At 39.0% G+C, this 286,253-nt stretch overlaps 9 protein-coding genes across 11 annotated transcripts; 7 read left to right on the top strand and 2 right to left on the bottom strand.

Annotated features, from left to right (window-relative positions):
- The first annotated feature begins 16,362 nt into the window (after positions 1–16,362).
- On the top strand, positions 16,363–95,945 carry LOC121860208 (serine/threonine-protein kinase Genghis Khan-like). The gene is given in 36 exon segments (XM_042357288.1): positions 16,363–16,530; positions 20,026–20,128; positions 20,612–20,729; positions 21,863–22,015; positions 22,018–22,043; positions 24,002–24,145; positions 25,735–25,857; positions 27,497–27,705; positions 29,227–29,456; positions 29,857–29,984; positions 30,946–31,052; positions 31,162–31,303; positions 33,338–33,504; positions 33,962–34,103; positions 34,774–34,932; positions 35,073–35,197; positions 35,936–36,208; positions 36,828–36,934; positions 49,003–49,035; positions 49,713–49,742; positions 50,819–50,979; positions 52,697–53,048; positions 53,359–53,518; positions 54,353–54,479; positions 55,524–55,661; positions 57,338–57,473; positions 60,336–60,484; positions 60,799–60,900; positions 61,053–61,221; positions 62,425–62,613; positions 63,089–63,274; positions 65,231–65,321; positions 83,745–83,907; positions 86,683–86,809; positions 90,648–90,787; positions 93,030–95,945. Coding segments are annotated over 36 exon segments (5,064 nt in total). The 5' UTR covers positions 16,363–16,495; the 3' UTR covers positions 93,150–95,945.
- Positions 95,946–106,303: 10,358 nt separating this feature from the next.
- On the top strand, positions 106,304–138,086 carry LOC121860210 (nose resistant to fluoxetine protein 6-like). Of its 2 annotated transcripts, XM_042357290.1 has the most exons (18): positions 106,304–106,455; positions 111,890–112,030; positions 114,105–114,240; positions 115,131–115,302; positions 115,556–115,662; positions 117,608–117,699; positions 118,168–118,276; positions 118,641–118,725; positions 118,968–119,128; positions 120,723–120,903; positions 122,468–122,561; positions 122,725–122,824; positions 123,849–123,975; positions 124,851–125,046; positions 125,209–125,351; positions 126,018–126,129; positions 126,688–126,865; positions 137,667–138,086. In XM_042357290.1, exons 1-17 carry the CDS (start codon positions 106,347–106,349, stop codon positions 126,840–126,842), a joined length of 2,220 nt encoding a protein of 739 aa, XP_042213224.1. In that variant the 5' UTR covers positions 106,304–106,346; the 3' UTR covers positions 126,843–126,865; positions 137,667–138,086. The 2 variants fall into 2 exon arrangements, with proteins under 2 accessions (XP_042213224.1, XP_042213223.1); XM_042357289.1 differs by lacking the exon at positions 137,667–138,086 and having other exon boundaries at positions 126,688–127,330.
- On the bottom strand, positions 133,261–134,206 carry LOC121860211 (keratin-associated protein 19-2-like). The gene is made up of 3 exons (XM_042357291.1): positions 134,097–134,206; positions 133,609–133,793; positions 133,261–133,482 (listed from the first exon to the last, which is right to left on the bottom strand). The coding sequence occupies exons 1-3, from the start codon at positions 134,115–134,117 to the stop codon at positions 133,434–133,436; spliced, it is 255 nt and encodes an 84-aa protein (XP_042213225.1). The 5' UTR covers positions 134,118–134,206; the 3' UTR covers positions 133,261–133,433.
- A 3,159-nt stretch (positions 138,087–141,245) lies between the features above and the next one.
- Positions 141,246–171,088, top strand: LOC121860212 (eukaryotic translation initiation factor 3 subunit A-like). Its single transcript, XM_042357293.1, has 19 exons — positions 141,246–141,401; positions 145,203–145,399; positions 146,761–146,934; positions 147,068–147,193; positions 149,318–149,458; positions 149,658–149,910; positions 150,454–150,634; positions 153,896–154,041; positions 154,727–154,902; positions 157,707–157,892; positions 158,861–159,022; positions 159,357–159,542; positions 160,327–160,503; positions 162,327–162,565; positions 163,013–163,197; positions 163,817–164,008; positions 165,606–166,032; positions 167,205–167,591; positions 170,199–171,088. The coding sequence occupies exons 1-19, from the start codon at positions 141,353–141,355 to the stop codon at positions 170,389–170,391; spliced, it is 3,777 nt and encodes a 1,258-aa protein (XP_042213227.1). The 5' UTR covers positions 141,246–141,352; the 3' UTR covers positions 170,392–171,088.
- Positions 171,089–189,074: 17,986 nt separating this feature from the next.
- Positions 189,075–208,264, top strand: LOC121860213 (ras-related protein Rab-7a). 2 transcript variants are annotated; one of them, XM_042357294.1, is made up of 6 exons: positions 189,076–189,182; positions 199,809–199,994; positions 204,432–204,650; positions 204,987–205,031; positions 205,558–205,745; positions 206,108–208,264. In XM_042357294.1, the coding sequence occupies exons 2-5, from the start codon at positions 199,815–199,817 to the stop codon at positions 205,729–205,731; spliced, it is 618 nt and encodes a 205-aa protein (XP_042213228.1). In that variant the 5' UTR covers positions 189,076–189,182; positions 199,809–199,814; the 3' UTR covers positions 205,732–205,745; positions 206,108–208,264. The 2 variants fall into 2 exon arrangements, with proteins under 2 accessions (XP_042213229.1, XP_042213228.1); XM_042357295.1 differs by having other exon boundaries at positions 189,075–189,182; positions 205,558–208,264.
- Positions 208,265–216,211: 7,947 nt separating this feature from the next.
- On the top strand, positions 216,212–243,451 carry LOC121860214 (pinin-like). The gene is made up of 9 exons (XM_042357296.1): positions 216,212–216,373; positions 219,940–220,035; positions 224,303–224,501; positions 228,563–228,660; positions 229,338–229,413; positions 231,348–231,503; positions 232,265–232,403; positions 235,202–235,405; positions 241,157–243,451. The coding sequence occupies exons 1-9, from the start codon at positions 216,246–216,248 to the stop codon at positions 243,001–243,003; spliced, it is 2,943 nt and encodes a 980-aa protein (XP_042213230.1). The 5' UTR covers positions 216,212–216,245; the 3' UTR covers positions 243,004–243,451.
- A 6,270-nt stretch (positions 243,452–249,721) lies between these two features.
- On the bottom strand, positions 249,722–255,699 carry LOC121860215 (neuronal acetylcholine receptor subunit alpha-10-like). Its single transcript, XM_042357297.1, has 5 exons — positions 255,515–255,699; positions 255,281–255,395; positions 254,695–254,773; positions 253,183–253,318; positions 249,722–252,817 (listed from the first exon to the last, which is right to left on the bottom strand). The coding sequence occupies exons 1-5, from the start codon at positions 255,585–255,587 to the stop codon at positions 252,516–252,518; spliced, it is 705 nt and encodes a 234-aa protein (XP_042213231.1). The 5' UTR covers positions 255,588–255,699; the 3' UTR covers positions 249,722–252,515.
- An 11,328-nt stretch (positions 255,700–267,027) lies between these two features.
- On the top strand, positions 267,028–280,189 carry LOC121860235. Its single transcript, XM_042357323.1, has 7 exons — positions 267,028–267,067; positions 268,364–268,930; positions 269,350–269,609; positions 274,645–274,727; positions 275,011–275,277; positions 278,766–278,968; positions 280,099–280,189. Exons 1-4 carry the CDS (start codon positions 267,028–267,030, stop codon positions 274,678–274,680), a joined length of 903 nt encoding a protein of 300 aa, XP_042213257.1. The 3' UTR covers positions 274,681–274,727; positions 275,011–275,277; positions 278,766–278,968; positions 280,099–280,189.
- A 2,927-nt stretch (positions 280,190–283,116) lies between these two features.
- LOC121860236 (early nodulin-75-like) lies at positions 283,117–283,785 on the top strand. The gene has a single exon (XM_042357324.1). It carries the CDS (start codon positions 283,117–283,119, stop codon positions 283,783–283,785), a length of 669 nt encoding a protein of 222 aa, XP_042213258.1.
- The last annotated feature ends 2,468 nt before the right edge of the window (positions 283,786–286,253 follow it).

Genomic DNA, 286,253 nt, shown 5'->3' on the forward strand with positions numbered 1-286,253 from the left:
AGAGTGAATTACTTTACCACAGTATTGATCATCGAACCCTCTACTCAAGACAAGTGTACAGTAGTTAACACGGTCTTGATGCATTATCTCTGTGTGACAAAGACTGGAAAAAAGTTCCTTGAAGATTCTTATAGACTCTTGGGTTTAAAGACCATCATTTGTTCAAGTGATGTGTATCTGTTTTATCAGTGGTTTACCTGTGAGTGGATAGTTGTGTACTCCGTCGTGGACCTCGTATAAGGGAATAAGAGTATATTATATATTATGCCAGAATGTCACATATTTTTACGTCTGATTTTGTTCGGTTTAAATAGATTTGTTATTTCTCACAATAAACGAGATCGTCTGAGGTTGTTTCGACTTTTGAGTACACTTTAAGATGACACTAAACACTGCCGCCACACCCCCAAGAAAAGTGACACTACTTTGATCTAGTGAACATGTCTTGACACCCTCACTGTTGTTGGTGTGTGTCACTTGTACTCACTCACTGTTACTTTCAGGAGGATTCGGGTTGTTAATGTAGGACACGGGGTGACAGTAGCATCTAATAGCAGTTAGGATTATGCTGCTATTGCCGTCCCCCACAAGCCATTACAGCCAGTTTGACTCGGAATATTTTTTACGGATCTTGTCAGGTTTGCCCTCCCACAGACCTCTGCAAATATCTCAGCGATGGGTCTTGAATTTATTTGTATATATTTAAAAACCGTAAAACCTTTATTCCGTGGTCCTTCAGCCTCTCAGTGAACAATTCCTTCACTTTTATCCACACTTCTCAACACCACACATTTACTGTTACGTGTTCAGCGAGCCTAGGCAACAGAAGATAGAAACGGAGGTAGTGTAAGGGGGAAGCAGCCAACTCTTGGGGGCAGAAACCGAGAGAGAGAGAGAGAGAGAGAGAGAGAGAGAGAGAGATCAAAGTTTGAAGGTATAAGAGAGGGAGAGTTAATAAAGATCACTTTACACTTCAATCTGTCGTGTGTGTGTGTGTGTGTGTGTGTGTGTGTGTGTGTGTGTGTGTGTGTGTTAAGAGAGTCTCGCCATATACAAGGACAATGCGCCGTGCAGGGACTAAATCAAGCCTTGTGTGTAGTATAGGATTAGTTGATCAAAAGAGAAGAATCATTGATATGTAAATAAGATTCCCCAGCCAGGCACATTTAGCTGTCTGAGTTACGCGGAGCTCAGTGACGGCATTACTGAACCATTAAAGGAGATAGGAGAATAATGAAGAGTTACTGCAGGAAAAATAGGAGGAAATTGGGTCTTTAAATTGGGGGTATTAGGGTAAGGTCTTGATATTAGGGTAAAGCTGTGGTATTAGGACAGTCTTGGTATTAGGGTAGGGCCACGGTGTTAAGAGTATAAGGCCTTGAAAGAGGGAGATGGCGAACTTCGGGAAGATTAGGGCGAAGAATGGGACCTGGGGATAAATAAGGGAAGGCTGTGGGAGGCGAGTCGAATTAGGGGCTAAGGTGAGGGCAGTGTTGGAGGTAAGTAACGGGGTGGGTAGGGTAGTATAGTGAGGGAGGAGAATGTTGGCGGGAGTTAGTGAGGGAGGTGTTGTAAGGTTTGGTGGTGGTGGTGGTGGTGGTTTTAAGAGACGCGGGAGGAAGCCAGCCATCCTCATCTTCCCTTCGTCAGTCATTTATTTACGTCCTGTTGCTGACCCAGATCAATACTATGGAAGGTGTGGTGACCCGTGTAGTAGTGGTGGTAGTGGTTATTGTAGTTGCGGTGATGGTGGTTGTTATAGTTGTGGTGAGGGTGGTTGGTGTGGTCATTATAATTGTGGTGATGGTGGTTACTGTGGTCATTATAAACTGGTGATTTTGCTATCATTATAAGTGATTTTACTGTGGTCATAGCCTTATGATAATACTAGTAGCTACATTAACTGTGTTGATTTTATATAGTTGTGTTGCTAAGCAATTCACCATTTAACCTGATGAGGGGGTTCACCATATATGACTTGCTCTGGTCATGGTATCATATGATGTGCTATCGGTTCATAAAATTGTGATGGTAAGTTACGGTATCACTATAACTGTAGATTTGCTATCACTGATGCTAAGTAGTTGCTATGGATCACATAACTGTATTCGCTGTACAATTGTATGATGTATGACCAGAAGAAATGGTATAGTGATCAAGTTTGTCTTTGTGATGGTGAAGTTTGTAATTGTGAAAGATTATTATTGTTGATAAGAGTTACGAGAGGGAAGTGGAGGGGGAGAGAGGTGGATGTGGGTGGGGAGGGGGTGGATGGTGGGGGGAGGGAGAGGGTGGATGGTGCAGGGGAGGGTGGATGTGGAGTGGGAGAGGTGGATGGTGGGGGGAGTGGGGTTATAGTCTTGCCTGAGTGTGTAATGTTGGGTGGGTAGGTTAAGTGAGAGAGCATCATAGAGAGCTGGGTATAATAGGGTGGGCGGTGAAGTGTAATTCATTAAACAGGATAAATTATACAAAAATTCTTCATGATAGAATTAATTCGTACCTGTTCTGTGATTATGAAAGGTGAGGTTCTTTTTTTTTTTCATCAACAGGTAAATGACTTTATTCCGTGATCTTATGACGTGCGTACTGTTGCTACCATCATATAAAGTGCATTTGAGATACACCTGGCTGGCTGGCAGGTACAGTACAGTCATGGTTCTCACACTACACCGAGCACCACACCACACACGCCACCAATCATCTTGGCTGAATAAACGTGGTTACTCGGACGCACCCACGACTCGACGCCTCCATCATGACGGTGCGTTCTATTGGTCTCCTTGCAGGTTTTTGTTGTGGTGTCTACCCCATGCTGTCTGTCACAACACTGTCGGTGGTGTGTCAGCGAGACATGGGTCACATACAGGAGGCAAGGTACTTGAAAACTTTCACCAACGTAGTCTACGTTCCATCCTCCGAGTTCGCTGGGAATACAAGAGAACAAATGCCAGTATTCTTGCTGACACCAACTGTAGGAGCATCGAGGCTACCATTATCCATGAACAACTACACTGGACTGGCCATGTTACCCCCATGGACGACAGTAGACTGCCAAAGCAGTTACTTTACAGTCTTCTAACGAATAGTAAACGTAATGCTGGCGGGCAATTGAAAAGGTGTAAGGATTAGTCTTAAGACAAACCTGAAAAAGTGCCAAAATCGACCCCCTCACCTGGGAGACGATTACTCCACACCTTAACGCTTGGAGGATCACCACACAAGAAGGTGTCAATACTTTCGAGTTAGCCCGACTGCAAACCGAGGCAGACAAGCGCCAACGCCGGAAATACGCTGCCGCCGCCCCTCCCGCACTAGATGTAGCCCTCCACACGTGCAGCATGTGTGGATGACACTGCCGGACCCGTATCGGCCTCTCTAGTCACTTCAGAACTCACCAACGAAGGTGACATCCCTAATAACTCGTATCATTTTATCATAGCTGGATGATCGTCATACTTGATTCCGACTGACAGCAAAGTAGTAATAGTAGGTGTGTGTGTGTGTGTGTGTGTGTTTGTTTGTTTGTTTGTTTGTTTGTTTGTTATTCATTGCCTATTTAAGACAAACTATGTTATATACAGTATTTACCTGTACTGTATCAGCGATCACTTGCGACATCCTTCTCCAGCCCTACAAAACGTAACCCTGACTCCTTGTTCCATACAGAATTGTCCACAATAGTGCTGGGAGAAGAGTTGAATCTCTTCCCTGCCTGGTCACCCCACCGTGGAGTTACCAGACACAATGTACGCCACGCAAAATGTCATTCAACCCCTTAAAACCCTCAAGCGACACACTGCTGCTCAGAAGACACACTAACTCTGTCGGTCAGTTGTGGTCGTGTGGTGCTTAGTGGTGGTTCTCTGGCAGGCATCACAAGGCACCTTAACCTCACTTTCATTTCAGTCATACGTCACAGTATTGTTTTACCGAACGTCCTACATCAAGACTGTTGACATGTGGAAATATTCTCCCATGGGACCAAACGAAGCATCTCTGATTATGTTTATTGGTGATTTGTTCAGTTGGTGGTGATGCGTCCACTTTGTTCTGTCCCTGGCAAGAGTTCGCCAAGTCTTGACGTAAACAACAGACACTTTAACTACAAAATTGTTGGACTCACATTCTTGAGACTCAGAATAGCTTCCTGGGGGTCGTTGCCAGAAGTCTTGATTTTGGTTGAGGTTAGTCAGAGTTGACACGCTCTAGGGCCTTGATTCTGAAAGATTCACGCAATGTATTTTCCATTCAAAGGTTTACGTCATTCTTGCAGTCATACAGTAGGTCCCCCCCCCTCTACTCTTCGCGGACAGGTCCATCCAATTCCAATCACTGATCTCCATCAATTCAGTGGTCCCGTCCCTCCACCATTCACTGATCAGGGAGGGAATAAAATCATCTCCTCCTCGCCACCATTCAATGTTGGGGAGGGGGGTGTCCACGTCACGGGTGCGGCCGCAGTGGAGTCATTCATCCCGGTCGCCGCACTCCGTTGTAGTCAACACGGGGGAATGAGGATGAATGGACGCGTCCTCGGGTACAGTGATAGTGGGTTTTTTTCTGGTGCGGTGAGTTGCCGCTCATCCCGAGCCACGGTACATACTTGCCCCCCTCCCCTCCTTCCTTCCTCTACGCCTCTTTACCTTTTCATCCTCATTTCTTCCTCCTCTATTTCTCCTCCCCCCGCCCTCTCTCTCCTGCTCCCCCGCATTCCTTCCCCCTCCCGTGATTCCTACATTCCTCCGGCGGTTCCCCCACAATCCTCCTTGGTTCCGTTTATTTACCTGTTTTCCTCTTCCTCGCCTGTGTACCTTTCCCTCTCCTCTGATCCTTCCCGGTTCCTTGCGTTCTTTAACTTTCTCTCTTACTATTGCCCTTTCACCTTATCTTGAAGCTTCTTTTCCCATCATTTTCTGCGTTTCCCTCCATCCTGACTCTCTCTCTCATCCCATGTCTTGATTCTTCTTTCTCATTCTCTCCCACTCCCTTCCTTCTTACATCCCCTCACTATCTCACTGATTCTCTCATATACTTTCTCCTTCTTACCAGCACCTTCCAGCTTGCAGTATCCCCCTTCCCAGCACCCCCCTTCCCAGCACCCCCTTCCCAGCACCCCCTTCCCAACAACCCCCCTTCCCAGTATCTTCCTTCCCAGCACCTCCTTCCCAGCACCCCTCCCTCACCTTTGGAAATCTGAAAGAGCAGCCAGGAAGAGGCGACCCCCTAGCGTGTTATGTGCAGATCATGGAGTAGAGGAAAGACTGTTGATGTAAGCCCATTAGGTGACTGGCGAGGAGAACCCAAGCTCAGTGTGGACCCGCTCGTTGCTAGGTTGAGGAGGCACGCATGTGGAGGGAACATTATCATCATTTTTATCTCTCTTATCTACGCCTCCTTGTATCGCCTTGTCACCAAAGTCCTTTACTCACAACATATTTTGCTTTATTGCCTACCAGCCATCTTCAGTCTACGTTTTGTGTGAGACGTTGTGTTGTTAAGCACATAGGTAGCAACTGCAGTGATCGGTGTCGCTATTTTTACAGTGAGGTTCATCTGGTGAGCTGCAGGCGTGAACCAGGATGTACCCTGCCTCCGGGAGGGTGGGCGGCCTCAGGCTCTACTCTCTGGTAGCGGTCCTCTCTTCCTGTTCAACTTTTTTTACTTACTGTTTTGCCTCTCACTCCTTATGTCCTGGAAGAGGAGTATTGGGGGTGTGTGTGTGTGTGTGTGTGTGTGTGTGTGTGTGTGTGTGTGCGCGCGCGCGCGCGCCCGTCCAAATATGCGGGTCTAGATTGATAATAATACCTGATGTGTGTACACCTTTATGAAAATAGATGTGTTCACGGTAAGAATTTGTCCTCTGTGTGTGTGTGCGCGTGCGTGCGTGCGTGCGTGCGTGCGTGCGTGCGAGTCTAAACTTTTCCTTGTCTGGAGCATAACTGTTTTATTGATGTAAATAATATTATAATCTGTCGTGATCACTGAACGATGTGTCAAGGGTCAGTGTCACAACTCAAGGTCACTTCTTTACCAGACCAACGTAAAATCAATTCTCCGCCTTCAGCGAGGGAATAATCGTAACATATATAGAGCTGCTGGCACACGAAGGTTAGGTAAAGTGATTGGAGTTCATTTTAATAGAAGAAAGTATTATTAAAAGGTATATTTGGAAGATTAGAGATAAGTTTTTTTTCCCAGTGGGTGAGTGAATCTGTGTGCAGGTGTATTTTTTTTTTATTCCCACCGTAATCTCATTCATCCAAGTTACTATTACTTGTATTTATCTATCTATCTGTATTTATTTATTTATTTATTTATTTATTTATTTATTTTAATGGGTGGTGGTGGTGGGGGCGAGAATACTAATTATGTTATTTACTTGTCATTATTATACATATGATTTATACCTTAGGTGTTTCCTGTGGAGGTTCTTCCCTGACTCCAGATGGGAAGTTCAGTTCAGAGGTAAAGATGCCGGGCTTAACCTCTCATGCTAGTGGTGTGGTGACTATGCTGGTATGAGGAGGGTGGTGACTGCTGGTATGAGGAGGGTGGTGACTATGCTGGTATGAGGAGGGTGGTGACTATGCTGGTATGAGGAGTCTGGTGACTATGTTGGTATGAGGAGGTTGGTGACTATGCTGGTATGAGGAGGGTGGTGACTATGCTGGTATGAGGCTGGTGACTATACTGGTATGAGGAGGCTGGTGACTATACTGGTATGAGGAGGCTGGTGACTATACTGGTATGAGGAGGCTGGTGACTATGCTGGTATAGGGGAGGTGGTGACTATGTTGGTATGGGGAGGGTGGTGACTATATACTGGTATGAGGGAGGCTGGTGACTATGCTGGTATGAGGAGGGTGGTGACTGCTGGTATGAGGAGGGTGGTGACTATGCTGGTATGAGGAGGGTGGTGACTATGCTGGTATGAGGAGTCTGGTGACTATGTTGGTATGAGGAGGTTGGTGACTATGCTGGTATGAGGAGGGTGGTGACTATGCTGGTATGAGGCTGGTGACTATACTGGTATGAGGAGGCTGGTGACTATACTGGTATGAGGAGGCTGGTGACTATACTGGTATGAGGAGGCTGGTGACTATACTGGTATGACGAAATGTTGTCTCGGTACTTTTCTATAGATACAGTGGGTTGACACCAGTGTTTGTATGGTGTGGTGTTGTGTGGTATGGTATGGTATGTATTATGGCAGGTTCTTGCTTGTTATTCTTTGCGACAGGTTCTTAATAGGAAACATTGTGTCGCTTGCGTAAGTCATTTTCCTCGTTCGGGGGTGGGAGGGGGGCACCTGATACTCCGTGATCTCATTTGGTATTCAAAGTTCGTGTGTGTGTCTCTTTCATAGCTTGAAGTTTCATGACTGTTTTGTTTATTTGTGTGTGTGTGTGTGTGAGAGAGAGATGATGTGGTGAAAGTAATTAGAACAATGAGGGGATGACTTTGGTACACGAGGTGAACCAGCCAGCCATCACTGAGAGCTCCTGTTGTTGAAGTACCTGACCCTTGCATGGTGGTTGCTGTAATCTCTCTTCCTCTCATTCCCTTCCTCACTCTCCTTATCACATTTTCTCTTTATATTCTCTCTTTGTTCCTCATTCTTTTGCCTTCTGTCTCCCTTCTCCTGCCATTTTCGTTCCTCCCTTTCTCTCCTCCTTCGTCCCCTACCCTCTCTCTTCTCTTTTTTTCTTTCCGTCCTCCCCCCTTCCTCTCGCTCCTGTCTACCCGACCTCCTCTCACCTTCCCCTCCCCTACCCCTCCTCTACCTCCTCTACCCCTCACCCCCCTCACCCCCCCCCTTCCCTACGGCTATCGTAACCATCCTGTGTGAGTGAGTCAATAATAAAGATGTGAAAAGGATGCAAATTTCGATGCAGTGCGGTAGACGGTCAGATTCAGTAGACGGTCAGATTCAGTAGACGGTCAGATTCAGTAGACGGTCAGATTCAGTAGACGGTCAGATTCAGTAGACGGTCAGATCCAGTAGACGGTCAGATTCAGTAGACGGTCAGATCCAGTAGACGGTCAGATTCAGTAGACGGTCAGATTCAGTAGACGGTCAGATTCAGTAGACGGTCAGATCTAGTAGACGGTCAGATTCAGTAGACGGTCACTAAAATGTTCAGCGACGCGTTAATACAAAAGTAGATACAGGTGGAATCAAGTACAGGTACAGGCATAAGTTTATAAAGTACAGGTACAGGTTTATGTATAAAGTAGTGAGCCAATATAATCAATGATCGTACAGAAGTAATGACACGGGTCGGTTTGATCATTGGCCTTCCCTGCAGGAGACGATTGAAGGGGCTGTAGTGCGGGTCATTTAAAGCTAATGGGTTAGATAGTCATAATTACCCTCTACTATAATTATACCCCCGCATATGACCCACGTCTCCCACCCTCCAACTCTGGTATTGTATTGTCTCACACAGGGTGCTGCAAAAATCCCCGAACACCTGTAATAATTATTTGTTCCTTGTTACACCTGCTCCTGCATATACCTTTTCCTACTTTCGGTAAATTTACTGTAAGTAGATCAAGATATATAATAATGTAGGTATATCAAGGAACAGTTAATTATTACAGGAGTAAAGGGACTTCTGTAACACTCTTGTATAACGTGACCCGCCAGTCTCACTAAAACCAAGGTGCATCCCACATTCATCTCGAGCGGTAGGTGTGCCTTTACCCCCCCCCCCCCTCTCCTTCCACTCTCTTCCCTCCATCCTCACCTAATTATGCCCCCCCCTCTCTCTCTCCCATTCTTCCCTCCATCCCTCACCAAGTATGCCCCCCCCCCCACTCCACCTTCTGATCAAGTCACCCTCTCGCCTGCAGTATGAAGGGAGCAGTAGCAGCAGAGGAACCATTGTGCGGAGGGTGACGCAACTCTCACTGTTATTGGCACCTGTAACACGATCCATACTGCCCTCCTCCCAGCCAACACGGAAATAAACCCTACTTCAGATTTCCTACACTGTCATCACCAGTATCTTCAGCATCATCATCATCAGTACAGTATTATCGTTCATCGTCAGGCATTATTATTATTATTATTATTATTATTATTATTATTATTATTATTATTATTGTTGTTGTTGTTGTTGTTGTTGTTGTTGTTATTGCTGCTGTTGTTGTTCTTGTTTTTAAGGGCACTTCCAAAAGTTTTCCGATGGTTCACAGTATTTTTTCCTATACCAGCACCCATTTCCTCCACCCACCCTGCTGGCCCGCCCTCCCTCCCTCCCTCCCCTTGCCCGACCTTTACCACCCATACCTCGCCACCACCCACCCACCGTGGCCCATCTCTCTACCTATATAACTGTCTAACTAAAGCATTCTACCCACCTGCCGGACCTTCGCTTTCCCACACACCGCCTTGCTGTCTTCTCAACCTGTCTATCTCCTCCCCCCATCTTGCCCAGCAGGTGTGGACGGGTGGACGGACGAGGAGGGGGGGGGTGGGTGGTGGTTGGTGCGTTTGACGCCGAGCCTCTGCTGAATTGACTGTCGTAGAAGGTGGCTCACGACCCCCTCCACCCCCACACCTCTCCCCCCACACACCCTCCACCCCTCTCCCCACCCTCACCCCTCCCCCCACCCCTCTCACCCCACACCCCACACACCCCCCTCACCCCCACCCTCTCCCCACCCCTCTCACCCCACCCCCCCACACACCCCACCCCCACCCCTCTCACCCCCCACCCTCTCACCCCCCCACCCCACCCCCACCCCTCTCACCCCACACACCCCTCACCCCACACCCCACCCTCACACACCCCTCACCCCCCCCCCACACCCCTCCCCTCTCACCCCCCACCCTCTCACCCCCCCCCTCTCCCCACCCCCCCACTCCACCCCCACACACCCCTCTCACCCTCTCCCCACCCCCACCCCTCCCCCTCCCCTCACCCCCTCACCCTCTCACCCCTCCACCCCTCTCACACACCCCCTCTCCCACCCTCTCACCCCACCCTCCACCCTCACACCCCCCACACCCCCCACCCCCACCCCTCTCACCCCCCCCCCACACTCCTCCCCCCCACCCCCTCTCACCCCACCCCTCACACCCCCCCACCCCACCCCTCTCCCACCCCCACACCCCTCCCCACCCCCACACCCCCTCCCCACACACCCTCCTCCCCACACCACCCCCCCCCTCACCCCCCCACCACCCCCCCCTCCCACCCCCCCCTCACCCCCCACCCCTCCCACCCCCCCCCCTCCCCACACCCCTCACCTACCCCCCCTCTCACACACCCCACCCCTCTCACCCCACCCCCTCTCTCACCCCACACACCCCTCCTCCCCCCCTCTTACCCCACACCCCCTCCCCACCACCACCCCTCCCCCCCCACCCCACCCCCTCACACCCCCCCTCCCCACCCCCTCACCCCACACACCCTCCCCACCCCACACAACCCTTCTCCCCACCCCCCACCCCCCACCCCCCACCCCCCCCTCACCTCACCCCACCCCTCCCCCACCCCCACACCCCCACACCCCCACCCCTCTCACCACCCCTCCCCCCTCACCCCCTCTCACCCCCCACACCCTCTCACCCCACCCCCCCTCCCCCCACCCCTCCCCCACACCCCTCTCACCCCTCTCACCCCCACCTCACCCCCTCCCCCCCCCCCCTCCCCACCCCCCCTCTCATCCCCACACCCCCACACACCCTCTCTCACCCCCCACACCCCTCTCCCCCACACCTCCCCCCCCCCCACCCCTCACCTCACACCCCCCTCACACCTCTCACCCCTCTCACCCCTCTCCCCACCCCTCTCACCCCCCCCCTCCACACACCCTCTCACCCCCCCACAACCCTCACCCCCACCACACCCCACACACCCCTCTCACCCCACCCCTCTCCACCCCCACCCTCACCCTCCACCCCACCCTCTCACCCCCTTCCTCACCCCACACACCCCTCCACCCTCACCCCCCACCCCCACACACCCCTCTCACCCCCACCCCTCTCACCCCCCACCCCTCACCCCCCTCTCACCCCCCACCCCTCCACCCCTCACCCCTCCCCCCCTCACCCCTCTCACCCCACACCCCCCTCACCCTCCACCCCCCTCCCACCCCCCCCTCACCCCCCCCCTCACCCCCACCACCCACCCCTCCACCCCCTCCTCACCCCCACACCCCCCTCACCCCCACACACCCCCCTCACCCCCACCCTCCCCTCACCCCACCCCCCCCTCACCCCACACACCCCACACCCCTCCCTCCCCCCCTCCCCTCTCCCCACACACTCCTCCACCCCCACACCCCTCCCACCCACACCCCCCTCCCCCACACCCTTCCCTCTAACCCTTACTCCAGTGCTCCTCAACCTTTTACAGGCTCTCGGCCACATTTATCATTGTTAATATAGTGGAGGGCGACAAAACTTTGGATCTACATTCAAGAAAAAAATAATAATATACTGTTCAGTTGTTTGCAGTCTTACACGTCTAACTGTTATCAGTTACTTTTTACATCTACTCTTGGGCAGTACGTGTGTATTTACCCCAGTGAGAAGGCTGGCTCTCTCTCTGGGCCAGGTCTAGGGTAAATACACACGTTCTGTACACGACAGACTGGGGACAAACGCACTGTCCCCCCCCCACCCCCCTCTCTCTCTCTTAAACTATAAAATTGTATCAAGTTATTATATTTTTTCATTAATTTCACTTTTTTTTTTAGGTTAACAAATTTTTGGGCAAAGCTTGGAGTACAGTTTGCGTATTCTGAGTAATTCAGTCAGCTCTTGACACTGAAAGTGGTATCACTTCTCATTGCCACGCAGGACAGAGGTTCATACACAAATGAATAGATCATATTCATTAACAGTATATATATATATATATATATATATATATATATATATATATATATATATATATATATATATATATATATATATATATATATATATATATATATATATATATATATATATATATATATTCACTCTTACAAAGATTCCCAAATGACAATAAAACAAAAGATATAAACCCTGGGCTCCATAATATGGATCCGTGCCAACTACAGGTTGGGGACCACTGGGCTTACTCTTAACACCACCCTTTCTTTTCCCTCATCTTTCCTCCCGCTACCTTTTACTCCCTCCCTTCCCCCACATCCCTTCCTCAACCTTACTCTTCCTTCTTTTCACCTTCTCTCTCTCCCTCCCTTCACTTACCCTCATCCCCCTCACCTCCCTTTCTTCCCACTCACCATCCTTCCTACTCCTTCTCTCGTTCCTGTCCCCTCTCCACCCACCGTTCATCCCATTTGCCTTCCTCCCTCCCCTTCCTTTTACCTCTCCTCCTCCCCACTCGACATCTTTTATCACAGTTAAAAATAATAAACTTGGGTTATATCGTTGTATTTTTATCCCGACAAAGAAAGGAAGGTGTGGGTGAAGTGGAGTATCAGTGGAACATACAAGGAACCCCAGTTACCTCACAGCAGGAAATCCCCTGCCCTGCCCTGCCCTGCCCTGCCCTACCCTGCCTGCCCTGCCCTCCTCCCTCCCCTCCCCTCCCCTCCTCCTCCCTCCCTCCCCTCCCCTCTCCTCCCCTCCTCTGCCCTCCCCTGCCCCTCCCCTCCCTGCCCCTGCCCTCCCCCTCCCCTCCCCTCCCCTGCCCTGCCTTGCCTTGCCCTGCCCTGCCCCCCGCCCTGCCCTGCCCCTGTGAGTGAGTGCCCCTTCCCACACCCCAGCCTAAGGTATTCTCTCTCCAGCCATAGTCCTTGCGTACATCTTTCTCTTGAGTTAGCACTAGTTGTAACCAAGAACTCTCTCTCTCTACTCTCCTCGTATCTCCTCCTGTTGTTTCTGCTAGTTGTTCCGGGTAGGAGGGGTTGTGGTCTTGACTTTAATCCAGAATATTTTTTGGGTATTAATTTTTGGGGGAGGGTTTTCCTTCATGTTATTCTATCACTAAGTATATTTGATAGCAATGGTAAATATTGTCATTGTTTCAACTTGCGATTGTCACTTGATTTATATAACCTTCCTTGGAGAAATAACAGTTGGGAGAGGTTAGGTTAGGTGGCCGTTAATCTTCAGGTGGAATAAGGTGGGCGGTGAACCTTCCTGTAGGCTCCTGCAGGTGGTGTCTCCGCCCCACACATACTCTACTACAGTCCGTCGGTTCGGGTTTTGTTCACATACTGTACAGCGGAAAGTTTTTCTGTTAACGAATGAACAGTTAATTTTTGGTGAGGGGAAAAAAAAACACCTGATTGTACTTGAAACTACGTGTGCCGTGGTTCATGGTTCTGTGATATATTTTTTTCAACACGTTATCGCTGTTTTTCGTGAGGGTTTTTTAACATGATAATTAAAGAATCTTGAAAACGTCAACTTTGTATATGCAGTGAATTCAAGTTTTAGTAGAGGAATTCAAAACATTTAGGGGGAGGAATTCAAAAATATTGTACTGGTATAAATGCAAAGATTATAGTATGTTCTACAGCAGTAATTGATTATACTGGAATAAATAATTGTGATAAAACTGCGAGAAAAGTAAAATTTGATAAAAGTTGGTGTACAGTATACCCATTAGGAGTGTAATAAGGGCTTATGTTTATGAGAGCCTTAGGAGAGGTCCACGTTTTGCCCGGGAGAGGGAGGGGGGGCGGGGGTGATGGCGTGTTTACCCTAGTGAGCTGCAGGGAGAGTCGGCGGAGTGTTTGAGGCATTAAGTGAGAATAAATACGTGTTTGTAAGTGTGAGTGTTTGTGAGAACTCGTGTTGACGTATGTAAGTTCTTGGGTATGTGTGTTTGTCAATTTGGGTTTTACAGGGTGTGTTAATAGATGTATGTTTACTTAAGAGTGTGTGTGTGTGTGTGTACGATATCATTGTAAGTGAGGGTTTTCGTGTTATGTTTGTATGTGCTCGCGTGTGCAGGTTGAGTTCACTGTAAAAACAACTCGAGAAAACATGCTGTTCTTTTTTTTCTTTTCTTTTTTTCCCACAGCTAAAAATTAAACGTTCATCATCAGTAAATATAGTCGTTGGGTTTCTGTTTGTTCTAGTCTTGTATCTCTTTAAAATCTATACCGTGAACATAACGTATCCCAATGACATGTGAATTACCAGCTTATGGAAAAAAAAGGTCGAATCTAACCTTTAACTTTATGGCAAAACCTGAAAAAAAAAAAAACATGGGGAAGGGGGGGGGAAGTGGTGGTAGTTTAGATGAATATAAATACAATATAATTAAGGATCTGTTAAATTCGTGGATGTATCGTAAACAGACACGTTCTGGTGCAAGTATCATTCGTCCATTAAAACCTCTGTGTGTTTACGCCAAATTATACAGAATCTCCCCAGAAAAAAATCTAATAACGCGAAGTTGGAAAAAAAAAAAAAGTTGAAATACTCGAAAAGGCGACTGGTTGTATGACATGGGCGACAGCTGACATTGACGTAGACAGTGGACCCGGGTACGATAGACAGCGTGTGACAGGAGAGAGACAGTAGGAGGCCAACGCGAGACAGGAGAGAAAACACTGAGAGATAAAGAATATTGAGAACAGGTGGTGTGGTGGAATAGAAGATAAAGGCTGGAGATAGGAATAGGGCCAATAGGAGACAGGAGGTAGGAAGCAAAAGAAAGACAGGAATAAGCAAGAGAAAGTAGGAAGGAGAGACTAAGAGACGACAATAGGCACCAGTCGACAGGAAGAGAAGGAAGAAGGAAGATGCAACAGAAAAAAGAAGACGGAAGAGAGACATTAATGGACAACAGAAAATAAACTGTAGAGGTAACGTAAAGCCGGGAGACAAAATATTGAGATAAAAAAGGGAAGGGGGAAAAATAGGAGACAAGAAGAAAAATGGATGACAAAGGTGACGATGCAGGAATAACAGGAAACAAGAAAAACACGATACAGGAAATAGCAAACTGACGAAAAAAGGCAAGAAACAGAAGAAAGGAAGGAAAAGACGATAAATATGGAACAGGGAAAAAATCGGAAGACGGTGAATACAGTAGACGAGAAAATGACAGACGGAGGAAAAAACAAGGAGTGTTGGAATAAATCATTGTAGACATAGAAGAAAGTAGAGGGAAGAGTAGAAAAAAAAACAAATACACAAGAACAAGGGAATAATGGAAGTAGAGGCAAAGAGAAAGAGAGGTGAATATGGTGGTGGAGAAGCACGGGGCCAGGTATGCCAGACAATTTCCCACGGGTGGCCAGGGCCCTACTTGGTGAGGAGGTAATGTTGGTCAGGGCCACCCCTCACCCCCCTCCCTCCTCCCCCCCAACCTTCCTCGCCCACCGGAGGACCACCATTTTTACGGCGTCGTATGCTTGCAAAGTCGTGTCCCTCGTTACTCTTGAAGGGGGGTGGGACTGTATAAGGTGCTGTGGTAGATGGCTAGTGGGGGAAAGGGGAGATGGTTTTTGGTCTCTCGGTTAGGTTAGGGTTGGTGTTCAGTCATTAAAGGGCTGCTTCTAGTCCACAGTTACAAGTTTTAGGTGGGTGTGGCGTCAAGTCATTTGTGTGTGGCTCACGTCAACAGCAGGTGTAACCATTTAAAAAAAAAACTAGTCCGTAATGACCCTACACCTGTAAGTTGTTGTGGGTGTAACATTTACTCTTTACTTGATGGTGTGGGTGTTTCATTACTCACTGATGGGCCACACACTTGTCACTTGTTGGGTGTAACATCCATCACACTTGCATCATGACGGTATGACGGCTGATCATTGAGGGGGACATGGCTGGGATGCGCCTCTTAACATTTGGTTGTGTGTGTGTGTGTGTGTAGAGTAACTTGATATGCCCGCGTGTACAGTATATATAACTCTCTTCGTTAGCTTGTATAGTAAGTGTCATGCATTCTTGTTAAACTGTCGGATGTCATGTGAAACTGCAGTATCTTATGTTGAACTGTTGCATACCCGTGTTGAACTGTTGCATACCCGTGTTAAAATGTTCCCTCCCCGTGTTGAACTGTTGCATCCCCAGTGTACGGTTGTATGTCTTAGCCCATACGTCAGTTTATATTGAATAAATATCTCTCCTGCGTTTCATGTCACCTGCTATATTAATTTGTCTCTGAATTATGTTATCAGTACCTCACCAGATGACTGTTTTGGCCTAGGGGGTACGGTCTCATAAACTAAGGTGTGAAAGACTGAACACTGAGGAGTAGTTGGGGACATTAAGGTGTTTTTCAATACTTTTTAGCTTTTTGTTTACATCTTAGAATATAGTTTTCCACAGCTACATAAATATCCACATTATGTTGGTGAAAATGTTTGTGATGGTGTCAAGCTGTGAGTTATGCGTCTCAGTAAGATTTTGTTTCCGTCTCGTCCCTACAGTAAAGCCAGTCGTACAGCGAGTGAAGGCCCTCCGACTGTCCTGGAAGACTTCGAGGTGGTCAAGGTAATAGGGCGAGGGGCGTTCGGCGAGGTGTGCGTCGTCAAACTCAAGGGAACTGACCGAGTCTTCGCCATGAAGATCCTCAACAAGTGGGAGATGCTCAAGAGGTCAGTCAGTTTGCACTTCACCTCACCCTTGACCTCCTGACCTTGTGCCTCCCTGACCCTAGTCTCCTCTGCCCTGTAACCCCCCCCCCTGACTCTTTGCCTCCCTGTACCTCCCTCACCCTGCACCTCCTCACCTGTCCCTCCCCACCCTGTCCCTCCCTCACCCCTGCACCTCCCTCACCCCTGCACCTCCCCACCCTCCTGCACCTCCCTCACCCTGCACCTCCCCACCCTGTCCCTCCCTCACCCTGTCCCTCCCTCACCCTGCACCTCCCCACCCTGCACCTCCCTCAACCTGCACCTCCCTCACCCTGCACCTCCCCACCCCACCCCTCACCCTGCACCTCCCTCACCCTGTCCCTCCCTCACCCCTGTCCCTCCCTCACCCTGTCCCTCCCTCACCCTGTCCCTCCTCACCCTGCACCTCCCCACCCTGCACCTCCCTCACCCTGCACCTCCCCACCCCACCTCCCCTCAACCTGTCCTCCCTACCCTGTCCCTCCCTCACCCTGTCCCTCCCTCACCCTGTCCCTCCCTCACCCCTGTCCCTCCTCACCCTGTCCCTCCCCACCCTGTCCCTCCCCACCCTGCCCTCCCTCACCCTGCCCCTCCCTCACCCTGCCCCTCCCTCACCCTGTCCTCCCTCACCCCTGCACCTCCCTCACCCTGCACCTCCCTCACCCTGCACCTCCCTCACCCTGCACCTCCCCCACCCTGCACCTCCCCACCCTGCACCTCCCTCACCCTGTACCTCCCCCACCCTGTACCTCCCTCACCCTGTCCTCCCCTCACCTCTGTCCCTCCCACCCTGCACCTCCCTCACCCTGTCCCTCCCTCACCCTGCCACTCCCTCACCCCTGTCCCTCCCTCACCCTGTCCCTCCCTCACCCTGCACCTCCCCACCCTGCACCTCCCCACCCCTGTACCTCCCTCACCCTGTCCCTCCTCACCCTGTCCCTCCCCTCACCCTCTGTCCCTCCCCACCCTGTCCCTCCCTCACCCTGTCCCTCCCTCACCCTGTACCTCCCTCACCCTGTCCCTCCCTCACCCCTGCACCTCCCTCACCCTGTCCCTCCCTCACCCTGCCCCCTCCTCACCCCTGCCCCTCCTCACCCTGCCCCTCCCCACCCCTGTCCCTCCCTCACCCTGTACCTTCCTCACCCTGTCCCTCCCTCACCCTGTCCCTCCCTCACCCTGTCCCTCCCCACCCTGCACCTCCCTCACCCTGTCCCTCCCTCACCCTGCCCCTCCCTCACCCCAACCTCCCTCACCCTGCACCCCTCACCCTGCACCTCCCCACCCTGCACCTCCCCACCCTGCACCTCCCCACCCTGCACCTCCCCACCCTGTCCCTCCTCACCCTGTCCCTCCTCACCTTGTCCCTCCCTCACCCTGTCCCTCCCTCACCCTGTCCCTCCCTCACCCTGCACCTCCCCACCCTGCACCTCCCTCACCCTGCACCTCCTCACCCTGCACTCCCCACCCTGTACCTCCCTCACCCTGTACCTCCCCACCCTGCACCTCCCTCACCCTGTACCTCCCTCACCCTGTCCTCCCTCACCCTGCACCTCCCCCACCCTGTCCCTCCCCTCACCCTGTACCTCCCCCACCCTGTACCTCCCTCACCCTGTACCTCCCTCACCCTGTTCCTCCCTCACCCTGTACCTCCCTCACTCCCTGATTCTTTTCCCTCCTCGACACCCATACTCTGACCCCCTCTCTCTTGTATTACTATTTGCTGACCTTCTTTTGTCTCTGCTACTCATTCCAGTCCTCATCTGACATAAGTACAGGTCACACATGCACATTTGGTCTCCCTGATACTTGACATTCCTTCTTCTTCCTGGTTACCCTTCCATTTCCTAGTTCCCCTTTCTTTACTACCCCCCTATCCTTGTCTTTCCCTGTCCTGCTCTCATTAGTTTTCGCTGACCTGACCTTTCGTGACCTACCCTGCCCATCCCTTTTTCTCCACCCATCCCTGACCCTCCCTACTCAACCCTGACCCTCTCTACCTTTCCTGACCTCCTACCCATCCTTGACCTCATTACCCATCCCTGACCTCCTAACCATTTCCTGACCCTTCCTGACCCTTCCTACCCATCCTTTACTCACCCTCCCTACCCATCCCTGACCCACCCTACCCATCCCTAACCCTCCCTACCCATCGCTGACCCACCCTACCCATCCCTAACCCTCCCTACCCATCCCTACCCATCCCTAACCCCTACCCATCCCTAACCCTCCCTACCCATCGCTGACCCACCCTACCCATCCCAACCTCCCTACCCATTCCTGACCCACCCTACCCTTTCCCACCCTACCCATTCCCTAACCCTCCTTACCCATCCCTGACCCACCCTACCCATCCCTGACCCACCCTACCCGTCCCTGACCCACCCTACCCGTCCCTGACCCCACCGTCCCTGACCTCCCACCCATCCCTAACCCTCCCTACCCATCCCTGACCCACCCTACCCATCCTGACCCACCCTACCTGTCCCTGACCCACCTACCCGTCCCTGACTCCCTACCCATCCCTAACCTCCCTACCCGTCCCTGACCTCCCTACCCATCAGCAACCTCCACTGTGTCTCACTTCATTCTTGTCGCCCCCACAGCACTAAACGCTAGGTGAGTCTCACTCTCTTGACAACACTGACGTTTGTATAATCATGTCAGCAGTGATTATGGTGAAAACTGATTCTGGATTTTGTGAATTTTCAAAGTAATCAAAGAGTATTTCCCAGGGCACAAAATACTGTACAGTTAACTCGCCGTTAATCGAAATTATTGGTGTGTAGCCAGTCTGAGTCTGATTACTGTAAGAGAATTCTGGTTACTTTTGTAGTTCTCTGGATTTTATTAATGCAGCTGTCAGAAAATATGCTGTACCCAAGATTGCAGTCCACCAGGGCCCTAGTTCTGTAATACTAAATTGTAATGGAAAATGAAAGATTGATCTTTAATCTTATTGTGCCAGTAAATTTACAGCCTATTAGGACAAGAGCCCAATTCATTTCACACCTTGAGTCTTAATGGGTTGCGGTGACCTTAAGTCGTGAATCTTAATGATCACATTCATAGATGATATACAGTATTTTACTAAATATTATCAAAATCAATCAATCATGTGGAAGTTTCTTGGTCTGTCCTTTCTGGTCAGATATGGTTTGGCTTATCTAGATTTCCAGTTTAGTGGCCAGTTGATTGGGTGTGTAATATTATTATTATAGTTGGACTGTGCAGTGTATATGCTGATCAAGTGATCAGCTTCATATTATATTTGTTGTTTAGTCCATTTTGGCTTCTTTTCTTGTGGGACATTCTGCGCCAGACGTGTTCTGTACAGTTACAGTATATGTCAACACATTCTGTACACTCTAGGCATCATCTCTAACTAAAAGAGAACTTATTTACATACTTGTTTCCAAAATACATTATTAAATCCTGTATTCGATGTATTATAGTCAAAGCTGTATTTTCATTATCCAGAGCGGAGACTGCGTGTTTTCATGAGGAACGTGACGTACTGGTGTATGGAGATCGTCGGTGGATAACTAATCTGCATTATGCCTTTCAAGACGATAGTAACCTGGTAAGTTGAATAATAAGAATATTTACTTGAAAAACAGAACAAAATTAAGAATAATATTTACTGTGTAAAGAAAAAATTTGTGAAAAGCTTGAAACACTTCTGTACTAACTTGCCAACAGTGCGTAACAGACGTGATCGATCGCCCAAGCGGCTAATGGCTCGATCAGTGGTGAAGAGGTTAAAACAAAACAAAACAATTAATAGTGGACAATGTCTTCTAATTACTTCTATGGCTATATTTTTTTGTATTGAATTATTGATATTCTGATGTATTTCCTTGAGAATTTTTTTTAATTAGTAATTATGGAAAAAAGGCGATGGTTTATCAGACATAACCACTATAGTACACAGTACAGTATTTGTCTTTTTCATGAAGAGTACTGTACTAAACTATTCATTATTTAGATCATTGTCCTGAAGTTGTTATTTTACGTTGTATGATCATAGGTTAGTTATAATTGTGTAAAAATTTGTGCATTTCAGTACCTGGTGATGGATTACTATTGTGGAGGGGACTTGCTCACATTACTAAGTAAATTTGAGGACAGACTCCCTGAGGATATGGCTCGCTTCTATATTGCTGAAATGATTCTTGCCATTGGTGAGTGTTGCTTGATTGTTTATTTATTGAATGGATTGTCCAGTATGTCATAAGATTAAAGTTTTCTGGTAGTAGTATAGTACAGTAGTAAAAGAAGAGTGTGAGTGTATTATATCATGCATCAGGAAATACTAGCATGAGGATGATTCACTGAAGAGTCTCTGAAATATGATAGAAGTAGATGTAGAGTTGGTAGTAGATAATATCTATGTTCCTTAGAATTATATTATATAGGGAACATAGTGTTTGGACAATAAATAATTTATAAACAAATAGTTGTAAGTTCAGCTACCACACATAACATTACTTAACTACAGTATATACTCTACAGTACCTGGCTGAAAGGGATCCAAAATTTCGTCGTTAATAGTCATTTTCATTCTTGCTGTCCTTTAAAAATAATATTTGCACTGACTTCGTTAATGTTCACTTGCTATATTATTGTCTGTCCAGCTGAAACTTGTGGAGAACCTTTTCAATTTAGTCAATTATTCAACTACATGCATTCAAATATTTCCTTTCCTTTTATTTAAAACATTAAATTTCTTTTCAATGGGGTGTGGGAACCAAGTGAATACTGTATAGCCAAGGCTTGAATTAAAAGGGTATGACATCTTCCTTGTTAACTCACATTCAAATAATTTTTGTATTAAGGTTATAATGTACTGTATATCTTTTCTTCAAACTGTAGCATTATACAGTTACATAATTACATTCATCACAATTCTCACAGGAGGGAGATACCACAGATTTCCAACTTAACCCAAACTCACTACAGTACCATCTACCTTGTTAAAATTTTACATTTCTAGCGTTGGATGTAGCACCAGCCTCTAGTCCTAAGAGTTGCTGGTGTGTGCCCAGTCCACCCAGCTGTTTGACAGATGAAGGTGGTGCTTGCCACACTGACTCCTCTGTACCAGTACTGTAACAGGTTTACTGTATTCTGTATCTCCAGGTACAATGTTTCAAATGGGTTATGTATTAGGTTTACAGGGTCCACTTTTTAATTTTTTCTTCTAATAGCTACATGTTCATTTCTTCTATTGGTTTTAGCATAGGATGTTCTAATTTTACTATTTTTTTTATTATGAATTTAGAAATCTAAGTACAATACTGTAATACCATTTCAGATTCAATACACCAATTAAGATACGTCCATCGAGACATCAAACCGGACAATGTGCTACTCGATGCTAATGGCCACATACGACTAGCAGATTTTGGATCATGTCTACGGCTTCAGGAGGACGGGACGGTACAGAGCAATGTAGCAGTAGGGACGCCGATTATATATCTCCGGAAATCCTCAGGGTAGGTCATGGCTAATGGTACTTGTTTGTTTTCATTAGTTTAGGAGAGTGAAGTACAGTACGTACTTCAAGTTATATACTGTATTGCCATATAGTCTCAGATATGAAAAGTTTGCTTTGAAGAGATGAGAAATTTTGAGCAGTTTATGTTCACTGCTAATGAAATACGCTTACTTGTTTTCATGCAGTTCATATGATTTTAGATTTTATTTCTGGGCCACTTACTAAAGGCACATGCTAATTAAAATACAAGCTTTGCCAGCTGATAAAAAAATGTTGACAGGACTATTCATTCCCTTAGGCCATGGGAGAGGGACAGGTTTGTTGACAGCAGTCGTTCATTCCTTGATGATTCATGTGCCGTAAGTCCGTGTGATGACTGGACAATTCGGGATAGTTTTAAGAGGCTGAGTGGCTTGAGCAACCCCATAGCTGCTTTGTGCTTCAACACTTACTGGATTAGGATGAAATAATTGACAGACATAAGGATGGAGTTTTAACACTGACTGTGCTGAGTGAGACAGGGCATTATTTACAACTTAATGATTTTAAGTTTACAGTACAGAGTAATGTACTTTGCTTTATATTACACAGCAGTGTATTGTGTTTTTATTGATAACAAGGTAAACCATGTTACTTTGTTATTGCATACTTCTTCTGTTAAACACTGTTATACTTTGCCTAAGCCTTACTCATCTGTCAGTATTTGGAATGTAGACCAGTGTGTGGACATAGTTTAACTGTTACACCTTACCTCTTATTACTTTTTTCACTGGCTCATACACAGGTGAGCTGTACCAACATAAAAACAAAAGAATGGAAACATGGAACTTGGTGCTGGAACCAACAGTGGCTTAATAGTAAATATAGAGGAGCTATTAGGAAAAGTGAATGTATTTTGGCCCAAACGTAACTCGTTACGGAATGCTGAAGTGTATAATTATTTGGAATGCATTTAATGTTTGCCAACTATTTTATTATGTTTTATTCAGTTTATTGGGTGGTCTGGATTATGGGTTGTATTTTTTCCTAAATGTGTAAAGAGTTTCCTTCTGTGTACTGTTAGTAATTGGCATTAGAGAAATCCGCTCTAAAGTATTTTATAAATGAGTTATTGTTGTTATAATTGTTACTTCCACTACATAAGTCAACCTACCAAGTGGTAAGCTCTTGTAATTACACACTTTTAAACTAAAGTAATAATCCTGTGAACAAGGGTCATTTTACATTTGTGAACAGAGGCACCATCTTATATATTGTACATTGGGGTTATTTGAACTTAATCAAATATTAAATACTGTATACTGTACTGCACCAGGAAAGTGGATGATGAATTTTGCCTGCATGCCAATTAATAAGAGTATTAGGAGGGCAAACTCCTTAAAAAAAGAAATAACGTCCCTTAGGTACTGTAGTATGGGACATGTGAAACACAAAACTTAAATTTGTAAAATGTTTGACAAAGACACAACATACCCACCTCTTCCTCCCCAGACTCAGTGCCAGCTGTGTCAGGCATGATAAGGCATATACCTACTCCACACGCTAGAAAAAAATTAATTAACATTCTAGTTTTTTAGTTGTGACTAATATTTTACACGTTTTAGGGAAGTCCAACAGCAAATAGTCTAAAATGTATGTCTACTGTTGTATAGCATATGATTAAACTTTTTGCAAAATAACTTTATGAATAGCTACAAAATTCTATTCTTACAATAATTATATTAACATTTTTCTTTCTTAAAGTTACTGGCAAATAAAAGCTAGACATTTCTTGCCCTGTCATTTCCTCTTTTGATTTTCCTCTTTGAAATATATTTTTACATATGATTTTATGATAGGGATAATATTTGGAGGCTGAGTCCATTGTTTATTGTTTGGCCTCCAAGTACTTACACACACTAGTGTTGCCTCTTATGCACCCAAGCATACTGGTCACTTTCTTGTCTGCCACCCTAGGCAATGGAGGATGGCCAGGGTCGGTATGGCCGCGAGTGTGATTGGTGGTCGTTGGGTGTGTGTATGTACGAGATGCTGTTTGGAGAAACCCCCTTCTATGCAGAGTCATTGGTGGAAACATATGGAAAAATAATGAATCATAAGGTTAGTGTTTTCTTGTTTATCGATTTTGTATGTGTAATGTACAGTAATTTGATATACAGTACCTGTATTTTTATACCAAAGATCCATATTGCTCCATTTACACTAATATGCTAGGTAGTCATACTTATGAGTTTCAAGGATATATATACTATATATATATATATATATATATATATATATATATATATATATATATATATATATATATATATATATACTATATATATATATATATATATATATATATATATATAAAAGGCCATTTTATAAAGTAATTATAATGTGTGTGCAATATACATTATATGTTAAGCATACTAACTAGAATCCAACATAATTATTAGTAGGCTTTTTATTGTGATATTATATCTTCTAGCTGCAACACAAGATACTGTAGCACAAAACATTATACTTAAGATATCTATACAGACAATGCTCTGGCAATGCTCCTGGCTTGTCTTGATGCCATGTTGGTCAGTGTAAGAGTATATAATGACATAAAATTTCTTACAGCTTAGTTACATTTCTAGTACAGATGGCATAAATGAGGGCAACCTGTCTGTGGGTTGCCATGTGGTAACTGGCAGTGGCAGGTCTGTCATAAAGCTTGGGTGGCTCGAGCCATCCCACTTTAAGAAACCATCCATCATACTGATTGTATACACTGTAGTTTACCTTTCTAATTAGCAAAGGGCTTGATGATTAATATGACGCCAACTTTTCATATCATCAACATTTAGGATTACATCCATTTTGCGTGTTCTCCTGTAAAATTTTGTTATATTATGAAATATTGTTTTCTAAATAAACGTAACATATTCATGTGACCATTGTCAAAAAGAATAAACCCATCTGTTGGAGGCTAACAACTCCCCCCTCCCCCTCAGTATTTTTTGGTGTCTGCCTATGATGACTGGATTTAGTAGTTGATTTAAAAAAAAAATCTGACTTGTATGATATGTAAATGTTAACATTAAGTATGATATGTAAATGTTAACATTAAAAACTAATGCTGCTTCATTTTCCTTTTATTGCAAAATCTGAAAAAATGTATCTACGAGTCAAGTCACATACACTGTACCAGGATACTTTCGGACAGTTATAAAATAGTTGAATTTTTTTACAAGTTCTTACTACAGTATAGGTAAACTAAGGCACTAGCTGTCATGAAATATAAAATACCAGGTGGAAGAATTGGCAGGCTGAGGTGGGTTGTGCTAAGAATAGTACAGTACCACCATCTTTCCCTCAACTCATCCCCCTTTCCAAGTCTCATTTTATATAACAGATGAGTAGTAATAAGCTTGTCTCTCTTCTCTCATTAGTATACCTACTCAGAATTATATTTACTTAAGATTATATTTTTCTATGAACATTTTATGTGTACAGATAACTAGTTATGTGGTTACAAATTTAATTATGCTGATGAATGAAAGGAAAGTAACGGTTTATGTGTATGTGTGTGTATTTCTTTTTTGGCATTCTTATATTAAGCAGGAAGTAGTTTATAAATGCAAATAAGAGAAAATACATTTTTCCATCATTTTATTGCAGTACTGTATTACTAAAGACAAATTATTAATTTTTTCCAGAATTGTTTCGATTTCCCAGCTGAACTTGGCTATGATGTTACTGAAGAAGCGAAAGAACTTATGAGACAACTTATATGTGCGTCAGAGTACCGATTAGGAAAGAATGGCATTAGTGACTTTAAGGTATGTGCAGACTTTACTTGTGATTACCAGTAAATGGAAAGTAATTAGATGGTAATTTAGTCAGTTAAAGGGTATTAATACCTTGAATTTTGATGTTTCATCAATATTTAAGATTCTGGGGAGTACTGAAACGGGTAGAAATTCACATACTCCCAGTCGCCCGAGGTGACCAAAATATCATAAGGGCGACAAGATTTTACTATTTTGCTGGTCTGGGATCGCCCGATGGGCGAGTGGGCCGATGACAGTGGTAAGACACACTCAATGTGTATAAGAGCTTCATATAGAGAATACATTATTAATGCTAGTTATCTTAATTGTATCACCGGTATTGCAAGCGGAAGGGATACCTGTTTTCTGTATATAGCACTTTGTATGAAAATGAAAATAAAATATATACACTCAATGATATAATGTAGTGTGATAAAACTGGACAAATGAGTTGGTGCAATGCCACCTAGAACACCAGGCAGGTTCAGGGAGTGTATGACGTCACACACAGATACCACCGCTATTCATGTCGGTGTGTGGAAACCGTGCATTGTAATGAATAAACGCAGTCTAATTATGTAGATATACAATTATTATTGAGGATTTCATTTCTATACATAATATATAAAAGCAATGACAGGGAAATTTAATACCTGAATGTATAATAGGCAAGAATAAAAACAATTGACAAGTGATGAAAACTGCCTTTCCATCAAGAATCACACCATTTATTATAAAAAAAACAATTTCAAGTACATACAGTATTCAGATTATCACCGATACAAACAAGATATCGAAAAATAATAACGCGTACGAAATTTGACAACCAATTCACACATACATTCAAAATCAAATAGTAATTGACTATTGTATTATAGAACAAAGTGAATTACAGTATAAAGATATAGTATTAGAATTTGGTCAAGGTTAAAACCTTTCGCACATTCTTATTTTTTACTCTAACGTTATCATTATTTCTTTTGCATAAATTATATATTATTATTATCCAATTGGGAAGCACTGGTGGAACTACACCAGGTTGCAGTCGAAGTCGTTCCAATTTGTATGTTATAGTTCGTCCAGTGTGTTCATCGAAATAACTTGATAACCGTTGATACTAATTGGAGGATTTAAAGTGCAGTTCACAAACCTAAACACAGCAAGTTCACTTGTTAGTTATACAATATGAGAATTTTTATTGTCTTTTACTCAAAATAAGTGGATGAATATGGTTTACATTTGGATTAGGAAATAATTTTGATATATTGGTACGTTCCAAATAGCTTCATCACAATGGAATGTGCTCCATGCAATTAATTTAGTTAATATGTGATTATTCCAGTGTTGGTTTATGATTTAACATGGTTACTACTAGTAATTAAATGTCACACAGTAAATAGAACTTTGTATAAACCTGGTAAGTGCCAATGTTTGATGTTTCTTGACAAATTGTTTAAGGGCGAGTAAAAATTCATAAGGACTAGTAAATTTTCAAATCTACTAGTCCTGCTGGCGACTATGAAAAAATAGTGAATTTCTATCCCTGTGAAATATTTTGTTCCATGAGTTAATTACTGTAATTAATAATTATATCCCACTTCAGAAACTGTTCATTTTATTGGACTCATGTATACCTTAACTTTATTAGAATCATCCATGGTTTGCGGGTGTTGACTGGGAAACGTTAAGAGACAGCACAGCACCCTACATCCCCGAAGTTTCCAGTCCCACTGACACGAGCAATTTTGATGTTGATGACTCGGAGGCTCGGAGCCAGGATGCCTGCCCCCCTCCTGCAAATGCTGCCTTCAGTGCTCTACATTTACCTTTTGTGGGCTTTTCATTTACTCAGGGAAGGTAAGAATGTATACTGTAAGAAGGATGTTTTTAATGAATAATAATTGACCTCTTTATTATGAAGTGTGGATTAGGGATACATCAGACAGGCTAGATGGTAGATATTTTCACCATCTGGTATCTGGCTGTATAATTTGTACTGTCTGGCCAGATAGACAGATAATTGAAACACTGTATATACATACATACATTTATAGTGAAGTAAGAAAATATACAGTACAGCTGCTCCCCGACTTACGACGGGGTTAGGGACCGACATCCAGGTCGTAAGTCGAAATGGTTGTAAGTCGGAAATGCTTAAATAACACATAGAAAATCGAAAATGGGTGTCTCTTTTTTCTTCTCAGCACCACAAAACACCCACTTTTAAGCTTGCCAGCCATTTTAAAGTGAATTACAATTGACAATTTTGTCTGTGTACTGACTTTGGGACTCGAAAATACGTAATTTGACCAAATTTTGGTACGACTGAGGCAAGTCGTAAGTGCGGGTGGACGTAAGTCGAGTAGGTCGTAAGTCGGGGAGGAGCTGTATATGAAAATGGGTACCAATAATAAAAGGACTCCTCCAGGACCAAGTTGGATTCTTTATTATTAGTCATTTGTTTTGTTTAACTTATTTCTCTAGTTTCACTTTCAAGCTCACCTGTCTAGAGGACAGACATGAGTTACAGCTGTCCAAATTGTGTCGGTGTCAGTTGTCGTCATCGTTGTCTTGGTGGTGGTTGTCCTCCACAAGTTTTGGTTAACCTTTCATATACAGTAGAGTTTCTCTTATGTAAATCAATACACATTTTTATGTAGATACAGTACTAGTCTGGCTGAAACTGGTGTTCATTTAAAGCAGATATTAATGTTTTGGGACTTATTTTTAGAGCTGAGCAAAGGTTTGGTTAAACTAACACCTTTTATGCTTTGCTGCTAAACTCTTGGTGAAAGGTGTTTAGGTTGTGAAAATCGGTAACTGCACTGACTTAAATAATAGATCTGGGACAGAGCGAGCAAAGTCAAACAGGTAGCATAGGTAGCTGCTACAGAATATTGCTTATAAGGATGTTGTGAACTATAAAGCTTCATGGACAAAAATATCAACAAGAAAAGATGAATAGCCATGTAAGTAAAAGTTCACTATGATATTAGACTACTTGCGGTTAGTCCAGCTTATATTTATACTGTATACAGTTTTTAACTATCAGGCAAGTCAGGTAATTGTCCAGACACTACTAAGATTTACCATCTGGTGCATTCCTAAAGTGGATAATCCATGACTTGCAGTTAAAACAGTGGGTTTTCTTTTTACTCATATGCTGCAGTACTGTATAATGGGGTGTTTCTTTATGATATATGTACTGTACACTATATTACTATACCCTTGATCCAGGTATTCACTGTATCTGCTCACCCTTATTGCCGTCCTCATCCTCTCCAGTGTGTCCTCCTATAATGTGTATGGCATTTTCTTCTCTTCATTGAGTTTTAGTAAGTGTTTGTTAGTAAACTTATATTATTGTTTTGTTTTCAGCCAAATCGGTGACAAGGGATGTTTGCTAACCCTATCACTCACTGCGTCGGTACATGTTGGTACCTCATCCGATGTGATATCCTACGAGAGACGGATTAAATGTCTTGAGTCGGAAAACAGAGAATTAGTAAAGATAGCGGATAGACTAGATGGAAGTGCTGGTCCAACTTCCAGTGATGAAGTAAAGAAATTAGTTGATCAGGTGCAGACTCTCACTAAGCAAAATCAAGGTTTGTTGCTTTCTGTATTCTTAGTCTTTTTGTATTATGATGGTCATAGAAAATTAATTACCTGTATATTTTTACTGTACTTGCGAATTAATACATAATTGCTTTCCTGAATGGTACCCTGTGCAGATTTAGGTATTGCATTGTTCTCTTGTAAAATGTTTTAAGTTTTTTTCTGGTTCATTTTGATATTGTAATCTAAGCAATACAGTATTTAATCTAATTAGTTTCTTTACTTTCTATTAGAATTTATTCCTACTCTAAATTTCATTAAACTGGAAATAGTGGAAGAAACATTCAGTAATTAGTTTACCTTTTCTTAAAAATAAAATTGTTCAGTTGTATCTTCTGCTAATATAAAGTCAATCATTCTAAAAAGATTTACTTTCATATTCTCGTGCAGAACTATCGTATGAGATGTCTAGTTTGAAGAGACGAGCGACAGACGGAATAAGTGAGACAGACACAAAGATGAAGGAAATAGACCGTCAATTAAAGGCGACAGCTCAGGAGAAAGAGAACCTTGGAAGAGTGAGTTGAACTTGGTCATAATTCTTCAACAATCCTATTTAGTATGATAATAGTGTATAATCACTTTAATAATACTGTGTCTATCTTTATGTAATTCTGATAACTATAGTCCTACTAATGCAGTGAATAGTTTCTTCTGTTATCAACCATAGGTATAAATTACGTGCAGAATAGTTTATTTATTTATTTTTTTAATGCTGCATGGAAGGTGAAGATAATAAGGAGATATATAATACTGTCATCTCTACAAATACCTGTATTTATGTTTATTGGTTTCAAACTCATCCACTAAGAGTAGTGAGTGCACATTGCATTCCTTTAGTTCATCAACTCATTCATGTAATAAAATTTTTGTATGATGTGATGAGAATTCAAGAGGAATGAATATTTTGAATATTTGTTGTGAAAATGAAAAACCATAGCATTGCACTGTTGGTAAGGTAGTTAGGAGAATGAATGACAATGAGTGGGGGAGAATCTGTTCTTGATTGTAGCCATCCTGGCCTGTTGCTGAACTGTTGCCTGTACTTATTCATGACATATATGAAGCAGAAACTCTTTTTGTAAAGTGTTCAGCTGTCCACTAAATATTATTTAGTTGGCTTTAATTTTTCTTATCAAGAAACATCTCTGTTGTTGGAAACGTGAGGAAAAAATTGCTAATGTGATTGTAGGGTTTTTTGTTTTTCTTGCCAAATTATAGTTGGGTTCTATCCAAAAGGTTGCCCCAGCTTCCAGTTCTGGGTGCTATGCTGGCTTAATGGTAATCTTAACAATATTTTTATGAATACAATAGTAATCTTCTAATGCTTACTTAGAATGAAACAAGTTCACAAGTGTAGAGGAACAAGGGTAAAAGAAATAGTCAGGCTACCCCTCAGAGTGGAGCACCATGGAGGAATGAGGTGGAGTAGGTAATGTATGAGGTAAACGGTTATCTAATTTTGTGTGTCTTTTGTAGGAAATGGCAGATATGGAAGAAAAGTTGAGGCTACAAACAAAAGAACTACAAGATGCATTGACCCAAAGAAAGCTGGCCATGTCAGAGTACAGTGAAGTTTCAGATAAGTAAGTATTATTCATCCATTGTGACACCAGTTATCCTGTTATAAATAAAATTTAATTTTTAAGTCTACACATAATTTTTTCCATGAATTGTTATATTTTTTCTCCTTAGACTAACAGAACTAAGAAATCAGAAGCAAAAACTGTCCAGACAAGTTCGGGATAAGGAAGAAGAACTAGAAACAGCGATGCAAAAAATTGATACATTGAGACAAGATCTACGTAGAGCTGAAAAACTGAGACGTGAACTAGAGGTAGGTGGTAGTGCTTTGTGACAATTACCTGTTTTGTCAAAATGTTATTTGATAGGGGAACTTTTAAGGTCCTGCTTATCATTATGCTTAGTAACTTTAACTTTCCTTTAGCTTAAAATTTTTTGTAATGTAATATACTAATAGTGAATATGAACAGAAGTAATATGATGAAAATAAGTATAATATGGAAGTGGAGAAATAAATATTGACTATAATAGAGTGTGACTGGTGGCAATGAGGTATTTCGGATACTTAGGAGTGGATGTTAGTAGATGGAACGATGAAGTGATTCGATATACTGTACTGTACAGAGTATTGGAGGGAAAGAGAATACTTGGTGCATTAAGTAATCTAAGGAGAGAAAGGCAAAGTAGAATCAAAAGAGGCAGAGATGGGGGATGTTCTAAGTCTTTATTGAGTCGGTATTATTACATGGATGTGAAGCATGGATACATAAAGAAGGTACCAGAAATGGGTGTTAAGATAATTATATAGGGTGAGTATGATGCAAAGAAGGAAATGAGGTAGAGAATGAAGTTTAAGGACATATATTTTGAAGGAAAGGAGGGCAAAATCTTATTTCTGATGTCTCATTCCTCCTGGGAGCTCCTTTCTGAGGGGGTGGCCATGACCAAAGAGCCTCCAGGCCACCCAATCTCTACTTACTTTCTGTGCCTATTGTACTGCATTACCCTTATCCCAACCACCATTTACTATTTAATGTATTATTTCACCTTTCCCTTACTCTGTGTAGTCAGTCTCCCTCTTCATGAACGGAAAGTTCCTAAATGTCATTCTGAGATTTATGAGGTGGTGTTAGGCATGGCTGGGGAAGTAAAGAGGTGAAAGAAAAGGGTGCAAGCTCTCCACACAAGGATATGAGAGGCAAATGGGAGGGCTTTGAGCATTTGTCTGTAAATGTCACTGCTCTGCTGTATAATTCAGAAGAAAGTTGCAAATGCTAGTGAATGAGTTCAGAAGAATGTGTGCTAGGAGAGAATTTATATTGATGTGAACAAGTGATGAACATTATTAAGAGGGGAGAGTTGAAATACTAATTTTGTTTGTTTGAGTGGAGATGGAATGGAAGTAAAGTGTTGAGGGTATTTTGGAGTGGATGTGCCAAACAGTTTAAAAATGAGGGATTATTTGAATAACAGGTTTATGAAAGGAAAGAAAATAAGAAGCACGTTGATGCTGGATACGTGAGGAAGAGGCAAATTAGAAACTATAGAAATGACATCCTTAAAAGCAAAATGTGGTGTGAAGATGGAATATAAGATACTGTACATAAATCTATTGGTGATTTAGAAATGTGTTAAATAGAGACTGGCAAGATCTGCTAAAGTTCTTTTGGTATACAGAGAGTGGGGAGTGAAAGAGTAATGAAAAGTGTTAAAGGCAAAAATGGTGGTAGAAAGGAGACTGGAAGACCAAGGAGATTGACAGACAGGGCAAATGTTGCAGTCATAGGAAGAGGAATAGACTTGTAGAAAGCAGTGGAAAACATGAATTATAGAAGAGCATGGAGTCAAGTGTTTTATGGGATTTTACAGCAGTTTTACCCTTCAGCTGTCAAATAAAGTCATCTGTCAGTAGCCAAAATAAAATTGTCTGGCAGTAGCCAGAATAACATTCTAAAGTACGACAGTCAGCACAAAGGGGTTAAGTGAAAATTTTCCTTCAACCTATTCAAAAGTTAGGAGTTGGTTTTTCAAATCCATCTCCATCATGTACCCCTTTCTTAACCACCTCTAATCACAGCCTGTTGTTTTATTTTCTCTCGTATCATATCTGTTCACCTTAACCTCTGTCTTCCCTCTGATATCCTTCCTCTGATTGGCACATTCCAGGTTCTTTTAATCACCTCCCCCTCTTGTACAACATGACTAAATCGTGTCAGCCTTGCATTTATCAAATTACTGCTAATGCATGTCTCTTACCTTATGCCCTATCATATTTGTTAATCAACCCCTGAACAAGAAAATATTGTTTCTTCATAGTTTATACATTGACAATTTTCTTTTCCATCAGGGTCGGTCCGAGGAGGCTGAAGCAGAGGCAAGTAAAGAACGCAAGTTAAGAGAACGTTCAGAAGAATACACGCGGAATATGGAAGGTGAACTAGAGAAGATGCAACAAAGACCACAAGGCCGAAGTCCATCTCTCAACTCTATGGAGGCTTCACAAGAAGTCACAAGGTGAACTATTTATGATTTCAAAATGTTATATTTTTTGTGCAGTGAAAACTGTCAATCCGATTGTATATGTTCTCAGATCATCTACATAATTCAACCACTAAAAATTCGTCCATCCAAGTTTATATATGATCTGTACAATGAGAGATTCACAAAATTGTATTTTGATAAATGGAAAGTCAGAGTAAAGGATGTATTTATGGTGGATTGAATCATCTGCATAGGAGTGAGTTGTTTGTTACTAAAGGAAGACCAATAATAATAAAAAAAAAGAGTTGGTGCTAGTATGGAAGACCCATACTTAGTAGGTCTCAGTTGTCTCACACATCCTTTGAAATGAGAATGTCATTAATATCTAACACTTTGTATTGACTGATAATACAATACAGTAATGTCATTCATATCTAGTAAATTGAATGATATACGGTTGATCATATTTTTATATTTTCTCCCTTGTTAGATTAAAATCTGACTTAGAACGAGTTTGTGTTGACCAGGAAGAGAGAGCACAGCAGCAGGCTTTACGCCACAGCCATGAGATGTCTGCTATGAGAGACCAGCTCTCAGAAGCAGAGTCTGCAAAGAACACACTCCAAAATGAGGTCAGATAACATTATCTTATTTTTATTGTTTAATGAGAAAGTGAAAATTCTTCTTGATATCTATTATAATTTTTCTTCTCCTATAATTGTATAGTATGGATCATGGACATTGACACATCAAAGAAGTGAAGTAATATGGAGGGTAATTCAGTATAAATATGGGAAGTAACAGGAAAAAGCCAAGATGAGATAATTGCATTAAACTTCATTTAATACCCTATACGGTATAGTATAGTCCATCAACAATATCTTTTACAGTCACCAATGTCTCTTTTCTGCCATGCACTTGGTGCTCGTACCTTCTTAGTGAACTCTCATCCATATGACCTAAGGAATTTTTGCTTCCACTTATTGTTTTCCATTTGTTCCATACTCTGTCAATTCTCCAACTCCCATAACTGCATCTCAAACTGTCCATCTCTACTGCTTTCCGTATCATGACTGAAACACCTGAGTTTTGCATGTATTGTATATGGTAGTGTTGAAATAAGTACTCTTTAATGAGATTCACAAGTGCTTATAATGACCCCAGGTGACTAATAGTTACTCGTTACTCATAATGACCCCATTTATGGTGAGTAGGACCTACGATATGTGCTTCACGGGCATGAATCTAATTATCCTAAATTAAGATTTATTAAACTAAATTCTCTTTATAATTTTTTTGAAGGTGGCTGTGTTGACAAAGAAAGTGGAGCAACTACGTTGTGACCTGGAGAAGCGTTCTGAAGAACAGGAAGACTCGGTGATGGATGTGAAGCGTAGACATGACCGGGAAAAGGCAATGCTTCTTGATGACAATAAAAAACTATTAGGAGATGTGGAAAGGGTAATACTTCATCTGCATTTTTTCTTCACATTCCTTGTTAAAATCATCAATAGTACACTCTGTAACTTGAAAAAAAAAAAAGGTTTATAAGAAGAGTTTGTAATTACTGAGAACTTCCCTAAAATTATGTACATTTTCAGCTCACTGAGAGTTTGAACAGAATGCAGAATGAGAGGCGATCACTTGAAGAAGAGTATGATGATCTAAGAAATAAAAAGGAGTCCATAGCCCAGTGGGAGGCACAGATCACAGAAATTATTCAGTGGTGAGTTAATCTTTATTTTACTGTAGATCACTTGTGTAATTGGTTGGGGATATGATGATGGGAAAAAGTATATACAATATTGTATATGTATGTCTAGACCCTGCTGCCACTTGGCATCACAAAAATTGTGACCATGTCCCAGGTTGCTCATCTGCCTAATTTACACACAATTGCAGGGTCTCAATTGTTTCTCTTATTATTGACAACAACATACATATATTGTTTCTCACTTTTCATTTTGTTTTCTTTTTTTTTTCTTTATGGTTCTTTATTATTATTATTATTATTATTATTATTATTATTATTATTATTATTATTATTATTACATTTTTGCCTCCCAGGCCCTGATTTGGGTCAGTGACCTGTGCTTGGGTGGGCTAATCCCCATAAAAAAAAAAAACTCAGAATATTGTGCACTGTGTGGTTGCTCAACAAATAACCCAAGGGCCAATGGAGCATAGATCCTATCAGAAATACACACCTAAATTTAAACTTTACCAAATTGGTTCATATGCTATAGAACACCAGCTTGTAATCAATATAGGAGTTCCTTTGTCACTAGCAGCAGTGCTAGGGGATCCTCTTACTGAATGCCTTCAGCTGAGATCTTTGCTCCAAGTAATAATTTACATTTTCTATATATAAAAGTGTGCAAATTATATCTTCTCTGATTATCTTTTATATTTTGTATTGTAAAGGTTTTGCAAAACAGTTGCCAACTTGTTCCTTATTTGTCAGGGTGAGTGATGAGAAAGATGCCCGTGGTTACCTTCAAGCTCTTGCTACACGAATGACAGAAGAACTTGAGACCCTAAAGGTATCAGGAGTTGTTGGTAGTGGGTCTTCAGTCTTAGCACCTCCAGAGAAGAACTGGCGGAATCGTCGTTCTCAAAAGTTAGACAAAATGGAACTGTTGAACTTACAGTCATCTCTCAACTCTGAGATCCAGGCAAAACAGGTCATATCAGAAGAGCTAAGCAAAGTTCGTGCGGATTTGGTCGCAGCACAGAAGTAAGTAACATTAGGTGTACTGTATTTTCATCCTGATTGATATTTTAGTGGATCCAATTTTGGTAAGGAGTGGAGTGTTTCACCTTTAGATGAGGAGTGAGAAGATTAGAGGGTGAGGAGTAGTAGTATAAGGGTTAGAGGATGTGGACTGAGGCGATTGGAGGGTGAGCAATAGGTTATTATGTTAAGAGGGATATGTTCAGTAAAGTGAAGGTTAGAATTTTGGACAAGATATGCTTGTGGAAAGAATTAATGTTGAATGAAGTGAATTCAGAAGAGGCAGGGGAAGATTACAGTAAAGATGGAAAAATAAAGTAGAGGAGGAGGTTTCTGAAAGCACTCTTGGTATGGAAGAGTGGATTGAGATGCTGTTTGTTGTGGATACTTTTAAGAATTTATATATTGATGAAATAGATTGCAGTGTATATATTGAGTATTAAATAGGACTTTACTGAAGTGTAATATCATCTGACACTGGAGCTTGTAATCCTAAACTTTCCTGAATAACTTTTGTTCTTTCTCACTCAAGTGAATAGCCTTTATACTTTCAGTAATTGTTGAATTAGTTTGTGCGCAAGTATTAACAGATTGGCATAACCAGTGAAATTTTCCTTCACAGGGATGTCCGGGAATATAAACAACGATACGATACCATGTCTCGAGAAAACATACGAAAAGAGAAGCAAGTACGGGATCTTCAGACTCGACTAGAAGCTGGTGAGGGCTGTAAGTATTGTTTTAGACTAAGGGGAATTAGGACTATTTATTTTTATTTCTATATTTATTTTTTATTTATTTTATTATGTAGGGGGGTTAGGTGATGCTTGGGGTGGATGGGCTGAACTTGATGTGCGTGAGTGTAAAGGAGTTAATATTTTGTGTACCTCGGTAATATTTCCTTCCTTGGTGTATTACAGTGTTAGAATTGGTGCCGGTCATGAAGACTTTGACAAAAATCAGTAGGGAAGTTCACTTCACCATGAGGCAGATATAACTTCTCTCACTGTGATATAACACCAAGAAGTTCCTTATATATAGAGTAAAATAAGTAATTTATTGCTGCACGAACAAATTAATTCCAGGAGACTTACGGTTTGTTAATTAGTTGGTTATTTTCTAAAAAGTTCGAAGGATGTTAATGATTTTTCACATTTCCTGAAAACACATGTAAAAATTCTATATCCAAATACACTGTTCCTGAATTTACAGCAGACTGGTTGTTACTGAACTTCCTCTGGAGATGCTTGTCAAGATCTCTCTCATTCATCTCTACCTGCCCTATTCTCTTTCCCTTGCTCATTAAGGAGTAATTCATGCATTTATTTTACATGTCTCGCCAATGAAAATTATTAGTAACTGAAACTCAAATTTGTACCGAGATCTGTCATTACAAATAATTACAATATTAACATTAAATAACTACTTACTCATGAGGAATAGCTTCATTCCATTAATTTAAACAACACATGATTTCAGTATTTTAAGGAGTTTTGGGTCAGTGGAGGAGGATGGGAACCCTCATGATGAAAGTGTTATTTTGTGCTTTGTGAAACAGTTAATACAATACACAAGTTTCCTCCAGTTTTCATAATTTTCTCTTGTGTTTAGTAAAGTACAAACAGTACAGTTTATAATTCCTCTCAGTGCATTGATTAATGTATTTTCTCATTGGTTATTTATCAGCATAGTATTGAATGGGAGAAATAATTTAGAGTAGTGATAGAAGAATATAGGTAAATCTTTAAAAAATGCAAATGAATCGGTTTATCTGCTTTTTGTAGTGCTTCATCATCATCTCCTTTTTACGGTCACTTTCCACACTTGTACAGTACTGTATAGGTTTGCCGTGATTACTTGATGACATGGTGTTCCAGTTGCCATTTGGCAAATTTGAAGCAAGTTTTATGGCTAGATGCCATTCTTATTATCAATCAGTTTTATAAAGTGGGAATTGGTCATTATATGTAGGACTTGCAAATGCTGTCTTAGCTGGCAAGGCAGTTGCCGTTCTCCGAGATAATCGAAGATTACATGGAAACTTTTTTTTAATGGTGTAGATCACACTACAGGAAGATATTATATCTTCACTGTTCATAACTATAAATTTATTAAATGGTAATGCAATGATTTTCAGGAGGTTAAAGAGGTTGTGTTGTGTTAGACAACAACCTCAGTCTCTGGATTTGTAATATTTAGTTTGGAATATGACAAAGTGAATGCTCATTTTATTTTATATAGCATAAGAAAAAATATTTGTTAGACATGGCACAGGGTATATGTAGGTACTATAGTAGTTTGAAAAATTTATTGTTTTTTATTCTGGAGATAATTTTTTGAAACAAAAAGTACTGTACAAGTATACTGTATAGTATACTGCACAGTATACTGTACTGTCAGAGCTTGAGTACTTATGGAAACTTCATAGGACATGGTGAATATTATTAACAATATCCTCTTAACCACTTGGATATCTCAGTATCATGGTACATTATCATGTGGTCTAATATAGGTAAACAAAACAAAAAGTTGAAGGTATAAAGAGGGAGGATTTTCTACGGGCTTTCAGCTTGCACTCACCCATTAATCTGTGATAGCACACTCAATTCTCAACACCATGCTCTATTGATATCAATGCACCTTTAAGTTTTGCTTTACAAATGTGTGTTTGAAACACAGTATATTGGCATTGTTCATGTGCACATTTTGCTTGAAATTAGTATCTGCAAACCCAATGTTGGCCACTGAATTTTAGCTAGATTTTCTTTAATTCTGTGTGAAATGTTAGAGATCTGTACTTTCTATTTTAATAAGTATTCATTTCCCAAGAACAGATCCATGGTATCCTGCTTGAAGGAAATTTCCTGTAATTTGATTGCAACCAGACATTCCTGGATATTTTATTTTACCCCACTGTGTATGTAAGGGGGGGGATAATGATTTGGTCTTCATCATCTGTATGACCTTCCATACAAATGTACAGTCAACAAAAATATTTTCTGCGCCCCTGGGTCTGACGGCCTTTGCGACGATCACTGACCGAGGCCATTTTAATTTGGTAAGGTTGGAACTTCTGATTGTGTGATGCATTGTGTAACCAATACGATGTATTCTGTATCTCACATATAGTTAATACAGAGAAATTAACAGGAATCACCCTCGTAAACGGGTTTTGTTCAGAATTCTTGGTCCTGTGTGTTATATTGTATAACACTAGAGGTGCAAAATTGTTTTTTGTTTTGCTTTTTGACTGTACCTGTCATTTATATTACAATACACAAAAAGTGTTCAGCATAGATCATTGAAAGTTGTAGGATTATTATATGTATGTGCATTCTGGATTACTAGATTAGATTTACAGACTGTTTGATTATTGCATTTTACTAGTTATCCTTGGTTTTTAAGGTTGGTATAATACAATCAGTGGGAACACATTTGTTTAAGAAATTCAGATAAAGTTTGTTATGTGGGGAAGATAAGCATCTCTTACTTATTTTTTTCATATAAATTTAACGTGGAAAGAGTTAGTTGATGTAGCTTTTCTCTCACCAACTGGAGAGCTTTTGACAGTTTGTGTAGTACAGTATTTTTGTTCTTGTTTTTATTGCTGTACTTGGGTTATTCTCCTCTCTTCTCATGCTGTCAGATGGTTTTTACTCAATCCTGGTGTGGAAAACCTTCGTGGAAACAGGAAGTCTTGATTTGACAAGAATGGGTACATTTCTGTTCTTCATATTGCCTTCCCAGGAGTAACAGTTTTCAAGTGTATCCATAAGTAAGCCTGTTGTAGCAGGTGGATATTCAGTACAGTACTCCTATCATATTATTTCTTGTCATCACCAGAGATACCTGTTGATCCACACTGCCTAATAAAATGTAGAGTGCCACTCTCCAAGAAACTGGAGATAAAATTAAAGGCTTTTAAACCTTGTGATTGAAACACCAGGCATTTTTAATGTGGCATCTAATGTCTTTGGCCTCATTTTTGTTAATTGTTGTTGGCTACAGTGGTTGTTGACTGTTAATCCATCTTCTCAGTTTGTGTTAGAGGATTTACTTAGATATTAATCCCTATATATACACATGGATTATCCTTCAGAGTGATAGTTTTGATTAATATTAAGGGATAAAAGTCATACATTTAACACCGGGTATGTTGCTGCTTTCAATTTTGGGGGGGGTTTTGGCATCCATCCTGTGTGTGCCGTGTGTCTAGTAATTTGCATGTATAGTACATTAAGACTGGGTGCTTGAAATTGATGTTCATTCTTGTGATAAAGTTAGCTTTTAGCCTGTCGGCTTCTTATCTTTGCTCTAATTTAGGTGTGGCCAAATTTTATTTTTAATATTTAGAAAGTATATTGTTGTGTCTTACCTTGTGAACAAATAGTTGTTGTGGCAATGAATGTTTTCCTTGTCCATTTATCTGTCTATCCACTTGTCACTTCTGTTTCTGTGCAATACCTTGATGAATCTTGATAGACATGGTACACTAATTGGCTTGTAAAGGAAGTTATCTATTAATATCTAGATCAGGATGATGTAAGTCAAGTCATTAATAACAAAAGAGTTTTTTACTCACATGTGTGTGATGCTTCTTTTGATGTCAGATCACAACACAGCCATGTGTAGTGGCACAATTCTTCTCAAACATTTTCTCTAATTACATGAAAGTTTAAACTTCCTACATTTCCTAATAGGATGAAATTGTTGTAAGAGCCTCACAAGAAACTAAATGAATTTGTCCTAGGCAGGTAGCATGTGAAAAAAGTTATTCACTCTTTCTACAGTATATGACTCGAATGCCTTATAACTTCATGTTATGGGTTATATTGTTGTTGATAATGCAAATTAGCTGAAGGGAAAGTTGTTGTAGAAGATATGTAGTTGTCTCAATGTTCTTCAACTAATTTTCATAATTCTACAAGGATATATAAATTTGTTTTATCATGTTCTTAACAACTTTTGATGTACAGGTACTGTCATTTTTTTCACATCTGGTTGGTTAGTCATTCCTGGTTCTGTTTGATAATTCAGTGGCTCAGACATCTTTTTCACTGCTGGGCTAATTTACCAGGGCTTTGTTTCTCTGGGCCTCACATTATAGGGATCTGTTGTTTCAGAATGTAATTGTGGCTTATTGGTAGTGAAGAGTGCCTGTTCAGTAATGTGAACTTGTGTACTGCTAATAAAGTGTACCTGCTTACCTCTATTTGTAATAGTGTACTGCTAAAGTAATGTTGGTTTACATGATGATGAGTTCCAAAGGCTTTGGTGGCATTTCACCACCTTTTGTTGGCTGACAGACACAACTTTTCCTTAAAAATATGAAGTAGTGTGGAAGACTTTTGATTTGTCTCATCTTCTCTGTCCACCAAGAGGCAGCTGTAAATTATTTAACTAATAAGGTTTTCCTCCCCAAGGAAAGTAAATTTTTTCCACTTTTGAAATACAGTCTGTGCATCATTCTTATGCTTCTAAGTTAAAAACATTAAGATTTAAATTAATATTACATTGGTTCAGTGCTCTTTTATGCCCTGCTATAGGCTAGGGCATATTAGTTTGTTTGTCATTCCACCTGACCACGTGTGTGCCCCTGCTTCCATCCTTCCCTGTCTTGTAAATACAATGTTTCATGGCTGGGTTGATAGGGTATTGACTTAACTTATACCATAGATTACAACATACAAAGGTCTGAAAATTACAGATTTTGGGAAGTCAGCGGTTATAGGTCTTGACCACAAGGTCATGTACTATATGTACTAAAATGCTACTAAATGTCTTGTACACAATATCTGAAGACTTGGTGAATAGTCACTGACCTTATATTCCCTGCATAGCAAATAATGTACAGTACACTGTACAATACTGTATATTGGTTTGCCCCTTTCTGTGTGTGTGTTCAACTGTTCATCCTTCTGTGCATCGTGATCTTGTGTAAATATTATCTCGGCTAGGGTGATTGACCAAACTACCGTACTAGTACTGGTGTCACATGCAAAGGTCTACATCTGATTAATTTTTGGAGGTCAGTAGTCATAGGTCTATGTAGGTCACAAGTCATGTGTACTAAAATACTAGTAATTGCTTGTATGAATTATCAGAAGACTAGGTGATGAGACAATGACAGAACTTACAGCACAGATTCTGCACGCAGTACAGTACAGTATAGTATAAAGTTATAAGGACGGTCTAGGATAAATGGTTAAAGTGACGGCTAGAATTTCAAGCTCTGCTTCATTGGTTTTGTATTTTAGAAATACAGTACAGGCATCCCCTGCGTTACGGAATCCCGGGTTGCGGAATTTCGCTCTTACGGAATTTGTAAATTATGACCAATAATTTCGCGATACGGCCCGTAAATCCGCCCTTACGGAAATTGGGGTAAATTTTAACAATTAAAGAAAAAATCGGTATATAAAATTAAAAATTTTTGTTAAAAATTATACTTTGTTTGGTGTGGATTTCTTGCTGTTTGCTACCGCCAAGCGTGGCATTGCCACGCAGAGTCAGCCCATTGTTTACATCCAATGTGCGCACGTTTCTCACCCCAGCAGTTGGATTTAACTTTAACAAACATACAGTAAGTACAGTACAGTGCATTACCCTTATTCAAGATGACTGGAAAGAGGCCATCAAGTGGAAGTGACCGCAGTAGTGCAAAAAGAAGCCGCAAAGGCATTACATTGGATATTAAACTTGATGTTTTAAGAAGGTATATCATAAATTATTTAATGTACTTTATTGTATATGTTTATAAATGTTTATTTTCATTTATAAAAGTGCTTGAATTACTTTTTGGGGGCCGAAAAAAATTACTTACGAACACATCTCCAGTTTTATAATGGGAGTCAATGGGAAAATAGGTTTTGCGTTACGGAATTTCACGATACGGTCAATTTTCCAGGGACGCAACCCTTCCATAACGCGGGGGATGCCTGTACTGTACACTGAGAGTAAAAATGGTCAAGAGAGATGAGAATGGAGTGGGGAAATCTGGAAGCTTCAATTCGTAAATAAGAATACTGTACATTCTGAAATTAGAGTTAGATTAGTTACTACATATATTTCCTCATCCCATTGAGCATTCTAATGCACTTCGATGGGAGTCCATCCACGCCACTTGACTGTGGGGTAAGGGTGATCAGCGTTTGCTAAGACCATCTTGGAGGCTTTACAAGAATGTGATATCTTGAGGTTAACTACCAAAATCTACTTGGTCTTGGGATGAAACTTAACAATCAGGAGTTGTAGTAAAGTAATGGTGTCTGTAGATAACATCCTTATCATATATTTAACAGTTTTTTGTACAAATATTGTATAATGTCAACAAAGAAAAAAGTGGCTATAAATATAACTCATCAGCAATTTGCTGAAAAACCGATATAATTACTACAGCTTAACGTAATGTGTGCCACTACCGATGCTACCGTAAAAATCTGTATCTCTCACATTTTTCAACGTGCTACAAGTGAGACAACAAGGGACATATGTACTAATTCATTCATCACACCATTTCTTATTCTTATTTCTTTTAAGTACTTTAATGTCTTTATAAGTTTACAGGTGCACAAGAACATTGGAAATCTTATACCATGTTCCAATCTAAACTGAGCTGTTTATATGAGATTATGGGAAATGGTATCATAAATGACAGATGTTAAAATTTAAGAAAGGACTGATTGAACTTGACAACTTTTTAATATAAATTTTGTATCATACACATTTTTTTTAATAATACTGAAGTTCTTGCCGGAATTGTTTTTATTTATATTGTTTCATTTAACTTTAAATTATGTTTTATAAATGTCATGATAATCCAACATACTGTATAGTACAGTATAAGTTGAGTAATTTTTTAATCGTGTTCTTGAGTGATTTTAATTTGAAAAAATAATAGCGAGCATATGTTGTTCTTTAAGATGTCTTTTTCAAGTAACTTTTTCATAAAATATTTCTTGCACATTTGTATATTTGTAATGTTTTTGTGTTAGAGTGTGTGTGTGTGTGTGTTTGCGTGCCTGTGAGTGTGTTGGGAAGAGTGTGACTTCTTTATGGGCAAGGTAATACTTATTGTAGATAAGTGATGTTATTGAGGAACATATACTTTAATTTTTTGCTTAAAAAACTTTGATTATATACTTGTTATTGAATTAATTTCCAGCCAAATGGGTATGAAAAGTCATTGTCCTTTCACTGGGCCTTTTGAATTGTATTGACCATTTCATTTTAGTTTATAACATATATTGAGTTTTTATATTAAGTATAAATACAGTATACAGGTATATTCATAACATTTACATCAAGTGTTTCCAAACAGATTACAGTTGTGTTTATGCATTGCTACACAACCAGTACCAGGTAGAGTTGCCTGTGACATCTCTAGTGTAACTTGTGAAGAAGGATGTGACTTTGCATATTTGTGGTGTGCCCATGTAAACATGACCTATCACTAAAAGTGGCCAAAATATAATAAAATAATTCATACAGTAGATCCTTGCAATTTGCAATTTTGACGATTCACAGGAATCTGGCTTGCAAGTCTTTTCCCGCAGCACAATAAGAACATAAGAATGGAGGAAACTGCGGCGGGCCTATTGGCCCATCCTGGGCAGTCCCGTTTACACCCAACCCCTATTGCTCATATAAGCATCCAACCTATGTTTGAAGCTATTCAGCGTATTCGAGTTAATGATGATATTTGGTAACTTGTTCCATTCATCCACTACTCTGTTTCCAAACCAGTGTTTACCTATTTCACGCCTAAATCTAAATTTGTCTAATTGAAAACCATTGTTACGAGTTCACTCCTGGTTGGTTAGTTTGAGTACCTTTGTAATGTCCCCTTTGTTTAGCCCTGACTTCCACTTATACACCTCTATCAGGTTGCCCCTCGCTCTACTTCTCTCGAGGGAGTGCAAATTAAGTTGCTTTAACCTGTCTCTATACTCAAGGTTCCTAATGCCCGGGATTAGTCTTGTCATTCTCCTCTGAATTCTTTCCAAGGATTCTATATCCATTCTGTAATACGGTGACCAGAACTGAACTGCGTAATCCAGGTGTGGTCTCACAAGCGCAAGATACAGTTTTAGGATGACCTCGCTAGTCTTGTAACTAACACTCCTTTGTATGAACCCAAGTACTTTATTAGCCTTGTTACGAGCAAAAACACATTGTTTACTTGGCTTAAGGTTCCTACTTATCACATCTCCTATACTGAGTACTTTACATTTGTCCACGTTGAATTTCATCTGCCATTTTTCAGACCATTCGAAAAATTTTTTTAGATCTTCCCGTAATTTTGCGGAGTCCTCGTCAGATTTAATAACACGTCCTATTTTAGTGTCATCAGCAAATTTACTTATGTTGCTGTCTATGCCGATATCTATGTCGTTTATGTATATAATAAATAATAATGGTCCAAGTACTGAGCCTTGGGGAACTCCACTAGTGACGTTGCTCCAATGGGTCTCAGTGCCGTTAATGCTCACTCGCTGTTTCCTGTCCTGTAACCATGCCCTCATCCATTTAAGGATATTACCTTTGATGCCATGTGCTTCTACCTTTCTAATTAGTCTTTCGTGGGGGACTCTGTCGAAGGCTTTGCTAAAATCGAGATATACCACATCATAATTGTGCCCCTCGTCCACCGATTCGAAAACTGATGAAAAGAATGTTAATAGATTAGTTAGACATGAACGTCCGCTTGTGAAGCCATGCTGCCATGCAGCATCTTGTGTTGTACTCTCAAAACATTAGTGTTTCTGTGTGAAACAGCCCCTAAAACACTGCCTAGTGTCAGTGCTAGTGATGGTAGTGGATTGAAATGTAAAAGGCAGAAGTCAATGATGACCCTGACAAAGAAAGTTTTATTATTAGATAAGTTAATAGAGGGGATGAGTGCTGTCGCAGCTGGTCAATTGTTTGGTATAGGTATACAGTAGTGCACTAAGGTAGTATAAGTTGCTATTCGCTGTTTTGCCAATTCGCGCCTTTTCTTGGAACCTATCCCTCGCGAATGGCAAGAGTCTACTGTACATATTACATTTAATTCTGTCTTGAAAAATTTATGCCTCTGACTTAAGGTGTTCATGGTACCTTTCCTCACTGTGTGCAAATGTCTCATTGGAGAGCAAGTGAGAGTAACTGAATAATAATAACTAATGGAGTTTGTTTGAAAATTTATTAGTAAACAACCATTTTGTAACTTTTATAACCCATGACTTCTTACATGCCCAAATCAAGACTTTATTTTGCCTTTGTGGGTTACAAACAGCCCTCTTCTCCTTCTCAGATAACTGATTATTATAAGCAAAATTTATATCCCAATCTGGCTCATACTTTTTTCCTGGCCCCTAAAATTAACAGGGGTGTCTCATTATCTTTTATATTATTATTGATGTCTGTTTTTTAATATTCATCACATCCTTTCCTCCACCAAGCTTAAATAAAATGTGAAAGTAAAAAAAATAAATAAAATCCAGAAAAGTTGAGCCATGTAAAATATTTCAACTTAAAATGAGAACTCGGGTGCAGTACTGTATATTACAAATGAGATGAATAAATGCCTTTGATAAATGATTTTTTGGGGAATTGTTATCCCCAAAAAAGTAATAATAATAATTCTTTAGCCCAGGAGAGTGGCAAACAGATGACAAGACTTTTCATAGCCCGGTAAAATAAATATTTTAATAATTTAGATATAAATAATGCTGACTTCCAACTAATCCAGTTGTTAATAATTGGAATATTTTGTACAACCTTGTCCATTATGTATATGTAGTTATGTAGCTTGTTTTTTTTTTCGTACAAATGCTCACTTATTCTTGTGATTTTTTCAGTGCCATAGAGTTCTTCCATGATATACATAAGAAAAAATCCTTCACACTATAATATTTCACATGTGTCACTTGATAGCTAAATGCTCATAAAAGCTTATAAATTTAGGTGTAAGTTTGGAAATACAGCTTGTGTTCTACATGCTCACAAGATTACTGAAATTTCTCAGAGTAAAAAATATATCCGTAATCTAACTATTGTTATTCATTATGTTCCAAACTGCACTTACAGTCAGAATGCTTAACAAGGTAAATAGTGTGCAATATACAGTGTAGCAGCAAGTGTTCTTTATCATCATAACCTTTTAAGGTCAATTTTTGCAGGACTTCTTTTTTATTATTGACTTGATTAATTTTATTCATACTGTAACATGTTATGAATTCAAAGACTCAGATTTACCTTTGAGTGGCAGAGAGGGGTGGAAAAGTTATGTATTCTCCACAGCTGGTCACTGTATTGTCCAGGTAGCTCAGCTGGCCAGCTCCTTCTCCTTTTGGATGATACTCGACCCATTGCTCGGTAAAGCTGCAAGTCGACGAGAAAGTTTTTAACATTTTATTTCATTTCAAGAAGTTTTCAATAACAGCACTTATAATTAACAAGGATACAAGTGAGCTAATTAATATTTAAATGTAGGAATATAGTAATACTGTGACAAAACTATTTACCATGCTAAGCACCAACGACTTTACCATTTCTGGAACTAAGTAAGAAACATCTCTTTGGGAGGAAAATGAATTCTTATACTTGTTTTTCACATAATTATTCTCTTGTCCTTTTTTCTATCAGCCAACACTCTTCGGCTTTTGTCTGTCCCATGTAAATCCCCAACATCTTCATGCCAGCAAAAAGAATGGGACTTGGGGATTTCACTACTATAATGGCATTCTTTACTGTGGATTTTAATGACTAACTTCTCTACACTCATAAAGTATCTTGCCAGTCACCTTTTTAGTGCTTAAATTCTATGCACATTTTGTTTTTTCACCGGTTTTTATTGTCCACTTGCTTGTAGATCTTTATGCTGATGGTAGCCTGCTTTAATGGTGTATTCCAAAGTCCCAGTCTGATGTTGACAGTGGCATGTATGAAGCCTTGCCCCGGCATGTCACAGTGCATGATCCCAACAAAGTACCGCCACAATGGTAATTGGGTCAAAACGAGGGAGGGCCCCCACATCTGCAGTCTCATATGATAGTCAGGAGGGATGTACAGAAGGGATCCCATCAAGAGATGTCTTACTTAGTTGTCTGCACAATAATAACCTAATGTCAAACTGATGCAAATCTAACCCAAAACTTTTTAGTTTGGCATACATGGAGAGTTTTTGTGGGTGGGAGTGAGGTAACTAGAGCTTCATTATCAATGTTTGAACTTGGGCTTGTTTTGTCTTCACATCACATAATTTAGACCTTCCACATCTGTTTTGTGTAGATGTGTTTGTCTTGAAAATAGGATGCTGGCTAGATAATAGTTCATGAACATATAATGTTTAAGAAAATTCAGTATGTCTTGAACATATGTGCATTACTGGGGGTGATTTTGAACTGGAATGTGCACTTTTGCTGACTGAACAGTTCACCCTCATTGGCCCTGTATCCAGCATCCTACTAATATTATATAGCCTTGTTAAATATCCCTTGTTTTTGTAAAATACCTCCCATGAAATATCCTTTGATATAAGTGTTATTCAGTGTGTTGCGACAATGAATGACTCAATAGCTTAGCTAATTTGAGAAAATAGAAAACGATGGTGTACATTGAAGATCCAAATGAAATTTGTAGAAAATGGCTGGTTTTTGTTGTTTATGTGGAGGCCCCTCACTGACCCAGTTATCATCTCCCATGGGCGGCGCTGCAGACAAAATGCCCTTGTTCATTGGGCTGACTAGCTGCCTCTGGGGTTTCCTCATCCTTCTCATGAAAATCTATTTCTGATCGCACGCACGCACATGCAGCTGCCACGCAGGAACGCAAGACTCGAAAGTTTGGTAATGTACCGTGACTGAGCCCCATTTTGACCCCTATTGTGTCGTGTCCCACCCCAGCCCCAGTTTTATGCGTGGCTTTACTTTTATACCTTAAAACAGGTTTTGGTGTTCTCATTTTTAACATTGTGAGAGTAGTTTTAAAATCTGTGCCAGTTCAGTACCCCTGATTAAAAATCAGGTTAATTTTAAAAATGAACTAAATTTTAAGTTACTAAGAGCTTCAGTACAGAACTTGAAGAATTGCATACCAAAACCTGCCAGCCCTAATGGCTGTACAAGGTTTAATCTTACATGGAGTTGGAACATAGTGTCCCAATTCTGAAACTGCTGTCATTTCTGATTTATCAGTATTAAAACAGTTATTAATAACAGCCAGCCACCTTATGAAGATTATTGGCATGTTTCAGAATTATGACCGTGATCAAAATTGGCAGTTTGTGTCTTGCATTGACCTAACAACTAATGTGTTCCTTGACCAATGTTTCAAGTGCAGCAGATTTATTGTCTGTAGATGATGTGTAATATATTTAGTTACCGACATTTAATGATGTCTCTTGTCAGTGATACAAAATTGATTGGGACATGATAAAGTATGAATACATGATTTATTTTTTTTTTAATATGAATCAAGACGGTCTTTGTGCATGTCTAATCCTAGATTTATATATTTTTCTTAGGGTCTATCGGAAGAAGTATGTTTGGTTTTGGTAAGAGTCCTTTATTTTTTTGTGCAATAGGATAACCCCAGTTTTAGCTGAATCCCAGTTAATGTACTTTGATTCATTCACACTGGTAGAGCTTTTTAGGGTTTGGACTTTGGCAGGGTAATTTTTGTTCTGTTGCTAGATGATATAGGAATGTTTAGTTAGCCAAGCTTTTAGTACGAGTTTAGAAAAGCTGTAGCTAAATATGTTTCTAATGACACTTGATTAAGTAATCCTTGCCATTCATTTCATGGTAAAATGTTTTCTAATGTTATAGATAGGAAATATACAATGTTTAGACAGTAATCTGAAGTGGAGTCAAGTATTACAGTACTGTATGTCCGAGTAAAGTGAATGTAATATTTGATCACACCGGCAGTATTTATTTTAGCTGCACCAATTTCAAAATTAATTCGTGAAGAGTTTGATGAACAGATGTAAGTACTAAAGTAAGTAAATTTTTCAGTATATGGACTAATCCTTTAGCAAAGCCTTCCAAATAAACGTGTTTCAGCCACTAGTATTTAAGATGGTGGAAGATATTGTCCTTGGCTTATGTTTGAATATGTTTTGGGGCAAATGAATTTTGTGTTGGCATAATACCCTTTAACTTATTCTGCTGCAACTTATTGCAACTAGGAAGTGGCTTTATGAAGTTAAATACCTGTACTCTTCTTCCGTGAGTTTACAGTTACAAGTTAAAATCTCATGAATTCTGATGGTACAGCCTTTATGCTGGCTTTGGATTTGAGTTCAAAAGGGACCTTTCAGTTGTATGTGGGATTCATTTGTAAAGCTCTATGTCATACACAGAAATTTTACATCCATAGTTATAATGCATTCAGCTGTACCACAAGATCCTTCTACTGAATTAATGGGGTAGGATGATGTTCCTTCTATTCAATAACTAAGGTTTCTCAGCTGTTGTTGATCTCATAAATGGCTGAAAGTCTCTTAATTCAGAAATAGTTAATAGTGAGCTGCATGTAACTGATATACAATTGAACTTAAAATATCTAGTTTTAATGCTTTAGCTATGTTAATGTGTAACTCATCAGTGCCATGTATTTATTCTTCAGTGTTGGAACGTCCAGCATCGCAGATGTCCTTCCTGGAGCAGTTTTTGAAAGAGACATCACTACGGCGACGAGAATCATTGGACTCAGAGGAAGGAGACGTGGAGGACGAAGGAGCTCCTTCCGTCCCCTCCCTAACATCATCACGATCTTTTGTCAGTCAGGTTGGTTATATTGAGCATTAAATTTGTGAGACTTGCTTCATTCCCCCTCCCTCACTCAGCGTGCTAACTCGCCCACGAAGAAATGCTTATTCCATTTATGTTTTCTACTTTTTTAGAATTTTTTCCTTTATTTTTGCACATTCTGTATGTAATTGAGTAAAAAAAATTAATAACAAATTATATATACAGTATATATGCTGATAACCACTAGAAAACAAGAAAACACGAAGTTCCCAAGTAGGAACGTTATAGAATCCAGTCTCATTAAACATACCGAATTCATCAACATGAATTTGAATAATGGTATGTACAAACTGGATAATTATGCAATTAAGAAGATTTGTAACCAGGTGAGAAGGTTGGGTCATCTTACCCCTATGACCTGATTATGGACAGCTGCTGTGCTTATGAAGATTAGTAGAGTCCCTGCCTAATGACCGGACCATTGCGGATGCCTACGGTCCCCTAGGGACTTGATCTCGCTCTCTTCTACTGTATATATTAGCCTTGTCAAGTATTTCTCCTTAGTCTGTACTCACCCCTGAAGATGTGAATTACACGAAAGCGCTTGGGAACTTCGTGTTTTCTTCTTTCCTTGTGGTTATCAGCATATACCTGGATCACGCACCTACAGTGATTTATATAATATATATATATATATATATATATATATATATATATATATATATATATATATATATATATATATATATATATATATATATATATATATATATATATATATATATATATATATATATATATATATATATATATATATATATATATATATATATATAATATTATGAGTTGAAAAATAAACATAACAGGTCACAACTCAGCTTGGTAGAGAGAGAGTGAGGGGGTGTGGCTTCAGTGACGAGTTGAACTTGGCACCAATGCCACTAATGTAAACAGACTCAGACAAAATGAAAATTAATTGTAAATCTTAATATGTATCAGGTTTTGGAGATATAAAGCAGCATATATAGTGAATGAGGTTATGCTCTTCATGAAGCAATATAAAGAATGTAGGGCTATGGTAGGAAAGCCCAGGCTAAAGGAGCTTACTGGTAAGGTTAGCTTGCCATGAGCATGGACCCAGGTAACTTTGTACACTATAAATAATCCATGGAAATGTATGAATTTTAACCCTTCAAAAATATTACCGTATGCATATAGTTTTGATCCCCCGTGTTGTGCATTAAAATTTTATCATAAAAACTCAGTATGTGGTCAAGTATATACAGTACAGTAAATATAGAGTTTCAGAAGTAAGTGTAAATGGGAAGAGATGGATAAGATTGTGTTGAGCATGGTCTGGTCTCAGGTGGTTTAAAGGGATGGATGTCGTGCTGAAGGAAGATGAGTTTTATGAAATGACGAGTGTAAACCAGAAAAACTCTTTAAGGTTGTGATGTGGAAGAAGAAAACCATAGCAGAGCATATGCTGTACTGTATTACAACAGTTGTAAAGGTGGAATGACACCAAATGATTGGTGACTATATTTTTCTTGAAACTGGTCATGCTGGACTAAGTGTCAAAAAAAGGACAGTTGTATTATGCTGTGTGTGCATATGCTTTTAGTATTCATATTGTAGCAGTATCATAAATCTGCATTATATGATGCGCTGTACACAGTACTTGTACAGTATTTATATGTAACATATGAGTATTTTGTTGAGTTCCTTCATGATTTGAATTTTATCATAACAGGAGCAACTTGGATCCCCTCACATGGAGTCTCGTCCCCTGCCGCCACTTCCCCAGACCGCTGCCAACCTTCCTCCTGGGGTAATGCCTACAATGGCCCATCACCAGGCTACTGCCATGGGCATGTCAGGAGGCAGCAGTAGTAGTGGTGGTGGACCATCTCCACATATGATGAAGCAAAAGGCCCATCAGTTCCTAGTTCGCTCCTTTAGCAATCCTATCAAGTGCTCTCATTGCACATCCCTTATGGTTGGCCTTACACGTCAAGGGGTAGTGTGTGAGGTCTGCGGCTTTGCCTGCCACACTACTTGTAAGGAAAAAGTGCCGCAAATTTGCCCTGTGCCTCCTGACCAGAGTGAGTACTTAGGTTTTTTTATGGTATCACTTTTATGACAAAAGAAGTATTTGCAAATTTTGCTGGAAGTTTGATATGTACAGTTGAATCTTGTATTATAAAGCCAGGGATAGTAATATAGATCATGCATTAACATTGTATTTATATGGTGAGTTAACTAATTCTTAAGTAATAATTAATGGCGCTGTGAAATGATCGATCAATTTTTTTAATTTCATCTTTAATATCTAGAAAATTTGACAAAACTCTTATGCGAAAAAAAAATTCATGCAACTAATTATTTTTCACTCATTTTTTACTTCTTTTCTAGCCAAGAGACCATTGGGTATTGATCCTACTCGAGGCATTGGTACAGCGTATGAAGGTTTTGTAAAAGTACCAAAGCCTGGAGGGGTCAAAAAGGGATGGTCAAGACAGTTTGTTGTTGTATGTGATTTCAAGCTCTTCCTCTATGATATTTCACCCGAGAGGTAAGTGTAATTATTTTTTTCTTGTGAGTATGTAGAGTCTACATTGTAGACTATAAAAATTGTAGATCATATACAATTTCCCAACTTTTGTTGGTAGATAATTACTATATATTCATAAGGTAGTGGTGCTGTCTTTGTTGTACAAGATGAGTTTAAGATGCCGGAGATTCCTGAAGATTACATTAATAAAAGCAATGGAATGAGTATGTGTGAGTATAAGGATAGAATATACAAAGATAGTGACCGGAATGTTGAATTTAGGTGTTGAAAAGGTGAGAAGCTTAATGAAAATATTGAAAATTTTTGTTATACGTACTGTAGAATGTGGAACAGTTTTAAGTTAATTTGTACAGTGCTGTCCTTGCAGAGAAAACAATTTACTTTACTGTCAGTGAGTAACATTCTCCGTCGGTGACGAGTGTTGTAAGGACTACTGGCTCAGATGACTATAGTTACTGTAGTTGAATATTGGTCAGGTTCGTCTAAGAAGGTTGTACTGAATGGATTTAGTATAACAACCTAACTTAGAGAAGATAAATTGTCTCCCTCAATAATTGATTCAAGTCAGTGGCAGGTTACTTATATGATTGCTGACACAGCTCAATATTGGAAATACTGTAATATGATTCATTTTGAATTAAATCATAAGCGAACATCACATGATTTCAGCAAGTGTATAGCTGCTTAGTAATCCTGCTCTTTCACAAAAGTAATAGATTGGAATCATTTAACTACTCAGTTCATTTACTTTTGGTATTACTGTATTTCTTATTTACACTTGGTGCTAAGCATGTGGAGGTTTTCTAATCTGAAACAATCTTTCTCATTTTGTAGAAATGCCTTACCAAGTGTGTGGGTAAGCACAGTCCTTGATATGAGAGATGACCAATTTGAAGTTTCAACGGTTCGAGACTCGGATGTAATACATGCTAACAAGAAAGACATCCCCTGTATATTTAGGGTAAGTATCACCTAGATAACTTTCAGAGAATGTTTATTAATGTGTGCAAATTTGGTTATCCATAATGTGTGGGTTGTTTTGTTTAGCTCAGGGTTTTGGTAGTTACTTCCCATCTTAACATGCAGTCTCAGGGTTTATTATGCATTATTTTACTGATAGTATAAGATTAATAGGGTCAAGATATCTGTTCGTCACCATATTCTCGCCTTGGTGTGCAGTACTTAACATAATAAATAAGCAATATCAAATTCAAAGCTGAATTTTTTTTTGGTGATTTAAAGATGAGAGTTTTGTCACCTGTGCTCCTCTAAATCTGCCACTGTAGAAAGACCATGAAGAGTTTATGCTCATTATAAATCATTAGAGGAAAAATTTGAATAGGAAAATAGGGAAGTGAAAATAGAAAGATGTTAAATAAATGTAACTTTGAAGAATGATTTTGAGATGGCTGTTTGTGTAGGCAAGACCTCACTTGTGACAGTTCACCGTACATGTGAAAGATGGTACATACCGTATACAGTACTCTATATCTAAGCTATTAAATACGTAGAAGGTTTTGTGTTATTAACTGTGGTATGATTTTGTGAAAAAGAGTAAATGAAAAGAATTAAGTGGGGTTAATTTTGAGTGTCAATTCTTTGATAAACTTCATTTTGAGAGCAGGATGATAAAGAACAGTGTGTGTGTGTGTGTGTGTGTGTGTGTGAATGAAGTGTTAGGGCAAACCAGTTGGACATCTGAGGCCTTGTTATTGAAGGGGAGCACTACAACCTAACACATCTAGTAGGCAGCTGAAAAAGAGTGAATGGCACAAGTTTGTGAAAAGTCTGTTTGGTGTTGGGTAGGATGTGTTGCCTCTGTCTGCCTGGTTGTCTGTATCTGTTAGCTCCCCCATTGTGTTTGATTTATTGTTTATATAAATGGATAATTGTTGACTTGCATAACTTAATGCATCTGTGTGTGTAGGTGTGTACAGAAGTTAGGTGTTTACGATGCCACCCATCTATAGATTGAATATTTTTAGTAACTATTTATATTTTCCAGGTAACGACTTCCTCTATGGTGGGAGTGAGACACCACACTTTAATGCTTGCAGACACTGAAAATGAAAAAACCAAATGGGTAGTGGCGTTAAATGAATTACATCGGATACTGAAGAGAAACAGATTACCCAATAGACAGGTATTTAAAAAACTTTTCAACATTTTTATTATTAATTCAAAAAAATTTTAAATCTCAATTTATCCATGCCAATTAACAATACTGTACTTCATAAAACAAAACCTCAGTGTTCCATATCCAAGTGCTTAGCCGAGATGCAGCCATAAATATTTCTTCTCTTTATTTCTTATCAAATAACAAAGCAGATTCAATAAAGCCTTATTATCGGCACATGTAAACTAGTTAGTATCGATTTTTTTTATTTATTTTTTTTTTAAGTAAGGTTTGTGACATCTTTGCTGTGTGAGGCTTTGGCCAGGAATAAGGGCATGTGTCTAGCTCTCTCAACTCTTGTGTTGTAACAGCCGGGTGAGTCAGGCTTCAGTTTATTGGCTGAGGTACCACTTGCCATAATTTAATGTGTATGATGTGTTCTTGGCAATTCTCATTCTCTTTTGTAACTAACTTGGAATCTAAACATTACGAGTTATTGTCAAATTGTTATGCATATATCAAAGGAAACAAAAGTGAAGAACAAATATGTTGAGTAAAATATGGATTAATGTTATCTTGCAGTAACAGAACAGCTGACCACAGCAACAAAGAAAGATGCAGCCATGAAACAAAAAAAAAATATTTGAATTAAATTTTTTTTATTGAATAACATAAAACAAATTCAACAAAGCCATATTTATGCATGGAAGTACATGTGCTGAAGACATATAATTTAACATTCGCCAAAGATGGTAGAGAAATTTTTTGTGATGAGATGTGGTGTCAGGTGATGTGCTGTAGCACAAACTAGTGTGTGTTTACTTCATGATTTTTCTGTTTTATTTTATTTTGTTTGTCACCAAAATCAATAATATGATAAAAACCTTCTAGGCTCTAAATTATTATTGTTGATAAAGCTTCATATGATTGGTTTAAGTAAACAAAAATTAAAGAGGAGAATGGGTTCTTGCCTAGAGGTTAGGTTGTTTTTAAGTACAGGTTTCCCCAATTTACGATGGGGTTACTTTCTTGAAAAATTCTTTACAAGTCAAAAAATCGTAAATCGGGTTCATTATAACATAGGGTTCAGTGGGATACGTTCCCAGCCAGCCCAACACCCACATGTATCACTGAAAATAAAATTCCTCAAATAATACTTTATATGTAAAACACAATTAAACGAAACTCAAGACATCATTAAGAACGAGCCTGGTCATCATCACATGTCCCCTTCAAGGCTAAGGGGATTCTTAAAGGTGGAGTGGAGATGTCACTATGACTCACACAGCCTCTGCGGTGTCAAGCTTCACCTCCAGAGACTTGGTTTTCCTGGGTGCCTTGGCCTTCCCAAACATATTCAAAGTTACACTGCACACTTCTCAACCACGAAAACAGAGCAAAAGCACTTGTAACAAAAACAGAGTGAATGATGATATTTGAAAACAATGATTTAATTATCTGCAATTTTAACTATGAGCACATGGTCAGGAATAGAGAGCCTTGGAATAGAATTTTAATTCCATGTGCAACTAACAGAAGAATACTTCTTTGTCTTCCAGTTTGATGTTTGATATTGCTCAACCCTAATCAGGTATATTTTGATGCCTGTGTATTGTCTTGAAAATTTTCGGATGTAGCTCGCACAACTAAATACTTGTAGAAGTATTCAAGTGAATAATGAGATGCTTTTTTCTCTTTAACAGATATTCACTGCCCATGAAGTTGTTGATGGAAGTGTAACACTGATAAAAAATGCCGTGTGTGGTACAGTCATTGACCCAGACCGTCTTCTGTTGGGTGCTGAAGAAGGTCTTTTCTGCATTGACCTCGACAATTGTGGTAGGTTGTTTTGATATTCACCTGGGAATCAAATTAATTGCAGCTACATTAGTTTGATACTGATGGCATGAACTTGCTTGGTGTAGGTCAGCATAACTTAAAATTAGACACTATTAAATAACACTTTTCTAGTTGTATTTACTGATAGGGTATTATTTTTTTATGTACAAATTTTCTGTCAACCAAAAATATACTAGTGATAATCAATTATTCAAATGATTTGAGCATTAACAAATTGAAATTTAAGAATAATTATATTTTTAATTAATTTTGCACTTTATTAAATTTTGCACATAGTACATGGGAGTAACTGAGGAGAAATTTGATAATCAAGCAACTGGATCAGTGACTGTGTGCTTGGTAGTGTGATTGATGAGTCTACTTGTCCTTTTTTGAGTTAGCAGTAGCCTATACAATGATTGTAGGAGAATAATGACATGGTGAAAGATTATTTATAGACTTTATAACATTGAGAGTGTGAGAGAGTAATGAAATAAGTTATGTATACAGCTGATATTACATCTATCAATGCGGATCTGTGTAGCATCTCCGAATGGGGAGGTAGAAATTTGGTTAAATTCAATAGTAATAAAACACAGTATTTACCAATTACACTTTCCAAATTAGATGATCTCCCACCAATCACATTTCAGGACGCAATCATTCTGCCAAATTCGAAAATAGATATGCTAGGGCTCACCATTTTCTCACATATGTCATGGAAGCCACACATCCTCAACATTGCTAAAGCTGCCTCCTGAAACCTGGGAATGCTGTACAGATGCTGTAGCTACTTCACTCCTGAGCAGTTGCTTTAAGTATAAAAGGGATTCATTCGTCCTAACTTGGAGTACTGCTCTCATACCTGGGGTGGCTCTTCTTCTGTCCAACTGTTAGATAGGGTGGAATCAAAGGCATTTCGTCATATTAACTCTCCTCCTTTAGTTGATAATCTTTCTTCCCTTTCTCTTTGCCTCAATGTTGCTTCATACACTCTCTTTTACAGGGACTTGAAAGGGCAATGTTCGGTGTACTGCCGTCCAGGCCGTGGGCTCATAACACTCGTCTTGCCCGCGGTGTCCACCGTTTCTCTGTGGATGTCAGTCACACTAGAATAACCCATTATAGTAAATCCTTCTTTCCTCACACAGCCAAACTGTGGAATGCTCTGCCTTCTTCTGTGTTTCCATACTCATACAATCTCTCTCACTTCAAAAAGCTGATTTTCCGGCGTCTTCGTGGTGTAGATTAATATACTGTAATCTTTTTCTTTCTATTTTTAATTTCTTTTTACTCTTATATTTTCATTCCCTAGGCCCCGCTGTGGGTCGATGGCCTGTGCCCGGGTGGGCTATTCCCCATAAAAAAAAATAATAATAATATAAATATTTACAGAAACTAATGATATAACCAAACTGACACAAGTACTGTAGTACTGTATACTGTTGTTTTTGACAACGGTTCACGATAGCATTTTATGGAAGCCTTTTGATCCCCAATTTTCTGTTGATATATACTTTACTGTATCAGTATGGGCCATAAGGATTAGTACTGTAGATTATACATGCAAATTGACAGTATGAGGATATGCTTGTGAAATATTTTATTTTTTATTTCAGCCCTTTCTGATACATACACTTAACTTATCTTGTATCTCTCCCATATTATTTCCCTTCCCCACACAGAATTGGGAAAGGAGTACAGTTAATGGGGCATATTCCTGTATGGTTATGTCTGTTAACTTGGTAGTTTCCATAGACGAGTATAGTATTAACTTTGCTTGTACAGTGGTCCCTCGGTTAACGAATTCAATTCGTTCCAGAGGGTCTTTTGTTAACCGAACATATCTTAAACCGAAACCATTGTTTCAATGGGATTTCGGGTAATTGGTTCCAGCTCACCGAAAATTACATACAAAGAAAAAAAAAAATCAGTAAAGTACACTACTTTGAGGTGTGTATGTAGAAGGCTCCTGGTTGATCATGCTGATGTGAATTTGAAGTGGCAGGTGGAGGAGGAGAAGGGAGAAGAGACGGAAGTGGGGATAGAAGGGAAATCACCCCATGATTGATGCCGTCATTTCACCAATAAAATTTTAAGTTCACTAGGTGTAATTCAAGATTATTTTCTTCAAATCAACACTGCACTATATATTGTCAATATGTTAAATGAATTTCAGAATGACCAATAATTGTACTGTAAAAACGTAAAAATAGTTTACGTTCAAGAGAGCCACAAGCAAGATGTTACCTCCACTGAACAGAGACACAAACTGACACCTTGGTGGGTGAGTCAAGTGGGCTGATTGGCGCACCAAAAATAAGTTCCCTGTACTGCAATTATGTTAAATATGTGTTAAAATGACTAATAATTTTAATATAAAACCTGGAAAAATATTTAATTGCACAACCTTCTTGATATTTACTCAAATGGGAACGAATTTAAGCCCTAGAACCAATTACTGTATTGGCGGACTAATCTACCAGCTGGTGAGCAAGCGAAAACATGTTAACATGTTTTCGTAAGAATTTCGTTAACCGAATTGAATATTCTTATGGAAGGTAATTCGTTAACCGAAATTTCGTTAACCTAGACGTTTGTTAACCGAGGGACCACTGTAAAGGTATTATATAAATACTTGACAACAAATATGTTTGTTTTTATGATTTTAATAAACATACTCGTCGTTCTAGGATCAAGTTCCCTAGTTTTACTGAAGAAAAAAAATCAGCTGATTGCAGACATGCCTTATTTATATAGATTGAACAAGTTTTTATATTTGGTGTGGAGGTCTATTAAGGTTGGATGGTTGTGTGTTATTATTTCGGCATACAAGCCACTATTTTAATTATTTTTTTTCAGAAATTGCACGTATAGGTGATGGTAAAAAGATTGTGAGCCTTGAGTACATCGGAGAAGAACAGCTGATAATGGTCATAGCAGGACGGCAGCGGCAAGTAAAATTGATTCCTGTCAGAGCCCTTGGTGGTGATGAAGTTGAGTGGATTAAGGTAAGAATTGAACTTTGGAGCAAGAGGGATTTACAAATACATACTGTACTGGTTATTGGAAATATGAGGATTCATTTATTCTTTATTCCTATGCAGTTTGTTTGAAAGTGAAGGCATATTAATATTTTCCAAGATTTATTAACATCAAGGAATATAGTTCAGCTGACGTTTTGCAGCTATTTTTTTTCCGATAATTATTTTGCACTTTGTTAGAGAATAGCTGTAGCACAAGTTAGTATTCCATATGCTATTTTATACCCTCATAATTTGATTGTTTTCAAGAAAGTTAAAACATTGTATTTTTATTTTTTCAGGTGTCAGAAACAAAGGGTGCCATTGCTTTTACTACAGGGAAGTTTCGTACTCCAGGCACTGTTGTCTTCACTTACTGTTTATGTGTAGCTGTTAAAAGACAAGTAAGTTAATATTATTTTGTGTGTATTAAACTGAATTTGAGATAGAAATATGGGCTTCATGTTTATTCAAATATTTTACATATTTTCTATGAATGTACACGGTATGTTTCCTGAGAATTATATCATTAACTAACAATATCTATTCATTTTAGATTATTATATATGAAATCAACCGAGCCAAGGGTCGACACAAACTGTTCCGTTCTATCCTGCTGCCTCAGCCACCCCAAAGCCTCGATATCTTGGGTGACGGACGGCTTGCAGTGGGCTTCCAATCTGCCTTCACCATATACTCTATTCTTGGTGACCAACACCCTCTATGTAAGTATAAATTTACTTTTAAGTTACATAATACTCTCAGTAACCAGCATCCTTAGTGCAAGTTGTATAGAACAGTATTAATATTACCAAATTTGAATTATACCATTCCATAAAGGTGTTAACTCACTTGAAAATAAATAGGGTTTGCAAGTGCTAGAAAAATATTAATAAAGTTTTCCTTTTCTTGGTTAGTCAGTGATGCATTAGAAGTAGAAAGAGGGATAAAATTCCCTTCTTCAGGGTTCAGTTGAGGTGCAGACTTTTAGATACTGTATGTATTTCAGGTCATGATACCCCAGAAATAGTGAATATTTTTTGTCATAGGAGCACATAAAGCGAAACAGTTCAAGAGGATCATTTAATGGAAATGGTTTAAAATAAAGGAAGGAATTGGTAAAAAAAATTTATGACGGTAAGCTAGAAATATTTGGTGTTATGAGGCCCATGCTAGTAGTATAGGAGGTGGGAGAAGAAAGTGACCTGTAGAAAGGAATGAATGGCTGAGAGGAATGGCTTAGACTAGTGCTGGGGTTAACTAAAAGTATGGTAATTTTGGAATAGTTAAGTGCAGATACGCACTTGCATTTTTTTTATAGAAAATACAACTACGGTACATATTCTTTAGATTAATTATTTCTTGCCTCTTTGAGAATGTTCAAGTTAAAAGTAAACAAGTGGGCATTGAAAAATAAAAGTTCATTAACAGTTAGCAAAATTAACAAAAATAATTTGTTACTGGTTAGATTATACAAGCCTGAACTGTTACTAATATTGTCTGATAGAATAAACACCCTATTGCCTGCCTTGATAATCTTTATGTGAACCCCTCGGTGGTCCAGCTATATACAGTCCATGATCCCCCATGGTCCACAGTTTAGATTGTTTTTTTTTTTCCTAAATGACAGAATGAAGAGAAAATGTGTGTGGTGACAAGGCTTTTTATAATTAAGAGCAAGGGAGGGTTAGGAAGGAAAAGGTGGATTTATGTACAGTATACTGATGGAAAATGTCACTTGCCAAATCAACACACAAGTCAGAGAGCACTTATTTTCATGGCTAGCTTGTCTGCCATGAAATTGAAGGCCTGTTATACATCCAGTGTTGTGTGCTGTAATTATACATTAACATTTTTTATCTATACTGTAAACCTCAGCCATTACTGGAGCACAGGAAAACTAAAATATTTCTATTTTCATATTACAGCCCTGGTTCATCCAGATAGCCAATCACTAGGCTTCCTCTCTATGACACAGTGTGAAGCTCTGAGTTGTATCGAGGTAACGAGGGGGGAGTATCTATTAGTGTTCAACCTTTTGGCTGTCTATGTTGATGCCTCAGGTCGCAAGAATCGTGAGAAGGAGCTGATGTACCCTGCCATACCTACAGCTGTTGGTAAGAACCTTATAAATTTAGATTGACCAACTGTTCCTATTACAACTTGCCAGTTGTTGGCAAAGACAAAAAATAGCCTTAGGAGCAGGTGGTAAGATTCTTATTAACACTTAACAGCTTTAAGTATAGACTTATTAAACAGCTGTAAGTAAAAACTAAAGAAAGATTTACCAGCTGTTTGTAAATATTATATAGAAATTTTAACTAATGTTTGTAAAGAACTAGACTGATCATTCTTACTTAGCTCACCTTTACAAAGTACAGAGGTGCTCATACCATATCCCTGGCATTGTAAATGAAAAAAAACTTGTTTTTATATGGAAGTCTGGATGCTATATGGACTGATGAGAGAGAGAGAGAGAGTATAATTATTTCTTGTATTCAGCCTTCCTACATTTTCAAGTAAATTGTTTTGATGAATGAACATTTCCTCTCCTATTAATAGAATGAAACTAATGAATGCATTACATTTTAGCGGTCTGTGATGGGCTTCTACTGGTCTACAGTGATATTCACATAGACGTATTTGATGTATTGTCTGGAGACTGGGTTCAGACCATCAACCTCAAACGCACCAAGCCTCTAATGCGAACTGGGATCCTCAATATGGTCATGATCAGTGACCTGCCACATGTGGCCTACCTCAGGAACTTGCACAAAGGTGAGAACATATGGGTTAATGCTAATATGAAGAGGGGGGGGGAGCACTTTCCCATCTCACTTATCTTACACAAGCAGGCAGCACTCTCACACCTATCCCTGATTTTGCTTGACATTGTGGATGTGTGCATGATCTATTTTAAACTAATTACTCAAATTCTCACTCGCTCAAAGTTTTGTCTCCACTTGGCTCTTTTGATTATTGGCCCATCCCTGCAGCCAAGTCTGCTTTTCACTGTCCATTTAATATTTGTAAAAGTGCACAACTTGCTTAATGATCATGCAGTCTGGGATGGACATGGGGATTACTACATATTTCTCTTTTCTTTGGTCTTCATTCATCTCTGAATATCCTTGTTCAACTATTGGGATTTTGGGATTCATACTGAATAAAACATCCCAAAAACACTTCAGCTATACCAAATGGTTCAGTTGTTCCAGTGCCATTAAGTCAATAACTATAAACATGCAATTTAAACTATCTATAAAAAATCAACTAGACTGCTAATCATGCCTTTAATGCGTGCTTCTCAAAATCTAGTAGCCTTTCACCCATTCCTCCTTTAAACTCACCTGATGGTTCAGCGATCCCTGATGTCTAGGAAAAGGTTAACCTCCTTTCTCAAAATCTTGCCTGTTATTCAACTTTGCAGGAGGATGGGCAGATGATTCCTTGTCCAGATCTGAAGGTGCTTGAAATTTCAGTCCTCAAAATGGTCAAAATATGTAGAAATAATCATGGATTTTTTAAAAAACTAACTAGGCTCCAGGCCAGATAAGGTTTCCCTACTGGTTCTCAAAGTGTTCTACTGAGCTTACTTCTATTCTGTCCAGTTTCCTGAGACATCTCTTTGTACTAAAGCCTTTCCTCTCTTCATGGAAAGATGCTTACATGCATCCAACCCTAAAGAAGGGTGATAAATCCAACCCTTCAAATCTCCCCATCTCCCCACACTGCATCAGTAGCAAATATTTTTTAAATTATCTTGAAAACTTATATTTTCAAACACCTTAAAAAAAATTTATTGATGGTCTGTCACTTCAGTATTTGGTTCAATACTCTGCTGTTGGTCATCTTTTAATCCACACACATTCAGTACACCAATCAGTAGACTGGAATGGTGAAACCCTTGTAGTAGCTCCTGATATCTCCAAAGCATTTGAGAGTTTTGCATCAATTCTTACATGCAAAATTGACGACCTCTGGCCTTTCCTCATTATTCTCTTATTTTCTTCTTGTCTGTCGTATCACAAAGTGTTTGTAGTTCTGGTCAGTCTTTTCTCTGAGTATCACTGAGAATTCTGGAATTACTTATTGTACATTACTGATCTTCCAGTGAGAGAGAACTCTCATGATTTGACCCTCCATAGATCCTTTACTCATCTCTACATGATGACCTCACATACACAGATAAGTTGGGTGCATCACTCTTGGATTTCTTCAATCTCACTGATACAGGTTACATTATATTAAGTAACAGACACGACCTGTACAATTCAAAATAAAAATTGTCACTAATCATACAGCACTGTGGTTTTAAGCATTACTCATACTTCAAGTCTTACGATGACTTCATTAGAAATTGAGCCAACACAGCTTAAGTGAAGCTTAGACTTGGGCTGGGTGTGGTGTTGAGGAACTTGACCTCCTTTGTTTGGTGCAGAAAAGGCCATCAAAACAAAATATAATAATAATGTTACCAGGAAATTTCCAGCATTATACATAAATAGGGATAATTTCATCACTCATTTCCCTTAGATACTCACATACTCACTGTTCCAATGAGCTACACTCTTTAGTGCCATTACCACACATCTTTCAGCTGCCTAAAAGAACATCTAAGAGAGCCTATGCCATTTTTTTTTAATTCCTTTTTGCCAAACCTCTGCCTATCAGAACTCATTTATAGCCTGGAATACCTTTAATTTTGCTAAAATTTTCTTTGCTTCTTTGCAGAGGAAATTGTAAGAACGGGTTTAGACGCCAATGGTCGACCGAAGTCTAGAAGAAAATTCTCAATGCGGGAAAACAGTAAAGCCACTCGCACGTAAGTATTATATATATAATTAGGAGAATAAAAACAGTTTGATTCATTTGCTTTTGGTATAAAGATAAAAAGTATTTAAAAACATGAATATGAAAAATTGACTGACAGTGCTAGGTTTGGAACATACACTGCTCATATATCTTATTAGCTATGATTTATTTACATATTTTATAACGTGTAGAATGGATTTGGTGATTCATGTACAGTCAACATGTATATAGTTTGACAACCCAGTGTTCCTAGGATCCCAGACATGCGTGTGACTAGGACTATATTCCAGAAATAAGAGAAAAAAAAATCACAGTACTACTGCATCTCCTAAAACATGGTATACTGTATGTAGATGTCAGTTGCCTGTTAGGTGAGAGCTAAGAGTCCTAGACCACTGAAATAATATAATGTGCTTTGTAACCCGTGTTGCCTTATAGTTACAAGCTGGACAACAGGACCAATCCCTACTCAGTTCTTCACCTGGTCATAGCAATCATATCTCTGTGTTTTGGCTTGTTAGTTATTCATTATCATTGTACAGACATTTTTGACACTTCTGTGGGTTAGCTGTGATTACCTGATAGTAGCTCTCCAAGTTGCACTGTCTCTTGCAACCATTCTCAACAGATTCTTATCTTTGGGGTCATTTCTGATAACCTGTCATTTTTTACCAACCCCTACCCTCCTTTCTTCCTTTAATATATATATTGGACACTTATCTGTGGGTAAACTTGTTTGTCGTGCAATCTGAGGCATTAGTATTTTAACTGTATTCATCAATTTGCAATAGAGGTGACATTTACTTAACCCTTTGGATGTTGTAATAGATTTGAAGGGCATTCCGTGAAAGGCTTCCATTCTCTGCCCCAAAATAAGTGTATTGTATATTTTATATTGAATTTTCACTTCATATGAATGAAATTTATGTACAGAGAAATAATGTCTGTTGTGAGATTCTGTTAACGTATGACAAAGTGAGGTGTGGGAGGAACCATCATGTGATCGGAGCACCTGGGTTGTTTACATTGAAAATTGTGGTAACGGTCACCAGAGCTTAATACCTGTAGTCAAATAAGGCATTGTGAACCCCCCCAAAAATTTCTACTCCTTTGGATTTGATAAACATAATCCTTCAGATGGAGTAAAAGTGTTCCTTGGCAAAAGTAAAGTAAGGTAACCAAAGGGTTAAATGACCTGGTCATTATGTATCCTCATTTTACAGTGTGTAACCTTGCTCTGTGTTTTGATAGATCTGGATGGGGTTAGGCCTAAGGCTACAAAGATGGTATTCTGGTTTACATGGAGAGTATAGTATTGGTTTAAATTCAAGAAAGTTCCATTTAGGAAGTGTGTGCTGGTTATTCTGCCTTAGAATGAATCAAGTTACACATAATATTCTCATTTGGGATTATTGCTTGCTTCATTTGCTTGAGTTAAGAACATGTTGGAATCATTTAAAGTATTTGACAGCTGGCTAATTACATACAAGGTTTTCACTGGAGGCAAATAAGTTGCTACAATGTATCTCTCACTGAATTTGAGCTACCCATAACCCAGCAGTGTGTAAACCCATTATTGGCCCATTCTAGGCAGTGGTCTCATTAATACACACCAGAAGGATTGCTAGGGGTACATTCCATCACAGTGAAATGTTGGTAAATTTTCTCTTACAGCACAACCCATTAGTGAAATTGGTCCCTTTTAGTAGTTTTCATTAGTGCCCATTACTGTACTTAATTGGATGTAGCATCATTGTGTTTGACTTCTATATAAGTTCCAGACAAGTCATGAAGATAAAGATCGTGAGACTCATAGCTGTGAGTTAGGGCTTCACACTGAATAAGCATAGAAGTTGTCTTAGTCATGATAAGCAGGAAAGGAAGTTACATTTTCAGAAGAGCATGAGGTTGTGCTGTCCTTAGGCCAGGGTCCAGAACTTATTCCTCTTGAGGAGGTGGGAGACCTTCCAGACCTTGTGATGAGCACAACACTGAGTCTGTCCTGAGGTGTGGCTCCATGAATACCATTAAACATTAGCCCTGACATATGAAAATCAGAATTTCACACTTAAACCACTGATTCTGATTTCTCTTGAAAGGGCTGTCTGCACACTGTTAGGGATGGGTGACTTGAGCTTAGTGGAAGGGGAATCACCTAGAGACTGGTTTATAATGCCTCTGTCATATGTTTTCAGCATACATTTCTGACAAAGAAAAGTCTCATGGTTGAGCATTTCTAGGAACTACTAATTCCTCATTTCGGGGTCTAGGGCTTTTAGACAGGCCCCTGTGGTACCTTAAAAGTTCAGCCTTTGTAGGTAAAGTTCCAGTCCAGGGGCTGGTGACAAGAGTTTTGCTTGCAGTATTTTTATCTCTTATATTCTCGATTCAACTGGAAGACACTGCTGTCAAGGCAGTTTTTTTTTTTTTTTCCTTCTCCAAAGGTCAGCCTATTGAAGCTAATGATGGGGTCTTTAGGAGATGCTTTATATGACTTAACCAGGGATTTCCTCTGGGCTAGAGTTGGGGCTCAAGTTGAAATACTCAATGGCATCAACATTTTCACTGGGTCTTCTTTATATATTAGTCTATACAGACTCCATTTTTAGTTTCTTTCTTGGATCAGGGTCAAAATGACAAGTTGAATCAGTTTTGCCAAGGAGTTTCTCTTCATAGATGAAGGGAATCTTGGGAATCCCCTTTCTTTCCTGAGACTGGGACAAAGTCTAAGGAGCAGAGTTCCTCATTGGCATTCAGATTTTTTAAGTAAGGTAGTAGTGACAGTGAGTGATCCATCTTATTTTGTTGGGAAAATGAAAGTCCTTTGATTTCTGGAGTAACTTCTTCAGGTATCAGATACCAGCTCTCTGGGAGATGGGTCTGATCTTCATGAGTATGACAGATTATTGTCTGATTCATTTTCTGACTTCTGGAGATTGTTTGTCTCCTGTTAATAATTGTATTAATGCAGAATTCCATGTTTCACTTTTTGTGGTACTGTATTTCTTTGTTACTATGTGTGATGCCAATATTGCAATTTTTTTTTTTATTCATTTGGAAGCACTTTGAAGTATACATTAGGAAGGTCAAACCATAAACACATTCAACATCATGCAAGTTTGCACAGAACAGTCCTCAAAGAGCTTTTGTTGTCAACCTATCTCTAGGGGCAATTGTAAATTTGTCTAGGTCCTTTGAACCACTTCTCAAATTCATAGACTAGATAGAGACCTTTTATAAAGTTGTCAGCCTTGGAGTCAACATTCCTCCTGGCTCTATCATCCAGTACATTAGAAGGGTGTCAGAGCTGTGCATTGTGGAGAGGTAAGAAATTTCTTCTGGTCTCTCCCTTTCATGGGTCAGCCTAAGGTTGAGTCGAGAGTTTTTATCAAAAACTTAATTTCCAGGTTTGCAAACTAGATGGTGGATCACATTATTCTCTTTGTCCAGCAAAATTACTCACAGTTGACACACTGGTTCAAACAATAATCCTTGCTTCTATATCATTGGTCTACAGTAGTGTGGATCCTTTAGGCCTTGATCATCAGTACCTCACTATCACCAATACAGTACCTTGTTTAGGCAGGCCGACAAGTTCAAGGGTTCGTGGCAACACCCATGATCCACACACTGGCATCTCATTGTCAGAGAAAGAGATCACCGAGATGTCCTCATCAACCGAGTAATGCATAGCTCAGACCACTGTGACACTAATTATCGGCTCGTCACTTCACGTCGCCCCAAAATGGCGAAGGCAACAAGCCTCCAGAAGAGGTTTTAACACTCAGTGTTTGGAGGATCCAGCGGTAGCACATGATTTCAGAGAGCAGCTCGAACATGAGCTGATAAATAACCCAAATCCCAGTGCCTAATGGAGTATTTTCGACTTTGTCATGACAAAAACCTGCAGAGATCCCCTCGGCCAGGTCGAAAGAATACACCAGGACTGGTTTGATGAAAATGACCCGACAATCAATGTACTCGTCGATGATACACGTACTATTTTAACTGACTGGCAGAACAACCCTCAGTCTAGGACCAAAGCTGATATCTTCCGCAAGAAAAATGCGGCTGCCCAGCGCGAACTTCGCAAAAACTAAAGAACGACTGGTTTAAAAATAAAGCATGTGAAATGCAAAAACTTGCAGATCAACACAAGATGTGTGAATTTTTAAATTCCACTAAAACTTTTTATGGGCCAATGACTCATAGCACAGCCCCCCTGCTCATCCGACAGTAACTCCCTAATTAAAGACGAAGAAGGCATCCGTGAGTGCTGGAAAGAGCACTATCATTCGCTGCTCAACCGAAACACCGACGTGAATGTCCTGACTACCCAACAGGTCCTTCAGCATCCAGAGCTGACCCATCTCGGCTATCCTCTATTCCTAGATAAGGTAGCTACTGCCATCAAACAGGGAAAATAACAAAGCCTCAGGGCCTGATGGAATCCCAGCCCAGGTGTATAAAGCAGGAGGACCTCTGCTTACTAGCCGTCTCCACTCTCCTGGAGAATATATGGGAAAATGAGGAGATCCCCAAGCTCTTAAAGATGCCTCCATCATCAATATTTATAAGAATAAGGGACAGCAATCAGACTGGCAACTACTGCGGGATCTCACTGCTGTCCATAGTTGGCAAGATTATCGCCCGAGTCCTCCATATCAGACTACTACCTGAGGTGGAAAACTTCCTCCCAGAATCTCAATGTGGCTTTAGACCATCACGTGGCACCACTGACATGATCTTTGCTGCCCGCCAAATACAGGAAAAGTTAAGAGAACAGCATCATGACCTGTACATGGCCTTTATCGACCTAACCAAGGCCTTCGACTCGGTCATAGGGAAGCCCTCTGGCGGACCCTCAGCCAGTTTGGCTGCCCACCAAAAATCATCACCATTGTGAGGCAACTCCGCAACGGCATGAACGGCAGTGTCCTGCACAATGGCACCCAGTCTGAGTTCTTCCCCATCCAAACTCTCTTTTCCATTTTCTTGGCTGCCTTCCTCACTCGTGCTAGTGCCAATTTAGTTGTTGGGGTGGACATGGAGTACCGGGTGAAGGATCTTTTCAAAATATAACGACTCCAGGCAGGAACAAAGTTGTCGGCAGCTTCCATTACTGAACTTCAGTATGCAGACGACCTCACCCTTGTCGCTCACACTGAACGTAACCTGCAGTACAGGAAATCCTTAACACCTATGCAGATGCATATGACACTTTGGCCTTGAAGTGAATGTGCGTAAAACTTCGATTCTCTTTCGGCCTGCCCCTGGTTCAGTCACACCTTCACCATCCATCCAGCTTAATGGTACTACCCTCTCTAATGTTACCCACTTTCAGTATCTCGGCTCCCACCTGTCTGCCACTGCAAAAATCGATGAAGAGATTCAACATCGAATCAGATGTGCATCTCAAGCCTTTGGCAGACTTCGTACCCTTATCTTCAGCTGTAGGGAGCTGAAATTATCTACAAAGTTGCATATATATTGAGCAGTGGTCCTCCCTACCCTGCTATATAGCAGTGAGACATGGGTTACATACAGGAGGCACCTCAAGGGACTTGAAAACTTTCACCGACGTAGTCTACGTTACATCCTCCGAGTTCGCTGGGAAGACGAGAACAAATGCCAGTATTCTCGCTGACACCAACTGTAGGAGCATTGAGGCTACCATTATCCATGAACAACTACGCTGGACTGGCCGTGTTACCCGCATGGACGACAGTAGACTGCCAAAACAGCTACTTTACAGTCATCTAACGAATAGTAAACGTAACGCTGGAGGGCAACTGAAAAGGATTAGTCTTAAGACAAACCTGAAAAAGTGCCAAATTGACCCCCTCACCTGGGAGACGATCACTCCACACTGTAACGCTTGGAGAATCACCACACGAGAAAGTGTCAAACTTTCGAATTAGCCCGACTTCACAACAAGGCAGACAAGCGCCAGCTCCAGAAAGACGCTGCCGCCGCCCCTCCCTCACTAGATGGAGCTATCCACATGTGCAACATCTGTGAACGAATCTGCCGGTCATGTATCAGCCTCTTTAGTCACCTTAAAATTCGCCAACCTAGGTGACATCCTTTAATAGCTCATATCATTTTATCATAGCTGGATGATCGTCATACTCGATTCCGAATGACAGCAAAGTAGTGTACTATTATGGTTAAAGCCATTACTACTTACATAGTTGGAAAGAACCCGTTGCACCTTCAGATTGCTTGGTACTTGGGCTCTTGTAAGGTTATTTATTCTTTTAATCTTATTCTTGGTGAAGGATGTGAATCATACTAACACCCAGAGCTTATTGCCCCCATCTTCCTTTCTCAGTTAGCTGGCACTTAAGTATCTAAGTCACCCAATCCATTAAACTTAAGTTCTAAATAAGGGATTGATCTTAAAGTCTCATTTTTTAATCAGTATGGATTGGGCTTCTTCAATCCTTCCCCTCTCTCTCTTTCTCTCTCTTAGGATGCTGAGGTGAGCTGGAACTGAGTAGGGATTGGTTCTCTGTCTAGTTTATAATGTACAGCTTCATGAGTAGCATAGTGCAGAGGAAGAGAGCTCTGCTTTCAAATAACTGACACCTCCTTTCCCCTTATTTAGGGATACTGTTTTCTGGAATTTAGTCCCAATCACACATGCTGAGGGTCCTAAGAACTCTGGGTTTTCGAATCATAGATGTACAGACTGTACACAATTAACTCAATCCATGCTTGGTTACAGGATGGGAACACAGGATCAATCCATGTTTAATTAATTTTTATTAAATGAAAGCTTTACACAAAACTGGGAAGACAAACAATGTGAAGGAGCCATATATTTATACAAAGAGTCCATCATAAGCACCATGGGGTCCATCCTTCCCATTGAATTGTAAAGTAGATGGCTAGAAAGGCATATGTATTACAATAGTTGGTATTTCTCCCATCAGCAGGGGAGCGGGAGGCACAAACATTTTGCATAATGTTTCATAAGACCAAAAAGAAAAAGAACATTTAGAGTGTGTGTTAAATAGAAGGTAACATTATATAAACAGTACTTTTCATTGATACACAAATACTCTAAAAGTTGTGAGTTTTTATTGTTTTGTACATAATTGGCCAAATTGGGGACTTTGTTTACTCATTACAGTAAATCGATGTCAGTATACCCACCTGGTGCTTAAATATGAGAAGGTTGTGTTTCTGTAGATTTTTTTTTTCATTTTATACATGTAGTGGTGCAGGGTGTAATATTTTCAATTTGCAGTCAAGTAGTGTCATAGAATTGTTTGGGTTTGATCTATCATAGAACAAGATTGTAATTAAATGATAATGCATAACTAGGGAATAGAGTTTGGAAGCAGTATTAATTCTGAATTAATTAGGTAAGTGTGAGATACTGTACTAGAAGTTATTTACTTGGAATAATAACCCTGAACATGGAAAGTGGTGATGTGATTTAAACACTTCAGATGAAATTGTGAAGACTTGCATAGATTAATGTTGCAGCTGAGGTAGTGTTATTAAAGCTATAATTGTTTTATTTATTTACTTATTAGAGCTCTTGGCATTATTTTCAGTGCATGCGTAGGTTGTGACAAGCACCAGAGCAGCTTGACTATTTTGCACTCAAAACAAAACACTTTATAGTTTCTGGCTGAAGTATTATTTTTATCTAATAAATTTTAAAGGACCTCTCTTTTGGAATATAAAGTAATTCACACCTTGATAGAGGGCAGGGTTCTCCATGACCATTTTTAAGGTGATGGGCCAACTCGCCATACTGGGGTAATCTTTTACCTTCAAGTTTAAGAAATCTGACCAAAAGATCCAAGATTTTTCAGGTCTAAAGTTGACATTGGGAAACTCTTTGTTTCAAAGTTCTCTATTAAACATACTATACTTTAAATATAACTCACAGATCAAAGAAGTATTATTTCTAGAGCATCTACACTTCACGTGCTCTATATGTCATGCCAGGAACTTTATACAGGGCATATATACTTTTTTATTATGGAGAACCTTGATGGAAGTAAATTAAAAAAAAAATTGATAGAGGTTGACATTTTGCTTTTCACTCATTTCTTTCCTGTTCTTTAATTAGTCATTACTTTTGAAGACTGATAGTCTTTCATATACCTGTACTGAACTGTACAGTATTATTATAGAAATAATACAAGACCCTGAAGGTGGCTGCAAGTACAGAAAATTAGTTTTGTGAACCTTGTGTAAATTTTCATTTTAGAAATTCTTCCCCCTCCCCCCTTTCTTTTCTATTCATTAGAATTGTAGAATTTTGCAATAGGCTTCTGTATTATTATATATAATGCTCAGAATAATGGATGGATGTCATACCGTTTGTAATGACTCTTCCTTTTATATTTTTTAGTGTTCTGGTACACAGCGAGGACCTAACTTCAGTGCTAGAGCATCTTTGACTCAAGCAGTAGATTTTTCTGGGGTTGGATATCATTTCTGTGACATGGTAATAGTAAAGCTTATAATTAACTATATTACACTGAATATTTATCAGGAATTCCTGCTGTGAAGATTATATTTTGCCAAGATAGTAATAATCTTACTTGGTCTTTCTTTTTATAAAATTATTAACCCCCCCCTGCCTCCCCACACACACCCAAAACATTAAATGCTAGTGTGGTTAACCTTTCGAAGAATTTGTCTGGTAGAGTTGGTTTGTTTTCATAGAAATTACAGTACTGTACTACCAAATAAGAGAAAAACTTCTACATTACTACCATAACCAATGAAATTGGGGTACTATTAGAAGTAGCAGTCACTACTAACAGTTGGAAGTCTGATGAATGTGATGTCATATTGGAATTTCAAGTGTTAAAATCAAGTTCCAACTTCAGTTTCATGCTCTGCAATTGTTTGCCCTGGAAGAAGCAAAGTGGATCTTATATTCTTAGCACTTGAACAGTTATTAATGGAATCCTCATGCAAAGCATTTGTGTAGCAAGGAAAACATGCACTTGCAATGTAAAAAGTGCTCTTATGTTTGCTAACAACTCAGTGTTGAGTTGAACTAGCATGGGACAATACCAGGAAGGGTACAGAAACCTATTCTTGTAATCCAATTACATACTTCTACACAGGAAATTTTATTTTAGATGATAGTATAAGGAGCACACTGGGTTTCTGCCCTTAGAATAGATGAACCTGCACTTAACAATCCCCTTTGAGAGGTTATTATGTGCTGATATGTCTTGTGAATCTTTAAGAAAGGACATACAGAGGACATTCAGAGTATCTAATAAATAGATAAGATTGGGTTGGATCGTTCAGTGAGAACCATTTGATCTTTAGATCTAGACTGATTGACTCCCTCCATCAGTCAGGGCAACTCCCTGGTGGGGCATTATCAGTAGGTAACTCTATGGCCCACCAACTCAAGTTTTAAGTATAATACTTCAGAAAGGAATAATTAGAGTGTATGTCATAATGTACTTAAAGCTGTATTTATGATTAATACATACAGTAAGTCCTCGCTTAACGTCGGGATTACGTTTCTATAAACGCGAGGTTATACGAAACGACATAAAGCGGATCAATTTTCCCCATAAGAAATAGATAAAATACGGAATTTCGTTCCTGAGCCTCCCTTTGCCCCATGAAAAACATTACATGTACAGAAAATCATTGCCATTTCTATAGAAAATAGTATATAGATATATAACTATTAAGTTTGTGTTGGTACTCACCGATGGGTGGAGGTGGTGGAATGAGTGTGGTGGGAAGTGAAGCGGAGGAGGCAGATGGCGGGAGCGGAGGCTGGCAGGAAAGGAGGAGGGTGGCAGGTCACTGAGACTGCGGCTGCCTCTTCCTCCTCCTGCGCTGACAGGGGTTCCTCCTCCGTTGAAGTTTGCTCCTCCTCCATTGTTGTTTGTTCCTCCTCGGCTGCCAGCTGTTGTGAAGAAGCTGCTTCTGCCGTCCTGCGACACACAAATGAATCCAGTGTTGACTGCTTGGTGCTACTCTTTTTCTTCTCCTTATAGATCTCGGTGTAACAACCAAGACTGTCGTCAATGCTGTGTTGTACCTTTGAGCTACGTTCTCAGTTTGGGTCGTCATCTAGAAGGATTTGCATTGCTTGCTGGAACATGTTGAACGATTTTCTCATCCTCTTGGAAGTTGGCGTTCGTTGAGGTTCTTCGTCATCGTCATCTTCAACGGGACTGTGTTCTGTCAGTTGTTGCAGATTTTCGTCGGTGAGCTCTTCTGTATGGGATGCCAGGAAGTCCTCAATATCCTCTGATTCCAGCTCATCAAAGCTTGTATGTCTAGCAAGCAAAAGCTGAGGATATCCCTATTCACAGCTGGGACTAAGTCCGTGAATCCCGTAAAACTGTTGATGCACTCGGGCCACATTTTTCCCCACACACCACTCGGGCAACTTTCTGAAACCTCTTCCCATGCCTTGCCAATGTTGTCAATTGCATGAAGAATGTTGAAGCCACGCCAATATTCTCGGATCGTGGGTTTGTTTTCTCCATCTGTAGCCTTGAGCAGCTGGGCCATGGTATGGCGTAAATAATACGCCTTGAATGCGGCGATGACGCCTTGGTCCATAGGCTGCATCAGTGCTGTCGTGTTTGGAGGCAGAAATAAAAATTTTACACTGTCATGCAAGTCGTTGAGATTGGGAGGATGAGCTGGAGCATTGTCAACAATCTGAAGAATTTTGAAGTCAATGTTCTCCATGACACAGTATTCTTTCATTGCAAGGACTGCGTACACATTTAACCATTGGTTAAATATGGCGCTGGTTATTCATGCCTTTTTTTTTTGCCTTGTAAGTGACAGGAAGGTGATCCTTAGAGTAACCTTTCATGGCCCGTGGGTTAGCTGTGCGAGAAATCAACAACTGCTTCAGCTTGAAGTCACCGGCAACGCTCACGCCAAGCAGCAGCGTCAAGCAGTCTTTTGTCGCTTTAAAACCTGGCGCTCTTTTCTCCTCCTTGGAGATAAAGGTCCTCTCAGGCATCCTCTTCCAAAAGAGACCAGTCTCATCCACATTGAAGACTTGCTTCGATGAGTATCCTCCTTCCTGGATAATCCTTTTGAATTCTGGCGGGAATGTCTCTGCAGCAACCGTATCTGAACTGGCAGCTTCACCAGTCAACTTATTATTGTGGAAGTTATACCTGCGTTTAAATCGTTGAAACCAGCCTCGGCTGGCTGTAAAGGTCTCTTCCTTCGATCCTTCACCCTCTTCTTCCTTTACTTCATCAAACAAGGATCTGTCCTTATGTTGGATAACCATAAGGCTCACAGGTGCATTGCGTTGGTTCTGGTCCTCCATCCACATAGCGTGCATATTTTCCCACTTTTTCTATCACAGTACTTCTAGTACGAGTTGTTTTAGTTGTACTGAGAGTAGTACCACTTCCAGCACTAACCTTAATCTTGTCAGCGTTGGTCCGGAGAGTACGCACCGTTGTGGGGGTTATACCAAGCACAGCGGCTATGTCCACAGCAGGTTCCCCTTTTTCAAATCGGGTTAATACATCCATTTTCGTAGCAAGGGTAATGGGGTTGCCTCTTCACTACATTAGCATCAGTAGCACTTGATGGGCGCTTAGAAGCCATTTTGAATGGTTATAGTACAGTATTGGAGCAAAAGCACTTAAGCACGCACGAATGATGTGAAGTCGTAACAGAGACTGGCTTGGCGTCACTTGGGGACGCTGTGTGACGTTCCGCGAGTGAGGGCAGCGCGCCGAGTCGAGAGAGTGTAGCGCGGCCAGACAAGAGTGGGTGATGTGCTGTAGAAAGTAGTCCGTAACGACGCAAAACGACGTAGTATCGGACTCCCGTGACGTTAAATGACATTATACGAGGATGCACTGTACTTGCTTGTTTCTCTTGCAACATGGATGTACATAAGTACAGTAGTTTATTTATTTACATATTATTGTGATCCTGACATTTGCTTATTGCATTTACCCTTGGACGAGACAGAAATCACTTCGAGTAAAGTGAAAAAATTCCTGTAGGTTTTTGACATTTTGGATGGAGTGTGAATATTTTTCTTAAGAGTTAAAAAAAATAACCCTAATATAGCCCAGGGGTGTGATGATAATCCTTCGATTTCAGGTATTTCCTGAGGGTTGCTTCATGTGGGGAACAGTCACATAAATTGTCAAGTTATTGATGTTTATTGTACCTTGAACTCAATTACTTGTAAGAGTCTCAGACTTGTGATGCAGTACTTGATGATAGTTTGTGATATCGAACTGATCCCACTACATCGTCAGTTTACTGTGGAAACGTGCCCTTTTTTCTGGAGATGTATAATTAGGCTGAAGTTAATAAACTTAAGGAGGTGATTACGATACTCGGCATCTAGATGGGGCTACTATGCTCTTTCGTCAGATTCGAGGGTTTTGATGCAAGTGTAGAAGCCTTTGCTTCCCACTTTGGTGTGGATAATGGTTTTGGTCCAGAGCTGGGTCTTGGTTAAAGCTTTTAGTCACCTTCCTGTCAATGTTGCATTAAGAAGGGTGATTCAAGAAGTTGGATTGTGGAAATACTTGAAATAGGGGCAATTCTTCTCACTGTTTTCACTTCAAAAACATCTGTTCACGCACTGTCCCTAATGGGCAGTCACGCCTATGAAACCCACTTTCAACTGAAATTACAAGTTGAAAAATAAACATAACATATAGCTCACAAATGGGGAATGGTTGGAAATACAGTACTGTACAGTATACTCACTCGGCTCAGGGTTTAATTTCGGTGCTCATTTTAAATAATTTGTTCCAGAACACATCCAGTTTTTGGAGAGTTCCAGATATCGGGACACTGGATTAACTGTCCCATGCCTGTATAATATTTATTCCATATTATCTTACTGCAGAACCTGTTCCCTGTAAGAGTTCCCCTCCTAGAGAGTGATCAGATAGGTGAAAATGGTCAGGAAGTACTGGTTAGCATCAGGAACACAAATGCTTGAGGCTGAGACATGGCATAAATACTGTACATATACATTTAGAAATAAAGCAGATAATTTGAGATTTTATGTGACTATTGTTCACTCTACTGCTGTTTTGTGTGGTACTCCAGAAAATATGAAAAATTGATGCATGATAGTTGTTGAACATAAGAGCCAAGTGGGACATTTTTTACTGACCATGACCGAAAGTCATACCATTGATCCAACCACCATGAAGCTTCTAACAACTTCAGTTGAATTCAGTACCCAAAGGGATATATAGTACAACTAATTATAGTTTCTAGTTGCTGTTCTGTATAGTTTGACCTTTAGATCATAATGTGAATTTTCTTCTACTTGATTTTCTGTTACAAAGCTTTAAATTCTGCTGTGGTGAAAACCTATTTTTATTCACCCAGAGGGTAAGCGGAGTAGTGTAAAAAAAACATTGTGTACGGTATGTGTGTTACAATTTTGTTTGTGTCACACTGTGTCTGTATACTATACTGTGTGTGTGCGTGTCTCTCTTTTGTATGTCTTTGTACTTGCCACATTTTTTTGCATTTGTTAGTGTGTCACTCTTGTGTGTGTGTGTGTGTTTGCACATGAGTGTATATTGGTAAATTTGTAAAAATTTTAAAGGCAATTTTATTGATTTACATAAAACTTGAAAAGTGAGTTGATTGTTGGCTTAGGATGACCTGACAAATTAGAAGAAAATTATTCAAAGCTCTTAGCAGTGTGTTTTAACCCTTAGGCCCCGGGTGACATTCCTGAATGTCCGATCAGCACTCCCTGGGTGACGTCCCAGAACATCCGCCTATTCTCGCCACTATTTTTTTATTATTATTACTAGTTTTGGAAAAAAGATTTTTTCTCGATTTATTCCCATGGGGGGGCGGGGGGGTTGCCAGCAGCACCCTAACCGGGGCTTAAGGGTTAAGTGAAGGTTCTGCCCATTGCAATTCCAGTGGCATAGGTGGTGCCGTGCAATTTAAATTGTGTAAAAATAGGTCAGAGGTCAAATAGTTCAAGCCACAAGTCAATTATGCACATTGCTGTCTAAATTGTGTCACGATGAGGATTTGTACTTAGATGAGCTCTCTCTAAAATACTAGGTGTTTATTTGACTCCTCTTCTCTTGTACAGAGACTTCCATGAGGAGAGAGCCTCCCACCTGTCCCACTCATGCTTGCTGCATGTTTCTTTCTTGAATACATGCTGGACCTATCTTTAGGGTTATATGGGAAGGGGTGGACTCTGTACATACAGTTACTGTATATAGTCTAAATTTGCAATTTTTTTTTACAAAATTTAAGACTATATATATATACAGTGACCCCTCGTTTAACGAACGCCTCGGTTAACGAAATTTCGGTTAACGAACTGCCTTCCATAAGGATCTTCAATTCGGTTAACGAACAAAATTCGGTTAACGAATTTCTTACGAACCGACCTCAACATGTTTTCGCTTGCACTGGCCGGGCAACCAGCTTTAGTATCAGTCCGCCAATACATTAATCGGTTCTAGGGCTTAAATTCCTAACTATTTTAGTAAATATCAAGAAGTTTATACTATTCAATAATTTTAAAAGTTTAATATTCAATTTTTTAGTCATTTTAACAATTATTGAATATAATTGAAGGTAAAGTGACTAGTTTAAAGCGCAGCATCCAGCCTCTTAACACAGCAAACAGGCGTTAGTCTCTCTCTGTTTTCACTGGAGGTAACATCTTGCTTGAGACTCTCTTCAACTAAACGCTTTTTTTCTGTGTTTCCAAGCAAATTATTGGTCATTTTGAAATATATTTTACATATTGACAATATATAATGCAGTGCAGTGTTGATTTAAAGAAAATAATCTTGAAATACACCAAGAGAACTAAAATTTTATGGGTGCAATGGTGCCATGGGGTGACTTCTCTTCCACCCCAATGCCTTCTCTTCTTCCTTCTCCTCCACCCCCCATTGTAATTCCCATCATCATCATCATCATCATCCAGGAGCCTTCTACATACACACCTCAAAGTAAGTGAACTTTTCTACCATTTTTGTTGAATTTAGGAAATTTTCGGTGAGCTGGAACCAATTACCCAAAAACCCATTGAAACAATGGTTTCTCAGTTAACGACCTTCTTGCTGAACTGAATTGAGTTACGTTAACCGAGGGTCACTGTAGCATATATATATATATATATATATATATATATATATATATATATATATATATATATATATATATATATATATATATATATATATATATATATATATATATATATATATATATATATATATATATATATATATATATATATATATATATATATATATATATGACCAGACAACATACATCCTAGAATATTGCAAGAGGCTGGAACAGAATTAATAAGATCACTGACAATACTTTTCAATAGGTCTCTTAAAGAAGGTAAATTACCTGTAAACTGAAAAATTGCAGTTGTAACAGCAGGGAATGAAGAGTTACCAGAAAATTATACACATATATCGTTAACTTTGCAGGTGGTAAAGGTAATGGAAAAAATCAAGAGAATTAATATTGGAACACTTAACCAAGAGTGGAATACAGTGACCCCTCCGTTAACGAACTCAATCCGTTCCAGAAGGTCGTTCGTTAACCGAAACCATTGTTTCAATGGGTTTTTGGGTAATTGGTTCCAGCTCACCGAAAATTTCCTAAATTCAACAAAAATGGTAGAAAAGTTCACTTACTTTGAGGTGTGTATGTAGAAGGCTCCTGGATGATGATGATGATGGGATTTAGAATGGGGGTGGAGGAGAAGGAAAAAGAGAAGGCATTGGGGTGGAAGAGAAGTCACCCCATGGTGCCATTTCACCCATAAAATTTTAGATCTCTTGGTGTAATTCAAGATTATTTTCTTTAAATCAACACTGCACTGCATTATATATTGTCAATATGTAAAATATATTTCAAAATGACCAATAATTTGCTTGGAAACACAGAAAAAAAGCGTTTAGTTGAAGAGAGTCTCAAGCAAGATGTTACATCCAGTGAAAACAGAGAGAGACTAACTCCTGTTTGCTGTGTTAAGAGGCTGGATGCCGCGCATTAAACTAGTCACTTTACCTTCAGTTATGTTCAATAATTGTTAAAATGACTAAAAAATTGAATATTAAACTTTTAAAATTATTGAATAGTATAAACTTCTTGATATTTACTAAAATAGTAAGGAATTTAAGCCCTAGAACCGATTAATGTATTGGCGGACTGATACTAAAGCTGGTTGCCTGGTCAGTGCAAGCAAAAACATGTTGAGGTCGGTTCGTAAGAACTTCGTTAACCGAATTTTTTTTCGTTAACCGAATTGAAGATCCTTATGGAAGGCAGTTCGTTAATCGAAATTACGTTAACCGAGGTGTTCGTTAAACGAGGGGTCACTGTAATAACAATGTCGACAATGGAAGATCATGTCTAACTAACCTGTTAGAAGCATTGGAGAATTGGGTGTCCATACCTAAGGAAAGGCATTGATAAAATTGAGAAAATACAGAGAAGAGCAACAAAATAACTCCCAATGTTAAGGAATCTGTCATATTAAGAAAAGCTGAAGGAACTTGGATTAAATTGCTCAACCCTGGTGGTGTGTGGGGGCTGATTGACTAGGGGAGAGTAGGAAGCTAAGGGGTAGCAAGGGCAGACTGCACAAATGTCAATGAATGAGCATCTTTTGTGATGACAAAGGCAATTGAATACCCTGTTGAGGTGTGGGTAGAGTGAGGAGGTCTACTGGGACATGTGATATGTGTATAAATGCTAAAATTTGCCTGCAGATTCAAAAAAAATTCTTGTATGAGGCATGTTGCAGTATAAGAGTTAGTAACCTGTTTGGGTCATGGGATGCATTTGCATGGCACAGCAAATGAACACACAGGTCTTCAGACAGCAGGTTCTTCAGAGCTGTTTTCTATTTATGGGGGCTGTGGTTGAACTGGAAGACACATTATCTAGTTTGTTGCTGGGTTTGTGGAGTATAGCTCAGTCACACAAGTGGAGGACTCCTGGGAACCCTGGGGATTAAACCCAAAAATTTTCCAATGCAAATATATGATGCCCTGATCCTTGCTCATTATAAAATGGGATTTCAGGATTAGTCCCTTAATTTTATTCTTAGTACATAAGTGAGCATACGATGAAACGAGCTAAAATGCTATTCATGAATTAGTCCCCCAATTGTGTTACTAATCTCATCAGCTCAGTAAGTAACAAATATTTTTGACCAGCATTGGTTCAGTTTTAATACTAAATGTAAAAGTTTTTTGTTTAGATAGTTTTCTGTTCAATAGCCATTAGAGTTTACAGTACTTCTATTTGTATTCAGTGGCTGAAGGTAAAATTTTGCAAAGAAATAAATCAAATTTTATTTGTTTGAACCTTCATATATACACTACAATAGTTTTAGCTATGTGCAATAAATGGCACATTATAGGTAGCTTGTGTTAGCTTCATAATAACTGTTATGTAATGACTGGTTGTGGCATGTGGTCGGCCAGGCGGTTGAGGCAGCTGGAGAGCCGCATGTTACAGCTGGTGCAGCCGTTGCCTGCCTCTCTCACCCGCCAGTTGAGCACCACCAGCAACCCATGGTAACCTACTTGTGTGCCATGTCCATCAGCCACACTAATCCCTCTTGGTGTTTGGCCAGCAGCTGGTGTGTCAGCAGACCATTGTATAGTTCTTACCTATCAGTAGTTTACTATAGCTTATGGCGGCAATAATGGCATTTTTCGCCACGTGGTTTGGTGTGTCATAATTGGGCAGTGAGAGTTCTCAAAGACCTGACTGCAGTAGTGACATCTTTATCATACCCTGCGGCAGTACTTATTAAGTTTTAATATCCTATAAGATATGCAAATATTAAACTTTTGACTTAAATGTAGATTCTACTTTTATTTTTGTATATATTACTGTGTATTTGCATTTACTAATATTTGAATGTCTTAGTTAATATTTATGTGTTTAGTGTCAGTCAGCTACTGGAGATCCTTGTGATTGTTTTAGTATTTGTGGTGTTGTGTGTTATGTATAGGTTTACTGTACATACTTGTATTTTTTGGCAGTGTTGTTTCACATGTTGTGGTAACTAGTATAGCATGACTAAATAAATTAGCTTTGTCTTTTTTTTTAATAAACTTATGGCTTTTAATGTTTATTCATCAAACTTTTAAGAACGATATGACTTGACAAGTTGCATTTTATGAACTTATGAAATCTCGTTTGTTGGAAAAGATTGCACTTTGTGATATGTCATAATAGGTTATACCAACAGTATACATTGACTCAAAATTATTTGAATACACAACAGTCATTTTCTATTTATAACTAATAGTGTTAGTGTCCTGGTGCTTGTCACGCCAGGTTTATACAGCTGGGTGCTTTATTCAGTAACTGTTGATTGTACAATGTAAGAATATTTATTTGAGACTACATCTGTTTTTCCATTTTTCAGAACCGATAGACGCAGCAAACTGATATCAGGACCCACTAATTTCAATCACATCAGTCACATGGGCCCAGGAGACAGCATAGAGATCCAACGCCTAGTTGACCTGCCCTCCCGAATCAGTACTGCTGCTGATCAACGCACACAACACACACAGTCCATCCATAGGGTAAATACATAATTTGTTTATATTATACTTTGAAAAACTAATCTAAGCATTAACCACGTTAGGTTAGCTAGCAGTCCCAGCAATTACAAGAAATTCCAGAACATTTTGAGGATTACATGAAATCCCTAGTTCCTGTACTCTGTACACAGATTTCTTGTAACACACACACACACACACACACACACACACACACACACAAAATAATGTTTGTATAGATACTGTATATTAATACAGTCAAAAAACCATAATTCATAACCCCCCAAATTCGAAATTACTCATAATTCATAATGTTTTGCTGTTATGAATTATATACAGTATTAGAAATTTTGTAATATTTTTTAACATTTCAAAATATGAAATATTTCAAAATATTGTATTGTGATATTTACAGTAAACTGTTGCAATTTTCGTAATACAGTCGGCCCTTAACATACGCGGGGGTTAGGTAATAGAGATACCCTCGAATGTTAGGAATCCGCATATTTTTGCTGCCCCCCCCAAAAAAAAACACCCCTGGCCCCCCCATGTCCTTATTCAAGTAAAGATAAACACTATGTACATGTTTACAAACACTTTATTTAATATTAAAATGCAAAAAGAGCTATAAAAACAATTAATAATGTACTGGCTGGCATCTCCATTCGTCCCTGCTTCCGCCTCCAGAGCATCACCACTCGTCCCCGCTCTATCCTTCCGCCTCCACATCGTCACTTCTGCTGACAACAAACACAAATGTTTTGTGAATAACTGTACCTCCACTTCCTATGTACAGTACTGAACTGTACTGTGCTGTGCATTTTTACAAACAATAAACATGGCAAGAAAAGTTATAGAAAAAGATATAAAAATTTCACTTTACTGTACCGTACCTATCCTCAGCGACAGGAGGGGGGTCATTCCATAACGGGTGGTGAAGTGGGGACGACGGTGGGTTCAGCTGCTTCCTCACTGCCGCCAGTGAGGGATGGTGTTGTATCTCTCCTTCAGCGATCAAAGAACATGGTGATGGGGAGTTGTCGTCTCTTTCTTTTCATCTCTTCCATGATGTTTTTGTATGAAGCAAAAACATCATCCATCCCTCACATGAATTTCAAGGCACGCACCATGGAGGCCAGGTTTTTCAGTGCCTCAATATACCTGGTTATCTCCCCCAATTTCTCCAGCGTTATTTCTTTGATGCTCTCTTGGGGACCATGGTAAATGTGGGTAGCAACTACAATGCTGATGTTAACACAAGCGTGGTTACAGCGAGACTGACTGACTCAGGGAACGCAGGGTGGCGTGGCGGGCGATGTGTGTGTGTGTGTGGTGTGGCGGGCAGTGTGTGGTGTCACGCGTGATTTGAATAAATATTCTTCCGGCGGCAATCCGTGTACAGGTATTTGCAAATCTGACTGTACTTTATTTGGTAAAATTTCCACTTATGAGAGATTTTTGAATACAGGGGGTTCCTGACTTACGAACTGACAATTCCTGGATTTTTAATTCGCGGACCTTGATTATTTGTGGATGTACCCAAGAATGTCTAAGGGTAGTTTTAAACCCTACACCGCGGGCTAGGGTGCCGCTGGCCGTATCCCCCACACAGGGTAAATCAAGAAAAATAAATTTTTCCAAAAATTATTTGTAACCTTTTTAAATGATAAAACAATAAAAAAGAAGCAAGAAAAACTATATATAGACCCTCTAGAAACTTCCCTAGGGCCGCAGTGGTGAGGGAGGTAAGGGGACAGTGTTGTTTTGACGGCTAGCACTCGTCACTATGCATTTTCTGCTTGCCTTTGTGTCCGGGATGGCCAGTAATGCATATATTTACTGATCATAATACTTATTTCCTATAGATAATTCATTTAGAATATTTTATTTGCATTATTTTTCATAAAAGTGCTCGGCAACACACACAGTCTGTCGCCAGGCTGTCTGACTTTCTTTGTGTTTGGTAGAGCAAGTAAATACGGTACATTTATATCATAATCATCGCATTATTTTCCAGTAATACTACACTACAACACAACTACACTACTTTTAGCAATATTACTTTGATACAACATCATAAAATGGGCAAACAATGAAAATAAAAAAAACAAAAGTAGGTACAGGTACTTACATTCAGGAAGTTTCCCTGTGGCTGAGCGTGTGACTTGATAAGCAAATAGTCACATTGGAACCTGATAGCCCACACTGGGCATTCAAACAATGCCGAGAAAAGGCGCTCGTTCCAGAACGTCAACTGGGAGCGCTCTAGATGGACGTTCCGGAAAGTCAACCGGGGCGTTGGGGTTAAAGTTTCTGTCATTTTTGCGGCCAGGACGGGGAGCCATTCGTTCTAGAGACAGTAATTTTTTTTACCTGTAGTGTGTGTGTGTGTGTGTGTGTGTGTGTGTGCGTGCGTGTGCGCATGCATGCGTGCTCGCTAAACACATACAAATAAATAATAATGGGAAAATCCTCTTGCAAATAATCAGAAACAAGACAACAAAATTTAGAAAAAAATGTGTGTCTACTCTCAAGTCAACTCCATGCTTTCTTATTAAAGTTAACTGAATAACAAAGCACAGAGTTGATTTGAGGATAGACTCACACATTTATTCTAAATTTTGCTTTGTTTCTGATTATTTGTGTGAGGATTTTCCCATTATGTGTGTGTGCTATTTGAATCCTCATATTGCTTGATTTATAATTCTGATTTCTTGAGTTGATGATCTTTTGATTTTTCTAATGTGTTTATCTTTTTTTCAAATGAAGACAGAAATATAGTTGGTTCACCATTTTCAGGTACGCAGTATGCTTCAAACAAGTGGAAAGTTAGCCCCACCAAGACTACCCCAGGGACCTGAGCCTCCTCGCCGCTCCTTCAGTCATCAGCCACTGCCACAACCTCATTATTCCAATGTTCATAATGGTTAGTATCTCTTCAGACATTTTATTATTATTATTATTACCTGGTGGAGTTGCTGTTCTCCATTTTGTACATGGTGAATTTTATTGATTTACAAGATTAATATTAGGAAATATGGAGAATATGACAAATCAACAACTGTAGTGAGATATATAAATCAATTAATAATGGTTAGAGGTGATGGTTTACTAAATAAGATAGGAAGCACAGTAACTTTGGCTGATAGAGATGACAAGTTAAATTCTGAGAAGCAGGAAAGAAATTAAAATACAGCTACAGATATAACTAATGTAGGATTTTTGCATTGGTTTTATGGGCCATATTTGTGTAAGTACACCCTGAAACTGGTCCTTGAAACATATTGAAATTGAAAGAGTTTATATGGCCAGGTTAATACAGATACAAGGTGAACAACAATAACAATATTGACATGACTGAGGATTTTAAGGCTGGATGCACCTGGTAAATACTGTACATTACTGAACATTTACGTGAGGAAATTTATTAACACTTGGGTTTGGGTAGGCACTCTTCCGTGAGACACTCGGGTTCTGACCTGTTACTCACAGCTGTAGACTGCACCACACGAGAGATAATTGTACATAATGAGTCATAACAAGCTTACTATTTGTGGTAAAAGGTGGGATTTGTTGCATTGGCATTGTAAACAAATTACCTACAAACAATTAGGGTATATATATTAGTAATCACGATAAAATAATAATTTCTATACGTAAATGTGAGTAGAAGGCATCAGGAGGCATCACGCTATCACCGTGTGGTGTAGTTCCATGCACTTTTTACATTTCTTAACCCTCCACCCTCGCCAGCAACAAGGCATGGCTCACAACTCATAACACTGTTATGAATAAATTAAATCACTGTGATGAACGAGAAATCAGCACAATCTGTGAGAAAGTGCGTCACGTTTATGTCTTGCATCATTGAAACACCAGTTTCTAACCATGGACTTAAGAAGAAAAAAGTTTTTTGCCAAAATATGCCCACATGGGGGGTGAGGGGGTTTGACAGGTCTTACTTTGCCTGGGGCATAAGAGTTAATCAAGATGTATAAATGCTTACCAGCCATAAGTCAAGTGAGAAAAAGAAAACTTAAAGTTGTGGATGAACTTGACCATGGGGTAAGTACATCAATTGTAGCAGCTTAAATGGGATAAATGAAAGCACAATTTATAGCATCAAACTGAAGGCTGACAAGATTCATACAGTATATACACAGCCATCCATATCCAAGATATCCAGCATTAAGGCTGCCACTATAGGTAGTTCCTACTTAACACAAGTGATAAGTTCCTGAAATGCTTCATGCTAAATCAATCTAAAAAAAATGCAAAAACATTGAAAACCATGTCAAAGATGAGAGATGCATGTTGGAAGGAAAGGGAAAGCATGCAAGGTACTGCTGCCCCAAAACATACACTAAAAAAAAATACTTAAGACAGGGATTTCCAGAAAGTAAGAGTCTGCTATGTTCTGAACTGATTTCAATCTGTCATCTTCCTATACAGTAGAACCTCTATACACTAGAATTTGGTGGGGTTGAGGGTTCCTCCTCCCCAAGTATCTCAAACCTATAATACTGTGGTTGCTAATAATATTTGCGGATTTTGACAATTTGCAGGGCCCATGGAACCTAACTTCAGCATTCCCATAGTGGAAATATCGCGAGTCAGCATCTTGCCACTGCTTCACATAGCTCCTGTGAGCTTTGTTAACTAAAACACTAAATATATTGTATTTAGTACTGTATGTTTTTATTTTGTCTCTGAACCGATCAGTTTTGTAACTTCGGACTTTCACAAACAGGATCTTACAAATCGGGGATTGCCTGGTACTGTACAATATACATTACGGTAAAAGATGTGTCTTTTGATAGCGGGGAATGGGGGGGAAAGGAAACCCTCCCATAATGGTCAGGGCATGCATGAATTAGGTGGGTATTGGGAGGGTGTTCTGTACTGTACATAGCAAGATACATTCCAAGAGAGGTTGCTTTAAACCGAATTCACACTAAATCGAAGTTTTGTTTCAATGGAATAATTTAGTTTGGTACTTGAGAAAAACACAAAATACTAAAAAGACTGACAGTCTACCCAGATGCACCTCAGCCCTCCTAGAATAAACAAAACATAGTGTTTTGTAGTATTATGTTAAAAGAAACACTCTTAAATCAACACAGCTAAAATTAAGGGATGCGAAATGGTCTGTTTACTGGCTGGGGAGATGAGGTGATATGTTTGACAGTTGATGCCATGGTCTAGTGCTTATTTATTATCTGTCCTTAAGAGTGACTAAGTTTTCTCTTATAAAATCTCCCTAGGGTAAACTGAACTGGAGAATATAATTAACGTAGCTGGAATTCTTATAAGATAGTGATTAATTTGAATATAATCATGCTATAGTTCATATTAGACATACAAATTTTAGATTTAATTACAAATGGCTAAAATTGTTATCTTTTGTGCAAAATATATGACGTTTATATTCAAATTATCCACTGTCTTGCAAGGATTCTAGGAATGCAAATTATATTCTCCGAACATTAGTTTGTGATAATATATAAAATAAAAACTTAAAATCTACTGTATAACCACCAAACCCTGACTGGGAGGGGGGAGGGGAAGGGGAGGTGACAGTGACATGTTTGACAGTTGGGCCAAAGGTCTAGTGAAGTATTTATTTGTTTATTTATGTCCTTTAGATTGAGTTTTTTCTTTTTTATAAAATGTCACAGAAGTGACTGGGGAGAACATAATCATGCTACAGTTTGCACTAAACAAAAATTTTAGTAATCATTTAATACATTATTTTGAGTAAACAGTACATGACAACCAACACAAAACAAAAAAAAATCTTACTATTTCTCCAATTGGTATTAACAATATGGTAAAAATCCAAAGCGAAACAACAAAAAAAAAAAAATTATTAACAAAACACACAAACTGCACCTAACCCATTTTCCATAAGCCCGTTATTTATTATTTCTATATATTTACAGAACACAAGCAGAACACTGTACATCTTTGCCCGTAGAACAGTGTAGCGTGCTCAAAGAAACATTGGGCACGAATTTTAAAATATGATGAGCCAGATTGACTCGTGCAAAATAGGAAAGATTCGCTTTAAATTAATACATTGTCCTTAATTGTGGGTGTCGCTTTAAAAATCAATAATCTTAAATTGAATCTCTTTAAATCGATGTTCTACTGTACAGTACTATAATTTTCTGCAGTTATGGTTTTTTTATTTTATGGGAATGTTCTGCCTTTTAAACATATCTTTGGTCACTTTACGTTTGTTCAAAGATTGAAGGAGCTACATCTATCTTTTGAAGAACCAAATGTGGCTCCAGAACTACCAGTTATACACCCCTGCCATATTTGGTATTAAATTCTATATACTGTACTATATTTTTATATTTTGATTATTCACTTTGTGGACGTTCTCATTCCCTATCTTGTGAAATAACCTGAGGCTAGTTTGTGTGTGTGCATGCATGCATGCATGTATGTATGCATGCATGTATGTATGTATGTATGTATGTATGTATGTATGTGTGTGTGTGCATGCATGTATGTGTGTGTGTGCATGCATACATGTATGTATGTATGTATGTATGTATGTATGTGTGTGTGTGTGTTTAGAATAGAAATTATGTAAAGTGTGGGCTTGAAAGTGAAAATTATATATTTAAACAGGGTATTAAGGAATTTAAATATAGAGTATATCTTTCTGTACTGATAGGTATTACCGGGTATAGTTTATAGTATATAAAAGGTGTATATTACGCATCTGGTAAAATAAATATTTTTGTTTATAGGTAGTGGACCTCCACCAATGCCTGGCTCTATACGTCGGCCAGGAATGCCTCCCTTACCGCCCACCTCAGCTCCACAGCACCTGCCTCCACAACGCTCACCAGAAGAACCTCGTCATCAGATTATTCATCAATTACAAGAGGTATAGCCTTGTGCCTTCATATTATTTTTTTTATATACTAAATCTGCTACTCATTAGTCATCCACAACAATAATGCTATCCTATATTTTAAGGTGATTATTTACATACAGCATGCCCATAAAATTCGCAGACCTCGATTATTCACAGATGACACCCTGGACAGTGGACACACCCAAAAATGTCTAAGGGTAGTTTTAAAGTTGCTGGCATTTCCGCAGTTGGGACAGGGAGCGATTATTTCTAGAGACCGTAATTTCTTTTACCTGTACAGGTATTGTATATTTGTGTGTATGTACACACACACACACACACACACACACACACACACAAAACACATGCAAATACCGTATTTTCCAGCGTATAAGACGCATTTTATTTATTTTTTAAATGTATCCCAAATTACCCTGCGTCTAATGCGCCCGTATTACGGATGGGAGGCCGAGTGCCATAGGCGGAGGTTCCTTGCTAGGGAGTCTGAGACGAGCAGTAGTCCACTAAGTACAAAAATTGTGTTACTAATAATATTACGAATAATAAAATACAAAAAAACAAGCCAAATTATCACAATCTATTATCACAAACTTACGGCAAATTTGACGAATATGTAAATATTGGCTTAATGGCAGAGGGAAGCTCACAACATCTCACTGTACCTCCTTCCCCAGCATACTTAACCCACACCAGATACATGTCTTACATTATTTAGCGATTGTATTACCTTTTAAGAAACATTTGTTTATTATCTAAATGAGAAATGCCCTTAGAAAGATTAAAGAAATGTTAACAGAAAGGTCTGCCGCCAGTCAGCCATTTGCAATGAGTCGATGACACCCAAACATTAGCGATGGTGCTACACCCTGGTGGCAGATCGCAGCAACACAAAACATCACCGCCAAAATTATGAGTTTCACATCCTGTCGGTAATTCTCTTGACCAAAATATAAACAAGCCACACAGCTGCTCTGATCAAAGGTAGAGTTGGGTTAGTAAAATTTTACTATATATGATTTCCTAAATGATTCCAGTATATATTGTATTTACATGCACAAAATCATGTTTTCCCCCTACAAAACCACTTTAAATCACTTTCAATAATTGTATGACGAAACTTACTAAAACAAATATTCCCACAAAATATCCTTGTAAAATAGGGGTGCGTCGGACAGCCCACCTGCTATCATCCCCTACTACTTTACTTCCCGTTTCTATGCTTTCCTTCTCTCTCTCCTCTCCTCCCCCTGGGCAAAGTCATTTGCCACTTTACTTCATCATCATCATCATATATGCCGGCAAATACGGTAAAGAATAATGGGAAAATCCTCTCACAAATAATCAGAAACAACACAACAAAAATTTATTAAAAATGTTGGGGTCTACCCTCAAGTCAACTCCGTGCTTTGTTATAACTTTAATAACAAAGCACGCAGTTGACTTGAGGGTAGACTTACATTTTTAATACATTTTTGTTGTCTTGTTCCTGATCCTTTGTGAGAGGATTTTCCCATTATTATATATTTGTATGTGTGTGTCCACACACACACACATACAGTAATATCTCCATTAGCCGGAATCCCTCAAACTCGGCACTCTCTGATAGCCGGAATTTATTTATTTATTTATTTTTTTTTTTTTCGGAAAATATTTCCCAATGCCTTAATTTTCCGGCTATGGGAACGATTTTCTGAGGGGCACGTTTTCCAGAAAATTCTGAGAAATTTTCCCAATACCTGGAAGATTTCCGGGAATGGGGGAGTACATTTTCTGGAAATTCAGAGAAAATTTTTCCGTTACCCAAAAAATTCCGGGGATGAGGGATTTTTTCCGACTTTGAGAGTCGTCTCGTTATCCGGAAATCTCTCATTCCCGGAAGTGCTCTGCACCAATTGTTCCGGCTAACGGGGATATCACTGTATATACAATATACAATACAGGTAAAAGAAATAATTGTCCTTAGGGCAAACACATGAAGGGAATATACATTTCCTTGCACACGAGTAAAAATGTCCCCCCCTCCCCAGTCAGCAAATGTTATTCACGGATTTGGCTATTTGCGGCCATTTTGAGAACCTAACCCCCTCAAATATTAAGGGCATGCTGTACATTAGAATATTTTAAAATTGATACTTATTGCTAAGCAGCCTTTCAAAGAGCTAGAGCAGCTCATGAATTCCTATTGCAGCAAGGTGGGTGTAGAGCAAATACAAAAACTAATACTGAAGATTCTAAATTTTTTTCATTACAGCAAGAGTGTGGAGATACCTCACCACGTCACTCCATTGCCTCCAACACCAGTAGTAATCTCTCCTCTCCACCTTCACCTGGTCGACCCCCCGACCACCACTCATCGTCCTATGACTCATAGGGATACGTCTGGCCTGGTGAGAGACTATGAGCAGGTCCCTCACAGGCTGGCAGACATGGGCTGCCAATTTTATGTTTAGTAGAATTGTTTACAAAAACTTAGTGGAGGTATCTGCTCAAATTATATTTAAAACTGTTATTTCCACGACAATATATATTTTAGGTTTTATTGATAAAGTTAAATATGGGAATATTTAAATTAGTAGTACTTCTACATCATGTCACAATTTTAAACCTAATATTGCCAATGACAGTATGGTCACAAATCAAAAAGCAGCAGGACTTGTGTTCTGAAGCTATCCCTGGCCCAAGTCGGCTGTTGCCGCACCAGTCCACTTTGTGACAGTGGAGATACTTAATCAAATACATACATGGTATGCAGGTATTGACTATCTTTTCATGAAGTGTATTTTAATCACTGCTTGTATCATAGTCCACCAGGTACTGTATCTACTGAGAGATGCCTGAGTACTTACAAAAACATTTATAACTTAATGGAAAATGGTAAAAAAACATTTCAAGTGTACAAATATCTGGTTGTTACTATCATACAAGTACTGCTTAAGAATGAAGGGTTATTCTGGAAGATCCAGTGTAAAGAAAAATGGGCAGCTATGAAGAGATTCATGCTACCTGTTGGTGCTTTGTCATGCAACATATATTGGATTTAGGAATTATAAAATTACATTTATTAATATTGTATCTTATATATTATTTATATAAGATCTTTGTTGACAATTTATAGAAATTGGGTCGTATCTATTGTTTCATATACTGTACTCTAATATAACTGGTTGTTTTTCAAAAGCTTCTGCTAGTCATTCTTTTACTCTTAAGTGTAAACTCAAGCCCAAAGAAACTGAATAAACTGAAATAAACACTTGGTGAGTATGTATCAAATTGTTATAAGGGCACAATATATAAAGTGTGGGTGCTGTGAAGGTAAGTATTGTAGCAATACTGAACTATTGTAGCCATGGTTGCCAGGGTGTCACACATACGGTGTGTTTAGGGTGATGGCTAACTTCTGGGGCTGGATGTTATATGAAAATTGCATATTGTCTCAACCTTTTAGCTATGAAGAACCAGAATGTTGTTAACAGGAATATTTATGAGTGAAGTGTAATTAAAAGAAAAAGATTGTGACAGTATGTGGACTTTGAGGTTATTTTTCGTGTAGGTTGGCTTGAACTGCTCATGGTCCTTGGAGAACTTCCCATGTGGACTGTCAGTGAATGATGCCTTGCCATGCATGTCATTACTTCTTTTGTCAATCTCATATTTACTTGTGAACCGAATTAATATTTTCATAGATCCAGGCCCTGAGTAATGGGCCAAGGAGGAGGTCAAGAATTATTCTTGCTGATTGGCATTTTAAACGGTGAAACTGATATAAACATTGGTGATCTCTGAAGAAAACATCAACTCGTTTGATGTCTAGGTTTTGAAATCATGCAAGAAAGACTAATAAAAATTCAGACATAAAAAGTTGGGTTGGCATTAACCTACATTCGCTCGGTGAATATTAATTTATTTATAACAAAAGTGGTAACGGTGAATGTGGACATGTGATAATGACATTGTATTTGGAAAATCTCTTGTTAACTACAGATTAAAGCAATATTGAGGAAATGTTAGGAATCAAGTGCGTGTTAAACCAGGTTCTTCATATCGAGAAATACAGAAGAAAAATATTGTGGTGATTCTGTCAGCCAGAACCAAATTTTTACAGAAATTTAAGATGGAAACTGCTCCAGGAGGGACATACAGTAATTTATAGTTTGAGAATCATTCCTTGTCAGTGTGATCTGTACGTAGATCTGACTTCAAGGTTGTAAATGTGACACTTAGTAGCTGAGCCTAAGGTTCTTATCAGAGACAAATTTTCATGTTTACAATAGTGAAGCTGAGCCTTATTGATGAGAGTACCTATGGCACAGATCCACTGAATGTGTCAAATTATTCTTGATAATAGTTTTGTGTTAGGGGAGCTTTAACTAGTGGTCCCTAGTGTGTTGGTGAAAAAGTTGTGACTTAACCTCCTGACTGAGTGTTTGGTGTGGTTCTGGTGAAGATTCCATTTTAGGTGTCATTGCTTAAGGATCATTATGTGCTTAGTGATTTTAGGTTTTTGAGGTCATTTGGTCAATACTCCAGGTTTTGCTACTAGCTTTGAATTGCCTTGATATTGTTATAAGGCTTTGGGCATCATGATTCTTAAGCTATGATAATGATTTGTTGATATTCTTCCTCCCCCTCCCTTTTCCCCTACCCACCCTGATTCTGATGGTTAACAAGTTTAATGTTTCTCAACTCCTGTTGACAACAGAGAGTATAGATATCAATAGAAATTGATTGATTGTTCAGGAATTTAGTAGCTGTATGTAAAGTATTATGATTAGTTGCTTATGTATAAAGCAAATAATTTTTTAGTGTTCTTGCCAATCAACATAAGTCGTGCAAATGTTGTCACTGACTTGTAAATCTTGTCAAGGGTATTTAAATTAATGTCCATTAATTTATTAGGCATTGAACTATACTTCATACTTTTTCATGAAAGCTTAAGGATTCTATGCTGTCGAGTCTTTTATGTAAGTACAATATGTAAATATGTTACCCTAGTGATTCTGTTCCAAGAAAATTTATGAATACTGACATTGTAAATTCATATTTCCGCTCGTGTATTGTAGTCTGTAATTTATGATTTGAATGGCCATGTTACAACGGCCCTGTGTATACTAGCTTTTGTAAAATAGACATTTTTAGAAATATGGCAATATTATTATGGGTGAAAATAGCAGCCTTTTATTTGCAACCTTTTTCTTTTGATTTAAAGGCTAAAGGTCATCAGGGGTAGCTAAAGTAGCATTATAAAGAGTAAAAGGAAGTACAGGTTGAACCTCCCTAATCCGGCACCCTTTGGACCTGACCGGTGCCGGACTATAGAATTTTCCGAACCATAGGTGGTCTTTGTAAAATACATTGTATTATTATTGTCACACAGTTTTAATGTGCCTAATGCACCTAATGTTTCTCTGGGCATGCTACACTGTCCTAAGGGCAAAGCTGTACTGTACCTGTACTCAAAATAATGTACTAAATGATTGTACTAAAATTTTTGTCTAGTGCAAACTATAGCATGATTATATTAAAATTAATCACTTATCTTATAAGAATTCCAGCAATGCAAATTATATTATCCCTAGTCACTTTTGTGACATTTTATAAACAAAAAACAAAAACTCAATCTAAAGGACAAATAAATACTTCACTAGACCTTAGCACAACTGTCAAACATGTCACTTCCCCTTCATCCCTCCCTCCCTCCCCCTCCCAGCCAGGGTTTGGTGGTTATAGGCTTACAGTTTTTATTTTATATAATATCACAGAATATAATTTACATTGCTGGAATCCTTGCAAGACAGCGAATAATTTGAATACGAATGTCATATATTTTGCACAAGAGAAAGAAATTTTGCCATTCCTAATTAGAACTAAAATTTGTATGTCTAATGCAAACTATAGCATGATTATATTAAAATTAATCACTATCATATAAGAATTCCAGCAATGTAAATTATATTCTCCCTGGTCACTTCTGTGACCTTTTATAAGCAAAAAACATAAACTCAAGCTAAAGGACATAAATAAACAAATAAATACTTCACTAGACCTTTGTGCCAACTGTCAAACATGTCTCTTCCCTCCCATCTTCCCAGCCAGTGTTTGGTGTTTTAAGCTTACAGCTTTTATGTTAAATAATATCACAGTCTAAAGTTAGGAGAATATAATTTGCATTGCTAGAATCCTTGCAAGATCGCGAATAATATGAATATAAACGTCATATATTTTGCACGAGATAAAAAATTTTGCTATGTAATAAAATTCTTAAATTAGAACTAAAATTTTTGTCTAATGCAAGCTATAGCATGATTATATTCAAATTAATCACTATCTTATAAGAATTCTAGTAATGTTAATTATATTCTCCCATGTCAGTTCAGTGACATTTTATAAGAGAAAAACTCGACCCCATCTAACCAGCCAGTAAACAGACCATTTCCATCCCTTAAGTTTAGCTGTGTATCTTTTAACATAATACTAAATAAAACAATGTTTTGTTTATTCTAGGATATGGGCTGAGGTGCATCTGGGTAGACTCAAGTCTTTTTAGTATTTTGTGTGTCTCAAGTTCCAAACTAAATTATTCCATTGAAACAACACTTCGATTTAGTGTGAATTCGGTTCAGGAACATATCTCGTGTTATATCCACGTTCTACTGTACAGTGTAATTATAATAAACGAAAATGGTTAAACAATAATTCTCATTCTGCACTTAAAATGGCAAAATAGTTATGGTACCTCAACCTGTACATAAATTGGTGATGTTCACCTGTAAAGAAGAAAAAAATATCTGTACTGTACAGTAAATGAAATAATAAAATACAGCTACTCCCTGACTTACGACCACCCGGACATACGACTGCCTTGGTCGTACCAAAATTTTGTCAAATTACGTATTTTCAAGTCCCAATGTCTGATTGTGTACTGACAAAATTTTCGTTTGTAATTCACTTTAAAATGGCTGGCCAGCTTAATAGTGAGAGTTTTGTGGTGTTGAGAAGAAAAAGGTACACCCATTTTAGATTTTCCATGCATTATTTGAGCATTTTCGACTTACGACCTGGATTTAGGTCCCTAACCCCGTCTAAGTCGGGGAGCAGCTGTAAATAAGCTTAGGAGGCATATTAAGGATAATTAACAGGTGAAATATTTCAGAAACACTTGAAATGCCTAACAACGCACCTAACTTCACGAGGACCAGATGTAAACAAAGGGTATGTGGAACCGTGGATACTAGCACTGGTGGGTACTAGCGGCCGTCCGGGAAACTAAAATTTTGCCGAACAATAGAGTACCGGATTAGGGAGGTTCAACCTGTAATGGAAAGTTATTTCCTCCTATGCAAATCAAGCATATAAAAATAGTTAAATGGGGTTGGATTACATAATTTTTTGGCCCAAATGGACGGTTTTTCAGTTGGTTGTAATGTACGAAGGACAATAAATGGCAGATTTGAATCTGAATTAACAGTTGTAAAACATGAATTGGCAAATATAGTAGCAAATGATGTAGGAGACATAAACTTGGAGTTCGAGCATTCACTGTTTTGAAACTTTGATTTATAAGGTAAACATATCTGAACATTGAAAAAAAAAAAGAGGACGCTTCAACAGACAGAAAATATCTGTACGCACACACATACACATGACATTCCCCCCCCTGGGTAATATGCTGTCCAAAAGCAGCCTTTTTTTTGGGGGGGTGGGCAATGCTTTATGGTACATTATTTATATACCATTAATGCCAATATATACTGTCTTGCATTGTAGTAATGTGCTATATATGATGATGTAAAAAAAAAAGTACTCATTGGAGTTCACTCCCTTAGCAGTCTATTAGTATTTACCCAGTGTGACTTGATGTGCCCATGCATACCTGGTATTTCTCTGTAGATCGCATCTTTCTCATTAGTGGTTGATTACTCTTTAAGGAGGTATAAAAATCAGTACAAGAAGTTTCTCATAAGCTGCACTGAACTGCACAATCGCAATTCTTTTCAGCAACGCGACAGTCAGACTATTCCTTTCCTTTGTGAAGAGGAATAGCAAAGAAGAACTGTGCAATTCTTAATAGTTCCGAGTGACACTCAATATTCTTGGATTCCTCAAAATATTTGGTGCACTTTTGGTACAAAGTAGACCCTTGCTATTTGCGAGTTTGCAATTCGCGATTTTGACGATTCGCGATAAGCAGATGGTGGCTATGGTGGTTGGCTTGCAAGTCTTTTCCCGCAGCACAAGGAGTCACCCCACGCAGCATCTCGTGTTGTACTCTCAAAACTTAAGTGTTTCTGTGTGAAACAGCCCCTAAAAGACAGCCTAGTGCCAGTTCTAGGGATGCTATTGGAGTGAAATGTAAAAGGCATAAGTCAATGATGACCCTGACAAAGAAAGTTGTTTGGTATAGGTATACAGTAGTGCACTAAGGTAGTATAAGTTGCCATTCGCGTTTTTGCCAATTCACGCCATTTCTTGGAACCTATCCCTTGCGAATGGCAAGGGTCTACTGTAGTAGCAAATTACTAAATTTTTCATCATGTGCAATACTCCTAAGATTTCATCAGGTTACTAACCTGATCAAAACACTTCACATCATCAATTGGCACCCCTATCAATCAGGTATTTGACACAAGGCCTTATTAGTCCAATTTGGTGTCTCGTTCAAGGTTATCCACTTGAAATAAGAAAAGTCTTCCATGGGTTTTATCCATTTCTCCAAAAACTCTAGGCATTTGTTGTATATATTACCTACTTCAGGAAAGAACTTATTACACTCTTCATCAATTACTTCCATTTCAATTTCTTGGATGTGTGTTTGGAATCCGCTAATTAATGAATGCATGTGCCAGAGGTAAATCTCGTTCAATTCATGCTCAAAAAATTTCTTAATCACTGCGGATGGTTTGTCCAGTGACAGAAAGGACTTCAAAGCCAGAAACATCTGTATCACCCTTGTGATGCCTGGAAATAGTGACAGCCAGTGAGTCTTGCTATGAGAAAGCAGCTTTCTGTATCCAAATTCAACACTCACAGTACTCCTACCAACTGCTCAGTTTGGACAGTGTATACTGTATATAAAAATACTGAGAAATTTTAAAGTTAATGTTCTCAATATCAACATCCTTTTTTTCTGCTGCATGATGAACACAGTTGTTCAAAATATGTTTGGCAACCCACTCCAATTAATGGTCTCTTTTGTCATGGTGCCCGGGTGTTCCGCACCAGCAACAGACCTCCCAAGCACGACACTTCCCAGCCAGATGGCCGTACCTCTGGCATTTGTAACATCTTGTTGGTCTTCTTTCATACGGTCTTACTGAGATGTTCTCCCATCCCCGCAAAACGGTGCTTGGTGTCTTCGTGGGGTAGCTAACCAGTGATACTCCACTGGTCAGCTTCCGTACTATTGCTGGTCTCCAATCAGCTCGGCCAGTTCTTCTTTTTCAAGGTGTTCTATCTTGGTGTGGGAGATGACTCCCAACACCAAGTTGTCCTCTGGGCGAGCTTGCACTAGTAACTGGATCCCTTTGATTTCTGTTATGTTGGCTATTTGCTGGGCCTGTCCCCATTCCGCGAAGGTGACGGTAAGGCCACCACTCGCTCTGCGGGCGACCCTTGTCCACCCCCTGATCACAGGTCAGCATTGTCAAGTTCACGCAGTACCTCGGGAGCAAAGAAGATCTTGCCTCGCCGAGGTGCAGTTCTCAGATGACTCAAGGCCTCTCACTGCCGCTTATATGTCTCATCAGACGATCCTAGAATGACCCAGACAGGTCTGAGAAGTTCTAGTATGTTCTACTCTGATCGAGGCTTACAACAGAATGTAAATCATAACACAAATGATGTAATATATTCTAGAAAATTCTTACATAAGTAATACTGTGGGGTACGAGATGTTGGTTCACACTCAGGATGGGATGGAGAAAGGAAACTCACAATGTGCTCTCTGTATACATGTTGTATTGGATGTACAATGCAGCTTGGTGCTGGGAAGGCAGCATGGTTACAAGCGTTGAGTAGAGAGAGCTGGTTGGTGAGGGTGCTCAGAGGAGGACCAGCTTGTGGGTTGCCGGAGGGAGCGAGGGCCGCCAGGCAGGAGTGGAGGAGTAGGAGGTGTTGCTTGCTGGTGGCAGTGAGTAGAAAGAGGTAGGTCACCATGAGGTCAGGTCTTATATAGCAGGGGTAGGCGTGGCTTAATAGTTGACCTCCGTGATGTATGGCGGCTCTGGTTGCTGACCTAGACACGAGGTGCCGCTGGATTCGTGGGTCGGCTCGTCAGCGACAAACAGCGTTTGTAGGGGAGGAATCCACTACAATACTCCCCCTTCCCTCCAGGCGACTTGTTGTCTGCAGGGTTGCATGGCACATGTGAGGCAGAATGGGCGGTGCATGCCACATGTGAGACATAACGGCGAGGGCGTGGATGAGCCGGCCGCTAAGGGAGACAACTGTCTAGACACACGAGATCTGTGGGAGAAGAGAGGGAGAAAAAGGGTGTGTGGGGGCGATGAATGTTGCGCTTCTGGTCACTGGCTGGGATGACTGGGTCAGAGGCGACGTCAGGAGGAGGGTCTATGATAGAAGCAGGTTCTACAACAGCAGCAGGGTCCACGACAGCAGCAGGGTGCAGGACAGTAGCAAAGAGTGCCTGAGGGGAAAAAATACGGTGTGTGGGGGCGATGAATGTTGTGCTTCCCTCTCGGCAGGTACAGAGTCCTCAGATGTGCCTGCTGGGGTCGGTAGGACGTGGTGCTTGGGGCAGGAAGAGGAGCTGATGTCTGCTTAGAGAAGCAGACCTGCAGTGTAGAGACAGTAGCTGTAGAGCCGATGAGAGCTGCCTCTGTGTAGATAAGCCAGTCTTCCATGTTGCTTGAAGACTGGGAGAGTGATCGGTTTCTCCTCCATCCTGTGTGAGTGCGAATCTCCGGGGGTCACCATTTGTGGGGTTATGTGATATTTCTCCTCCATCCTATGTGGGTGTGAATCTCCGGGGGTCACCAATTGTGGGGTACGAGATGTTGGTTCACACTCAGGATGGGATGGAGAAAGGAAACTCACAATGTGCTCTCTGTATACATGTTGAATTGGATGTACAATGCAGCTTGGTGCTGGGAAGGCAGCATGGTTACAAGCGTTGAGTAGAGAGAGCTGGTTGGTGAGGGTGCTCAGAGGAGGACCAGCTTGTGGGTCGCCGACGGGAGCGAGGGCCGCCAGGCAGGAGTGGAGGAGTAGGTGTAGCTTGCTGGTAGCAGTGAGTAGAAAGAGGTAGGTCACCACGAGGTCAGGTTTTATATAGCAGGGGTAGGCGTGGCTTAATAGTTGACCTCCGTGATGTATGGCGGCGCTGGTTGCTGACCTAGACACGAGGTGCGGCTGGATTCGTGGGTCGGCTCGTCAGCGACAAACAACGTTTGTAGGGGAGGAATCCACTACAATACATCAACATGTACACGAAAATCTCCTTAAACTTGACAAAATAACTGCTGCTTGCAACAGAAAAAGGAAAAAAACACACCTAGTTTACAAACACTATAATACCAAATTATGCCTTGGCATAACAATATAATAAAGAGCTCTACTTTAGAGTTTAGAGGAACCAATGCAATGCACACTGACAACACATTCGGAAAAGGCACTGAACTTCTCCTCGGCCTCACGCCAATTGCGAAGGATAACAGGGTTAACAATTTTAACTATTAGTAGTAGGTAGTAGGCATCTATCTAACAGGGAGGTACTACTGCCTGGGAAGATATTGGAAGCATAATGTTTTGTCTAATGGAAGACCCTGCTGCCATATGGCATCACAAGAATTGTGACCTAGTCCCAGGTTGCTGATCTGACTGCCTCATTACACACAATTGCAGGGTCTCAATTGTTTCTCTTACTATTAACAACACAACATACATACTGTATATCGTTTCTCGCTCTTGATTTATTTTTTCGTTTTCGTATTTATGGTTATTATTTTATTTTATTAATTATTATTATTATTATTATTATTATTATTATTATTATTATTATTATTATAATATTTTCGTCCACCAGGCCCTGATGTGGGTCAGTGACCTGTGCTCAGGTGGGCTAATCCTCGTAAAAAACAAAAATAAATAAATAAATAAATAAATAAATAAATAAATAAATAAATAACCTGCTATAAGCCCATACGCCTTAAAACTCGCTGGAATGTCACAGGTAAAATTATCCAGCAAAAAGGTAAGACTTTATCAGAGAATAACAAGAAAACAAATTGATTATAATATTTTAAACGCTTATTGATTTTCTATCGGTAGATGCGAATTACTTGCAAAATATAAATGAATAGTGCTACATACTGTATAACTCCAAAATCGCTTAACTGGCATCACTAGTGCAGAGCAATGTGGAGAAAAATACAAGGAAAACTGAACGAAGCTCTTTCTCTCTCGTATGATTACCATTAACTTTTGTTTTTTCAAACGGTCCATTTTTTACAGGGAAAAATTATGAAGGCAAACGTCTAGTGGCCCTCTGCTTGTTTGGTTATGGACTAGTTTAATGTTGTGACAGCGGGATCGGTGACGAAGCTTCGAATCTCATGATTAAAATTATTCATGAGATTCGTTAGTTAATTTTATTTAACTTATGATGGATGGCTTGAAGTAATTTGAGAAAATTACGTTCTTTCTGCCACCTAGTCTGTAAATAGATACGTAAGTGATTTTCATGTGAATCAGTAAAGCGAACCAATGAATTAAGGAATCAAAGCACCTCAAGGTTCGGCTCCTTTTGGTTCGGCATATATACTTTCTTCGGGTTCTGCTTCTGCAGTTGGACTCGCCCAAGTCGCCACTCACCAGTGACAGCTACTAGTGTGTATGGTGATTCAGTATTTTATGGCTATTTCCGGGTTTTACGTTCGTTGTTTGTGGATTACAAAGTGTTTGTGGCGCTGTAAGGCTTCCAGGACTCTACGTTGTGATTATTAGCAGTTGAGTGCAGGTATGTTGATAAAAATGTGTTGTTGTACTGTGGGGTCCAGGGAGGGTGAGGGGGTAATGCATGCTTTCCTCTGTGCCCAGGAATTGTGAATGCCATGACTCGGACTGATAATACTGCGGTAAAGATTCGTTTTAGGTTTCTTGTGTATTTTGTGTTTTAAGCGGATCTGACTTTCATTTCCATCATAAATGAGTCGTTATGGAGACATGAACCCCCCACCCCCCTCTCCCCAGTTACCTACAATCATGGTTCAAAGTGGGCAGGGCTTCGAAGTAGTGGGAAACTGTGGTGTAAAATACTAAATAGAACACCAAACAAACCTCTGAGAACCTTGCCTAACCTTTCCTAACCCAAAAGCTAGGAAAGGTTGGGTAAGGTTTACAAGGGGTTTGTTTGGTGGGTATTATTTCAGTTTTGTAAATGCGAAAGTCAGCGGTTGGTCTTGAAAACCCCGGAGAAGCCAAAAAGACTTTGCGCGTCTAACGTTACCATTTGTGTAATTTCCATGAGCTATGTGGGTCCTGATATGGTCAGTGATATGGAATAATAATAATAATAATAATAATAATGAGAGAGAGCTTCGTTCAGTTTTCTTTGTATTTTCCCAGCATTGCTCTGCAGTAGTGATTTTTACTTTTATCCTCTTCTCCACTGATTGGCTCGTTAGCTGCTTGGACGATCGGTCACGTCTCTGATACGCACTGTTGGCTCCTGAATATATCGGAACCTGCTCCAGTGTTGGTCAAGTCTGGCCTTGAATGAGCTCACACTCAGTGGCGTCACAACGCTCTCTAGCAGATTGTTCCAGTGCGTTCACAATTCTCTCTCAGAAAATATTTGCCCTCACAGTTTTCCGGACTAATGGTTGCTTAAATCTTGAGCTGTGACCCCTTTGGGGCGGACGTCCGCCAGCTCCAGGTATGGTGCCAGTTAAGCGATTTCGGGGCTAAATCTAGCACTATTCATTTATATTAATGATATTTTTTTACTGGCAACATGTTAATAATGAACTTTACTAATTGGTTCAAAGTTAGAGGTGTGTTGTCTCAAACATTGTGTAAAATAAGCTCAGAGTTCTTAATGATATACGTTTTAAGTAACAATGAAGGAATAAAAGTTAATGGTAAAGTAATATAACATATGCGCTATGCAGATGATGCTACTGTAAGGTAATTACGGATAGTGAAGAGGCGTTACAAAAACTGGTTAACAGATTTATGAAAAGGGTAAAGAATATCGGTTAAAGTTAATGCTGTAAAGAGGAAAGTAATGGTTGTTTCCAAATTAGAAATAACTCCTGAGATAAAATTTATGGAAGATAACACAGAACTTAAACACGTGGAAAATGTTGTATATTTGGGAAGTAACATTAGCTGTGATGGTAGATTTGCGAAAGAAATCACAAGGAGTAGGCTAAGCAAAAACAGCATCTTGTAATCTAAAATAGCTCTAATGAACAGGGACATTAACTTCAAATTAAGAGGCTGCTGTAAGGCTATATAATTATGGTCAGGACTGTTGTATGGGTCAAAAGCGTGGACACTTTCAGCTGACACCAGAAAGGTTAGGGGCTTTTGAATGTGGTGTTAAAGGTGAATGTTAGATATAAGTTGCACGGACAGGAAAAGGAATGAAGGTGTACTAAGATTGGCAAAACTTGAAATTTGCAATGCTTCAGCCAATGATAGGCTTATATAACTTACTGCTACTCATACGTGTTACATATAATTTTTGATTGAAAATGTTCAAAGGAGGGCCACCAGACTGGTGTCTGCACTTTGGCACCTCAGCTACCCTGAGAGATTGGAGCGCCTGAACTTGCCTAGCTTATACTACAGACGGGCAAGGGGCGACCTAATTGGGGTGTAGAAGCATCTCCAGGGGCACTACTCGTCGAGTGTCCTTACCTGGAGCTGGCGGACGCTCGCCCCACAAGAGGTTACAGCTCAAGGCTGAAGAAGCCGCAGGTCCAGAAAACTGTGAGGACAAACTTTTTCGGAGTGAGAGTTGTGAACTCTTGGAACAATCTGCCAGAATGTGTTGTGACGGCACCTAGTGTGAGCTCTTTCAAGACATGACTTGACCAACACTGGAACAGGTTCGAGTACATTCAGGAGCCGGTACATGCCCAGTACTTGCCAACAGTGCATAACAGAGACGTGACCGATCGCCCAAGAGGCTAACGAGCCGATCAGTGGTAAAGAAGATAAAAGTGAAAGTTAAATTTATACTACAGGAGGGCATGTCAGGTAATAAAGAAAATGAACTACATCTCGCTAGAGAAAACCAGTTTCTAAGGGGTAGCTCCCTAGTGTGGGTATTAATATAATAGATTTATAACTGTGACTGTTACAGTGGACAAGTTAGCAAACCCCATCATTAACTCGAAATTGCTAGGACGCTTCAAATATTGTTTGGACAGATACAGTGTAAGTGGATAAGGTAGAGGGAAGGCTAGCGCGGGGGGACGCTAATCACATAAGATAATCATTGGCCTTAGTTGGTGATAAGAAGTAGTGGATGCATCCGATGATATATAAAGTGTACGGATAGTGACCAGATTGGCAGTATCATACAGGAAGGCTCAGGGGTCGGATGGTGAAGATGTTGCAGAGAAGCGACCTGCTTGTCACTTTGTTGGTATTTTATGTTTGTCTCAATGGCGGCGGTTGCCATCAGGTACAAGGATGGAACCAACTGGCAGGTAAGACTATCCTGGTGCCATTCCGGTTGATAAAACACACACAAAGCCACACCTTTACATTTGGAGTAGTATAAGGCTTTGGCAAGGGGTCAACTTCCAACGAGCATCGAAAGTGCAGTTATACATCCTCAATTATGAGATTATTTAGTTGTTTATATAATTTAATGTTAAGAAGCTGCACTGTAAAAACTTGGTAAAGATGCTGAATACTTTTATCCTTTGCCACTGGTCGACTCGTTCACCGCTTGGCCTGTCGGTCACGTTTCTTATGCACTGTTGGCAAGTACTGGGCATGCACTGGCTCCTGAATGCATCTGAACCTGCTCCTGTATTGGTCAAGTCTGGTCTTGAAAGAGCTCACACTCGGTGCCGTCACAACACTCAATTTCGCGGAATTAGTTTTATAATTATATAACAACTGGACCATTTTTAATCGGATGAAAGATATACACAACTAATACGAATGCGAAACAATAAATACTTTTATCATGTGTTTGCCCAACCACTTATTAAGAGAAAAGTTCTCAGTAGAATCAAATGGACATAAGAAATAGGCACGCAGCAACAAAAGAACTCACTAGACAACACCATATAACAATTTATATCATATTAACCGTAATTTGAACACCATGTAATGGGTAGGAAGTAGGTAGTAGGCAGCTATCAAACAGGGAGGTACTATCGCCTGGGAAGATATTGGAAGCATAATGGTTGACACAACTGCCACATAGCATCCCGAAAATTGTGACCAAGTCCCAAGTTGCTGATCTGACTTTCTGCCTCATTTCCACTCAATTGCGGGGTTTCAATTGTATCTCTTACTTTGACAACACAACATACAGTACATAAATATATCGTTTCACACTTTTTATTATTATTATTATTATTATTATTATTATTATTATTATTATTATTATTATATTTGTATTTAATATTTATACAAAAAATATTAATTTATATTAATTATTAGTATTATTATTATATTTTCACCCCCAGGCCTTGATGTGGGTCATTGACCTGTGCTCTGGTGGGCTAATCCTGTAAAAATAAAAATAAAAAGTAAAATAGATAGAAATCCAAAGGGACTTGAAAATCCTGTTAAATTATTATTTATGACTTGATTTGACAAAATAAAAAGAAAATAAGAGATAAACCGAACCAGGATAAAATTACCCTTTATTAAATCATATCTTGGTTAACCGGTAAATATCTACCTTAACGTGTAGAAATAAAGCTTTAGTAAACGTTGCTTAAAGACCCGGTCTGCAGGTAGATGAAGCACCTGCAAGACGCTAAGACAGTTAAACAAAGTAATTTTGGGGGCCAGTAAGTTAGGTTGGGGGCAGAATTAACACTCTCCACTCTGTAACATAAACATCGGTGCGGCTGGATCATGTGTGTATGTAGGGTGCTAGAAAACGCATGTACGTACCTGTATGTATTTATGTATACATGTCTATTTATGAGCAGTGAAACGAAAGAACAGTAGGATACGATTTTATAATGCGTTTAACTATAAAAACCGTGTGTCACATGTTGCAGGTCTTAAATAATTTACATCTCATATTACAGGTTGTAATCTGCATCACATATTACTGGTTATAAAATAATTGCGTCACTTATTACAGCTCATGAAATAATCTGTATCTCATATTACAGGTTGTAAAGTAATATGCATCACATATTTCATTGTAAAGTAATATGCATCACATATTACAAGTCATAAAATAATCTGTATCTCATATTACAGGTTGTAAAGTAATATGCGTCACATATTACAGGTTGTAAAGTAATATGCATCACATATTACAAGTCATAAAATAATCTGTTTCACACATTACAAGATGTAAAGTAATATGCGTCACATAATTATTACAAGTCATAGAGTAATCTGCTTCACATATTGCAGGTTGTAAAGTAATATGCGTTACACATTACATGTTATAAAGTAATCTGCGTCACATTACAGGTCCTAAAGTATTATGCATCACATATTACAGGTTATAAATATGCGTCACATATTCAGTTTATGAAATCATCTGCATCACATATTACAGGTTATAAAGTAATCTGCATCACATATTACAGGTTATAAAGTAATCTGCATCACATATTACAGTTTACAAAGTAATCTGCATCACATATTCCAGGTTATAAAGTAATCTGCATCACATATTCCAGGTTGTAAAGTAATCTGCATCACATATTACAGGTTATAGAGTAATCTGCATCACATATTACAGGTTATAAAGTAATTTGCATCACACATTACAGGTTATAAAGTAATCTGCAACACATATTACAAGTTATAAAATAATCAGCGTCACTCTTTATCGATGATAAAATAATCAGCGTCATTCTTTATAGGTGATAAAGTATTTTAGGTCACATTGCATAAGACAGACCAGAATCTGTGTCTACGTCACGGTTCCTTGTATCCAACAGTGAAGCTGTTCGATATCTCTGTGGATTCTCAAAGGTTCCCATGTTGCTGTTTTTTGTTTTCAACTTACTGCATATATCGTAAAATATTGCATATAACGTGCATGAGCTCCGTAACTACGACACAAATATGATGTACAAAATGGAGTCGTAAATTCACTGAGACTACCGTGATCAAACGCGTTCAGTTGACAGGAGGAAGGGAATGATTCAATGCTGGAGAATGTTGGTGTTAAGTGTTTTCATATCATAGTCCAGGCCCAGGGAGGGCTCGAAGTGGTACTGCTGACCGTCAAAAATGGGTACTTACGTAACTAATGAACCAAGATTATTTTATCTACGTTTATCTATGGTCGAAGGTCACCGTCAAATGTGTGTGTACGTATACGCGATTTTTATTTTTTACTTGTTTTTTTTTATATAACACCCTTTCGGGGCTGTTTCTGGGTTCAAGAGCATCCCAATAAGTTTGAAGGAAAGGTTGAGGTAATGCATTTGTTTTTTTATTTACATTCTAGGTGTCATATTATCAGTATATTTTTTTACATTTTTAGAATTTGATTATAAGAACATAAGAACATAAGAACATAAGAAAGTGGGATACTGCAGGAGGCCGACTGGCCCATACAGGGCAGATCCCTTTCACACCCATCCCAGCACTTCCATGTGCCTATCCAACTTCGTCTTGAAGCTCCCTAGCGTCCCCGATCCTACTATAGCACTCGGTAGCCTATTCCACATATCCACAACTCTATTACCAAACCAGTGCTTGCCTATATCCTTTCTGAATCGGAATTTATCTAATTTAAAGCCATTTGTTCTAGTTATTTCGTTATTACTGAGCTTCAGAACATCTTCCATTTTACCCTTGTTAATCCCACTTACCCACTTGAACACCTCTATCATATCTCCCCTAACTCTACGCCTCTCTAATGAATGGTGGTAGGGAGTACAAATTTACGCAATGAAACTTCTTATCATATCCTTAATACACATTGGTGGTCATTTGTCCACTTTCAGTTGGATAAGAATATCACAACTCATGACCAAAACCCTTGTACAGTACAACTCAAATCTAAACATCAGCATCAACGCTTGTCTTTTAGAATGTTTATTACTCTTAAATTTCAGTTCTAATGTGAATTCACATTTTTAGTAATTAATTAATCTATTATGTTCTAATGATTCTACAAGAGAGTTCCTCGACGAGTGTTGCCGTAGCTGAATCCTCATGATGTCATAGCCTAGTTCGTTACTGTACCAGTTGACATGATAGCTAAATATAACCAATTGCCTTCTTCCTGTCGCTGCCCGGAATTCATCTCACAATCTTAGTCAAAGAGCAGGGATTATTAGTTCATCTCGATGTTAGATATACTTTGACCCAGTAAATGTCGACTAAAATTTGTGTGTTAAGTTGCGCACTGATGAAATAGATGAGTCATACGGTTGATTACATAGGCTGTCCACTCAGGGTATTCTATAAAAACAAACCTAACTTAGGGCTCTCACTACATCTTCCTGACACTAAAATACGTATAAACTAATAGACCGATTCGAAATCTTGCATAAAAGTTGTGGTAGGAGGTCGTGGTTCTATCAAGGGACATTTACTCCCTTATTATTATTTCATTCCTCATCACCAATGCATCAATTCCTGCAGCTCCTCCACACATTTTCATACAATCGTTGACTTCCCAGACCGGCAGAATTAGCTAGAATTACTAGTAAATAATAGTGTTGACTCAGACAGTGGCAGTGAGCGTCACGATGGACTATAAATAAACCCAGCCACAGGAGAACTGATCTGAGGTATTGATCGTCACCTGATAAAGGTTCCGTAACATTGATGCTGTCATTAAAGCAGCCATACCGGACAGAAATTTATAAGACTTCAGTGTCTGGAGTACAGAGTTGAAAGGTAGAATGTGGCACCTTGATATCTTGACACTTTGACATGGAAGTTTATCTGATCCAACTTATCTTCTGAACACTCGTGGTCGATTAATTTTTCATTGTTAGGTGAAAACCAGTCACCGATAGTATCATATTTCATAAATAGGAAATAACAAGAAAGTTATAACATCCCGCATTGCATCCGTAACCTGACAAACGGGACCAGCGACTATATTGTGCTGTGGACTGCATTCAACCAGCTCTCTGGGTGATCAGCATATTAATGTTCACAGCGTCACTAGATTATGTTCACAATATATAAGACAAAGAACATCGTTTCATAATTCATGTGCATTTTAACGTTAGTGTTGAAATAGGTACGAGTCAAGTTGACTTTAATGAGGGACGGGTTAGAGTGGTTTGGTTAGGTCAGATCTGGACCCGTTTAATTATACAGTACAGTCCAGTATAGACTAGTACAGTACTTAGTTTTCTTAATCTAAAATATATACACTGTTTAGATAAGTTGACTAAAGATTTAACCCTTGTTGTTGCTGATGCTCTCAAAACTTACGGTTACTTACCAATTGGTTACTGCTTAAAACATTACCCGCATTTGTTTGAATAACAACGAATAAAGTAGCATACTCATGTAATCTGATAATATAAGCCACCATACTGATAACTGCTGGTGTGATATCCTTATTGACATAGGAAGTGGGTAATACCAGTTTGTCACTATTGTATATGGCACATCAGAATGACTTGTATTTTTTAATGCTCAAAATCTTCGGTATTATTGCATTTCCGCACACAACATTTCTACCCCTAATCTATTATCATATTCGAATAAGACGTCTAATTATAAGATATTTTTCTTCTATTACATTACCGTCGCAAATGTATAATAACGGAGATAGCGTATCCAAAATGTTCTCTATTTTCTTCCATTAATCTTCCGCCATTATTGCCTACCTCACCTCCCACACTTCGTGTCTCCTTCATAAATCATCACGCGTACAAATTTACCAAACATATTTTTTACTTTCTAACAGTTGTGTGCACTTGTACAAATTTACCAAATCTTCTAATACAGGAACACGGTGGCTATCGCGTCAGGCAGAACGGTGGTGGGACCTGTACGTGCCGAGTCGTGTTAACAAGAGCAGCCCGTGTTTCGAGGCGATGATTACCATGCTCGACTCTGTTACGTTAAACCAGACTTGGGCCCTCAAAAGTAAGTACTGTACAACTCTACGTTGCTTCTTTTGCGAAAACGAAAAAAAAATATTTTTCCCTTTAGAATTTACATTGATCCAGATTATTAGTAATATATGGTTAATCATTGTTATCCTACACACAATGGAAAAAAAACTTTCTTGACATTTTGCATTAATGTACATGAACAGTGTGCAGTCCTGCAATATGCACACAGCACTCGTAACATGTGATAAGGTTATATACGTATATTCTTCATTATGCTAAAACATACCAACTCTTACAAGCCAGTGGACATTCCTCCTTCCCTCACCCTGGCACATGACTCATTTTTCGCACAAAAAAAATTCTGTTCTTAAATTTCTCATCACAGATAGATTTGGTTAATATAATCCTTAAATTCAGCCATTACATGTGAATTAACGGTCAATTTATAGTATCACACGGGTCTTTATTTTTATATTAAAAGTAGGTTTTTCCTACGTTATTTGATGAGTTTCGAACGAATTTGATATCCATTTCCTCCGGAAATCACTATTTTTTATTTTATTTTTTATTATGAGGATCCCCCCCAATTCCCCACCCAAAAATCATAACAGAAAAAGTAGGATTTTTTCTCGAATAAATCACAAATAAATACCAACCAACCAACCAACCAACCAACAAAACCCAACCTAACACCCCCTGGACCCCCCTTTGTTCATGCCCCCACATCTTACCTTAATCTGAAAAAGAATCGGGTTCATCTGGCTCGTCAATGGCTGAAGAAAACTTTTGTGACACCGCCAAATGTGTTATTCTTCACGCAGTGTACATTGGTTATTACACTTTGGACAAAGAACTATGTTCGATAATACACCGGGTTTTGTTTCTAAAAAAAAAAAAAAACTTGCCTCTCACTTTTTCTGGTGAAACTCGGCAACTGACGCAAAATAATCTTTCTCACAAAGTCGGCACAGCTCTTCCACCTGTTCAGCCATATCTGGTACTCAAAATTAAAATCTCCACTCCCGACTCATCCACTCATTGTTAATTGGCCAAAACAAAAACAAATCTTGCCCAATAAAAATACTCCTATCGCTATAGCGAGAGTAATAACCTTGAAAATTTTATATCTAAGTTATCCTTAATTTCCTGTGGAAATATCATATTAGAAAAATGTCTTAGAGTTGTCTAAACAACACGAATACATATTAATAACCGCGAAAGAAAGACCGGTGTAACACTATAAATTCTAAATTCGCCTTTTAATTTACGCGAGTGGTGTCAATGTAAAGCTAAGGTAGTCATTCTCAGTACAGCTTTGATGGCATTTTTGAACGGGTTTTTGTATTTTAACTTGATCAAACAGTTAGGTAAATTATAAGATATCCAGTTACATGAAATAATCATACAACCAAGTGTGAATGCCAACTCTGACTTCCACATCAGTTAACAGCAGTGCGGGGGTTTTGTAGTTCACGGGAAATGCGTATACCAGGTATTGGTGCCTTTGCGATATCATGTAGGCAGTCCAGAACTACGAAAGGGTTATGTTCCTGGACCCTCTTCATTAGTCACATTAGTGTTAATTCCATAGGTAAGGTTAGAACACGACTTTGCCCACACAAAACAGCAATAATATCCTATACATAATACACAATTTAAATACCTGTAAATAATGTAAATAAAGCTATGCTAAACAATATAAAATAGTGTAAAATTTAAATTTTAATTAAAGATTTTTTATTTCTTTCGCACGTCTACCATCACACCTATTGTTATACTTCCCAAATGCTACACAAAATTTTTATCTTGTTTAAGTTGCCTGTTGCTTACCATAATTTTTTTTTAGAATATATTTCCAATTTTGAAACAACCATTACTTTAGTCCTTACAGTATTAACTCTTAAACCACATTTTTCACCCTTTTCCACTAATCTGCGAACGAATATCATCTGCATAGGGTATATGATATTACTTTACCATTTACTTAAAGTCTTTCATTATCTCTTATAACTTACACTAGGCAGTTCTTTTCATGCACTGCCTCTTGATTTGTGCCGTTTGACTCAATAAATCACAGCTTTATATAAGACATGTGGTCTCTTTAGTGGTGGATTCCTGGGGCAAGGCTGGAGATGGTGGCTACTATGGTCCCAAGACTTTTCTGGGAGTGTTTGACGAGTGTGTAAACACCAAGTCCCCGAATGATATTATTCATCCTCAATATTGCACCGTTACCCTACAGTAAGTTAAGTGGTTCATGCATCTCTTTCATTATTGTTGTTAATTTTAATTGCTGTACTTTTATCACATTATTACTGGTACCTAGCATGCGCGGCCATGCTTTCTCCTAGTCATCTAGTGTGTCCACAGTCCCTTCTAACGGGCAGTTATGCCCATGAGACCCACTTTCACTGGTAAATGACTTTTAAAGTTTTTGTTCCTGCTCAAGTTCATAAGTAATATATATATATATATATATATATATATATATATATATATATATATATATATATATATATATATATATATATATATATATGTTACAATAAAATATTTGGACTTGGGTAATAAAGAAAGTTTATGCAGATCAAGGAACATTAATGAATTTAGTTTTGTAATTCACTCTTACTAGTTTAATAACTCTGCTGTAGTGGACACTATTGTGTGAACTAAGTTTGATGATTAAGTAAAAAAATAAAGTTCTAAAACAACAACGGGCTAATAAAAATTTAATTGTAAAATAAGTGTGGAGTTGCTCATAAACAAATATATTATGACAGATCAATATAGGAATACTAAAAGAATGAACACAATATATTGTTTTTTGTTAAACAGTATTTTCACTTTAGTTGATCCCCAAGTTTAACGAGAGTAAATTTATGGTTTTTGTCCAAAATATTATCAATAAGGATAATATTAAAATCAAAATAGTAATACTGTATAATTATACACCGAGCCTTAGTTTTGGTCTAACGTAATACCTACCAGGTAACTTACAATTGTGTACAGATAATTTAAACATCATATTAAGCAAAACCGGTACCGTTTGTGATTTTTCCAACAATTAAGAGATTGTTATATTAATGATTGCCTAGTTTATATTTTGATTTTTCTGTAATGTACACCACCAGACAAATACTGCTGAAGAATTCGTTACAAGAGGAGAGTCCCCACATCTGGCTACCCATAAAGCAGCAAAACTTAGGTGTAGCGCCATTTTTCATCAACACCAATAACTACAATGGAAGTTACATAATCTATGGCACCTGCCTACCTGATGCATGTACTGCAGAAGAACTCCAGGTACCCATCCCTCCTCCCCTCCCCCTTACACACACACACACGCATCTTAAACTGTCCAAGGAAGTACTGTACTGCACTGATAAGGGAAAAATACTTGTCCCAATGACTTTGTTCCCTCTGATTATATTCATGCTATACACTCCAGTCTACGGGGACCAACAGAAAAGTACTTCTTTCCTTTGCAATTGTCCTTCAATATATAAGTTTGCCATGAAATTTTGACCAAAGTATAATAACATCTTTATCATTCTAGGACAGTCTTGACAAGGTATACAGCCCCAAAAACTACGATGTCGTCAGCGTCTTTTGTCAGCCAAATGCTGAGTGGTCAGCCGTCACAGCGGGAGACATTGCTTTTATGTATGTTAATGCATTTATTGATACCTATTTTGTGCCATACCACAGAATATATGATAATTCATTACATTTTTATCACCACAAAATATATATATTTCTTCGATATTATAATATCTTGAAAGTATTTCTCAAGTAGTTTCCTCAGTTTTATATAAACGGTGTTGATACTGAAGCAATAAGTGACAGTTTCTTCCAAATGAGTTATGCTTGTTATTGTATTCATTAATTAACCAAGTCTACATTATTTGATATATTTGCCGGATCATATGAAGATCCTCCCCCCCAAACCTACTTGGGGGGGAGGATCTTCATATGATCAAGCCCAGTCGCGCTCATCTGAAGATCCACCCCCCCCCTAACCTAACCTAACCTAACCAAACCTAACCAAACCTACCTAACCAAACCTAACCTAACCTAACCTAACCTAACCTCCCCCAAACCTACTTGGGGGGGAGGATCTTCATATGATCTAGCCTGGGGGGGAGGATCTTCATATGATCTAGCCTGGGGGGAGGATCTTCATATGATCTAGCCTGGGGGGGAGGATCTTCATATGATCTAGCCTGGGGGGGAGGATCTTCAGTTGGATACTTTGGGGGGGAAGATCTTCATATGATCCTATTTGCCTAATCTGTCGAACTTACGAAAAAAATAATTTTGCAGAGGTCAGTTTATATTACCATAGCCACCTATTAATGCTGCCTTAACATGGGAATTTTATGTTGTATTTTTTTTATTTGCGTAATAAAAAAAATAAATATACTATCAACAAATTGAGAAAAAAATATAAACGTTGGCATTAGCTACATACAAAAATGACATTCAATACTGAGAAAGTCTGCGAACACTGGCACCAACACAAGGGCGGCGGAAGTTAGAGTTCTTCAGGAAGAAATCTACATAAAAATACGTAAACTGCCATACCTTGGAGGATATTGGCTAGTCTCGTAATGAACAACTTGTATTCAACACAAGAAGTCTAAGAGCTGCCCTTTTATCAAAATTATTGCAAAGAAATTGGGAGAAACAAAAACAAGGGATTTAAAATTCACAGTAAAGTTAAAGTCTACTGGCTACTATGACGTGTTCCAACGTTGATACCGAGAATTGAATATTAAAAAGGTAACAAATAAGAAACTCTTAACTACTTAACTTACTGAAGTCAGTTGTAGAAGTGGAAATTACTTGGCTGAATCAACGTCAATCGAAAAAAAATAAATATAAGTAAATCTACGAGTCATTACTGTACTCGACGACACGACGTACTGAGGCGGCTTCTGAAATTGTTTTGTTCAAGAAAATATCAATAAGTGACATTTACTTTTAATACGGCGTCACACTTATACTTATAGCGTCATTATCGTGCATGATATTCTCTTAGGATTATATTTTTTTTAACACCGTCACACGCCCATTAGAGAGAACCAGCGCGCCAGTCAAGTACTAAACCCAGGCCAGGCGTCCCTAATATAAACAAACATGATGTATTTAGGAATATCACCACCTTTAAAAAATATATACCTTAGCATGTTATTAAAAATGAGATAATGCACTGAATATTCTTAATATTAAATGTAATTACTTTACGTGACAACCATGGAAATTAAGGCACGTGGAAACGTTGTTTCGTCTAGCGATACGCACAAGAATTCTATCATAATTTTAAATTGTTGTTAGACTAGTATATGATTAACCCTGTTACGCGCTTAAAGAGCTTTAATAACATAAGAACTAAAGATACCCACTAGGAGAGATGACAACGCGTGGGAAAGAACTATAGAAAATGGGCGAGTTGGCATAATGTGTTGAAATCTGACTCCGCTCGTAACATTAATTTCATTATATATATATATATATACTCTTTTAAACGACCACATAGTATTATTATCAACTAACTATATTGTCTGTAATTTCTGGAAACGCCTATTGACAGCCTTTCTTAATACAGCATCTTGGTCTCGGTCTTGTTCTTTCTCATCCTGCTCGCGGGTGCCATCGACATGTACATTGAGAAAACCAACAATATAACACTGGCAAAAGGTGAGTTATATACCTGATAGAGATCATCACCTTTTAATACAGGCAAAGGTGATAATATTCTCCAACAGTCAGTTATACAGTAGTGCATCACAGGAAACATTTATTTTCCATGACCACATTAACAAGGAAAGTTTATGTATGTCACTCCCAAATATCACATATCACCCAAAAAAAATTTGTGTGCAATTTTGTGATGGCTAATTCCTTCACTTTTTTATTCTTAATCTTGTTTTGTTTCTAATCTGTAATTTCCCATTGTGTGTTGATTCCGAGACAGTCTTCAGTTTGTATACTGTTCATGAGTTATTTATATCCAGTAGTAAGAATGTTTCCGTTAACAAGTCTCTCCTGATGTTATAATGTGTTGCTGCGCTCCAAAAATCAAGGTCTTGAGCGCATACAGGGGTATTTTAATGATGTGGTAGCAAGATGGTATATTAAAGCCCATTTTGATGACTCAACAAACAGGTGGAGTAAGATATCTGCTGCCATTCTCGGTGTACACCAACGCCAGCAAACTCTTCCATGTGAACACTAAACCAGCTCCCGGCACAATAAGTTCTCTTCATGGCATCAAGTACGTTCTCATATTATGATTTTGTGTTTTACAATAATGATCTTTGGCCCATGAAATTATTGTACAAGTAAGTATTTTTGGCAAACAGTTCTTTTAATCACCATTTTGTTATTTCTTTGAGGAATAAAGTCACGAACTACAGTCCCCGTAAACGCTTGAGACTTCGAACTGCAGTAACTAGCTTCTGAATATTATTGTCTATTTAGATATAAATGATGTAGTGCTGTTATCTCATTGACGTTCAGTACATTTTTAAGATGAGTATTACACAACTTTTCTTCGTGACTATATATTTTAGTATACATGAATAGCCAGTCATATTAAGTTGTCCATAGTAAAGTTGATAAAAACTTTCTCTCCACAGGGTGCTTTCCATGACCTGGGTGATCTATGGTCACCAGCAACTAGCAAATATACCCTATTCCGCTAATCTTATGGGACTGTGGCCGGTCAGTATTTAAAATGTTTTTATTCCATAGTATGTGTGCGCAAAGACATATACACACACCTTATATTACCTTTGTGAAACTACACACAGGTACAGTATACTTATCACCTATGAATTACCGTAACAGCGTCGTTCTTTACTTTAAAACTGTTATCAGAGTACTGCATCCATTAATATTTTTTTAGGGTTCTGCAGTAAAATAAGGAACTTATAACAAACACTAAATGTTTTATCATCTCCCAGAAATTGAACGGCTTCCTCTCCCAAGTGCTGTTCAACGCCTACCCCAGTGTAGACACCTTCTTCTTCATTGGTGGTCTCTTACTGTGTTCCAGCCTCTTGAGGCAGCTCAAAAACACTAAAAGATTCAACATTGTTTTGTTCTACGTACATAGATTAATCAGGTAAGACTAATGATATTTTCAACATAAACAGCAACATTCAGGATAGCAGACGACATTAACAAGCTTTACTATACCCTGTTGGTGTCTTAAAAAAAACTAATTTAATTGCACCTATAATTAAGTGTTTATCTTCTTGCCATACCGTTTAATACACTGCCATACATATTCATCATAAAACTATATTCCCATACCAGGTATCATTTTAACCCCTTCACTACTTTTAATATTTCATTCGGCAAACGCCAGACGATCCCGTACACAATTCCTCCCAGGGCCAGCCGTGAACAGTGAAAAAGTTTGTGATTCTGTGAACACTGAATTAACTGTGTAAGGTTCCCCAGTATCTACACTTTTTTGGATCACCTAATGATTGGGCACCCCCAGCTTATTTCACATGGTGATTAACCTAATGCTGCCAAAGGAAATTAGTTTAGGTTAATTAGATTAAGGTAGGTAAGGTTAGGTTAGCGTCAGGGAGTTTAGTCTACTTATTTTATTATTGTTGTTGCTATCAAGTTGTAATGTGATGGGAATGACTCTAAGTTATTTAATTATTACCAATTTTCATGAATCTTGTGTACATTTGGAGGCACGGATAATTTAAGATTAACTTACTGTCTATTTATCCTTTTTCTCTTGATTCTTGTAATAATTCTGGTAAGTTCTATAATAATTACATTGAATACATACAATAAATGCGCGGCAAGGACTGAACTTTGTCGAGTAGGAACAATACCACAAATTATCACAAATCTGAGTCTGGATAAAAGTTTTAGCCCTGACAACTTCCACATATTATTCCTGTTTTTGTTTAATGCTCAAGACTTGTAGAACATCAACTCTTTTATCGCAAAATACTTTATTCTCATTTGCTTCGCTTCTGTTAGTCCGCCTCTCCTGACATGACTGATGGATGTTTTGTTCAAGAGAGGGTTCTTCAAGTGCAGCATATCTTATTTATTGGTAATCTAGTCACACTGGATTTTAAACACTGAATTCTCTCTCTACTTTAGGTCAAAATCCATTTGTATATTATGATTAATAATAAAATACTGTATACCCTGACACGCCAGTTAAAACGTGAACATAACGCATGAAGTGTGCCTGCCTCTATAGTAAGTTAACACTGAACTGAAGTTGTCCTCGGCTTCAAATAATAAATTGTTGCACTTCTGCTTCCATTCACTTTTAACATCCTTCTTTATACCTCACCTAAAAAAAATCCGTTGGGTCAAATTTATCATCTGACTGAGGACAAGTAACGGCAACATCTGTATACTGTACTCTTATCTCAAGTCAAGTTCCAGCTGCAACATGTGTGGCCTTGGCACACTTAAGTCACATATGACTTTGTATGTAGAAGTTGTTTATTAGTAACTCACTTTTTGTTCAATGGATCATGTCTACGAATGCAGTGAGACAATAGACCAGTTTCTTCTGAAACGTTTTCCACAAAGTGAAATACAAAAAAAATCCTTTTTCAATTTTTTTGTTCCTCGTCAAGAAGATTGTTTTTTTTTTCACTCTGTTGAAATCTTACCATACACATTACCAATAATATTAAGATTTAATATTATGATCTCTATTTCCTCAGATTAATCCCATCAATAGGGCTCATTTGTGGATTGTATGCTACTGTGGTTCATTTATTTGTATCTGGACCACTAGCTTACAATTATCAGTACTGGCGGAAAGGCTGTCAACAATTCTGGTGGCGGGATATTTTATTCGTGAATAATTTTGTTAACGACGGTACAAACGAAGCAGCCGGAGACGTAAGTTACTGAAAAAAAAGGAGATATTTTATAGCGTCTTAGAGATCTCTTTAATATTCTGTATATTTCTGGCAATTTATCGAGACGTGTTGCTAGGCTAAGATCCATTTTCTTTCCCACATATAGTCTTTCGGCTACTTACTTCCAGTGCCGGATTTAGACCTGTGGAGGCCCATGGGCAGCCTCTTTGTGGAGGCCCCCCTTATTATAACTACCCAAGAGGGTGGGGTGGCGAGTGAAGCGAGCCTAAACATCTGGGAGTTCCGGGGGGCACTGTAAGCTCCCCGGGAAAATTTTGAAATTCGAACACTTCTTTGGGGAATTTTGAAGCCATATGCAGTTATATTGAGGAAATTAGAACATTGAGAAATTTTTAATTAACTGTATATTTATTGATAGTGTACAAATTCCCAACACACACACACACACAAACACACAAACACAAAAGTGAGACATGACTGGAGTCATTCACGTGGTTTCAAATCGACCAGCCCTGATATAGCTACTACCGCACATGTCAAAAATTTTCAAGGGACTTCACAGAAAAGAATATATTAGTAATTACAGAGAGATGATTCCTTGCATTATTAATCAGATAAACCTCTACTCAAATAATGGTTTTGTTCAAGAATGCATGTATAGGCTTCTTTAAGTCCAAGGTCAGATGTAATATGTGGAGGCCCCTGGGCAGCTGCCCACTTTGCCCACTCCTGAATCCGGCCCTGCTTACTCCTCATTTCCCTTCAGTTAATCTATCTTCCTCCCAATTTAGTCTCTTGTACTTTCTATGCTGTGTTACCATCCATCATCATCTCTATATGATAAACTATTTCAAGGTATATAAACCCACTTCATGGCCTCCCGTCTCCTGTCCTTGGCTCTCTCGGTCACCCAAAGGTTCCAGTACACTTCACTAATATAATACCAGTTTCCTCCTTTGTACAAATCCACCACATAAAGCCTAAACAATTTCAGCAGCTTGGATAATGGGCTTTTGTTTTGTGTGTCATACTAGGTCCTGTAGGTCAAGTGAAACACTAAACTGCCTCTTGGGTTCTTCTGTTTTATTCATAGTTATTTTTTCCCCATCACGATCCTGTCTAGGGATTCATTCACATACTTCATTTACTATTTCGTCTCTTAATTTTTCCTCCATTATACCATGTTTGTACATAACGAACCATTAGTTCTTAATTTACCAACCTCATTTTTATTGTTCATTCCCAATCATCTTTACCATGTGACCTATATAACACTTCTTTTGTTGCTGTCTTTTTGTCAATACCAACTCGGGGTCGTTAACATTATGGTGCACTAGTCTCTTAATCAACAGAGCTCATGTAACTAAAATAATTTTTCAAAAGACTTTATTAATGATATTCATATATACTGTAAAATAATTTATATAGGGAAATTTACCTTGTGCAGTGTCATTATCCAAAAAATAATAATTTAAGTTCCTGTATTCTGCAGACATTTATTTTAATTTCCTCACATTCTGCTCCTATATGCGACGGATATGTATGTATTGAATTTGTTATTGAAGCTACTTGTTTTTTCTCAGTGTCTGGGACAAAGTTGGTATTTGGCAGTAGACACACAACTCTACCTGGTGGCTCCTCTCATCATCCTCCCCCTATTTTACTTCAGAGGTGCAGGTAAATGAATCATCACACTATTTCCTCAAACTGAGGAAACAGCTGTATCCTCCTTAAAATGTGCTGCGTGTCAAACCAAAAGTTACTGAATAGGTCATTATCAAGTTATTGGGACAATTGCAACCCCCCCCACACACACGTTTCATCTTTATAAACCTTGCAGGTAAGGTGTGGCTGTACCTGCTGTCTCTATCATCTATCCTCATTCCTGCTATGATTATATATGCCAACGATTTTCCACCTACTAACTTAGTGATGGCTCCGTAAGTTAACTTGTATCTCTTTGTTCTCCAGTTACTTGTCTATCATCAGTATTCACCATTATTCTTTACTGTTTTCAATTGTTTAAAGGAATTTTTGATAACCTGTAATTGGTTCTGTGGCAATTTATTTGTCGAAATGCCCTTTAAAAAAATCAAGTCTGTCATTGTATATAATGTAAGTGAACAATGCTTGGGGCAGTGTACGAGCTATACAATACCAGTTTCAGGCCAGGAAATCCACATCTTTGTATACTGGTAGGTGGTGCACAGAGAAGCCCAGTCTTGGTGAGTCAAATCCTGTTGGGAGATTTTGAGAGAAAAAAAATTGAATTATATTGTTCAAGCAAGAAACGTCGAACCTAAAGAGTTCCTCAAGCTGTGCCATGTTGATTCATCGTCCTCTTCTTACGACCACTAACCCCTCATGGGCTGTCATATAGGATTCACTCGCTCATCTTTGCCAGTGTGACCGCCATATTGTTCAGGTCAGGTTGAAGCATCGGACAATTACCAGCTTCCTTATTTAACGGGAACTGAAGTTTTGGTAAAGGGATAGATAACTGTACTGATGCTTTGAGACAGTCGATCACTTTTATATTTATAGATGTGAGTCATAGTGAAGTCCGTCTACAGTATACATACAAGTGATAATTTCGGTCAATGTAAGTTATTCTAATCACTGAAAATTCATTCAATTTCACAGGCACCGCAATTCCTGGAGGAACAATATTATTCGGTTATTTTTTCTCTTAGAATCTACTTTCAAGACGACTCGGTCTATACGATTAGTGGTTGCTGCACAAGTGGATGTCATTAACTAGGTACTTTCTTTTTATCAACAGATCATTAATGTTTGATAGTGTTGTAACTTCAAGACATGTAGTAAAATGTCCATGCGCTTTATATGCAAGAAGATAAGGAACATATATTGTCCCCCAGCTTGTATGGAGACTTATTAATATGTAAGAGGCATGTGAACCAAATATAATTCTGGCAGATATCAATTATTTGATCTTAAATTCAGCAAGGGTGAAGAGTTCATGAATCAAGTGTACCTCGTGCCCTGGTGTCGTGCGGGGCCCTGGCTGGTCGGCATCTGGCTGGGTTACATCATGTACACTCAAGGAAACAAGAAGGTCGTCTTGAAACAGGTATGGAAACTGTTGCTTAAGTATTAATATCAGGCAGCTATATCGTAGCAGTATGACACTTGAGGAAAAAATGTAAGGAGGAAATTTTATTAAGAGGTTATGACAATTAGGAAGAAGTACAAATAATTGACATTGTATAGGTGAAATTTTTTATTGATAAATAACTTCATTTACTCCATTTCTAAGTAAAATTACTCACGTTAAATGTTATAATGAACATAATTAAAAAATTATATATTCATGCAATCAACTGTAGGCCAATAGAAATCACATGCAGAAAACCGTGCAAACACTTAGCGTAAGAACTTTTTTTTTTCGGGGATTAGCCCACCCGGGCACAGGTCACTGACCCACATCGGGGCCTGGGGGGAGAAAATGTAAAAATAATAAAGAATCTTAAAGAAATAAAAAATTTAAAAAAATATCAAAAGTGAGAAACAATATATGTATGTTGTGTTATCAATAGTAAGAGAAACAATTGAGACCCTGCAATTGTGTGTAAATGAGGCAGAAGGTCAGATCCGCAACCTGGGACTTGGTCACAATTTTCGTGATGCCATATGGCAGCAGGTTCTACCATTAGACAATACATTATGCTTCCAATATCTTCCCAGGCGGCAGTACCTCCCTGTTTGGTAGCTGCCTACTGCGTACTACCTATCACTGTATACTTGAATACTGTACATCGTTCCTTCCAAAACTAACTTGGCAACCTGGATTACAATCGATCATTCCTTCACGGTAGAAAACAATGATAGAGCACCTGACTTTTACCGTATGTAATGTATTATTACTCACATCTGCTGTTCCTGCATTCCTAGGAACAAAAAATATGACAACTATATTTTGACGATAAATGGTGTTGTGTTGTGCAGTGGCAGGTGGCGGTGGGGTGGACGGTGGCTTCTCTTACGGGCTTTCTAGTTGTGTTTGGAATGTGGAGTTACAACCAAGTACCTCCACCACGCTACTATGACGTCATGACCCAGGTTGTGTACGGTGGGTTTCAGAGGTTCGCCTGGGGCTCTGCGGTGGCCTGGGTAGTCTACGCTTGCCATAATGGTGCTGGAGGTGAGACCTCACCTAGCTACTGATAGTCCTCCTTGATATAAAATTTTGTAATATATGTAAAAAAATAAAAAATAAATCGGAAACAAAATTACTTTAAATTTAGATCCATGAATCTGCCATTGTGTTATTGAGTTATATAAAATGGTTGTGTTTACATTTCAGGTCTGGTGAACGACTTTCTCTCTCACCCCGTGTGGCAGCCTCTGAGTCGTCTAACCTATACTATATACCTTGTGATTTTTCCAATGCAGTTTATGCTTACCTACAATACGAGGGTTCTCTTTTATTACACCCATTTAAACAAGGTAATATATCTATAATTGTTGTTGCTAGTGTCATGATTATTAGTATTGTATTAGTAGTAGTAGTGTTAGTACTGTATTACTGTTCAGTAGACTTAAAGCAGTGCCGGGTACAACAGTGGCACACACACACACACACATAGAATCTAGTGAATAATCTAAGAAAACTGCAAGGTATGATTAATTTTATAAAACTGATGCAATTGACTCCTCAAGGGAAGCGTAACGTAGGGTGAATAACCGCATCAACGTATGATAAACAACAACATATTAAATTGCCGTTCATCGGGGATTCAATTTTTTTATCTAAACCACTTTTGCCGAGTGTTCTGATCTGGAGACCATTTTCATTAAAATTTACGAATAAAATTCACACAAAAATTTGGCCAGTCTGTTATTGTACAGTATTGGAAAATATACTATGACTTTGCTAGTATTGGGTGGCTGGGTGTGTGGTTTGAGTAATTCAGAGAGTTGTTTACCTAGTATGTAGGTATAAAACAATAATAATATTGATGTTAGTGTGTTTTATGTCTGATATACTGTATATAATATATGAGAGAGAATGGTCCAAGAAAACAAAAGTAATGTATATTTGTAGACCACAGTAATGCTGTTGTTGTCTCTTTTATTATAATACCTGTACATACATATAAGAAATATCCTTAGATCGTAGAGGTCGTGGGGGCGCTGGTCATCGCAGGCATCATATCAGTGTTGGTCTCCCTCACCGTCGAGTCTCCCATCATTGGCCTTGAACGACTCCTGTTGCAGCGACCGGGTAAGTAGTGTACCCTGGTGGATGCGGTAATACCAATTATTAATTGACCAGACAAGAGGTTATCTCTCACATGTAATATGTCATCAATATAGTCCCTAAGGCCATGCATGAATAAAACCAAAGTGATGATGATCTGACATATTGCTTGTGAGGTTTTTTATTACATATAACAATCTTCGGTAGTCAACATTACATTCCTGGATACTGCCTATGTATAGTACATGTTGTATCAATGTGAACTTGTGTGATGATTTTAATGATTGTCTATCTATCTATCTATCTATCTATCTATCTATCTATCTATGGAATACAAGAGGTGGTATGTTAGTTAGCAATAATGATCCGTAAATAAGTTATTTTATTCACAAGTACAATAAATACATTATATTCTTCTAGTTTGAGGGGTTCGAAATTTTCACGATAGTATTTTTGTTACTTGCGTGTTTATGTGTGAAATAGAGTATCTTTATGCCTAAATATCATTGCCATGCTAAATTTCAGCCCGTTGTAATAGCTAAATAGAGTAATACTTTATATCTGTTTCCTCTACCTTGTCAGATCGTGAGAGTCCTGCCTCCAAAGCGCCTGAGGATCTACTTCAACTCTCAGGAAAAGAAAACCCTGCGTTCAGACCAGAGATAACAGACTCAAGTGGTGTGAATGGCACTACTTCTCTTGAAACAGTTAAAACAGAATATATAACTAAATTTTGATTAAGATGCACACCAAGAAGCAGGTTAGTAACATCAAGGGAGCTGTGTACGGTTCTATTCTAAGGGATTATGTTACTATATTAAAGCCACGGACATGGGCGTACCGAAGAGGAGGATGAGGCGATCGCTCTCTCCTCCCTCTTGAGCTAATAAATTATTCAAAATAAACGTTCTTAACAATAAAAAAATTAACAATAACCAAATAAAAATAAATGTAACACTATTTGTACGGTGAGCTTATCATGAACGTATAGAAAAATATTTATCTCATATTTGAACAATTCCTCGGTATCTACTCATTGTGTCATAGTAAGTGCTATCTGTGTAGACGGTGGTAGTGCGATAATCCTGAACCTCCCCAACGATCGACATAGTGGAAGTGCCCATTTTATTTGTTAAGTAATAGGAGTATACCATAATCTACTATTTATTGTGTACGGACCCCCTATTACCCCCCTGTTGAACTAGTAAAATAAAGCTGTAATGCACATTTGTTTTATATACTACACTTATACTGAGCCTGTGTTAATATATAATATTAGCTTTACACCCTCGAGTCACACTACCTACTTTCCTCACTCTACAACCCTACTGCTATAAACTCTTACCTTACCTTTTCATATGAGAATTTATCCACATTATACAGGTACAAGCGAGATGTCACGGGTTCGATTCCCGGGCTGGTGGAAGTTGTTTGGACTTACTTCCTAGCCCCCATTAGTCCCTGTTCACCTAGCAGTAAAGTAGGTACCCGTTGAAAGTTGCGAATTCGTATTCAGGGAGTTGTTGGAGCTTCCAATAACTTGATGACATAAACCACTGACTCTTCAGGCTTCTACGCCCTTAACTCGTGAGACATAAAAAGGCAAGCATGAACTTAGCATGCTTCCCTGTTGGACGCTGTAAACGCTTCTGCGCTTCTCCCTACACAAGAATGTAGGGGGGTGCCCAATAAAAAAAAAAAATTATACAGGTACAAAATATGGTGACTTAGCGTTGACAGTAGCAATATTTTTTGTCTTTGTTATATTGGCCATTATAATGTACGTGTGTATCTTGGTGTGCTCTGTATGCACATTCCACCTTGTTAGTCCATCATGACAAAATAATTGACAGAAAAAAGCATGAGTCTCAACAACAACGTGGTGCCGTGAGCAATGTGCTGATTATACACTACACCCTCCACTCTAACCTGGCCCATAAACGTATTTATATCTACCTTTTATGATAAATATTTAAAATTTTCTAACATCCTCTCTGAAGTGCTAATGCCTAGAAACCATTTGCATTTTGATAGTTCAGATAATTTTAAACATTATTTTAGATAATATCAGGTCTGCTTACCAATTGTGATCACATTTAGTTTGAATTTTCTATGAACCAATCTGCTATTAGTATAGAAACGAGGCGTCGCTTACGGGCCAGATTAACGTGGAAATACTATAGTTCTCAGCAATTTTTTCTTTTCTTTTTGTTTTTAGATTAAGTGCACACCAAACAATTCGGTGGCCGAGGTAGTGAGGTGTAATGACTTCTAGACAAGGTAGAGCTTGTTGGACACTTGTTTGGTTTTTGGACTTAGCCGTATTTAGCAGATAAATATTGCTGGCTTCAGACCCACCTCGCCTGGCCGGGCGTGAGGCATGCCTTAGTTTGCGATCGTCTTGCCATGTGGGTCTCTAGTGCTCCGATTGTGCAAAAAATCCACCATCGATATGCAAGAAAACTCTGTAGATCTGATGGTGATCTTCCATGTAGAGGTGAATGGGAACGAAGCTAACCCTGAGCCTGCTAAAGGTGCTGTGGGGGTAAAAAACATAGACACAAGATGCTAAAGAGCCTTCACATGGACTACAACTGTTCCAAGCCTGTAAGTGTCAACTAAATATACTCAAAACATCTTTGTTTTTTGTATGTCAGTGAAAGTATTTGACCAGTTGGTTAATATTACTGACATACTCGTCACAGCGTAATTTGTTTTGGTGGATCTTATATTACTATATTTTCATCGCCGAGTTCGGGTGTGATATTCATTTTTGGGGCAAATGCTTTGTTATGTAGGTAATTAGGCCGCTAGCAACACTACTTCATTTTTTTACGATCATAAAACGGTCATGCGGCTCGATCCAGCTCTATTTTGTCCTCTGCGCACTGTATGTTTACTGTATGAGCCACTCAGTCCAAGTGGCTTCTCTCACGTCCACAAAAAACCTAAAATTTCACTATAAAAGAGAAATAAGTTCTTTCTGTTTAATATGCTGGGGGGGGGGGTGACTGCTAGGAAGTTAGGTAAGGTTAAGTAGGTTTCTTTGGTTATGTTGGTGCAGTCTTCTAACAACACTTAGGCCGCTTGTGTTTCTTATTAACCGAGATTAGGTTTTAATTTAGAAATAATTAAATTTTAACATATTTGCCGAAACTACGACTCCACAGCGACATTGTGGCATTTTTAAATTATTTTTTTATGAAAAATCGGCAACGGTATGTCATCAAGGTTATTGTCGATTTTGGTCTTGGGGAAGTGGTTCAATAGTATCACACAGGGATTTGCCCCCATTGCCTCTACCGCCATTATTGTCCACATTTAAGTAAAAGAGGTGTATGGATGTACCAGTTTCATAATTACATAAAGTACCTGTACCCAAAAAATGTCAGCTATACAACCTGAGAAATATTTTATACATATTATTAAGATATTATACATAGTACCCGGTAACTTGAGGCATAACCATGCTCCTGGAACAAGAGAAAAGTTAGCTCTATATTAGTTGTTTATTTACTTACTTTTATCCTCTTCACCACTGATCGGCTCGTTAGCCGCCCGGGCGATCAGTCACGTCTCTGTCACGCACTGTTGGCAAGTACTGGGCATGTACCGGCTCCTGAAAGTACCTGAACCCGCTCCAGTGTTGATCAAGTCTTGTCTTGAAAGAGCTCACACTCGGTGCCGTCACAACACTCTCTGGTAGATTGTTCCAAGAGTTTACAACCCTCACTCCGAAAAAGTTTGCCCTCACAGTTTTTTGGACTTGAGGCTTCTTCAATCTTGAGCTGTGACCCCTTGTGGGGCGAGCGTCTGCCAGCTCCAAGTAAGGACACTCGACTGAGTAGTGCCCCTTGAGATGTTTATACACCTCAATTAGGTTACCCCTTGCCCGTCTGTAGTATAAGCTAGGCAAGTTCAGGCGCTCCAATCTCTAAGGGTAGCTGAGGTGCCGAAGTGCAGGCACCAGTCTGGTGGCCCTCCTTTGAACATTTTCAACCAACTGACAGTCCCTAGCATATCTCGGGGACCAGACGGGGTGACAGTACTCCAGATGGGAAAGCACTTCACTCTTGAAGATCGTTACGAGGGACGAACCGTCTACATATCTGAACGACCTTCTTATAAGACCCAATATATAATTTATTTGCCTGATTTACCTTCTCGCAATGGCCCGAGAACTTCAGCTCATTGTCAACATACACACCTAGGTCCTTCTCACATTCAGTCTCAAATAGTGCAATTTCTTCATCCCGTTGGGACATATGATACGCCTCCTTACCAGGTGCATCCTCTTACACTTCGTGACATTGAATCTCAGCAGCCATTTCTTCGACCATTCTTGGAGCCCACAGAGGTCCTTCTGCAGCTCTTCACAGTCTGCTTGGTTCTTGATTTCCCGAAATAACTTGGCTTCATCGCAAACATTTGTATGGAGGAGTGTACAACGTCAGGCATGTCATTTATGAAACAAACAAGCAACAGCGGGCCCAATACACTGCCCTGTGGTACCCCACTTGTGACAGGTACGGATGATGATTTCGTGTCATTAATCACCACACATTGCTTGCGGTCACGTAGAAAGTCTTCTATCCACGCTAGGTCATTTCCCCGAATTCCGTACCCTTCCAGTTTGATTTTCAGCCTTTCGTGGGGTACACTGTCGAAAGCCTTGGCAAAATCTAGGTAAATATTGTCGATATTACCACCCCGTTCCAGAATATGGGTCCAAATATCCTATACCTTGAGCAGGAGCGCCCCGGCATAAAACCGTGTTGGCAATCCTTTACAAGGTTGTTTCGTAGTAGATGTTCCATTGCGGCATCTCTGATAATACTCTCAAGTAATTTACATATTATGCTGGTCAGGCTCACCGGTCTATAGTTGTTCGTGGAGTGACGATCGCCCTTCTTGAAGATAGGACTCACATAAGCCACTTTCCATTCACTGGGGACCTTTTGTTCATCCAGGCATTTACAGAACAGAATTTTCAGGGGCTCGGCAAGCTCGTTGCACAACTCTCTTAGCACTCTGGGATGCACCATGTCAGGGCCGGGACTCTTATGGACCTTTACCTTTGACAGTTTATTTCCAATACCCTCTTCTGTGAACACAATGTGGGTCAGTGCTGTGTCGAAGCGTCTGTCCTCAAACGCAGGAAGGTTAATTGCATCCTCTCTTGTGAACACCGAGGAAAAGAAGCTGTTCAATGCCTCGGCTTTATCCTGGTCAGAATCTGCATAACTACCATCTTCAAGCCTCAGGTCTGATACTCCTACTCGCGTTTTTAATTTCGACTTTGCATAGCGGTAAAACGCCTTTGGGTTTGACTTGACCTCACGTGCAACCAGCCTCTGAAACTCCTTTTCAGCCCTTCTACACTCTATCTTTGCTTGGTTTCTGGCTCTTGCATACATCCTCCTGTCTTGCTCATCATTTGACCCAACCCACGTCTTGAACTTCTGGGTTTTCTTCTTAACTCTGTCGACCGCCGCGTGGTTCATGTGTAGGGATCCCCTCGTATTCCTAGAGGCACTGGGTTTGGTCTTGGGTATATATTTATCGATCAAATGGGTAACTTTACTAGTTATGATATTCAGCGTAGTGTCTGCGTTCTTGTGCCTTAATGAATCAGGCCAGTTGATACCTCCCATCTCTTCCCTCATCCCGTTGTAATTTCCCTTGTAATATTTGCACCTTGGCCTGGCCTTATCCTGAACTAGGTAACAGTTAAATCTGAATGACAGCACTATATGGTGACTGGTGCCAACTGGGGCAAGGTGTTCCAGTTTGGCCACCATACCCTCCTCGTTTTTATGATGAGGTCAAGTGGCTTGGGTGTTTGCTCCCCTCTGTAATGTATCGGGTCTCTAACATGTTGGAACAGAAAATTATCTCTCGGATTTTCTACAAAAAGAGTATCAGGGTTATTCAAGTCATTTGGGGTGAACTCGTTTCTCCAGTCGATGTCGCCATAGTTAAAGTCCCCCATGATAAGGAGGTGGCTAGGGTTGTCTATTAAGGCTCTTAAGTTCATTGACAGCTGAATGGTGTAGTTTAATAATAAAAGCCCATATCGCCTTCAGGTGCTCGTATTTTCGAGTCCTGAGGTGACGTTTTGTTTTACTGGGATATGATGACTAACAGGAGTCACATATTTTATACTCTGGGGTGTCATGGTCGCTTAGGTATTGTCATTGAATTAAAAGATTTGTTTTTTCTTAAACATTATCCCGACAATGAGTTGTGGATGAAAATCTTGGAACAATTTGCGGGTTTTTTTCAGCTTTTTTCCATAACACTCGAAAATGAATATAAAATAATGAAATATTTGGCGATAGGGAAGGAATTAAAGAACATAGAGATACCGTAATTAAACGTATATTATGACAGTAAAATCGGTCTATAGGGGCAAATGCCGTTCGAAACATCGGTTCCCTGTTTTAAAAAAATCTTGGTACGTATAACTCGGCAGGACCCACACGTGTACAGTATAGCGGCCCTTAGTTACAATGCAATTATACAGTATATTATTTTCTTTTGTCCGAGTCTATTTTTTCATTTGATGCTTTGTTACGATTGTGTCAGTGTTTACGGCTCACCGGTAGGGAGGTACTAACACACTGAACCTTCCACACCACCAGATAGGAAAATGCCATAAGGTTTTTATTTTCTCCATAACACCACCAGAGAAGGAAGTACCTCAACCACATGAGATCCTGTACAACACCAAATTATCAGGGATTCATAGATAACCTGTATGTTCACTCCATATCTCTTTTTTGTATTAAAAACCTTTGTTGGATCATTTAATCCACTACCCCAAGGTCACAATTCCTAATACTGTACGTCAGTTTTGTTATTTGTATATTTTCAGCCCCCTAGCAACTGTACTTTCAATGAACCGTTAAATATTATTATTACACGCACACTTGAAAAGAGATGATAGCCTATTCTCGATTTTCATTTCGGGATTGGCAATTTCATTTATGACACCTCCAAACAGTGCAAGATTAAATAATTATCACACAGTAATCGTTCTTTGGCGTCTACCTCAATCTTTCCAGTCCACATTTATAGGAAAAGATATATGGATACGCCGGATTCACAATAACAAACTTCCTTTGTTGGAGGAGTGAATAGTAAAGACTGAGAAACAATTAATAATATTTATTAAAACAAAATAACATAATATCCAGCGCCTGATAACATGCTCCTGGAGCCAGAGAAAATTAACTATACCAGCTGTTCTTAAGGCTGATACTCCATGTTCTTTCTTATTAGCGAAGCTTCCTAGTTCCGCTCCGGGTGAAGACGATGTCGGTGTTTTACCCATGGTAAGAAAGTTGGTAATGTGGTCTGGGCCTGTAGTGCGACCTGCAACCATAGAAAGAATATAGTTGGCACATCTTCTCTCACTAATTTCTTGTTTATGATTTATAATTTAGTAAACATGAATTTCAACAAATTTACTGCACAACCTTAACTGGATTTAGAACTTACCCCTGACCGTAAGATCCATGTCCGTAACTGCCTCCATGTCCGTAACTGCCTCCATGTCCGTAACTGCCACCATGTCCGTAACTGCCACCATGTCCGTATCCGCCACCATGTCCGTATCCGCTGTATCCACGGCTGGGTAGTGCCACTGCCACGTACACTAGAGCTAGGAGTGCCACCACCACCAGCTGGGAGAGGAAGGTCATTATAGTGAGAAGGTGCATCACTAGATCTTTGTCTTCAGCTGTGTTGCTGCTGGTCACTGCTACTGTTCTTGAGTTCATAATTATTATTCTAAATCGCTTAAATGTTAAGTAGTGTTTGTTTAAGTAGCTACTTTCGGAATTTTAGTTCATAAAATTAAGAGCTTTGAAGTTTGTTAGACATTGAACAAATATCTTGGTTGTCTTTAGTGATCACTGTTACCACGTTTTGTACCTGGTAAAATGATTACACTGACAGAAACAAGTGATCCAGTGCAGTGTACTCACAACAGATCGTAGAGTAGACATGATGCGGGAAGTTACGATGAGCTGCTAACTGTTCTTCCTCACTGTGAAGACTGACTCCAGGTGCTGAGACGGTCTCCTTATATGTGCGGGCAGGACCTACCCTTTCTTAACCCTCAGTTGTCATTGCATATTTTGCCTGGCTCTCCGTGCATGATGTTGCTATAACTGTTTTGTTATCTTCATATTTAGTCCTAACCCTCTTATAATAAACATGTGTTATTAGCCAATTTGTATACATATAGTGCTTCTTACAAGAGCATTAAAAATTATGTACTTTACAATAAGAACAACAATCGGGGATTCCCAAGGTGAGTCCCCAGCCCACCCTCAGGTACTATTTTCTAAAGAGAGTACCGGGAATTACCCAGGAGTGGCCCTTACCGTGTAGGAAAATTTTGTACTCCCTATACACATCACCTTCAGGTGAAGATACACATACTCGCATCTGCAGGCTTACAAACACATAAGTATATATCCAAGATCACATGTGTAAATTTTTCTCGTAGACACCCGTTATCCTGTTATATTTATTATTATTATTATTATTATTATTATTATTATTATTATTATTTTGTTTATTATTATTATTATTATTATTATTATTATTATTATTATTATTATTATTATTATTATTATTATTATTATTATTATTATTATTATTATTATTATTATTATTATTATTATTATTGGTGTTATTATCATTATTACACACATACACAAGTATAAGGAGAGGTCTGAATCATGGATCACTTTCGTACAGAGGTTGAGTTGTCTTTAGGGTGGACGGGAAAAAAGTCACAGAAAAAAGTCACAGAAAAAAGTCAAATTTGTCTAGGGAAAAAGGTCACAGGAAAAATAGTCACATTTTATTTAAGTTAAGGTATTAAAACTAAAAATATTTTAAAACTGTTATTAACTGACAATACATGACTTTTACATATTGACTACACAATTTATATATGGTGCACGTAGGTTAAGTTAAGTTAGGTTGGGTTGGGTTAGGCTAGGTTTTTTCCGTGCCTTTTTTCTGACATGTTTTCTTGACTTTTTTTTCCTGTGACTATTTTCCTGTGACTTTTTTTCTGTGACTCTTTTTCCTGTGACCTTTTTCCTGTGACTTTTTTCCTGGATTTGTCTTTACTCTTTAGGACCATTGGTTAGTAGGAGAAAATTAAATTTCACTGTCAACCACACGCGTTCGACAGTGACGGTTTGCTGGAAATAACAACATTATTTATGAAGATCAGCAGTAACATAACTAGTAGTGCGTGGCTGACGGTGAGGTTTTAGTGGCAAGAAAGACAATTTGTGGGCAGGAGTGACTGCTCTGGCGGGAAATATCATGACTGCTACTCACGACCCCGTGCAGTTCTTCTTTGCACCTCGGTATGGCAAGATCAGCAACCCCATTTCCTTCTTTCTTTAACAAAGTTTCTACACACTTGAGTTCGTTCACAACCTCCATTTCTTCTTCATCACACTGACATAACACTGAGACTTTCCTCCTCAAACTCCATAACTCTCGCCGGGTCCATTATTTACCTTTAATGTGCTGGTCACTTCTACTGTTCTTGACTCCAGCTCTTGATATTAACAATTGTTGTCGTGCACAGTGGGTCCACGTTTAGATGGGAGGGGCTGATCCCCATATTTAGACATTCGTGAGCATTCTCTGCGCTATTTACAAAAAACATGCCAAAATCCAGTTCTATCATGAAAACCGTGGTGGTGCATAGCAAAAAATAAAAATAAAATGGATGTGTTATTATAATAAGGAAGGTCCACCTTTAGGGCCAACTTCCCAAAATATCACCTTCAAGGGTACATGCGCATCCCCCTATCAAATTTCAGTTGTATCTACTTTCGGAAGCGTGACCGTAGATAGTGAGCATCCACAAAAACAAACAGAAGCTGTGCTTTACAGACAGACACACATGTATGTATGTATGTATGTATGTATGTATGTAAAAATGCGTGCATGTGCGTTTGTAGGTATAAAATTGTAAGTGTTTTAGCTTGTGGGTTTGTGCATATGATCATTTATATGTGCACGTGATTTTTTGTCTGCAATACTGTATTGGCTATGAGGACACTCCCGGGTATTTCCGGCTACTACAGGAAAAAAGTGCCCGCCTTAATCAGCAGTCTACAGTGGCAGCGTACCCAGGTAGGGACAGGAGAGAACGCTCCCTCTGGGGAGTTCCCTCTTCGGCTTTCACCAATAGATTTCCTAATGTAGCGCGTCTAAGAAAAGCTGTGTGAAAACACTGGCTGATAACAGGCCTATATATCAACAAGAATGATCGGCCTTAAAAGTGAAGATAACGAAAGAGTTTGGACAAATGATCATAGTATTATCGACCCGTATATATACTCCAACAGTACATAAAAGCACCCTTTATATGCAATTCGTCAGTCTGCATCACAGTGAAGAAGAATCATCAGCAGGTCACCGTGACCGTAAATACTCGCATTATGTCTCTAAAGAAACCTATTGTGAGTACTGTACTGTATTGTCCATCATTAGTTGGATAACTTCTCTTTCCTATGTTACAAGAGTTTGTGTTGCGTGAAGTTTTAGCTTAAAGTTCCTTGTGTACTTTTTCTTTCTTTCTGTTTTAAAGGATCCTCCTGGAAATAAACACCTGAGAGTTTTGTCAGCTATCCTTGGTCAAATTGCCTGACTGTTTGAACATTGTTGTATACTTGCACTGTATCGGCACTTACGATAACTGTTTACTCTCACGGCCTACGCGCATGCACCGTATACCACCTACTTTGTCTATATTCATGTTGGCCTGTTTACAGTACCTGCATAGTTTATATAAATGCTTACCCAACTGTAAACCTGTACGACAATTTTACTAAATTATTATTATTATTATTATTGTTATTATTAGTATTATTATTATTATTATTATTATTATTATTATTATTATTATTATTTGTGTGACCAAAGCTTTTCCAGTGAGGTGAACTGCTTTTGTATTGATAATATCTAAGGTGAATTTAGTCACTTTATTAGTATCTAGCAAAGGAACTTCACATTTATAGTACTAGTAGTAGCCAGTGTAGTGACGAAAAGCCCAAATGAATTTTTAAATTAAACCTCTTATTTCCTTCAGTATTCAAACGAGAATTATGTGTTAATAATTAATATTCTGAATTTACACGAGGTTTGGTATTTCTCAAACTATAACGTAGAGTATAAAAGTACTACATCAGTGTAATAAACGAGAAAGTCAAGAGCAGTAGCAGTGACCAGCAACAACACAGTTGATGACAAAGATCTATAGTGATGCGCCCGCCAGGACACTTGTCGACTCCTTATTGTCTCGAGGTTCAAGTTGCTGTGGTTGATAGTCATATTTACTTATTGTGGCAAGTAAGTGAACTCTGGGTCCGGGGGGGGGGGTGTGGGTAGGTGTAGGGATGATTTACGAGGACTGTTTTAGGGTGATGTGGGGTAATTATTGTGCCTTGTTGCGTTCTGTATAATTGGACGAGTCAGGTGAAAAAGCTAGCATAAACTTTTTTTGTAAAACACAGATTTTGGGAATGACAAAAGGAAGAAGACATACACTTCCAAGAATAGAGATTATACCACAGGAAAGGGATATCTGAAACCTCCTAAATTCCGAGTTTGAATTTAATTGAACCTGGAGAAGAAATCTTTCATAAGGGGGTCCATTAACGACCACGTAACATACCATTGTGAGGCAGGATTTGCAACATTATCACTGAAAAGGACGAAGCATCGAAACAGGCTGCAGTCTGAGTATGATCTACACTACAGCTTGTCTGCCACAACATCTCGCTTTGAAGACCTGCTAAGAACAAGACCGTCAGCCCTCTCATTAGTTTACATTTTATGAAATTATATAATAATATTATTAGTTTGAGTACAGTATATTGTATTACTATTGCATTATATTCCTTGTATATACTTATAAATAAAGAAAAAAATATTATTGTATTTCTTTTATACTGTGGGTGGCAAGCATGCTAACCGATCTAGTTTTGGGTCGCGTCGAAAGAAGTTCAAGAACCACTGTCCTATAAGGAAGACGGTGTTCTAATTGTGCTGTTATTATGGTTGCAGCCTGCAGGTCGCCGCCCAGGCCAGTACACAAGCCTTTGTACGACCATACTTGCCAGCCCCCGTACCATAACTATGGGTAGGCCACAAGGCACTGTCTTCACCCCAGCTCAGGACTCTGGAATTTCAAGATGTTTTCGGATAAGTAAAGATCGGTCACTTCTCAATAAGGAGGAAGTTAAACTCTTGGTGGCCAAATATCATAGTTTCTTAATAAAATGTTTAGTTTAAGCCACATTATTTTATCTTAGCCTCTTGTGGCTGACAAGAACAATGATGATTTTCTTTATTGTCTAACAGAACCGCACACAATATAATGCTAGAGACAGGGAAATTCAGGTCTGTTGATCTGTGGCGTGAGATTCCTACAGTATGCATCAAGATGTTGCTTCTCGTTCTCAACCTGGTCTGACATGTGTCTGAAACAACGTGACCTCTGGCAACGCCGCTGTGTGGTACACTCCTGTATGTTACCTTCTTCCTGTAGCCATTTGCAATAGTTAGGGGTAGGCTTCTCGAATCCCCTATTTAGTGGGTTTTTTCAGGCAAATATGTCTTTTATTCACAGCCCTATTATCTACATGTCTCTTCGTCTTCCTCTTGATTTTCTCCCTCTGACTGACTATTTTCAGGCTCTTGGTCGCTTCCCGTCGTCACACTACAAGATCAAATCATCTCATCCTTACCTCTCTCAATCTTACTGATCATACATGTCGGTCTCTGAATGACACTCCATACGTCCATCGTAACATCCTTAATTCCTCACCTAATTTCCCCCTAACAACATCTCCTTCCTCAGTGTATCCTAGAAGTTTGTTCCACACGTCACCGTTGGCCTAATTGCTGTATCATGCACCTTTAGTTTTAATTTCCTTGGCACCCTTGTCACACACAGCATTTTGACTTTCATCATCCGGTCTCTTAGCCCTCCTGTATGATACTACCGCTCATTGTCCCTACAGTCCTACACAGTTCCACACCCGCCATACATCACTGGCACCGCGTATTGCTAGTGATCACCGTATGGTTAGTGTCCACCACTCTACTGAATCATTCACGCAGTAAACATTAGACATAACATGTTCACGGATTTTACATCCAGTTTTGATCAAGTGTTCTTCTGGTTTGACTTCCCTGCCTCCCAACGCCCTACTATTCAAGTCAGGCAAACCGAGAATCCACCTTGTTGCATGAATAAACCTGGTGAAGTATGCTTTATCATTGGTTTGCCAGTATTCTGTTGAACTGGTGTACTGTACCAATAACACGGAAGTGAAAGCATTCTTTACCGCGGTCACTCACTCGTGTCTTGGCGATTGTGCCTTAGTAGGCTAATTTCGTCGACAATCATCGTAAGTTGTATATTCAGTTAACAGTTCGAAAACTCAAACTGTATTGAATTTTCGCTGATTTGACTTATTTTAAGTGTCTTTTAAGTTATTTTACTTATTTCAAGTCATCAGAAACCCGATGCCAAAAAGAGAACTAAATAGGTCACAGACCCTTGAACGTGGGGGTAATAATGACAATAAAATACCTTTTTTTTCGAAGCATTTGACTACTGTACCTCATGTAAGTCTGAAAATTAAATTGGAAAGATATGGAAATCAGTATGCAATGGGACGAAATAGTCACTAGTTCCAGCCACAAGCGGTACACCACAAGGCAGTGCGCTTCGACTGATGTTGGTCATTTGTTTCATATAATACTGAGTTATTTAGGGATATAAAAACAAAATCTAACCGACTGTGAAACACTACAAAACGATCCCTATCTAATTCAAGCACAAGCAGTCACAAATTTATATGGTCCATCTCTCTATGACCTTTTCGAAAGTGTAGCGCTTCCTGACCAGAAGTAATGATAATACTCTTTGGTTTCTGATATGCCAAAAAAAATGAGCACTTGTCTGAGAAGGTAAAAAGGACAACTACAGAACTGATATTGTTCTCCAACACCTTCCTTACCAAGAGACATTATAACGTCTGCAATTGCGTAATTTCTTACCACAGACAGCCAAGTTGCCATCTTAGAACATCTAAAGGTTAAACTACAAAGTATTCAAAACAAGATGGTGAGATTTAATCTGGATATTAAAGCAAGATATAATATTGGTCACGAAGTTCTGCAAACATCGACTTATTAGGTATGCAGATAGAATAAAGCAGCAGTAGAGGCTGAGTACGCGTTATGGATTTTCAATGAACTGTTTCTAGAGTATTTCACAGCTTTAGGTTGAAGAAGCTATATGTTTGGAAAATTGTCAGGGCAAACATTTTGGAATGAGGGTTGTGAACTTTTGGGTTAATTTGCCAGTGTAGTAACGGCGCAGATTCAGATATATTTTGGAACAGTACTTGCCGATCAGTGGCGAAGAGGAAGTAAAGTAAAGAGAAGGGTGCTATCCTGTGTAACATCGCAGGTTTTCTCTGGGTACTCCGGTTTCATCATGTTATAACAGGGGCAGTTGACGTTATACTGTTAGTGCTGCTGTGTAAGGTCTAACCACGCAACACGGTTAGTAATTACACAAAATCCAACAGCAATTAAAAATTATGGGAGCTAACTAGAGTACAGATCTACCGGCCGAACAGCTAATAAATAAAATAAATATATATTGAGTAATAAGACTAAGAACACGTAGTTGTAAATTTCCTTCTTTATTTCAGTCCTTCTGCCATACTCAATTCATAAAGATGCTATACCTAATTATCAACTATATTTACTATTTTACATCCCTTGATATAATAAATATTTTTTATATATTTTTTTTCAATTTTAAAGATTTTAAAATGAAAACTGATAAGTAAATTTTCAGTCATAAGATGGATAATGTTAAATAAAAATTCGAAGGGCTGAGATGTCGGATGCTGCTTTACATTATTCGAAATAAAATAAAGATAAACTTTAAATTTATATTTTTGTATGTATATTAAAATATAAATTCCTTATATCTATTAAATATGTATACCTTAAGGATATGTTCTCAAAGTTTAATATTTTCACAAGATGTTAGACTCTAGCCCGTCACTTCCTTGAGGCGACGGAGTGGCTGGTGTGGCGGCCAGGTCCCTACTGTGTTTTAGTCCTTAAAGTGTATTTGGGTGGCTCACCTTAATGCTGTAAAACCTTCACGATGTCGAGATCATATCAGAGACCGGAGAATGCTCTTAAAAGGGCCAGTGGTGAGTTGTAGACATAATATGGTAGACATGTTTATGTTCCAAGCAGCTGCTGGTGTCCGGGGAAGAATGTGTTTATATATATGGCAGGATGAATGCTTTATGTTTATTATATCATTCACTTTTGTATAGCGTGAAAGACATACTAGTTATTCCAGCAGTTATCAAGCTCAGAATGACTTTATTGATGAAGTAGACCAGTCTTTGATAACATGAGTCCCTGGCCACCACATGATGGCCAGCCGGGTGTACACTCTCCAATGATTCACCACAGTTGTCATTCTTTCCTTGTTTTCGGGTTAATGAGTTGATGTTTGAGGACCATTCTTTCCATATTTCGATTCCTGGGGCCTTTATACTGAAGTGACAGGCAAACCAAAACTCTTAGTATGTATACAAGCTTAAAATTTTGACGTTTTCCCTTGATGTAGCAAATGTCATTCTCATTGTTTGGCTCCATTGGTAGTCTTATGCTTAGCTTATTTGTGTACTGTATACCAGCCCTAAAAATATTTAAATTTTGCCCTATTACGAATTAATCCTTGGTAAAGAGAAACCACACCCAGGTATTATTGCACAAGTCACCTGTTATTGAATTTTGAGAGATTTTATGGTTGAAATCAATAGTTTAGTCAATTATAAGACAAATTTCTTGTATGACTTTTCCTTCACAAATGACATACTGTATATATGCCCGGGGGGGGGGGGGATAATTGACTAAACTATTGATTGCAACCAAAAAACTTTTAATGCACATTTGCCCACAACCACACACTGGATCAATATGTTGATATGATATGATAGTTGTCATCACAAGGGTTAATATTTAGTAGTTGCCAAGCAGGGAAATATATGTTGATAATTACAGCTATAGGGAGATGGAACAAAAGACAGTATTGGTGGTGGAGATGGTTTGCAGTAAAAAATGCTTATGGAATTGCACCAAAATTTATGGAGATGTTATTTGCATGATACTGAACAAGGAAAAGGCAATGCACAAAACCTAACCTAACTGGGGGCTCCACCTTTTGAACCCCTGGGCATATTAAGCAGAAAATCTTACTTTTATATCAAATAACAATGAAAGCAGTGTTCTTAAAGCCTCATTTTGTAAATTTTGTTTTATTGGTTCTTGCACTGAAACACATTTCTTCTTCATTGTTAGTTCCTTGTCGCATTTTGAACACTTGCAAATCCTGTCAACGGATACACCCTATTTCGTCACAAACCCATTTCGTCACCACTAACAGACTGTTAGTCGCTGGTATTAGAGTGACAAATTGTAAGTTATTATTTTACACGAATAGAAATTACACATGTACAGTATACAGACGTTTCGAGAATTATTGTGTTATTATACATGAATATTAATTATTTAGTAAAGAAAACGATTAAAACATTGGTAAATAAACAAAATACAGAATAAATGAGGGTGATTGCTTCTTCTTTATTGATTTGCAATTACAAATAGTTGCTGAGCACAAGCTAAAATTGTACACAGGAAAAGCAAATCATGACAAACATGTCCGTCTCAGGAAGCTGTGGGATGAATATGAAAAGAAAATATTACCGCTTCTAATTTCCTAAAAAATTGTCAGTCTTCTTCCAAGCTTGCATGAGTAATAAAATTTATTTTTTATTTTTTAAATTTTAGTCTTTCACACACTGAGTGAGATGATTGCAGGCATATTTAATGTTTTTACTTTTGTTTTATTTTAGACTTTAATAAATTGTTTAAGTGAGATGCTTGCATGAGTAGTAATGTTTTTATTTTTTTTTATTTTCTTTAATAAATTGTCTTAGTGAGATGCTGGCATGATCCAATGTACTGTTATGCCGAGGCATAATTTCGTAATACAATTTTGTAAACTAGGTGTTTTGATTATTTTCTATACCAAGCAACAGTTATTTAGGCAAATTTAGTGAAATTTTCGTGTATGTATACAGTAGATGTATTAATTATATAAGAATTTTCAGGAATGTATTGTCCTTGAAACTGTGATGGGAATGAACGTGGTGACGAAATGGGTAAAAACAGTGGTGACGAAATGGGTAAAAACAGTGGTGACGAAATGGGTAAAAACAGTGGTGACGAAATTGGTAAAAAATTTGGTGACAAAATGGGCACACCCCCTGCCAACTAGTCCATGTTGACAGATGAACTCATGGAGATCGACATCATTCTCCACAAGCACAAATAACTTGCGATACAGAACCGAACATGATGCAATAACACCATTGAAAGAACAAAAAGTATACGAACATGCAGCTCGCTTAGAATCCAATGCTACTTGAAAGAAATTGGAAATGTATCCAAACCCAAAATGTGGGATTCAAATCCAGCTACGTATATGAATCTACCCATTATTTATAGAATAGGTTCAGGAACCATATTTGTGACAAAGGGGGAAAAAAGGGATTTGCACAGGCCATTAACAAGAAAACCAGGAAAGTGAAGTCTATAAAATTTTAAACAGAAGACACTCGAGCCAATATTTATGGTAATAAAACCCCCAATGAAAGCCTCTGTCGTTACTTTTAATGTTTACATAGACTGGAATTTTTATCTTAAGAGTGGATGACATTAAGCTTTGCCATGGGAGAATTCTTGACAGAATATTTACGGTAAAAAATTTATTTCTTCGTTTACAAGTGTGGAGAGATTTAATTTCCCTCATCTTTCATGATCTGTCTACTACAGGTGATTTATGAATATAGATAAAGAAAAACACTAAACACTATGAAAACCTATTTTCCATAGTAATTTCCATGCATGGCAACATCTTGATACTGTGTTTACTTGTACACTTTTTTCTGAGTATATGAAAGAAGCACTTCAGATCTTGTGAGATCATGGCTATAGAGCACAGTGTATCCTTTCCATGTTCAGTGCATGATGCTCTCAAATGCCTTTGTCGGGACCCCAAGTATCTCTTGATGCCACAAAGAAATATCTGTAACAAAAGTTTTTCATAACTGGGGGTTTTACGTTAGATAGCAAATCACCGAATGAGAAAAAAACATATAGGCAACTGTACAATACTTTAAAAAAATTTAATATTTTTATAAATTTTACGATACAGGGTACCTTTAAATTATTATTTAAATTTTTGGGGCTGGTAACATGATTCACCATTATCATATCTAAAGAATTAATGTTGCATATGTTGCAACCAATTTCACTGGATACAGCATGATATAACGAATTGTTTGCAAACCAACATAATCTTTAGAATTCACCTTCATGTATTGACAATAACATGTAAAGATGTTAGGAAAGTGATCAGTAAATGAAATTAGCAGTAATAATAGCCCTGATTGAGTAATGGTTAAGAATAAGGGTCCAGGATTTCCACCTACCCAAGGAAAATATCAATAGAAGAAAATTTATTTCTTGACTCAAGAATAAAGCAAATTGCCAGAGTAACATGTCTGGTTAAGGGAATGTTTATCAGTTACTAGGATTCTTCTTTAACCAGCTGACTGCTATGTAGTTAATCCAGTTAAAGGAGACTACAGTACAGTAACTTGATTTGTTTTGGAGAGGGTCGTTTACAGTAGAATCAATTAAGGGATCAAGAGTTTTTTTATTCCTGGTGTTCAGATGGATTTACTATGTTACAGGACAGTACTGGAGTGTTCTTAGGCTCTGAAGCATTTTAGGCTAAATTTCTGTATAAACATAATACTCCATCACTACACTACGGTGGAAAGTTTACACGACATTGGCTATAATTGTATTCTTATTATTTATAGATCAATAATATTGCCATTGGTAGTTATGTTTACTTTTTTACACTTCAGAATTCATTGATGTTGGGAAACCTAATAGGGCCTTGGAGGTCCTCTATGAAGTCATCAAAAGAGGCAAGATGCGTAACACCTACTCTGAGAAGCTTCTGGAGCCTATTATGTTCAAGTACTTAGAGCTGTGTGTTGACCTCAAGAAGTCTCATCTGGCCAAGGAAGGTCTCTACCAGTATCGAAACATTTTTCAGAGTGTGAGTGCAGTATTTTTAACATGTATTACTCATTATAAGTTAGGGGTTATTGTACTGTACTGTGTGTGTGTACAGTACATTATACAGTGGTCCCTCGGTTAACGAACAGTTCTATTAACGAAATTTTGGTTAACGAATTACCTCCCATAAGGATTTTCATTTCGGTTAACGAACAAAACTTCGATTAACGAAATCCTTACGACAAACACGTTTTGTTGTGAGCATCAGCTGATGGGCTAGTCTGCCAATTCAGTAATCTGTTCTTTGTTTACATTTGTTTCCAGTGGAGTAAATATCAAGAAAGTTGTGCTCTTTAATATTTGTGCATTTTGTATATTAAAATTATTAGTAATTTTAAAATTAACATATTGATATTATATACAGTACAGGAAACTAGTCTTTTGTGCGCCCATCAGCCGCTTGACCCACCCACCAGGTGTCTTTGTGGCTTTGTTTACAGTGGATTGAACATCGATTTTGTTGGTGTCCTGAATATTTTTGCATTTTTACATTAAAATTATTGGTCATTCTGAAATTTAGTGAACATTTGATAATATATAGCGCAGTGCAGTGTTGATTTAAATAAAATAATCTTGAATTACACCTAGTGAACTTAAAATTTTATTGGTGAAATTACTGCATCAAGCATGGGTTCCCTGAAAGGTGATTTCTCCTCCATCCCCACTTCCTTCTCTTCTCCTTTCTCCTCCATCCCCAATTCTAATTCCCATTGTCATTGTCAACCAGGAACCTTGTACATACACACCTTAAAGTAAGTGTACTTTACTGCATTTTTTTTTTTTTTTTACTTTGTATGTACTTTTTTGTGAGCTGGAACAAATTACCCAATATCCCATTGAAACAATGGATTCGGTTAACGAAATTTTCGGTTAACAAACGACTCTGTGGAACGAATTGTGTTCGTTAACCGAGGGACCACTGTATATGATTACTATATATTAATTACTCTGTATCTGGGTAAAGATTCATTTAATTACAGTACAGAAACTACTGTACCCAACTAACAAAATAAGGTTTTCTTAGTGTATATTGTGTTGTTTCAAGTGAATCTGATCTTCATTTCCATTGCAAATGAGTCTTTCTCCCTATATAAATAGAAGTACAGTACAGTAGGAAGTTCCGTGGTGTAACTTAAATCTTAACCAGTGTCGGTAGTGCCAGTGGCATATATGATGTTGATTGAAATTATTTTTTATAGTTTTGTTGTACTAAACAAATAATTGGTTTTTCACTAATTATTGAGAATAGTCAGTGACTTTTGTCATCTTTATCATGATGGCATAGAAAAACAAAACAACAATACGTACTGTAGCATTTATTCAGTGAAAAATGGCCCTTAGGTAAATGTGTCATCCTTGGAGACTGTTGTGCGGCACTACTTGTCTCTGGCTGATGAGCGGACAGAGGCTGCCCGTAAGGAGAGCCACCAAGCTGTTGTGGATGTTGATGATTTAGACAACTTGGCAACACCTGAAGAAATTTTGTTATCTGCTGTTTCGGGAGAGGATGCTCAGGTTTGTATTTGCAAACATATATTTTTAAGTCCTAGTTGTGTCTGTTATTTAAAATACTTTTTCTGTACAGTGAAGTATGTAGCAATATTAGTATATTTGTGTTTTGATATATGTACTGTTATATGCCCAACAGGACCGTAGTGACAGAACAATCCTCACACCATGGGTCAAATTCCTCTGGGAGAGTTACCGCCAGTGTTTGGAGCTCCTGCGTACAAACTCGCGAGTTGAGCGACTCTACCATGACATTGCCAAACAGGTGTGGTCTGATTATTGTAATCTTAGCAATTAATCTATCATTACCAAGATAAACCAAGATATTGTGAAGAGTTGTATCACATTACTGTACTGCTTATAGATCATAAGTGTTTTGTCATAACTGAGTTGGCAAAATAACCTGCATGATCTGTATCACATCACAATATGAAATTACTGTACACACCTGTATAGCATTTAGTTCAATTTGTTCATTTTTGTTTAGTTGTCTGACCAGGAATAATATTCAATAGCTGTTAAGAACTGTTTCAAAGAACCTGCTGTATAATGTTAATGCTATCGAAAGACATTTTACCTGCAGCCACTCTACCTTTAAATCTTTTACAGTTCATCTAACAAAAATATGTCAGTGCAGTTGAACACTATTTTCATGTTATATACTGTGTGTGTATATATATATATATATATATATTATATATATATATTATATATATATATTATATATATATATATATATATATATATATATATATATATATATATATATATATATATATATATATATATATATATATATATATATATATATATATATATATATATATACACACACACACAGTATGTTAACAAAATTTCAGTTTACGAAATTCTTACGAAATCATGTCAACATGTTTTCGCTTGCTCACCAGCTGGAATATTAGTGCGCCAGTGCAGTAATCGGATTTAGGGCTTAAATTCGTTCCCATTTGAGTAAATATCAAGAAGGTTGTACTATTTAATAATTTTCCAAGTTTTATATTAATTTTTTTTAGTAATTTTAACACTTATTTAACATAATTGCAGTACAGGAAACTAGTTTTTGGTGCACCGATCTGCCACTTGACTCACCCACCAAGGTGTCAGTTTGTATCTCTGGTCAGTGGAGGTAACATCTTGCTTGTGGCTCTCTTGAACGTAAACTATTTTTACAGTACAATTATTGGTCATTCTGAAATTTAGTTAACATATTGACAATATATAGTGCAGTGCAGTGTTTATTTAAAGAAAATAATCTTGAATTACACCTAGTGAACTTAAGACTTTTTGTTGAGCTGTCAATAAACAGATGCCAGTCAGAGGGGTTGTACTCAATGCCTATTTGGCCAAAAAGGCCATTGACACCAGAGCAGTAACACAGCAAATTGAGTTCCAAAACTTTGAAGAAAGGTGTAAAGTTAGCTGCCTTTTCCTGTATGTACTAATTTTGCAACTAGGATCTAGTAAATTCCACTCCTTGAGACGAGGTGTCAAAACCTCATCATTTTCCTCGGTAAGACCTACATCCCTGACTAAGTCATCCAGTTCGTGCTGATTAGGAAAATGGGGGGAGTTGCTTGAGTCTGCTACATGAAAGTCAACATCCTCGCCCTCTTCAGAAGATGAAAAGTCAGCATTTGAAATCGCTTTGCTTTTTAACAAAAATCCCCAAAAGTTGCATTAAAATTGAGAAAAAGTGTGATATTGCTAATTTTTTTAAAATATTGATGGCATGGCAAAACCAATGGCAGATTAATAATCAGCATGTCTAAATTAGTAAAGAAACATATCAAAATCAACATAAACAAAGAATTGTTGCACAGTGAATCATTCAAATGCAGTCAGTAAAAATTTTAACATAACAGCATTGGGAATTGTCTTGGTGGGCATAAAGAGAGTTATGGGAATCATTCCTAAAGGTAAACATTTTTGAACTCCATACGTATCCAGTACCTCCCACATTGTTTTTTGCTCTATCTTCTACTTTCCTAGATCCAAAAATATAATTATTTTTTTTTCTGCCTTATCATCATCTTTAAAAGTAATATTCGGTTGATGAGCAAAGTCAGACTGAAGAAATGGCTAAGAATGTATTATAGTAGTACAGTACAACTCTCTTAATAGTGAGCGAGGGTCATTGATATGATTAATCTCAAACCAATGAGTTCTGAAAAGACTATAATTGCATTCCAATTGTCCTTGATTTAAACATTAGTGTACATAGCACTGAATGCTTTTGCCCTTAATAGGAATAATCACTTTTGTTGCAGTGAATTCCTACTGTTAAAAAAATTTGAAGAGTAATTTTTTTTCAATTCTGGTAAATACTGCAGACACTGACCAGATCCTGTATATTATCTTCCCATTTCAGGCTTTCAAATTCTGTGAGAAGTACAGCCGTAAGACAGAGTTTCGTAAGCTGTGTGATAACTTACGTACTCACTTATCCCACATCCAGAAACAACAGGGGTCAGCAACAGCTGTTAACCTCAATAATCCAGAAACTCAGCAAGTAAGGGGGTGTATGGTCCTAGTACTTTGTAATGAATTCTAGTTTAATGGTGTAAATGGGAAAGTTTTTCATGACCTCTATGCAGCTCAGCAGGATTTTGGTAAAATAGTTGTTCCCTTTAAAGTTGTATTCAAAGATAAGCTTTTCTCCCCACACCTGGTTTGAATTACTTATATTAAAATGTTTCATTGCATTGAAGATGAATCTGGAAACACGTCTGGAGCAGCTCACATATGCCATCAAAATGGAATTGTGGCAGGAAGCCTACAAAGCCATTGAGGATATCTCAGACCTCATGAACAAGTCAAAGAAGATGCCTAAGCCACATGTAATGGCCTCTTACTACCAGAAGCTGTCCCTTGTATTTTGGAAAGCTGGTAATATGCTGTTCCATGCTGCTGCCCTCTTCAAGCTTTTCCAGTTATTGAGGGACCAGAAAAAGAATATCACAGGTGAGAAAAATGGAGAAAATTTTACAGGAGTTAGTTTTAATGTCAGGATTATTTATCTATAGAGTTTTTGAACTTACTTTATTATGTTATGTAAAGGTTGCCTCATAAATTAGTGGAGTGTGGTGGCTGATTGTGCTTTGCCTCCCTAAGACCATCCAAGATGACTGGTCTTAAGTGAGCTAATGACATTCTACTGTACTGATTATGTTTTCTATATGAATTATTGCATAACTTAGATATGCTCATTAAATGTCCAGGGAAGGAGGGATAATGTAGGATTTAACCACTTGAGTTGTAACAGTCCTACAACCATAGTGGAAAGCCACAGCCAAGGAATTTAGAAATTTTCCAACGTGGACTTTGGTTAAATTCTGCAGTCAATAGGCATAAAATTTCTTTTCACTCTAGTTTAGTGTGGTAGCCAGTCTGTAATGACTGAGAAAGTGTATAAATAAGGCTTTTTACCCTCTATGGTATGCACTGTTATTCATGGGATCTTCTTACATTCTGGTTGATAATTCTTCCTCCGTGTGCTCATTTCAGCTGAGGAGGTTGGCAAGCGAGCATCAATTGTACTGATTGCCACATTGGCTATTCCACTGCCTTCTGCTCACCCAGAGTTTGATAGATTCATTGAGACAGAAAAATCAGCCCTTGAAAAAATTGACAAGCTGGCAACGCTTCTCTCTCTGCCCAAGCCACCGACTCGGGTCTCTCTGATCAGGTGAGTTTATGATGAAAATTTTTATTTACTTATTATTATTTTTTTGTAAAACTTAATGCAAATTGTTTTCCAATACAGTAGGGTCGGGATGTACTGCGACTTTATATTACGATTTTTTTTTTATCGCAGCTACCAAAATTATCAAAATTTTCCTATATATAGCGATAAATTTTTTATTTCGCAAGGGAAACCGGGAAGGAAATATTTCAAATGTACCGCCATGGCAAGCAAATGCGTTATTTGTTCACCAGAGGCACCACCATAGCTGCTCACTCATGCATTCACACACGCCCGCTCAGTCTTTCTGAGTGAGTGACGAGAAAGTAGCCGACTGCTGCAGATTACGACTTCTAAGGTGAGTGTAAATGGGTTGCGAGTGACGTGAAAAGTGAAGTGAGGATAATGGAAAGCTTAATGGAAATGGTTTAATACTCTTACTAATATTTTTGGTTTGTTTATGATTGTTAGTGAAGGTGGCAGTGTTGTTCGCGGATGGTGCGTCAGCTGCTGAGTCTGGTGCAGCTTCCAATTTCTAAAGCGAGTGTCAATGGGCAGCTAGTGAAGTGGAGATAATGGAAAGCTTAATGGAAAAGATTTAATACTGTAACTAATATTTTTGGTGTTCATTTATGTAGGTGTGGGATTGTCAAGTGAGGGTGGCAGTGTGGCGTCTGCTGCCGAGTCTGGTGTTCCAAGGATGGTGCGTCGGCTGCAGAGTCTAGTGTTCCTGAGTCTGGTGTTTATTGATATTGAAATAGTCTGTTGTTCCTGAGTCTGGTGTTCATTGGTGCTTTAGTTAGTAAGAAAATGAACTCGTTTAGTCAAGTTTAGTCACTTATTTTGACCTCCAGAACCTAACCCTATTTCCCCATTGATTACGTGTAATTATATATCGCTATTTAGTATATAGCGAACATTGTTGGACCCTATCTCGTGATATATCCCGACCCTATTGCAGTGGTGTATACCGTATATACTCGTGTGAGTTCAAGTTTTTAAGACCAAATTTTTAGGCAAAAAATTGGGGGTCGACCTCTACATGCGTAATAGTTTTGTTAGGTTGAACCCGTGCATGATGGGAAGGGCGAGGAGCAACTTTTAGCTTCAGACATGAAAAATATTTACCATTTACTGCCAGTAAACAATGGAAATGTAAAATATGTACCAATTAGTAATGAAAAGCTGTGTAATGCCTTCAGCAAATGATGCTCACCAACTTACAATAGGCTAAATTACCTTACAACGTGCTTTCAGTAATCAATGTTGAAGTTCTTAGCACAGGCTAACTTATCATATCATCACGGTATCACAGTTCTCATTGATCTACAAAAAATACCGGTAATAAAAACCTTTTCGATATTTCACACTTACTATAATACCCTGTAATCTACTTCAACCTCCTATTGTTTACAACGACGCATGACTCGCCACCAGCTGTTGCGTATCAGCTAGACTGTACACGTGTTTTTCGAATTGTTTTCAGTTAAAAAACTGTTACATCACATGTATATTTTACCTTAACTGTGCCTGAATGAATATATTCTCGGAAATAAATAGTAGTTTGCTGAAACATGATGTATTTTAATGTAAAATAGGATAAAATACATGACGAAAACAAAAAATTTTACCTAAGCTTCCGATGTTCTTGAGATGTTACTCGTTTTTATAATAGTTTTCGGTTAAAATACTGTTATAATACAATGATATTCTATTCATACTGAGCTTGATATAATACATTCACGGAAATGTAATATTTTTGCTGAAATTACGTACGTATTACAGTGGAAAGTGGGATAAAATCGTGACGAAAACAATGACTCGCTTTCTTTCATTCAAAAGATGTTACCGTAATCGCTTTTCGAATGGTTTAGTTAAAAAAACTGTTATTACAATAATATTCCCTCCTAATTGACTAGAATAAATACTTGAATGGAAATATACAATATTTTTGTTGAAACTACCCGCGTTTCAGTGTAAAGTGTCGTAATAATAAATGGTAAACAATTTGCCTTCGGCACTCGGTGTTTCAGGCACGGCGAGCCTCAGTTCATAGGACGTAGTGTGTTTTTACTGAAGGTTTTGTTGTTCAATTACCCTAAAAAATTTGGGTTGACCTATAAACGAGGAATATCATAAATTAACGATTTCTTGGTCAAAAAAATCAGGGTCGACCTATAAACGAGGGAGGGTTATAGATGAGTATATACGGTATATGTAATTGATGTGAATTATGTGTGTATATATATATATATATATATATATATATATATATATATATATATATATATATATATATATATATATATATATATATATATACAGACCCTCAATTAACTCAATCCGTTCCAGAAGGTCGTTCGTTAACCGAAAAGTTCGATTAACGAAACCATTGTTTCAATGGGTTTTTAATGGTTCCAGCTCACCAAAAATTTCCTAAATTCAACAAAAATGGTAGAAAAGTTCACTTACTTTGAGGTGTGTATGTAGAAGGCTCCTGGATGATGATGATGATGATGGGATTTAGAATGGGGGTGGAGGAGAAGGAAGAAGAGAAGGCATTGGGGTGGAAGAGAAGTCACCCCATGGCACCATTTCACCCATAAAATTTTAGCTCTCTTGGTGTAATTCAAGATAATTTTCTTTAAATCAACACTGCACTGCATTATATATTGTCAATATGTGAAATATATTTCAAAATGACCAATAATTTGCCTGGAAACACAGAAAAAAAGCGTTTAGTTGAAGAGAGTCTCAAGCAAGATGTTACCTCCAGTGAAAACAGAGAGAGACTAACTCCTGTTTGCTGTGTTAAGAGGCTGGATGGCACGCCATAAACTTGTCACTTTACCTTCAGTTATGTTCAATAATTGTTAAAATGACTAAAAAATTGAATATTAAACTTTTAAAATTATTGAATAGTATAAACTTCTTGATATTTACTAAAATATTAAGGAATTTAAGCCCTAGAACCGATTTATGTATTGGCGGACTGATATTAAAGCTGGTTGCCCGGTCAGTGCAAGTGAAAACATGTTGAGGTCGGTTCGTAAGAACTTCGTTAAGTAACCGAATTGAAGATCCTTATGGAAGGCAGTTCGTTAATCGAAATTACGTTAACCGAGGTGTTCGTTAAACGAGGGGTCACTGTATATATATATGAACCCAGTTACACACTACATACGCAAGTTGTATTTTGTCATATACTATGTATATCAGCATTCCTTGATATTCATGCTTTTTAATTTATTTACTCTTTCAAAGGGACTTAATGCGTTTCAACGTGGTGACTGCAGTGCCCCAGGAGCTGCAGAATCTATATCGGTTGATGGAGGTGGAGTTTGATCCTCTTCATTTGTGCACAAGAATGCAGGGGAATATTGAGTGGATCCAAGAGCATCCTGAACTTGGTGAGTGTACTCAAGTAATATACAATATATGTAAAACCTCTAGGGACTATAAATTAACTTTGTTTTTGTTTTTTAGCTATCACTAGTTGATAAATCTTGAGGAAGACTCCCCAGTGAAGTGCATTGTTACACAGCTTTTGGAGCCATTTTTCCCATCTTATTCAATACTGAAAGATGTCTATGTATTCATAATTCATTCTAGACAAGCATGTGTTACCAAATATTAGTCCTGAAGTGTCAGTTTATAACCAAGACTAAATCAAACAACTCAGAACCCAGCCTTCTACCTTGGGTCTTCAGAGGTTTGTGGGTAGTGGAGTTGGTCATAGTTTCTGTACTGTAACTAAATGTCAACAAACGAAGAACCAGTAGCACATATTCTTTGTGATGACCACAATTCTTTAGCACCCAACTGTTAAGTAACTGCTACTAATGAAGATAAAATTTTCATCCAATTGATAATCTGTAGCATAAAAGATGCCCCAAAATATTGCGCCAACTGTTACAGTATATGGCATCATCTACCTTTTTCTCTAACAGGCATCATGGGAATATAGTTCATCCAGTCAAGTTATGTTAAGATTTGCTATCCTTCATGATTTGTTATTTATGCATTTATATTTTGCTTATCTACGTATTTGTTCATAATATTTAGTATCTAACCCAAATTCATTTTCTTTTTCAGGATTGACCCAGTATGTTACAGCATTGCAAGAGATGACCATTACTCGTCTTGTAAAGCAAGTAGCACAACTCTACCAATCCATCACTTTCAAGCGACTCCTCGAGCTGAGTGTGTTTGTCAGTGGCTTCCACCTGGAGCGCATCTTGGTTGATTTAGTACGCCATAATGACTTGCAGGTAAAAATATGTTAAGAAATTGGTGTCTTTGTATGGAATTAGTAATGTGTGTAATTAAGGTTTAAAAAGTGGTTCATTAATGGACACTGATTTATATACAGTATATACGTACTGTGCATTTATTGGCTCATTAAAGGTACAGCAGCCAAAACCCACGTTGGGGGGGGGGGGGAGCGCAAAAGGGTAATAAAAATAATTCATAATAAATAAAACATGATAAAATATACTAAATTAAAAATAATAAAATAATAACTACAATAATAATAATAACACTGTAATAATAGTAATTATAATAGTAACAATAAAGAACCATCAAGAAATAGAAATATGAAGAAAAAAAAGATCAAAGGTGAGAAACAATATACAGTACAGTGGTCCCTCGATTAACGAACAGTTCAATTAACAAAATTTTGGTTTACGAATTGGCTCCCATAAGGATTTTCAGTTCCATTAACAAACAAAACTTTGATTAACGACAGCCTTACGAGAAACACTCTTTGTTGTGCGCATCAGCTGATTGGCTTGTCCGCCAATACAGTAATTGGTTCTATGTTTACACTCGTTTCCAGTGGAGTAAATATCAAGAAAGTTGTGCTCTTGAATATATTTTCATTTTTTATATTAAAATTATTGGTCATTCTGAAATTTAGTTCACATATTGATAATATACAGTGCAGAAATTATTATGAAACATGAAGAAGGCATTAGAACCAATGCACTCTAAAGAATATGGCATGTCATCATCGACTGCCTCTACAATCAGCTGTTTGATATGTAAAAGCTGCCGGGAATACGACATACACCTCAAATAAGTTATAATACAGTACAGGTTGACGATCCCTTATCCGAAATCCTTGGGGCCAGAGGCATTTTGGATTTCGGAATTTTTTGGTTTTCAGAATGGTTAGTTTTTTTTTTTTTTTTTTTAGCCCACCCGGGCACAAGTCATTGACCCACATTGGGGCCCGGGGGGCGAAAATATAATAATATAATAATAATATTAATATTAATAATTCATAGGTCTACAGTAGGTCGTGTTTCTCACTTTTTACTTTTTTCATTCTTGTACATTTCTTTATTATTATTATTTTATTAATTCAGTAATATTGTTGTTGTTATTATTATTATAAATTTTATTATCATTATTATTGTTATCATTATTATTTTATTTTGGTGTATTTTTTAATTAAAATTTTTATTTACTATAAATAATTAGTATTATTATAATTATTTTTATTAAAATTAGTATTACTATTACATTTTCGCCCCCCAGGCCCCAATGTGAGTCAATGATCTATGCCTGGGTGGGCTAATCCCTGTAAAAAAAAAAAAATAATGCTCCACAAAAAACTTTCGGTTTTCGGAATTTCGGATAAAGGTTTGTCAACCTGTACAGTATTCTTTAGTTTTTTATTTATTACTGTACAGTATACTGTACAGTACAGTCTGTATTTAGTTTATATTTAATGTTTTGTTAATCCTACTACTGGTATACAGTACTTTGTATGTATACTTTTTCTGCGAGTTGGAACCAATTACCCAGTATCCTATTGAAATACAGTAATAGATTCAGCTAACGAAATTTTTTGTTAACGAACGACTCTGGAACCAATTGTGTTCGTTAATCGAGAGACAACTGTACTAGATTCATTAATCTTGTCATCGCCTTGGCTGAAGATGTAATTGATTATTAAACAGCATTTATAATTTGTTTGTACTCCATGATAGCATGTAATATGATGTATGCTTGATTCTTCAACTTGGTAAGCCAAGCTGTACAACTGTTTCACCATTTTTTTCTTCACATAATTTGCAGTTTTAGCATATTTTTCAGCAGTTTTTTTATAGTAGAAAAAAATGTAGGTGCTTTGGGAGAGACATTCTCATTGCAAAAAAAAATCAGTCAGCAAGTACAACAGATGTTTACATACAAGAAAATCCATGGAAAGGTGAACAGCATGAAGCACATATATGTACCTATTAACCTTATTTCAGCACAAACAAGATTTCTTTCATGAAAGTAAACTGTAATGTACAGTACTGTACATGCAAATCTGGATTTTGCAAATTCAGCATAAACCAAGAGAAAGGGAAGAATTTCTTTTGTCAAAACACACTTATGGTATAGTAGATAAAAAAAGTAGTATGAAGAGTATTGAAGTTTCTGAGATACAGGGGAAATATTTGAATGCTGTCCAGAAATTATATAGGGAGAGTCATGCATTGTAGAGTATTGTAGTTCATCAAAAAGAGGAAAGCTGGTTCCTGGTGGAAGTGGGATTACATCAAGGATACTGTTACCAAGTTGCTTAGTATTTTCATGGATGAGGTAGAAGCAAAAGCAAGTGTAATAGATTTTGGTAATAATGGTGATTGCTGTAAATAAATGGTATCTTGAATGGTGGAAGTGGACTACAGATATTTCAGGTATTGTTTCAGAAAATGGAATGATGAAATGAACTAAGAAATGTATGGAGAGAGAAAATTGTGTCAAAGGAGGTAAAGAGGAGAACTAGGTGGCATTATTATATGATTGTGAAGCATGGACTCAGATGCAAGGACGACCACCTAAGAAACAGTAGATATGAAATGTTTGTGATGCAGTGTATAAAAGATAGGAATAATAAGTGGTAGTTGGCAGAGAGTAGAATGGAGTTGTGCAGGTAGAATTGACTTAGTGAGGAAATGGGAATTGATAGATTGCTAAAGACTAAAAGCATAATTCAGGTGGAAGGGAAAGGGGAAAAATTTATATAAGAATAGTAAAAAACTTAATTACACTCATTTGGTAATTTTCATTGTAGATTCGTGTTGATCATCGCAGCGAGTGTATCCATTTTGGTGCAGATCTGAGTGAATCACAGCGAGAGGATCTACCAGAAGGCCCTATGCTTCAATCACTGCCGTCAGAGACAGTCCGTTGTCAACTGGTACAGATAGGCTCAGCATTGCAGTCCTGTCTGGACCTCATCGTTCCTGATAATAAGAAGGTAAGATTTGTGAATGCCTTATAGTATAGAATATGTAGTGCACAGTGAACTTGAACAGTTACCTGCATAACTAAGAAATGAGAATGGTTGATAATATAGTTCAGCGTTGATTGGGGCAGATCCAGAGGACTACAAAATGCAAGGTGAAAGGACAGTGAGGGATGGAAGAAGGCCAATGAAAAATAAAATTATATATATATATATATATATATATATATATATATATATATATATATATATATATATATATATATATATATATATATATATATATATATATATATATATATATATATATATATATACACACACACACACACATATACACTGTGTGTGTGTGTGATTCCTAGATAGAAACCTTGCCCAGAATTGAATTTCCTCATGAAAGGTGGTTAGTCTGCAACAAAAATAAGATTTTTAGGGTTTTAAGTTTTGAATGACAACTATTTTGGGGTTTTAATTTGTAATATACAGTAATAGGTCTCTTGGTAATCCAGATATGTTGTCTCAAGTTCCTTTTTAGATTAATTGATACAGATTATTAATCTTGTTAGGAACAAGAGCTTTATCTAAATGACTGATCAGTTCATTTTTCTTGATGCTTTAGTAATAAAGGCCATCGGCGACATTCTACCTTTTATCCACTTTACTCATTGTCAACCCTTTGTCTGCATGTGGTTTTTAAAACATTTAGCATATTTGCATTCTGATGCAGAGGTTTATAATGCTGCAGCACTTTCAATCTTTTATTGTCTTTCAGATAAAATTAGTGTGAACAGATGGTTAAACACTTACATAAGCTCAGTGTGTTTCATATTTCTTGGCCGAGTACAGTCAGGTTTCCCAAATGTCTGGGTGACGGGAGTCGTCTGCTATTGGGGATGTCTGTTTTTGAAGGGGTTTACTGTATTGACCACAAAAGAGATAGATAAGCATTAAATTTATTTATTTTTCCTCTCCATTTGCAGAAGGAAATGGAGCCAATGAGAGCCCAAACTATCCAGTTTTACCAGCAAACAAAGTTGCGTGAACACGCGAAGATCTTACAGCGTCAGCACATCATTGAGGAGAGGAAAGAAATGCTTGAGAACCAGAATTTGGAGCGTGAAGAATCTATCCGCAGAGCACAGGTAAAGTTTTATTATCTTTTTCAGAATGGTTTAATTTATTAAATGACATACTGAAACCTTTTAAAATCGTTTATTAGGTACATCTTAGATTATCTTAAATATCTTTCTTTAGTGAGGAATAAGTCGTACAATCAGTCATTATTATTGTCTTAGTTTTTTGATTGCACATCAAAATTATAAAATAACAAAGACTAGAGAGTACTGTTTATGATATTATGCTACACCCAATGCTAGTTGAATATAAGATTTTAGCAAGTTACTTGTGTAAGACTGAGGTGATATTCTTATGTCAAAATATGCATATTAATACTGTAGTCTTTCTTTCTCTGTTCAGGAGGAGCAACTGAAGAAGCAGAAAGAAGAGGAGCAACAGCGTTTAGAGCGGGAGGCTAGTCGACGTGAGAAAGCCAGACAGGAAGAACAGTTGAAGCAAATTCAAACCAAACAAATTAAGGATAGGCTTTTACAGATCTCACAGACTTCCTATGGTCAGAAAATGATGGAGAAGTTTGATGAAGAGGTTAGTTACCATTGTGATTGTTACTCTTGTGGTTTTGCTTATGTGTTAGCTATAGATCTAGCACACACTACTGCTCAGTTTTATGGAGGAAATTATAAAATATAACCAATATTTGGTCATGGGTGAGTTATCTATTGAAATTGGAGTAGTCTATGATTATTTTAGAACTATAATAAGATGTTACAATAGCAACAAAAAGCTGTTATCTTAGATTTGATCATTTTTAATCGGGACGATTTCTGGAGTTACAGCCCCTTTTACCGTTTGAGTTGACTTGGCCCTTCATAGGGTAACTCAACTATATCAGTAAAATAACTACAGTATTCCATAGTGATAGGAATATCAAGTAATGCTTTGGGGGAGGGCTTATTTTAATATAATTTTAAAACCATGAATAATGATAACTTAATTCTTAGTAGGTTAAGTGCTGATGTGATGAATTAAAAGTACACACTGACAGTTTCCGTAGTACATACAATTGAGTCAGGAACGCATATTGATCTCTTTAGCACCAATTTGGCTGGGGCTCACTCGTCCAGAAACACTTCCTGATCACTAAGCGAGATAGCTATGTGTTTATTGAACATATTTTGTAAAAAATATAGGTAATATGATTGGGTATAATACTTAGCAAATAATGAAATGCATTTTGCCTTCTTAAGATCCATATAATTTTTACCATAATAACTTGTGGCTCTTGTAGTGCTTAGTGTTATCCTAGCTGTATTATACACAAAAAAATTTCCACGCGTTTACTATTATTCTTATATTAATTGACACTCAGGAACTGCTGAACCTTGGTGCAGAGGAGATTCTGCAGAGGCAGGTTGAAGAATTGGAAAAGGAACGAAAAGAACTCCAGCAGCGACTCAAGGCTCAGGAAAAGAAGGTGGATTATTTTGAAAGAGCCAAAAGGCTGGTGGAAATTCCACTTTTAAAGAAGATGTTGGAAGATGAAAAGGTAATTCTTAATTATTTTAAAGTGGTTCACAGTGGGCCATTTATAAATTTTTAAGTGTGATGTTAACTCCTATATTATAGGTACAGTACAGGTATGTCTGTTTGAATGAGGGTTGGGTGAATTGATATCAGAGTTAATGGGAAAAAAATATTTCAATCAAAATAACATTTCTATTAATGTTGAAGTCTAAAGGTTCCTTGAAAATTATTGTGATTTTGATCATAGACCTGTCCACATTAGCTACTTAAATTTCTCCAGCCCTGTTTCTACTGTTGTTTTTGTTCTCCTAATTTATAGTGTCCACATAAAGGGGAAATATACAGTACTGTATATGTCCTTGCATTGTGCTACTTATTGTTCACCAGAGGGTTTCCCTGTTGACCGAGTCGAAGTCCTTCGTTAGATCAAGACGCTGTTCTCTGCACTTTTTCTGTATCTGGCGGGCAGCAAAGATCTTGTCAGTGGTGCCACATGATGGTCTAAAGCCACGTTGAGATTCTGGGAGGAAGTTTTCTGCTTCAACAAGAAGTCTGTTTCGGAGGACTCGGGCGATAATCTTGCAGGCTATGGGCAACAGTGAGATCCCGCGGTAGTTGCCACAGTCTGGCCAGTCTCCCTTGTTCTTATAGATATTGACGGGGGAGGCGTCTTTAAGAGCTTGGGGATTTCCTCATTTTCCCATATATTCTCCGGGAGAGAGTGGAGATGGCTAGTAAGCAGAGGTCCTCCTGCTTTATACACCTTGGCTGGGATTCCATCAGGCCCTAAGGCTTTGTTATTTTTCATCTGTTTGATGGCACTCATCCAGGGATGGAGGATAGCTGAGGTGGGTCAGCTCTGGATGTTGAGGGACCTGCTAGGTAGTCAGGACATCCACATCGGTATTTCAGTTGAGCAGCGAATGATAGTGCTCTTTCCAGCGCTGATGGATGCTTACTTCGTCTTTAATTAGAGAGTTACCGTCTGATGAGCGGTGGGGGGCTGTGCCATGAGTGATTGGCCCACAAAATGTTTTAGTGGAATTGAACATTTAATGTTAATTTAAATATCCCAGGATTTCTTTAGGTCCTGTATACAGCTCCTCCCCGACTTATGACGGGGTTAGGGACCCAAATCCAGGTCTTAAGTCGAAATGGTCGTAAGTCGAAAATGCGTAAATGATACATAGAAAATCTAAAATGGGTGTCTCTTTTTCTTCTCAGCACCTTAAAACTCTCACTTTTAAGCTTGCCAGCCATTTTAAAGTGAATTACAAACGAAAATTTTGTCAGAACACAGCACAATCACTGACGTTGGGGCTCAAAAATACGTAATTTGACGAAATTTTGGTACGACTGAGGCGGTCGTATGTCCGGGTGGTCGTCAGTCGAGTAGGTCGTAAGTCGGGGAGGAGCTGTAGTAGTTGATCATTATCCATGATTCCATCAGCCATGATTAAATCATCCTATAGAAAATCTTTATCACAATTTCAGAAACCAGTACCTTCCTAGTTTATGCTTGGTTTCTGTAACATGATTGTAAAACCATGACAATTGATCATTAGGTTGGGACAATTACAGTTTATCAAGGGGATGTTGATCTGCTAAAAAAAAATGGTGAGATGTCTGAAAGTTTAGAATTCTGAGATTCAAATTACCACATATAAAGATTTGCTTGTAGAAACTGTTTCCTTAGGCCTAAGAAAGTCACTTATAATTGTGATCATTGGTAGTATTATTAAAATAATTTCAGTTCAGTAGCATTATTTTACTGTCACAAGGATAAATTGAGTAAAACCTGCCTTTATGTATATAAAGCTAATTTCTAAAACTTGCCCCATTTAGGAGAAGGACAAGGAATTCTGGCAATCTCAAGAAGAAGATCGAGTTAAAAAGCTTGTTGAAGAACATCAAGTCAGCTTAGAACATAGCAAGCGATTGAATCGAATGGGCAGCGACCGCACAGATTTCCTGAATCAGCTCAAGTCAACACGACGATCTGAAATTGAGAAAAAGCTTAATGATTTCAATGCTCGACTTGAAGTTGAACGAAAGAAGCGACAAGCTGAGAGGAAAGACCAGAGGTGGGTGAATGATCAATTTGTAGAACTGTACAAGTTCATTATGGTAATTTTCTCCTTATGTAAACTATCATTACTGTAGTCTTGCTTGTAAATTCCAGCTTGTTTAGATAATATACCCAACAGGCCTAAGCATTTCCCTATTTGGAATAAGAATTTTTTTATTATTTTTTTATTTTATTTTTTTTACTTATGCTTTTTGTAGTACATCATCATTTAAAATCATTTCAATTATTTAAATATCTGTTAAATGAAGTCAGTCTATTGATATTAAAAATGGCCCTTGGAAAAAAAATCTTGTCCAAATATTTTCAGGATTTTAAAAGAAAATATTTATAAGAGGGACCCAGTTACCCCACCTTATGGTATATATAGGGTATATACAGTATATGTGAGAGAGAGTGAGTGAGTTCATTTGGTTTAGAAGAATTGATCTTCAAATATTTTTAGGCGTCGTGAACGTCGTGAGACCTACTACCGTTTGAAAGAAGAGGAGGAACAACAGCGTAGGGATGAAGAGCTGAAGAAAGCAAGAGAGGATCAGGAGAGGATGGAGAGGGAGCAGAGGGAGAGGGAAGAGCAAGAATATCTTGAAAGAAAGGCTCAGCTCGACAGACAGGCAGAACTCCAAAGAGGTGCGTTTGCTAAGTTGACAGCCAATAATAAACATGTAGTGGAGGACACAGAAGCACCACTGGTTGTGAGACTGAGGTCCAGCCAACACATAGGGCATTTAATTTTGTAGTGACACACAAACATTAAGTATACTGCACTCTATGTATATACATTTTGAGATGTTTTGCTCTTATTGGATTTCATAGATAGCACCTACCAAATGTAGGCTCAATCAGTTGTGTTCTGTTGGGGTAATCTTACAAATTATTTGGCTCTTCCCCTCAGTCTTAAAGTGGGATTTCCAAATTTAATCCAAGGTGTTAAATGTTCACATCAAGTTTTCCTGTCACTGTGTTCCACTCATATAATTATATAAATTAATTGTGTGTAAAAAACAACAATTCCTTGAAATATTGGCAACTTCAGTGTTCTTCCTTTTTATTAAGATTCACTTTTTTAGGTATGTTGGACATGAATTTACAAATAGTATTTGGTAGTCTTCAAAGTGGAAAAGATTATTCTAGGAAAATATGGGGTTTGGTGATAATGATTAGTAGTAGTTGAAAAATGAATGTACTTTACCCTTTATAGAGAAAAATAATAAGCATAGACATTTATGAAATTCTGAAATTGGCACAGAGAGAGAAAGGGCAATAGAAGAGAAGCAGAAGATGGATGCTGGTCGTCGTGTTACTACTACTGAGGACTCGGGTTGGAGAAGAGGTCCTTCTAGAGATGAACCCCCAAAAGAAGAACCACCGGCACGTGAACCAGAACGAGAACGAGAACGAGAAAGTAGTGAGCGTTCTGGAGTATGGAGGGCTGGTGGAGGTAAATACCACTATAGGAGAAGTTTGTCAAATGTATAACGTTTCCCTAACTCACTTTCTCTCATTGACGATTTACTTGTGCTTCAGTTACACAGCCATATTCTGGGACTTAACCAGTATATTTCATATCTTCTATATTCCTTTTTACTTCTCTCCTCCCTTGTCATTATGTATGGGTCTCTTGCACCTTTCTGTCTAGTTCTCCAATATGTTGGATTCCTTGATTCTGAACAAATAGCTATGCTGGCAGAAGGTAAAAATAATCTTGGGTTAGTAGTAATGCCAGTTTGCAACTGAATAGGCCTTCATTGCAATATGGGTTGGGCATTTTCTAAGGTCACTGCCATAGTTTGACTGTTTTCATTCATCTTTCTAGCTACTTTTATATCCTCTTAATCCAGTTGAAATACTCATCCACTATCGGTTTTGTAATACAGTCCAGTATACAGGGCATTCACACTAAAACAAAACCTCAGTGGAGAGGGCACTTGAAAATCCTACACATAATGCCCCACTCTAAAAGTAGGTTGATGATAGGAAGGACTTCCAGCTTTAAAACTTAATTCAAATTTGCAGGATGGCAAGCATTGAAAATGGCACTAGAACAATGGTGATGATGATAGAAACTCAGGTTTCCCAGCTAATAACTTCACCTTCATCTGCTCTTGTCATTCAAAACCTTGAGCTTTAACCATGATCTGATTTGGCTTAAACTTTTATTTCAAAAAATCCTACTTTTGTCTTTTACATGTGACTACCCTAGTTATACTAATCATACATTCTTTTGACTGCTTAACTCCTAAATTGAAAGCACTGGATCTTCCAACTATTCTGTTGAAATTATCATTGTTGTTTATTTCAATAAATGCAATGGTCTTTGGCTAACCTTTTGGATAGGTAAAAATAAGCCCAAAACATAAAAATTTGCTATTGCGATTGATCTCTCATAGCTAATCATTATAAGTTGTTATTCATAAGGGCTCACATCATAAACATGAACTGCCTTCTGTCCATTTGTTTGCAGGTCAATTATGATCACTTGTCAATTGAACAAGCCTAGATCCAGTTGTTTTAATTGGTGTCAAGCTGTTGATAGGACAAACAAGCTTTCATCTTATTTGTTTCATTGGAGCCTCCTTTGGTTTCTTGAGGTCAAATGATCTTGATTTCTTTTGATTCTATAACTTCAGACAGTCTGGTTGTACATTTTACTCCTATACAATAGAATTGAGGTCATAAATGTTTGTCAGATAATTAAGTAGGTAATGGTGACATTATTGGCCACAGCATATAATTGAAAAGGATTTATGTGAAAAGAATGCTATTATTTGCATTGGAAGGATTTATGCAAATATTATGTAAGTAATGAGTGACATCAAAACTCATTTTTGAAGATGAATATAATTATGGTCCAGATTGTCATACTGACCTTTATTTCTGTCAACACATTTTACAGGATTTTCATTTACTGTATATTAATAATTAGATTGATTTTTTATCATTGCAGTAGTTTGTATTGATCAAGTGTCTTCCATCATTTATCTGTGTTCAATGGCCTCTATATGCCAGGGAGGTATTTATTTGCTGCGATCTTGCAGGTGGATGGCGAGAGAAAGAACGTGAAAAACTAGATGTCTGGCGTCGCAAGGAGGAGGAAGAGGAGGAGGAGGAGCAGCAGCAGCAGCAGCAAGAGCCTGAGGCTGAGCCTGAACCTCCAAGGGAACCAAGAGACCGTGGGAATCGTGATATCAGACAAGATGAACCACCACCACCACCTAGGGATCGAGGCAACCGTGATATCAGACGAGATGAACCACCTCTTCGCCGAGAAGAGAGGGGCAGTTTTGGTAGAGATAGGGAGGACCGTGGCGGAATGGGTAGGGACAGAGAAGAACGTAGTTTTGGAAGAGACAGAGATGATAGGTTTGGCAGGGACCGTGAGGACCGTGGAGGATTTGGCAGAGAGCGGGATGATCGGTTTGGCAGCAGAGATGAACGAAGCAGCTTTGGAAGCAGAGATGATAGGTAACAAAGATTTTAAGCAATTTCTTTAACTTAAATAGTTGTTCACATTATAGTATAAGCTAATTATATGTTGTGTAGTTTTAATTTTTTTCACATTTTGTAGTAGTAATTGTTATTACAGTATATTGTGATTACACTCATAGTTCCTAAATGAGTAATGTATTGTCATTTTGTTTCTTACACAAGGAGTTCTCACTACATAAGTAATAAATTAGTAATCACTTCACTTTAATGTTTGCTGATTTTTTTTGTATGCAAATATAAGACCCATTCCTGTGATAATCTAATTTATTGTTTTGTTGTAATATACTGTATATATAATCAGTTTTCAGTTAATTATGCATCTAGTGATATTCTGTATTGACTCATTTTTATTTAGTTTGAATGGTTTTCTTTGAATAAGATGATTTGAAAATCAGGTCCTAAAATACATTCTCCATTTATAACACTGCCCATACTGTATACTGAACAAGTTTTATCATTATGCACCACTTCCATGAGGTTTGGTTGTGTTCACATTACTTATTTAATACTCCAATCTGTGACATTGATAGGGATTTGAGATATTGTTTTGATCTGCTTCTGCATCCATCTTAAGTTTCATTTCTTGAGAAAAACTAAAGTGCCAGTTATATCCTATTGAAAGTTTGTGTAAATATTCAATTTGTGGTAAATATTGTATGTACATTTTATTGTGAAGGTCAAAAATAGTCTCTTTAATTTCATTTTAGTTGCTTAGGGGCCAATTTAGATTACTGTTTCCTCTTTGTTTTGTCCGTCAATCCTTCATCTTTATATGCATATACCATCTATACATTTTACAAATTTCATTCATATTTGTATCTACGTTAACTTGTTCTTCTGGATTCTGCTGTTGGGAGAACTTCATTTAATTCATTTCTTCTTAAAATATTTAATGTAAATTGGGTATCCTTATTGGTTATTAGTGTTTTTAACATATATAAGGACAGTGTTATTTTTTATTGTAAAAAGATGTCAAGGTGGGGATTTGCTCTTGATAGAAGTATATTTTGGACAGTAGCAACAGTGGAGCAACCCATTTGCTGTTAAAAGCTATTGAATTGAGAAATCAAAACCTGCTAACCTATTATTATAGGTCTTCAAGACATAAGACTTAGTCAGTCAATTAATTATTAACCCCTCTTCCCCAGGGATGGTGGTGGTGACTGGCGTCGTGGATCAGCCCGTACTGATCGTGACTTTGGCCGCGATTTCGTCCGAGGTGATCGGGACTTTGGCAGCAGAAGTGATCGTGGAGGAGACCGTGACTTTGGGGGTCGTGGAGGAGACCGTGACTTTGGGGGTCGTGGAGGAGACCGTGACTTTGGGGGTCGTGGAGGAGACCGTGACTTTGGGAGTCGTGGAGGAGACCGTGACTTTGGTGGCCGTCGGGATATGGGTCGTGATGATCGAGACCGTGGCTTTGGTGGCCGTCGAGGAGACCTTGATGATCGACGTGGAGGCGACCGTGGACCATCTCGCTCAGATGAAGGGGGCTCTTGGCGATCTGGTGGACCACCAGCACCACTTAGAGACAGGTACTGTAACTGATTTATTCTTGCATGCCTTTTATTATAATGTAGAGCTAATGAAGAGTCTCCTCATTTGCTATCAGCATTGCATTCTGGAGGTCCACCACTTATTGGAGTGTATCATTTACTCCGCTAGGCCATCTTCATGGCCTTCCTATTCATTTCTACAGTCCACCTATGCAATATACAGTTTTGGTTTGGTTTTTCAGTCTCCCATCACATTCTTTCAGTATATCCATTCCACATTATCATTCCTGATCACCTCTGTCAGATTAATCTTTTTCCTAACTATCCACATCACCTTTGAGTGGTCATTTCCACAGCTAATTTCTCTTTAATTTCTTGTTTGCTACATTCTGTTCACCTACGTTTATCTCAGGTACCAATTATTCCTTGTTCATTAAGGTTGGTTTTATATCTTCGATCTCCGTATGATTTAATACATCTTTCACAACAAATATTATTCAAGCTATAATGAATGTCACTCATACGTAAGTTGTAAAAAAAAATTAAGTATGTAATGTTAACTAGACTTTTTTCCACCTCATGAGTAGGGACAATAGAATATAAATTGGTAGTCACTCGTTCTATTCCATATATTTTTTTACGTACAAAACACACGCGCACACACACACACACACACACAAATGATACAGGCCCTCAAATGGAGGTATCTTTGGGGCACGAGGCTTGAATAGAGCTGTGTGTGACAGCTGAGACACCACACACAGCTGCCAGATGTATGAGAGCAGACGGCAACACCATTCTGATGGGTGGCGCGCAGGGTACAGCTGTACTGAGAGCCAACACCAAGCTGCCTAGAGCATATGGGAAACTGAGGAATTTTTTATTTTATTTTTTTTTTCATGATGTTAAAACCCTAAGTGGCTAAAAAAAAAATCATATGACACTTTAAAACCCTGAGGGTGTTAAGTCTAGGTTTTAAAGTAAGTTTGGTGTTTTTTAGGTAGCTTTAATTAGAAATCCCCTGCCCTTTTAAATTTTCCACCTTGAAATATAAACAATACAGACCCCCCTAACCCTGAATTTCAGTCAAACTGTACAGGCCTTCTCCCCAATTACTCTGGATTAGAGGAAGTTTACTGTATGTATATACAGTAGAATCCTGGTTATCCAGAGTCCAGGCAACCCGCAGATTCAACCAACTACAGTAGAAGTCCAAAAATCCGGCCTGCTTAGGGAATAGGTCGGTCCGGATTTTCCGGATTCTCAGGCAGTACTTTTAAAATTCAAATTTAAGGAAGAATAAAGAAGAGATGAACAGGTACATTTTGATAGTTTATTCATTAGCAAATATAGCATGCTTCATTTATCAAAACGAGCAGTTTTAAAGAAAAAGCTGTGAATTCAAATTTTATTCTTTGCCTTTTTTAGATCATAAATTGTAGACTTTCCAATGTCGTATGTTTCCATTAAAACAGTACTTCTACACACCACGTTCTAGTTTTTTAATTATTTCAAGTTTGTCATTCAATTTCAACGTGTTCTTCTTTCTCTTCACACAACGAAGTTTATCTACTTTAGGAGCCATTATTATGGGCTTGTACAGTACTCTGTAAATGGAAAGAGTAGGACTCAAAATTACATACATTTTCACAGTTTGATTGCTCGTTTTAAAGTGGCGACCACGTGTGGTTGCTTGTTGTCGCTGTGCAACTGTGGCGCTCACGCATGCGCACATACACACAAAAGCCAGCTAAAAAAAATTGAGTTTTCGAAAAGCCCGGATTCTCGGGTGGTCCGGATTTTTGGGCTTTTACTGTAGCACTAAAATGAAATAAGAAATCTTCCGGCATCAGCTAGAATTGTAAGCTTGAATATCACATGCTATGATTAACTATAAAATTGATATATAGCATACCATAAAATACAATAGCACATATTTCATGTAAAAAAAAAAAGCTCCTTCCACTCTCAAATCATCCTATGGGCAATGCAACCCACTCAAGCCGGGCAGTCAACCAGCTGACTCACAGACACGTGGCTGCTGCACTGTATGTATGTATGTCATAACATTACATGATGTGAATTAACAAATGTTAACTAAGAACTCCCCCCAGCATTGCAGGTGGCTGCATTTACAAGGTTCCTTGTAAGGAATGTAATATATATATTCTATTAAGGTCAAACAGGCAAAAATCTTATAACTAGACTTAAACAGCATAAATACAGTATTGTGTTAGGACAGGCCAGGAATCCAATGTTTTGTTCTTTCATATGAGAGATAATAATTATTGTATTGACTGGACTAATGCCTCCTCACTTTTACCTTGTAATTCAATTGTCAGTAGGAACATTATAGAATTTAGTCCCTTTAAACATGCTGAATTTGTCAACATGAATTTGATTAATGGCATGTACAAATTGGATAATTTTCTCATTAACATTTGTAACCAGGTAAAAGGGTTGGGTAATTAATGACTTGAATATGGTGGACACCTGCTGTCCCTAGGGACTTGATCTCACTCTCCATTACTGTGTATATTGGCCTTGTTATTAACTACTCCTTAGTCTGTACTCCCCCCTTGAAGATGCGAATTACACAAAAGTGTAATATATATACTCTTTTTTTTATGTACCTGTACTGTATAGACCCCGCATTGATGACCGTGAGAGACCGGAGAGACGTGCTCCAGATGAGAGGCGGGGTGGTGATGAGAAGCCTGGTGGTGGCAATGCTTGGCGTTCTCGTGAGGAAGCCCGGAAGGAAGAACAGCAAGAAGAAAAGTCACGGGCACCCCAGGAAGAGCAAGATGACGAGGGTTGGACTACCGTGAGACGTTAAATAAAACTGGTAACTTAGTTTATATCGAGTGAATTTACTTAGCCTCTGCTGAGAGGTTGTTGGTTTTGTATTACCAGTTGGGGAATCGTGGATTTTAATAAATTTTGTAACCATAAATAAGGGGAGTTTTATCTGGATTATAATCTTTCTTGGTACTGCCGTAAACTCTGGATATTCTTCTGTGAAGGATCAATAATGGAATTTTTTCCACTCTTGCAAGCCTATTCTTGGTTGGTGCAAGGAAGCATTAATGGCACGAAAATCCAAAACTGATTAGGTACCAAGTGTAAGGTTTTTCTTTTAAGAATTATCTAGCTTGTAAGTGCTATATGCTTTTGTTTATATAAATAAAGCAGTGTTGTTGTTTTTTTTTTACAAAACTTTAAGTTTTAAAGGAGTTGTTCAGTACTGACATGTTGATTGAACCGTTGGATACTTCACTGAGTATCTGTTATTGATAAGATATTAGACGTTTACAGCCAAGAAATAATAATATAATTTTTGTATGTCTAGTGATCAATTTTTTTAAAAACTTAAGGTAATTAAATTTTAGTTCTCTTCATGTTCCCCACAATGTATCAGAAATGTAATTGACTTTAAGATTGCCAGATCTATTATAATAATGAATATCTTTGCTTGAAAATCTTAAATATTATTGTAACCATCAGTATATTATCAATAAAAGGTAGTGGTATAATGTGGACTCTTAGTGATTAATCCTAATTTTGTCTATGTGACTAGAAAGTTAAAAACTTGTTAGTAGTCAAGTAATGTACAATAAACCCTCGCCAACTTGGACCCTTTATCTTGAACGCCTGCGATTCTCAGACGGGATCAGACTCGGAAACCTTTCCATCCGTCTCGGACAATATCCGGAATGGATGGATGGCATGGCCACCTGCTTAAACAACCACAAGTCACAAGTCTCAAAAAAGTTCGAGAAGATTCCCAAGTCCTGATGTACGTGGCATGAGTGGCCTACCAGATTGAGTCGTGCGATATGATGTGGATGTGTAGTGGATCTGAAGTGGATGTGTAGTGGATCTGATATGGATGTGTAGTGGATCTGATATGGATGTGTAGTGAAGATTATGTGGGTGTGTAGTGGATATGATATGGATGTTTAGTGGAGATGATGTGGATCTGTTGAAATGTAGTCAAAGCCAAGCAAGTCGCATCTATCATCAGTTTCAAGGCAATTGTGCATCATCAGAACTTTAAGGTTAGTTTTATTTGTTGATTACCTACCCCTTTTTTCATAAACAGTTCATTATTTCTCTTATTTACTGTACTTTTTAATTCATATTTAGTAATATCTTTATACAATGCACTGTTGTTCGTCCATAATATCTCAAGAGTAACAGAGTTCAAACATGTAATACAACCGCAGTGTTCATGTGATAGGCAGACGTCACACCCACTTGTGTTGATATTTATTGATAGTGAGGGAAAACTACATTTTCATCAGCATATCAACTGTCTTCATGTGATAATTATTTATTAACCTTTAAAAGTTTATTTCATGGAACATACAGTATTAAAAATATTTAATGCTTCTCCAATAAATGAAACATTAAAGACATACTATATTTAATGTTTTTACACTAAATTCAATGAGGATATGCTCCATTACCATTGGTATGCCATAAAAACGACCAGGAAGGAATAGAATAAAGTAATAATGCATTGTTGTCCATCCATAATGTCTTGAAAGTAACCTGAGTATCAATAAAAATTAGTCGGTTAGATTGTATCTGAATTATTATTCTCTATACAGTATTGAAATCTCTCAAGGTACTTGATGTGGACTTCCCCTTCCATCTTAGATTCTCAAACCTAGGTTGGAATCAGATTCATCCTCCTGTTTCAGACTAAATTAACCCTCAGATCTCAGATTCTGGCATTCTCAGACTGCCCTTTCCACCAATTAGTCCAAGTTGGCTAGGGTTCACTGTACTGGTATCCCATACTATGAATGATTGCCATCCCAAAATTTTCTCAGCCAAATTTTCTGTTTTCACACCTCTTTTTCACTATCAGAAGGCGATATTTCCTTATCTGAATGTTGGTCTGATAGAAAATTCAAATCCTGCACCAGACACAGCCCAGGAGTCAGTTATTCAAATCCTGCACCAGATACAGCCAAGGAGTCAGCTAGGGCAGTCATTTCGGTCCTTAGATGCACAAGGTAATGTACCTTATACAGTACAAGTATATGTATTTTATTTAGTTTTTCTCGGGTATAATATTGTGGTATTTTATTGTTTATGAACCGAATTATATTACCTGTTTGTGTTTTCCCTGGTTCTCTTCATTATATATACTGTACTGTACATATATATGTGGACCACATGGTTTTTGTTATTTAGGAGGTGAACTTTATTTTTCCCATTTATTACATTAATCACTTTAAAAACAAGATAGGCTAATGATTTACAAGGAACCTAACCTATTACAATAGCAAGGGACACGTGTACGGGTACTGTATATTGCACATGATGAATCATTCAGTGTGAGGTTAGCAGCACAAGACACAGGCAGTGGTATGAATGTCTAAGAATATGATGTCATTGCAGTACAGGTGTCCCTTGTTTAACAGTCAGGATGCATTCCTGAAAAACATATCACTAAGTGAAATGATCGCTAAGCGAGGGAAACGAGAGAAATATCCTCAACAGGGGATAATGAGGAATAATATCCATGGAGATTGCACATAATTGTGTAGCCGAGTCGCCGACTTGCCACCACAGTAGCACTCAGCGGGTGAGACTGAGCTGTGATTTATGTTATTTTTCAACTCGTAATTTGGGTTAGATTCTGTATACGTAATTTTCTTTTACTGTTTCATGCACCCAATTGTTCGTACAGAATGTGCAACAAAGAATAATTATCATAAGGTAAAAAACATGATGAAAATGGCAAAACAGCTGCACACATTCCTGACATTATCACAAAGTTCACTCACTTGACACAATGTCACAGTAGTAGTACAGGGTAATGAACAGAACAGTACAATATTCAATACAAGTAAACCGTAAATCACAACAATAACGGTGATGTACAGCGATCGATAATGTACTGAGCATTAACAGCGAAGCATAGAAGACAACAATCAAATGACAGGCTGTGAACACTCGTAGATGGAGCATGTGGGTAGCATAAACAATTAAGTGACAGTAGAGATGTGCACTTGGAACACCAATAAAAACTTAGTGAACGATCGTTAAACGAGAGATACCTGTATGCTATACAGTACAGTACTCCCTCTTTATCGACGGTTTCGATTATCGACGGATTATTTAGACGGATTTTTATTTTGGCTTTATTTGAACTCTGCGGGTCTTGTTTGTACTTTCGCCGCTAGGCGGCACTAGTGGCGTGACTAGCGTCTACCCGCGGCCCGCCTTCCCTGAACACAGACATCAGCCAAGCCGCGTGGGCAACAGTCTTTGATTTTCAACTTTTGCTGGTGGTTCATCACATCAACTTATATCACCATGCCTCCCAAACGACCTGCTGCTCCCTCTGGATCTACACCTAAGAGGGCAAGACGAGTGCTGACGCTGAATGAGAAGAATGAAGTGCTGAAACAACTCGACAGCGGTATGAGCTACGCAGCTGTTGGCCGCCACTTTGGGCTCAACGAATCCAGTGTGCGTGGAATTAAACGACGTGCAAAGGATCTGAAGCACGCTTTAGCTTCAAGTGCACCAGTGACATCAAAAGTGACAAGCCATGTGCGTGATGATGCCCTCATTAAAATGGAAAAAGCACTGAACATTTGGATAGAGGACCTAAACCGCCGCCGCATACCACTTGACTCGAAATTTATTAGGCAGAAAGCTAAGGAACTTTATGATAAGTTTTCTAAAGGTGATGATCATGGTGTTGGTGATGGTGATGGTGATGATCAGGGTGATGGTGACAGGGTGATGGTGACAATTTGAAAAAATTTGCAGCTAGCAAAGGATGGTTCGAGAAATTCAGACATCGTTATGGGCTGCATAATATAAAAGTGACTGGCGAAGCAGCATCAGCAGACACTGTGGCAGGGGAAGCATACCCTGCAGAGTTTGCTAACCACATAGAACAAAAGGGTTATAGGCCGGAACAAGTTTTTAATGCTGATGAGTCAGGCCTATGGTGGAAGAAGATGCCACGCCGAACCTACATTTATTCAACATATGCTAATAATAGTTAGAAAAATTACGTAACCATCACGGTATCGACAGTTTCTTTATCGACGGCCGTCTACAGAACGTAACCCCCGTCGATAAAGAGGGAGTACTGTACATGTATTCCTTGGTTAACATGATATACAGTATAGGAGAACATGTAAAAGTTGAGGGTTGTATTTGAGAGATTAGGTAAAACAAATATTAATGTGTTGTGTATAGTACAGTACTGTGTGTGTATGCAATAGGTAAATAACATTAAAATTATTACTGCATATACAAAGTTCAAAATTCCAAAGTCTGTAATGCTGAGAAAAAAGAATCAGTTTTCAATTTAAAGTTTATGCTAAGATTGTAACTTAAATTTTCATTTTGGCCTCTCCATGCACTGCTGTATTGGTAGTGGAGTTTGTTTTTATATACACCTAAACCTCGGTAATTTGACATCCATGGAGCTCTATTCCATTCGAATTGCCCTTAGGATATCAATTAGCAGTAAGCATATTTCTCTACTTTATTTATTGATATACGTATTCTGTAGCACATTCGTATCTGAAAGGCTTTATGTGGCAAGGACTAATGTATGGGTCAGAAGCGTGAACACTTCCAGCAGACACCAGAAAGAGGTTGGTGGCCTTTGAAATGTGTTATAGGTGAATATTAAGAATAAGCAACACTGACAGGGAAACAAACTAAGTACCTGTACTGGAAGTAGCTAAAACTTTAAGAGATACTGTACAGTGATCCCTCTGTTAACGAATTACCTTCCATAAGATTCTTAACTTCGGTTAACAAGCATTCCCTCGATTAACGAATTCCCTACGAGCGCCCCTCAACATGTTTTCACTTGCACACTAGCTGTCGTATTAGTCCGCCAATACAGTAATCGGTTCTAGGGCTTAAATTCCTTATTATTTTAGTAAATATCAAGAAGTTTGTACTATTCAATAATTTTAAAAGTCTTATATTAAAATTTTTAGTCATTTTAACAATTATTTAACATAATTGAATACAGGGAAACTAGTTTTTAGCGCGCCAAACAGCATGTCAACACACCAAGCACTCGTCAGTCTGTGTGTGTCTTCAGTGGAGGTAACATCTTCAGACTCTCTTCAACATAAATGCTTTTTTTCTGTGTTTCTAGTCAAATTATTGGTCATTTTCAAATTTATTTTACATATTGATGATATATAGCGCAGTGCAGTGTTGATTTAAAGAAAATATTCTTTATTTACAGCAATTAAACTTAAAATATCACTTGTTGAAATTGTTTTTGAATCCAGCATGGGTCCCAAGAAATCAAGAAAAGCGATTTCAATTCAGGTGAAACAGGAAATTATTAAAAAACATGAAAAAGGCATTAGAGCAAATGTGTTTAGCAAAGAATATGGCATGTCGACATCAATTGTGTCGACAATTCTTGCACAGAAAGAAATTCAAGGAAGTGAAAGTGAGAGACAAATCTACCAGAGTGTTCAAAGGTAGATCCCTAATAGCAGAAACAGAGAGGTTACTTCTCACTTGGATTAGGGAAAAACTGATGAAAGGTGATTCAGTTTCTACTGAATTTATTTGTGAAAGAGCCAGGGAAATATACGAACATTTAAAGGTAGATCAACCTGGTTCTTCAGGCACAGACTTTGAAGATTTTAGGGCCAGCAAGGGCTGGTTCGAAAATTTTAAGAAAAGAAGTGATATATTTAGTGTTGTTAGGCATGGTGGGGCTGCCAGTGCTGATAAGGAAAGAGCAGCAAAGTTTTTAGTGGAATTTAAAGAATGATGGATACAGAAAATTGTCTTCCACAGCAAGTGTTCAATTTGGACGAAAGTGGGCTGTTCTGGAAAAAGATGCCCAAAAGGACATTCATCACCAGAGATGAAGCCTCTTTACCTGGGCATAAACCCATGAAAGACCATCTCACTCTATTGCTTGGTGCCAATGCTTCAGGGGATTTCCGACTGAAGCCTATGCTTGTCTACCAGGGTATTCAAGCAATAAAAAGTGGTAAGAGGACGGCTTGGAGTTTATTGGAAGTCCAACCGTAAGGCATGGGTAACAATACAGCTCTTTAATGAATGGGCTGTTGAGGTGTTTTGCCCTTCTGTCAAGAGCTACCTAATCACTAATAAACTCCCTTTAAAGGCTCTTCTCCTTATGGATAATGCTCCTGGTCATGACCCTCAACTTGCCAGAACTTTGGAGTCTCAATTTGACTTTGTCAAAGTGTTGTTTTTGCCTCCAAACACTACATCAGTTATACAGCCAATGGACCAGAATGTGATCAGCAACTTTAAGAAGCTGTACATGAAGATGATGTTCAGGTGTCATCATCAGGCAACTTCCGCTGATCCTTAACTAACACTGGCACAGTTCTGGAAGACACAGTTTAACATCCTGGAGGCTGTAAAATTGATTGTGTCCTCATGGCAAAAAATCTCCACTAGATCCCTCAATTCTTCATGGAAAGCACGGTGGCCATCAGTAGTCTGTGATTTTGAGGGATTTGAGGATGAAACAGAGTTGCCCCAGGAGATTGTGTCCATTGGTCAGTCATTGGGCCTTGAAGTGGAGGAGGATGATGATGTAGAAGAGCTTGTGATGTCTCATGAGGAGGAACTTACTACTGAAGACTTGCAGCAACTGGATGAGATGTTAGAGGCTGATCAGTGGTGAGGAGGAAATGGAAAGTGATGACCATATGTCAACTTCAGAGTTGAAAGATGTTGGTGACCACTGGGAGAAGTTCAAGAAACTGGCTTCAAGGAACCCAGGTGTGGAAAAATCTGAACTAGCTTTGTGTCATGTTGAGGACACAGTGGTCTCCTTCAAACATCAGTTAATGATGAGGAGAGATGCCCCACAGACAAAAATTGACAGTTTCTTCAGTGAAAGGCAGCGGGAACAAGATGCTAGCCCTCAGCCTTCCACTTCAAGAAGGAGAGAGGATGTTCATGGTGTAGAATCTGTCAGTCCAGAGGTTCCTGACATTTTCATGGAAGGTGACTCACCTTCCAAGAAGCAATAAAATGTTCACCTCCACTTCCTTCTCTTCTCCCTTCTCCTCCTCCACCTCCCACTTCACCTGCCGTGAGGGAAGCACAACATTCATCGCCTCCACACACCCTTTTTCTCCCTCTCTACTCCCACAGATATTGTGTATCTAGACAGTTGTCTCTTCTAGCGGCCGGCTCATCCACACCCTCGCAGTTATGGCTCACATGTGACATGCACCGTCCGTTCTACCTCACATGTGCCATGCACCCCTGCAGACAACAAGTCTCCTACACCGCCTGGAGGGAAGGAGGGAGTATTGTAGTGGATTTCTCCCCTACAAACGCTGTTTGTCGCTGCGTAGCCGACCCCGTGAATTCCCCAGTGTATGCCTCGTGGTCTGGGTCAACCAGCGCCGCCATACATCACGGAGGTCAACTACTAAGCCACGCCTACCCCCGCTATTTAAGACCTAACCTCGTGGTGACCTCTCTCTTCTTCTAGCTACAGCCGCAGCAAGCTACACCACCTCCTCCGCCGCTGCCTGGCGGCCCTCGCTCCCGCCGGTGAGCATGGCGACCCACAAGCTGTCCTCCTCTGAGCACCCTCACTAACCAGCTCTCTCTACATCACGCTTGTAACCATGCTGCCTTCCCAGCACCAAGCTGCATTGTACATCCAATACAACATGTATACAGAGAGCACATTGTGAGTTTCCTTTCTCCGTCCCATCCTGAGTGTGAACCAAACATCACATACCCCACAAATGGTGACCCCCGGAGATTCGCACTCACACAGGATGGAGGAGAAACTGATTACTCTCCCAGTCTTCAAGCAACATGGAAGACTGGCTTATCCACCCAGAAGCAGCTCTCGTCGGCTCTACAGCTACTGTCTCTAAACCGCAGGTTAGACACCCTAGAGCAGCTCTGCTACTCTAAGCAGACAGCCGCTCCTATTCCTGCCCCAAGCACCACGTCCTACCAACCCCAGCACACCCGTTCTGCCTCAGACGCCGCCCCCGGCCCAGCAGTACCCCCTGCCGCTTCTCCTGATGCAGCCCCTGCTCCCGATGCGGCCCATGCGCCTGAGTGCGGACCAACACACCCGTCCTGCCTCAGACGCCGCCCCCGGCCCAGCAGTACCCCCTGCCGCTTCTCCTGATGCAGCCCCTGCTCCCGACGCGGCCCATGCGCCTGAGTGCGGACCAACACACCCGTCCTGCCTCAGACGCCGCCCCCGGCCCAGCAGTACCCCCTGCCGCTTCTCCTGATGCAGCCCCTGCTCCCGACGCGGCCCATGCGCCTGAGTGCGGACCCAAACACCCCTCTTTTCTCCCTCAGGTACTCCCTGCAACTCTCCTGCACCCTGCTGCTGTCATGGACCCAGCTGCTGTCACGAGCCCTCATCCGCTTCTGCTGACGCAGCCCCTGCTCCAGGCCCACACACCCCAGCAGGCCCATCTGACGACTCTGTACCTGCCGTGAGGGAAGCACAACATTCATCGCCTCCACAACCCTCTTTCTCCCTCTCTTCTCCCACAGATCTTGTGTGTCTAGACAGTTGCCTCCACTAGCGGCCGGCTCATCCACGCCATCGCCGTTATGTTTCACATGAGGCATGCACCGCCCGTTCTGCCTCGCATGTGCCATGCAACCCTGCAGACAACAAGTCTCCTACACTGCCTGGAGGGAAGGAGGGAGCATTGTAGTGGATTTCTCCCCTACAAACGCTGTTTGTCGTTGCGTAGCCGACCCCGCGAATTCCCCAGTGTATGCCTCGTGGTCTGAGTCAACCAGCGCCGCCATACATCACGGAGGTCAACTACTAAGCCACGCCTACCCCCCGCTATTTAAGACCTGACCTCGTGGTGATCTCTCTCTTTCTACCTACACCAACCAGCCAGCAACACCTCCTCCTCCTCCGCCTGCCTGGCGGTCCTCGCTCCCACCGGCGAGCATGGCGCCTGGCGGCCTTCGCTCCCGCCGGCGAGCATGGCTACCCACAAGCTGTCCTCCTCTGAGCACCCTTGTGGGGAACAGGTTTGTTTGGGTTCTCACTCAGGATGGGATGGAGAAAGGAAACTCACAATGTGCTCTCTGTATACATGTTGTATTGGATGTACAATGCAGCTTGGTTGCTGGGAAGGCAGCATGGTTACAAGCGTGATGTAGAGAGAGCTGGTTGGTGAGGGTGCTCAGAGGAGGACCAGCTTGTGGGTCGCAATGCTCGCCGGCGGGAGCGAGGACCGCCAGGCAGGCGGAGGAGGAGGAGGTGGTGGTGGCTGGTTGGTGTAGGTAGAAAGAGAGATCACCACGAGGTCAGGTCTTAAATAGCGGGGGGTAGGCGTGGCTTAGTAGTTGACCTCCGTGATGTATGGCGGCGCTGGTTGACCCAGACCACGAGGCACACACTGTGGAATTCGCGGGGTCGGCTACAAAGCGACAACCGCGTTTGTAGGGGAGAAATCCACTTCACCCTCACCAACCAGCTCTCTCTACTCAACGCTTGTAACCACGCTGCCTCTTCCCAGCACCAAGCTGCATTGTACATCCAATACAACATGTATACAGAGAGCACATTGTGAGTTTCCTTTCTCCATCCCATCCTGAGTGTGAACACAAACATCCCGTACCCCACAATCTTAGCTGTGAGCTGGAATGTGGGTTGCTATTATGGGGGAGTGTGAGTTGGGCTTAAGGATAACAAGAAATGAAGCCAGTGGTGACGATACCCCAAGAAAAATTACAATCCTTAGGGAAAACTGCAGAGTTTTATTTCATAATATTTTTGATGTTGTTGGAATAGTAGAATTAATAAACTTGTTAGCTATTAAAGTCTTCAGTTGTTGAAGCGTAGTATTACTTAATATAACAATTTAGGAATGTTTATGCAAGAAAAAATGACGCAAAACGTGTTTAACTAGTGTGACGCCTCGTTTATACATAACGGAATTTTTTAAATAAATATACAGTACTGTGTTCATTTGCTTGTTGAACCAGAAGATGAAAACTAAATTATAATTCTAGATTCTCCGGAAATGTTCTCTGAAAGAGCCATATATTGAGCAAACGTGTCTGGATATGGATCCAAAATAATGAATGCGTTAAGGGAATTTTTAAATTGGATAATTGGTCTAAGTATATCCATAAAACCGTTAGATGTATGAGATCTGTTAAACACAATCTCGACCTTCAAGAAATACACCCACCAGTGAGAGTTGCCGGGTACTTGTAAGTATTCACACTATTAATAAAACAGACAAACAAGTTGAGAAAATAACAAATGGATGCTGCTGCCAAACAAGCATCATATGTATTTGTGGTGTAAATAACGGAGGATTAAACCTTCCAAAGAATCCCAACAACTTATGAAAGCCAAGTGTGCCGTAGCCTATCTCTTCCTTGACCTACTAATTTTGTTTGTTTTCCACGAGAACTCGCTTTTACCTCGTCATGGCTCACCCATAAGTTAACTAATCTAGCTAGGGACAGATGTACGTATCTAACTCGCTAAAACTATAATAAGTAGGCGATGGCGAAAGTTATATCAACATTACAGTTATTTTACCGAAAATGGTACTATGTTCTCTTATCCCCATTTAAGGGGAAAGCAAATACGCGTCTTACCTTTCCTGACCCAGAATCTTACGGTTGTTTTATGTGAGATATGGGAGAAATTATTAATGACTGCAAATATATTTGTACACAAGAGAAAGCAAGAGCTGTACTTTTTATCGGTGTCTAAAAGGAAATTGCAATCTCAGAGCAGTGGGAATGTGTGAGAGAGAGAGGGGTGAAAGGCGTAGGGGCAAAGATAGACGAACGAAGAAATAGAGGATAATAAAAAGAGAATGCAGAAATAAATAGTTTTTCTAATAACCGAACAATAAAAATAATCGATCTTGAACATGACCATCGTATCAATTCCTGCTGATAAATAACCTTAAATCTTCTCGTTCGCTCAGAAAAAATTCCATTTGCCCAGTTTGTAGGAAGGAATATGCTTATATGTGTGGAGAGTCGGCACGGAGGGAGAGGGTGTTGTTGCATTTGCCAAAATTCATCAAAATCTATAAATATTTTGTGTACTTCAATCAAGGAAATACTACAGTACCTCTCAAGTTGGCGAACAGTTGTGAATGAATATGGTAATTTGGGTATTACATCAAGAAGATTATGGTCCAAATCTTTAATATTTGGGTGTTTCTAAAACAAACACAATAAATGGATTCACTTTGCCGCAGCATGGTATATAGGTTGAGTATTAACCTAAGAACGACTTCTATAATTTTAGAGAATATAGGTCAAAGGTTAATTTTTATCCAATCACTGTCTTGATCTGCAATATTACTATACGAGAATAAAAAAAAATCTTTGCAAACCCCCACAGTAACTCATCACTTGCAAAATTTCTTCGACACTAGTCCTCGTGCGAGAAGATGATTGCAATACCCCTTTCACTTTTGGGGCGTGAGTGGAAACATTTCAGTATCGCTTTTTCAGAGTGACCGCCAAAGGACTGCCCTAGCTGGGTGAGGAACCCCGACCCAGAGCCCAGAGAGCAAATGCTGAGTCGAAGCTTAGAAGCACCAAGACTGATGACCTAGATCAAATATTGACGTATTGATATTCTTTTTTTCTCGGTATCATTAAAGAGGCGAAGGAGTTGTGAGAGCTCTACGCATAAAGAAATACTGTGGTGATACTAATGCCTCTGGTTGGGCAGCTTAGTCTTTGTTTACTGTACTAGCGATTTGAGAAACGCACCTAAAAATCATTAACGGGTATGGTTATTTAAACTTAACGAAGTGTTTATACTATTTTTATTCTGCGCGAAATTCAATTCATTCCACCAGTAAGTAGAAATTCAAATTTCTACCAGAATGTGTTGTGACGGCACCGAGTATGAGCTCTTTCAAGACCAGACTTGACCAACACTGGAGCAGGTTCAGGTACATTCAGGAGCCGGTGCATGCCCAGTACTTGCCAACAGTGCGTAACAGAGACGTGACCGATCACCCGGGCGGCTAACAAGCAGACCAGTGGCGAAGAGGATAAAAGAAAAAAATAAACGAATTGATCCCACGTCTCAGTGGATTACAGTCTGAAATTTATCATATATATATATATATATATATATATATATATATATATATATATATATATATATATATATATATATATATATATATATATATATATATATATATATATATATATATATATATATATATATATATATATATATATATATATATATATATATATATATATATATATATATATATATATATATATATATATATATATATATATATATATATATATATATATATATATATATATATATATATGTATATATAATATATATATATAATATATATATATGGACACGATTGACTTGCTAACATTCGTGATCTTTGTTTTACCTCTAACCCCTCACACTATTCTTACTCAATTACTGCCACCTTACGGTCTTCTGATCACATTCTTGTTTCTATTAAATCAAACTGGGCACGACCACCTCCCCCACCCCTCTCTAAACGTCAACTATGGCACTATCGGAGGGCAAACTGGCAATCCTTGCGAGAATTCTTCACCGACTTTCTTTGGGATAAATGTTGCTTTTCCACTCGGGACGCCATGGTATGTGCTGACAGCATTGCTGGGGTTATACTGGGTGGTATGAGTTCATTTATCTCATCTTCTACCAAAACTTTCACTTCACAATCATGGTTTGGTCGCTCCTACTCTCTTGCATGCAGGGAGAGAGATAGGGCGTATCAAGCTATGAAACTATCTCCTCCTATTACGTGTCGATGGTTGCTTGTACAAGGAATTCTTTAATTGTTTACCTTATAATTTTGATATGCTGCGGATGAATTACACACACACAAAAAAAATTATTGTCTCGCTTTTGGGGTGTCTTAGCAATATATTTAAAAGAATCCAGAGTAAGTCGGTTATGTTGGTTAGATGACAATTCGAGGCATGTCGTGGTATTCAGTGAGTAGATTTGAGAATAGAAAGCAGTTAACGAATACAAAAGGGCACGTTGTTGGATGTAGGAACGGGAAATATTAACCTCATCTCTCTCTCTCTTGCACCCCCACCCTCACACAGCCCATCACCTCGCTCCCATACATTATTATCAAAACATCTCCCTCCTCACTGACACACCCCGACTTATATACCTTTCTTCCCATTCAAAACACCCTCTCCCTCGCCATCGTACACCCCTCTTCCTGCACTAATACACCCACATCCACCCACACGTAATTTCATCTATTCACACACACACCCACACACACCATCATCTAATTCCATGTTTTCACACTAACTGTCCCTTTGAAGCTTCGTTTTCTTTATATTTGGTCTGACACTGTTTTTGAGGGTGGCTCCCGAGTGTCTTTTAAAACTACGGCAAATTAGTTTTCATCACACCTCCGTTAAATTGCTAAAGTTCAATTTTACCTTTATTGTGTATACGCAAGGCTTTTATATAATAATAATAATAATAATAATAATAATAATAATTTCAGGTGGATTTCCTCTTCTACTGATCATTCGCTAACACCAGAGAAGTACTGTACAGTAAACGAAAAGCTGGTTACAGTGTAGATCTTTCGTCCAGAATACTGGTTAGTAAACTATGTAAGTATTACTTGATAATCTCACCTCTCAGGATACGAGAAAAAGTGTTCAAGCCGGATGGTTATGTCTCAAGGTGACGGTCAGTGGTATCGATATAGGCATAAACAGATGCATAAGTGCAGAGAACCGCACCGCGATCTGTACATGACCGCCATGACTTCAATAAGACCTTTGGCGGACCTGCGGTCGATTTAGTTGCCCATCAGTATTCATCGCCATTGTGAAGCAACTTAACAATGGCATGAACGACAGCGTCTATAAAATGGCGCCCAAACAGTGGTAAACAAGGATGCTGTATTCTGGTGCTCTCATCTATTTTTGGGGGTGCCTCTCTTACCCATACCGAATGAAGGAACTTTCCAACATTTGATGGCTCCAGACACGGACAAAGGTGTCGGCCGCATTCATCATTGACCTTCAGTACACAGACCACTTCACCCTTGTCGCTCACACTGAATGCGAGCTACAGGAGATGCAGGGTACCTACTTCGACGCGTATGCACACTTCAGCTTTGAGGTGAATGTTTGCAAAACACAGGTTTTGTTTCAGCTCGCTCCTGGTTCAGCCACTCCCCCACTGTCCATCTAGGTTAATGGGACCACCCTCTCTAACGCAAACCATTTCCAGTACCTTGGTGCCCCACCTCTCCGCCACCGCGGACATCGATGAAAGAGATCCAACATCGGATCAGATGTGCATCTCAGGTCTTTGGCTGACTGCGTAGTCGTGTCTTCGAGTGTAGGGAGCTGAAATTATTTACAAAGCTGCACGTCTATCGATCAGTTGTCCTCCCCACCCAGCTGTATGACAGTGATACAGCTAGATAGGAGCCACCTCAAGGCACTTGAGAACTTTCTCCAACGTAAATTAAGTTCTATCCTCCAAATCCACTGGGAAGACAAGAGGACATGTGCCAGTATCAACGTTGACGTCAACTGTAGGAGCATCGAGGCCGACCCATTTAGGTGAAAATACAGTAGACTGCAGTGGGAAAGGTATAAGGTTACTCCTAAGACAAATCTGAAAAGTGTCAAATTAACTTTCGTAACCGCCGTAACGTTTGAAGAAGCACCACGCAAGAGTATTAAAACCTTTGAATCAGCTCAAATAAGTGCTGAGGCAGACAAGCGCCATCACCGGAAAGGCGCTGCCGCCGCCACTTCCGTACTAGCTGCATCCCTTTACGTAAGCAACATCTGTGGACGACCCTGCCGGTCCCGTATAGGACTCCTGAGCTACTGTATCTCAGACTTAGATTACACTAACGAAGGCGACATCATTAAGAATTCATATCGTCCTGTCATCACTGGGTGATCGTCATACTCGATTCCAAGTGACAGCATAGTAGTAGCAGTAGGCTTAGGCAGCACCGTAAATAAATTGCTGAGGACACAAAAGTAAGGCGTATTATAATTCGAATAAAGGATAGAGAGGATTAAAGGAAGACCAATATAAGCTTTTAGTACACACCGAAAACTCGGAAATGCAATTTAATGTAGATAAATATTAAGTTCTAAGGCTGAATAAAGAAAACAGAACTGACGATCACCTCAACTATGTAACTTACTGTAGATATAGAGAAATCTAAATATGAAAATAATTTAAAGAGTGAGGGTTAGTAGAGACCTCTAGACCTAACATTTTGATGAGATCTGTCAAAAAAATAAAAGAATATTGGTAGCAGAATTGGACGTGCGAATTTTTAAAGTAGTGAACTGTTTTCATATTCACACCGGTGCATTTACACTTAATAGCCAGACGATATGCTCCCAGACGTTCGGTTGGGTTATGCGTATAGAGGAGGTGTCTACTGACCTTCATGGCAGCGACCACTTTCCCTTTAACATTCATTTCACATGCTCGATGCCCTCCTTGTCCTCGCTTCCCTCGGCGTCTTGACACGGTGTCATTCTCTAAGCGGGTGTCACAAATGAAAGATTTTCTACCTGGTAAACTGGACCGCTTCTCCATAGTTGCCACTAGGATATCAGTGGTTAAACGTCGCCTACAGATCTCTCTCAATTGGGTGTCTCAGAAGACAGATTTACATAGATATCAGGATCATTCTCGAAAACTGTAATTATGCATTTTTGTGGGTTGTGAAGAGGTCACCGGGATCCAGATCTTTTTCTAAATGATAAATTAAACCCATATGTCGAAGAAACGAGAGTCTTCGGACTGGTATTTGATCGAAGAATGACATGAATTCCTCAGGCGAGGTCCCTCGATGTGTCATGTCTCAAGGTTTTATTAGACATAAGAACATAAGAAAATAAGGAGTCTGCAATAGGCCGGTTGGCCTGTGCATGGCAGCTCCTGTCGAGAGTTACTACCACTCTCTGTCATCCATGAATCTATCTAGCCTCCTTTTAAAACTTTCCAGCGTTCCAGCACTTACTACAAAGTTGCTAAGCTTGTTCCACTCGTCCACCACCCTATTTGTGAACCAGTTCCTTCCTATCTCCCTCCTAAACCTAAACTTATCCAACTTAAATCCGTTGCTACGAGTCCTATCCTGCTCGGATATTATAAGAACTTTATCTATATCGCCTTTATTGATTCCTTTCACCCACTTAATACTTCTATCATATCTCCCCCCCACTCTTCGTCTTTCTAGGGAATGCAAGTTTAGTTTCTTTAACCTATCTTGAAATGGAAGGTTTCTAAGTCCCGGAATTATTTTCGTCATTCTTCGCTGCACCGACTCCAGTGAATTGATATCCATTCTATAATAAGGGCACCAGAACTAAACCGCATAATCGAGGTGCGGCCTGACTAGCGCAAGATATAGTTGCAATAAGACCTCTGCACTCTTATTACTTACACTTCTAGATATAAAACCTTATACTCTGTTTGCCTTATTTCGAACATTAACGCGCTGTTTTCTAGGCCGTAGGTCCGGGCTTACAAGTACCCCTAAGTCTCTTTCACAAGTCGACTTCTCTAGGTTGATGTTGTTAAGGCTGTATACATTGACAGTATTTGTTCTTCCAATATTAAGTACGCTGCACTTGCTGGTGTTGAATTTCATTTGCCATTTTTCTGACCACTCTGCAGTTTATTTAAATTCTCCTGTTGTGCATTTGCATCCTGCCCTGAATTAATCTGCCGCCCTATTTTGGTGTCATCCGCAAACTTGCTTATGTCACTGCTGATCCCAGTATCTAGATCGTTTATGTAGATTATGAACAAGAGTGGGCCCAGTACTGACCCCTGGGGAACCCCACTGGTTACACAACCCCACTCAGATTTAACACCATCTTTTCATATTATATCGAGCACTGATTAGACCAAATCTGGACCTGCTGTGCAATCTATTCCTATCGTACTGCAATTTCCTTTCTTTTATCCTCTTCGCCACTGATCTGCTTGTTAGCCGCTTGGGCGATCGGTCACGTCTCTGTCACGCACTGTTGGCAAATGCTGGGCATGCACCGGCTCCTGAATGTACCTGAACCTGTACGAATTCTAGACGCAGTCCATTGTTTAGCAACAGGAACTTTTAGATCCTCCCTTTTGTCAAGTCTCTTCAGCGACACCCAGGGACCTTCATTAGATTTGCGACACCATTCATTCAGTTATAGGTGCTGCTACTGTATTCAAAGACAGCCATTTTTGGTTCTTCTTTGAGGAGGGACTTGTCTCCAAAATATAAGCAATTACTCTTGTCTTCCCCAGCATATATATATATATATATATATATATATATATATATATATATATATATATATATATATATATATATATATATATATATATATATATATATATATTTTTTTTTTTTTTTTTTTTTTTTTTTATTATAGCCACAACCTATTATATTTTACTTATTTTAAGCACACTTACTCTAATTTTGTTTTGATATATTTGGAGTCGGTGACCATAGCTATTCTAACACAAGGTGATAATATCACTCAATAAATAAATGGTTTCATACTACGAAAGTCGGCAATGAGCATAGGTTATGTGTGATGTATGATTATTATCTACGCGTGGGTGTGTACGTAACCTGTTTCATGCTAAGCTATAACATGTAGTCTATCATTTTTCATGTTTGTATGATATCTGACAGACACCAGACAATGACAAGGAATTAATATCTTATCGCCTTCCTAGTTGTATTTCATAGGGTTGTCATGTGACCAGTATATGTGAGTCAGCAACTGGAAATCCTCGAGGAGGCTTCACCTAATAATAACTGCCATAGCTTTAGTCATCGCTCACGGCTATATATTAGGTAACAAATAGGTGTTTTTTTTCGTTTAAGTATTCAGTACTTTAGTGTAAATATGTGACAGTAATGCACGGCATCGACAGTTTATAATAGACTGAATATACATGTGCATCTTTCATTTCACATATTACTGAAACACACACTTAATTTCATATTAACATTATTCAAATTTATTTAAGACTATGCACATCCGTGTATTATATAAAATGGTGAATTTGTAAAGGTCAGGTACTTTCATTGTCATGTTTTGTCTGTCCCATTAATTATCAAAGCATTTTATGTAAGCAAATTGGACAAAGTAATATATAACCGTAGCCTGATAATCTGAAGAAAACAAATAATGTTTTTATGCCAATTGTCGGTAAGTAAATGCTTAGCGCGTTGCACTAAGACCAAGTCAGGTCCGAGACATAGACGGAGACAGCTCGAACATGCACACACCTACCATGTTCCAATAACGCAATTTAACACTGGTTGCTATGCCATTTACATATTGATTAATATAAATAATTATTAATTTTATGAGAAACGTAAATATTATAAAATAGTAAGATAATTTTAGATGCAATTTATTTTAGTTTTAAGCAAAATAAAATAGTTTTTGAAGAGGTTGAAGATAGTGTTTACCGCCATGACGTCATTGTTCCCGTGACTGCGCACTGGCAAACGCCATATTGACTCCGTGGGCGTCGAGCTCTACTCTGAGGTTCTCATCTTTGTTTACCTTCTTCGGGTGAGTATTCAACTAAATATACCTACTAATAAGAAGAATTAGTAATGTCTCTTCATTTGAAAAGTTGAAGAGGATTATACAAAGATTTACTAGAGAGATAGGCGTTTTTTAAGTATGTGTCACTTTGTTTTCGTAGTTTCCTTCATCAGCTGTTTCAGGTCTAGGGTGAGGACACAGGCTTTAATAATAGTTACGCATTTATCAGTTTTTATTAACTTACTATTTTAATTTTTTGTGTCTACGTATTTAACGGATTAGGACATTAGGTATTCAACCAAAAGTTATAAGTTATCAAACAAATTTAAGGTAATCCCATTTTTCCTTGTTTGTGACGTCTGAATTGTGTACAACCACTGATCGAGTATTTTTATCTAGCTAATAACATCTGCTGTACCTTTATTTGTTACCTGTGGTAGGTAAATGGAAGTCTCTCAAAGTTGTGTGTTTCAAGTGAGAGAGTAGGTGAAGATAACTGTACAACAACCTTAGGGTCACGTGAACATTAGGCACCCCCAACGTATTTTGCCAAATTATTAAACGCCCTAATGGTGCACAAGAACATAAGAACTGCAGCAGGTCTATTGGTCCATATTGGGCAGTCCCATTTACACCCAACCCCCATTGCTCATATCCGTCCAACCTATGTTTGAGGCTATCCAGCGTATTCGAGTTAATGATGGTGTTTGGTAACTTGTTCCACTCATCCACTACTCTATTTCCAAACCAGTGTTTACCTATTTCGCGCATAAATCTAAGTTTGTCTAATTTAAAACCATTGTTATGAGTTTGCTCTGGGTTGGATAGTTTGAGTACCTTTGTAATGTCCCCTTTGTTCAGCCCTGACTTCCATTTATATACCTCGATCATATCGCCCCTCACTCTACGTCTTTCAAGGGAGTGCATATTAAGATACTTTAACCTTTCTCTGTACTCAAGGTTCCTAATTCCCGGGATTAGTCTTGTCATTCTCCTCTGAATTCTTTCCAAGGATTCTATATCCATTCTGTAATACGGTGACCAGAATTGAACTGCGTAATACCTGGAGAGATAGGCTAGGTTAGCAGAAAATGTTGTGGTATACTTTTCATTAAGGCATCTTTTAGGATTAAACTTGGTAATTTGAATTTCTTTTGTACCCAAGTTAACTATTTTAAGACTTTTGTATCTAAGAAATGTTGTTCCAGTAATACTTTGCCAATCACGTGTACCTATTCTAGTTATTTTTAAAATTTTAGTAAAAGGAACATTTTTCTTTCCCCAAAGAATATTCCATAATCCGCCCAGGAGATGTACAGTATACAATTTTTATAGTTAATGTTTTAAAAAAAATTATTACCTACCCTGGTTAAAGATTCGTTTTATGTCCACTTAGTGTTTTTGTCATGACAACAGTGTTTTCTTGTGTTTTGTTCTCATTTTTATAAATATCACCTTTATTTTTGGCACTAATTCGTATTTAATGATATGACCTCGTTAACACTCGGGTGACATTTTGAAGTGGCGACTTTGTATTTCCAACAAAATTCTTACCTTATTTATCCAGTGGACGAGCAGTCGGTCACACTTTCTGTGAAAATAGTTTCCATATACTGTGAGTCATGTTTTAAGTTTAGTAGACCTGATCTGGACATGACCAAGAGATAACAATATTGATAGATTTTAAGCTTGCTAAACACTTTTTTGCAGGAAATTATATTCAAAGCTGTTTCATGTGAAGTTCACATGATCTGCTTCAGCCAATCAGGACAGTTCATGTATTTTGTGAGATTTATGCATGTGCAAAAAAAAAAAAGTACTGGTACCGGTATCCATCAGTATTCATTCAAATAAATACTGTAGCTCCTTCGTGACCTAAACACCAAAAACACACACAAAGAAAATCACTTTTGTTTACTATTGGTTAAATAAGGTAAGTTCTTTTATATGATTAGGATTTTCCTAGGTTAGGAAATGGTAGGTCAGGTTCTCAAAAGAATTTTATGTTTTCACCTCACATTTTCCTTCATCTTCAAAGCCCTGCCCACTTTGTAAGGATGCATTGTCGTTACTAGTGTTAAAGGGGTCCTATCATTAAATAAGCATCAGCGCCAAAAATAAAGGTCATATATGTTAAAATGAGAATAAAATGCATAAGAAAACGAGTTGGGCATAAAATGAATCTTTACCACAATGAAAACAAGTCAGCCTGGATGTATAGTACTGTATACCTTCTTGTCCTATGAGTAAGACAGAGCTTTCTTTACTGGTGATTAAGAAAAACTAGTTCTAGAAGAACCTGTGTCCATTTGACACTCCGTATACTGTATTTAAATCTTTCCTTGTCCTTGATAAAGAAAAGGTTGAGCTTATTGCATTAGAGACAAACAAAAATGGTGCTAATGTATGGTATGTGGGAAAAGGGGGGGTTAAATGAGGAGAAAATTTAGGGATCTGCTGTGGAAGGAAACTGATGTTGGGGAGATATACAGTATGCCTTTTTAGGTGTGGTCATACTGTGACCAGTAATGCTTTATGGTATTGTACATGTACAGTATATGGTAGGTGATTTTTTATGGGGTGCTCTCTCTTGCTGCTGGAAGGGGTTAAACAGTTAATACAAATTTTCATCATTTATTATTGCTCTATTCGGCCCAGAGAAAAGTGTGTATATTACTGTATACTGTATATCAGGCCTACCACTTCAAAGCTGCTGTCTCACTTGTGACTCATTAATATTAGAGATTCAGTTTTAACTATTAATTTTAACTTTATCTTTATTCATTTGCCAGCAAAAATTTCCACTAGTTTCTGTACATCATCATCCTTGGAATAAACAGGCCGGGCTTTCTGGTCATTAGCTTTTCTAGTATGGTAGTTGCAGTACCTAAGTTTCTGTGTATGGTCTAGAGTTGAACAGTTTCAATGGTGATCCCACACAAATAATAAACCTTAAAGATTATCACCTTCAGAGATGCTCACAGACAGTTCACAATTATTTTAATTGCACTGAAACCTCTCACATTTAGGTGTTATAGCTTTGGCAGAAATTTCATTAATGAATTCCATTAAACTCATTGAAGGCTAGTTTTCAAACCTTCAATCTTGCACTGGTCAGTGTTGGCATGAAGGTACAGTATGGCACAGAACTTCAAGCTTCTTTGTGTCATAAGTCAGCAGGCAAATAGTAGGCCATTAGGAAGGATGCAGTACTTCTAATACTGTACATCCATATTAATTTTAGAAGGTCCACAATGAGACATGGGCCACTTCTCTATGTGAGGAGCCAGACTTCTTAGGAATTGCTGATCTTTAAATTCAACACCACACTTTGTTCTGAACTGCTTGCTTGGCCTCCTTTGTAAATGGCCCAGCAACAACTGTATGTGTTAAGAAGTGCTTTTGTTTATCATTGTGATAGTATTCATTGCTGAAATTTACTGTTTTCTTTTGTGTAAGAAAAGAAGATGAAACCAAACGTTACCAAAGCTTAAAGTACAGTGTTGTATTGAAGAACATGCAAGCAAAATTATATTTGCTGTTCTGTACCATAATAGTAAATGCATGGGATGGGAAGTGGTGATGTGTGTGGGTTGGTGTGAGAGAATGCTATTACTGAAATATAGTACAGTACGCCTCGATAATTCACGGATTTTTATTTTGTGGTCCTCTATTATTCACGGATGACACCCTGGATGTACCCAAGAATGTCTGTGTGTGTGTAGACACACACACACAAAACACCTACAGATAAATATAATGGGAAAATCCTCTCACAAATAATCAGAAACAAATGTGGTATTAAAAATGTTGAGTTTACCCTCAATTCTACTCCATGCTTTATTAATAACAAAGCACAAAGTATACTTGAGGGTAGACTCAACATTTTCAATACTACATTTGTTTCTGATTATTTGTGAGAGGATTTTCCTATTTTTACTTATTCGTATGTCTTTTTGTATGCGTGTCTACATACACACACACACGCATATACAGTATACAATACAGTACAAGTAAAAGAATTAATTGTCCTAAGGGCAAACACATAAAGGGAATACTGTATACCGGTACAGTTCTTTTTATAAAGTAAAAATGTATCTTCCCCCCCCCCCTCTTCGCCAGCAAATTTTATTTGTGAATTTGGCGATTCGCGGCCATTTTGAAAACCTAACCCCCGCGAATTTGAAGGGTCTACTGTACTCGGTTTTCTCTGCAAATACAGATTGTCTTTTGTTAAAGTTTATTGGTACAGTACATTACTGTAATTACTACAAGGATTGCATTGAAAGTAACTAAATTGTCCCCATTTTTATTATTTTTTATTATTATTTTTTGTCTGTAAATTACAGATACCTCTACTAGGGGCCAGCTAACTCAAAGACAACTCCAAATTGTGTGCCCTGTCATAATAAGTACTGTCAAGTTGTGTGTATTAGTGTTGGGGAGTTCTTGCTTAACCTTCCCTTATCCATGTAAATTATCTGTGGCAGTCTTATCTGTTGTTGTAGTAAGAGAGATTATGGTACAGTATTAGTGTTCATTTATGTACCTGTATGGCATCCTATTGTAGCTGCTATCTGTTATCTTGTGGTAGAATTCAAATGGAGGAAATTTCATTGTTATGTATGCAAGTGGTGTTGAATTACTATTATCATTTACCTATACTGTACTGTATTCTTTTCAGCATACCATGTAATTATGAATTTTTTCTGTAATGTATGAATCGGAAGTAATGTGCTCTCGGATAATAAACATTTTATGGTCAAACCTTACTGGGTGTTACTGTACTGGAAAAACATCAGAATAGCATTAGCATCAACCTGTTCTTGTTTGTATGATTATCATGGTACAGTATTGTACTGTAAGTGAGTTTCACGTAGTTTAATTTTTTCCCTGAAACCGCAAATACAAGAGGCAGTAAAAAAGTTTTGCAAACTGGATATATTATACAGTAAACCCTGTCAGTAACAGATTTCAAAATACCAAATACTGTATATCCAACAAAGGATGTCTTTTGTTCATTCAGTATAATTAGAGGACTGAAACTTGGTAAGGGGAACACTGTCCCCTTTGACTGCATGGTCAGTCGGTGCATGTTGGAGCTAGCTAGACTCAGCACAGCTGAACATCCTAGCGGGTAAATAGTGTACTATAGTACTGTATATACGTATACCTGTATATATTTTTACAGTACTGTATTTGAATAATTTATGAAATACAGTACAATACAGTAGCCTCGAGTAAATTTGCAAAAAATGGCAATACAGAACTGCATTGAAATACTAGTACAGTACAGTACTATGCAGTACATGTAATTCAGTACAAAATAAATAGTACAGCATGCCCTTCAAATTCACGGACCTCGATTATTCGTGGATGACACCCTGAATGTACCCAAGAATGTCTGAGGGTAGTTTTAAAGGTGCTGGCATATTCGCGGCTGGGAAAGGGAGCCATTCGTTCTAGAGACAGTAATTTCCTCTCACTAATAATCAGAAACAATTTTATTAAAAATATGACAGTCTACCCTCAAGTCCGTGCTCTATTAATAAAGTAATAGAGCACGGACTCATATTTTTAATAAATTTGTTTCTGATTATTTGTGGGAGTATTTTCCCATTATTATTTAATTTATTTATTTATTTTTATTTTATTTATTTATTTTATTTTTATTTTTATTTTTTTTTCGGGAATTAGCCGACCCGGGCACAGGTAAAACGACCCACAATGGGCCTGGGGGTGTAAAAAATAAGAACAGAAAGAATTTGAAAGTAGAGAAGAGAAAGGTTATACTGTGTTAATTTACTCCACAAAGATGCCGGAAAACCAGCTTTTTAAAGCCAGACATTGCATAAGTATGGAAACACAGAAAAAGGCAGAGCATTCCACATTTTGGCTGTGTGAGGAAAGAAGGATGTACTATAACGGGTTATTCTAGTGTGACCGACATCCACAGAGAAAGAGTGGGCACGGCAGGCAAGACGTGTGCTATGAGCCCATGGCCTTGCCGGCGGTACACAGGATGCCAAATCCACCGAACATTGCCCGTTAAATACTTGTAAAAGAGAGTGAAGCAACATTGTGGCTAAGAGAAAGGGAAGAAAGATTGTCGACTAAAGGAGGAGAGCTAATAAGACGAAAAGTGTAAACTCTTGGAACACTCTACACGGCACCGAGTGTGAGCTCTTTCAAGACAAGACTTGACCAACACTGGAGCGGGTTCAGGTACATTCAGGAGCCGGTGCATGCCCACTATTTGCCAACAGTGCGTGACAGAGACGTGATCGATCGCCCGGGCTGCTAGCGAGCTGATCTTTTGGTGAAGAAGGTAAAGGAAAAGTAATCAGAGACGTGACCAAGCCCAAGCGGCTAACAAGCCGATCAGTGGCGAAGAGGATAAAAGTAAAAGTGTGTGTGCGCCTACACACACACACACACACACACACACACACACACACACACACACACATACAACAGGTAAAAGAAATAATTGTCCTAAGGGCAAACACATAAAGGGAATATACATTTCTTTGCATACAAGCAAACATTTACCCCCTCCCCCCCAGCGGTCAGCTGATGTTATTCTTGGATTTGGCGATTCGCGACCATTTTGAGAATCTAACCCCCGCGATTTATTTTTTTGGAGGGGGGGAGGGGGCTGTACTGTAAATACAGTACCAGCCTGCTGTCTCCAACTGACCCAGTGTAACAAATATTTTGTGAAGTAGTCTTCTATATACAGTATTTGTTTGATATCTATAGTAATCCCTGGATGTACTGTAATGCATTGACATTTAAATAGTTTTGGATAGTGCTGGAAATTGACACATCCTAGGGTACCAGATTGAGCAGCTGCAACAGCCATGAATGAAGGCTGTTCGGTGTGAATGAAAATTTGAGGAATTACCTGCACATCATGCATGTGGTGTGGGTGTTCACATTAAAATCATTGTATGTATTGTAATACTGTATCTCTGTGTGATGATGTATAAATGCAGTTTTTATACACTACAATTTATAGAAACATTATTGAGATACAATAGTTGATATATACTGTACAGTACAGTATTACCCCGCTTTACGCGGTTTCACTTAACGCGATTTCTCATATACGCGGTGCCTCGCCAGAACCGAACTTTCACTTAACGCTGTTCATCTACTCATATACGCGGGCACGATGCGCACAAGGTCGCCCAGTCATCAAAACATTACCGAGTTCTTCACCTGCCACCCACCACAGCCGGCCCAAGTCAGTGATAGTGATAATTATAGTGAGGATATGGACTTATATGGACTTTGAGGGGTTTGACAAAGAGGCCCTGCAAGCCTCTGTGGTGGATAGTGATACAATTGATACAAGTGATACAGGTGAGGGCCAATAATCTGCCCTCTGCCTCGGAACCAACCCCCCATCCCCGTGTGCCCAGCCATCTTTTCTACTAATGTAAGTGTTAAAAAACCTTATATTATTGATATTTCTCTTAATTATTAATTGTGTGTGCATACCATCATAAAGTTAAGATAATATTTTTACTACAACATAGTTGTGTGTCGTCAAAAAGTGGAGTTTGGGGGTCGGGCCAGTCTCTATTGGAATTAATCCCATATGTTCTGTTGTTCACTTAACGCGGTACCCTGTGGGTTCAATTGACCGCGTAAAGCGGGGTACAACTGTATATTCAAACTAGAGATTCTTCTTAAAAAAATTAACGATCAAATTGATCTCATGCTATATACTGTAATGTGAGTGCAGTGCTATTTGGTGCCCATTTGACCCCATGTCCTTTTACAGTAGTAGATAAAATTTTTATGAAAAATTAATCGAGCTCTAATTTTATACATGTATATGTATTATTACGTTTGGGGCCCATTTGGTCTCTATGTCCCTCAGGACCCAGTTTCATCAGAAAACAATGAATGAACCCTATTCTTTATGTGGTACCTGTATTATTAAGTGCAGCATTTGCAACTCTTGAATTGATTTGGCTATGTATTTGTCTTTCACAGTGACTTGCATAACTAGGGTGCATATACAGATGGACTGGGTATCCCTGGTGGGGAGTTGTACATACTCACTTAAGGATGAAAGTGTGTCAAGGTGTAGAGTATAGATGCAGTACAAGCTGAGCTGTTGTTTTTGTTTGTAATGCTGGCAGTCTGTTTAATAAACACAGGACTGGTAGTGCAGGTTTCACAGTTGAGAGAGTAACTGGTTGGCTTCTAGGTTCCTTTTGGGTTGCAATGATAGGGAGGATATTCTTTAGAAGCCAATGTGACTGCCAGTAAGAAGTTGGTGTCTAATGATCTTTCAATTTTTTTAATACAGTATTTGTGTATGGTCCCAGACAGAAGTTTGTGATAAGTCAAGGTAGACGGTGCAAAATCTGCTTCACCCTTATAGGACAGCTGGTCATTGTCTAGCCATCATCCCAAACACACAAACAGTCACCTGAGCAGTTAAAAAATCGAGCTCTGATACTTCCATTTCTCAATACGGACTGGGAAAGGATGTCATTGTTTTGTTTAATAAATTCACAAAACAATTTTCCCAATCAAATTTTACATTATTCGACATACAATAATAGGATAGATCATCATAAGACTATCATGACATATTCTTTACAATACAGTACAATACTATATAGAAGACTGTGGAGAGAGCGCATCTTGGTGGCTGGGAGTTTGCAACAATAATATCAGAATCCTCCAAGCTGTAATTTCCCTCAATGACAGTCAGAATACTAAACCTGAAAGTGAGGGATAATATGGTTTGTAAAAGAATGCTTTATCACTGTGATAATGACCTTTTCATAGGGTCTACTGCATGTAACCTTGGTTTGATCCTTACAATCATGGTATGATGGGAGTATAGCTGACATGATCGACACCATTAATATATAAAAGTGTCACAGCTAGAAGTAAGTCATAATACCGTAGGTTAGGGTTGGATGGAAAAATAAGGTGAAACAGCATGACTGTAATATATTAATTATACTTATACAGTATAGGTAACCATAAACATTGCTTAGCTAATGTTTAAAACATTATACTGTATACATTCAGTATCTTTGTAAATATTTACAGTTAAAATAAAGTAAAACTAAGATTCAAACAATCTGCTCATAGATTACATAAATTATGATTAATACATGTTGTCATGAAGATTATTCATCAGTATATGGTCCAGCCGCTCCCTTTTCGATGACGGTCTGTACCCTGTCCGGCATGGATGCCGCAAGGTCTCGCACCACCTCAGATCTACCCCTGTAGTGTTCCCACTGTCTGTTAAAATGTACCAAAAGTTGATTGTTGGTCTGTTCCTCTTCCATCTTACACGTGTTGACCTTGTGTGCCCACACATGCTCTATGACGTCCATCTCTGCTCCCTTGCTAGATGTTTAATTTTTCATTTCTATCATTTGTCAATTTATTAGCCATTTAGGTAGTCAGTCTATTCTTTGTGACCATCATTGCCCAGTGTTGGTACAGGAGGAAATTGGATTACCTCGAAAAGTAGCAGACTGAGGGTCACACTGGATGTCACCCTTCTCACTTCCTACCCAGGGATTGAACCCATGTTTTAGGGGGTCAAGCATGGTTCTACTACTGTTATTGTGTGTGCATTTACAGGCATGTACAGTATTTGATTATTATTTTATCCCAGTTCTCAATACATTGGAATGATTGGGACATCCATCTTTAGTGGGTTAGCCTATATCTATATTGGGCATCTGATAAGACTTACCATTCTTGTAGTCAGGTATCAGAAGCTAATGGAAACAAGGAACCTAACCCCTTTTTTCCTATAGACCAAAGTTATGCTTAGACTGTCCTCTTTAAACCCAAGTTTTCACTATCTATGGTTAGATGGTACAGTAGTAGTATTTTTTTCTTATGTCTGTGTGCAGTACAGCATTTCATGAAGTACAAATATGGTAATATAGTACTGTACTGTATTAAGCTGTTAAATTTTTGTATGTCTATAATTTATGGGGCTGATTTCCAAATAGGTAGTAGGCAGCTCTCAAACAGGGAAGTGATACTTCCTGGGAAGATATTGGAAGTATAATGTGTTGTCTTATGGTAGACTCTGCTGCCATATGGCATCACAAAAATTATGACCAAATCCCAGGTTGCTGATCTGACTGACTTTCTGCCTCATTTACACACAATTATAGTGTCTCAATTGTTTTTTCCATTTCTGTATTTTTTTTATGGTGCAATTTGTTTCTGCTTTTTTCTGTAGGCCTGATGTGGGTTGGTTACCTATGCCCAGGTGGGCTAAAAAATAAGATGGAAAAAAAAAAGCTGTCTTTTTAGAACTGTCTTATCAAAGGCAATTACTGTAATGGTTCTTACTGAAAGGTTTATTTACTGTTACAGTACTGTTAGTTTCAGCTCTCATTATTTAGGGTTAACCGTAGTTTGAGATCTATAGACCTGATGGGTACAATGCACGAGTCTTCTTGTCAGAGCATCTGTAGTGAATTGAAATTTAGTGCATCAGTCCTTATGGTATTGCCATTTAGAAAATTTCAACATCTGGAATACCATATGCAATTAAAAATTCACCTTTGTTAAACCAATTTCAAGGAAATGTATTGAATGATTTTTTTTTTTATCCCATATTAATTTTACCTTCTCCTTTAGCACAGAATGGCATCTCGTAAGAAGATCCTTTTGAAAGTCATTATCCTGGGTGACTCTGGGGTTGGCAAAACATCTCTCATGAACCAGTTTGTCAATAAGAAGTTTAGCAATCAGTACAAGGCAACAATTGGTGCCGACTTCCTCACCAAGGAAGTTATGGTGGATGACAGACTTGTCACTATGCAGGTAAGTCATGATTGAAGTTGGCTGTGAATATGAAGAACATTGTTCTCAGCACCAAAATGTTCCAGGTTTGGTACTTTAGTATTCATAGGTAAGGATGTGCCAGATATCCTGGTATATAATTAGCTGTTTAGTTAGTATGGAGTCCATCAGGAAAAGAAAACTTTTGAGGTATTAAAACAGTACAGTAATTATAAACTGTACACCTCCACAAAAATTAAAAAAATAATAATAATTCAGCTGATTAACAAATAGGTACATTTATCCTGTACACTGATCCCTCGGTTAACGAGCGCCTCGGTTAACGAGATTTCGGTTAACGAATTACCTTCCATAAGATTCTTAACTTCGGTTAATGAGTAATCCCTCGATTAACAAGTTTCTTACGAGCCGACCTCAACATGTTTTGGCTAGCATTTGGCGGTCCACCAGCTGTAGTATTAGTCCGCCAATACACTAATCGGTTTTAGGGCTTAAATTCCATACTATTTTAGTAAATATCAAGAAGTTTATACTAGTCAATAATTTTAAAAGTTTAATATTAAATTCTTTAGTCATTTTAACAATTATTGAACATAATTGAAGGTAAGGAAACTAGTTTCATGCGAACCATCCAGCCTGGCAACACAACAAACAGGCGCCAGTCTCTGTCTTTTCAGTGGAAGTAACATCTTGCTTGAGACTCTTCAACTAAATGCTTTTTTTCTGTGTTTGCAAGCAAATTATTGGTAATTTTGACATTTATTTTACATATTGACAATATATAATACAGTGCAGTGTTGATTTAAGGAAAATAATCTTGAATTACACCAAGAGAACTAAAATTTTATGGATGAAATGGCGCCATGGGGTGACTTCTCTTCCACCCCAATGCCTTCTCTTCTCCCTTCTCCTCCACCCCCATTCTAATTCCCATCATCATCATCCAGGAGCCTTCTACATACACACCTCAAAGTAAGTGTACTTTTCTACCATTTTTATTGAATTTAGGCAATTTTCGGTGAGCTGGAACCAATTACCCAAAAACCCATTGAAACAATAGTTTCGGTTAACGAGTTTTTCGGTTAACGAGCAACCTTCTAGAACGGATTGTGCTCATTAACCGAGGGACCACTGTACAGTATTCTAATGATTTGTTTAAACCTGTAATTATTGTAAGAACTAAAGCATGGTAAAACCTGTTTATGAATTTATATTGCCAGTTTTTCTGATCAGCAGTGTGTTCAGTGGTCCTTCGGTTAACGAACACAATTTGTTCCACAGAGTTGTTCGTTAATCGAATCCATTGTTTCTATGGGATGTTGGGTAATTGGTTCCAGCTCACAGAAAAGTACATACAAAGTAAAAAAAGAAATAAAAATGCAGTAAAGTACACTTACTTTGAGGTGTGTATGTAGAAGGTTCCTGGTTGATGATGATGATGGGAATTAGAAGTGGGGTGGAGGAGAAATCACCTTTCAGGGGACCCATGCTTGATGCAGTAATTTCACCAATATAATTTTAAGTTCACTAGATGTAATTCAAGATTATTTTATTTAAATCAACACTGCACTGCACTATATATTATCAATATGTTAACTAAATTTCAGAATGACCAATAATTTTATTGTAAAAATGCAGAAATTTTCAAGACCCCAACAAAATCGATGTTCACTCCACTGTAAACAAAGCCAAACTGACCCCTGGTGGGTGAGTCAAGCGGCTGATGGGCGCACAAAACTTTCTTGATATATACTCCACTGGAAACGAATGTAAACATAGAACAGATTACTGAATTGGCAGACTAGCCCATCAGCTGATGCTCACAACAAAACGTGTTTGTCGTAAGGATTTCGTTAAACGGAGTTTTGTTCGTTAACCGAATTGAAGATCCTTATGGGAGGTAATTTGTTAACCGAAATTTCATTAATCGAACCGTTCGTTAATCGAGGGACCACTGTTTACTGTTATTGTACATAATTTGACAATGCTGTAATGAACCAGTGTATTTTATAACATAACATGTGACAGGCAATTTGCATACAGAAATTCCCCCAAATCTGCCTGAAGTGAATATATCATTTGCAACTACAGTACATGGTAGTATAATTTTTTATTTTTTTTATTTTATTTTTTAACAGCCATGAAGACAGCGGTAGAAATTAAATAAAAGAATGAGAAGAAAAATAATGAATTATGATTTGTTGAGAAACTTTGTGGTGTCTATAACCGAGGACATCAGTGTCTGTATTATAAATTAATACTTACGAAGTGAATTGATGTAAGTATAGTACAAGTAACTGTATAGTGTTCATTCCTTACTACTGGCTAGGCTACTGAAATCATACCCATGTTGTTTAATTGTAAAAATTGGAAAAGATAAAAAGCATAAGACCAATTTTAAATAGTGATACAGTACTCTCATATTTACAATGTAATTTCTGGCTGTGTCCCTGGTTAATCTACCTTGGGGAGCATCTAGGTCATCATGTACCTTTCATGGAGTAAAAGTAGTTCAACTTCACAGTCAGTCATTATGGAATAACTAGAGGATGAATACATGTACTGTACAGCAAGGCTTCATTGTTTGATGATAATACAAGGCAGTAAGAGAGTAGTCCCCCGTTTTAACACAAGTGGGAATGAGAATTGTCGTGCTAAGTTTAGTAATTGTGTTTAGTTTATGTAAAGCATTGAGAAATGTCAGGTGTATGACCACACACCAAAACATACAAAAGGAAAAATCCTTTTGACACCCTATTTTCTTTCTTCAACACTAATACCAGTATTTCAAATTATTGTACTTTGCAAAATATAAATCGCCTCGAGTCTGAACAACTACTATCTGGACGGCAGTTTTTCAGACTCGACGTGACTAATGGGGCAATAGACCTTGGAGTGTTGTGAAACTTGTGGCTGTTTCTGGGCAGTGCTAGGTTGTCATCAGCTGATTGTCTTCATTTTATATTAAATCTTTAAAAAAATAATTAATGATACACTTAATGGTATGCTTAAGCTAAAGATTTAGAGAATATGGTATGGTATGGTAGAGAGCCGACTAATGGTAAAGAGGATAAAGTAAAAAAAAATATTTTGAGACACTCATTTTTTTCTCCCTTAAACACCTTGTAATTTCAAAACACTTATTAACAAATTGTACTTTATTAAACAACTGCTTCCTGGACTTGAGGTGATTGATGGAATTTTTATTTTATTTTTTATTTGGTGCTGCCTGTTCTATCATCTGTAGAGAGCAGGGAAACTTTTTCATCAGCTGATGAACTTTCTTCCTCTGGATGTTTCGACATCTAAAAACATATTTTAAAAAAGCCACAAGTACAGATGATTGTCAGAACTAACATCTTACGAGTAAGAGTGAACCTTTGGAATAATGTGCCAAGGAATGTTGTGAAGGCACCGAGTGTGACTTGACTAAACCTGACACATGTTCTGGTACATTCTAGAGCAGAGGTGTAAACTCATAAGTTATGTCATACCATATTTGATATAAATATCGAATCTTGTTATGTTCTATGTATCTCAATAGGGTAAGGAACTGCAACCCCAAAAATATATACTGTACTATACTGTACAGTATATATATATATATATATATATATATATATATATATATATATATATATATATATATATATATATATATATATATATATATATATATATATATATATATATATATATATATATATATATATATATATATATATATATATATATATATATATATATATATATATATATATATATATATATATATATATATATATATATATATATATATATATTTAAGATATTTATTTGACCCAACCAGATTCAATGCCAGGCCAACTCCACACCATGCTACATCTCTATACGGCTTACTGGCACACATTAAGGTGAAATATGAGCACAATGCGTGGTCAATTCAAGCTGTGGAACAGTGAACAAAACAATAACTACTATGTTGCTTTTGAAACTTAGGTACTAACTATCATTCCGTATGCAGAGATGACAACGGCATTACTGAAATTAAACTTGCATGTACACTCGCAACAAAAAGTATCAGTGCATACTGTAGTGTGAACAATTTCAGACCAGTAACGATAGGTATTGGGAAAGGTGAGTTGTTCCAGCTGTATGTTGGCAGCCCTGATTGTCAGCCATATGGCAACACCTAGTGGAGGGGGGGGCGGTTATGAGGATACGCTTACCAACCTTCCCGACATATCACAGTGTATATGTATCGTTTTGGAACTCGTCGATCTCACCCTGCACCGATACTTTTTGGTGCGAGTGTACATTTTACTTTGGATAATGCCAATGACAACTAAACCAACAGGGATATAAAGCTCTATTTGCTTTTGTTGATGAAAATTTTTGTTTTCTCAAAGAAAACTAGTTTTGATCATGACAAAGTTGGATTGTCTACCAATAATGAAACACTGATTTAAATCATTGCAGATTTGGGACACGGCCGGACAAGAAAGATTCCAGTCACTGGGTGTTGCGTTCTACCGTGGAGCAGACTGTTGTGTTTTGTGTTATGATGTCACATCTCCCAACTCATTCAAGTCTCTCGACTCCTGGAGGGATGAATTTCTTATTCAAGCGTCACCTAGGGATCCAGACCATTTCCCATTTGTTGTTCTTGGAAATAAGATTGATTTGGAAAACAGGGCGGTAAGTTTGATTTAATTTAGAAGAAACCTAAAATTTTCTTATAATTGAGAGTACCATAGTGACAAGGAGAGATTTGATAGTAAGGCATCTCCTTACTTCTCACTGTTTTCCTCTCTCCTTACCATTTTTGGCATCTGTTTCCTGAAATCACTGGTGGGAAGTAATGTTACCAGTTTAGTGATGTTGTCACCAGCTCTAGCAGAACTGTATGCTGTCATTTGGTGTGGTAACCCTGCACATTAGGGTAACCATAGAATTAATGATATAGCAGGGAAAGTATCAAATACATGTTGATATAAAATTCATGTGGACATCTAATTATTTATTTTATTCCAGGTGTCAACAAAGCGAGCGCAACAATGGTGTCATAGTAAAAATGAGGTAAGTTAGGAGTTTGTGGACAGAATGAAGAGGTCATCAGTAGAAGTAGGTGCACTATTCAGGAGGCTATAAATAGATGGTTAGAGCATGAAATCTTATACCCAAGGGAAGGAGGTGAATGATCTAGTTTCCTTTAGTGGGGTTTAGAGCAGGAAAGAATGATGAAGGGATAGGTGTGAAAATAAGTGGGGGAAGCGCTGCATGGAGGCACAATGGGCGAGGTTCGACTTTAGAAAGGTCTTGCGTACAAACAAGAACAAAATGAACAAGTTGTACAAGTTCAGGTTGACATAACTAAGGGTTATTCCTTTTTCAGAATACCTGTACATGTACTGTATTTGTATAGATTTAATTTTTATAATTCTGAATTTCACTTTAAACAAGGGCAATAACATGAAGAAATGGCTACTTTGAAGATGTATATTATTCCTTTTGATACTCTGTTGTTTTATCCATGTTTTAAAAGTTACATTCACTATCTGAATATGTTAAATTAATATTTGCAACTTTTATTACCATCCTCTAGGTTCCTTATTTTGAGACAAGTGCAAAAGAAGCCATTAATGTTGAGCTGGCATTCCAAACTATTGCCCGAAATGCCTTGGCCCAAGAGTCTGAGGTAGAACTCTACAATGAATTCCCAGACCAGATCAAGCTGACCAATGACAACAAGGCTAAGCAAGATGCATGTTCTTGCTAATGATCACTGTAATGGTAAGAAGTAGGATGATTTGTTGTTTAGGTACAATCTAAATTGTGTAAAGTCCTCATGTACAATGATGTCCGTTACATATCCCATTGCATGACATGGGGGTTCAAGCCAATAGACAAGTATAATTCACAGTTTGCTAAGAGGCTGTGACAGTATTAACTTTTTGTTATAATATAGTACATGTACCTAGTAAGAAATACAAATTGTTGCTTTCATTAAACTGCAATCACTTCCACGTTCACATTACTGTACGTGACCCTAAAAGGGTTTTGTTTCTGCCATTTCCCAAATTTGCAAATTTAGTTACAGTATTTCCAATTACTGTATATTTTGAGGGAAAGATAATCCACTTTTCCTCTTTCAGATTTTTCTAGTTGATAAGACGGAAGCACTCGGTTCCATTTGTGATATTGGAGGTGTGAGTTCGGGAGAAGAGTTCTGGCTTATGGCCTGGTCCAAGAACATCATTTGAGTGATCTAACTCGTGACTATTTTTACACTTGGAATTTGAAGGTGCCGCAGATGATAGATAATTAAGAGTTTTGCCTCTTTGAACTACTGTTAGGAGTTTTGGTATTTAAATTGGTAAGTTTTCATCATTAATACTTCTTATTTGAACATTAAGTGCTCATATAAGATGATTATTTCTAGTTGATCCCTCAAAGGATGCTTTAGGATGTTGGGCCTAAGCTATCTTCTGCCAAACATTTAGCTTCGGTGGAAGATTGAGCAGACCCAAGTTGTGGAGGAAGTTCTGTTGTCACTATTTCTTGTTTTGTTTTGTACTGTGCAAAACAAAATATCCTTTATAGATATATACATATATATATTTAAAATGTTTATTGCTGCAGCACCACCACTGTGTTGACAGGAAGATTGAAATAATTTTTAAAGGCAGAGAAATTTGAGCTGTTAAGTGAATGCTCATAATCTCATTGTTGTATATCTTAGAAATTAACCATATTCAAATTATAATTTGACTGCTGGTCAAAACCTCACTTAGCATATTTTTTTTCTAAAGAGGTCAATAGTTTTTGTTTGTGAATCTAGCAATTTTGTAAGTTGAAATAAAAAAGTGAAAACATAATTACCAAGACTAAAAAAAAGTGCCTAAGTGTGCTGAAAAAAGAGTGTAATATATGCAACTGTTCCAATTTACAATATGAATAATCTAGATATGGCACCTATTTTCCATGTGATGCAAAGTGCAACAAATATTGCAAGTTGGATATGAATATACCTTGTTTAATATTTTCTTATCTTAATTTTCATCTGTGAAATATTATGGACTAAAATACATTTGTAATATGTATATACCATTCTTCTAGGATAAAATTTAAAAGATAAAAGGGATTTTGCAGGATGTAGCCATGGGTGCATAATGCAGCTAAACTGGCCGATTCTATTGATGTAATATTGGGGCAGGATAGTGTTGACAAAATGAAAGTACCGGAAATTTAAGATAAACATGGCCAAAAATTAATGAGAACCAATATTGAGTAGAATTGGTTGTTCAAGGCAGGGATGGAACCATTCGAATCAATATTGCTGAACATTGGATGATTGTTGTGGATGGTCTCATATTACTGTCTTATGAAATACTTAAAGCTAAGCTGGTAAGCCCTTAGACCTCTAACATTTGATTTTCATTTTGCTGTTATGTGAATCAAACTTAGCTTTAAACATTCCAATGCTTTTACTAGCATTGAATGAGTGTTTAACCATTAGAAACTCTATTCTGCTCCAACACGTTACATTTATCCCTCCCACACCAAAGCTCGAATTCTCTTATTTTATACTGTGATTGTTAAAAATCAGTTCAAAGTGGGTTTTCATGATTTTTAGATAAATTCATTACCTGTACATAAATGTAAAGTAAATCTTCAGTGTGTTAGGTAATTAAGTATTTCCTGTCAATCGATCTTTATTAGAATATTTTCTTAGAGAACACATGCTGGCTATTTTCAAATTTTAATGGCTGACCGTGTAATCTACTCGTGTGTACTCGGCAAGCTACCATGGGGAACAGTCTTTCATGAATGTGCAACAGTTATAAGGGATCATATTAACTGATTCATCATTAAGTGTTTTTCACTTGATGTGGTGATTGTTGCATGAGTGTGATTGGCTGATTTGGATTATTGAAGGATTAAAGATCTAAATCCTCAGGCCAAAAATCAAAAGGTTTTTTTTCAGACAAAATATAACTGAGGATAATTAGTTAAATACTAAAATCTAAATTGGTGGAATTTATGTGGTAGCCAACTGGAGTACTGGTAAATGGAAAGAGTTGACTGTACAGGTATGAAGTAAGGAGTGTGGTTCCCATTGTTCCTGGGTGTATGGCCATAACTTAGACAGCTGGTTGTCTTGATTACCAGGTACACCCACACTTTGCCATTTCTTTATCACTTGAAAATAATTTACTCTAAATTCTGTAAGTGTAATATATTATAGTTTTGCAATGTATTCACTAAAATGTGGTAAAATCTGTATTATGTATTAAATATGAATGAGCCTCTTTAATCGTTTCATTATTCTCATTCTGGGAAAGGAATGAAATTTTTTACAGGTATTTTAATACAGAAATCATTAATTCTCTGACTGTTACTCAAAGTTAACTACAGTGAGGTCTCATTTTATGTGGGTCATGCGTGCTCAGTTATCGCTTATGCTATTGGTTGAAATGTAACCGTAGTTATAACTGAAAAGGAAAGCCATGGGTAGCGCGGGTATCGTTGTGGCATTTATTTAGTGATCTTTTGCTTATCCGGTGCTTTGGAGGTGGTGAGTGCTGGCAACATTGTTAGGAAGAGCAGGAACAATGAGCTGATACTGTACAGTACCGTAAACAAGAAACTGCAATAGCTCATCTGAGAGTATGTGTGTATTTTGGGGGAGAAAATTAATTATTATATGATGATGATTTAACCTGGCACTAACTGAACCTAAATAATATGGGAATTGAGGTGAAATTGCATGCTGTTATTATAAATGGATTGTGGGCTGCTGGAGTGGGTGGTGGTGAGCTGTCCTCCGTCCCTTCACCTGTGCACTCATACATAGTTTTGTAGATTAATATAATTCATATTTTATTCCTATATTTCATTCACCTTAATATATTCCTGTAATAATAATTGACTTTGGAATCCCACGGTTATTTCAGAATCATTCCAAATTCAAAGTGTTTATTAATTAAAAAAAAAAGAATTAGGGCAAAATTCGAATTAACAAGGGTACAGTGTACTGTAGGCGCTCCCTGGTTTATGGAAAGGTTCCGTTCCTGGACCCTATCTGCAAGCCGAATTTTCTATAAGCCAAAAATGACCCTTCCATATAGTAAACATGTAATGTACTGTACAGTGGTCCCTCGGTTAACGAGATTTCGGTTAACGAGTTACCTTCCATAAGATTCTTAACTTCGGTTAACGAGCAATCCCTCGATTAACGAGTTTCTTACGAGCCGACCTCAACATGTTTTCGCTTGCATTTGGCGGTCCACCAGCTGTAGTATTAGTCCACCAATACAGTAATCGGTTCTAGGGCTTATATTCCTTACCATTTTAGTAAATATCAAGAGGTTTATACTATTCAATAATTTTAAAAGTTTAATATTAAATTTTTTAGTCATTTTAACAATTATTGAACATAATTGAAGGTAAGGAAACTAGTTTTATGCGCGCCATCCAGCCTGGCAACGCACCAAACAGGCGTCAGTCTTTGTCTTTTCAGTGGAGGTAACATCTTGCTTGAGACTCTCTTCAACTAAATGCTTTTTTCTGTGTTTGCAAGCAAATTATTGGTCATTTTGAAATTTATTTTACATATTGACAATATATAATGCAGTGCAGTGTTGATTTAAAGGAAATAATTTTGAATTACACTAAGAGAACTAAAATTTTATGGATGAAATGGCACCATGGGGTGACTTCTCTTCCACCCCAATGGCTTCTCTTCTCCCTTCTCCTCCACCCCCATTCTAATTCCCATCATCATCATCATCATCCCGGAGCCTTCTACATACACATCTCAAAGTAAGTGAACTTTTCTACCATTTTTTTTAATTTAGGCAATTTTCGGTGAGCTGGAACCAATTACCCAAAAACCCATTGAAACAATGGTTACGGTTAACGAGTTATTCGGTTAACGAGCAACCTTCTAGAACGGATTGTGCTCGTTAACCGAGGGACCACTGTATTATACCCCATACTGAGTCACTGATGGCATCTCATAAGGGGATGCGCTCAGCTGCTTTAAACATAATCCTCTACAGATAGTGTTATGCTGTACTAGTTACCTTCTGTAATAACAAACTCTTGTACAACCCCAAAATTTTTATAATGGTACTTATGGGAGGCATTCTGTATCCTCAAATTTCTGTAAATCGAGTGTTCTGTAACCTGAGTATAGATAGGAGGTGGAAAGTGAAGTAGAGTGGTAGAGGCAGGGTGTGGTGGGGGAGGGCAAGTTGATATGGTCACTTTTCCACCCACAAGGGTTGCATGCCCTTTCCCCTTTGTAACCAAGTCTGTGCACTTGGCTGTTACTGCATTCCACAGTTTTTTATTTATTCATTATTTTAGTCTCGTATGAAAATAATTTATGATCAACCTATTATGGTGTTTGTTTCATCATAATAATATAACATACAGTATTAAATAATAGAACAAAATATGATATATAATTTGACTTCAAAATAAAACAACAAACTAAATCAGTGTTTGTGGTATGGCGGTACCAGAGCAGACTGAGGGTGGTACAACTCGACAGCAGGTGATGCAAGTTCTCAGCAACATTGAAGAACTCAAGGATGCTTTAATGAGTACCAAGCCCAGCCTGCAACACAGTGATGAACTCATTGCACAGATAGACAGTATGGTGAAACCCTACAGGAGTTTAAATGCTGCTGCCAAGCTGTCAACACCGCATATTTTATGCATCGACAATTCAATGGGAATCCATTGACAATGGCCCTGCCATTCTAGAGATTGCTGATGAAGTTGAAGTCACTTTAAAGTGTCTGCAGTTGATTTTGAAGGCTTCAAATCCGACTAACCTTCACCCACTGCCTTGGACCCTCATTGTCTCCCAGAGCTTCCCATACCTCCATAATTAATGTCCTGAGCTGTCTTAAAATGTTTATTAATAATACAGGTGCAGTTTATGTGACATTGTGTGTCATTTTTGGAAAGTTAAGTTGATTACCCAAAGAAAAGGTCAAGCAAGTCCAGTACAATATACTGGTAACAATTTTAACATAATATTAAAGGGCATTGCTTGTGTGGACGTGTATCATTATGTTAGACCTACACAAAATTAGACCCCACTGTATACTGTATTGTACATAATTACTAACAAAGAGGCAAACACCAATTTACAAAGGGCTCTGTTCAACACACTAAATAAGGGTATGACGTAATTTTTTTTATTTTGGTACCGAACAGTACATGTTTTAAAAAGAGAAGAAATTTAATTAGATGTGATTTTTCACCAACACACTGATTAATCAGTGTTGGAGAGTACTGTACAGTATCTACTGTAAATTGAGATTTTTTGCAAAATTTAATTCTCAAAATCTAAGACCCAAACTTACCCTTTGATGATATTTATGTAGAAAAACATTCTCCCAGGATTTAAAATTATTTTGCTTAACTTATTCATTGCATCCTGATTATCATTAAAACACCAAAAAATTTCATAAAAAATAAGTGGTGTGTAAATAACATTACAAAACTAATTAAATTTTTTTAGGTCATTAGAAGAACAAATCAAAATTATACTGTAGATATTTTACTACAGGTCCTTAATTAGTGTGTTGAGTACCAATACAGGTATTTATATTTTGAGCAGAATTTTATTTTAATCTGTTATACTGTACTGTACTTTAGTACAAACAGAAAATAACAAATTTGCCATATAAAATTCACAGCCTTTGGAAGTAGTATGAGTGTCCACCCTAAATCCTTAACATGTTGAGGAGTACCTGTACTATACCGAGATTTAATTAAAAAAATCCATGGTGATCTCATGGCTGAATTTTTTTTTCTCTCAGAACTTGAAGTTCACCTGTGTAATATACTTTAGTACACATGGAGAATCCTTTAACTGCAAAAAAAAGTCACAGGTAGCTAGTACCCCTGTAATTAGGATTGCAAAGCAATTGCCAAAATTACAGGTTTTTGACCATAGGTCTTTAATTAGTGTGTTGAAGAGCACCTACAGTATATTGAGGTTTTATTTATATATTTTTTTTCTTCAAAATCCAAGGCCCAATCTGGAAATCAATAAGCTTATATACTTTATTACATCAAGAAGAAGAAATCTTCTTTGAAAAATCACAGATGGTGAGTAATTAGCATTACAAAACTAGTTAAAAAAAATTTCAGGGCATTAGAACAAGTAATTACCAATTTTTTTTTTTTTCTACATTAGGCCAAGACCTAGTTGGCTTATTTGAAAGTTCAGCCCTAGTTATGGGGAACTATTGAGAGGCTGGAACCTACCTAACTTCTTATTTATTTCTGTGTAAATCATGGGCTTACCAAATGTATTCATGTTTACTATACAGTACTTTTGTGAACAGTGATAGTAAAACTATTATCTGTATCTCCAAATTTCAGAAATATACAAACTCCAGGCACTTGAACCAAATAAAAATATTTCAATTTGACACTAGTAATCTGTTGCATTCAACCCTTATTTGTTTGGTAAGGATTTCCTAATCTGCCCCCTTATGTGCAAAAACTGGAGCACATGATATCCATTGGTGTTAACTGCTATCCCTACAACTAACATCACTTGAAGTTAGCTGCATTTTATGGGCTAAACCAGTACGGTGTTAATGCCTTACTGCATTACTCATTTTGTATGCACTAACCTTAACCACTGTGTTACCTGTAGCATGGCATCCGTAAGATTATCAATGGATGCAGTGCCATATTTAGCCGTGTACAGTAAGTGATCAGTCAGCAGTTGTAGGGGAGAGTATCCACTACAATTCTCCCCTTCCTCTCCGAGCGCTGCAGGAAACTTGTTGTCGGCAGGGTTGTATCCCATATGTGAGACATAACGGGCGGGGGTGTGGATCAGGCGGCAGCTACGGGAGACGACTCCACCTAGTGACGCGGAATCTGTAGGAGAAGGAGGGTTGTAGATGAGAGAAGGTTGAACAGGCGAGGAATGTGGTGCTTCTCTTGCGGCAGGTGCAAAGTCCTCAGGGGAGGCTGGTGTGGTGTCTGGGTCCATAGGTCTAGATGCAGGATCCTCATCAGGAGCAGGGTCCACGTCAGGAGCAGTAGGTACCTGAGGATGAAAAGAGGGTACCCAGAAATGTTGTGGGCGAGGTGGTGCTGCAAGTGGCAATGGTGGGCAGACAGGCGAAGGAGGTGCGGGATGAATGTGTTGAGGGCGATGGGAAGGCTGGCGTAGGGCAGTAGCCTTAAATGCAGAAACTGCATGTCGTAGTGTTTGCAGTTGGTCGTGACGGGCAGCAGGAGTGAAGTGGTCAAGGTCAGAAGTAAGGCGTGTGATGTGCTGCTTGATAGTGTCGGAGGTTATGGCGTCTACCAATCCCTGTTGATGTCGCTTCCTCGTGTAGTTGCAGGGAGCCTCACAGCGTCTAGTGTTAGCACCAAAATGTTGATGGTACCAACAAAAGGTAGGTACACTGTGCTGGGGGCTGGCGGCGGGGTCTGAGACAGGATGGGGGTGTTAGGGTTGGTAGGACACAATGCGTGGGGCAGGAACAGGAGCAGCAGCAGTCATGGAGGAGCAGAGCCGCTCGAAGGTGTCCATTCTGAGGTGTAGAGATTGTAGCAGGTCCTTCAAGTCTTGTTTGTCTGGTGGAATACTACTTCTCTGAGGAGCGTTAATCTGGTTGATGAGACCGGAGGAAAGTGACTGTGTGGCCGCTGAGTTGTTTGCGGCAGCATGGCGCACAGCAGTGTATTCGTGTAATACTCTGTCTGCCGTGGCTGCATAGGTCGCCGAGGTAGTAGAGTAGTCCAATGCTGAGAGGACGAGACGAACCTCTGCAGGGAGCTTCTGAGTGTGAAGCTGGTGCAGGATAGTGTCAGGAAGCTTGTCTGTGTGGCGGGAGTTCAGTCTTCGTATCTCGTCCCAGAGACGTGCAGGTGTTGAGTTGCCGAGGGAGAGGTCGGATAGGTCTTCCAGGAGACTGGTGTCAGGCCGCTGGTATCGCCTCTTGAGAGCATCTCGTAGAGCTGCGAATTTTTTGTCAGCTGGAGGGTTGGTGATGACTTCTGCAACTTGTGTGGCAACTTCTGTGGGCAGGGAACAGATCAGGGCGACGTACTTTTGTTTGTCTGTAGCTGTTGAGCCGATGAGAGCTTCCTCCATGTGGATTAGCCAGTCTTCAGTGTTGTGATTGAAGACTGAGAGAGTGATCCGTTTCTCATCCATCCTTGTGTGAGTGCGTCACTTCGGGATCACCAATTGTAGCGTACTGTATGTGACCAGTTGTCAAACCTTCTCTATGTTTGTCTATTTTCTCTTTGTAAGGCTCACATTCTTACGTACATGTAGGAGATCTCGCACTAAGGATGGAGGTAAGAAGGGAAACTCACAATGGCGTTTTCTGTATACAGTATATATATTGTATGTACAGTGCAGTGCTAGGGAGTTGTTGTGTGGTGAGGAGCTTGTTGAGAGGTCTTGTTGGTTTGAGAGCGTTGAGTAGAATGATGTTCACGGTTTTCCAAGTTTAGAAGCTCCAACAACTTTCCCTGAATACGAATTTGCAACCTTTCAATTTACAACAGGTACCTACTTTACTGCGAGGTGAACAGGGACCAAGGGGGCTAGGAAGAGTGTCTTAACAACTTCCGCTTGCCCGGGAATCGAACCCGTGACATCTTGCTTGCGCCCCCTGTTCAGGCTAGGCTTGGGAGTATTTATATGATTCTGCAGGATCAGCCCGAGATGTGTGAAGTGAGCGGCGCTGCTGATTGGCTGAGGTGAAGGCGGTAACGGGCCAATCGCCGCGCGGTCCGAGAGTGAGGCCCGGACTGTGGAATTCACTGCTGATTGGCTGGTAAGTGAACGGCAAGTGATCAGTCAGCAGTTGTAGGGGAGAGTATCCAGTACAATGGCAAACTTTTTCGGAGTGAGAGTTGTGAACTCTTGGAACAATCTACCAGAAAGTGGTGTGACGGCACTGAGTGTGAGCTCTTTCAAGACAAAACTTGACCAACACTGAACATAAGAAAATAAGGAGTCTGCAATAGGCCGGTTGGCCTGTGCATGGCAGCTCCTGTCGAGAGTTACTACCACTGTATCATCCATGAATCTATCGAGCCTCCTTTTGAAACTTTCCAGCGTTCCAGCACTTACTACAAAGTTGCTAAGCTTGTTCCACTCGTCCACCACCCTATTTGTGAACCAGTTCCTTCCTATCTTCCTCCTAAACCTAAACTGGAGCAGGTTCAGGTACATTCAGGAGCCGGTGCATGCCCAGTACTTGCCAACAGTGCGTAACAGAGACGTGGCCGATCGCCCAAGCGGCTAACGAGCCGATCTTTTGGTGAAGAAGATAAAAGTAAAAGTAGAAAAGGAGGCGCAAGTACCATTAACTTGAGGGATCTGTCCTAGTGATCACATGAAGCAGCTCCCCCTGAAGTTGATCAGATCAAGATCCTATTTTTATTTCGGAACGATTGGAAAAGCATTGGGATAATCACGATTTGAGCCAATATGGAATTCTAACCCAGAACATTGAATAAAAATAAATAAATAAAAAACGCCCGCCCAAAGTAGACTCGCACATTGTGGCACAAAATGGACGAAGATTTGAACATACGGCCTTCGAGGCACCTTCATCCAGAATAGTAATAAAGCTGTTCACTGTAACCACAAGTTCACAACCCGTCTGCCTAAATAGCGTGGGATGTACAGGTGTAGGTATGTACTACCCTACACCCACTAGCTGAGTCGCTACCCGTTTGTGGTGGTGTTAGCATGACGCAGGTATAACCGAACGCCTCATACTTAATTATGAGGTGTTCTGCTGGCTGTACTGCAACATGCTAAGTGTGACAATGCAGTTATTAGTACTGGCTTCCTTACACAGCCTGGGAATATATATTTTAAGTTGCCGTCTGTGGACTTAGGACATATGTTGTTGTTTATTCAGTCACTGGTTAAATAATTCTCTTTATGTTAAAAAAAATGACTATTACAATCAATAGTTTAAGTTTTAAGGTCATTAGGTCTAGATTATTGCTGTTAATGTTTAAGGGACCCATAATGCTCGGGTGCTTTAAGAAAATATCCGCATCACGTATTAATACACTTATTGATAATACATTCAGTGCTCTAATTAAAAATACACAATATATTAGAAATAACATTTATATTTATCTAATATATAAATTCATTGGCATATAATGGAATAACAAGTATATTTGATCATTTGAAAATACCATCAAGTAAGAGAACAGGACCCTGGTATACCGGTGTTAGTCGTAGGCTGTCGGTATGTGAAGATGGCGGCTGTTGGTGGACACTCGTTGGTCTCAACCATTGAAACGGAGATAGAGAGAGCCAGGCAAGACTTAAAAGGTGTTGATGAGAATCTGCGCAGGCTGACTGGCAGGGATTTTAATGACCCAAGGTAAATGCAGTGTTATTAATGGTTGGATCAGAGGTGTGAGGGTGTGTCTGGGTCTCGTCATGGGCGTCTTGTCCTCGTGTGTCGGGCGTCAGGATATAAAATCCCGAAAATTTATATATTAATTTCTTAAATACTAAATTCTGTCTTTTTGCGACGTAAAAAAGGTAGGGGACATGGCATGTTTGATTTGATTGTGAGTTCATGTTATAGTATTTTGTATTTTGCTGTGGTAGAAGCTTGTCCAACTGATGACTCGTCTTTAAGATACATGGTTTTGATCCCAAATTAATAGTTAAAATTTTTAGGCTACCGTACCGTAGGTAGTGTGTTCTTGCAAAATAGTGTTATTTTTCATTGATTGTTTGGTAATTATTGATCACTAACCCGCTGCCGAAATTCATAGAAAACGATTTTAAAAACGACGCAATTTTACCTTTTTATTAGTGTACACTGTTGTAGTTTGTTCAAATGTGTTAAGAAATGTTTGTTTTCTAAAATAAACATAACCTAACCTTAGTGGATATGAAAAACAGACCTCACCAACCTACCCAAACAAACCTACCTAACCTTACCTAATTTTTGGATCCCCGGTATATTAAACAGAAAGAACATACGATATGGTGTAAGTTGAGGTTTTTCTGGACGTGAGACCATCCAGCAGCATCGGCGCTTATGCAGTCTGGGTGGCAGAGTGATTTGTTATTTTGTTATTGAGATGGCAGGAAACGTAAACCACGGCGTCGTGGAAGTGATGAATGATTGTTTCCAATCAATAACTGACTTAGCACACAAACCCAGTTCTATTTCACGGTATTGCAGTGAACAATACTTTCTACTTAAAGGAATGATGACGTGGTATTTGAAAAACTGAAGGATCTCTTTGTATTTATCCCTAAATTCGCAAATTTCGTCCATATAAGACCGGCGACAACCTTCACATGTCAGTGTAAAAATGAGACTTCTGCGGGAAGAGACGACTCCTCTAGAGCTCGGCCTCATTATCACCGAGAAGACAAAGTGGTGTTCGCCTGGGCACCTACGGTAATTATCTACCAAATGAAGCATTTCCACAAGAAATGATTATCATATCAGAACTCACTGATGAAAATAAAGTAAGAAAATAAAAAGCAAAACAAATAACTCGTCTGTGGGTCAGTCACCAATTTTTAACCGATTGTTTTGGTAATTTTCCTGAAGGGGCATAAAGGCCATGTTGTACTTGCCATTTCAAAGGAGAAAACTCTTGCATGGGAAAGGAGAAACAATGGTAACACTGGAACAGGGGTCCAAGCTAATCAGCAAGTTTAGAAACATTTTCAGTAATGTCTTATCATTATAGTAAGTATTTTAAAAGAGGCGTCAGTGACCTGTGCCCATGTGGGCTAATCCCTGTAAAAAAAAAAGTACTTAATTTTGATATTTGGTACCAATGAAAGCAACTTAGTTGAAGCGCAATGGTGTAATTTATTTTTTTTGTGGACGTGAGTGTATGGTCGGACCAAGCAGGTCAGTTGTAAACATACAGACAAATTATGGTGACTTAGCAGATTTTTTGGAGGAATATTTTTGGAAAATAATTAATTTGTTCAATTTGTAGTTTCAACCAACCAAAGCACCCGAGTTGAGCAGTGTGCGTTTCTGATGGTTTCTGTAATTTTAAGACATTTTTCTTTGATGACGTTTCCCTCTCAAATGACCTAAGGTAACCTAACCTAACTAGGGGGCTCCGCCCCCCTTGGATCCCTTGGTATATTTAAGTCATTTGTGAGGGAAACGTCTTGGAAGAAAAGTGTCTTAAAATTTTCTAATTCACTAAAAAAACACATTGCTCAACTTGAGAGCCGTGGTTGGTCAAAACTACAAATTGACCATTAATTTCTTCATGTGCAAAGCAAGTAGGGACATTGTTTAAGTGTCATATGATCATTTTTTTCACTTTGTTTTACCCTGCAATTTCCCTCATCATTTGTGCCCTGGAAATATGCTTATTATAAAAAATACGAAAATATATTATGCCCTTGGACAGCATTATAGTACTGTACAGTAAATGTAAAGCAGGTTTGGCTGAATTAAACCAAAAATTATAATTGTTTTTATTATTTTAATATTAATTTTTTTCACTGGTTTTAATAAGTTTTTTGGTTTTTATTATTTCAAGATGCTTTTAATGATTTATACAGAAGTAGATTTTCATCACCACTGATACTAAAAAGACTGTCACTATTAAATTTTAAAATTAAATTCAAAGCCATTATGACCAAGCATATGGATACAATTTTCATAATATGGTTAGCAATTTAACACTACATCTTGAAGTTACCTACTGTACCCTGATGAAAAATGAATTCCCAAGTATTTTTATGCTCCTACCAGTCCTACTCCTACCTCCTGTTTTGTTCAGCTCCTACTGCTGTTTTTCACAACTGCCATTGTTCTAGGTCTTTTTGTTAATTCAGTGTTACTCTATACAATATTCTCTAAGTTTGGTCTGTCACATTTCATTTAACATGTAATAGTTATTGTTTATAAACCAATACCAATCGTGTATTATTATTAATAATTGTTAACTACTGGTATATATTTAATGTTCTATGTTGCATGACAAAATTTATTAAGAAATGAACTAATCATAAATCCTTTAAATAAATTAAAATTTATTGGAAAAAAACGATATTGTATTTTTTAACAATTTGTAAAAATTACTGTATATTGGTTCCTGTTACAGGTACTTGGAATAAATGCCAATCAAATTTTAATGATGCATTACTTTAAATTTATTAAAACTGACCAAATAATGTGGCATTAAACACCCTCTTTTTTAACAATGGTGTTTGTCAATCTTGAATTTGTAAAGATCCTTTAATGTAGTACTGTACTGTTTTGTCCTCCATTTTCTTAATATGGTAAATATTCAGTACCCTCCTGAGTATGTGTAGTTTTATTACAATTCTGTACTGTACTTAGCTGTACAGATAATACATCATAGACCACAAATGAACAGCAAACAAAATATTATAAAGGGGGAGGGGGTGACTTTTGGTTCTGTCTGGGAATGTAACCCCATTGTGTTATGGAAACCTGTCTTAGTCCTTACTGGTTTCTCTTTTTCAGTAGTGTACAATACTGGCCTAGGAACACAACTGCCAAATGACAATGAGCAATATTTATTCAATTGGATGTACAACTTTTTAGAATTTATTACATTTCATAACTATTTGTTGTCAATTTTGGTGTTCATATTGTATACTGTACTCACTTTGAAATGTCTCATTTGTAACTTTTGAGGAACATTTACTTTCTGAGCATAGTTATCTAGTGTAACCAGCACAAAGGGAGCAAGCGAAAAGACTGTATGTATGAAGAAAATGGCGAGTAGGTTGTGGCCTTCATTCAACAGCTGAACTGTTTGACCTTTTAACAGAAACGATACATTGAGTGAAAGTGTTAAGAGCTGCATAGGCTTGCTCAAGTTTGGCAGTTCCCCATCAATTTTGAACATTAGTGTGCTTTGCCTCCCCAGAGGCTACATCCTAGTTAGTAATTTATACATTAATAAATTTTTTCAGCCAGCGCGCAGATTTACGGAGAATCCGCCTTTCTTCCGGTGGACGAGAGGATGAGCCTCCAACTAAGCGAAGACCCCCTGGGGGGGTCTTTGCTAGGTAAGCATTTTTCTGCAGTTTTATAATTTGTAAAACTGGATTGAAAAAAAATGTGTAATCGGCTGTAGTCATATTTTGTAAACAAATCTACTTTATAATTTTTAAATTATATATTGCATGAAAATTCAAATTTCTTTAATTTGGATGTCTGTAAATCAGCCATAAGCTGAAAATATACAAAAGACATACTGGTATGTTGTACAGTCGGGTCAAAAGTCTTGAGCACTTAGCAATATCTGGCATCTACTTCTGAGTTATACATATATGATTGGGATATACTAATAACACTACTTGTCATCACATATTATGCCAAAATCACAAAATGGGATAAAACTCCTTAATACCTAAGATCTTCGGGTACTTACTTGCTAAATACTGTCAAGTGTTCATGACTTTTGACCCCGACTGTACATATACAATACTGTATAACATAATGACATTGGGAGAGGGTGATTTCACAAGGAATTTCAGAGTAGCTACAGTACAAAAGGGAGATTGGCAAGGAGTGAACACGTTATCTATGAGTTGTTGATGTTTTTTAAATGGCTGGAGTGGGACTGTTCTTGTAGCAATAAGTGTGTGGTCATATGGACTGGATGCAGTTATGGTGCAGAACAGCAATTTGCAGACGGCGATCTCAGGTGGTGGCAGTGGTGAGGAAGATGTAGCAGCTTTGCCCCAAACTGACAGATGATCATGATGATGATCAGAGTTGAGAGGGCCAGTATACTGTATTGAGTGACTTAAGTGGTGTAAGAAGGGGGAGAATAGTTTTGCATTCCCTCTTCAGCATCTTCTCTTTCAGTGCTTGTTATGTAGCAGCTAAGTGTGTGTGTGTGCCTGCATGTGTGGGTGTGTAATTTTAATTAGTATGTACACTGTTTCTTGATAGTTGACTTTCCCCCTTAAGGCACCATTTTTAGTCCAGTACAGTACTTGTGAAACCATATGGGACTGGAAGATTGTTGTTTGTTCTCAATTTTCTATTACTGCTTATTACATAGAAATTGCTGAAGATTTGGTTCTTCAGTCTTGGACAAAATTTATGAAATGAGGTACTGTACATGAGATAGTGATGGCTTTGTAAACTCATGAGATTTTTTTCACTAAACTTGGCAAAAGTTTAAGGATTAACAAAACAACCTTAGGGTCCTTCAAATGTTTATTGGATTAGATACAAAGGGCCAACTGGTGGGTTTTTTATTGCTTTATTATCCATTACAATGTACAGTATGTAGAAACTACTGGAGATTATTGAATCATACAGTGGTCCCTCGGTTAACGAGCACAATCCGTTCCAGCAGGTTGCTCGTTAACCGAAACCATTGTTTCAATGGGTTTTTGGGTAATTGGTTCCAGCTCACCGAAAATTGCCTAAATTCAACAAAAAAGGTAGAAAATTACACTTACTTTGAGGTGTGTATATAGAAGGCTCCTGGATGATGATGCTTGATGTGGGAGGTGGAGGAGAAGGGAGAAGAGAAGGAAGCGAAGGTGGAGGAGAAGCATTTTACTGCTTCTTGGAAGGTGAGTCACCTTCCATGAAAATGTCAGGAACCTCTGGAGTGACAGATTCTCCACCATGAACATCCTCTCTCCTTCTTGAAGTGGAAGGCTGAGGGCTAGCATCATCCTCTTTCCTTCTTGAAGTGGAAGGCTGAGGGATAGCATCTTGTTCCCTCTGCCTTTTACTGAAGAAAGTGTCAACTGTGGTCTGTGGGGCATCTCTCCTCCTCATCATTAACTTATGTTTAAAGAAGGAGACCATTGTGTCCTCAACATGACACAAAGTTACTTCAGATTTTTCCACATTTGGGTGCTTTGAAGCCAATTCCCTGAACTTCTCCCAGTGGTAAATCACATCTTTCAACTCTGAAGTTGTCATATGGTCATCACTTTCCATTTCCTCCTCACCATTGTCAGCCTCTAACATCTCATCCAGTTGCTTCAAGTCATCAGGAGTAAGTTCCTCCTCATGAGACATCACAAGCTCTTCGACATCATCCTCATCCACTTCAAGGCCCAGTGACTGACCAATGGACATAATCTCCTGGTCCAACTCTGTGTCATCCTGAAATCCCTCAAAATCATGGACTACTGATGGCCACAGTGCTCTCCATGAAGAATTGAGGGATCTAGTGGAGACTTCTTGCCATGATGACACAATCAATTTTACAGCCTCCAGTATGTTGAATTGTGTCTTCCAGAACTGTTTCAGTGTTAGTTTAGGATCATTGGAAGTTGCCTGATGACACCTCCTAAACATTTTCTTCATGTATAACTTCTTGAAGTTGGTGATCACATTCTGGTCCATTGGCTGTATGATTGATGTAGGCAAAAACAACACTTTCAAAAAGTCAAATTGATACTCCAAAGTTCTGGCAAGTTCAGGGTCATGACCAGGAGCATTATCCATGAGGAGAAGAGCCTTTAAAGGGAGTTTATTGGTGGTTAGGTAGCTCTTGACAGAAGGGCAAAACACCTGAACAGCCCATTCATTAAAGAGCTGTCTTGTCACCCATGCCTTATGGTTGGACTTCCAATAAACTCCAAGCTTTGCTCTTACCACTTTCTGTTGCTTGAACACCCTGGGGTTTTCAGAGTGGTAGACAAGCATAGGCTTCAGTCGGAAATCCCCTGAAGCATTGGCATCAAGCAATAGAGTGAGATGGTCTTTCATGGGTTTTTGCCCAGGTAAAGAGGCTTCATCTCTGGTGATGAATGTTCTTTTGGGCATCTTTTTCCAGAACAGCCCAGTTTTGTCCACATTGAACACTTGCTGTGGAAGATAATTTTCTTCTTCCATCAGTTCTTTAAATTCCACTAAAAACTTTGCTGCCCCTTCCTTATCAGCACTAGTAGCCTAATAACACTGAAAATGTCACTTTTCTTAAATTTTTCGAACCAGCCTTTGCTGGCCCGATAATCTTCAAATTCTGTTCCTGAAGAACCAGGTTTATATGTCTTTAAATGTTCGTAAATCTCCCTGGCTCTTTCACAAATGAATTCAGAATCACCTTTCATCTGTTTTCTCTAATCCAGATGAGAAGTAACCTCTCTGTTTCTGAAATTAGGGCTCTACCTTTAAACACTGGTAGATTTGTCTCTTACTTTCACTTCTTTAAATTTGTCTTTCTGTGCAAGAATTGTCGACATGCCATATTCTTTGCATAGCGCATTTGTTCTAATGCCTTCTTCATGTTTCTTAATATTTTCCTGCTTGGTTTGGATTGAAATCGCTTTTCTTGATCTCTTAGGCCCCATGTTGGATTCAAACAATGTCAACACGTGATCTTTTAAGTTTAAACTATCTGTAAATAAAGAATATTTTCTTTAAAATAACACTGCACTGTGCTATATATTGTCAATATGTAAAATAAATTTAAAAATGACCAATAATTTCTTACAAACACAGAAAAAAACCGTTTAATTGAAGAGAGTCTCAAGCAAGATGTTACCTCCACTGAAAACAGAGAGACACTAACGCTTGTTTGGTGTGTTAACAGGTTGGATGGCGCGCCAGAAACTAGTGACCTAACCTTCAGTTATGTTCAATAATTGTTAAAATGACTAAAAAAATTAATATTAAACTTTTAAAATTATTGAATAGTATAAACTTGATATTTACTAAAATAGTAAGGAATTTAATCCCTAGAACCGATTACTGTATTGGCGGACTAATACTACAGCTGGTTGACTGCCAAGTGCAAGCGAAAACATGTTGAGGTCTGCCCGTAAGAAACTCGTTAACCGAGGTTATGAATCTTATGGGAGGTAACTCGTTAACCGAGGCGCTCGTTAACCGAGGGACCACTGTACATTACCTGCCACAAGACAATGATGGCATCACGTGGTTTAAAAAAAAATAATAATGACTGACCAATTGACCTGCAGTGGACCCTAGTACCTGTAGTGGACATCTTTCTGTGCAAACTGCTTGGTTTTCCTGAAACTGGCTCGTTATGTACCAGAATCTCATATCTCCAGAAATATTATACAGTTATTGAACAATATAGCTGTACTGTACTTGGAGTTCCCCTTTAACCTTCCCTGTGCTTCATGGAGTATAAAAACAATGACATTAGTGTGAAAAACCATTAAAGGCATAATTTGGTTCTCACTCCTTACACTGTTGACTTTAGTTTTTTTATGTGTAGAAAGTAATTAAAATTAGAGGTATGGTTGTTAACTGTACTATTTTAACTAGAATATCAAATAAATTTCTGTTCCATGCTATATTTAATAATATTTAAAAATTGCTGACCAGGTTGGGAGCTGTAGTGCTTGACCAGCAACATGCGGAATCTAGGGGTCGACCCCGAGGTGATCTAAGGGGTGATTTCCGTGGTGATCACCGGGTAGATCCCAGAGTTGAGTCTCATGGTGACCTGAGGGCAGAGGTACATGGGGAAACTCGTGGCAGAAGAGTGCAAGAGGTGGTTGACAATGATGAGAAGACACCAAAGGTAAGATAAGTTATTCTAAAATTTATGGAAGAATAAGTTTTTTTTTTTGCGCTTCGAGCATTCTAATGGTTCACTTAGGAGAGATGTGTTATACGGTATAGTCATTGTGTAGCCATTTTTTATTAAATTTTTGTCTTATCCAGAATTTTCAATCCTTGAAGATAGTTTAACCAAACTTTATTCAGATGCTGTTGTGTTACTTAACCCTTTTGCTGGGTCTGTATCATATATGATACAGTAACATTTTTCCTTATCACTGTGGCTGTATTGTATATGATCATGTGGTTTAAAATTGGCGTGCAGGTCTGATGAGCAAAAATGTGACTGTATTAAATGTAATTTTTTTCGACAAAGTTGAAATATGTATACAGTACCTGTAGTTGAACTCCGCAAAAGAAATTCATTACATACTTATTGCGTTTTACGCGGGGGTTATGTTCTTGAAAACCACCGCCTAATTCAAAAACATGTAAATTAAACATAGTTTTCCCATAAGAATATCCTGTACATGTAAATGGTACAGGTTAGGGGAACCATCATATACCGTACAGGGTACAAACAGTCCTTTCACTTAAACCAAGCACGCGGCCAACCTCCGACACACGCTGTCCTCTGAAGTAGGTGATCACATTTAATTTCACGTCCATTGCGATTGTTTTTTGTGCCTTTTTAGCTTTAGGCACCCCAGAGGAGGCAGATGGACGTTTTCCAGACATGCTCAATGGGGAAAACAGCCCTTAACACTAAAAAGGTACGTGATAAACACAATGCAAATGAGAGCACAGAGAAAAAGTAGTGCTGGTGTGAACTGAGGAAGCGATACGCGGGAAGCTTGCTGGACGTGGTCACAGTTGTTGTACAGAATACTTCATTATCTTCAGCATTAGTAGGAATAATCTTTATTATTACATTATTATAATAATTATTATTAATATTAAAATCGTTGATGTTGATATGACTGTGACTTTATAGTAATAACTTACAAGCACCTCACTAGGCATCACGTGCGACTCCGCTGCCAGGCGACCAGGCGAATACGGGGGAGAAATTTAAACTGTTTTGAGCGCGTTATTTAAAAAATTGGTGCGCGTAAATTACCTTTTGGTATTACTTGAACAATCACGTTATTCCAAACATGCTTAAATCAAATGCGCGTAAAACGCGAGTTACCTGTACTAGAAAGATTTTACTTTTATTTTTTGAAAATGTCCGCACACAGGATATCCTGATTAATTAATTATGTCACAGCGAAAGGGTTAGAACCATAGTCTTGTATGAAATATAGTGGTCTTGGATTAGGAATTATTGTATAACCGTGCTCTTGGTTTCATAAATTGTTCATTTGTATTTTTGGCAATAATATACAGTACAGTGGTCCCTAGGTTATCGAACACAATTTGTTCCAGAGTCGCTTGTTAACCGAATCTATTATTTCATTGGGTTATTGGGTAATTGGTTCCAACTCACAGAATAAGCACAATCAAAGTACTGTACAGTATTACCTCGCTTTACGCGGTTTCGCTTTCCGTGATTTCTCATTTACGCTGTGCCTCGCCAGAACCGAACTTTCACTTTCCGCTGTGCATCTACTCATATACGCGGGAAGCGGCGCGGGCAGGATGCGCACAAGGTCGCCCAGTCATCAAAAGATTACTGAGTTCTTCACCCGCCACCCACCACAGCCGGCCTAAGTCAGTGATAGTTAGGATATGGACTTGTATGGACTTTGAGGGGTTTGACAGAGGCCCTGCAAGCCTATGTGGTGGATAGTGATACAAGTGATACATGTGAGAGCCAATAATCTGCCCTCTGCCTCGGAACCAACCCCTCATCCCTGTGTGCCCAGCCATCTTTTCTACTAATGTAAGTGTTAAAAAAACTAATATTATTGATATTTCTCTTAATTATTAATTGTATGTGCATACCATCATAAAGTTAAGATAATATTTTTACTACAACATAGTTGTGTGTCGTCAAAAAGTGGAGTTTGGGGGTCGGGCCAGTCTCTATTGGAATTAATCCCATATGTTCTGTCGTTCACTTGACGCGGTTTTCACTTGACGCGGTTTTCACTTGACGCGGTACCCTGTGAGTTCAATTGACTGCGTAAATCTGGGTACTACTGTTTACTGTTAATAGAATTATCAAAACATTAAATATAAACTAAATACAGTACTGTACAGTATACTGTATAATAATAAATAAACAATAGAATACTGTATTTAACTTATTTTGAGGTGTGTCTGTCGTATTCCCGGCAGCTTTGTTTACATATCAAACAGCTGATTGTAGAGGCAGTCGATGAATACATGTCATATTCTTTACAGAGTGCGTTGGTTCTAATGCCTTCTTCGTGTTTCATAATAATTTCTGCACTGTATATTGTCAATATGTTAACTGAATTTCAGAACCACCAATAATTTTAATGTAAAAATGAAAAAAAATTATTCAAGAGACCAACAAACTGGATGTTCACTCCACTGTAAACAAAGTTAAACTAAGAAGCGTTGTTGGGTGATTCAATCAGCTGATGGGCGCACAAAAACTGTTCCCTGTAGTACTGTATATATTATTAATATGTTAAATAAATTTCAGAATGACCAATAATTTTAATATAAAAAATGCAGAAATATTAAAGAGCATAACTTTCTTAATATTTACGCCACTGGAAATGAATGTAAACATAGAACTGATTACTATATTGGCGGACTGGCCGATCAGCTGATGCGCACAACAAAATGTGTTTGTCGTAAGGATTTCATTAATCGAAATTTTTCTTTAATCGAACTGAAAATTCTTTTGGGAGCTAATTCGTTAACTGAAATTTCATTAATCGAACCGTTCGTTAACCGAGGGACCACTGTACTGTACAATATATATATTCTGCTTTTTGTTAACTGCTCAATTGTCATGCAAGGTGCATTGCATGTCATTAACAGTCCATATAGGTATTACTTTCCATATTTAGAAAGGTGACAGGGTTTGCCGAGATGTTATATTGAGAAGATAGGATATGAAAAATTGGTAAAAAGATTGCATAATTCAGAAGTAAATAGTAGTAAGGGGAAAAGCTCAAAAAGGAGAATAAATGATGGTCTAGTATGAGAAGTGGAGGGGATGAACATCAATGAAACAGCTATAGTACACACAATTGGTAGGAGAGCATGGCATTGAGTGGGCTGTGTTTGCCCTCATTCTGGCTACTGTGTGGCATATCAGAAAAAGGCTTGTAATTACAATGCTGTTTTTTCTCTGTTAAAGTAAGTTTAACCCAAGATTGAAGTTAGAAATTCTGATTTTGTTCTGAAAGGATTATCATTGAATCCATGAAAGTGGAATAATCATCTTGTCTGCGATTTACTCTACAAGATTCAGGTCAAATTTAATTTAATGACAATTGTATTTAATGTGCTCTTGGTTTATGGATGTTCATGAGATTTTTAGTAGAAAAATATATATAGTTTAAAGCTTCAGTATGAAAACAACATTGATATTGATTTTTATTATGAGTTTTCTGGGCCTATAAACTAATGAGTTGTGAGACCTCGTTTGGTATTTATTCTGATAAATTTAGGGTAACCGATGAGGCGATGATTGATTTTATACAATGTACACTATATTGTATCAATATCTATCTGACACCCCCAAAGTGATGTCACAGATATATCTCATCATTATAAGACCACATTTGGTATACCTGGTTGAGGTACAAAGGGTTTATGGTATATCCCCTTCAGAGTCATTATAGTCATTTTCATTATAAGCAGTTTAAGGTTTATGCCTAAATGCATTTGCACAGAAGTTTTGTTGTTGTCACATTACCATTGTCTTGACTGGAATGCTTGGGTAAATGAAACTGTATTTAATGCTGAAATCTATTTTACCAATCTAAGGTTCATCGTATGATAATAATTTTGCAGGCAATTCAAATGATTAAGTATACTGTACAGTAGTCCGTTATTCATATTGTGTACAACATTCAAAATTCTTCCCAAACAATACTAAGTAATTAGCAGCAGTTAAAGTACAGAAAGGTAATGTTTTGGTTTCTTTACCAACAGCCATCTCTGGCCTCGTCTGTTGCGCGCCCACAGCCAGACACCAAGTCTCGTACTGAAGCTGCAGCAGAATTGACTAAGGACAGAGCTTCACGAGACAGGTCAGTTTAAGGTTTATCCTGATTTTGTTAAAATGATGATAATGTACCTTGCAATTTTTATTTAATTTTTCTCATTTTGAAGAGTATGATTTGGAGGTACAGTAGTTTATATACTGTATCTTGTATACGGTATAATAGTCGATATATCTTGTAATATATACAGTAAGTTTTAAGAAACATAGTAACATATATCAGTTCTCTGTTATCTGTCTAATATGCTCCACAAGTGTCGGGTAGACCAAGGAAAACACATATTTTGAAATACAAAATGGTCAGAAAAGATTGCCAGAAAAGTGTGAATAGCAACCAGAGGCTAATGTAGCAAGCATGAATTCTCATATCACATACAAAGTGAACCCACAGACTCCTCATAGATTAGAGCCTTTTCTGTAATAGGTAATGCTTCACCCCTTAACCATCTTTCCAAAGCTAACATCTCACTCTTATATGATGAAAGGATTGGGCTTAACCCTTAAGCCCCGGTTAGGGTGCTGCTGGCATGATTTTCTTATTATTGCTGTACTGGCAAACACTGCATACTTATCATGTACAGTATTACCTTCTGAAAAGTGAATTGAACCCATGACTATTGAACTGTTTGCCCATTACAATAACAATTCTGCACCATTTACTCTCCCAACCACCCCCCTATATAATATTAATTTTTGTATTTTCAGGAATCGCCGCATGTTTGGTGCATTGCTTGGTACTCTTAAACGTTTCAAGAATGATGAAGCCAAGCAAAAAGATAAGGTAGGAGTATTTTGACACCTGTTTAATGTAGGGTGGTGTTATACTTTAAGAAAACAATGTATTACTATTTTGATATTAGTTATACTATACGAGAAGATTTTGATTTTATTGGAATGGTTCACTCACTCCAGCAGACTTGACATGGGGCACAAAAAATGAATTAGACCGTAGTTTTGTATATACTGTACACTTTTGGTTCAGGAGAGTTTTGGATTAAATATTATTCATGCTAGTAATTGATGGCATGTTAGATAGTTATTATTTCATATACAGTATATACATACCAAATCTAAAGCAGTCCACTTTTCATTCTCTTATTAATAGGAGGGTGTACATTTATGATTATTGTGGTCATGACTGTCCTCCTGTTACTGTATTTGCTCCCGTTCCTCACCTGCTGAGCATGCTAACTCCTGTACATGAAGAAATGTTTATGCCCTTTATTTTATTGACCTTATGATAATTATTTATTTATTTATTTATTTTGTTTGCACATGTACAGGGGTAGGATTGTGTGTACATGTAACCTAGTAAAAAAAAAGAAGAAGAAAGTTTTGTGTATCTACCTGAAATATGAGATGAGTTGAAAAAATAACCGTACCATAGCTCATCACTTGGCCTTGCAGCGAGATGGTGAGGGGGTTGTGGCTACAGTGGTGGGTCTGACTTGGCAACAATACCACCAGAAATGTAAACAAACACAAATGGAAATAAAATAATTAGTAAATTTATCATTTGCATCAGGTATTTGTAGATTTACAGTGGCATATATAGCAAATGACGTTCTATTTTTCATGTAGCAACATAAAGAAAGAATATAAAGGAATGATAGGCAAGCCTAGGATAAAGGAACTAACTGGTAAGGACATACGAACATGTACCAGGTAACTATTGTTTTCCGTAATGACCCGTGAAAATGCACGAATCCCTTGTATGTATTATTGCAAATCCAAAACTTATGATAACCTACTGTATTCCAGTACCCCCCATATACTGTACTGTATTTACCAGTACTGTACATGCACAAAATCTGATGTTTTTTCCCTAAAAAGCACTTGGAAATCATTTATAATTTATGTCTTATAGGCTGGCAAAAACGGTAATTTTTTTTTTAGTATGGGAATAGTTTTACTTTTCCATGACAATAGCTTCTCAGCTAGTGTGTGTGCTTCATGGCACATTTAAATATAAAGGTAGAGTTCATTTTGAAATTGGTTGCACTTACAATTGTCAAATCATCCTCTTGAAGTTACCCAAAATCAAATTTTATGCTGACAATTGTTAATTTTTATTCTTTAATTTTACGAGGTCTGGAATTATACAGTACTGTACAGGGTACTTGTATTATGGATCAATTATGGTAGTTGTATTCATTCATTTATGATGCAGTTGAGAATTTTGCTGTGTATTAGTTTTGTTTATTTATATGTGTACAATTTAACTATTAAAATTATACATTTTTCCTTTGAAATTTACAATAATAATTGCTTGAAGGATTAGATGGCTGTGCCACTGGTGTACTTGTGTTTTGTATTGAAACATTACACAAAGAGATCTAACAGAACTCATGTTTTTTATGATTGTCCATGTTTTTCTCTTAGTATTTGAAGCCATCATTGTAGGATGTAAGTTATTATTTGAATTTGGGAAGTGCAAATTTTTGCAGACATCTTTCAAATGCTGGAGAATGACTATAGGTTCTGTGTATTACTGCTACATGCTGTACACAGTCGGTTTACATTTTGGTTTCTTAAAAGTGAATTAGTATTGGGGGTCCTTGAAAATTATGGTATCTTGGGAATTCTGGTTTGATAAATACTGGAAATTTTAAAGTTTACTTTACAATCACTTTGTTTAACTGGGTCTTGTTCAAGTATATTGACAGTGCAGGACACAAATCAAGTATTTTTTTAGATAATTATTTTAATCTCCAGGAAGAGCAGCGTGCTGCCATTGAAAGAAAACTGGAAGAAAAGGGTCGAGCAGAAAAGGAAGAACTTAGACGTGAACGCCTGGAGCTTTTCAATCAAAGGAAGGAGAGGCAAGCACAAATTCGACGGCTAACCGTCAAGATGGCTCGTGTAAAGGAGGTCAGTTATAATGCAGTAACCTCTGAGGAACTCATTTTGCACTACTATAGTCCACTGTTCATGGTTGTAAAATGCTAAATTGCAATTTGCATCATGTTCTAATAGGCTAGTAAAAAAATTGGTTCTATGTTACCCAACCAGTGAGTCAAAATAAAAGATTATGCATGCCAGTATAAGAAAGGGGATGATATGAAAGACTAGATTTCACTTATGTAATTTTAAAATGAGCCAAGGGCTTTTATGGTTGGTGTAAAGTGGGGTGGCTCACTGTGCAAACCGAAGCAGGTTTTTTTTATTTCATTACTGTAGTTTCGGAGACCAAAATATCTTGCAGTCAAAAGTAAAATTTTTAATAGGTAAAAGTTCAGCTTTCAGGCCTAACTACAACTTGAAATTTTCTACACCTGGGTTTTTATGCTTTTTGTTGGCTTTTCTTAAAGGTGCATTACTTAAGGAGTGTTATTATTCCTATAAGGCAAATGTGGATGAAGTACTTGTACTTTGATAAAATAAAGGCTATGGTACAATTTCCAAATTTATTACTACCGCTAATGCTATATTCTCGGAGATGCATAGATTGAGCACATTTATATTTGATCCTCATGTTTGGTGAGAGTACCTGTAGTTTGATTACTCATCAACTTAAACACTGGTGTAACTTAATAATTGTACTGTAGATTAACTTTGCTTTATTGGTGATATTGATTTTATTATATTTTATTTTTTATTTATTTATATATAAATTTATTTATTTTTTGTAGCATGAGGTTTGGGAGGCCCACCAGATGAAATTATCAAAGTTTATACGCACAGAGTCTACACCACCCATCTTCTGGATGCCCCGCCAACACAGTGCCAGGACCACCAGCCTTGTGCGGGCTACACATGACATCATTCTAAGTGAGTTAAAAAAAGAGTTTTTCGTGGTTACCATGTTTAACTTGTTTTGTTTTCCCACTTCCTTTTCAGTTGGTCACAACCAGTTTTATAATTATGTAGTATAATGGAAGGAAAGAAAATGAAATCATTGAAGAGTTTTGAAGCAAGTAGGCTAGCAACCATATTATTTGCTGAAACACACTTGTCCAATAATTAGTGACCGACCATGAAAGTGGGTGCCATATGTCTGATTATCCATTAGGGCAGTATGGCTGGCACTGGACTTGACATCCTTCACTTTTCCAACTGTAAATTTAGGTTAAACTGGGGTCTGGGGGTGCCCCGGAGCAGGCATGAACCCATGACAGGAGATAGTTGTTGTATCCACTCAGCTGCCACTCACTAAATTGACTTGGGAAAGGATGAATAAACAAAAAATCTACAGTTTGGGAATTTCAAGAAAGGATGTCCTTATTGTTTGCCATCTTTAGGGTTGGAAGAGTGAATCAAAGGAAGAGGAGGTAAATCTAAGAATTGTATACCTTATATATTCATGTATAAACTGATCTCATATACTTCGACCTCAGAATTTTGGGTAAAAAAAAAAGAATCTCTTAGATTTTCATATACAGTACCTTTTGTACAATTCAACCCTAGCTTTTGTGAAATACAGAGTATAATCCTTGACATATTTTGTATAACAGTTGATGCTATGAACAGTGTTACCAACTCAGAAACTGAATTCCCACCAGTAACCAGCACCTGTACTGTAAAATAAAATATGAAAATACTGCACAGGTACTGTATTGCCATTTGCCTGCTGGATGACAAAATATTTGTCAATAATTTCATTACACACAGGAGACAGCTGAGAACCTGCACACTGCCGACCCACCTTCCCCGCTTAGCGTGCCAACTCTTGCACACAAAGAAATGAGGCGTTGTGTGGAGAAACTAGCACAAGTGCCACCCAGGCCACAATCATGTTCATGACTGCAAATGGTTCTTAAAACACCCTATTTTCATGAGGTGATGGATGAAGTGCAAAAATACCAATGATCATATAGTTAAAAGTCCATAGACAAAAACCTAACTCTGGTCCATATCTCATCTAAGCGACATTTTTGACCATTTTTGCTGGGTAAATGTATCACATCCGCCAAATTCTTTGTGTGAAACCTACGGCCTTATTATCATAAGGCTGTAAGTGTGTTTGTGGGCAAGAAGGGAGTTTTATTGGGGGAGGCAGCCAATCAGCAAGCAGAACTGCATGCCGGACAGGGCTCGTGGCGCAATTTTTTCAGTCCTTGTCTTGAAACTTGAGTGTAGAGGAGGTGCATCTCGTGCTAAGGGGGCATGCTTTTCTTTATTAATATCGCCAAATGTGGTTGTGTATTGTCACTACACAACAATGTCAAGTGTTAGTGACTACGTTGAGGCCCAGCCTGAGCCCTCTACTTCGATTGGAGGCTTCCCTTCAGTAATGTTTTATTCTCAGAAGCCACCTAGGGAATCGGTGTCCCAGAGCCTGATGACAGTGAAACCTCCCACAGTGGGAAACCAATTTAGGGTGTATTTTTATTATGATAATCATGATTGGAAAACAAAAATATTTACCAGAGTTTTTATTACAAAACATAAAGGAAACATTATTTTGGGTTTGGTAAGCTGAGGTTAACAGTATCGTTGCAAAAATTTATTTGCATAATTTACAAACATTCAGCTTCATTTTAAAGCAAACAGCAACATTCTAACTAGAATACTTTCCGTGTTATCAATTTCTGAATGTTGCAAACTTTGAATGCATTTCCTGACAAAAAATGAGAATGGTGCTTGTGTTAGTTTTTCCATGCAATGCCTCAAATGTTTATTACCTTTATGCATTTGACCTTATGATAATGATTTTCTTTGTATTTATTTTTATTTTTTGGTGAGGGGGGGCACATTCTGTTAGGTAATATTGTGTGTGCATGTAACTAAGTAAAAAAAAATAGATTGAAGAAAATTACATACTGTGTATGTACTCAAATTATGAGTTGAAAAATAACCATAACACTTATAGGTCACAGCTTGGCCTGATAAAGAGAGAGTTAGGGGGATGTGGCTTCAATGGCCTGTTTAACTTGGCAGCAATGCCACTAGTGCTGTTAAGTTGTTAACAGACTCAAACAACGGGAAAATTATATGTAAATCTTCATTTATACACGTTTTGTTGATTTAAAACGGCATATATTATATAGTGAATGAGGTAATGCTCTTCATGTAGTAACATAAAGAAAGAATCTAGAGAAATGGTAGGCAAGGCTTGGTCATAGGAGCTTACTGGTAAGGTTTGCCTACTGTGAGCATGTGCCTGGGTGGCCATCACTCACCATAAATGACCCATGGAAATAAATGAATTTTAATTCCTGAAAAATTTGTTGCATATATAGTTTGACCCCTACTTTTTGCATAAAATTTTTTTCATAAAAACTCGAGCTGTACTCGAGTATATACGATAGGCAAAATGGAAGAGACTCCTCATTTTGTGCTTTGTCATCCATATATAAAAAATTTATAAACATGATAAAGGGAATCCATTAAGGGAAAAGAAGGTAATTGTTGTGGTGGACATTATGTGTGTGGGGAATGCAAGGATGATATGTATCATTACAGGGAAAGTATTGGTTCTAAACCCAAATTTAACATTTACTGTACATGTATTGTGAAGTAATAGACTTCCTCTTATTTCCTTTTCTTATCCTTCATATCATCTTACTCTGGTTCCTTTATCCTCCTTATTGTGTATTCATGTATTTAATATCCTTATCACTATGTAGGAGAGCTGGAACAGGATCGTCAGCGCATGAAGGAGGAACTTGAAGAAATTCTTGGGTCTCGTGCGGAGGAGGATCAGGGCGAGGAGGGCAGGGATGCAGCAGAGGGGGGGGAGGAGGAGGAGACGTACGTGCGCAGGGGGGTCCGCTCAGAGGTCAACAGGCAGGGGGAGGGGGGTGGCAATGATTCTCTTGATAACTGTGCAGGTAAGTTAATAAAAGCATTCTTCCTTATCAGAGGTTACCAGTGTATGTAAAAGGATTAAGGTCTGTCAGAAATTGATATTTTAGCAATTACAAATATTCTTGAATGATATACATACAGGATTGTTATGACCCATGTGCCTTGGATTTTGTCACACTTTCCAAAAGTTAGAGGCCTTTTAACTTGCTTTAACAGGTGACTTGCAAGTTTGTATCAGTTCAGACATCTTGCATTGTAGTGCAACCTTCCTCAGGTGTGATAATGCATTGCGTATAACTCGTAGTTTTAGGTGTAAACTTAAATTCATATTCATAACTAAAATTCATATGCATATATATTATTGATTTTTAGTTTATCTTCTGATTGTTAAGTCACTAGATTTTGTTTTTAGAAAGAATTCAAAACATGAGGTTACTGTACTGTATATGTAATAAGGTAAGCCAGACTGCTGTTGAAGGAAGTAGAAGATCAAGTTCTTCCACAGTTTTGATTTTTCAGTCGGGTAGTACTGGTATATTTTATGTTTACCACACCTGTTCTTTATTTTTCACTATACTGTATATACAGTATATAAGTGGTATCTCCGTTAGCCGGAACAATCGGTGCAGAGCACTTCCGGGAATGAGAGACTTCCGGATAATGAGACGACTCTCTCAAAGCCGGGCAAAAAATCCCTCATCCCCTGAATTTTCCGGTTATCCTGTATCGGAAAAATTTTCTCAAAAATTTCCGGAAAATGTGCCTGATTTTCATCTTTCAAACCCGGAAAAAAATCTCCCCCCATTCCCGGAGTTTTCCCAGGTATAGGGAAAATTTCCTTGGAAATCTCTGGACAATGTGCCCCTCGGAAAATCGTTCACAAATCCTGAATTTTCTGGAAAATTCCGGCCTTGGAAAAGATTTTTTTAGAAAATTTCAATTCTGGATATCGGAAAGTTCCGGGTTTAAGGGATTCCAGCTAACGGAGATATTACTGTACAGTGAACCCCCGAAGATCTGGACTAAAAGGGGGGCACCTGTCCGAAAAAGCCGATTGTCCGAATCTTCTGGTGAATGTATTAAATGTATAAAAACGATAAATTATGATATAAAAAAACACCAAAGATGCAGTACACATTATCCTGACTACTGGGGTTAGTTATACAGACTCTTTCCTGTGAAAAAGCCATAATTTTGAGCAACATGTTGCTGTACTCATTTTGTATGTACGACACTAAAGGACTAACTTTTTTTTTATCTTCTGCAAACTATGTGATGTCTGTACTCAAGTTATTTGCTATCTTACAAGGATTTGAGCAATTCAGGTTATGTTCTGCTAAGTTTAGTCTGTGACATTTTATAGGATAAAAACTTTAATCCTAAAACTACCTTCACCTTGTTTTGGGAATGCTTCTTAGGGAGGCTTCTTAGCCCAGAACCTCCATATTGTTTGTCCGAATTCCAGATTTACCGGGTCCGGATCTTCGAGGGTTTACTATATATGTATAATACAGTTGTCTCCCCTTTTAGAGCACTTGGGCTGTACATTTTCTTTTAAATTTTTTTGTTATTTAAGGAACTCTACTTCCCTCTTTTAGAGCATTAGGAATCTGGGGGAACAAATGGTCGGGTTATGAACACTTACAGATTAATTCGTATGATATTCTTAATGCTCTATCTGATGGGTTTGCATTAAAAATTGTAATGTACACTATATATTAATATTTGTAAATTTAAAATGTGCTGGAAGGATATTAGCATGCTTACCTTATACAGTATAAGATCAGTTGTGGCTGAATACTACAGATCTAGAATGAAGAAAACTTGCTTGATCACAGTGTATTGGTAGAATCATATTTGATTATCTGAATACAAACTGTCCTTATTTAATGCTAGTGGATGTTTTTTCAAGAAAAAGATCAGCATAAGTGAAACTGGCCTGAACAAATGTGTATTTCCATAATAGTTGGGCTTATTCCCAGCCTCGGCTGAAGTTCCCCATTTGACGATACAGTAAACGCCCTCTAACTCGGACTCGCTTAATCCGAATCCCCTTGTAAACAGGACTGGGGTTCTGCACTGGGCACATGTATCTCAACCTGGAAAAAATAAATAAAATCTGGTTAGTATGGGAAAAAGTTTGCATAAGTGAGGGCTGCCACTGTGGTGGAGGTGGTTGCTCAATAGCACTAAAGTGAAGTATCTAAGAAATATAAATAATGCACAGTACATACAGTTAATTACCTTAGGTAATGTAAATTGTGTTGTAGAATCAACCCAAGACTCGACTGCCTCATGATAAGTTAATAATGAGTAGAGTACATGTACTTTATTTTCAACACGTACTATATACCCTGTACTTCTACATTTTATAAACAGGCATATTATAGTGCGATAATATTGTACAGTATACCATATGAAATGCTCTTCTACTTTGTTCGGTTCTCTTATCACTCCCATTATATTAGGCCATAGCCACAAGTGAAAATATTTACAGCTAGTGATAAAGTGTATAAACTTTTATCCAAAGAATCGTTATAATTCTCTATAAGGTTGTTTGTATAAAATATTCTTAAAAACAATATTTTGAGATATATGATTGGAACTCGAATCTTTTATGAAGAAAATATATACAGCTCCTCCCCGACTTAGGACGAGGTTAGGGACCCAAATCTAGGTCGTAAGTCGAAAATGCTTAAATGATACATAGAAAATCTAAAATGGGTGTCTCTTTTTCTTCTCAGCACCACAAAACTCACTTTTAAGCTTGCCAGCCATTTTAAAGTGAATTACAAACGAAAATTTTGTCAGTACACAGCGCAATCACTGACGTTGGGACTCGAAAATACGTAATTTGACAAAATTTTGGTACGACTGAGGCAGGTCGTAAGTCGGGGAGGAGCTGTAAATATTTTCACCGGAGTCTATAGAATCGGTGAATTCAGTTAGAAGTGGGGGCCCCCCCATTTTTTATACCAAGATGATCCTGAATAGTTTATGTAAAGGTTTGTTTCAATGAATATATATAAAAAACCCTCCAAAATATGATATTTTTGTAGTGCGAGGACGCGTTAAAAAATATTTACGGCTAGAAAAAATTTGTAAAACTTTTATCCATGGATTCTGTTCAACTTGTGTTATAAATATGAATTTACTACAAAGATTGTTATAAAAAAAGTCTTAAACAAAATATCCGACATTCTTGGGCTGTTTTTACAAACCCTCTTAAGGTTTTGTATCTTTCTGGGGACCCAGTTTTTAATTTCATTCATCCATCCCAGGCTCTGCCTTCCCCTGGCCCTCCTACCCTCAACTTTGCCCATTAATATTTTTTTTTATTATTCCCTCATCCCTAATTATATGACCAAAGTATCTAATTTGTCTTTATCTGCACATTTCAAGTATTTCTCTTGAAGTTTATAAATACTGTAACATCTTTGATTAAACAAAGCTAATTTTACCATATATAAACTAATATCCAATAAGTTATATAAACAGGAAGCTATCCCAATCTAGCAAAAAATGTCGGATTATACTTGATTAATAGGTGCAAGCCCTGTCAGTTATAAAGAGGGCTTCTTTCACCCCCCTACCATCAAGATGCACTTAAGGACATAAGAATGGAGGAAACTACAGGGTGCCTATTGGCCCATACTGGGCAGTCCCATTTACCTTACACCCAACCCCTATCGCTCATATATCCATCCAACCTATATTTGAAGCTATCCAGCAATTTCGAGTTAATGATGATGTTTGGTAACTTGTTTCACTCATCCACTACTCTATTTTCAAACCAATGTTTACCTATCTCGTGCGTAACTTTAAATTTGTTTAATTTAAAACCATTGCTACGAGTTTCCTCCTGGTTGGATAGTTTGAGTACCTTTGTTATATCACTTTTGTTTAGCCTCGACTTTCATTTATGCACCTTGGTCATATCGCCCCTCACTCTATGTCTCTCAAGGGAGTGCAAATTAAGATGCTTTAACTTGTCTCTGGACTCAAGGTTCCTAATGCCCAGGATTAGTCTTGTCATTCTCCTTTGAATTCTTTCTAGGGATTCAATATCCATTCTGTAGTATGGTGACCAGAACTGAACTGCGTAATCCAAATGGGGTCTCACAAGCGCAAGATATAGTTTTAGGATAACCTCGCTAGTCTCGTAACTAACACACTTTTGTATGAACCCAAGTACTTTGTTAGCCTTGTTTCGAGCAAATACACATTGTTGACTTGGTTAAAGATTCCTACTTATCATTACTTCTAAATCTTTCTGGTCAGATTTCTGTATAACAATGTTGTTCATCTGATATCTGGTTTCTCTGTTTACATCTAGACTATGTAGTTTACATTTGTCCACATTAAATTTCGTCTGCCATTTTTCAGACCATGTAAAAATTTTCTTGAGATCTTCCTGTACAGTACAGTCAGTAGAGATTTATCTTACCTTAATTATTTCCTCAAAGCACATTTTATTACAAAAAGCTATTAATATATTTCATAGATTACATTTTAAATTATTGTAATGAAATATTCAAAATATACGTACCACTGTCACTACTTTAAGTATCCTCTATAAACAATTTCATCCACCGTATCAGGTGAGTGTTAAATTCTATTTGTTAGTACACTTTATATTTCTATGCATAAATAAGGCTTTGTTGAACTTGCTTTGTTATTTAAGAAAAAATAAGTAAAAAAATAAATGAATTCCTAGTGGGTGCATCTGCTCGCCTGCTACGATCAGTTGTTTGGTTACTGTCTGCTGCTATTAACTTGTATTTTGTATTTTCTTAACATAATTGTTGTTCACCTTTGTTTCCTTTGATAAATGTTTAGCAATTTGACAATAAGTTCAAATGTAAATTACCCCATGTCTGTCTGTGTGTTAGGGAAACACAGATTTTGTGGTGTTAACAGCTCAATCTCCTATTTGGGAATAGTTTTCTATAAGATAAATAGATGTCTGGCCTGTGGGGTGATAATATCCAATTTGATGCTGATATTGGGTTCAGTAGCACTTTATTTAGGGTTGGTGGTGAGAGGCTGTTTTTATTTTTTATTTCAACTACATCTGATTTGCAAGTTCCAAAACCGTTGTATTCAACTCACACCACTACAAGTCTAAGTTAGCCCTCCAGCAAAAGTGTTTTAATAATATGGTTCATAACACTTAAGGCTCACACCAAGATTTTATTCCTAGCTAGCACCCTGAGTTTTATTTCGTACTCATTATCACTCGGGTAGTTCTTGTTTCTCTTGCACCATGAAAGACTGTAAATTGATTGTTCATGCGGTTCTTCATTGTCTATTTGTGAACATGTTAGAGAATTTACACCATTTATAGTGGCCCACAGGTGACTTTGAGGGTTGTATCCTTTGATTCAATGCCTCTTTACTATTCCATGATGTATTGGTAATAGTTCTTCCTAAGTACCATACAATTTACTTGATAATTTGCTGTTAGCATATTGAAGTGCCCCACTAGACTTTAATGTAAGAAAGCTGCAGGTCATATCCTACATAAAATGTCTAGCTAACATTTCAGTTCTGACTTATAAATTAAGGTTGAAAGTTAATATTTATTTGATGAAGCTAAATATAAAATTAATAATTGTTTGTAATACATACTATTTAAATTATTTCTGAGTCTCAGTGTTTGTAAGAATGGCAGAAAGAAGATAAAAGGTAATTGAGTGTTCACTTTGCTGACCATATTAAAACTGTTTTGTGTTGATTACTGTGAGCTTAAGATATAATTTTGTTTTTTTCAGATTTGTTAGATTACGAGGCTGAGGAGGGAGAGCTAGTGTATGATGAGGCAGACCTGTCAGGTAAGGATGACGACGACACTGAGCGTATGGTAGTCCAGGTAGATGGGCGGGGGGATGGGGGAAGAAAGGTGGAGATAGTTGCAAATCAGACTGAGGAAAGTGGGGCACCAAACACTACAGTGGGTGGGGGTAATGACAGTGAAAAGGAGAATGAAGGTAGGCAGAAGGAAAAGGATAGGAGTCGGGAGAAGGAGAAACACAAAGAGAAGGATAGGAGTAAGGACAGGGATAAGGATAGGAAGAATAGGGATAGGGGAAGAGAGAGGGATAGGGAAAAAGAGAGACAAAAAGATAAAGAGGGAGAGAAGGATAAAGGAAAGGATAAGCCTAGTGGTAGGGATAAAGAAAAGGAAGGAGAGAGATCACGGGATAGCATTAAAGATTCAGAAAGGGAAAAGTTGAAGGAAGTGGGTAAAGGTAAAGACCTAAACAAAGTACAAGACATTGATTCTGACTTGGCAACAACTATAGTTCACATAAAAATAGAAAAAGATGATGAGACAAATTCAACTGACTCGAGACCAATTTTGAAGATCATTAAGGAAGAGAAGCCAGACAAAACACCCAGTACAACCAAGAAGAATGAAAATGCAGAAATTGCTCCTGCCACTGTTGTTACAGAGCCCCTACCACCTCTTCCTCCTCCTCCTGTTTCTACACTTCCACTACCTCCTGATGATGCCCCAGATCCCCATCTCCCATCTTGTAACTCAATTCCTTCCCCTTCTTACAACCCACTTCACTCCCCTCCTTACAACCTATTTCATTCCCCTCCTTACAACACATGTTCCCCATTTATGGGCTCAAATTGGCCTTCTCCTCCTCCTTCCCCTTCTGCTGTTCCTCCTGAAGCACCAGAATTAGATGACAAAGCTGAAGAAAACATGGAAGAAGATGATGATCAGCAAACTGATGCTCCTAAAGCAGATACAACTATGTCAGAGACACCTGAACCTCCGTGGGATAAAGATCCTCATCCTGAAAATATTAAAATGCCAGAGGAGAAGCCAAAGGAGGAGTTAAAACCTGCTGAGGTTCCCAAGAAATCTTCTAAAGTCAAACAACTCAGAGAAGATAAAAAGAAGACACCCAAGGCTGATAAACACAAGAAAAAGGCAGACAAAAAAAAGGACAAACCAGGTAAGAAGAAAGACTCAGGCTCTTCAGATGACAGTAGCAGTGATGATAGCAGTAGTGACACAACCAGTGAAAGTAGCGATAGTGATAGTTCAGACTCTGACAGTTCATCCTCTTCGTCAGGATCTTCTTCTGGTTCTTCCTCAGACTCTGAGAGTGACTCGAGTTCTAGCTCTAGCACAGACTCGGATTCCGATCATGGGAAAAAGAAAAGGAAGAAAAGAAGGGGAGGGAGAGCGTCAAGAAGTGATGATAGCAGCAGTGATAGTGAAACACAGGAAAAAAAGAAAAAAGTAAGGAAAATCAGTGCAAAGATAATAGGAGATGGTGGAAAGTCAGCCAAGGGGAAAGTGAAAGAAGAAGGAAAGAGTGATGATGATAAGTCCAAGAAAGATTTAGGAAAGAAAGAGAGGAATAAGGATAAAGATGGTAAGGGAAAGGAAAAAGAACAATTACGTAAACCAAAGGAAGCGGACAGGGTTAGAGAAAGGGATGCAGAACGGCGAAGAGATAGAGATCGAGCTAAGAAGAATGGTAGGAGTAGGAGTAGAGAAAGGAAAAGGGATAGGAGTAGGGAACGGAGGAGGGAGAAGAGTGGGAGTAGGAACATGGATAAGGATAGAAGGGGAACCAGGAAGGATAGGCGATAGATAGTGCAAGCTGTAATCAGAAAACTTGTGGCATTGAGTGGGAGACTATGGGTGTGTTTCATGTAATGCTGTACAGTATAGAGGGAACATGATTTTTTTTTGTGTGATTGTTTAATGCCTTATTTGTGAGTTCATCATTACATTGCTCAGAAGAGACTCATCAGTTTGAAGGAGTCATTAGATTAGGCATATGCTTTACAGTTCCACCTAAACTAGTGAGAAAGCCATGGCTGAATCCTATCTAATGATTAAGAACATTTTAGAAAATGATAATATGCAATTATTACTGTATAGTTGAAAAAAGTTGTGTTATCTTACCGCAAATGTTTTCATCATTCAGTCATGGTATTTAGAACATCAAGTTTGTTATTTTGTTTATAATTCCATAAATACTTCCTTTCCAGTACATGTTAGCTTGAGTTTTTGTGAAATAAAGACTAAACCATAAGTGTGTATCAATATTCATTTATTACACATGTTATATTGTGCATTTTTGTAGTGACTTTGACAATCTGATGATTCTTAGGTCACTGTTTATGATTTGACATTGCACTTTTAAAGACTGAATTGTATAACATTGAATTGAAACATTTTTCAAGAAATCTGGACCCAATATGCCATGTTTTGTAGGAAGTTGTTAACATTGTTATATGATGCTTACTCAGAAAGTCACTTATTTTTTGTTAGTGTTGCAAGTATGCAACTAAGTAATAGTGAAAGACCTTTTTGCTGGCTCCAGGAGTCCTCATAATTGTTCAATAATCATAAAAGAAGTAAGGTTTTCATAAGAGACTGGCCATATTGACCAGTTTAACAGATGAGCTTCCAGAATTTTCTTGGAAGAAGACTTTATCTGGTAATAAATTTTTTTTTTTAAGTGAATTACTTAAGGTGCTGGGAAACTGAGGCAAGAGTGTCGGCGGTGTGTTGGGGAGGGGGGGGGAGGGGTTATGGCTCCCCTGCTCCAACTGATCCATAATTCACATGCACTCAGGTCCTAAAATCATTGTGGTCAGAGAAAATTCAACATGAATGTTATACATGATCAAATAATATTTTGAGATAAGCCTTGTAAAGCACATTAATTTTTTGTTTACCTTGTTTACCTTTAAGTGGCATTCTTCGTCAATCCATTTTCAGGATGGTTTTTTACTGTGAAAAATATTAGATTTTGTTTACATTGCAATAACATTTACATAATGGCATATACGGGTACTGTGAATTTGACATTGCTGTACTATAAGTGCTTAAGTTTCAGTGCCTTCAGGACGTCCCTCCTTAGCTCGAGTTTAGGGATGATTATTCTCACTAGTTGTACTATGCGTTTATGATAGATCCCCACATTTATGATGAGTTACTCGCATGCAAAGCCAACCACTCGTTTCAGCATTTGCATGTCTATTTCCCCCTCCTTCCTTTCCATTGTATTTGTAATGATGTTGTCTTTAACATCCGTATATGTCCATTTGGTCTCTCAACTTGTCATGGAAATATTTTTGTGTTAGTTGTTAATGGTCCATATTGTTTAATTAAATTAAAAGATTCTGGCCAAAAATCCAGATTGAGGAACAGGTATTTTGGGATGTAAAGATATTAAGATTGTCCTGAAGTGGATCCTTCCTAAACTATTTCTTTGCCTAATACTGTACAGTGATCCCCCGATTAACGAACTGTACAATCAACGAAATAGCTCCGATAAGGATTTTCAGTTCGATTAACGAACAAAACTTTGATTAACGAAAGCCTTACGAGTAACACATTTTGTTGTGCGCATCAGCTGATCGGCCAGTCCGCCAATACAGTAATCAGTTCTATGTTTACATTCGTTTCCAGTGGAGTAAATATCAAGAAAGTTGTGCTCTTTAATATTTCTGCATTTTTGATATTAAAATTATTGGTCATTCAGAAATTTAGTTAACATATTGATAATATATACAGTACAGGGAACAGTTTTTGTGCGCCCATCAGCTGATTGAATCACCCAACAACGCTTCTTAGTTTAACTTTGTTTACAGTGGAGTGAACATCCAGTTTGTTGGTCTCTTGAATATTTTTGCATTTTTACATTAAAATTATTGGTTATTCTGAAATTTAGTTAACATATTGATAATATACAGTGCAGAAATTATTATGAAACACGAAGAAGGCATTAGAACCAACGCACTCTGTAAAGAATATGACATGTATTCATCGACTGCCTCTACAATCAGCTGTTTGATATGTAAACAAAGCTGCCGGGAATACTACATACACACCTCAAAGTAAGTTAAAATACAGTATTCTATTGTCTTTTATTTATTATTGTACAGTACATTACTGTATTTAGTTTATATTTAATGTTTTATTAACTCTATTACCGTTATACAGTACTTTGTATGAATACTTTTTCTGTGAGTCGGAACCAATTACCCAATATCCCATTGAAATAATAGATTCGGTTAATGAAATTTTCGGTTAACGAACGACTCTGTGGAACCAATTGTGTTCGTTAATCGAGGGACCACTGTACCGATAATCTGCTGCTCATCACTTTAAGGTCAGTAATATAAAAAGCTAAGCACTTCTTTTATAAACATTAAAAAGTTGAATAATCTTCAAATTTTCATTATCTTGTGACTTGTTGCTGGACATTGTCTTGGTTTTGACAATGAAAGCAACACCCAATTGCTTTAAACAGGATGATAAGCCAAGTGGTTGAACAAGAGCAAAGGGTGACAATGTTGTAGATAAGGTAGTAGTTAGTGGGTTGACTGTGGATGTAAGATGTTTAATATACATTTATCAACACTGGCACATGTTGAGGTGCACATAAAAGCCTTTACATGCCCAGTACCTTCCAACACTACTTGACAGAGACAGGAGTGGATGGGCAAGCAGCTCCAGACCCACCAAAGAACACAGGCCTACCAAATAAATGTAGGAGTAAATAATATGATCTCCCAAATAGCCGTCCAGGTTTAACAATATATACTCAGTCTCTCACATGATCACATCATTCCTAACACACTCACATCATTCCTAACACACTCACATCATTCCTAACACACTCATATCATTCCTAACACACATCATATCATTCCTAACACACTCATATCATTCCTAACACTCACACACTGTCCCTCGCACACACATCATTCCTAACACTCACATCATCCCTAACACACTCACACTGTCCCTCGCACACTCATATTGGTCTTAACACACCTAAACTGTCCTTAACACACTCACATATGTGCATCATCCCTAAAACTCACATCATTGTAACACACTCACTCTGTTCCTCGCACTCTGATCATCCTTAACACACTCACATCATTCCTAACACACTCACTTGCACATTCCCCCTAACACTCGCACTGTCTCACACACACACTCATATTGTCCCACACACACTTGCACTGTCTTTCACACTCAACCACCCCACTCCCTTTATGTGTGTGACCTCACATGACCCTTTAAGTGGTGGCAATAGGTCCTGTTAAGTCAAATTAATCGGTCTGCTGCGTGTATGACACCTCAGCTTCTAACATGGTAAAATAAATAATTTGTTAGGCCTAAGCCAATGAGCACATTTAATCGATATTTAACTGTGATTCATATGCTAATTGTAGTGAATATTTAATGCCGTCATTTTGCTGATATAGTTTACTGTACACCCACCTTTCGTTTTACGCGAGGGTTACGTTCTTACTCTTAATTCCAAAACACGTAAATTGAACTTAATTTTCCCATAAGAATACGTACATGTAAATGGTACAGGTTAGAGGAACCATCATATACCGTACAGGGTACAAACAGTGCTCTCACAGTGCTCTTTCACGTCCATTGCGATTGTTTTTTGTGCCTTTTTAGCTTTAGGCACCCCAGAGGAGGCAGATGGACGTTTTCCAGACATGCTCAATGGGGAAAACAGCCCTTAACACTAAAAAGGTACGTGATAACACAATGCAAATGAGAGCACAGAGAAAAAGTAGGGCTGGTGTGAACTGAGGAAGCGATACGCGGGAAGCTTGCTGGACGTGGCCACAGTTGTTGTACAGAATACTTCATTATCTTCATCATTAGTAGGAATAATCTTTAATATTACATTATTATAATAATTATTATTATTATTAATATTAAAATCGTTGATGTTGATATGACTGTGACTTTATAGTAATAACTTACAAGTACCTCACCAGGCATCACGTGCGACTCCGCTGCCAGGCGACCAGGCGAATACGTGCGGCGAATTTAAACTGTCTTGAGTGCGTATTTCAAAAATAGGTGCGCGTAAAATAGCTTTTGGTATTAATTGAACAATCTGGTTATTCCAAAAACTCTTAAATCAAACGCGTGTAAAATGCGAGTTACCTGTACCTGTTGTCTATGAACATGACAGCTGGAGACCAGTTTACATCTGGGAAAACTTCAGCAAAGATTTGGGGGGGGGGGTGGTGGTTACAGTATGTGCTGTAGTTCCTCATGCTATGATGAGAAAAACACCCATTACTCCATGAGGTGTGAGAGTAAACTTTATACAAGACGAAGATGTCGGTGTATCTGTAAGCCTATAGATTATGTTTATACTGTATGTAGTGCTTAGTGATGTTTATTTCCAGTGCTGTTTATACTGTAAATGTAATGTGAAAATCTTGTGATACATTTATGATATAACTAGTAACACATATAAAGTGTGATGACGCCTCCTGCTTCCTCTCAGTGCCACGTTGTGCTCACATACTGATACTGTATATTGGCCCAAAAAAATTATTGATAGATTTACTATAAACGAGTGCACTTTATTTTATAGTGAAATAAATCAATAGTCAAATAAAAAATCATCTCAAACTACTCATTTACAAACATTCGACACATCATTACCTAAAAAATGATGACAATTTGTTCACTACCTTTTGCGGTGAATTAATATAGTATTTCAATTTAACACAAGAATTCAGAAAAAACCCCCACATGAGACGGGTTTTGGCGTGGAAATTAGGTCAGCTAGTACAAACACGATGAAAAGTTCTATCATTCTACCTTGTTTGTGGTGAATGGTTAAGGATTTAAAGTTGTACAGTGTCTTTTTTGTGGCTTTCCGTTCGACAAATTTATAGATACATTTTTGCTGTAGTATTAATGCTTTTATATGTGTGTTTTTAGATGGGGTCCTGTGTAATTGTTCTGTGTATGTTAAAAAATTTCATATTTGTGGTTATACTGTACATACTTTATTTTATGTGTACAGGCAGTCCCCGAGCTACAAATGGGTTAGTTCTTGGACCCTGTTCATAAGTTGGAAAAGTGATAGTTCCATAGGTAAGGTTAAGTTAAAGCACAACCCTGCCTATACAAAACAACATTAATATCCAATACACATCCACAACATTGCTAAAGCTGCCTCCCGAAATTGGGAATGCTGTACAGATGCCGTAGCTACTTCACTCCTGGGCACTTGCTTCAAGTTTATAAGGGATTCATTCATCCTAACTTGGAGTACTGCTCTCATGCCTAGGGTGGCTCTTCTTCTGTCCAACTGTTAGATAGGGGGGAATCAAAGGCATTTTGTCTTATTAACTCTCCTCCTTTAGTTGATAATCTCTCTTCCCCTTTTCTTCGCCGCAATGTTGCTTCACACTCCCTTTTACAGGGACTTTAACGGGCAAAATTCGGTGGATTTGGCATTCTGTGTACCGCCGGCAAGGCCGTGGGCTTGTAACACTCGTCTTGCCCGCTGTGGCCACCGTTTCTCAGTGGATGTTGGTCACACTAGAATACTACTGTAACCCATTATAGTACATCTTTCTTTCTTCACACAGCCAAACTGTGAAATGCTCTGCCTTCTGTGTTTCCATACTCATACAATCTCACTTCAAAAGGTTGGTTTTCTAGCATGTTTGTGGTGTAGATTAATATTATCTTTTTCTTTTGTATATTTAAATTTCTTTTTACTCTTATTTTTTTTCGACCCCTAGGCCCCGTTGTGGGTCACTGTCTATATATATATATATATATATATATATATATATATATATATATATATATATATATATATATATATATATATATATATATACAGTATATATATATATATATATATATATATATATATATATATATATATATATATATATATATATATATATATATATATATATATATATATATATATATATATATATATATATATATATATATATATATATATATATATATATATATATATATATATATATATATAATATATATATATATATATATATATATATATATATATATATATATATATATATATATATATATATATATATATATATATATATATATATATATATATATATATATATATATATATATATATATATATATATATATATAGTAAAGTGATATTAAATAATATAGAATAGTGAAATTAATGTAAAAAATGGGATTTTAGTTTCAGTTTGTGATGAATATATTGGGATCCCATTAGTAAGCTGGCCGTTTGTAACTTGGTGACTGCCTGTATACTTCTTTACATATAAACTGTATCTGATTTGTATAGTTTGTGTACTGGTGTTAAATAATTTACTGGTATGCTGACAGTTTAAGAGTTTGAAGTTCACAATAAAATGTGTGCTACTGAAGATAATAGGATAGTGTTTAATTATTCATTTAGAATGTTTGCAAAGAAATGTATATTCCCTTTGTGTTTGCACTTTAGACAATTATTTCTTTTACCTGTATTGTATATGTGTGTGTAGAAACAGACACAAAACACATACAAACATATAATACGTACGGTAATGGGAAAATTCTCTCAAATAATCAGAAACAAGACCACAAAAATGTATTAAAAGTGTGAGAGTCTACCCCCAAGTCAACTCTGTGCTTTGTTATTAAAGTTAACTTTAATTATAAAGCGCGAATTAAAAATCTGCAAATTGTCAGGGCATGCTGTACTTATGTACTGGGCATCAAAGGGAGAGAACACACCACTAAACTGAAATTTGTGAAGTGTAGTACTTAAGGATCACAAGCACCTCAATAGGCTATGTAATCAAATTGTAAACAACATTTTACACTATTATTCTCTAGTTTAAAGAGAGCATAACCACTCATCGTGTTCATATTACACCATTCCTCATATATCATGTACAGTATAATTAAATTGGACAGAGTAATATTTTTTGCATAACACGAGTTATAATACTAGTTTAAAATTGTACGGTCATACCACATCTTTAATGGTCTTACCCGTGTTGCAGGTAATTGCAGTGTTGGGATTTATCTTTCCTTAAGGAGTTATTACATTAGGCAAAATTTTTGCCATTCTCACATCTTCATTCTTGGAGGGGGAAAAACTTTTCCAGTCATGGACAGTTTTAGCACAGTTCGTGTATCGCCATCACTGAACAAAACAATAACGAAGATGGTGGGTTGTCCAAAAGAGTTGTCGTTTCAAGCTTTTCTCGAGATAATAGATTCTGAAATCCTGCAATACTCTGCATTCACTCTCTTTATCAATATGGGGAGTTTCAGACCCCCTTGTCCAAATAATTTGTGAGGTTTGAGAATTCATGCTGGCTGCACTAACAAAAGTCAAATGAAATGTTATCTGTAATTTTCATTTGTATGTATTTAATATACTTGCATGAAAGTCACTTAAAATTATTTGCTAATATATTGTTTCAATAAAATCAATGCCTTTCAATTATAAATATTATAAAACTTCAACTGGACCCGAAATGCAGTGAAAATTTGCTTGGGAACTCGCATTTTCTTTGGAGGCAATGCGAAAATTTGCCCAGTGTGATAGCCCCTTAAATCTTACTTGACATTTTAGTGTTGGTTGACTGAATTGTTCAAATTTCTCTCAAACCCACTATGTTTAAAATGCACACTACATATCACTGCCCTGTTAACATTAATGGAATCTTGCCTTCTGCAGTGGTAAACCCATCTCTTTATTCTTGGAAAACCTGTGAAATGTAATATTCCCCTTGTGTTTGTAGCTTGATTAGCAACCATACACTACACAATTACTAGTCATGGCCTCACATATATAATTAATTCCACTCATAATTTCTTGAGTGAGTTGATTTGTATTCCTTAGACCTTCCACTTTACTGTATTAAGACTTTTCTATTAAAATAAAAGTGGTACATACTGTATACTGCGAGTCCTCTTAATCGTATCACTTGAACATAGTTTATAGCAGGGTTAAACTCTATATCCCAGAAGTACCCACGAGTCCACGGCTGCCTTTGTTTACTAACAGTGTGTGTATCATAGTGTCTCGCGGTATCTGGTCTTCCATCAGTTTCATTATTTTCCTGCTGGTCATGCATTCATGAGATATCAACTGCAATCTTGCCAAGAAGAAATGAACAAGTGACTCACGACTACAGTATATGGTAAGTAAATTTTTTACCATATGGGGCCCATGGGGAATTGAGACCCCAAAGTTTCATTAAGGTATAGGGGTCCTTGATACATAGGCAGTCACTGTTTAGGAGACTCGTTAATAGGTTGTCATTCCACGTTTGTTACTTTTCATACTGATAATACAACCCATCATGGTGTTTGATCTGAATGTCCATGAAGCTAGATTCTCATAATATAAATCTCAGTGGATTTTATTCTCCAAATAATTCTCATCGTTAAAAATCTCTATGCTGCTTATTCTCCACAACCTAACTTGCAGCACTGTTGAGTACAGTATCTATATTTGCAGTTGGTGCAAAGTACATATCTTTTGAGGGTTTATGCTGGCATACTTATCCCTCAAAATTTAGTTTCTGGTGTCTTAAACATTGCCTCTTATGCCTGGCAGGTCTCAAAATTCCTTTATAACAAAAAATTCGAATATTAAAGATGAAGTATTTTTTATTGTTATTTTAAGCTTGACTTGCTTTTTTCTGCCTGTCTAGAAAAAATATTTTTGCATCACTTATAATGGTCCTTACTCCATAATTTAATCCTCCATATTGTTTAATGTCCAAAACCCTTTGCCTCAGTGTACGTAGTCTTTGAAATTAATCCTTTGTCACGACGTAAATTACATGGTCTAACCTTCAATGATCTTAATTTTCTAATGACTTAATCAGCTTGATGGACTCCATATGGCCCTGAGTCTCAGTGCATTGATATCTCCATGGCTGTTACTCTGTATCATTAAACTATTCAAATGGTTTTCCAAATTCTTCAGTGACCTTTCTAGTCACGAATAAAATTTCTAAGGTCATCCTATCCATAATAGGTGATTTCCATGATCTCCAGCATGAATAATCAAGGAAAGTGATAATCAGGGAATTCTTTGGTTATATCCTAGCAATTTCAACAAGAGGCGACTGTGCAATGTCAGCATTATGATTTGTGTTAAATGGCCACCAACTGCCTTGATCTCAGCTAATATCTACATCACTTTAGGCTAAGCTGTTTTAGATTTCAGATTGTATGTTATACTCGTATGTGGGAGGAACACTGGCTATCATCATGAAGCGAAGAACCAATCACTGGATGCCTTGAGATGTGAAAGGTGGAGATGACTAGAAGTGACCTGCCTCTGATGACGAGGAGTCGAAGCTGTAGTCGTCAGAGCACATGCCAAACCCGTGGGGACAGTACTCAAACTTTTCTCCAAATGGTGACTGAGTGAGAATGATAGTATTGAAGAGCAGAGTCCCAATGCCGAAGAGGATGAAAAGGAAGCGATCCATGACTCGGGAGAGGTACCTCCATTGCTCCATCAGTGATGTCTTCTTAAGCTGAGCCTTATGATCTGTGGCTTCTTTTGACAGTAGCCGATGAATCCCTTCTAAAGCCTCTATGGAGCGGCGCTGAAACGGGTCTAGAAAATAGGAAGGGATATGTGGTAATGTACGTAATTCCTAAAACTCGTTAACTTGTCATAAAAACTGTCCCAGTAAGAATATTGGGCTGCAATTGGCATTCTCTCCACCTAACATATTCATGGAAACAACAAACGAACTTTTTACCGGCATCCACCTAATTATGGTCACATTATTTTTCTAGTACAACACAAAGTTAATGCAAGTGAGTTAATATGTCATCTAGGTACAGTTATCTACTTATTTGCAATTTATCTCAAGCAACGATTGACCATTGTAGATAAAATTTTAAGATAATACCTCTGAATGAGAACAACAAAGCCTTACATAATTTATGTAGAAACCAAAACATCAAGTAGCATACCCTTGAACACGTCCGTTTTCTCCTCGATGGTAGCGGGGTTCACTTTGATAACTCGTACATCAAAGTTTTTCTTTACGTCTTCATCGTCGTCATCATCACTTAAGGGTTCCACTTGGTCCTTCCTTATCCTTAGGTTCTGAGTTAGGAATAATGAAGTCATATACAACAAAACGAGGAGGTATGAGCCTTCAGGAGAGTGATGAACTATTGTTATATTGAAAAGAGAGTGTTTATGACAATGACTGAAGTGACGTAGCTGGATGGGGGAATCTGGAGCTAGATTTAAAAAAAAAAAAATGCAACGAACCCAATTTTTAATTACATTCTCATAGTACATTCCATTATAGAATGGCTTAGCTTGTGACATAGTTGTTTGAAAAAATATACTGTACTGTATTAGTCACGGAAAAGTTGCCGAATTTGTGTACAGTACTGTATTACTACAAAGGATTTTACCGATATTACAATCTCCGTAACTGGCATCACTGTCACTGCTGTAGGCGGCAGCATCTTTTACTACATGGCTAGAGCAACACGCAGGGCAGGAGGGGTTTATGAGTGCTCCAGTTCAGTAGGTAGCAAATATGTGCCCACTGGTATTCTTTATTTGCTGCTTATTGTGCTAATTATGGTAAATTAACCAACATTATGTCAAACAATGCACTCACAATTACAGAGGTTGTGTGAAGTATACCAAGATGTCATTTGTAAGCCTGTGTTCAACAAAATTATGACATCACTTTATTCAAATTGGAACACTGAGTTAACTAACAAAGAAATCCCCAAAACACTGGAAGAATTGCTGCAATTTCTACATACAAGTCATTTGCTCCATGCATTTTGCAATGTAATGATGCTTAAAACGAATTTTCCTGACTATCCCTGTTTCAAGTGCTGGTAGATTGTTTGGTTTGATGAAACAAACCAAATCTTACCTCCAATCATCTATATCAGAAGAACATTTTTCAAACTTGGTTATTCTAAGGATTAGATGGGAATATGCACAACAGTCTCCGAATTATGATGTGGTCATTGACACAGGTTATTGTCTGATGAGATAAACTTACATAATACAGTACAGTAGTTTAATTTCTATGATCCATATATTTTGTTTTTGCCTACCCTAATATTAAATAACCCGTTGCCTGTCATACAGCCCTATGACTTTATTAGAACTAGATTAATTATCATTTTTGTAACATGAATATTTTTATATTTTGAATATTACATTATGTAACTCCTTGTCCTGTCCAGTGGGAAATCTATAACCCTTAGCCCCCCTGCTAAAAGCCCACGCTACGCCACTGAGCGACTGCAGATGACTACTGAATTATTATTACTGAATATAGAAAAGCTAGCATTTATGACAGTGCGGTGGATGAATGAAGTGTTATACAGATGAATGACTATGTATGGCACAATACTGGAAATCATGTCTTACCATAGAACAAAATGGGTATGGGTGACAAAAAGAATGATGTGCTCCCCCCCTCCCTCCCTCCCCACACATACCTCATCCAGGTTCCAGGCGCCGACTATAAACTTGGGTATCTTCATCCTCACCATCCGGGCACAAAACACCGTCCAATACCTGCCGAAGATAGTTATGATGAAGGCTACATGTGACTAATGGTGAGGATAGTTATGAAGGGGCTGTAGATAGTTATGAGGAGGTTGTGGATAGTTATGAGGAGGATAGAAAGTGGTTAAGATGATAGAGAGAAAGAGGATACAGTAGTAGTTATAATATACATACAGGAAAAGTAGTTGAAATGATTGAATTTATGGTGGTAATTTATAATAGATAGCTATCACTGACTTCACTGGACCTAACTTAGCTTGGCATTGACCTGACTTCATCTAATCTATCATAGCACTAATGTATCCTATCTTGACCTAGCATGGCACTGACCTCACCCTACTTGACTTAGTATGTCAATGACTTTACCTCCCTTAACCGAGCATGGCAATGACATCATCTCACTTGACCTGACTTGGCAGTGACCTGACATCACTTAACTTATCTTGGTTTTGAATTGACTTCACTTGACCTAAGGGAGTGCTGATTTGACCTCACTTGTCATTTCATGGTACTGACCTGAACCAGAGTGGCACTGGATAACCTCGGTCACCCGAATAGGACAGGTTGAGCACGTACACAGAGAACAGAATATTGAAGGTCAAGACGATGAGGCACACCCCATAGTACACACCTAGAGGAGAGGTCAAAGGTCAGGAGATGGAATACGATAACAGGTATTTTGAGTGACTGTCGGCATGTGTGGGGGACATGTTGTGGGAAAAAGCTGAAGCGGAAGTGTGGGAGACTCACCTGCCAGGGGAAGGTCCTCGGTGGGAGGGAGGTTCTCCGTCATGGCCATCAGGAACACCATCATAGCTAACATAGAGTTGATCCCCAGACCGATCTTTTCACCTGTCTCTGCGGGCAGCGAGAACACCAGGAGAGCTGGAGGAAGAGGATACCAGGGGTGGAGGATTTGAGATGCAGGGGAAGACCAGGGGTGGAAACAGTGTGATCAATGGCTGTCATCAATGTACAGTATCTGGAATCTTAAAGGGGGCATTATTTTGACATTGTGTTGTGTTGTAACATCAAGGAAGGATATTGGTATATATAATGATTTCCTCTTTCTCTCTCTCTATCATCACCACCATCTTACCACAGATGTTGATCAGGACCCCTGGAGTGATGAAGAAGAACAAAGCGAACTTAACTCTTCGCTGGAGCTGGATGTGGTAGACAATCACTGAGGGGAGAGATGTTGAGAGGCGTGAGATACTGTAGGTGAGAGATGAGACGTTAAAAGGCAAGACAGTGGGAGGAGATGTGAGAGAAAGTGACCGATGGATATGAACGAATGGACTCAAAATACATAAAAAGAGATATTGTAATTAAAGCTGGTAGATAATTTTAGGGCAAAGAGGAGATTATGCACATTACAGTATGTAGAGGTCATTTTGATCATATACACAAGACAATTTAACGTCATTCTTAACATCATAACGTTCGGGTAGTTGCTTCGGATTAAATCAGGAGAAAACTCGAGTGTAAGAGGAGAGCTTACTGGAGAATGGTCGTTCACAGCAGGGGTTGAAGTCCTGCTTAGACTCGGCATAGAAATTCTCCATGAAGAACTCGTGGTTGGGATGAAAGCGGGAGATGTCTGACGGTCCCAACAGCAGTTCAATCTGATTATTAAAATAACAACACAAGTCTCCAGGAGTTAATTCTCAAGTAGAGAACATTTATGAGTGAACTATACTAGAATGTGATACTTGATAATGCACTTTTAATGAATATGAATCATCCTTGTTATCACTCCTTGTCTGTTCCACTACAGCACCATTATCTCCCATCTCTTTTGTCACTCCTTCTCCCACCCCTCTTACCTGGTCTATATCGGAGGTCCAGGAGGAGAAGACCATATCACAGGACTGCTGGTCGAAGGGGAACCACTGGATGTCTATGTCACAGACGGAGGTGAAGACAGCGTGGATTTGCAGTTTGCAGGTGCCGTCATAGCTGATGATGATGTTGGTGTGGATAAGGGAAGTTTCGTAGCTGGTGTCAGCACTGGACACATGAGAAACACCAGTGTTAGAGGAACCATGATGTGATGGTAGTTAACATGACAACTGTGGTCATTACCCTGGTGTATCACTAACTGATGTTAAATTTCACTGGGAATAGATGAAAATGGAAATATAGTGTCTATGCATGGTCTGGATTCTATGACAATATCCCACTTACAGCTCCTACATGTGTCAGAATAAATCACCTGACTCGTGGAGACCACAACACAAATCTGATGATTCATGCCTAGACACGAGGAAAAATGATGGGACGAATGAACAGGTGGAGTCGGTAGAACCACACCCACTCCAAGTGGTCTCATGTTGTAACCAAGCTAGTGATTGGAAAGATGTGCACTGTTGACCAGACAACCTTTTGCACTGATTTCTAAGATCTCTTTTTTTTTAAGATCTGGTTACACTGGAAGGATTGGCTAATTTTTAATAATGCCTACCCCATTATTCCTATGTTCCATCCCAACTGATTTAGTTGGTTGGATAACACAGGTCTCATGATGTTACAAAGGCAAAACAGGAGAGAGACTCAACTCACGTGTTGTAGAGGATAATATCAGGGTGCCACACGTCGCTGTAGAGGACCCTCATGGTGGTGGTTTGGTTGTAGTCTTCAGGGTTCCAGGTGAGGTAGGGATCCTTCCAGATCATGATCATTTCCGTGTTGGTCACCATCACGCCCGCCTTCGAGTCCTATAAGGATGGGTCATGGAATTACCAGCACACGGGTCTGATGAGTCTTATTATTGTTCTCTATTGTGTGATTTTTTGGATGGTGCATTTACATATCCTTATATGGCACTCTTGTTTCAGGGTTTCAAGACTAAAAATATACAGTATATATTATTCTTTATCTCGAACAAATCTTTTAGTCTTCTGTCAGAATTACCATCTTTATCATATACTTTGTGAAAGGAGACTGCATGATATGTGGAGGTTTTGTCTGCCCGCATCTGCTTACGGGACAAATGTTGAAACCGTGTCGTTCTAAGCTATAGTTCTATTTTCAGTGTTAACATCAGATTTATTGCAATGCTTTATCATCAGAACAATTTGTATTTCTTTTTCCTTAACTTTTATAGATAAACCACTAGTTCTCAAAGATATCTACTGTACTGCTATTTGATCTTCCCTGCATACATACAATAATCTTACACATAGTTCATACACCTTACCAAGTTGAGGACGTTGAAGAGGGCGATCTCAAAGCGGACGGTCAATACGTCATCGTGGTTGAGGATGGGACGGATGTGTTTGTTGTAGTTCTTGAAGAGGTCGTTGTATAGCAGGTGTTGGTCAGACCACTCGTGCCCCACCTTACCCCCGATAAATTTTCTGACACTTTTGTCCTGACCTCCCCCACCGTGACCTCCAGGTTCACTATTTTGACTGCTGGGTGTCTTCCCTCCAATTGATGCCCTGTTCTCTTCATCCTCTGTAGAACAACGCTGTGTGGTTAACTTATCACCTATTGCTAATTTTCAGCTGTTTGACCTAAAGTTAGAAAATGGGGAGAATAGCTAATCCATTGGCCTATTTTCAGAGAAAAGATTATTAATGGACACAGATAGTCCAGACTGACAAGGATTTGCATCACTAGTGTAAATTGCACGAAAAGCAATTTGCTAAATTCTGTGAACTTGGAATATTTTCCATTAATTTGAGACTTAGAAACAATTAATACCATACATAAATAGATAACGTCTGGAGGCTATAAGAAACAAACAACAGAACTAAAATACAGTAACTTATACTCTGGCAGAAATTATTGTTTTTTTGAACATTGATAGGAAGAAGACCACAGCAATCTATATACTGTACAGTGATCCCTCGGTTAATGAGTGCCTCGGTTAACGAGATTTCGGTTAACTAATTACCTTCCATAAGATTTTTAGCTTCGGTTAACGAGCAATCCCTCGATTAACAAGTTTTTAACGAGCGCCCCTCTGCATGTTTTCGCTTCCATTTGGTGGTTCACTAGCTGTAGTATTAGTCCGCCAATACAGTAATCGGTTCTAGGGCTTAAATTCCTTACTATTTTAGTAAATATCAAGAAGTTTGTACTATTCAATAATTTTAAAAGTTTTATATTGAAATGTTTAGTCATTTTAACAATTATTGAACATAATTGAAGTACGGGGTATAGGAAGCCAGTTTTTTGTGCGCCAAACAGCCTGTCAACACACCATACAGGCATCACGAAAATTGTGACCAAGTCCCAGGTTGCTGATCTGACTTTCTGCCTCATTTACATTTAATTGCAGGGTCTTAATTGTTTCTCTTACTTTGACAACACAATATACATACAGTATTTCTCACTCTTGATATTTTTTCATTTTTTCTAAATTTATTTATGGCTCATTATTTTTATTATTTATAATTTTTATTAATTGTTATAATTGTTATTTATTTTTATTAATCATTATTATTATTATTATTATTATTATTGTTATTGTTATTGTTGTTGTTGTTGTTGTTGTTTTATTATTATACTTCCCCCCCAAGGCCTTGATGTGGGTCATTAAAAATGACCTGTGCATGAGTGGGTTAATGACCGTAAAAAAAAGAAAAAGAAAAAAAAAAGAAAACTAAAATTTTATGGGTGAAATGGCGCCATGGGGTGACTTCTCTTCCACCCTAATGCCTTCTCTTCTCCCTTCTCCTCCACCCTAATGCCTTCTCTTCTCCCTTCTCCTCCACCTCCATTCTAATTCCCATCATCATCATCATCATCATCCAGGAGCCTTCTACATACACACCTCAAAGTAAGTGTACTTTACTACCTTTTTTTTGTTGATTTTAGGCAATTTTCGGTGAGCTGGAACCAATTACCCAAAACACATTGAAACAATAGTTTCGGTTAATGAGTTTTTTGGTTAACGAGCAACCTTCTGGAACGAATTGTGCTCATTAACCGAGGGACCACTGTATTTACATGTGGCATATAGGTTATATCTACATATACTACCCTGGTAAGAAGTTACCTGCAGCAGGTACATTGTCTAGCACAGGTGAGCTCTGGGCGGCGGCAGGGCCCTCCACAGGAGATGTCTGTGTGTGTGCCGCACTAATCTTTCGCTTCACACGCCTTGTTCTTTCTTCTGGGCTTTCTGCAGGGGTCTTGCCATTTGTAGGATCTTTAACTCCTCTAGTTGAACTTTCAGCAGGTGTTACACTGGATGATGGACTTGGAATACTCTCCTTTGGAGGCACAGGAGTCATACCAGCTGTGGGACCTTGACTACTGAAGGAATTCGCTGTGGTAGGAGAGACATGTGATTGTTGACCTTCAGCTTCAATCACAGGTGGTGTGAGATGACTGTTGGAGTATTGTGCCACTTTTTGTGTGGCCCCAGAGTGCGAGTCCATCGAAGGTGTCACAGTTGGGCCCATAAAGTCAAGGAAATTCATCTGCGTTGTTTCAGCACCCGATGATTGGTCTTCAATTGAGGTTACTGATGTTGGGTCATCCAGAAGTGTCACTTTTCCTTGAAAGTCATGTGGTTTTGTTCCACTGGGAGGAGATGACAGTGAGGGGGTCCTTGCCCCGTTTGTCATTTGGACGGTGCTTGTAGGCTGACCCTTAGTCAGAGAGACACCTAAAAGTAAGACAGTAGCTCAACAGATCGTACACATTGCTATTATGAAGGATCATAATTATGGAAGTGGTACATTAAATGACTTTTTAAAAATAATCTGTGTATTTCAGCATTAAGGTGACATTTATGCAACATCCATGATCATCATAACTGGTATGTTGTTGATATGAGTTGTAACCACGCTTCAAGAACTGAGGTCTCTGAATGTGTACTCTAGGTTAGTTCACATACTAGGTATCAATTAAGAATTAAAACAGATGGATCTTTCTGAATTTCACCTAAAATCAAATATCGAGAACTGTGTTAATGATAATTAATTTTCGAATTTGGTTTGTGTTTAAGTAGCCATGAACACTGACTGGCTGGGTCATGCACGGCTGCTGTTTTGTGAATGGATCATCAAACTATCCAAGTGATAGTTGAATACAGACACACATACATGAATACACACATACAAATGAATACGCCCATACATAGACACATTAACTCATATAAACAAACACACACAAACACGCATGCATCAAAATAAACAAAGTGTACCAAAACCATTACTAACCAATGATGGAGAACAGTGCCAGGAAGTAACCCACTGCCATCCTTATAGTGCCAAGAAGACAGACACAGACAATAATAAAGAAACAGCTTATAATTGACCTAGAGAGACAGACAGACTGGCAGATTCCCAGACAGATATAAAACAGCAGACAGACTCAGAGAAAGAAAGACCGTCATATCTAGAGAGGAAAGGAAGAGATTGTATTATAATACTTGAGGGGTGGGTGTAGAGGATGGAAGAGAATAAGTGAAAAGTAAGTTGAAGAGAATGGAATGGGCAGTGCGAAAGAGAAAAGAATGGGCGGAAAGTGTTGGAAGTGAGAGAGAGAAGGTAGATGGAAGTGAGAGATTAGAAAGGAAGAGAGGTAGGGAAGGAGTGTTAGAAGAAGAAAAGAAGATGGTAACTGAAGGGTGTTAAAAGGAGGATAGAGAAGAATGAAGCTAAAATGGAAAGTATCTGGATTAAAGGCGGGAACAGACGAGAATTGTAGCCTGAGAAGAAAAAAACGGGACGAAGGAAATCAAGGATAACGCCATGTGATGTTGAGGGCCAGGAAGGAGAGGAGTCTTGTCTGTGAATCACTCATATAAAATATTGATCAGACTTCTTGCAGCTTTATTACAACACGTACGTCACTGGCGCCTCCCAAATTAATTACACTCTTATTTCCTCAGTGTTATTTCCAGTGATGCTGATTCCTGTGTCAAGACATTTAGTACTCGTTGAGGGTAAACGGTATGTTGCTCGCAAGTTTTCTTAGCGTATGATGATGTTTACTTGTGTGAGGTACAGGCTTGGAGCAGCCACGCCTTCTGAAGCAGATGGAGTCCGATTTAACTATTAATAAGTCACACAGACAGCAAAGATTCGCTGAGAAGGAACACTTAAGAGCGTGTGGAGATACCATAGGGTAGCACCCCCAAGAATACAATAGCTATGGATTCTTCAGCTGCCGAAGGAGATGTTTCCTCCTTAACTTCCTGGAGGGTAACTGAAGCCCCGGAGTGACCTTCCCGTCTTAAGACTCAACCAAGAAGAGAGAAGGGGGGGAGGGGGACTTCTGGAACCCTCCACAAGTCCATGTGAGGCTGATTCAGTTGGAAGGCAACAAAACAAAGGCATTAAATTTCAACAGTCAATGGTGGGCTATGCAACAACAGGTCGATGGCGACAGTTTCGAGCCGTGTCGAGTGTTTCGTAATTACATATTTGTTAGGGTAGGAGAGTGACCCTTGAAACCTGTATGGGGACTGTACAAAAAAGTACTCTTAAACGGGACAACGAAACTCAAATTACTATAGATAGTGCTTGTTATACTCCCAATGTTGTTTTATATAAGTTATACCATTCAAATATGTTGCCTCAATTTCACCAAGACACGTTCCCGTCCGGCGGTGTGAGGCTCTGTGGTAAGACGCTCCAACAGCACCAAGCCTCTCCTGATGACTCTATAATGTAATACTGAAAGTAAAGTGCCATCGCTGACGGTATCTATATTATTAGGCATCATTTGACGCCCTTGATCACTAAGGTCCACACATCTTGGCGTGGGTCTTTGTCACGCACACACTTTTCTACACGTCCACCAGGTTGTTTACGGGGAGTCATGTCGACACAGTATAAATTTGAATAATGACCGTGTAAGAAAATTAATGAGATTTATGAGGGATGTAAGTAGCGAGGTAAGGAAGGGGTTGTGTGGGTGAGGGATGGACTGTGTAGTGAGGGAGGGATTGTGTGGGGAGGGAGGGAGGGAGGGAGGGAGGGACTGCGCGGTAAATGAGGGATTGAAGTCACGAATATACAGTAGGCTACATGCTTACGCTCAAAACGCCGGGTTCCAAGCTAGTATACTAATAAAGAAGAACTCAAGGTTTTGTTTTTAAGCAATAGTAGTTTAATATGAGCTCTTGTGGCTTTTCATCCATGAAACAGCTGATTTCTGTGGAGGCATTTAAAAAACAACGTAAGACTTAGGATCCCGCTTCCTCTATCAAGGAATAAACAATTGAAATTGAAAATTGAACGTAAGACTTTTTTTGGGTGGGGGTTATGATTTTGAACAGGTGGTGGAGAATTATAGGGTTTAGGAAGTATTAAAACTTATATATAATAACGGTTTATTGAAAAAATTCTGCAGCCCGAAGGCTGAAAATATACACTGGACATAAATGACTTATTACATACATTGGTAGTTTAACAAAAGCCTTCATTAGAGAAAGGTAAAGGAACATACAGATTAATGTAGGTGTTGAACAGCACACACGTAGTGTAATAACTCCCTCCCAGATGGTGTTATGAGGGACCTCACGTAGTGTAGTAACTCCCCTCACCAGATGGTGTTATGAGGGACCTCACGTAGTGTAGTAACTCCCTCCCAGATGGTGTTATGAGGGACCTCACGTGGTGTAGTAACTCCCTCCCAGATGGTGTTATGAGGGACCTCACGTGGTGTAGTAACTCCCTCCCAGATGGTGTTATGAGGGACCTCACGTGGTGTAGTAGTTCCCTCAGATGGTGTTATGAGGGAACTGACGTGGTGTAGTAATTCCCTTAAGGGTATATGAATGATAGAAGTCGAACTGTTACTTTTTGTGATTTTTATTATAAAACCATTTCTTTTTATTCTAAAGTAGTGTTTCGAACGCTAGTGAATTATTCAGAAGAACTGGCGCTTTTGAGAACAAAGGACCTATTATTATTATTATTATTATTATTATTATTATTATTATTATTATTATTATTATTATTATTATTATATATGAATCTTTAAGTCTAATTTAATGTTGATTCACGAGGATTTACCTAGGTTATTGAACGTAAACTTTTGATGGCGATCTAGGAAAAAAAACAACAACTACAGTGTGTAATAAATCGTGTATGGTATATTTTGGGTTACCTTTCTTTATTTATCCATTATGTTGTGTCAAGATGATTATATATCAGTCACGTCACTAGTAGCTGGCAATCATGATTTACCAGTAATGGACAGAAACGTATTATTATCACAGGTAATCATTGCCGTAATTTCATTTTATTGACGTTCATTATATCCGCCCTGAGAATAATTTGCAGCATATTACGACACAGCGTAGTATTAGACAATAATTATCGATGATATACAGTATTAGTTGTGTTTATCTGAGAAATCGTAACATTTTTGTACCTTTTCCATTTAAAAATAATAATTATTTGTTAAGATTTTGTTTCATATGCTCTTTACTCCAGGGCCACACAGATGTGGTAGCAACCTTGGAGGGCCTCAGCACCTGTGAATACTGTATGCCCGTGTTTGTTTGTCAGGTATCAGTCACCTTTCTTAAAAACATCCTTTATTATGCATGTTAATACGTTTTGGCTGAGAGTCAATAAGACTTACCCAAAACCCTCGCACAGCGATTAAAACAGCTAGCTGAACTCCAGTTGTGGAAGAGCTGGCGAGACATTCACAATGCCATGACATTTAATCTAAATCATAGAACAGTATAAAGGTTCATGTTCCGAGAAAATCGTTCAAACATTGTGCGCAGCGTGTAGAAAAGAGTGTCACAATGTACCTCCTGGGTATGTAGGTTTTACCAATATCGGCACGGGTGGGGGAGCGAATTACAGTCCATTGGCAGCAATCACTTGGAGCCGATGATCGACCGTCTGGAGCAACACCAACAACACGTCCACCCGATACCTGCCACCCGACTTCCTTGTGGATTTCCTCGATTACTTCGGTAACAGGCTGGGAGACGGAGGGCAGAAGGAAGATTGTGTAGGTCAGTTAGACATGAGAAAAAAATGTGGTTATGTAAGGTGGTGTTACGCCTTACCTGGACCTATCCAATTAAGGTTACGTACTGAAGAAAAATAAATAATTGAATATCGTGTCTGCTTCTCTAGATAAATAGATCTTGAATTGAAAACTGAGGATGATGAAATTTCGGGTGAATGAAAGTTTATAATGCAATGCTTTATTACAGGTAAAGCTGATTTTACGTGCCAGGAAGCATTATCAGTTGTAAGAGACTTTGACTGGCCGAGGATTTGCCATCCAAGTACACCCGATAAGCCTCGAGCACAAAACTTTAATTTGGTCTTCTTTTTAAAATGGTAAAATATAAGTCATTGTGAGTGCTTTTGTGATATTTGACGATTCCAATTCGCAGGATATTTTGGATTTAGGTTGAAATGAACAAATGCTTTGGACTATGATTTATTCTTTGATTATTGACAATATTTGTATGCGTCATGGTATATAAGGGGCCCGGACGAAGATGGCGTTCAACCAAAACTTTATCGTCAATAAGCAAATAAATAGTCGCAGGAATATTCTTAGTGCTTTCAGATGCTACTAAGCTGTTTCTTATTTTTTTTATGGTGTTTATAGATTCTTACGGGTTAATATATAAGGACTTGTACGTTGACTGTCATAGAATATTCTACTTTCATTTAATGTAAACAGAACTTCCTATTTTGAAATATATTACAATAGCTAACAAGACTTAATAAAGGGCGTGTGTTTTACTCAGTCGTCCGATTAAAACCTTCCCATATTTTTCTTGAATTTTCAACTGACCATATCAAATCTCATTTCTGTGTCCACTTCACTCTTCTGCCTTTATCTTCCTATCCATATCGTCGATGTATGTAAAACTCGGTTATAAAACCTACAATCTATTGTAACATTCCTCTAAAGTTGATATTGTGGTCACTAGTCCGTCAGGTCAGTTACTAAGTTAGCATAGATTCCTCAACCAATTGCAATATTAGCCTAGCCTTGTTATTACACCAATATGAATAATTTAATTCTCATTGTTCTCTTTTACTGATTACCTACAGTCACATCAGGGCCTCTCTCTCTCTCTCTCCACATTCTGCTATTCATTAACTTGTTATTCATCGACCTGTTGTTCACTAGCGCCTATAACTACCACAATCTCGCGCCCTTGTTTTATGACTTTTCTATTGACGGGGGAGGTCTGGCTGCCCCGCACACTGTTACAAGACTCCTCCCTCTCTACACCCCTCTCTCCTCCTGATAGAGTCTTAACACTCTTAAGACTAGGAAGTCAGTCACCCAGGGGCCCCAGTCAACTTTGTGGAGGTCAGAGCGGAAAGATCGAACTCCTACGGTAGCTGAAGAATCTACAACACTTATGGGTACTTTCCTGAAGTCACTTTCGAGGATCTGTTGCTGTTCGACATCTACTGTCTGTGTCATTCAGTCTAATTAGTTCAAATGTATATAGAAATAACTGCAGCTACTGCAGAGACTTGGCTCCCGTGTGTCAACTGAATAAGGCTGGCGGAACAAGCATATCAGCACCTTACCATGATCACCACCACACTAGAACAACAACCGATCGTCTGAAGCTTATTTTATCGCCACAAGAGAGCTCCTGTAGACAGGCAGCGAGTGAATCTTCGTCATGTGTAACTTAATAAACACAACAGTGTGGATAGGAGCACCAGCGCTACTGACTGCTCTTGTTGTCGCTGTTTTTAAGCAGTGTGGGACACCAAGACAAATATCTGAACAGGTTAAAAGTACATAACAGGCGATTGTGATTAACAACAAGACGTAGGCTAGAGTTATGGCAAGGCGTGCCAAGGAAGGCCACACTAACAGTCTCGTCACCGGCCTATATCCTCCAGCACAAGATGTCTCTACCCTAACTCCTGTCTCGGCTATACCGACCACTGCTTTAAAGGCAGGGCGAGAAAAGGAGACCTCACCAACGTCTTCACTACCTGCTGTATACCCCATTGTCTCTTGACGTCAGCCTGAACCCTGGCACCTGCCTCTATAGTATTATTATTATCTCTGTTTAAAAGACAACACGAACTAGGAAGACGTCGACGATAAGCTAACACCTCCAATACATCTCCTGGCGATGCTTCATACTCGTCATTATCTTTATTTCTTGCAAAGCTTTTTTTCTCTCGCATAGGCATTATCTCCCACAATTGTTTCAGCCCTCCTTACCGAACATCTTATCATCTCTATCTGCCTTATTCTTTTCCGTGTTACCTAAGCTACCAGTCTTCATTTCCCCCGCCATATCTTTCTCTCTAAGAGGCATCATCGTTATGGTACTACGGCACCTGCTGGCTCTATCCCTCATCAGTAGTTAGTGACATTGGTGGCAGTAGTAATATTATTAGTGGTGTGTGTGTGTGTGTGTGTGTGTAATATTTATGTTGATTTTCTTACGACACGGTAATTAAATTTCAGATGTATATTCTGGTATTTGTATTTTGTTGTTTTAGGGAATCCTGTAGTTTTACAAGAGTATCTTTTATGTAATGTTCAGTTTTACTTCTGTTATTTATGTATTGAAAACGTATTCAACTATGTGATAAACCAGCCATCCACAATGTGTGTCTGGTAGGTGTCGCCATCTAGTGGTTAAGGACAGTAGTTATGGGGACTGCCAAGCGTCACCACACTGGGCCATCTTACTAACCATATTGGATGAGTCGAAGCTTTAGTTAATGCTTCGACTCATTCATTCGAGGTTTGGTGTTGGGTTAATTATGCACTCGTGTGGTTACCTGCTGTGAGTCGCCACCTTCTCCTCCATAGTGATGAGTACATTGTTATTTATAATGAACTGTCTTCTCTTATAGTGTTTCTGCTCCATTATATTAATTATGGTACATTGTAACTGATTTAATTGTAGACTTATTAGTATTATGTTGTGTCGTTGGGTACATTATCCTACTGAACAAACCTATTAAGTTATTATTGTTTCTAGAATACATTGTAAATAGTTTAATTATATCAAGTTATTTTACGCGTTGGTTTTGCTTCACTTACATGTGGGGTTGACGAGTCTGTGGAAACGTTTCATGGTAAAGAGTTCTTTTAGTCGTGAACCCAATAGAAGTTAGACTACTGTTAGAGTAAATGTAATAATTTATATTCAACACCACATAAAATAAAACAATTCTCATTTATTACTATCTGTAGCTCTTTCGTCTTCTCTTGTGTCAATGATTGCAGATTTATTTCACAGATCTAATAATTATGTATTCAAAGGTTGTTGTACTTCCTGGCGACTGTATTCCTCACTAGATGTTCTCAGTTCTTTCCCAAGTACAATTTATTGTGACAGGAACCTAATAGCAATAAACATATGGTGGCTTTCTTGGGCTGTCAGTTTATCATTGTTTGTGTAGTCTCGCTATGTACTGTACAGTTTTGTATACCAGAACTGTGTGTGTGTGTGTGTGTGTGTGTGTGTGTGTGTGTGTGTGTGTGTGTGTGTGCTATCAGAGATAAAGTTATGACTGGTGTTACACTGTGTATGATGAGATGAACCCCAGTATGTGACTAGCGATACCTTCGTTAAATGGCTTATAACTTCCAGTTTACCATACAAGGGGCAATTGTTATCTATCTTGTCTGTTATCTTCTGTTCAGGTGTTCTCGAGGTGTTGAGTCAACCTAGAGACAACGAGAGATGGTTCCCAGCACCTTCAGCCCCTTCAGGTGTTCTCGAGGTGATGAGTCAACCTAGAGACAACGAGAGATGGTTCCCAGCACCTTCAGCCCCTTCAGGTGTTCTCGAGGTGATGAGTCAACCTAGAGACAACAAGAGATGGTTCCCAGCACCTTCAACCCCTTCAGGTGTTCAACAGCCCCAGGACGGCTCAGGAGTGATACCAGAGAACCGACCTCCATGTACCCGAACAGGAAACACGATTTCCATAAACGGTGTCAATTCATATAATTTGAAAATTTCTGCAGAGGGGAGAGTCAAGTTTCCAGAAGCTTCAGGCGTGACAATACCAGTGTCCCCAGAGAAGGATTCACAGTTAGGAGCAACACAAGAAGTGGCAGAGTACTTAGGCTCAGCACTTATGTCTGTCGTCGACGATCAGTACCAACGTAGTCCTCACAGCGGAGCTAGTTCCTCAGGTGCAAGGAGAGTGAAGAGACAGCAGCGAGGCAAGGACACTCCTGCCGCCGCCCAGACCTCACCTGCAGGTAATTTTTCACCTTGGCAATTGCTGTAAGCGTAAGTTACATGCCACTTGACACACAATCTGTTTCTGGTACTCTTATAAAAACAATAATTTCTGCCAGAGTATAAGTTACTGTATTTTAGTTCTGTTGTTTGTTTCTTATAGCCTCCAGACGTTATCTATTTATGTATGGTATTAATTGTTTCTAAGTCTCAAATTAATGGAAAATATTCCAAGTTCACAGAATTTAGCAAATTGCTTTTCGTGCAATTTACACTAGTGATGCAAATCCTTGTCAGTCTGGACTATCTGTGTCCATTAATAATCTTTTCTCTGAAAATAGGTCAATGGGTTGGCTATTCTCCCCATTTTCTCACTTTAGGTCAAACAGCTGAAAATTAGCAATAGGTGATAAGTTAACCACACAGCGTTGTTCTACAGAGGATGAAGAGAACAGGGCATCAATTGGAGGGAAGACACCCAGCAGTCAAAATAGTGAACCTGAAGGTCACGGTGGGGGAGGTCAGGACAAAGGTGTCAGAAAATTTACCGGGGGTAAGGTGGGGCACGAGTGGTCTGACCAACACCTGCTATACAACGACCTCTTCAAGAACTACAACAAACACATCCGTCCCATCCTCAACCACGATGACGTATTGACCGTCCACTTTGAGATCGCCCTCTTCAACGTCCTCAACTTGGTAAGGTTAGTGGATGTATATAACACTAACAATTATCGGTATAGTTGAAATAGGAAAAAAAAAGTGAAATTTTCAAAATTGATGTCAGTTTCAGGGTAAAAAAAAAGGACAAGGAAGGTCGTCTAAACATTGTAATAGTGATTAAAACTACAGTCTCTCTCTCTCTCTCTCTCTCGGTATTCATTTATCTGTCTCTATCTGTTTCTCTTCTTCAAGACTTTGGTTGCTGCATCTCTGCCTGTTACTTGTGGTTATTATAACAAATATACACTTATCGTGTTTGATAATTCCATCGTTGTCTTTAAACTTTTCAGTGTTACGGATGTCTTCCATAATGTGTACAGTGGTAAGATGACATAGTAAGCTGCAACAGTCACTATAAATCATACTATTTCCACGCTAACCACGCCCGTAAGTCACGCCCTTTGTTTATAGCTACACATAGCTGATTGGTTCAGAGAAAATGTTCGTGTAGCTGTCCATTTATTCAAATTAAATGTGTTCACAATTGGTAAGCAGACTTGTTATTATCTAAAATAATGTCAAATATCTGGACTATCAAAATGCAAATAATTTCAAGACCTTAGCACTTCAGAGAGGATGTTAGAAAAATTTAAATATTTTTCATAAAAGGTAGAAGTTAAAGATGAAATTCGTTTTCAAATGAAGGCTTTTCTTATTTCTTTGTTTTGTACCAAACATAAAGCAAACAGAAACAAATTATACCAAACACATAGCACAAAAGGTAATGAGATACAGTTTGTACCTCTGTATTACAAACATAAAAAAAAATATTGCCTGAAGGAAATTAAAATTGTGTCATACGTTGTCAACTATAAGTCGTAAAGCTACTTGGGCTAGTAGGTATTAGGCAGCTACCAAACAGGGAGGTATTACCGCCTGGGAAGATATTGGAAGCATAATGTGTTGTCTAATGGTAGACCCTGCTGCCATATGTGACCAAGTCCCAGGTTGCTGATCTGACTTTCTGCCTCATTTACACACAATTGCAGGGTTTCAATTGTTTCACTTACTATTGACAACACAACATACACATATTGTTTCTCACTATTGATATTTTTTAATTTTTGTATTTCTTTATGGTTCTTTATTATTATTATTATTATTATTATTATTATTATTATTATTATTATTATTATTATTATTATTATTATTATTACCCCCCAGGCCCTGGTGTGGGTCAGTGACCTGTGCCCGGGTGGGCTAATCCCCGTAAAAAAAAAAAGTATATAAAACACCTGTAATGAGTTAATTTTCCTGAGACAGTATTTTACCACAAAATTAGAAAAATAGAAGCACCAATAATATTGTTGTCTATTTAAGGCTACACAGCTAAAAGTAAAACTAGACAGGGCAAGGACAGTCTAACTGATAACATACTCATGTATTTGTGTGTGAAACAGTGCAGTTTTATGTGTCATAACAAATATTCGGGCATAGAAACGATGTACTTTAATTTACTTTTCCCTCCACAAAATGTTCGACGAGATTCGGAATTAATGGGTTTTGTTACAAGAATGTGAACAATGCAATTGCTATTGGGTTTTTGCAGACATACCGGTACAAGATAAGTGTGTACATGTCAGTTACGACGGCGGGTATAGGTATTACCCAATACATTAAAATCCGGAACCACAGGAAGCTGTAGTCACTAACACGACATTTTAAACTTTATTACAGATGATAAGGTATGAAATACACGTTGAAATATTGTGATTAATCGTTTTCCATATCTAAATATATATCCTGGCGAATATGAAAGCGCCAAATCTTTTTAAAAGGTTTATTACCAATCACGAAAAAGTGCTGAATAATCACCTAGTACCCAATGTGTGCCACGTTACTTGGCAGAGTTATTGTACCGTCATTATTCGGTAAGTGTAGTACAGACGACGTTCACCACATGACCGATCTTATGTTAAGCCATCAGGGTAATTACTCTACTGACAGGAACTGACAGACGTTAATAATACCAATGGACACACCTCACAGCGGGGTTCATAAATATCACTGAAGGAATACTGAATTGTTCTAAGTTTGTCTAATTATATTCTGCTTAGCAATTTTGTGTTGGTAGCGTAGTGTCATGATACAATGCCTTTCACTGGCTTTATAGTTAACCATAAATAGTTGTGTACATTGGTAAGTGTTTTTGAGTGTTAGAGAAAACTAAGCAGAAACATTCAGTAATTTTAATAGGCCATGGCGTTGTTGTATTATCGGTGTAAAACTTTCAGAAGTAATATCACAGAAATGCAAAAAAAAATCCGATTTTTTTTGTCGATGAAGTTAACTTTTTCTTTACTAACACACAACTGCGTTACATTAAAAAAAAGTTACGTATCGCGTCACGCTCAACAGTGACATGCATTGCGTTTACGTATATTAAACGCGTTACAAAATAGACCGTAACATACAGGGGACTCTAAAAGATACTGTATTTGTCGAGTATTATATATGAAGATATTACTTATTTGAACAACCTGAAGATTAGACGCCCTAGCTCATTTCACCTGATGATTAAACACTTACCCCAACCTTACCATAACTTAACCCCAGGTAGCGTTAAGGTGATCAAATCATTTACCTATAAATGTATGCATTTATTCATTAATTTATTAGTCTTTTTCATTTATCTACTATACTATAGGAATAGCCGTGTGTGTGTGTGTGTGTAATAATAATAAGAATAATAATAATAAACGGTTTATTAATAGAGTTGCAGCCGGTGGCTGAAAATATACAGACTTACATTTGATTTAGACATAATGATATAATATGTATTGAATACATTTACAGGGCTGTACAGTACATAAATCAGGAGTCGTTTATTATTTTAACAATAGATGGGATGGTGCTGTTCTTATATCTATCGGTGAGGGCTCTTACGGGCTGAATTTTGTTGTAGTGGCGGACTGCGCGGGTTGGGTGGGGGGCTGCAGGTGGTAGGAGGTGGCGATGTCGAGGGTGGTGCAGTAGTCCACTGCCAAACCTTTCCAGTGCTTGGTGGTGGAGGTCACTAAGGGTTGGCATTTCCAGGGTGGAGAGAGCGTTGGTGTAGCGGAGTATTCTGCGCTGAGCATGATTCTGTAGGCCCTTTTCTGTACCTTCTCTAGTTGACGTTGTTGGGTGGAGTTAAGAGAAGACGACCAGGCTGGTGACGCATATGTTAGTTTGGGGAGAATAAAGGCGTTGTAGATGGTCCTCAGCTCTAGCGTGGGTGTCCCAAGTGACCTAAGTCGTCGTAGCATGTAGAGACGGTACGAGGCTGCCTTGACTATTTTATTTACATGGGCCTTCCAGTCAAGTTTGTGTGTGTGTTCTGGGCAACGGCACAATCGTTTTTCATCAAACTTGGTGGAAAAATTGCAAAATAATCGTAGAGTGGAACAAACCTGGTCCCATGTCGATGGTTTCTTTAGGAAGGCGTTAATTAACCATTTTGTTGCTGTATGCTGTCAGCCGGACGGCGGTTGCGCGCTAGCCAAGCACGAGCGTTCAAACTTTAACCTGTCATGAAGGGCCCGCGATCACTTGTATCATCTATTTTCTTATTCATTTATGTATTTTTTGTCATATTTAACCTATTTCTCTTTATGTAGGAAAGTATCAGACGAGGTGTTGAAGAAAGTGTTACATGAAAATAACAAGGCGATGAATCTATTGAATTTCATTATCCCGGCAAGATTATCTACGACTATGGAGAACTGTAGGCAAGTTAGTTGTCTCGCTATTTGTGCAGGTTTCCTCGTCAGCTATTCCATCTCATTCTCCTTCCTGTGTCGCCTCGTTTCTTCTCTATCTTTTTTGTCTTATGTACACGTCTTCACTTCCTCTGCTTTCAATATATCTATCTGTCTCTTCTATATTCTGCCTCGTTATGTCTTTCATCTATTCCTCATCCATGTGTTCTCGTCCTTTCTCTTCCCTCTCCATCTTCACATCTTTCTTTACGTCTTCATGCAGCTGGCCATGGGAGGTCCTCACACACTTATTCATAACCTGTTGTAAGTTGGAGCAGGTTCGTGGGAACAACGTAATTGTGCCGAGTTCCTCATTCAGACGTGACTCAGACCTACTCTCCATCTATCTATCTATCTATCTATCTATCTATCTATCTATCTATCTCTCTCTGGTGTGTACGTTGCCCCTCACTTATCCACCACTGTACACACCGCCGCCATAAATTTACATGAAGCCTGATACGTAACAATAAAATATAGAATTTTCGTTCATTGGAAACCTAAAAAAAAAAATAATTCTAAGATTAAAGTGGTATACAGGGATGTGAGACAGTCTAGGAAGAGTTGGTTACATATGTGAGGATGAATTTTGACCTTAATGCATCACTATTGGGCCCAAGTTACCGCGTTGTGTTTATGGTTTATTGAATGTCAGGACTCATTCTATCACCGATGACAGACACAAGACACTGCATCTCTTTCTCCTTTGTCACACAGATGCACGCTACAGTTCATGCAGTAAATCGGGTCCGAGGTTGTTGATATTGCTAACGCGATGGTTTATCAATATTTTAATTTGTTTTGAACTGCTGCTTGCCACGGCCGAGAAGCGTGCGTGTGTGTGTGTGTGTGTGTGTGTGTGTGGTGTTTTGTGGAAACTTTGTTGTGCTGTGGATGTATTATAAAATTTGTACATTGTAAGTCTTGGTGTAATGCATCCTTTCACACATACTGTACGAGTTTACTTATTTTCCTAGACTGAGAATGAACGGTGTATAATCGTTACAGTCACAAGTTACGACATGACTTCACCAATACATCAAACCAAATAACAGATTGACAGCCAACAAAGTTTCGCCTATAAGCAGCGGACCGAATAAGTGGGCGATTAGGCACGAGATGGTAACGTGTCCGATCGATGCTTATCATTCACGTTCTGTGATTGGTCTTCCTCTGGCCAATAGCAGACTCTCTCCTTGACATATCCTTAGAACTACGCATTTGGAATCTATGAATATTAGATTTTTAGAAAAGTGTTATTCCCGGAATAGAGTGAGTGTGGTTGTGGCTTCAGGCAGACGAGCTAGCAGCCACCCTGGAGGAAGACACGGTCACTCCCGCCACCACCCGCTAAGTGTGTTGTTACAGTATTTTCCAATGGTCTCACTCTTGTCTTCCTTGAAGAATGTGATATGATTTGTTTATATAATTATTAATTAATATGACGTTAGCTTTAAACAGACATAAAAAGTTACACTATATATATATATATATCGTTTTTGTTATTACGTTTGTTATTTTGTTTTTATTATTGTGAAAATAATGATAAATTTGTATAATTTAAACCAATACTTTACTCTTAAATTTCCCCTCAACGAAAATACGAAAGTTACAAAAAGTATCAATAAAATTCACAGGAGTGACTCCTTCATCAGTGACCAAAACCAGAGTGTTATTTCACGTGATAAGCTGACAACTGTACAGTATATGACTGTGGTGGATCCTTATCTGCCAAAGACACAGGAAAATAAGATTTTAGAAGAAATGTCACCTGGAGTTGTGTTAGCTTCGACGACAGACAACGCGGCGTGTCTTAGAAACTTCTAGAAGGAAGGAAGGAAGGTGGTGCTCCAAGATGGTGGCGTCTGTGGCACTGCGGGCGACACTCCTCTGTCTCCTTGCTGGTAAGTCTAAAAGTCTTTTTCATCGTTTGTCTTACTTTGGGTGGTACACGTGATGTTTACCCGGCGTCACATATCACAAAGAAATCGAGATGAAATAGATATATATCCTGTAGTCAGTTTGATTATTACACTGTGCTCGTTATAGTGTGGGGTTCAGGTTGTTTGGTTCAGAAGGCTGGGTGTTCGGGTCACTCCGGGGTCACCAATTGTGGGGTTCAGGTTGTTTGGATCTCACTCAGGATGGGATGGAGAAAGGAAACTCACAATGTGCTCTCTGTATACATGTTGTATTGGATGTACAATGCAGCTTGGTGTTGGGAAGTGGCAGCGTGGTTACAAGCGTGATGTAGAGAGAGCTGGTTGGTGAGGATGCTCAGAGGAGGACCAGCTTGTGGATCGCCATGCTCGCCGGCGGGAGCGAGGACTGCCAGGCAGGCGGAGGAGGAGGAGGTGTTGCTGACTGGTTGGTGTAGTTAGAAAGAGAAAGATCACCACGAGGTCAGGTCTTAAATAGCGGGGGTTGGCGTGGCTTAGTAGTTGACCCCCGCTCCGTGGTGTATGGCGGCGCTGGTTGACCTAGACCACGAGGCATACACAGGGAAATTCGTGGGGTCGGCTATGCTGCGACAAACAGCGTTTGTACATAAGAACATAAGAAAATAAGGAGTCTGCAATAGGCCGGTTGGCCTGTGCATGGCAGCTCCTGTCGAGAGTTACTACCACTCTCTATCATCCATGAATCTATCTAGCCTCCTTTTGAAACTTTCCAGAGTTCCCGCACTTAATACAAAAGTTGCTAAGCTTGTTCCACTCGTCCACCACCCTATTTGTGAACCAGTTTCTTCCTGTCTCCCTCCTAAACCTAAACTTATCCAACTTGAATCCGTTGCTCCGAGTCCTATCTCTGCTCGGATATTATAAGAACTTTATCTATATCCCCTTTATTGATTCCTTTCACCCACTTAAATACTTCTATCATATCTCCCCGCACTCTTCGTCTTTCTAGGGAATGCAAGTTAAGTTTCTTTAACCTATTCTGATATGGAAGGTTTCTAAGTCCCGGAATAATTTTTGTCATTCTTCGCTGCACCGACTCTAGTGAATTTATATCCATTCTATAATAGGGGCACCAGAACTGAACCGCATAAGCGAGGTGCGGCCTGACTAGCGCAAGATATAGTTGCAATAAGACCTCCGCACTCTTGTTACTTACATTAACGCACTGTTTTCTAGGCCGTAGGTCCGGGCTTACAAGTACCCCTAGGTCTCTTTCACAAGTCGACTTCTCTAGGTTGATGTTGTTAAGGCTGTATACATTATAAGTATTTGTTCTTCCAATTTTAAGTACGCTGCACTTGCTGGTGTTGAATTTCATTTGCCATTTTTCAGACCACCCCTGCAGTTTATTTAGATCCTCCTGTAATGCATTTGCATCCTGCCCTGAATTAATTTGCCACTACAATAGTACCTGTAATGTACCTATTCACACCGAATATCAATCATATATTACCCGAGACCATTGGACTACTGTACCTGCCCAGTGCGATAACTACTTTGCCACTGAGTTAGATAGATTCAGAATTTCAACTGACTGCATAACATTACTATATTAAAGTGAACGAGCCAGTAGCTTGACAAGACGTGTTTTAGACAACTTTTAACTGTAACCACGACTGCTGGCGTTGCAAGGTCTCGGCTATCTCGAGTGCGCTTCTTCCTGTATTACCTTACTCCAGTGCTCCTCAACCTTTTACAGGCTCTCGGCCACATTTATCATTGTTAATATAGTGGAGGGCGACAAAACTTTGGATCTACATTCAAGAAAAAAATAATAATATACTGTTCAGTTGTTTGCAGTCTTACACGTCTAACTGTTATCAGTTACTTTTTACATCTACTCTTGGGCAGTACGTGTGTATTTACCCCAGTGAGAAGGCTGGCTCTCTCTCTGGGCCAGGTCTAGGGTAAATACACACGTTCTGTACACGACAGACTGGGGACAAACGCGCAGTCCCCCCTCTCTTTCGTAAACTATAAAATTGCATAAAATTATTACATATTTTCATGAATTTCACTTTTACAAATAATTCACAATTTTCTAATAATGTATGTGTGTCTGCACACACACACACACACACTCACACTGTCCTTAAACTCACCGTCATGTTGGTCCTTGGTGATGGTTGTGTTGATCTTCTTGCTTGGTTCTTCCTCTATATTTCTTGTTTTCCGTCTTCTTTTTGTCTCTTCTTTATATCAAATCCTTTCTCTTTACACTATTTACCCAATTAACCTAGTGACCACCTCACCTTAGTTAGAGGTAACCAAAACGGGGGAAGGAGGCCGATGACCTCTTGGATCACTCTGTTGTTCTTGGCAGCCTTGTTTAGTGCTATTTTGAATCCTAGTACTGCTTTGGCTTCCCACGTCTTGAGCTGGTAAATTGTACCATAGGTCTACCACCCCCTGCGTGAAGAAATGCTTCCTTATATTATGTCCTGCACGACACCTTGGCGAGCTTGATGGTGTGTCCTCTTGTGTTGATGGTGCATGCCACCATGAAAGGTTGATCTGGGTTTACGTAGTCCATCCCTTTCAAGATTTTGAATGTGTCTATGAGATCCGCCTAGAGTTGTCAGTCCTAAGGCCCTCAGTCTACTTGGATAATGAAGACTATTTAGTTTAGGAATGATCTTAGCCGATCTTGTCGCCTCTACAGCATCAACACTCTTCGTCCTTGGTTTTACCCCTTCTCACAAGTATGAGTATGGAAACACAGAAGAAGGCTGTGTGAGCAAAGAAGGAAATGGTGGGCACCGCGGGCAAGACGAGTGTTACGAGCCCACGGCCCTGCCGGCGGTACACAGGATGTCAAATCCACCGAACATTGCCCGTTAAAGTACCTGTAAAAGAGAGAGAGAGTGAAGCAACATTGTGGCGAAGAGAACGGGAAGAGAGATTATCAACTAAAGGAGGAGAGTTAATAAGACGAAATGCCTTTGATTCCACCCTATCTAACAGTTGGACAGAAGAAGAGCCACCCCAGATATGAGAGCAGTACTCCAAGTTAGGACGAATGAATCCCTTATAAACTTGAAGCAACTGCTCAGGAGTGAAGTAGCTACGGCATCTGTACAGTATTCCCAGCTTTCGGAAGGCAGTTTTAGCAATGTTGAGAATGTGTGGCTTCCCTGACATATTAAAGGAAATGGTGAGGCCTAGCATATCTATTTTAGAATTTGGCTATAAAGTATGGCTATAAGGGGAGGTTGGAGGCCATTATTAACAAAATAGTAGTAGCAGTAGTAATAGTATGTATCCATGTAAACAAAGCCTCACAAAATCCGACCAATTGATTCTAATTAAATTTTTTGGACCCTCCTTCCTCCCTCCTCGCCCTCGCCGCCCATCTCCTATCATCACACGTTAGACTAGGGGTTAAAACAGACTAACAGATACTCCTGATTAATGTTTCTATCCTTCGGCAGCCATTCCAATCATCAAGGGGGAAAGCAGTGGAATGGGAATGGGAATGGGAATGGGGATGAAGGATGGCAACTATTCTTCACCCGTGCATCGCCTTTTTGCGGATCTCTTCAGAAATTACAACAAACACGTCCGCCCTGTCCAGCACCCGGGTGAAACGACAGGCATCTTCTTCGAGCTCTCCATCTTTAACATCCTGAACGTGGTGAGTAAACGTGGTGAGTGAACGTGGTGAGGTGGAAGGTGAACGTGGTGAGAAGGTGAGTGAACGTGGTGAGGAGGTGAACGTGGTGGTGGTGACGTGGTGGTGGAAGGTGAACGTGGTGGTGGAAGGTGAACGTGGTGAAGTGGAAGGTGAACGTGGTGAAGGTGAGTGAACGTGGTGAGGTGGAAGGTGAACGTGGTGAGGTGGAAGGTGAACGTGGTGAAGTGGAAGGTGAACGTGGTGAAGGGTGAGTGAACGTGGTGAGGTGGTGAACGTGGTGGTGGTGGGTGAGTGGAGCGTGGTGAGGTGGAAGGTGAACGTGGTGAGGTGAGTGGACGTGTTGAGGTGAGTGAACGTGGTGAGTAGATGGTGAACGTGTTGGGGTGAGTGAACGTGGAGTAGATGAGTGAACGTGGTGAGGTGAGTGAACGTGTTGGTGAATGAGTGGACGTGTTGAGGTGAGTGAACGTGTTGGTGAGTGAACGTGGTGGGTGAGTGAACGTGTTGAGTAGATGAGTGAACGTGTTGAGTAGATGAATGAATGGTGAGGAGGTGAGTGAACGTGGTGAGGAGGTGAGTGAACGTGTTGAGTAGATGAATGAACGTGATGGTTGAGAAGAGGATGCCGTGACCTAGTAACAACAATACAGGGCTGTCTGATCTCAATTACTGTATTTCAATGACAATTATCTTTTAACACCGCTATTGACCCGCTACGTTCTACCCACACCATCACAATCATAACCACTACCCACAACCACTACCAACCACTGCCAACCACCACCCTCACCCCTCCGCCACCACAACAAAACCACCACTACCCCTACAACCACCACCACCACCACCACTACCCCTACAACCACCACCACCACCACCACCACCACCACACTCAGTTCTCTACACCTAATATGGCCTTGATAACCCCCCACCCCTACCCCTCCCATCCCCTCCCCACCCTACCCTGCCCATCCTCCACTCCACTGTATTTCAGATGTTTCGATATATTGTTTTCTATTAGCTCAAAACTATTTCATTGGTGCTTACAAATCCAAAATAATCTCTCTCTCTCTCTCTCTCTCTCTCTCTCTCTCAATGCTCCACTTTGTCTACTGTGCTCCTCATGCCTCCAGGACACCAAGAAGCAACAGATCACAACCAACTCAGAGATGATCATGAAATGGCAGGACATCAACCTCGTATGGGACCCCAGCCAGCAGCACAAGTCTCAGAATCCCACATTATGACGTCTGGACCCCTGACATTCTTTAGAACACGTAGGTACCTAGGTGGGGATTAAGAAAGTGAAAGGAATCTTGAGAGGAATGGAAGAAAGTAGTGGAGGATGAGAAAAGGAGGAGGACGAGAGTCAGGTGGTATGGTGTTACTACTACTATAATAATAATTAACGGTTTATTGAAAAGCATGACAGCTGAGCTGGAAATATGCAGTTGCATAATTGAGGTGGCCTCTTGAACAAAATAATATACAAAAAGGTAAGTAATACAAATATGATATATAACTAGGTGGGGGTCCTACAGGGCATTTCCATAGTGACAGTGCATAAAGGTAATATTGACTGGGAGTGAATACATTAATTAATTACAAGTTATTGATTTTTTTTTTTTACAATGGTTGGGACTGGGCTGTTCTTATAGCGATCAGTACGTGCTCTGGGCTGGATGTGGTATTATTAGTGTTAATGTGTATCTTATTCCGTGTTATGCCATTCACTCTTACTGACATTTGTCTCCTTTCATCTCTCTCTCTCTCTCTCTCTCTCTCCCCACTCTCATCCCCCACCCCCCCCCTCTCTCTCTCTCTCTCTCTCCTCTCTCCCCACCCCCCTCCTCTCTCCCTCCCCCCAACTGTAACAACCTCACCTCCGTCCACAGTGCAGACTCCAACTACGCGGCGGGGATCATTAACACCAACGTCATCGTCGTGCATAATGGGGAGGTTGAGCTCCTGAGCCACGCCATCCTCACCTCAGTGTGTTCGATGGACGTCCAGTGGTATCCCTTCGACCAGCAGACCTGCAAGCTAATCTTTTCCTCCTGGACCTACAATAAAAACAATGTGAAGTTAAAGTTGAAATGCCTGAATTGTCTATATATTACCGGTTAGACAGATTGGGATATTGGTCCCATTGTTTACACTAGCTCTTTGTTATTATTCAGTTACAGACCTTTAACAATCCGTATAAGTTAACCCAATGTGTTTCCCAGTACAGATCCAACTCATCCAGGGTCCGGCGGATCTCTCAGAATTCAGGGAGAACCCCGAGTTTTTCCTGGAGGACTTCTATGTACTGTCACGTCACAACCCCTGCTGCGTGCCCATTTCCTAGTAAGCCTTGTACCCATGTAGCACCACAGCCTCCCCCACAACCCATGCAGCACCACAGACCCCACAGCCCCCCCCACAACAACACCCATGTAGCACACAGCCCCCAACAACACCCATGTGGCCCCCACAGCAACACCCATGTAGCACCACAGCCCCCCCACAACACCCATGTAGCACCAGCCCCAACAACACCCATGGCACCAGCAACAACACCCCACAACAACACCGTAGCCCACAGCAACCCCGCAACACAACAAACCCATGTAGCACCACACCCACAACAACACCATGTAGCACCACAGCCCCCAACAACACCCGTGGCACAGCCCCCACAACAACACCAGCACCACAGCCCCCCACAACAACCCCATGTGTACCAGACCCCCCCAACAACCCCATGTAGCCAACCACAACCAACCCCTGTACGCCACACACAACAACCCCATGTGCACCACAGAACCCCACAACACCCCTGTAGCACCATAGCACCACCACAACAACACCCATGTGCCCCACACAAACCCATGTAGCACCACAGCCCCACAACAACCCATGTAGCACCACAGCCCCCACAACAACACCCATGTAGCACCACAGCCCCCCCACAACAACCATGTAGCACCCACCACCACAACAACACCCATGTGGCACAGCCCCCAATCCACGCCCCCACAACAACACCCATGTGTCACCACCAACAACACCACCATGTGCCACAACAACACCCATAACCAACAACCATGTAGCGCCCCCCCACAACAACACCCATGTGGCACCACAACCCCCCCATGGCAACAACCCATGTGGCTGCCCCCACAACAACCCATGTGGCAGCCCCACAACAACACCCATGTGGCACCACAGCCCCAAGCAACGCCGTGGCCCCCCCCACAACAACACCATGTGGCACCACAGCCCCCCACGACAACACCATGTGCACCACATGTGGCACCACAGACCCAGCCCACAACAACCCCGTGACCTCCACAACAACCCATGGCACAACAGCCTAACACCATGTATGGCACACAAGACGCAAGGCCTGTCACAACCAACACCCATGTGGCACCACAGCCCCCACAACAACGCCATGTGGCCCACAACAACAACGCCATCCAATATCTACAACAACACCGTAGCACCACAGCCCCCCACAACAACACCGTAGTGGCGCAGCCCCCCACAACAACACCCATGCGGCACCACAGCCCCACAGCAACACCCATGTGGCCCGGCCCCACAACCCAATGTGGCACCATCGCAACAACCCCATGCGGCACCACACCACAACCAACACCCATGCGGCACGGCCCCAGACAACCCACCAACAACACCCATGTGGCACCACAGTACAACCAGCAATGTCAGCGCCACCCCACAACAACACCCATGCGGCACCCGCCACAGCAACACTTCTGACCACAGCCCCACAACAACGCCGTGTGGCACCACATTTACAACAACGCCCGCAGCGGCACCCACAGTACAATAACCCATGCCAACAACCCCAGCGCAGCCCCACAACAACGCCATGCGGCACAACAACACCAATGACCCCACAAACCAGCAACGCCGTGCGGCACCACAGCCCAACAACGCCGTGTGGCCCCCACAACAACGCAATGCGCCACAGACAACCAACCCATGCGGCGCATACAACACCCACAACCAGCACCGCATTTACAACAACCATGGCCACCGTACAACCAGCGCCCATGTGGCGCCCCCCAACAACGCCGTGTGGCACCTGTTTATGACAACGCAGCACCGGCCCCACCATGCGGCGCCACAGTAACAACGCCATGTGGCACCACATACAGAACGCCGCACCTTTTACAACAACACCCGTGCGGCACTGGCCCCCACAGCAACGCCATGTGGCGCAATACAGCAACGCACGCATTTACAACCGCCCTGCAACATTTACAACAACACCCGTACTGACCCCCTACCACGACAACAACAATGTGGCACCAGACCCCCAACAACACCCATGCACACAACAACCACGCACAAACCGGCACCCGCACTTACAACCAACACATGAGGCACCACGACCCCCACAACAACGCCATGCGGCACCAAACCCCCCACAACAGCCGCCATGCAGCGCCGCCCCCCACACATTTACAACAACGCCATGTGGCGCCACGGCCCCCACAACCGCCCATGCGGCACCATACCACAGCAACATGCGGCCATACAACAACGCCGAAACGGCCCCACAACAACCTTGTGCACCATTACAACAACGCCTGCTGTTATCACAACAACATGGGCACCACAGCCCCAAACAACACCAACTGACGCCACCCACAACCAACCATATGCGGCGCAGCCCCACAACAACGCCATGCGGCACAGCCCCCCACAACGCCGGCAGCCCCACAACAACACCCATGCGGCTGCAACCCCACAACAAACGACCAACACCCGTAGCAGCACCACAGCCCCACAACAACACCATGTAGCACCAGCCCCACAACAACACCTGTAGCGCCCCACAACAACACCCATGCACCACCCCTCCCCCACAACAACACCATGTAGCACCAGGCCCCCACAACAACACCCATGCAGCGCACCCACAACAACACCCATGTAGCACCCAGCCCCCCACAACAACACCATGTAACCACACCCCCACAACCATGTCAGCACAACAGCCCACAACAACACCATGCAGCACCAGCCCCACAACACCATGCAGCACCACAGCCCCCAACAACACCCATGCAGCACCACAGCCCCCACAACAACACCCATGTAGCACCACAGCCCCCCACAACAACAACACCCATGCAGCACCACAGCCCCACAACAACACCCATGCAGCACCACAGCCCCACAACAACAACACCCATGTAGCACCACAGCCCCCCCCACAACAACACCCATGCAGCACCACAGCCCCCACAACAACACCCATGTAGCACCACAGCCCCCCACAACAACACCCATGCAGCACCACAGCCCCCCACAACAACACCAGCACCACAGCCCCCCCCACAACAACACCCATGTAGCACCACAGCCCCCACAACAACACCCATGTAGCACCACAGCCCCCCCCCCCCCACAACAACACCCATGTAGCACCACAGCCCCCCCCACAACAACACACCCATGCAGCACCACAGCCCCCACAACAACACCCATGCAGCACCACAGCCCCACAACAACACCCATGTAGCACCACAGCCCCCCACAACAACACCCATGTAGCACCACAGCCCCCCCACAACAACAACACCCATGCAGCACCACAGCCCCCCACAACAACACCCATAGCACCACAGCCCCCACAACAACAACAACACCCATGTAGCACCACAGCCCCCCCAACAACACCCATGTAGCACCACAGCCCCCCACAACAACACCCATGTAGCACCACAGCCCCCCCACAACAACACCCATGTAGCACCACAGCCCCCCCACAACAACACCCATGTAGCACCACAGCCCCACAACAACACCCATGTAGCACCACAGCCCCACAACAACAACACCCATGTAGCACCACAGCCCCCCACACAACAACACCCATGTAGCACCACAGCCCCCCACAACAACACCCATGTAGCACACACAGCCCCCACAACAACACCCATGTAGCACCACACACAGCCCCACACAACACACCCATGCAGCACCACAGCCCCCCACAACAACACCCATGTAGCACCACAGCCCCCACAACAACACCCATGCACCACAGCCCCCCACAACAACACCCATGTAGCACCACAGCCCCCCCCACACAACAACACCCATGTAGCACCACAGCCCCCCAACAACACCCATGCAGCACCACAGCCCCCCCACAACAACACCCATGTAGCACCACAGCCCCCCCACAACAACACCCATGTAGCACCACAGCCCCCCACAACAACACCCATGCAGCACCACAGCCCCCACAACAACACCCATGCAGCACCACAGCCCCCCCACAACAACACCCATGTAGCACCACAGCCCCCCCCCACAACAACACCCATGCAGCACCACAGCCCCCACAACAACACCCATGTAGCACCACAGCCCCCCACAACAACAACACCCATGTAGCACCACAGCCCCCCACAACAACACCCATGCAGCACCACAGCCCCAACAACAACACCCATGCAGCACCACAGCCCCCCACAACAACACCCATGTAGCACCACAGCCCCCACAACAACACCCATGCAGCACCACAGCCCCCACAACACCCATATGCACCACAGCCCCCACAACAACACCCTGCAGCACCACAGCCCCCCACAAAACACCCATGTAGCACCACAGCCCCCCACAACAACACCCATGCAGCACCACAGCCCCCACAACAACAACACCCATGCAGCACCACAGCCCACACAATACCTAACCTGTTTTTCCCACACACATCTACTATTCTGTCACGCGCGTTTCCACTCAAGGTATCATCATCCACGCATTCTTTATTCATGCTTAAACTAACCTAACCTAACCTATGCTTAACTATGAAGTAATGTTGCTGATATTCCTTGTGTTTTTAATGGGTTTAATGATAAATAATTTTGAGATATGAATTTACGAACAACAGATAGGGATCGTAAATTAATTCGTCAGCTGCAATTCTTTTTATCTGAACAGAATACTCTTTGGAGAACAATAATTTCGGGCATTAATATAATTGTTTGGTGTCTTCTGACTCTCCCCTGCAGCCATAACCTATTACTTGCAGCTCCAGAGACGAACCATTTACTCGCTCTTCTTCTTCATCATGCCAGGGATTCTCATCAATGTCTGCGGTATGTGTTCACGCCCTGCCATAACCTTAAATCTCCTCACACTGTCCATCACAAATATTTACCAGGGGTTTACTAGGGTCCCCGGGAACACACATTTCTACGTACTACAAGTCATCCTTACCTTTGTTTGTATCTCCACCACCCATAACCTCTAC

Source organism: Homarus americanus, unplaced genomic scaffold (genome assembly GCF_018991925.1).
Source record: "Homarus americanus isolate GMGI-L3 unplaced genomic scaffold, GMGI_Hamer_2.0 scaffold21914, whole genome shotgun sequence".
NCBI classification, from domain to species: domain Eukaryota; kingdom Metazoa; phylum Arthropoda; class Malacostraca; order Decapoda; family Nephropidae; genus Homarus; species Homarus americanus.

Excerpts from the sequence above, each read along its gene's own strand:
- LOC121860210 (XM_042357290.1), top strand. The coding sequence starts at position 106,347 with ATGGTGAAGATGTTGCAGAGAAGCGACCTGCTTGTCACTTTGTTGGTA. Across the intron at positions 115,303-115,555 it reads GTACTGCAGAAGAACTCCAG|GACAGTCTTGACAAGGTATA; the intron begins GTACCCATCCCT and ends TTATCATTCTAG. Across the intron at positions 117,700-118,167 it reads CAATATAACACTGGCAAAAG|GTGGAGTAAGATATCTGCTG; the intron begins GTGAGTTATATA and ends CTCAACAAACAG.
- LOC121860211 (XM_042357291.1), bottom strand. The coding sequence starts at position 134,117 with ATGTCTACTCTACGATCTGTT. Across the intron at positions 133,794-134,096 it reads TGTCTACTCTACGATCTGTT|CTGGTGGTGGTGGCACTCCT; the intron begins GTGAGTACACTG and ends TTCCTCTCCCAG. Across the intron at positions 133,483-133,608 it reads CATGGATCTTACGGTCAGGG|GTCGCACTACAGGCCCAGAC; the intron begins GTAAGTTCTAAA and ends CTATGGTTGCAG.
- LOC121860212 (XM_042357293.1), top strand. The coding sequence starts at position 141,353 with ATGTCGAGATCATATCAGAGACCGGAGAATGCTCTTAAAAGGGCCAGT. Across the intron at positions 146,935-147,067 it reads TTTCGGGAGAGGATGCTCAG|GACCGTAGTGACAGAACAAT; the intron begins GTTTGTATTTGC and ends TATGCCCAACAG. Across the intron at positions 167,592-170,198 it reads CCAGCACCACTTAGAGACAG|ACCCCGCATTGATGACCGTG; the intron begins GTACTGTAACTG and ends TGTACTGTATAG.
- LOC121860213 (XM_042357295.1), top strand. The coding sequence starts at position 199,815 with ATGGCATCTCGTAAGAAGATCCTTTTGAAAGTCATTATCCTGGGTGAC. Across the intron at positions 199,995-204,431 it reads ACAGACTTGTCACTATGCAG|ATTTGGGACACGGCCGGACA; the intron begins GTAAGTCATGAT and ends AAATCATTGCAG. Across the intron at positions 204,651-204,986 it reads TTGATTTGGAAAACAGGGCG|GTGTCAACAAAGCGAGCGCA; the intron begins GTAAGTTTGATT and ends ATTTTATTCCAG.
- LOC121860214 (XM_042357296.1), top strand. The coding sequence starts at position 216,246 with ATGGCGGCTGTTGGTGGACACTCGTTGGTCTCAACCATTGAAACGGAG. Across the intron at positions 220,036-224,302 it reads CCTGGGGGGGTCTTTGCTAG|GTTGGGAGCTGTAGTGCTTG; the intron begins GTAAGCATTTTT and ends ATTGCTGACCAG. Across the intron at positions 231,504-232,264 it reads AGATGGCTCGTGTAAAGGAG|CATGAGGTTTGGGAGGCCCA; the intron begins GTCAGTTATAAT and ends TATTTTTTGTAG.
- LOC121860215 (XM_042357297.1), bottom strand. The coding sequence starts at position 255,587 with ATGTTAGCTATGATGGTGTTCCTGATGGCCATGACGGAGAACCTCCCT. Across the intron at positions 255,396-255,514 it reads CGAGGACCTTCCCCTGGCAG|GTGTGTACTATGGGGTGTGC; the intron begins GTGAGTCTCCCA and ends CCTCTCCTCTAG. Across the intron at positions 254,774-255,280 it reads CCAGTGCCACTCTGGTTCAG|GTATTGGACGGTGTTTTGTG; the intron begins GTCAGTACCATG and ends TATCTTCGGCAG.
- LOC121860235 (XM_042357323.1), top strand. The coding sequence starts at position 267,028 with ATGGTACTACGGCACCTGCTGGCTCTATCCCTCATCAGTA. Across the intron at positions 267,068-268,363 it reads GGCTCTATCCCTCATCAGTA|GTGTTCTCGAGGTGTTGAGT; the intron begins GTTAGTGACATT and ends TCTTCTGTTCAG. Across the intron at positions 269,610-274,644 it reads TCTTCAACGTCCTCAACTTG|AGTGAGTGTGGTTGTGGCTT; the intron begins GTAAGGTTAGTG and ends TTCCCGGAATAG.
- LOC121860236 (XM_042357324.1), top strand. The coding sequence starts at position 283,117 with ATGTGGCACCACATACAGAACGCCGCACCTTTTACAACAACACCCGTG.